The 243061-nt window shown below is 35.2% G+C and overlaps 5 protein-coding genes, 1 long non-coding RNA gene, 1 other non-coding gene and 2 pseudogenes across 16 annotated transcripts; 4 read left to right on the top strand and 5 right to left on the bottom strand.

Moving 5' to 3' along the window:
- The first annotated feature begins 13882 nt into the window (after positions 1 to 13882).
- On the top strand, positions 13883 to 19363 carry LOC147410160 (uncharacterized). Of its 3 annotated transcripts, XR_015175654.1 has the most exons (4): positions 13886 to 15272; positions 15767 to 15831; positions 16374 to 19129; positions 19237 to 19363. It is a non-coding gene; the product is annotated as an uncharacterized LOC147410160 (long non-coding RNA). The 3 variants fall into 3 exon arrangements; XR_015175653.1 differs by having other exon boundaries at positions 13883 to 15272; positions 15767 to 19147; XR_015175652.1 differs by having other exon boundaries at positions 13887 to 15272; positions 15767 to 19129.
- A 14929-nt stretch (positions 19364 to 34292) lies between these two features.
- LOC147410159 (putative disease resistance protein RGA4) lies at positions 34293 to 60301 on the bottom strand. The gene is made up of 4 exons (XM_086432401.1): positions 59310 to 60301; positions 36224 to 39377; positions 35376 to 35435; positions 34293 to 34932 (listed from the first exon to the last, which is right to left on the bottom strand). Exons 2-3 carry the CDS (start codon positions 39349 to 39351, stop codon positions 35420 to 35422), a joined length of 3144 nt encoding a protein of 1047 aa, XP_086288527.1. The 5' UTR covers positions 39352 to 39377; positions 59310 to 60301; the 3' UTR covers positions 34293 to 34932; positions 35376 to 35419.
- A 1749-nt stretch (positions 60302 to 62050) lies between these two features.
- On the bottom strand, positions 62051 to 62270 carry LOC147410158 (small nucleolar RNA U3). The gene has a single exon (XR_015175697.1). It is a non-coding gene; the product is annotated as a small nucleolar RNA U3 (small nucleolar RNA).
- Positions 62176 to 84060, top strand: LOC147410157 (putative calcium-transporting ATPase 11, plasma membrane-type; annotated as a pseudogene). Its single transcript, XR_015175471.1, has 6 exons — positions 62176 to 62230; positions 62410 to 62460; positions 79177 to 81089; positions 81181 to 81336; positions 82780 to 82951; positions 83566 to 84060. The product of XR_015175471.1 is annotated as a putative calcium-transporting ATPase 11, plasma membrane-type (transcript).
- Positions 84061 to 112714: 28654 nt separating this feature from the next.
- Positions 112715 to 120182, bottom strand: LOC147410156 (cold-responsive protein kinase 1-like). 5 transcript variants are annotated; one of them, XM_086432396.1, is made up of 10 exons: positions 119763 to 120182; positions 119403 to 119646; positions 116284 to 116351; positions 115133 to 115205; positions 114614 to 114793; positions 114310 to 114485; positions 113876 to 113994; positions 113579 to 113713; positions 113307 to 113457; positions 112715 to 113201 (listed from the first exon to the last, which is right to left on the bottom strand). In XM_086432396.1, the coding sequence occupies exons 6-10, from the start codon at positions 114418 to 114420 to the stop codon at positions 113007 to 113009; spliced, it is 711 nt and encodes a 236-aa protein (XP_086288522.1). In that variant the 5' UTR covers positions 114421 to 114485; positions 114614 to 114793; positions 115133 to 115205; positions 116284 to 116351; positions 119403 to 119646; positions 119763 to 120182; the 3' UTR covers positions 112715 to 113006. The 5 variants fall into 5 exon arrangements, with proteins under 5 accessions (XP_086288522.1, XP_086288524.1, XP_086288525.1 ...); XM_086432398.1 differs by having other exon boundaries at positions 114614 to 114788; XM_086432399.1 differs by lacking the exon at positions 116284 to 116351 and having other exon boundaries at positions 112715 to 112975; positions 113137 to 113201.
- A 1690-nt stretch (positions 120183 to 121872) lies between these two features.
- LOC147410155 (putative disease resistance protein At1g50180) lies at positions 121873 to 125215 on the top strand (annotated as a pseudogene).
- Positions 125216 to 128847: 3632 nt separating this feature from the next.
- Positions 128848 to 136917, bottom strand: LOC147410154 (putative disease resistance protein RGA4). The gene is made up of 4 exons (XM_086432400.1): positions 136049 to 136917; positions 130465 to 133623; positions 130024 to 130079; positions 128848 to 129198 (listed from the first exon to the last, which is right to left on the bottom strand). The coding sequence occupies exons 2-3, from the start codon at positions 133599 to 133601 to the stop codon at positions 130046 to 130048; spliced, it is 3171 nt and encodes a 1056-aa protein (XP_086288526.1). The 5' UTR covers positions 133602 to 133623; positions 136049 to 136917; the 3' UTR covers positions 128848 to 129198; positions 130024 to 130045.
- Positions 136918 to 155390: 18473 nt separating this feature from the next.
- LOC147410153 (putative disease resistance protein RGA4) lies at positions 155391 to 207192 on the bottom strand. Of its 3 annotated transcripts, none has more exons than XM_086432393.1 (5): positions 206288 to 207192; positions 175541 to 175628; positions 156650 to 159811; positions 156232 to 156289; positions 155391 to 155795 (listed from the first exon to the last, which is right to left on the bottom strand). In XM_086432393.1, the coding sequence occupies exons 3-5, from the start codon at positions 159787 to 159789 to the stop codon at positions 155784 to 155786; spliced, it is 3210 nt and encodes a 1069-aa protein (XP_086288519.1). In that variant the 5' UTR covers positions 159790 to 159811; positions 175541 to 175628; positions 206288 to 207192; the 3' UTR covers positions 155391 to 155783. The 3 variants fall into 3 exon arrangements, with proteins under 3 accessions (XP_086288519.1, XP_086288520.1, XP_086288518.1); XM_086432394.1 differs by having other exon boundaries at positions 175541 to 175622; XM_086432392.1 differs by lacking the exon at positions 175541 to 175628 and having other exon boundaries at positions 206288 to 207189.
- A 15207-nt stretch (positions 207193 to 222399) lies between these two features.
- LOC147410152 (uncharacterized) lies at positions 222400 to 225354 on the top strand. Its single transcript, XM_086432066.1, has 2 exons — positions 222400 to 223510; positions 223868 to 225354. Exons 1-2 carry the CDS (start codon positions 222400 to 222402, stop codon positions 223900 to 223902), a joined length of 1146 nt encoding a protein of 381 aa, XP_086288192.1. The 3' UTR covers positions 223903 to 225354.
- Positions 225355 to 243061: the final 17707 nt, after the last annotated feature.

Genomic DNA, 243061 nt, shown 5'->3' with positions numbered 1-243061 from the left:
AGGACCATTTGGTGGAGACATTTCTTTTCTTTGATCTTCTTTTTTATCACTAACTCATTAGAGTTAGAGTCTCTACCTTTCGTTGGAGACTCTTGCTTCTTGTTAGGATCATGAACATTATTATTCACGAATTTTTTAGAACGAAGTATATGAATTGTCTGGATAGAGTCATTAGATAGACCTGGTTGAGTTACAATTTTGAATTGCCCCTTCAGAGCATTTTGAACTTCTCTTCGTGGGTTTGGGATTGTTTGACTGGGGAATTATCCCTTATTCTTCTTCCCAACAAAAAGAGCTAACTGACTTAACTGAACCTCAAGTTTGGAAATTGCTTGCGTATTTACTTGATTGATTTGAGATTGAGTTTAGTTGTTTTGTCGTTGCTATTATATGATTTGTTGTTGTTACTTTAACAGTTCAATCATTATTATTTCTAATGATGAGTTTGTTTGTATAACGGAAGAAGAATAATTAGCCATAGGGTCGACTATGATCGTCCTTTGATCTGAATTCTAGGTTGATGAAGAGTATGGTTGATGTGAAACCAACATTAGGTTTATAGCAGGATGAGACAACCTATTATAGTTTTTCTAGAAACCTAGAGTACCACCCTATTGGATATGTTCATTTTGACGGCAAAAGAAATTTGGGTAGAACCTATTGTCAGGGTGGTATTGAAAGAATTTGGAGTGAGTTTCCTATATAAGTTATATAACCTAATAATATTGGCTTGCTCAACCTTTACCATCGGTAGACTCAGATAGTTCTCGATGGGATGATCGAAACTTTTGTATAGGAGATATACAGATTGTGTCTCAGTTATGACACACCTTACTAGGGTAGCCTCTTTGTGGTTTGTTTTGATGGTGGATGCGTCAAATTTCTTGTTTAAGTTTTGCACACAACTAATTAAGCTTGTCATGACGTTCTTGAGATCAGGATCAGTCTTGATCTCATACATGCCTGGTTTCTTGGACCCTATGTCCTCTCTATTAAACTCTCTTAAGTTGGTGTTCTAGTTTTGACCACTTTCAACCAATTCTACAAGGACCTCATATGCCTGATTAGGAGTCTGAGTCATGAATTTACCATTGTGTATGGATTCTAACAGGATATGTTGGGCTGATAGTAGACCTCGATAGAAGAAATTAACCAAGGAGCTTTGTCAATCCTGTGATGAGGACATTTTACAAGTAGGTCATTAAATTGGTCCTAGGTTTAGGATTATTCTTCATCGGATCGTCTTCGAAAGTTCTTGATGGCATTATTAAATTACTCGATATTTGCCATTAGAAAGAATTTGATCATGAACTTCTTTGATAACTCATCTCATGTGGTGATAGAGTAAGCGACCAAAAAGTTTAACCATGCTATTACATGATCCTCTAGGGAGAAAGAAAATAACTTCAACTTGACACTCTCCTCATTCAAGTTGCTAATTCGAAAGGTTTGACATAAAGTTAGCAATTTATTTAGATGGTTGTAGGGTTGTTCACTTTCAAACTCATGAAATTGAGGGAGCATATTGATTGTAATTACCCTAATTTCAAATTGTGTCATGGGCAAAGCAATGTAGAAGGTGGAGTGGCTGTGATTGGGGAAAATAACTCATTGAGAATTCTTTGATCCTCTACTGCAGGTATAAGTGGGATAGGATGTTGATCCTTCATGCATTAGATCTTGGGTGTAATAAGTTGTGATGCCAGTAACAGTTCTCTAAAATTATTGGTATATAAAAAAAATAATAACAGAGATAAGAAGAGATTTGTCCCCCTACACATTGATTCCTTCTCCTACAGCAGAACTTGCAACGCTGACACCATTATAATTCAATCAATTACTTGTGTATATGAAAAAAAAATGAAATAGTTTAGCAACATCATTTTTATTCTTTTTTAAAACAATAACTGTTATTAAAATCATGTTTGTTGATGAAATAATCATCATCATTTATTTTTAGAGATTGGCTACTTATTGATTAAAACTTCAAGGTTGCACCCCAGTTAAAAAATATCCATTTTTCATTTTTTAATTTCTCTTTTAATTATATTAGTTGTACATCATGGAAGGAGTATTAATGTTAATCATATTAGTTGCACATCATGGAAGGAGTATTATTATTATTTTTTGAATAATGTTAAAGGCATCTCACATATTAATAAGTGCAACTTACACCATAGTCAAATTGTTTTGTCTTATATGAGTTAAAACTTTGGTGAGGATGATCTCTATGGTGTGGATGTTTTGTTCTCTTCTTTATCTAATCTAAAAAAAAAAAAAGAAAAAAGAAAAAAGAAAAAAAAGAAATCAGTTTAATTTGGAACTTCTAACCCCATCAAAACATGTTCAACAATCGTAAATTGTTTATTTGTTTTATAAATAAAATTTGATGGGGTTAGAAGTTTCGGAATGGCTGATTTTTGGAGAGGATGATCCTCATTGAAAATCAGTTCACTCAAAAACTTTAACCCGTATAAGAAAAAAAAAAAGTTGGCTATGGTGGGAGTGCGCTTAGTGATAATTAGGGGTGCCTTTAACATTGCTCTTAACATTTTTCTTCAACTTCCTTCCTCATTTTCTCGCATGATCTTAGTGGTAAGCATGTAATTTTCTCACTTGTAGTAGTGCTTGTTCAATAGGGCTTTTGGCTTATTGCCACAAGTTGGAGTCCATATATAGTACTGCCACTATTGCATTAGTTTGTACATTCGGAGAATTGGGTCTGTTAGAGAAGTTGATTTTATTATTATGAAATGAGATTTCAGAGAAAAAAAAAAAAAAAGGGTGGGGAGGGATCTTTTTAGAGGTCAATGTGAAAAACTAGATTTATTGACTTGGAAAAAGCTTATAATATGATTCCTAGAGAGTTAATTTAATAGGCATTAAGAAACAACTAAGTCCCACGCAAGTATTTTGAAATTATTAAGGACATTTATGCTCGCAATCTGCTAATGTAACTAGTGAGAATAGTAAGTGGAGTGACAAAGGAGCTTTCAAATACAATTGTTTGACGAGTCATCAATCTTAAATATGTGTCATTTTTTTATATTTTATTTTATATATATTATGGATGGATTAGCTACTTATATTTGATGAGAGGTCCTTAATATATGTTATTTTAGATGATATAGGGTTGGTTGATAACGGAAACTTACTGCTTCAAAGGGATATTTTAGAAACTAAGGTTTTAGGATAAAGAGGAACCCATATAGAATATATGTAATGCAACTTTAGTATGGGCATTCATTTTATGGGCAAATAATTGGAAGATATCTCTCTTATTATTTCTATTCTGTCATGTGTAAAGATGGAGAGATTGGTGAGGATGACTCATAGAATTAGTGTTAGGTGAATAAAGTGGAAGACCACTTTTGGAGTATTACATAGCTAACATGTACTAATTAAGCTGAATGTATAAAATTTACGAGAAGACAATAAGATCAGTTTGTTGAATGTTGGGTAGCAGGGGCAGAGCTAGGATTTTGCCCACGTGGAAGAAACTAAGAGTGGAAAAGTTTTTGCGGGGGCAACTAAGAGTGAATTTTTTTGTGTGGGGTCAATAGCAGTGGATTTTTTTATTTGTCCCAATACATCATAAATCCTTAAATTTTGAAAATTCTGTGGGGGGCAAAAACCCCCACTGCAATCGAGAGATGCTGATGTTGAGTTGGATGAGTGGAAGACTTAGAAAGAAAAACTTAGAAACGAGTACAATCAAGTAGAGGTGCAATTGGTTCGGGTATGAGCAAAATCAGAACCGAACCAACCAAGGTTGGTTCTATTATATTGGAACAAGAACCGAGTCGAATTGGTCTAGAACTGAACCAACTCAAACCGACCTTAATTCAGTTTGATTCGATTCGGTTCGGTTCCATGGGTTGCCAAAAAAATTCATCAATTAATTAAGAAAAAAAGTAAGTTTTCTTAATGCATTTTAAAATGAATTTTTGAATACAAACATTCAAAATTTGAATTGAATTGGGTAGGCCATCCGACAGGCATGTGGCATACTTATATTTTTTTCAATTTTTACAACCTCTCTAAGGTGTATTTATTTTTTTCTTTGCAAATTTAGCCTTCTAATTATAAAAATATGGAACCAAAATATATCCTAATCAACCTTAATATTAGATATCCACTATACATTAATATGGTTAGTTCAACTACCAATATTGGATTTGCCTTGAACCACCAAATTGACGAGTCCAACACATTTAATAATCTTAGGGCCACCAACAGATTTGGCTTGAACCATCACATTGATCATCAGGAGCTTGACACATACATTAAGCTTATGACTAAAAGTAATGGAGAGAGAGAAAGAGACATAAAGAGAGAGACAGCCGTATCTCAGTTTTGCAAAAGACGAGAGAGAGAAAGAGAAAGAGAGAGAGAGAGAGGGATGACCTCCCAGTCGTCGGAGTTGAGAGGCAGCCCACAATTGCATGCCTGCACTTTAGCCTTGCAAGTTGCAAGAGATGAGAGAGAGAAAGAGGGGGAAGGGATGACCGCCAGCCATCAGAGTTGAGCCCGCAGCTACAAGAAACGAGAGAGAGAGAGAGAGAGAGTAGATGAGGGAAAGAATGAAAGAAAGTAAGGGTCTGTTTTTTACAGAAGTCAGCTCCAGCTCCAGAAGCTAACTTCTGGAAGAAGCAGAAGCCTAGAGCCTGAAAAGCTATATTCAACAGAAGCCTGTTCATTACAGAAGCATATAAATTAGAAATTGATGTTCGTTTGACAATTTTTTATTGTTAGATTCTGGTAAAATGACCAGAATACCCTTAATATTGATAATGCATCTAAAATGCATAAAAAATTACTAATATATATATATGGGAAATGTTCAACACCCTAAGCTTTACCCTACACTTTAACAAACGTTTTTTGTCCTACATGGATTAGAAGTTTTGGAATGGGCTGATTTTTTGTGAGGATGATCTCTATGATTAGAAGATCATCCTCACCAAAAATCAGCCCATTCCGAAATTTTTATCCCCATATTTACAAGTTGAAAAATTGTGGACCGTCCATTTTTTTGTAAATCATTTTTGATAGGGTTAGAAGTTTTGGAATGAGCTGATTTTTGGTGAGGATGATCTTCTCACCATAGAGATCATCCTCACCAAAAATCAGCCCATTCCAAAACTTCTAACCCATGTAGGACAAAACGCGTTTGTTAAAGTGTAGGGTAAAGCTTAGGGTGGCGAACGGGACCCTATATATATTATTTTTAATTTAAATAAATTTATAAATTTTATGAATTTTATAATTTTATCAAAATTTCGATAGCATCTCCTTTTAAAAATGGACATATGAAGATGACATTAACGCACTGATCATTATTATTGTCTCATCATCATCATTTGTATTATTTTATATAAAAGGTTATAGATGACTAATTTTCGAAAACAAATTCAAATTTTTTATAAAAAAAAATCTAGGATTTCATTTGGTGATTTTTCATTAATCACTGAAAACAAATTATACTAGTCCCTAAACAGATAATATATAGTCATCTATGGTAAATTTTAGTTATTTTCCTTTTATCTCAACTGTCATTTGATGAACAGTAAACCTTTTATGCTTGTCTTTGAATCCTTAGACTTAAAAAAAATAAGTCTAATTTTATTTTTTATCTTAGAACTTGAAATAACATGTTTTTAAGAAAAAATCAAGACTTTTTCGGATAAGATTAAAGACAAGGGTATTTCCATCATTTTACGTCAATATTTAATGGAAGACCAAAGAAAGATTATGTCATCAGTTTGAACTTTAAATTTCAAAACACACAGGATTATCTATAATGATAACTTTTATTGGCACCCCAACTTTTACTTACTACACCCCATCTAAATTTTATAGTTGATGGTGGCAATGTGAAAATGTTAATTCCTATTTTAAATGCATTATGTTAATTTTTTTGTTGGGAAGTGGTGATAAATAATTTGAAGTAATTGGATTGTAATAAGTAAAAGTTGGGGTGCCAATAGAATTTCTCCATAACTAACAAAAAAAAAAATCAGATTGCTTGGGGTGAAGTCGTAATTAATGGTGTGGTAATAACACATCCCTTTATTTATTCTCATATTTTTGTCACCCTCTCTCTTTCCATTATATGTGGCGGACCCATCTAGCACAATTCTTTTTTTATTTTATTTAAAGAAGGATACAAATCATTTGGTGGAATATTATTTAAAGAAGAAGGGCATTTGAGTCATTTTAAGTAAATGATACAAATCATTTGGTGAATATTATTTAAAGAAGAAGGGCATTTAAGTCATTTTAAGTAAAACCGTTTTCGATTTTTGCTTCGCGCAAAAACTCATTCGCGGAGCACCTCAAAGGTGACTTCAATTTCGGGCTTCAATCTGAAGCCCCATCAGCTCCAGAAGCCCAAACGAACATAATCCAACGGGCTTTTTAGGCTTAAAAGCAATAAAATCTTAAAAAGTCCAGCTCCGAAGCCCAAACGAACAGGGCCTAAGAGTCTAAGAGACATCTTACATACTCCTTAGGATTTTAAAAATAATATAATATTTTATTTTAAAGTAACATTGGTTCGGTTCGGTTATTTACAAAGTTTGAACCGAATCAAATCCATCGGTTCTTCATTTTTTAAATCCGAAACCGAACTGTTACTCAGTCTAAATCGAACAGTTACTCAGTCTAAATCGAACCAAACCAACCCAAAATTCACGGTTTGGTTCGGTTCTCAATTTGAATCGAACTAAGTTGCACCCTTACAATCAAGGAGTTTTAGTAGTAGAGCATCAATATGTGACAAAATCAGGGGTGGATATATAGTGGGCACAATGGGGGTACTTGCTCCCATAAGAATTTTCAAATTCTTTAACGATTTATGAGTTATTATGATAGATATCAACGACAAAAAAAAAAAAAAAAAAAAAAAACTGCCGTTGTAGACACCCCAATTTGCACGAATCCGATGGGAAAATCCAAATTTCCTCGAATTAGTTCTGAGTTAGATTTAAGCTTCTCAACGGGCCTGCATTGCCACTTTGCATCATTATTCATGCATACATGCATACATACATCATCTCATATTATTTTTGCATACCTATACCTTGTCCCTAATCCAAGCCAATTTTACTCATTTCCATGATCCGATCCAAAATCAAGTTCATTCTAAGCCCAAACCCAAGTCCATATCCTAAACTCAAAATCAAGTCCATTCTAAGCCCAACACCAAGCCTATTCTCCCATACCCCTTCAAAAGATGACACATGTTGATATCTCATAAGCCCTTAATACCCAATGCATTATCAAATTGAAGAGTTAACTCCCCCTTGTGAAAATTCAAGAATGCCTTCTCAAAAAGTTGGTCAAACCAAAAAGATACTTTGATCTTTGGTAATAATCCATAAAGTTGAGAGAACTTCCAATCATACCCTCAAAAGGTGGGAATCTTCAAGTACATACATGGAGCTCTCTCATTAATTCATTTCAAAAATATACTTCCACCCTTAATTTATGAGTTATTTACAAATGAACCAAGGTCTATTTTTCACCTACCACTTCACCTTTACACATGTCATTCTCCTACTCACCCTCCCAAAAAGTAATTTGTTCTCCTATTGGTCAATTTCAAAAATATACTTTCACCCTTGCTTTATAAGTTATTTACAAATAAACCAAGGTCTACGTTTCACTTACCACTCCACTTTTACACATGTCACTCCCCTATTCACCCTCTCAAAAGTACATTTTATTCTCTCACCTCTATTTACCAAAAAATCAAAGATGAAAGAATGCTTTTAGGATTTCTTCACAAATGCCATCTTTACCCTCATACAAATGAAAAATCCAAAAATAAATAACCTAAACTTCAAGTCCATTCTCTTCATTTTTAGGGTTAGACTACTTTATCCCCAAAAGTTATTCAAAAACTCTATAAATACCCTCATTTTCTATGAACAATTCATGCTCTCAAGTCCTCATCTCTCAACCTAAAACTCTACCAAAATCCATACTCATTTTCTCATCTTCTAATTTTAACTCACTTAACCCTCAACCATCTCACTTAACTCTCAAGTTCAAGACCACCAAGGGACAAGGTGGGGTTAAGATGTAGTTTATTTATTTTAAAGTTTGCATCTTCTTCTTCTAACCCTCTCATTTTTTTTATTTTTAGAAATCCCTAAAATGTAATGCACACCATCTCCCATCCCCGGTAGATTGGACTAAGGTTCGATTGAAAGGATGGGGGTTGAAGCCCTCTTAATTTCATGCATCATATTGTACACAATGTACACACTCAACTATGCATAACAATGATGAAGAAATGTGTCGCCCTCTTGATGGGGTGAAACACTAAGTTTTTAGTCATGCATACATGCATCAAGGTTGTGGCCTCAAGGGAACTCCATCATGGAGTCTCTTTAAAAGCTCAAATCTACATTCATATTCATAAATTTAATGTGACTATGTGGGTCATTTTTTCCCATAAAATGCTCTCAACGTTACTTTGAAATCAAAACCCTTTGTTAAGGGGACATTTTACTCCAATGTACACACCACTCTTATCATGCATTCTCATGCATTTTAGTATTTACTTTCTTAAGTTTTATACAAGATAAAATAGCCAAGTAAGGTAATCACCTTTGGTGGAGAGGATGGGGTGCCTAACACCTTCCCCATCCTCTAACCGGGATTCGGGTGCCCATTCACACCCACTTTCAAAAAAGAATGGTGACGACTCCAAACAAAATAACATTGAGGTTTATGGTGAACATTTCATGTCTACAGCCGCTATTTGTCCCCTAAAAAATTTCCCCTTCTTAGTTGCCTCACAATTTTTTTCCACACCTAGTTGCTTGCCCCCACCTGGGCAAAATCCTAGCTTCCCCTTTGGACAAAATAACTGAAAACTGATTGAGATGGTTCATATATTTATAATGAATTGAAGACTACATAAGATATTGATGAAAAGAGCAATTAGTGCAAGATGGGAAACGCTGTGTATTGATATGGTAAGAAAAATATCTATATGCACATGCCTTAACATGAGATAGTTCTAGATTGGCTAGAATGATGAAATATAGGATATGTTTTGCCAACTCAACTGTTGGTGATGTATTTGTTGAGATGATTGAATTCATATTATTTTTATTGTCCATAATATGGAGAGATTAACAGTAAAGTTTGGTGGCTAAACTGGATACGTGCCTCCAAAAGGCTACACGGATAGCTGATCACACAAAATGAAATTTTTTAACAAGGAAATAGTAAGAATAATATGTTTTTGTTCGGTAGACAAAAACTAATATTTTCCAAGAGTGGTTGTTGAAAGGATGGATGTTTGGAAAGATTGGTAAGGAAAACATTGGGAATGTCTAAATCCTTAAATTTAGGCCTAGCTCCAATAAAATAATTGATTGAGATTACATGGGCAATGTCAATCAACAATAACACTGGTAAAGATGAATTTGTTGTATAGTTAAAGATTCTAAGTAGGAGATTGACAAGGACATACATTGACATAGTAAGAAGATGGTTATTTGAAGACTATGTGGTTGGACCATCCAACATGTGTACGTGTGTAGCAAGCGATTAATATTACAAAATAAAATAAATTACAATGATTTTAAGGGCATACCCCCTACTTGTAACCCATTTGATCTCCGACAAATTCCTACCTTACTAGCTTAGGGCATACCCCCTACTTGTAGGCAACAACCTGCAAATAAGTCTAAAGAAACCCCACACAACACAACATGCAAAAGCCACTCATGGAAGGCAACATGAGTCAGCCAATGTCCAAAATAATGCAATTTTATTAAGTGGGCCAAAGTAGGTTCTTGGTGGGCCACGGGCTCAGGGGCTTCATGTTAGGCTTGGAAACTTAAAACTATCCGCTGACGCCTCGAATCTAGTTTCTGTTGGTGTTAGTGCTGGGAAAATCAAAGTGACAGATGACGACTCCATTCGGTTGAAACTTGCATGTGCTAGGGGGTGTTTTCATTGCAAACGATTAAGGACGCACAAGTTCATGGGCTTGAAGGTTTGCAAAAAACAAGCTTTTAAAAAGTCCCGCGCCCAAGTTATAGACGCTTTTGGACCAACTATTTCCTCTGGGATTTAGGAGAGATTTCAATGATTGGAAAATCCAAAACCTTGCTGATCTAATGACCAATCTTGACGGAGCTTACTAGGACGTCATAGAAGAAAGATATGATGGACTGGACTTGTAACAAAAGAGCAAGCTTCACTGTTAATTCTTTTGCCCAGGTACTCACGTAGTTCAATAACTTTCCTAACCAATTCCTCGCAACTACTATTTGGGGTTCGAAAACTCCCTCTACGATTCGTTTTTTCATTTGACTTGCTACTTTGAATAAACTTCCTATGTTTGATCTTCTTATCTTTCGAGGTTTTGTGACGCCAAATTATTGTGCTCTTTGTCTAGTCAATGGTGAGTCCGTTGATCATATTTTATTACACTATGAGTTGTCCTTCGCTTAATGGAGGCACTTCTTTGGCCTATGTGGGATTTCTTGGGTTCTTCAAATACTAATCTCCTCTTTCAGAGTTGAGATTTGTCCTGTTTCTTGAGGAGATTGAATATTTTGTGGAGGTTTCTTCCTTTTGCCATTTGTTGGGGAATATGGTTGGAAAGGAATGGGAGAATTTTTAGAGGGATGATCTTAGATTTCCATGAGATCACCCTAAACATTTTGGGGTTTTATTTTTTGGTGTAAGTTATACCCTGATTTTAAGGGTGCCTTCCATGAAGAATTTGTCTTCCGGTGGGAAACTTTAGTAGATCAATAAGGGCTTTTTGGGTTGGTCACCTCGACCGCCTTGTAAGTCTCTTTTGTATTTTGTTCCTTCATTAATCAATTTACCCTTACAAAAAATGGCTCCTATGTTTGCAACACACGTTGGCTTGGCTAAATGCTTGTAATGTGCTAGGATGAAAGGATAGGCTTAGCAATTGGCTTCACTCAACAGCTTCCCTTCAAAAATATGTTAAGTCTTTTTCTCATGTCCAGAAGGAAACATCAACATTTGAGCCTAATCATACTAGGTTTTATGGAGGTCAAAGCCAGAGCAAAAATCCAATAATTTAAATATAAAAGGCATATGTACAAGGACACATGACTTACTATTATATATTAGACATGGTGCCGGGATACTCTCCCCACTTATGTTGTAGATCTCCTTTTTGAATTCTTGCTTTGATACGTGGGTCTTTTATGTGACTGGTGGTCCCAACTTGCTTGGCCTCTTCTCCTTGACATTGCTCATTTGACACCATGGAAATGATTCCATGGTTGAAGGTGAACAAGAAAAAAAAAAACAAATAAAAGTTCTTTGAATCCATGTTTCTTGATTCATGATCGAATGATGCACAAGAAAAAAATCCCAAATAGAGAGAGGAAAGAAAGAAAAATTACCTCTAAAGACCTAGAACCAAATTCCTTCTCTTTTTTCTTCTTCGTAATCTCTTTATTTTACTCATCATTGCCCTCATAAAATGACTCTTTAAGCAGGTGAATGGGTCTGCTTTAAATCCCTTTATAAAGTAAAATGTATTTGCGTTTGATGTCCACTAAGGGTATGTTTGGATTGAGAGAAGTGGAGAGAAGAGAACTCAATTTCTCTCCACCATGTTTGGATAGACAGGAGAGAACTTGGGACAACATTGAAAATTTAAAATATCTTAAAAGGGATCTAGGGGCAGAGTTGGAATTATAAAATATTTTAGAAATCATTTCTCTCCTCTTCTCTCGACTTTTGGAGAGAAAGAAAACTCACCTTTTTATTTTTTATTTTCTCCACTTCTCTCCAATTTTTTTCTCTTCTCTCCCCACTTAACTATCCAAACAAGAGAAATGGAGAGGAACTCGTTTATTTTCTCTTCTCTTCTCTCTATTTCTCTCAATCCAAATACAATGTAAAATAATGGAGTTTATTGGATGTTAGCATTCCCATATATACATGATTTTAAAACTCGGTTTCACGTCTCGTCTTGTTCATGTCAGATACCGAGTCATCTCGGACGAGTTTTCCATTACATTTGAGATGTCTTGTTCAAGCATTTGAAAAATGAATGTGGGTTTTAAATCTCGTACGAAAAATTGACTTGTTCATCCATCTCGTCTGTGCTTGATACCAAGACGACTCAGGCGATATGTCTCAGTCTCGGATGAGTTTTGAAACCATGCAAATATATACTCCATGTTCCTACTCCCTAGTTGTACTCCTATTTGTGGGGCTATGGGTGGATGGTTTAGATTCTTTAGTTATTAGTTATATATTTTCTGAATTGGTGACATTTTGTAATGCAATCATTGTCTTCTATTGTTTCAAGTGGATGGATGACTTGCATGGTATTAATTAGTTACATTTTCTCCGTAATTTGTAATTTTTATTTTATAATATTATTTTTCTTTGCTGCGCTGTGTAAGCTGGGAACCAAGAACTTTGATCTTGAACCCTAGTTTTCCAAAGTACCATGTTTTCGTTTTTTTCTTCTATTTAAATTAAGCATGGCATCATGATTCTATTAGTTTCCCTAACTGTGCTTCCTTTCCTTTCTTTTCCTTGAGTATTTGTTCTCATAGTCTAATTTACTGAATAAAAAATATTTTGGAACATTCTAATCAGTTAAGATCTTGGCCAAATCAACACAGTTACGATGGACGGTTGGCTCAAACTTTGAAATCTAGATGCACATTTTCACTTGAGTCCTATATTTCGAATTTATTTATTTTTTGGGGCCAAAACCCATATTAAACATAATTGATCTCCTAGGATAGAGCCATCTAACCTTTAAATTTCTTTTTCATGTAACCGATGATGCGATAGTTAAGAGTAATTTTGAATTACTCAAAACATAATTATGTTATCAAAACATAATTATATTAGTTATGCATCGTATGCGCACACGCGCACTAAGGGTTTTCAACGGTTTGGCCCCAAACATAATGGATTGCAGTCCCATGGTGTCTTGGGTCCCCATATGTGTGCGAGGACCAGTTTCTTTCTCACTCACATTCAAGCAAGTAAGAGAGTGAAAATATTTATAAGTTGAGTACGAGTCTTGTATTTACTCAACGTGGGACTAAATGTTAAGAAAGTTATCTCTACAACTCTCAAGAAAAAGAAAATTAAATAATCTTTGATTTTTTAATGATTACAAAAAAAAAAAAATGTTTTCTTTGCAAAGATTTCACCAAAAATGAAAAAATCCTATACCAAGTACACTTACGATAAAAGAAGGTCTTGAATTTAAATCTTGCCCCAACAAAATCCAATAAATAATATTAACTATGAATCCTACAACAAAGTTCATAAACTCAAGACCTTATGGTTGAACCTGAAAACTTAACTGGCGAGGAACGATTCTACATGAAAAAGATGACCCAGAAAAGGTCCAACTATGTATTAGTCGGTAGAAGAGTGGTCTTTGGTGGTGTTATTCTTAACATGCATCTACTTTGGAAGAAACATGAAACTGTTAAGGCCATTTGCAAGCCTTGTAAAGCCGGTCAGGTACACAATCACGTGAAGGAGATCGCTAGATTGAGTATTGGGACCCCAATTCAAATAATCGGAGATGACACCCTAATCTTCTACCAAGGAAAGGATAATGTTCAGCCAAAGTTGTATCACCTATTCATACATTGTCCAAGAAAAGTTTTCGTCTTCTTGTTGCTTTATTTTATTTTTATTTTTTTGTTTTTTTCGCAAAATTTCCCGCTTCCAACTTATAAATGTTTTTTCTGATTCTTGAGATTTGTTTTAGTCCATTTGATAGTGAGAGCCCATCTTTTTTTTGAAGGAAAGACACAAAATAAATAAAAAAAACAAAAAAAAAACGGAGAAAAACCACTGAATTAGATAGACTAAAAGTGGCTTATACTACATGAAATTTCATTTCCATGTGACACCATGCATGTGCTCACTAACTCATTCTTTCTCAAAGTTTCATCTCACCTTCGAAATGGCTAAACAAATCCTATTTTCGTGGACTGGAACTTTCGCCTAACACTTTTTTAGCCTAGTGCAAGATCCTTCTGGTTCATAGCTTTTAAAGAACGCCCAACCAAACAATACGTCATAATAGAGAAATTGCAATCCTGATTTTTTTGCGTTTAAAACGACTGCTATAAGCAGTCGTTTTTAACCGACAGATTTCATCAGTAACCCCAATAAAAATGACCCAATTTTTAACTGGGTTTTAAGGTCAATTTTAACTACAAATCGGGACTGACCTTTGATGATGTCGCTTGGGTCAGCTGTTTTTCTTCCCCACACCCACGATTTACCTTCTCTATAGCGTTTTACGTTATTTTACCTTCTCTCTCGCTCTCATGTCTCTCGCATCAACTCTCTGTCTCACACACACACTCTCTCTCTCAAATGCAATTATATCTCTTCTTTTGCATTGATCAAATCAATCTTGCTTTGCTTCTGCTGAAATCTCTCAATCGAATTAATGTTTTGGATCTGATGTACGATTGCTTAGAAAAAAACAAATTCCTATTTTTTATTTTTGAAAGTTTCTTTGATAGAAATTCTTCTTTCAGAACCATTCATTTTTGTTTTATAGCAACATATAAAATACTTTAATGAGTTTTTCACTTTTTTTTTTTTTTTTTTTGAATTATTTGGTTACTATTCTGGAAAGGGTTCCTGTTGTAGATAATTATTCGGAGACTAAAATTTTGCTAAAAATGAGGTTTTCCTGATATGGGAAATTTTGAGAATTTATTTAGTTGGGCCACCCTTAATGATTTTTTGTTCTGATCTACTAATCAGAGCAAGTTACAGCTCCCCGTTGATAGGTTTGAGAAAAATTTATGGGATGGATGGAGGGATGGCAATGTTACCATTTGGTGGAATTACCATTTTATCAAATCAAGTAATAAGGAAAGTTTTGGGGCTTTTGAAACGCTCAAGGAGATGAATTTGGCCCTATTGTAAATTACTCTTAATGAAGAAGAATCTCTACTTGCGTCTATTTCTTTTGGTTTGCTAGATTGTGTATAGTGTGGAATTTATTTCATTGAACACCAGTGATTCAGAGTTAATGATGAGGAAATCTTCCAATGGAAGGGAAACAAAGATAGTGGTGGAGATGGTGATGGATTCAGAGATTAATAGGAGAGTTTTGATGATGCAAAAGAAGTATATAAGTTATGAGACACTGAAGAAAGATGTGGTTCCTTGTTCTAATCCTGGTGCAAGGAACATCAAGTCTTAAGTACAAAATCCCTTTGGTGAAGGATATATAAATGAAAAAGGTGAGATCCTCATTACTTGTAATGTGATGTCTTAAGTTATTTTAATATATACAATTGAATTTGCCTATTTAACTTCGTTTTTGTGGCTTGTATTTGTAAGTCTGCATCATTTTTCTCATAAAATGGTTGAGTATTTCGAAGAAATCACTAGATCAGCCATAAATGTTATTAATCGTAACAAAGTCTAGATTGGGTAATTATTTGGTGGGTTCAACTTTGTTAGTTCCAACAAATTTCTGAAAGTTTCATTGAGAATTTGGAGAGTATAAAAATGATTTATGTAGTTTATGATCTCGTCAATATCAAGGATGGCATTTTTTGTCAATATGGTGGCTCTGCTTCCTTTGAATATTTTTAGGCTTAGTTTCCTGATATCACTTCTTACTTTGGTGACTAATTCCATAAGCTTACAGCTCACCTTATGATGACCCTGACCTTCGTCCCGAAGAAAAGAAGCTTATTTCTAGTAAATCTGATTGGGTGTTGTTGCTTAGGTATTGAGAGATTGATTGTTGCGGAGTTCAAGCCCAACATGACCTGGCTAAGCATCTCTTCCTTTGTAAGCTTCTCTTAATTCTTTATTACTTGGGCTTATTTAGTGCAGCATTGCTTTTGTAGGGTCCAGAAAAAAAATGAAGCAGAGTTCTTTCACGCATGGCACTAGATTCCCAAATCTGCAATAATTTTAGTAGTTTATATACTAATGCAGGGTAGTTGTAGGAAATATCCACCTTTAGTAGCAAAACATAGGTGTATGACTTAGTTGTTGGAAGTGTGATAACAAAAATAGATATGTGGGAAGAGGATACAAATAACGTCTCAGTTGTTCTTGGAGGTCTAGAATCTCATTAATCCTTAGGCATTCTGAACATGAAACCACACCCTCTGAGCAAAGAAAACTTAGCAAATCAAAGAAGAAAACTTATGTCTTGATCAAGTTGGTGGCCCCATTGAGTGGTGAATCCCACCTCCTTCATGTTAGTAGCTTGTACAATTATGTTGTTGGTAGCTTGCCTTTGGGGTTTAAAAATGTTGTAGCACCCATGGTGCCTAATAATGTAAATAACCTTACTTTTATGCCATCTCTTTTTGAATGTATAGGGTCATAGCAGCCATAGTGTAGCTGCAATTGTTTCTATCAGTTTATTCTGATTGGTTGTTGTTGCCAAGCATCTCTTCCTTTGTAAGCTTCTTGCTTACGCTTGCAATACATTTTTCTATGTGTAGTTTTACATTAATAAACGCATTCTTTTACCATTATTTCTTTATGATTGAGCAAACCATAGACATTGGAACACAAAAAAGGACTCTTGTACTCTTTAGCAAAGATTACACCTAAATAAAAAATCCATAAATGCCCACATTTGAAGGCATTGCAGCCCATGTACTCTCTCAAGTGATGGAGTTTGGAAGGATATCGTCGGTAGGAAGCTCAAGGATTGCTCCTGCATGCTCTTTAGTGGGTGTCACAACTGCAACATCAAGCATTAACATGTGATGGTCATGACAAGTTATTAGAAAGCTACTTGTAATCATTGAAGATAAATATAGTCAAGCCATAGAACTAGGAACAGAGCAAATAACAGTTCAAATAAAACAGTAGGTGGACCAAAGGATCAAATCCATAGATATGACAAAAAATCTCTACTTGTCCTCTTATAGACTCATATAAAGGCAGAGTTAAACAAAGCCTACTACCTAAGACATCCTTAGTGTTGGTAGTGAATTTAAAATCCACATACTCGACCTTAGTTCTACTTATTCTAAAGCCGTTGGACTCTAACAAGTGATTATGATTTTCTCCTTTTGTAAATGGGATTCATCTATCTTGTACGTTTTGGCCACACAAAATTTTCATCCTTTGTCCAAGATACCCAATGAAGTGTAAAAAACTGGCTTGCCTTTTACCAATTATTATAGCCTACAAAACACCTTTTAGTTCCTACTACTCTCTTAAGAAATTTGGGATTGGCAAGCTCTTGCACTTGAAATGTTGCATGAAATGGTTGTTATCTCTGATCACCCTACTATATTTTACCATTTTAGATTTAATTTTTAATTGACTTAAATATACAACTCAAACATTGCTTAATGAGCAAATGGGTGGGCCTCTCGTTTTTAATTCCTGCCTTGTTACACTTTTTATGTGTTGGTAATGTTTCTTATTTCTCAAAATTTCCCCTTTTCTCATTAAAATAATAAAAATAAAAGAGAACTTAGTTTAGATCATTATTTCTTTAGATTATATTTATCTTTTTCCATTGGTGTATGTGCTGACATGGTTAAATTGCAGGATCACCCTACATATTTTTCCTTTATTGTATATTTGGCAATAGATTTCAGTCTTCATCATCATCAGATCTTCTTCTTTTAAATATATAAGAGCTTGATGCATGATATATCATATAAGCGTTATGCCTACTTGCTATTGGCTAAGCGGGTTAAATACATATGGAAGAACTCTGTCTGGAGGGAATTTATTAAAGACTGGGAATCAACAAGTTAAAGATAGACTTAAAATGAATAAAAAGTTACCTTTTAGGCCAACTTAATCAAATTGATGTCCATGTCGATTGTAGTTTGATCTTATGTGGCTAGGGGCGGCATGTCTTATATCCATAATGAACAAAATGTCGTAATGCACCGGGACCTAAAACCAAGGTGAGTTCAATTGGTAAATGTTGTGAACTTTCTTTTCGGAATCTAGTTTAGTGGGTTATAATTTACTTATAAAGGAAAATGATCTCTCTTCCACGGAGGTTGTTGAGTGGATCACTGATGATTAACTTTTGTGACGGCTTATATCCCTTTATAAACAGTTATGTCTTGATTTTCGATGTGTAATGGATTATAATGTTCTTTGTAATTGTGTAAGTTTATATCCTCTCAATATAGCTTAAATAAAATTTACTTCAGAAGTCCATAAATCTCAAAGCTTCCCATAATATTAAAGTCAATCACTACCCAACTTAAAGTTTTACGTAACATAAAAATCCCATAAAAATTAGGCAATCAAAAATGCAGATTTACTTTGAAAAGTAAAAATAAAATAAAAAATACACCCATCCTTATAAAGAGACAGATAAAAACACATAATCTTTGGCCGTTAACAAAGTTCACCTGAAGGAAGACATCATGCCCTGTCCCTCCATACTTCAATGCATCATCCACCTTCCTACTACTTGGAGATTGAGAGAAAATAACCCTAAGCCAGCGAAAGAAAGTCTTCTCTCCATTCCTTTCCCATTTATTCATCAAAATAACAATAGAAACACAAACCTCATGACTACACTTATTAGTAATCATAATCTAAAAAGCAGAATAACAATTAGCAAGCTTAGTTCATGAGACTAATACTATTCAAAAGCTAATACAATCCTTAATGTTAAGAGATTCTTACTCAATTTTTTTTTTGAGATTGATAGCTAAAATTGACTTGCAAAGCTAATCATTTGATGCCTGAGCATTTGAAAAGATTTATATGTTTTCTTTAAGCTTTACTATGCTGGCCACTCTGCATATTGTTGATGGATGTGGAATTTTTTTTAGGTATCTTTTCAAAATTGTAACTACGATATTTTTTTTCTTCTATAGACATTTATCATCTTGGGATCTCCATACGTGCGGTAAAGACATTTGTGTCAATATACACTTATCGAAATTTTGGATCATAGAACACTTATTCTTCTTCTAGTTCTTCCTCTACTTTTATCGCAGTTTTCGTTAAATTTAGTAGAAAAAATTACCTATTACAATAAAAGGGGTTATTAACATTGTTCTATGATAAATTCGTATGTGCTACTTTGGATTGGTGGCCTTCCGACAAATGCAACTATAATCACTGCCCATGGGAAAAGGTTGGCATTTTCAACTTGGTTTGTATTTTGTTTAATTATATCTATATATGTGCATGTTTGTAATTGTATCATAAATTCTATATTAAGTGATTTTGTGATCTTTGCAGGATTTAAATAACAAAATTGTTCAAAATGCTATCAAAGGCAATTTCATCAACGCTAAGCAAGTTGAGTTGGTTTAATTAATGTATTTATTGTAAGGAGATGGAACAATTATCGATCAACTTTCTTTCATTTCGACTTTTATTTTGTTAAATTATTGTGTGATATCAACTTTACAGATTGTTTAATGATTTAGGAGCGATTATCTTCTAGCTTAGGGGCCATTTGTTAAACTGAACAAATAAGTGCTGAAAGACTATAATTGTTGAAACTTTATAGCGTTAAATTTAAGTGCTGAGAATATTGTCTGTTTACCTATTTGGATTGTGCTGAATTGATTCAAATTAAGCATTGTAATCACATAATATTGTTTGTTAGTTATTGCTGAAAGCTGATAAAATAATTATATTACTCTTTTTAATCACAATATATTCTATTTGACAGTTTTAACTACTAATTCACATCACACATAATAAAAAGAGCATAAATGTAAAAGATAATATGTTTTGATATTTTAAATTACGTACACAATTCATTATACCCAAATTTTAAATTACAAGATAATAATTTTCTCATCCAAATTTAAATTTGTTCATACAACACGCATGATCTTTTCTTTCTTAGTAACAATTGGAACATCCCATCATCTTATTTCAAAGGTGAAAGAACTTAATTTTTTATGGAAATGAAGGATGGGTAATTATAAAAGCACCCCATGAATTAATAAGGGCAACCCAAACCATAGACATTCTTTTTTGTCTTATATGGGTTAAATTTTTGGAATGATCCAATTTTTGGTGAGGATGGTCTATATGGTCTGGAGATCATCCTCACAAAAAATCAGCTCATTCCAAAACTTCTAACCACATCAAAAATGATTTCCAAAAAAAGGACGATTTAGGAATCTTGAACTTGTTTTGATGGGGTTAGAAGTTTCAGGATGAGCTGATTTTTGGTGAGGATGATCTCCTCATTGTAGAGATTATCCTCAACAAAAATCAACTCATTCTAAAACTTTTAACCCATATAAGACAAAACAATTCGATTGTGGTGTGGGTTGCCTTATTAATTTGTGGGGTGTTTATATAATTATCCATGGGACATAAGAGGTGATATCCTTTTAAGTATAAGGGCATACTTGTCCATGCCGAAAAATACCGGTGTTTATTGCTTCAACGAAAAAATTAAGTGTTCCAACTTCACTTAATATTTTTCACTTATTTTTCAGTCATAGATGCTAAAAATATGGAGTAAAAACAAACATGCTGACTTGACAAAAGTGCTGAATTGTTTTTTTTTAGCATTAAATGCTGAAAATAAGCGCAAACAAACAACTCCTTTCAAAAAATAAATTAAGGGTTTGTTGGTTTTAACGTTTTATTAGGTATTTGAGGTGTGGGTAAAGAAGAGGGGATTCTTTATCGTCGCCTTATTTGGTGGTTCTCTCACTAGTTTGATGGGGGTATTAATATTTTTTTTTTCCAATTTTTTGTCCTTTTTTGTTTATAGATGCTAAATAATCTGATTTGTGTCAGAAAACTCTCTGAAACTCCTTACAAGAAGAATGCAAATTGGGCCAAATGGTATATATTTTGGGCTGACGATCATGCAATGGCACAAAATCATGCAGATAATAATTCTTTTTCGGCCATCATTGAATGGGTAATTTTTGTTATTTGGCTGTTCAATTACCATTTCAATTGGTACAAGTAAGAAAATTAAGATGGCATTTGCTATTGTATCCGTATGATTTCTAATTTATTTTATGATGGAAAAAGGCTTTTACAAAAGGCATTAAAAAAAAGAAATTCTCTAGAGCGACAACTATGGCCATCGGAGTATCCAGATTTATTATAGTGAATGGTGCTCAAAGTCAATGCAATTGTGAATTGATTTGATTTTTTTTTTTTTTTTTTTTTGAGAAGAGTTGCTAGTTCAGTTAATATCTAGTTGCTTTAGTTTCTAGTTGCCATTCATTTTGTTACTTTAGACAGAACTTCCATAAAAATGTAATATTTTTCAACCATAGGCTAGTACTACACACATATGTGCAGCCTCAATTTGCAGTCGATACCTATTAAAAATATATTTTTTTATTATAAAAAAAGAAAAAAATGATTGCCATTGACTGTCGTATATGGTGTGTAGTCATAAATAAACGGCCGTCAAAGACGGTTGTTTTTTTCCGATTGTTTTGGTCTATCGCAATTTTAAAATGATTGCTCTTGCGACGGTAAAAGCAGTCTTTTTTTTTTTTTCAACAACGACTATCTTGGGCCGTTGTTTTTTGTGTTACTTAATATTACATTTGTGTTGTATGGCTGTGCTCCACTTTGAGGGGATTCCTTTGAAGGAATTAAAAACAACAAATTACAGTGGAGTCGCTAAGTTGTAGGTATGTGATGATTCAAGACTTTTCGGGTTTTGGTCTCATCTACTTGGATTTTGGAGTCATCGCCATTCAAAAAGTTTGGGTGTGAATAAACACCACTAAAATAATTTTTGAAATACCTTTTTTTAAGTTTGTAGTAACTCACTTTCAATGGTAAGGGTAAAGGTCTACCTAGGGAGGTAGGTAAAGAGGTTCGATTGAGGGACAAGGAAGGTATTAGGCACCTTATCCCTCCCATCCATTCATGGTTACCAAAATGACCATAAAATGAAGTTTTAAAACTTTTTTTTTTATTGTTTGAAGATAGAGGGTCTTATCAAAGTTAAGAGGAAAAAAAATGCTATAGTCTAATTTTTGTAAATTGGACTCAAAAAAAAAAAATGATGAGCAAGCTCCTATTAGAAGTAGATCTTTGTTGGATTTTTTGTAAGTTTGAGACTTTGATAAAAATCCATTTGGATTTCATCATTTGAAATTCTAAAGCTTCAAATCTAGCTTATGTACTCCCTTGAGAGCTTTTCTCTATTGGTTTGACCCATAAGCAATGTTCATGATTGGAACAAGACCATAAAGGGGACAAGTCCTTATGCATGAGATGTTATCCACTTGGGGATAATTTTTTTATTAGTTTTAGATAGAGTTATATGTATGTTCATGGAGTCTACACTTTAATTCAATAGCCATTTTGGATGTGAGTGTATGCATGAGAGTGTATGCATATATGATGGATTTATCAAGAGAAGATTACCTGCAAGGAGAGTTTACTCTTTAGCTCTATTGCCATCGAGAAAATAAGAAAGCAAAGATAATTTAGGTATTTAAATTACAAGGAATGTAAAGACATTTATACTTGGAAATTAAATTGCATGAAAGTAAAAAAAATGTAAGAACATCTAATCGTATAAAATATAAATGCTCTCAATGAGCTTATTTAAGACTCATATGTGGAGATTACCTCAAAGAGGAATTACTTTCTACCTCTAAGTTTTGAGACTAGGAATTTAGATCTGCATTAGTAAATTAGAATGCTTGTAAGTAAAGAAAGTTGCTTAAAAATAAATTGGGGGGGGGGGGGGGGGGGGGTTTGAAAGTAGGGAAGATGAGAAAGGGAATATTTCTTGGTCCCTCTTTGGTTTTCTTCTTAGGTTTTTGCTTCAAAGGGAATTGAAATAGGGGGGGGGGGGGGGGGGGGGTCTTATTTATTGGATTTTGAAAAATCCTTGAGGATAGTTTGGTCCTAAATCCTAGAGTTCCCAATATTCACAATAAAACCACACATGATGACCTCAAATACCTCTCGTCAAAGATTATTTGATGTCTTTAACGCTCCTATGAGTCATAGTAATCATGATGAACAAATGATAGTATTGTAAAAGACAAAAAGTTCTAGAGAATTCTTGAGTAAGGGTCAAAAGATTCTTAAGACCTTGACTTTGAATCAACTTAGAGTGAATTAGGATAAGTGGAAAGTAAATAGGTGATAGGTTTTTGGATAATGTGGTCACTTAGTTTGCATGAGTCTCTAATAAATTGAGGATAGATGGGTCATTGAGCACAAATTTTATAGAATTATTTAAGTTGGGTAAGATGGTTATAGGCCCTAGAATTGGGTCATTTGCTAGTGAAGATTTCGTGCACACATGAGCAGGCTAACTGCCCAACTTACTTGGGTTTTTGCAAGGAATGGCCAGAACAAATTTACCTTGGATGTTCTTGAAGAAGGACCAATGTAAATTGAACATGTGCATTACTTAAAAAAAGGTTATAACACAAATAACTTGGTCATTTGATGACAAACGGTCAGGCAAGGCTATGCTTGGTCGTATGTCCCAAATGGCTAGGCAAAAACCTATTTTTTGATCATTGATTGTTGGTTCTGATTGGCTTATGTGAGTCCCACTTGACTGACTAAAATTATCTTGAATTCGTTCTCACCATTGGATTCGAATGAGTTCTTGGGCTTATTCAATCAAATTGGTGTCTACAAATACAAAAAACTAATTTTTGAAAATATGTACAAAAAAGTCTCTTCTAAAAACACATGGACTTCAGAATACTAATCATTTTGTTAAATATTAGTCTAACAAGGATTTTTGAAGCAAAAATACCGTAATTACCCTTTCAACCATTTTTGAGGTTTAAAGAAATGTGTTTATTTGAGAATATTTGAGGTACTCTTGTGTTTTAAAATTAATGACGTACCCCTTGACTATGGTCATCTCTTATAGATCAATGAAAAAAAAATCCTTGTTTTCTGTACACTCTTTTAACTCTCATAGATGATGATCAAGTTGATTAGGTCTATGTGTTTTAGATTCACTAAAATATACAAATAATTTTAAATTATTAAAACATAATTTTAAAACCCGACTTGAATTTTCATCGAATTGATTCAACTCAAAAATTAGCAAGTCTGCTCAAATGAGTCAAATAAAATTATATTGAATTTATGAATAATTTTTAATAGATAATTTTTTTTTTTTTTTACTTTTCATTGAACTATTATTAACCAAAAAAATTGATCAAGTTTTTAATTTGATTGAGTGTATTTTTAGATCAAGCCACTTTGTAAAGTTGTTATAAGGGTATTTTAGATAGAGTCGTGTTGGGGTGACACAACATTTACTAAGATTCTCACAATTCTGACATGGACATGCATACATAACCGTAGATGATTTTTACTCCTATCGCGAGGAAAAACAGCTATGGTTATGTGCACATCCCACATCGGACGTGAGATTCGCAATAAATACTTTGTGTCATTTCTGCATTTTCCTTTCAGATATTTTTTCTTAAAAAGGCCTTTAAAAAATCCTTAATTGATTAATATTTTGTTAAGTGGGATTTAAAAGGGGACTATGTGGTATGTATTCTCAATAAAGAGTCCTTCACAGGCATTGTCCCTATTTTTATTTTGATGAAATTTTCACGAATCTATCTGAATTAAATTTTCACGAGATAGAATTAAATTTTCACGAATCTATCTGAATTAATTGAATTAAAGCTCCACCAAATAATTACAAAATACAGATGTTGTTTGCCTATGGGATTTATATAGATATCAACTAGCATGATCCACTCATACCCGATCTTTGGTCGCTTTCCATGGAACTGAAAGAAAAATTAACTTAAGAATGACTTCTTTTCCCAAGTCATGATGCATAATTTATGCTAGTCTAATTAGAATTTAAAATCATCAAATTTTGAGATCAAATTTTTGAAAATCTCAAAACCCAAATTGGTCAAACCTTCATGACTACAAGTATTCGAAACACCCACAAAGGTAATCTCATTAGGCGTCAATCCTTGCTTCATCATCTCCTCAAATATCTCGATAGCTTCGGTGCTTTTGCTGTGGATGGCAAACCCCACAAGCATCTAATTATACGTCCAAACTACCACATTTTGAATACATAATAATGAAAGCTGGTCTGATCCGACAAAACGATTGAGATTAATTTTATACTTATCCACTTAGGAATGAACCCATCTTCCAAGCTCCAATGCTCCTAACCGAGAACAAATAGATAGAACACACACAATTGTAACTTCATTACATCTCATATTCTCTCTCTGTACCATCCTAAAATACTTCAAGGCCTTACTCATCTCCCCATTTCGAATGAACCCATGGATCATTGCTGTCCAACAAACCGTATCCTTGGCTTGGACATAATCGAAAATCGCACAAGCCTCTTCGATCAAACCATGATTGAAGTAACATGAGATCATAACCGTTGAAGCGGCAAGATCTCTGTCAGGCATTTCATCGAATATTAACATCATCGAATTCCCTGCATTTACCAAATAATTCAATCAATTTAATCCTAATGGATCTGTTTGAACCGAGCCAGATTTTCAAAATCTGACCGTGAAGTTCTTTAAAGCTAATTGGGATCCACAAGCTTTAAGAACCGATGCAATCATGTAAGATTGACTCATTGACCATTAGGGCGTGGCGTAAGCCCGAATACTGTCTAGGTAAGAATCAGAGGAAATATGGCCTAAAATGAGAGCTTTGTAGACATAGAGACTTTTGAGTTTTCGATTTGTTCAAAAATTTTGGAAGCATAATCCATGGAGTTGCAATTCAAGTAGAGACGAAGGAGCTCAACGAAAAGAAAAGGGTCTTGTTCATGGCCGTTTTTTTAAGATTATTTTAGTATTTAATTGGGGGATTTTATTGATGTTTTTTGCATCTCTGCAATAAAAAGATGATCTGATTTCGAATTTGAATTTGAATTTGAATTTGGTGGGAAATTGATCTCTGTAACGGCTTGTGAAAGATCACTGGGTCTTTATGATAAATAACCCAAACCTCATACGAAGTTAACAAAATGCAGGCATATTTAATAACCGATTTTCATGTGTGGCTTGGGATCTAGTCGGGACAAAATATATCTCTAAATCATAAAAATAATGCATCATAAATCTTGTGTTTGTGTCTGTTGGTGGGTAGGTGGAGAGTACGTCCCATAATTTAGGGTCAAATTGATACGAGAGCTACTAACAACAAATATATATTTTCTCTGATCCACAACTTTGACAATCAAACATGGAATCCATTAATAATTAAGCAAGAAGTATCCCAATTAACATTAACCAGATCATTTGTGAGGACCTACTTCTAGTACAAACAGCCATGATGTTGACCTCCCTAGGTTTTGGCCGTTGGATGATCTCTTAATTGTATCCCAAGGATACAATTGCCTTGCAATGGCTTGGATCCTAGGGAATCTTAAACTCTGGATAAAGAGTTAAGAACTCATTTATCCCACCTACTTTGTGTAGGACACTTGTGGCCTAATTTTAAAGATCTAGTGACATTATTCTCACACAATCACAAATCCCTAACCCTAAATTTAAAAAGCCATATGATAGAATCAGAGATTCACTCCAAGGGGAATCATTCCTCCAAATAAACAAACTTTTTTTTCTTCTCACATCCATACATTCTTTATTTAAAAAGCAAGTAAACCATTAAAACTACACAACTCTTCGACAAGGAGTTTAAATAGAAACATAATAATAGGGAATCCTATCTAAATAGAAAATAAAATAATTTTTTAACATTTTCCTAGGTACAATCAAATACCATTATTCATAATTTTCTTTGCATTCTTAGAATTAATTATACATCTCCAAGAGATACAAGCTTCGATGAGATACTCTAAATTATTGTGTTAGGCAGCTACTGAAAGATAATTTATGGAAATTGTCAGTTTCTTGGAAGGAAAGAAAGAATCATTGAATATTGAAATGTAGAAGACCCTACTTATGCATATGCATGAGATCCTAAGACACACACACTCATAGCCCAAAACAAGTGAAACCTCACTTCGGATTAACCTCTCACTGTGTGAATCTTTTCACCATAACCATTTGCATCTCAAATAATTCTTATGCCACAACCTAGATTTGGATTTCCCAATGAAGAGCCATTAAAATTAACCTAACAAATCATTCTAGGCAACTGAACATCTTGAGAATCAACAGTTTCTTGAAGATTAAGAGTGGTAGGATATTCACTCTTACTTCTTTAAGAGTTATTTTACGTGTTTCTACATTCCCACTAATCTCATCATTTTTCAAGAATCTAGTAATTCCGATTTTAATTATTCTCGTACTGTGGTTAGGGCAATAAAATTTGTATATTTTAGACTTTTCTAGATAATGAATGAAATATTTAAAAATGATTTTAGGATCTAATTTCCTTTCTTGTAGACTGTAAATCCTTACTTCCGTTAGGTAGTCCTAAATATGTAAGTGTCTTAAATTAAGTTTTCTATTTAGTCCATAATTCAAAAAACGTTTTTGGAACTGCCTTACAGGAACCCTGTTTAAGATATACGTTGTGGTCTTTAATACTTTTCCCCACAAAAATTCTAGAACTTTTGAGTGACTCAATATACTCTTAAAATATTCATAAGTGTACGATTACGCCTTTCAACTATATCATTCTACTAAGGTGTCCTGGGCATTGTATATTATGCATACATACCTAATTTTTCTAAGAGTTTAGCAAAAAGGCTAAGATTCAAATCTGATTCGTTAAATTTACCATAATATTCACCTCTTCTATCTGACCTAATTATTTTAACCTTCATATCTAATTGTTTTCCTACCTCAGTTATAAATATCTAAATGATATCTATAGAATGAAAATTTTCATGAATTAAATAGATATAATCAAACCTAAAAAGGTCATCTATAAAGGTGATAAAATATTTTTCTCTACTTAAACATGTAGTGAGAAAGGGTCTACAAATGTTTGTGTGTATAATCTCAAGAAGTTCTTTACTTCATGTGGCTCATTTCTTAGTATGTTTGATTTGTTTTCCTTTAATGCAATCCACGCATGCTAAGAAATCTGTGAAGTTCAAATTATCCAAAACTTTGTCCTTTACTAATTTTTATAACCTAACTCTGGAGATGTGCCCTAGACGTTTATCCACAAGATAGATGAATTTTTATTTATCCAGCCATGTTTTAAACCATTATTCAAATTCAAGGAAACTAAAAATTAGGCATAATCAAAATTTAAATTAATTTTTTATAAATTATCAATCAAAATCCCAGATCCTATTAAAATTGAATGTAAATATAATTTTAACTGTCCACATTCAAAAGAAATTAAATAACTTAAACTATCTAATTTAGATAACAAAATCAAATTCCTAAATTCGATAAAAAAATACTTTTCAAATCCATCTGATGACCAGTCTACAATACCAAGCGATAGGTTTATACAACTAACACTTGTGCTCCGAGACAGGTTTCCATGAAAATAGACTTTTCACTTTGCATTGACTTCTTACTTGAAAGGAATCCTTACATTGAATTTATAATATCAGTTGTGACTTCAGAATCAATGCATCAGGTATTAGAAGATATTTCAACCAAGTTTGATCCATAACATCCAAAAGAAAGAACATACCTTTCTTTTAGAATCAATTTTTGCGTTTTACATAATCTTTTTTTCTGTGTCCAGTTTTACCACAAAAATAATAGTTGACACCATTGTTATTCTTCCCTTCAGCTTGATTTGCATTCCCATGCACTTTTCCCTTTTTTGACGACTTCTTATTTCATTTCTTTGACTTTTCTCTTTTCTTTCTTACTCCCTGAGTTATCACGAAAGCAGATTGTTTCCTTTCATGTCTCAATCTCGTCCCTTCTTGAATGCATATATTAGTTAGTTTATTCATGTTCCACTTATCTTTCTTAGTGTTGTAGTGGATGTTAAAGGGCTCAAACTGAATTGGGAAAGAATTAAGGATTCTTATTCCTAATGTTCTAAGTTTTGCAATCTTGTATGTCACATTGAGGATATGATCTTGAATTCCTCGCACCCCCATCGTATTTCATATTTGTCCACTTAGCCATCAAAGTGCCCACAAGTGATTTAACAATAGACTTGAATTTTTCTTTTATATTTTTCAAATACTCCTGTGTACCATCAGTTGAAGGTAGGGATGTTTTGATGTTGTTAGTGATCGTCATCATAAACATCAAACTAAGCTTATTCAATTTTTCTCAAGTGAGAAGTAAATTTTTTTGCTTTACTATTCTCTATAAGGTCCGTAGGTTTTGTAGAAATGAGTGCTAGGTCAAGATCCTAAATACCTAGAGTGAATTGGATGTGTTCATATCATTTCAAAAAATTTGATTTGGTAAGGATTGTGACGGTAGATGTATGAGAGTGCAATGAACTGAGAACTAAGATAGAATAAAGACATTGCTCTGATAAATACCTTGAGTTTTATTTGATAATGATGAACTCATTAATATCACTTAAATTTATCTTTTGAGTAAAATTAGGTATATTTATTATTCACTCATTTTAAGGTAATAACTAATTTAGTTACCCTATAACACTAACATAATTTATATAATTTATTCAATCAGTTTTGTTACCTTTGGGTATTCAATCCTAGTTCTGTTAAATTTATGTAAATTATATAACCTTATGCAGATTTCAATTAGTTAAATGAAATTCTCTTTTGGGCTAATCCCATTTATCTAATTGAGTATGCAATTACAAATACTATTATTTTATAATGTCTCTCCGATGACTAAAATTTAATGCAATTTATATATTCCATAAATTTTACTAATTTAGACCCTTTGGTGACTACAAAATTAATAGAATTTATCCATACTCAAATTGTCCAATAATATTTACTGGACCTTTATATTATACTAAAAATTTACAATAACAATAATATTGCCCACAAAGAAAAAACATGAATATTTCTTAATGACAATTGAAGTTATATACTTACAATCAATTGTTCATGATCAACATAATCATAATATGTTATCTAGGAGGTATGATTTCAAAACATAATCGAAATTCACAATTATTAAACTAAGAAATCAAAATCTTGTGTTAATATGGAAAAATTCACAACGAAAAAAAACAAAAACAAAATCTATATTCAAGATCAAGATTTTAAATCTGAATTGTATGTTCAAGTTAAAAAATCGAACTATACATATTCTTGATCAAAACTGAAAATCTAAACTATATGTTCATGACCAAAAATCGAAAATATGAACTACATATCAAGATTAAAATAAAAAATCTGAACTATATGTTACGCTCAAAATAGAAAATTTTGAACTATATATTCAAGATCAAAAATCGAAAATCTGAACTATATATTCAGGATCAAAACCTAAAGTTTGAACTATGTATCATGGTCAAAAAGACGAAAAATCTTAACTATGTATCATGATCAAAAATCGAAAATAAGATTGAAAACCGAAAAATCTGAATTACATATCATGATCAAACTGAAAATCTAAACTATATGTCAAGATCAAAATTGAAAATTTTGAACTATTGTTCAATATTGAAAACCAAAAATCTAAACTATTGTTCAAGATTGAAAATCAAAAATTTGAATTATATATTAAAGATTGAAAACTGAAAATCTGAACTATTCTTCAAGATTGAAAACCGAAAAATCTAAACTATTGTTTAAGATTAAAAATTGAAATTTTGAATTATATATTCAATTCAATCAAAATAGAAAAATAGAAAAATAAAAAAAAGAATTTAAATTTTGACAACTATCATGCATGAATAGTCTTTAATCTAAGATATAGAGATTTGAGAAACCTATGGTGCTAATACTACATGTTAGAATTTTAAGCATACAAAATCTTTAACATAACCATTAATCTATAATTCCCAAAAGGATCTAGAATCATGCATATATCTCAAGAATCTATTCATATTGTTAAGAATCAAAGTTCGGGTACTTACCTTGTGTCATAACCAAAATCGTTGATCCAAGATTTGTTGGAGGTGTGCCTTTCGCAATCCACGTATTTGACGAACAAAGTGCGCAAATCCCAAATCATAAATCCTTTTGATTCTAGACTCACTTTCTCTCTCATTTCTAATTGGATCGGCTATCTAGGGATTGATGGAGATCACTATATTTAGAACGCTATCAATGTTTGTGCGTCTCTCACATCATTCTATTATGGGATGCCGATCCTCTTTTATAGATGGAGATAGAGGGCTTAAAATTTTTCTCTTAATAAGATTCCTATCCATCAAGATTTCCTACTAAATTTAAAATAGTAGTTACTAATTCCAATGATATTGGGAATCCCTTCAATATTGACATCTTTAATTATAGAATCCTTGTGCAAGCAAACGACTAAAATAGTGACGATATTGGGTTCTAATAAGTCACTCTTACCATCTCAGCTAATAACCCCTTGTGGGTAATAAACTTAATTTTAAGGACATTGGAAAAGAGGATCCACATCTCTTTACCGATTTATATTTAACAAATAAATGCTGCGATTGATATTTCATCAATCAAGAAAATTGCACATAAAGATGCTTATCTGTGAATTAAAACATAAAAAAATTAGAAAACTATATACTAATGCCTTTTATTGACATGACTTCTTAGAGGGTTCGAACCTCCATACATCTTGTCTCTTTGAGGGACCAATGCCTCCTAAAGTACTTCTCCCAAATATTTACTACTTTCACTTCTTTAAACCTAAATCCCTAAATCTTTATCTATAGCTTACTTCCTGCAGATAAGATTATAAGGTAAATCGAACACATTTTAAATCATATCTTTAAGAATCCTTATCAAATACAACTTTATCCTATTAAATAGGATATTACTTGCTAAATCTAATAACTACTATACACAAGCCTTGTGAAAAATCTTCGTTCCAAACTCGGATATAATTGTAATCCAGGTAAAGGAGCGATTAATGATAGTAGGATTCAAAATGAGAGTCTTTAAATGGACTACATTTTTTAGGCCCAGACCTCAAATAGGGATATGAATCAGTGCATGCCATGCCAACCTTGTCTTAGACAGAGCCCTTCGGAGTTGATTTTAACTTTTGCGGATGATTTATATTTTAACATTTTAAACTTTCGCAATTGTTTAGTTTAATGCCGAATCAATACTAACCATAGCTATAAACGCATAAACAGTGATGAATATCATATTAGAGTGGAGAAACAAGAGCAACGACCATAACTGATTATCTCTATAGGTTGAATTATAAAACTACCCCCCCCCCCCCCCCCCCCAAACAAAAAAAAAAAAAAAATGCTTGAAAGCATTGGTTATATCCAAAATAGTAATGATAATGACATGGTTGAAATATCGTATCGATTGCATGTTTTGATTTATGCAAAAAGCGATACGGTATCGACTGATAAATTCAACGTAAATCAATACAAGTTCAATACATTCTTGAAACATTCAATGTTTTAGGGTCAAAGTTTTATATCAATCTTGGCCGATACTGATACATATCGACTGATACATTATTTTAAACCATGATAATGATGACAGTGATAATAATCATGATGATAAAAAATAAAAATAAAAACAAATACAAGGAAAAAAAAAAGAAGAAAGTAGACAATTACCAATTAATAATTAAAAACACAAGATTTCTAGTCATGCAAATGAACCATTGAAGTCATTCTAAACTAAAACTATAAATTACACCACATGGACTCCCTCACCTCAAAGTTGAGGTCGCAATCAGTTAATCAACTGAGCAACTAACCTATAATAATTCTATGATGTCGTTAGTTTTGGGACACATTGAACGTATTAGTCAATAGAGACCTATTAGATTAGGTTTCTTTATTTTGCTTAGAATTTATATTTGTTTAGGATTGTGTTACAACAAGAAGTATATTTGTTTTAGAATTATTTATTTCTTATTTAATTAGGATGTTGCTTTCTTAGTCAACTAGGAGCCTAGCTCATCTAAGGATTCTTTACCTATAATAATTTTGTAATGCCATTAGTTTTGGGACAAATTGAACGTGTTAGTCAATAGAGTCGTATAAGGTTTCTTTATTTTGCTTAGAACTTGTATTTGTTTAGGATTGTGTTATAGCAATAAGTATATTTGTTTTAGAATTCCTTATTTCTTATTTAACTAGGATGTTGCTTTTTTAGTTAACTAGGAGTCTAGCCTATCTAAGAAGTCTTATTTTTATTAGGAATCTAGTTGCTAATATTATAAAAACAGAATGTGTGAGTCATTATCGGCGGAATTTTATATAGCAATAAAGTTTTGATTTTTCTTAGTTGGAGGTTAAGACCTTTGGTATACTGCTTGGGTGTGATTCACAAACGTGGATCCTCTTTCTTCTTCTCTCTATACTCTTTCACCTTTTGTCTATATGTTCTTATGAGTTAATATTAAGTGCAGATTTTTGGCCTGCATCATTCTGGATCATTCCCATTATTGGATTATTCCATGCTCCCTTGATCGGTTACAGTTGCTTTGGTAACATCAATTTTACAAAGTTGTTCCATGTAAACTGGTCACCCTTTCATAAACAACCAGAAAGTGATCAATAAATCAAATACATAATCTAAACCTTCTCCCTCCTCCTTTATCCGGGCTTGGGACCGGCAATGTAAAACATTAAGTTTTACATTGGCGGAGTTAAAAAGGTTTTTACCTAACAAGGAAATAACAGTTGCTAATTAAAACTAAAGAAAAAATATAACCCAATTACCGTAGGAAGATTAAAAAATTTATGTCATGGGCAAGTATAAGTTTGAATAAACAAATATATAGAAAAACACCCGTTCGGGCATTTCAACTGGGCTTTGACTAAAGGGGGTTGTCCAGTTCTGATCCTTATTGTACTCGTCTCGGCCCCCATACATCCATAAATAGGTGGGTCCTGTTGTGCTTTAAGAGAGCAATTTTCAGGGTCCAAGCACTGTCACTTTTGTAACTTGTGCCTTAGTTTGAAGAAATCAAAGAAAATTTCCAAGTTTGATTATTACCTTTTCCACTTCCAGATTTTATATGAGCTAAATAAGTTTCTTCCCTTCTATTTATTTAATTTATTGTTTTTAGATACACTATATATTTCCTAAGCAAGCAAGGTGTATATTATTAACAACCAAAAAATGGGCAAACCCAATCATCACTCTCAAGTTTGGGAGCCCAATCAGGTCTCCCTTATAATTTTTTAATTTTAAATTTAGAAATTCAGTAGCCATCCATTTTCAATACTTGGTGGTGAAACTTAGTTTTAATTTATGCGTGTAGATATTGATTTATAGTTTTGTGACTTAGATTTTAAGTGATGGTATTTTTTTTTTTTGGTAGTGGACATAGAACTTATTTTGTCCACTTAAGATTAGAATTTTACTGAACGAGTTACACAGGTCATGAGGTCACGTTAGTTATTTAATAAAAGTGTCACGTTTGGGTTTAAGTTTTTTTGACACGATTATTACCATTACCTCAACACAACACGAACAAGACACAACCCAACCCATTGCCACCCCTACTTGTATATGCTAGGAATGTGCGATATCTTGGGTCAACCCAAGATATTGCACATTGTAAACCCATTGACCTAGAAAATAATTTACTAGATTGAATCACAAGATATGTGTATCAAACAAAGACACTGGTACTACCCATAACTTTGAATTGCTAAATTTATATGAGTAACACAACATAATCATGAAAGAAACTCAAAACATTCAACAAATGTAATTTATGTTTTGGTAAAATTCACCATGCAAACTTAACAAATCATAACCTAAAACAAGCACCATTCATCTTGCATACTAAAGAAATTATAAACTAAAGCAAGCAGAACCATTAGTAGAAATGTTCTTATATTTAATCCTATTGCTTGGCCTTTATAAATACAAAAAAGTCCAAAACTAGCGAGAGAATGCAAACAGTGTTCATATTTGATGATTTGAAATCAGAAGCTTGACATGTTTGTATTTCTTGAAGGGCCTCTTTAGATGATAACCTGTAGAATTCAAAGGTATTCAATTAGTAAATCAGTGTGGTAAAACCTAATGATCTTAGTCCAATCAAAATAGAACTAGTATTTTTTAAATAATTGTTAATTTTTATGAACCGTTTCAAAATTTCAAAATTTTTTTTTTTCCAAATAAAATTTTGGGAAAGCAAACATAATTTCCTTAATGAAAAGATCCTTTAAGAATCAAACCTCAATAATGCATACTTTGATGTTTTATATTTATGAAAATAAGAGTAGACAACTTAGGAGAAAAAAGAGTTGCTAACATCAACGCACTGCAAAAGAACCTGTTTCATCATCATAAAATTTTCAAATTTTCTTCTCCTTAATTAAAAGATCCTTTCAAGTATTAAACCTCTGTAATGCGTATTTAATGCTACATATATATATGAAAACAATTATAAAATAATTTAGGTAGAGCAGGGTACCTATTCAGAACCACTTGCATCATCTTCACTTGAAGAGGAATCAATCAAATATCATCTATCCTGAAAAAAAAAAAAACACAGTATTTTAAATATTAAAAAAAATTATAATAATAAGAGTTGCTACTAGTATCAACATAGCTCACCAATTAAACTTATATAAAATTTGGCAAATTTACCAAAACATACACCACATTTCGACTATTTACCAAAACGTAAACTGTAGCAATTAATTCCGAAAACGATAATTTTACCATTTTTGGAATTAATATTTTTTACCAAAACGGTAAAAACAGTCAAATGTAATTTTTTTTTTTCCAAAAATACCCTTTTTTATTTTTTGACTAAAATTATGAAAAAATCCTCTCCTCTTTCATATTTCTATTTAGTATTGGGAAGATTAAAAAGAAAAGAAAGATTTAGTTGGATTTTAATTTATTTCTAAGGTTAAAATGGTAAATACATATGTAAAACAAAAAAGGGTATTTTCGGTAAAAAAAAATTACATTTGACTGTTTTTACCGTTTTGGTAAAAAATATTAATTCCAAAAACGGTAAAATTACCGTTTTTGGAATTAATTGCTACAATTTACCGTTTCGGTAATTAATTTTGAAAAATGTACCGTTTTGGTAAATTATTCTAAATTTTTTACTTGGGAAAAATAAAAAGAAAGAATCTTACACTTGCCCAAAACCTGTTTCTAAAACTTGAATTAGTAAAAAAGAAGGCTCACAGTTGGCTTTGATCTGTGTTTCAAAAATCGGATTGGACTGATGGGTTGTTTTGATCTTGTAATCATTGGATATCTTACTAAAAAGACAAGAGAATGCACTAGAGAAATTGAAGATACCTGCGTATGGAAATGTGTGATATCTTGGGCCAATCTTCGCCACCCCCTTCTTTGCACCGTTGGGATAACAATGAGCATTCGTGGATGTAGAGAAGTTGAAGTGTGAGGGGCAGTCCCTCCTCTGGCAAGGTTGCGAGTGCTTCACAATCTACGATTGTTAAGTATTTAAGGGATATGAGGTTTTTCAATCCATCTGGTAAAACCTCAAGCAGGGGACAATGAAATATATGTAAACTTTCCAGAGAGTGGAGGTGTTTGCAGCTGTCTTCTTCATCATCATCATCATCATCTTTTTGTACCAATGATTCCAACTCTTCACAATCTGAAATATCAAGCTTTTTGAGTGCTTTTAGGTATTTGAAAATCCCACTGGGTATTGCCTTGAGATTTTCAATGCCACCAATATACAAAGAGGAGACAGAGGTGAAGTAAGAAACAGAGTTTAATATCCTCCCATTGCATTTGGACAAATTTAACTCATGAAGCGATGTTAAAAACATTGGAAGACCAATGAAACTCTTGCAATTAGCAATATCAAGTTTACGGAGGCAAGGGAAATCACCTTCTTTTTCAGTGCCACCATTCCATTCCACTAAATTTGGGATCGATTCAATTGTAAGCTTTTCCAATGATGGAAAAGCAGGCTTAATGTCATCAGCACAAAATAAACATGTCACTTTAGGCATATTCCATAGTTCAAGTCTCTTGAGGGAAGGTAGCTGCCAGAGAGGAGGGAGGGTTTCACATGAATCACAATCCGATAACTGAACATCCTCCAGTTTGGAGAATGAAGGATTTCCTATCCAGCTCGAAAATCTTTCACCAACGTAGCCCCGGATGTTTAGCTCTATGAGATTGGCAGGGTGAGGTTGGAGCCTTTCAAGTATTTCCTCTGCAGCACTTGCATCGCCATCATCATCATTACCATACTTCCATGACAAATCCAGCTTCTCAATGAATTCTTTATCCTTCAACACATCCTCTTCTGGATTGACTGCATTTTGGAGTTGTGAAATACGTAACCCACCTCTAAGGTTAATCAATCCCATCAGTTGTCCTATATCACGTCCAGGCTCTTTACCTACAATAAAATCTGGTAGTGTCCTAAGACATCTTAATCTCCCAATTCCCTTCGGCATTACTGACAAACTACCTGGTAAAAAAAGATGTCGTAGCTTAATCAGATTTTGTGTGTCCTTGGGTAATTTAACCAAGCTCCAACAGTCACGAAGATCTAATGTCTGCAAATTATAAAGGCCAGGCAATATGAAATTTTCAATATTGCTGATACTTGCTCCAGAGAGAGCAAGGTATCGCAACAGTTTCAAATTGCCAATTGAATCAGGCAACTCTTTGATTTCAAATCCAACATGCAAATCCAACACATGGAGGAATTTTAATCGTTGGAACAGATTAATGGAGAAGGGGATGGCTTCAATTCCAATTCCAATTCCCAGTAGAGTATGTAACCCTTTGCATTGGCGAACCTTCATAAAAATTTCTGGATCAATTTTTTTATGAGGGATTGATGACAAATATCGAATCTTTTCAGAAAAATCAGATAATCTGTCACCGTCCATTCTAAAACATTCATCTTTTGAGACTGATTGTGCTAGATCATGAATCATGTCATGCATTTTATATACCAATTCGCCAAATCGTTTTTTTTCGCACTGAAAGAATGACCTCCATAACAATTCATCAAAGTATCTACAACCCACATCTTCTATGTCCCTCCGCCCAACGAAAGTGATAAAACCTTCCGCCATCCACAATTTGACTAATTTCTGCTTGTCAAATTCATGATCCTTGGGAAATATGCTACAGTAAAGGAAGCATTGCTTTAGATGTGAGGGCAAATGATGATAGCTCAATCTTAGAGGAGCTAAGATAGGATCTTTTCCTTCATATGATGTTTCCCATATATCATTATCCAATATTTCTTTCCATTCTTTTTTTTCTCTTGTACCCTCTAAGAGACCTCCAAGAGTCTTTGCGGCTAAAGGTAAACCCTTGCACTTTTCTGCAATTTTCTTGCCAATTACCATCAGATCTTGATCCTCATCCCAACCCCCATTTGGAAATGCATATTTTCTTAGCAATAACCAACATTCGTCATTTGATAAAATTCCCAATCGATAATGGTCAATGATGCCCATGTCCTTTGAAACGTTTTCACTTCGAGTGGTAAGAATAATTTTACTCCCATTTGCTCCACATCTCAGGGGAATTATTAGGTTTTTCCATTGATCGGGATATTTGTCGTTCCAAACATCATCTAATACAAGTAGAAATTTCTTCTCACTTACTATTTTCTTGATTTCTACAGCTAATGAGTTAAATGCCACAAAATTACATGATTCCCCTGAAGTGCTCTCTATAATTGCTTTTGAAACCCTTTCCAAATCAAAATCTTCAGATACACAAACCCATCCTTTTACTTTGAAATGTTCCTTAACCCTCTCGTCATTGTAAACAAGCTGTGCAAGGGTTGTCTTTCCAACTCCACCCATACCGACAATGGAAATAACAGAAAGGTCCTTTTCCTTTGCAACAGAACAATCCGATAACAACAGATTTATCAACTTCTCTTTGTCAGAGTCTCTACCGACAACATCTGATTCATGTATTAAGCAGTTAGTATCCCGTCCATCCCTGATTTGACGTTGATTGGATTCTCCATCTGTTTCGTGAAGATTAAGATGTTTTCGTTCCTCTGCAATTCCTTCTAATCTCCTTAATAGCTCATCTATCTTATCTGCCATCTCATGTCGATATAAAACTGGATTTGATGTGAAGCAAGAACAGCACATTCTGTGTAAAGCTTTAAACCTTCTCAGCCAGTCATTCACCTCTTCGGGTCGTAAAGCTTCGGTTGCAAACTCATCCAACACGTCTTCGGCATCGTAAGCAGCATCTTTAAGCCTTCTCAGCCAGTTACTCACCTCATTCGAGTGGAATTGCTTTTTCTCGGCATCTTGGAGCACAGATTTAAGTGTCGACAACACATTGGACAACTTTGTCAACTCTTTTTCAACATTCCACAACGATTGAAACTCCTGTCCGATTAAAGAAGCTAACTTTTCCAAGACTGGCTTAAGAAAAACAGATATAAGTGATTCTGCCATTCTTAAGGAAGCTGATCTATCAATCCCTGAAACAGAAAGTAAATTGGAAGTGATGAAATTAGTACAAAAAGTGAAGAAAAAGCTCTTGCTTTTGTTAAAGGGCTTAGAGTCAAAAGTTGCAATTGAGTTACCGCATAGAAGAAGAGAAAAAGGAAATTAATTCTGAATGTTCACACACGCTTAAAAGTTTAAAGAAAGATCACATGCGTGCTAGTCTTGTTTGTTTTTTTTTTTTTTTTTTTTTTTTACGATATTTAATATTCTAAATTATTTACTTGAAAAAATAGAGAGCTGCTATTGGCAACCCAACTTTTACTTATTACACCCTCTTAAATTATTTCTCCCACCCCAAGTAAAGATTAAAACAGTCATTAAACATTACAAAGGTTTGACTCAGAATTATAATCTCAACGTTATAACACTTGTTCAAAAAATTTTACTAGTTGTTTACAATTATGATTAGTCTCATATAAAAATAATACAAGATAGCCTCTGTTGACCACCCAACTTTTACTTATTTTCATGCATTCACTTCTTTTATTTATTTTTACATGAGGTGTAATAGGTAAAAGTTGCAGTACAGATAGCAGCTCTAAAAAATATTAGAATCCATTTTTAAATACTTAAACATTTAATGCATTTTAAAATGAGTCTTATATGTCAACTCCAAAGTCATCAATACATTTGATTCAACTCGAATTTTCATGTGAAAAAAGGGTGTGAAGTGGTAAAGCCAAGATTTCCGCTCGGGGCGGGCGGGGGGGGGGGGACCATGGTTAATGTGTAACGTCAAAGAGCTTGAATATCACACATTTTGGAGAGAAAATTCAAATTTTTTTGTTAGACGTCGAAGAAAAAGGTCATTTAGGTCATTTCTCATTAACTTATGAGAGAAGACCCAAGTCCAATGATGCTACACCATCAATTTAAAAACTTATGGTACTTCAAATATCCTGCCAAAATTGCTATATGCCCCCTCGACCTCGGTCTTCTCCAACAAACAAATGCAAAATAACATCATTACCCACCCTTGTCTTCAACTTGAAACCCTATGAATTCTCTTCTTAAAATTAGTTATCTTCAAGGCTTCAACCTCTTAGATATTTTTTTACCCTAAAGTTTAATTACTTAAACCTTTAAACTAGATAGACATTTTGAACTAGAAGATGATGTGATATTTGATAAAAAATTATAAAGTATTACACAATAAACACAGTTCAAAATCTTGTTTCGAATCGATGTTTCATTTTTTTCAATTGTCAAAACGACATCGAAACATACACGAAACATTTGAGAAATTTTTTGAAACTTTCGAAACATTAGATATTAATATTTAAGTAAGTTTTTCAAACGAGACCATTGTCAAGGGGCATGTCATTAATCTAAAAACACGGGGGTGTCTCAAATATTTACAAAAAAAAATGGTATTTGCATCCTATATGACCTGTTCTTCAATAAAAGACCAGGGCCAAATGCATACATAGGTAGAAAAAAAAAATTATTTTTTCAAAAGAAGGAAGAAAAAAGAAGCAAAAAGGAAGGAAGAACTCACCAAACTCTTTGAAGAAATTGCCTAAATCATCTAGACTTGTAAGAATCACCATAATTTTTTTTTTTTTTTTTTTTACTTCTAGATTTATAGCAAAAATACTAAAATTTGCTCTTTGTCGTCTAGATTTAGTTCAAGATCACAAAAATATTTTAGTATTTCGTTATCCCCCTTGTTTTGTCCCAAAAAATTGAAATGTTTCGAACAAAACATTTCTAAACGAAACGATATTTTGAACAATGCAATGAATTAAAGCAATGCTCAAAAGGATGGATTTAAGATGAAATTAAATATATTTAAATTAAATTTTGTTGAAGTTGGTTGAATTCCTAAATGAATAATTAACCATGATTTTGACATCTAAATATGTGTCCTACTAACTAGATAAACTCTTATATTCTTTTAATTACGGTTGAGAGTGCTAAACATAGTTTTTAGTATTTTATCTTAACTCAATGAGTTGATTTAGTATTTTAGTATCTAACAGGACTAATTGTTTAAATTTGAATTCGGATTCATTCATTACTTCCAGGAGGTGGATTCGATGCGGAGACGATGGCCAAGGCTTTATTTGATCATCCAAGTCAGATCCCCAACAAGAAGCAGTAGTTCTTCTTTTCTTTTCCTTTATTTTTCAAATTATCTCTTAATAGGACTTTTATTGTGGACCACTTTTTTTCTAATTTTATCTTAAAAGACTTAGAGTGTAATAATTTTAGGGGAGGACGATAATGGAACGTAATTGTCTTGGTCCCTCGGGCTTGTACACCAAGATTAGTGTCGGTGGCTCGAGTTGACTCAATTAATTCATCCCCCATCTAGAATGAGAGGTAAGACTCGTACCCCCACAAAATTATTATCAATGGGTTTCTATACTGAATTTGATTGAATTAATTGCACACCTTGAAATGGAGTCTTAATGATCAAGAAAAGCTAAAGACCCCCATTTGCTTAAAGAATAGTCCTAAAGAAAAAGGCAAAAAGATCAAAGAACGCTCTAGAATTGATGCTGGTGGAATTTGTGGAGGATATTTCTCGCTAGGTACCAAGGGGCGACACGTGGCTTTTAGGGATTTGAGTTCAGGACAGAGATACATTGTGGCTCGATCATGAACCAACTCTGAATTCGGGTCTTGATTGGAAAAAATCAAAGATTAGATCAGAAGGGGTTAATATTCTGATTAGGGAAAGTCACAAAAAAAAAAAGAGAAATGTATGGGAATCGAATATTTACTAGATACATTCCAAGTCATCAAGGAAGATCTACCTTTTAAATCGGATAAAGGTCGAATCAGTAATAGGATCTAAAGGGGTCATAAGATTTCATCTTCATAAATACATGGATAGAGGTACTAAAATGTATGAGTTCTCCCCCTCTTTTAAATTTTACACTATTTTTTTGTACTAAACTTTTGACTTGGGCGTCAGAGTAGTGTTGTTGCAGGCACACTTAGGGATACGAAGAGAGAAAATCGTGAGGTATCATCATAGATCTTAAGGTAGTACAAGTTTTTGAATCTACAATTTGGCGCCGTCCGTAGGAAATGAACATGAACCACGAAAAACCACTTAGTACGATTGAAATTTCAATCATGAGTTAGAGAGTATCCTAAATATCGGCCTTCATTGATTTAAGTTCTAAGTTAGGGTTTTTATGGGATTGGGTATTTTTATTTATTTATTTAAGTTCATCAAGGGATAAACGATTAATGGACGATCAGATTTTTTATCGTTAGAGGAAGATCGTCTTCAAAAAAAGGATTAATGGTATTTTTCATTGATATACTTCTGTTACTGTACAACTAATATATAAAGAAGAATTTTCCTACAATTAAGTCAATCACCCATAATCAGTCTCATTTATAGCTATACAATCACACCCAATCATTCCTAATTAAGCATGATCTCACAACTAATCTCAATTAGCCTTAGAAAGGAAAGAATCACAAATGATTCTATACTACTGATCTCCTAAAATCTCAACACTCCCCCTCAAGTTTGTGCATAGATATCACACATGCCCAACTTGCCTAAAAATTTTTGAGAATACTCGATAGGAGACTGCTTTGGTGAAGATGTCAACCAACTGATCTTCTGATTTTATCTTAGGCAACTCCACAATCTTTTCATCTAACTTCTCCTTGATGAAAAATCTGTCCACCTCGACATGCTTTGTACGATCATGTTGTACTGGATTATGAGCAATGTCACATGTTGCTTTATTGTCACAAAACAATCGGATTTGTTGCCTAGATAGGTGACCCAAATCCTGTAAGAGGAATCTTAGCCATAATGCCTCATAAAGTCCTAATGCCATACTTCTAAATTCAACTTCTGCACTTGACGAGTAACAACATTCTATTTCTTACTTCTCCATGTCACAAGATTACCACCTAGAAAGGTAAAGTAACCAAAGGTAGATCGTCTATCATCCACGGCACCGGCCCAATCAGCATCAGTATATACTTCTATACTCCGGTGATCAGCATTTTTTGTGAACAAAATTCCCTTTCCAGGGGCACTCTTCAGATACCTCAGAATGCGCATGATTGCATTCATATGTTGTTCTCCAAGATTATGCATATATTGACTCACCACACTTAATGCATAAGCAAGATTTGGCCTTGTATGAGCTAAGTACATCAATCTCCCTACAAGTCTCTAGTATCTTCCTTTATCAACAGGTATTTGATTGGGTTCAACATATAATTTCAAACTTTCTTCTATTGGTGTATCCACAGGTTGACATCCTGACATTCCAGTCTCCTGTAAAAGATCCAAGGCATACTTTCTTTGAGATAGAAAAATTCATGTACTTGATCGAGAAACTTCAATCCCAATAAAGAATTTTAAAGGACCCAGATCTTTCATTTCGACTTCTATAGACAAATAATTTTGTAGAACCTTTCTTTCTTCAGGATCATTTCCTGTAACCACTATGTCGTCCACATATACAATGAGTGTTGTAATCTTATCATGTTGTTTCTTCAGGAACAAAGTGTGATCTGAATTGCTTTGATGATAACCAAAATTTCTCATTGACTTTGTGAATCTTCCAAACCATGCTCTTGGGGATTGCTTCAACTCGTATAATGATTTCTTCAATCTACACACCTTTTGACTCTATTTTTCTGATGCCATGCATCCTGGTGGAAGATCCATGTATACTTCTTCAAACAACTCGCCATGTAGAAAGGCAATCTTCACATCGAACGGTTGTAACGGCCAATCCAGGTTTGCAGCTAAAGATAGTAATACTCGAACTGTGTTGATTTTAGCCATAGGTGAAAATGTTTCTGTGTAGTCGATCCCATATGTTTGAGTGTACCCTTTTGCTACCAGTTTTGCTTTAAAGCGTTCAATACTCCCATCTGCCTTGTACTTCATAGTATAAATCCAACGACACCCGACTGACTTCTTTCCTGGTGGACATTCCACGAGTTCCCACGTCTCATTCTTCAGTAATGATTTCATCTCCTCATTCATGGCTGCTTTCCACCTTGGATCAGCTAAGGCTTCCTGCACACTGTTAGGAATAGCTACAGTAGATAATTGATTTATAAATGACTTATTTGATTCCGATAGACGATGATTAGACACATAGTTACTCATGGGATATCTGGCTTTACTAGACAATTCAGGTTCATATGTGGGTTTAGGAATACCTCTAGTGAGACGATGTGGTAACTGTTTTCTGGATGATTCAGACTCTAAATTAAGAACATCCTTAGCAAACAACGATTGGTTTGGTATATCAGTGCAGGCGTCCTCGGACCCAAATTGTTCATATGGTGGTGGAGATTGAGTTATATTTTCTCTTTCTTCTTCTGTCATTTCTTCAGCTTTAGGGTGCTCATTACTACTTGGTTCCAGAGTTATATCACCCGATTCCAATTCACCCACTTCCTGATTCACTGGTTCAGATTTTTCGGATTCACTTTCCTCAGAGATGTGATAATCATAATCAAGAGTTTGAATTTTCTGATGGTACTCCCCTTGATGTTCAGACTCAGAGGAAAAATACATCGTGTCTTCATAAAACACCACATCCATTGTAATAATCATTCATCGAGTTGGAGGATGATAACATCGATATCCTTTTTGATTTAAGGCATATCCAACAAACACACATCGCAATGCACGGGGCATTAACTTGTTGCGCTGGTGCTTATGGAGGTGTACAAATGCCACACAACCAAAAACATGAGGAGGCAGATTTGGGACGGTTGGAGCGACTATAACGTCAATTAGGGTTTGGAGAGGTGTCCGGAAGTCAATTGAGCTGGAAGGTACCCAATTGATTAAGAATGCGGCAGAGGTAAGTGCTTCTCCCCAATAAGATATCGGCATATGTGCTGCTATCAAGGAAGCTCGGACAATCTCCAACAAGTGTCGATTTTTTCGTTCAGCTACTCCATTCCTGCTGGGGTGTGTTGGAACAAGTAGTCTAATGAATGGTTTCATGTGCTTCTAGATACTGCTGAAGATCAGAACTATGATATTCTCCACCATTGTCGTTGCGAAGGACTTGAACCTTTGCGTTGTACTGAGGTCCAATCATTTTATGAAAATTTTTAAATAACAAGTTCACTTCACCTTTGGACTTCATCAGGCATAACCAGGTCATTCTGGTACAATCATCAATAAAAGTAACAAACCAACGTGATCCACCCAAAGTGGGGACTTTAGATGGACCCCAAACATCAGAGTGTATAACCATAAAAGGAAGTGGACTTTTATTCAAAATTAACGGAAACGAAGCACGATGGCTTTTTGCTAGTTCACAAACATCATGTTGGAAACTAGACACATCACACTTAGCAAATAAACTAGGAAACAATTTTTTCAAATAACTAAATGAAGCATGGCCTAGGCGTCGATGCCACAACCAAATTTCAGATTTCGTCTTCTCTTCCTCAGACCCATCTGCTATCAAAGCTTATCGCAATTTATTGGAATCCTTCGACTGCAAGTCTAAGTAATACAACTTTCCACGCTTAATACCACAACCAATCGTCTGTCTTGTTTGCATGTCCTTAAATACACAAAATTCAGGCCAAAAAATGACAATACAATATAAGGCTGCAGTGATTTGGAAAACTGACAAAAGATTGTAATATAAAGATGGATCAACTAAAACAGAGTCCAAATTCAAAGTATTAGTAAGGGTTAAGGATCCTTCCCCAATAACTGGGGTTGTATTACCATTAACTGTGGAAATAAGTTTTTGAGAGGAAGGTTTAAGGGGTGATACCTGTCTAGAATCAAAAGTCCTATGATCTGTAGCATCAGAATCAATTATCCATATACTATTAATAACAGGTGTAGAGATATTTAAAACCTTACCACCATTATCCGTAGTAGCTACCAATGCAGAGGCCTTCTCAACAACATTCTCCTCTGTTCTCATTTCAGCAACAGCTGCAGTGGAGGTCTTCTTGGAGTCCTTCTTCCGCTAATCACGATTATTATCCCACCAGTCTGGATATCCCACCAGTTTAAAACGACTCTTGACATGACCAGTTTTATTACAATGAATGCATATGAAGGTTGACTTATTAGCAATAAGGTTTATCTTAGGATGATTGGTCTTGGATTGGTCTTGCCAATTTTGGGTTGATCGCTGTTGAGCTACCATTGCGGAGGTATTAGGATTGTCAGATTCTCCTTTCAAAGTAGCATGACGTATTGCCTCTCGTCGAACTAACGCATAGCATTCTTCCAAATCAGGAATTGGATCTTTATGTAGAATCTCTCTTCGAACTTGTTCGAAATCACCATCCAGTCCAGCAAGAAAGATGTGCACTTGTAGTCGTTCAATGGATTTTTTGTATGCTGCAATGTCATCAGGGTCTTTCTTGACGACCTTATCTCGATGATCCAATTCGCGAAAAATCTCAGTCAATGCTCCATAGTATTCAGAGAGAGACTTCCCACTTTGTCTGGCAGTAAAGGCGTTTTGATTCAATGTAAATATTTGCAATTCATCACTTCCATCATAGAAAGCCTTTGATAACATACTCCAAATTTCTTGAGCGGTGGGTAAGCGTAAGTAATGCTTCATAATTTCTGGACTCATGGACATTAATAACCATCTCTTCACCTTTTGATTTTTCGCATACCATTTGTCATATCTATCGTCTGACTCTATCAGTGGCTTTGTCTTACCCCGGATGTAGGAAAGTTTTTCCCGTTTGGCAATATGCATCTCCATTAGTTATGACCAAACATCATAATTGGATTCGGTGAGGATGATTCTGTTAGTATAATATGAGTATGAAGAGAGTTGATAAATTGAACACAAAACAGAGGAACAAACTGAGTTATTTTATTCGTACTGAAACTAGCCTATATATATAGGCATACAAGCAACTGAAACATAACAAAGGACTTCCAACTATTGCATAAGAATAGGTCCACTAAAAACACATTCTTACTGACCTGTAACTACAACCAAAAGACCAGGAGAAAAAGAACAAACCCAATAAACTACTTCCTATAGACCAGGACAAAATATCAGACCCAACAACATTAAATTAAAAAACTACTATTATTGAAGACTTGGTCAAATGACCAACTACAGACTTCTTTTAACACCCTCCCTTAAACTGATATCTGCAGAATTCAGTTTAGGAATAAACTTCAACACCTTGTAACATTCACCCTTGAACAACATCCTTTAAAGAACATAGTCCAAGCATGCTTTGAAACTTCATGAAAACAGCGGGCTTGAGGGGCTTGGTCAAAATATCTGCAATCTGATCTTCACTTCTACAGAACACCAAATCAATAACTTCATCCTTACATAAATCACGCAAGAAATGATACCTCACATCAATATGTTTGCTTTTCCCATGTAGAACTGGATTTTTTGACAGCCTTATTGCAGAAATATTGTCACAGTAAATCAAAGTTGGACCTTGTTGCTGGTTGTATAATACCTCAAGTATCCTGTGTAACCAAATAGCTTGACATGAACTTGATGCTGTAGCAACAAACTCAGCTTCAGTTGTTGACAAAGTCACTATTTGTTGTTTCTTGGAAGACCATGTAATAGCTCCATCATTGAACATGAACACAGTCCCAGAAGTACTCTTTCTATCATCAAGATCTCCAGCATAATCACTATCTGAGAACCCAATCAAGCTTGAATTTTCACTACTTTTGTACAGAATTCCAAAATCTGCAGTACCTTTCAAGTAGCGAAAAATTCTCTTTGCAGCTAAGAGATGAGCTTCAGTAGAATTCTCCATGTATCTGCTGATTAAACTGACAGCATGCATGATATTTGGTCTTGTTGCTGTCAAATACATAAGACTCCGAACAATTTGCTTGTAAAGAGTAGCATCAACCCTTTTACCTGCTCCATTCTTTGTGAGTTTCAGACCATGTTCAGTTGGAGTTGAAACTGAGTTGCAATCTTTCATTTTAAACCTGTCTAGAATTTCTAGAGCATATTTCTTTTGAGAAATGAAGACACCAGCAGATGATTGCATTACCTCAATGCCAAGAAAATAGTGCATTAATCCAAATCTGTCATATCAAATTCTTTCATCATAAACTTCTTAAAAATCAGCAAGCATGGCTTTATCATTATTAGTCTAAATGAGATCATCAACATATAAGCACACAATTAAAATCTTCTTATTAGCACCATATTTAGTGTAAAGTGTGTGTCATATGGACATTTGATAAAACCTCCCTTAGTAAAATAAGCATCTATACGACTATACCAAGCTCTTAGTGTTTGTTTCAGTCCATATAATGCTTTCTTTAACCTGTATACCTGATTCTCATAGCCTTGCTTCACATATCTAGGGGGTTGGTCAACATAGACTTCTTCTTCCAACTCTCCATGCAAAAATGCCGACTTCACATCTAACTGATAAATAAACCATGAATTCTGGGCAGCCATGGATAACACCAAACAAATAGTGTCAAGCCTTGCAACTGGAGCAAACACCTCTTTGTAATCAACACCATGTTTTTGCCTGTACCCTTTTGCAACAAGTCGAGCTTTGTACTTGTCAACTTCCCCATCTTTTTTCAACTTTGTTTTATAAACCCATTTAACACCAATGGATTTATGTCCTTTTGGAAGATTGATTAGCTCCCAACTATTATTTTTCTCTATAGACCCAATCTCTTCATTCATGGCTTTTTGCCATTTTGAATCCTTGACAGCTTCTTGGAAGGTAATGGGATCACAATCTGATAACAAAGCATAATGGGCAATTGTATCATAATTATCAGATTGAACACCACTTACCTCATAATCTTCCATCCATGCTAGCCTCCTTCTGATTCATTGAGATCGAGAAGTTTCTTCTGCTGTTTGATTTTCATTGGAGTCTTGTGGTTGTTGTAGTTGCTGATCTAATTGCAGCGATGTAGTACTAGTCGACGGAGGTGGTTGCATCTGCATTTCTTCTTCCTTTCCATAAAAAGTCAGAGGTATTTGCTGCTGTCCTGGATTGTTTTCAGCCCAATTCCAAGTGTTTTCTTCATCAAAAACAACATCGGGACTGATGACGATCTTCTTTGTGGTAAGATTGAACAATTTGTAAACTTTGGTTTTTTCACTAATTCCAAGAAAGACACATGTTTCACCTTTGTCATCTAGCTTCTTCCTCTTTTCATCTGGAATGTGCGCATATGCAATGCACCCAAAAATCCTGAAGTGATCAACGGTTGGCTTTCGTCCACTCCAAGCTTCTTCCGGTGTCATGTTTTGAACAGCAAATGTAGGACTCTGATTTAAAACATGGACACTCCAATTCACTGCTTCTAGCCAAAATTTCTTCGGAACTCTCCCGGTTGCCAACATGCTTCTCACCATATTTAGAATTGTTCGGTTATTCCTCTCCGAGATTCCATTTTGCTGGCGTGTGTAGGCTGCTGTCAATTGTCTCCGAATACCATGCTCATCACAGAAAACATTAAACTCCTTTGAGCAAAATTCTCCATCACGATCTGTACGAAGAGTTTTAATTGTTTTGCCCATTTCATTTTCAACATGTGCCTTGAAGCTTTTAAATGCACTAAAAGCTTCTGATTTTTCTTGCAAGAAATAAACCCAAGTTTTTCGACTATAATCATCAATGAAGGTAATTAAGTATCTTTTACCTCCATTAGATGATGGGTTTATAGGTCCACAAATGTCAGAATGCACCAACTCTAAGACTTTCTTCGCTCTCCATGATTTTCTTTGTGGAAATTACTTCCGATGTTGTTTGCCGACAACACACTTTTCACATACTCTGTTGGGAGGAATAATTTGAGGAAGCCTAGTCACCATGTTCTTCTAAGAAAGAGTCTTCAACCCATTAAAATTCAAATGATCATAACGAAGATGCCAAAGTCATGTTGAATCATTTTCCTTGACCATTAAACAACTTTGAAGAGTCTCAACTTGCAGTGGAAACAATCTGTTTGCTGTCATCTTAGCATGAGCAATTAGACCCTTTTAGAATCATGGATTTCACAAGCACCATTCTTAATTGTGGCCTCGTATCCTTTTTCTTGCAGCTGTCCAAGGCTTAATAAATTACTTTTCAAATCAGGAATATAAAAAACATTTGACATAGTCTCAATGTTATTATCTCTAGTCCTGATTTGAATGTCATCCTTTCCCATAATAGTTACTTTAAAATTATCACCAAAGCTTACAATAGTACGAAATTCTTCATTTAAATGAGAAAAGAATGACTTACTACCACACATATGATTGCTGCAGCCTGTATCCAAATACCATATGTTTGGTCGAAACTTAATTTCATTTACATGGAACGCCATCAATAAAGTTTCTTATTCCTTCTCTGCAAAATTCGATCTCTCCCAACTTCCTTTGTCTTGGGGCAATCTGGTGTAACATTCAGATTGATAATGGCCAAGCTTGTGACACCTGAAACATTCTACCTTTGGTTGTTGATCACGTCCTCTCCCTTTGCCTCTAAAGTCAGAATCAGATTTTTGATATTGTTTGCCTCCATCTCTATTACCTCGGCCTCCTCTTCCTCTGCCTCTACCTCAACCTCGATTTGCTGATCTATTTGGCGTCGAAGCATTGTTGTTAGTTGAAGCCTTTAGAGCTTGTTCCTCATTATCTTGCTGAATAATTTTTTCCTCATGAACCAGCAATGATCCTTGCAATTCATCAATTGAAAGTGCATCAAGATCCTTCAATTCTTCAATAGTACAAACGACGTAATTAAATTTTGGAGTCATTGATCGAAAAATCTTTTCTACTAACATCTGTTATAGTGTCGCCGTGGATCCGCATCTTGTTGACGATTGCCATCGTCCGTGAAAAGTAATCCATAATTGGCTCTCCTGACTTCATCCGAAGTGTTTCAAATTCCGAAAGAAGAGCTTGAAGTTGCTACCTTTTTGACCTTGCTGATCCTTGATACTTCTTTTTCATAGAGTCCCAAATCTGCTTGGAGGTGTCTTTGCAAAGAATAGTCTCTAAGATTGAGCGATCAATTGCTTGAAAGAGATAATTTTTGGCCTTGAGATCCTTCAACTTCTGTCCATCAAGATTAGTTTTTTGTTAGTCTGATAGCATTGTGCCTGCTGCTGGTTCTGCCATTCCAACTTCAACGATCTGCCAATATTCCTTAGACTTAAAGAAATTCTCCATCAACATGCTCCAATGATCATAATGACCATCAAAGCGTGGAATTGTTGGTTGTACAAAATTTTCAGAGGCCATAATCACTGCTGCACCTAAAAAAATGGTAAGCTGCTGCTTCAAAATTGTCTCACAAAACCTCTCTTATCTCACTTTTGACAATGTCTCAATTTTATAGACTCTCCCTCACTCTTTTTGGCTCTCTTAGCTTCACTTTTTTTTTTTAAAATTGCTTCTAACTCACTGATCTTCTAACTTGGCTCTGATACCATTGTTAGTATAATATGAGTATGAAGAGAGTTGATAAATTGAACACAAAACAGAGGAACAAACTGAGTTATTTTATTCGTACTGAAACTAGCCTATATATATAGGCATACAAGTAGCTAAAACATAACAAAGGACTTCCAACTATTGCATAAGAATAGGTCCACTAAAAACACATTCTTACTGACCTGTAACTACAACCAAAAGACCAGGAGAAAAAGAACAAACCCAATAAACTACTTCCTATAGACCAGGACAAAATATCAGACCCAACAACATTAAATTAAAAAACTACTATTATTGAAGATTTGGTCAAATGACCAACTACAGACTTCTTTTAACAGATTCCTGCATTAAAAATACTTTCTAACTACACAATAACTAGAATTGATTTTGTTCCAGATGATTCCTGCATTTTCTTTTTTTTTTGGTAAGATGCAGTTAAATAGAGGAAACATTAGGCTTCGTACATCAATATAGTGACTTTAGAGCTCTATTCTACTATCCAGATTAAATATTTCCGCCATTATCTTTTTAAGGAATGAAGAGACTCTAGTGAGAAGAGGATAAGAGAAGATGTTTTGGTGTTATTAGCTGTTAAAAAAAAAGAGTTGAGGTTTAGTGGTGCTGGTTGTTGGCAGAAGAGGTTGAAGGAGGTTTGGTGGTGTTCAACGTTAAAAGAAAAAAAAAATGGTAGAGGATGAATGAACCAAGGGGGTCACGGTTGTTGGCTGTTATGAGGATGAGAAATCAAAAAATTTGATTTCTCAATCTATAGAACAAGGAGTTTCTTTGCACTCTTCGACGGTGGTGACAATGGCACAACGATGGCTATGGTGACTGCGGCAATACCACGACGGCTATGGTAGTGGTTTCGGCAGGTTCAGCAAAGACTTCGATGAGAACTCTGAATTTTTTTAATTTCTGGGTTTGCAATTTCTGCAAATTGATTTTTTCTTTTCTTTCTTCAATGGTTTGTTGAAGATTTCAGTGAAGAAGAACAGATCTCAACACTACCACCAATTCAGCGATGGCTTCAAACAGTAACAATGGTGGGATATCACGTGTTGACGTGCATAACTTATTTGACGAAATGCCTGTTAAACATCATGGGAGAATGAACACCTAACACTGAGGATTTCAACAGAGAAGAGCATTGGGAGAGGTTACAATGGATCTGAGTTAGAAGGCCCAAGCATGGTCAACCTGATCGTAAGATCAAAAAAAAAAAAAAAAAAAAAAAACTGACCAAGGCTCTGATACCATCTTCAAAGAAAGGATTAATAGTATTTTTCATTGATATTCTTTTGTTATTGTACAACCAATATATAAAGAAGAATTTTCTTACAATTAAGTCAATCACCCATAACCACTCTCATTTACAGTTATACAATCACACCCAATCATTTCTAATTAAGCATGATCTCACAGTTAATCTCAATTAGCCTCAGAAAGCAAAGAATCACAAATGATTCCATACTACTGATCTCCTAAAATCTCAACAGATCGGTCAATCGATTTCATGAGAGGAGGTTAATTGATACGGGGAAGATTTTGAAAAAGAGGTGGCGGTAGATCAACACGAGTAAAAAATAACAAGAGAGAGAGAGCCTTTTGTAATTTCAAGCTCTCTGCGCATCAATCACTTTATTCTTTGCTTCTCCCATTTTCTATTTTTGAATTAGAGCGTAAAAAACCCTAAGAAGTGTTTCGATCTGCAGATCCGTGTCTGAGTTTGCTCGCTCTGCGAAGGAGGTGCGGACGTGCATAAAGAGCGTCAACAGATTTGCTTTGGTCGCCTTCTCGCCCGATTCACCTTACCTTGCAGCAGGTACCATGGCTGGAGTAGCCGATATGTAGTTCAGTTCTTCAGCCAATCTCGAAATCTTCAAACTTGATTTCCAATCGAACGATCGAGAGCTCCCTGTTGCTGGTTCCTTAGGAGTGTTGAAGAATGCACAGCAGAAGAGAACGAAAATCTGAAATAGGGGCAGCAGCACCTAGAGGCCCTCACATATTTACAAAATTTTGAGAAAGAGGAAAGTAGAGAGGAAAGGTGCAAGGGGGCCATTAATGGTAGCTCCGGTTGCAGGGTATAGAAAAAGAGAGATCGATCTGCTTCGAGTTATTTGACTTCTCTACTGATGGCAGAGCTCGAGCTTCTTCTGAGTCTCTCATGGCGAAAAATCTGAGAAAGGCGAAGATCGATCGGTTCGAGTTTCAAAACTTACTTGTATGATCTCTTCTCTGTAATATTTCTTCTTCTTTTGATCTTCCCGATCTCCAAATCGAATCAGATTATAGGGTTTTGTGGAGTCAGATACGGAGATATGGAGTGAGGCTTCTCATCTCATCGAAGCTCTTGATCAAGGGGAGGATCTATTGTGGGGGTCCATTAGTGGGCCTATAATCGGAAGCCATTAACGTGTAGAGGATTAAGTGGATAAGGTCAACTGATTTAAGCTGACTTTACTATATCTAACAAACGACGGAATAACATATAAGAAAATCCCTCAATAATACCATGTAATAGAGCAGGAGTACCAGTAAAAGTGTAAAACATGGTGGTGGTATTTTAATAGCTAATGTGCAGCATCGGTGACGGGGTTCAAACTCCACAGTGCATACAATTGAGTTCGTGTGCAAGGTCAAGCAACCTAAAGTTGAGGATGGCTTGTCAACCATATTACCAGGTAAAATACGATACAATCAGATTTATGGATTAGTTCCCTACGGAGGTGTAGCACCCGAGTATTTTTACATTGTTAATTTATTTTTATTTTTTAAAATCAAATATTCATTAAAAAGTTGAGTTCGGGTGTTGGGTGTATACAATCATTTTGGTGCGTGGGGGTTGTACCATTTCAACTCTGTTCAATCAAATGAACCCAACACAAGTCGGTGAAATAAATAAGGGGATGGTTGTTCAGTCCAACCCTAACTCAACCGATCCAAGATCAGATCAACTAGCACTTGGGGTCTAGATCTGAGTCTGACTTAGTCGAGTCAAAATTATATTTTGGGACTCAATTAAGCTGAGGTATTCGATTGAATCACACACAAATTGAGAAATAGACAGAGTCAAGGGATTTGATCAAATAAGATAATAAAATTTTATTAATGATTCCTCTAAGTCAATAGATTCCGCCGAGTAAAGTATATCGGCTTATTAATTGCGAACTTGATTGAGTCAAGCAACTTTTGATTCAAGAAATTAAATTTATTAATTAAGAACTCATTAAGTCGAGGGACTCTACTGAGTCGAGCTATTCAATTTATAATTCAGAGATCCAATCGAGTCAAGGGACTTTGTTAACTCGATCAAATTACTTGATGAATAATTTGGAATTCAACCAAGTCATAGAACTCAATGGATTAAAATGGTAAATTTATAAGGGTTTAACCCAAGTCCAACTTGTTAAGTCATATGGTATAAGTAGGGGTTCAATTCGAGAGACTAATTTGTTAATGGGCAATTGACCCCGACTCAACGAGTCAAATGGATTTGACTTAGGAAATCGATTTATAAGTTGGGTTCGATCAAATTAAGTTATTTTAGGCAATGACACAGATCGACAGCACCAGACTGAGAATTAATTGTCTTATTGTTTTATGCAATTATTATTGTTTTATGTCCATGTTATTTTAAAGATGCAGGTTGCAAATGAACTTGACAACATCCAATTCATATGGGGAGTCTGGTTCACATCCTAAATCGATCGTGCGAGACCACTTGGTGCCACACTTGACTCATATGAGGAATCCGGTCCACATCCTAAGTTGATCGTGCAGGATCACTTAGCGTAAAGTTTGACCGTGTGGAGTTGGTTTAGCAAAAACCTTGACCCATCATAGGAGCCGAGCCCGACTGTGTGGGGTTGGTATAGTGAAAGTCTTGGCCCGTCATGAGGCCAAGCCCAACCATTTTCACTCTAGGATTTCGATCGATTATTCTATTATTTATCTAAGTCTTGAATCATTCTGGGATCTAAGTCCGATCTGGGATTTCGGTTGGTTTACCTATTATTTATCTAAGTCTTGGATTGTTCTAAGATCTAATCCCGATCTAAGATTTCGGTTAGTTCATCTATTATCTAAGTCTTGGCCCATCATAGGAGTCGAGCCCAACCGTGTGGAATTGGTACTTCTATTATTTATCTAAATCTTGGATCATTATGGGATTTAAACCAGATTTGGGATTTTAGTCGGTTCATCTATTATCTAAGCTTTGGCCCATCATGTGAGTCAAACCCGACCGTGTGGGGTTGGTACTTCTATTATTTATCTAAGTCTTGTATCATTTTGGGATTCAAGCCCGATCTAGGACTTTAGTCAGTTATTTTATTATTTATCAAATTCTTGAATCATTCTAGAATCCAAGCCCGATTTAGGAATTTAGTCGGTTTATTTGTTATTTATATATGCATTTGCCCGTTCTTGAAGCCAAACTCGACCGTGAGGGGTCGTCACACAATGAAAGTCTTGGCACCTAAAGGGAACCAAATCCAAACATTAGGGTGGGTTTAATTGAGTTTTGTTCCAAGACCAACCATAGGGGATTATATCTATTGGCTTAAGAGTTTTGACTCATTATGGCATCAAGCCAGATCTATAAAGAGGAAATGACAGGAAAAATGGGGGAAATAGACAATGTATTTATGAAATATACTTCGAGGCATGTAACAAAATCAACGTGTAGACACCCCAATTTGAACGGACCCCCACTCGAAAGGACCCAAAAACAACAATCTTTCAATAAAATTGGTCAACGGACCTCAAAAGTTCGAATCACTCAAATATGACATTTTGATCGAACCGAGGCCCTTGAAACCTCCTAGTAGTCTAGTGGGCCTACGAAAAAGAATTGGCACACCCCCCTAACTTACTATCATCACTTCCTACTAATCAACCATCACTTTCCCCTAATCTACCCTTATCATTACCTACAAACTCATTTCTACAATCTAAACATATACCCCTCCTCTCAAATCAAACATTCATTATCTCTCATCAATTAAATCTAAATCCCTAACCTCCACACATCTTGTCACATGTCACCATCTTCCTCACCCTTTCAATCACCCTCTTACACCCTCAATTCTCTTAAACCAAGCACCACTCAATCACAATCACCCTCTTAAACACCCATCATCTCACTTCACCAAATACTCCATCCAAATGGGTTGGGTAGGATCCAAACCATTTGGGTCAAAAATCACCCATTTACCTTCATTACACAACTACCCTCATCCTAACTCTAAATTTCGTACCTCCTACCTTCAAAACTCATGCCATTCTCTACTCTCCCAACATTTCACCCCATCTTACCCCTAAAAATAACTCCCAAACTCTATAAAACCCCCTCATTCTCAACTCTCACTACCTAATGAAAATTTGAGAAAATCCCCAAGTCTAATAAGAAAAATCACTCTCTCACTATCATACTCATCCATCTAATCTCAACTTTTAACTATCAATACTAAACTCTCAATTTTCTCTCAACTCTCAACTCTCTCAAGCAAGTCAAGGAAATTCAAAGGAGACTCATCTTTTGAAGAAAGTCAAAGAATATCAAGAAGAACAAGGTGGGTTTTGGACAAGGAAATCACCCCTTTCTCTCCCCTCCAACTTTCCCTCTTCTTCTTACACTCCCCTTCTCTACACTTTTGCACACACACCACAATGGATTGAACCATCGAGGGGCCCCTTTTTCAATAAGGGTGCCATTAATGGCTTGAACCAACATCAAAGTTCCTCAAACTTGAGGACACACATTGGATCTTTCCGATTTCTTTTTATTTTATTTTTATTTTTAAAAATAGACCGAATCTGAGGTTATCACCAACGGTGGATGGAGTAGGGTGCCTAACACCTTCCCTACTCTATAAAATGGACGCCCTTACCTTGAATAAAAAATTGGACCAAATGAGTCATATTCATACGAGAGTCACTAAAATGCCAAAAATAACATATTTTTCAAAAAATGCAATCTAGGTGACCATTCACACCATTTTCCAAAATAAATGGTGAAGACTCCAAAACCCCCTTCAAAGTGGTTGATATATTCAAATATGAATAAATCACGTGTCCACACAACGGTTTAAATGAATCGAGGTAATTATAATCGCCACACTTTTGAAGGTAAAACAAGCGAATGACACAGACATTTACTAAATAAATCTTAGACCTTGAAATGACAATTTATAAGCTGTATTACCGTGTGTCACATGGTACCATTCATTTATTTTTGGACGATTGGACTAAAAGTCCACACTCCCAAGAGGGGGTATAGTGGAGGATATTTCTCGCTAGGTTACAAGGGGCGACACGTGGCACCTAGGGATTCAAGTTCGAGACGAAGATACTAGCTTAAGCTCGAAGGCTCCGTCACAAACCAACCATGGGTTTGGGTGTTGATTGGAAAAAATCAGGGATTAGATTAGAAGGGGTTACAATTCTACTTAGTGAAAGTCCCTAAATATGAGGAATGTGTAGGAATTGAATATTTACTAGAAACATTCCAAATCATCAAGGAAGATCTACCTTTTAAATCGGATAAGGGTCAAATTGGTAATATGATTTAAAGGGATCTTAGGGTTTCATCTCTATAAATAGATGGATAGAGGTACTGAAACTCCCCCCCCCCCTCTCTTTGTCTTTAAATTTTACACTATTTATTATACTAAACTCTTGACTTGAGTGTTAGAGTGGTGTTGTTGCAGGCACACCAAGGGGTACGAGGAGAGAAGATCGTGAGGCATCATCACAGATCTCAAAGTAGTGCAAGTTTTTACATCTACAGAATCCATCATGAATTATAGAGTCTCAATGCTCAAGAAAAGCTAGTGGGATCCACCATGATTTATAATAATAAAGGTTCAACAAGTTGCACATCAATAATGGATGGTTGCACTCTAACATCATTTCCTTTATTCAAATCAATAGGAAAGAACCATGTTCTGTGTTTTCTTTTCTTCTATTTATAAATTACACTTTCATCCTTATAATTGAACATAATTCTATGTCAACCCCCTAATGTTTTTATAATTGCACTTACCTTCCCTATAGTAATCTAATAGGTTCTCTTACCCCCTTCTGTCTAGTTTCCATCACCAAAACAGTAAAAGTTGATTTGTGAAAGAGGAGGCAAGTGCAATTATCAAAATATTAGGGGTCAACATGAAATTATGCCAAACCACATGGGTCAAAGTGTAATTTACCCTTTATTTTAACAAAACCATGAAACAGGGTGCCGTTCCTCTCTTTAGAAAGGGGGAAAAAAAAAAAAGCCCAATGTACCAATTCATTGATAGGTATTGATCATAAATAAACAAACTTTCCATGTTACCATATATATATCGTTTTAAACTCATTATAGCAAATCCAAATATACAGAGACAAGGCTCTTAAGAAGAGTGATCCCAACTCAGAAGAAATGACATAATAAAAACAAAAATGACACAGCAAAAGCCATAACTTTCAAACAAGTGGAAGGCATGAATCATGTACCTTTCTATTGCAAAACTAATGGTCTATAGCAAGCTCTTCAGACTTGATGAATTCGAGAGAGAGAGAGAGAGTGTTGAGGAAATATTCAACTAAGTTCTGTGTTGCAGGAACCCTCCTTTTGCTGATTTTTTTCTCTTCTTCTTGTAGGTGGAATATGAGAAGGATGGAAGAGAGAATGAAACTGAGATTAAAAAGATAGAGATGGAAGTTTGGGACTATTGAGAGAAGTCTTGACGGTGAGATGGGCGATGGGTATAGGGGGAAGTGACATTGGAGTGATGACGAAGATGGAGATATTGGAGAGAAGAGGAACGAAGAGAGAGATCTGAGATTGGGACTGTGAAAGATGTATGGGAATGAGAGACTTTGGGAGACAAGTAAAGCAACCTTACACCAACCGACTAAGGAGAGAGAGAGAGAGAAGGTAGAGGGCTGTGCGTTGAAGAAGAGTGAGCAAGGGTTGGAGAGAAAAGAAAATCCTTTTTGTTTGTTTAACAATAGCAGCTGTAGGCGCTGAAGAAGAAGAAGAGAAATAAAAGAAAGAGAGCTGTACTGGCTGTGAAAAAGGCTTGCAACTATGGAACTGTGGAGGAGAGTGGGAAACTAAGAGAAGATAAGTGAATTTCATACTCACAGGATGGGTAGTGGAGTATGTCGAGGAAATCAATCAATGGTTCTTACACATGCCACGTGAGAGAGTTAATGGGAGACTTAAGCAGAGGTGAGTTAGGAAAGTCACGACTCAAATCAAAATGAATTTGGATTGTTAGAGGGCTTAGAGTCAAAAGAAAGTTGCAATTTTAAAATGGAGAGATGCGTGTCAGCAACCGCGTAGGAAAAAAAAAAAGTTCTTCATACGCTTTAAGGAGAGATTTTCGGAGTGATTGTTTGCCCACAGACCAACACCGTTTTGACATATGGTGCTCATGACATAAGCAATATTAAAAAAAATTATTTGTCAATTTTCTGATAACATCACCTGTATTAAAAATATGATCAAATACAGAAAGAAATTAATTTAAAAAATATATAAATAGTATTAGTCTGTGGGCAAACAAACACTCATATTTTAAGTCCCAATTCCTTGAATTTTGTCTATGTGTCGTGTATTGAGCTATAGGAGAGTTTCAATTCCCAACCCTGAATGCATAAGATCTGAACTCAACTAAAAAAATGAACACTCGAAGTTGGTGGGGATATATATATATATATGGGGACGGTTCGACGGACGTCTTAGAAACCGAATGAGAAACCCATGTTTCTCATCTGCTGAATTTATAGAAAACAACGACTGAGATTTCTTCTAACGTCAATTCCAATCCGTAAAAAAGAAACTCGTTCTTTTATATATTTATAGAAAACTCCTTCGTTTTTTGTTTTTTTTAAACAAAAAAATAACTCACAAAACATTGTCATGTCTCCTCTCTGGATCGACTGAAATCAGAGAGAATCTCTCTCTCTCTCGATCGCTCGCCCCTATTTTCTTCAATTTCCATTGAACCCATCAAAGCTTCGATTCTATTGAAACCCATCGCTCTCTCATTTTCGATTCCTATTTAGTAGATTTCATTAAAGATCCACCTCGTTTGAAGCTCGGATCTTCGAATTGCTTATGAGATCAGAAGACGAAACAGATATCGCAGTAGCAGAAGTTGTCGCCATGGAGACCATCAAAATTCCTGATTTCTTCATAGTTGAAGCCTCTCAAATTTAATATCAGAGTTCTATAAATAAAATCCTAAACAAAAATTTTTAAAATAAAAAATAAGAGAATTTTTTAAAATGAAACTTTTTTGGTGAGAAGTTGCGTGCCTTTAATGGTGTTTATACAGAGGGCCGGTTCAGTTGATAAGTTCGAATATTTACGTGGTAACTATTTCCTCGTCTACTAAATAGGAATTGAAGACGAGAGACCGAGAGAAAGGGATGGGTTTCAATAGAAATCGAAGAAAATGGGGGCGAGAGAGAGAGATTCTGTGATTTCAATCGACCCAAAGAGAAGAGACAGTCAATCCAAAGAGAAGAGTCTTTTTAGAGTTATTTGTTTGTTTAAAAAATAACAAAAAATGAGGGAGTTTTCTATAAATATATAAAAGAACGAGTTCCTTTTTTAAGGATTTGAATTGACATTAAAAAAAATCTCAGTCGTTGTTTTCTCTAAATCCAGCGGATGAGAAACATGGGTTTCTCATTCGATTTCTAAGACGTCCGTCGAACCATCCCCTATATATATAATCCAACCTAAATTATGGAGCCTCAAAAGTCAAGATTCTACTCAATAAAAAAGGAAGAACAAAAAAACACGGAACTGTCGCTGGTGGCTACTTCATACATATCTAAAACTAGGGGTGCAACTTAATTCGGTTCAAACCAAGAACCAAACCAAACCATGAAATTTAGATTGGTTTGATTCGGTTTAAATTGATATCGGTTCGGTTTCGGATTTAAAAAATAAAAAATCAATAAATTTGGTTTGGTTCTTGGTTCAAGTAATATAAAAAATCGAACCAAATCGAAAATCGAAATAATATTTATTTAAAATAAAATTTATACTTATATTTATATTTCATTTTTACAAAACCTCTCTCGTCTCTCTCTCTCGCCTGTCGCATCTCTCTCTCTCTTTTGTCTGTTGCCTCTCTCGTGTTTGCACCTGTTGCCATCGGCTACCAGCAGCTGCCACCGATGATCTCTCTCTCTCTCTCTTTCTCTCTCTCTCTCTCTCTGCGACTTGCTGCCATGGACTGCCACCGATGATCTCTTTCTCTCTCTCTCTCTGCAAGCTGAGAACGATCCTATAAAGACATGGTCCAAGATTTGAATCAGTGGACCATTTAGCCGTTAATCACTCTCTGATCACACGGTCATGGCTCATCCACCAGACTTAGATTCTTGTCTCTTTAGAACTCCAGGATACAGAGGTATGACCCTATAGAACAGATCCTGTTCAAGTAAGGTCTTTGAAGCCTAGAAGCTATCGAATGATTGTCTGAAGCAATGATATCTCCTCGGGATTTCCAACTTCAAAAGTCCAAATAATCCCAGAATGGATTCAGAAGAAATATGGGTTCTTCTTGTTTTCTCTAGTTCTTCTTTTAAGGACCCAAGAAATCTGTCTCTCTCTCTGCGGCTGTGACCTGTGGTTGCGGCTGTGAGTTACGATCAAACCCTAAATCTCTTGGCAGAAATGAGGGAATTCTTCGCAACCCATGGAACCGAACTGAACCAAACCGTAATAACGTAGGTTTGGGTTGGTTCGGTTCTAGAACAATTTGGTTCGGTTCTGATTCTCATATGCTGGAACCGATGTGGATTGGTTCGGTTCTAATTTTGCTCTAACCCGAACCAACCCGAACCAAGTTGCACCCCTATCTAAAACAATAGTGATAGCATACGTAGGCTATCAAACAGATTCAGGAATATTTTATTTTTTATTTGGTGTGTGATAATTAATATGATTATTGTGAAATTCAAATTCAGTTAAATACTTGACCCATTTATTTGACTAGATTTAATATTTTAAAATATTGAAAATCATTTTTAAATATTTATACATTTAATATATTAGTAAAGTGCATGTCTGATGCACATGATATAAGTTTATTTTGTATCAAATTAACATTCATTAATCTAGAAGAAAAAAAAATCTAACCTTTACAAATTATATATTTCATTTTTTAATACGTCATACTTGCAAGTGGGTTATTGGCTAGAACATGATTGGATTTAAAAGAATATCTCCATAAAAAATTACAAAGATTTTCCATTTAGCATCATAACTTGATTGTGCAAGTTCCAATATTTAGTAATCAGGCATTACTCTTCTCCTAGTGAACACACTTTTCTTTGATTCATAAGTTATTCATAAGACGACATTAATCAATTTATATGCTTACATTTACAAGCTCATGAAAAATGCCACTTCTAAAATAACTTGATTTGTTGAATAATGTATGTGTGTGTGTTTTTTTTAAAGACTTATGTACCAAAATAAAATCTAAAATTCACCCCACATGTGGCCTTCAATAGTTTAGTGTACTATTTACCATCTCTTAAACATTTTGCGCTTTTATTTAAGTAGGTGATCCTTGAGTAGGGGCTTGAGGAGGCAACAAGCATGTTGCACTGCTAGAAGATGGGTATCATCGGTAGTCTCAATAGCTTTTATGTCATTTTCCAAATTATCATTTCACTATGTCATGATCCCACAAACCCATTTAAAAATAAATATTTTTGTTAAGCTAGACAATCCAATTGAGAGATAATCATGACACCAAGGTGAATTAGAGGTTGAACCATGTTTTTCCCTTCATGGCCATCAAATGCAAAAAAGTATTCTAATGTCAAGTATTTAATGGATGTTCGAGCTGTAGATTATGATAAAATAAATAACAAAATAAAACATTGGTAAGTAGGGATCAGTCCATAGAGACAACGTTAATATGGTAATTTTTTTTTATTCAAATCCAATTTAAGTTTACGTAACCGATTAAAAATAGTTTTTCGAGAAAAGATTATCTAAAATAAAATACTAAAAGAAAATAGTTTTTAATACTATGAAGAAGTGTAGATCAGTCAAATCCACAATTACAAGTTCGATTAACAAGCTTACAGTCCTCTATTTATCTCAATCCACTAAACAAAGCTAATGTTTGTGGATCGAAATGTTTAGATGTGATATTAGAAAATAGATTCAAAAGTATGCGATTAATGTATTAAGTCAATATTATAAGAGAAATATTGAAGGTTCTTTGCAAAGTATAATTTATCTTGAACTTATCTAAGTATAAACCATCAGAACAGTTAGAACAATCAGCATTCCAACTACTAATATTTATTTAATAAATTTCACAATAAACAAGAAAGCATAACTATGAGAACAATAAAAAGAAATTAATAGAAACTTACTCTAGCTTCCTCGACCGATCTAATGGGGAGTTTTAGCTGATGGTAATCGCAAAAACAATAAATGAAATAAACATAAAAGAGAAAAAGAAATTGTGGACGAGAAAATATAATTATTCTTTATTGTTCTTGATTCTAAAACTCACAGAGTCTTATTACAATCTTCAAACTAAGAAAGACAAAATATATATATATATATATATATATATATATATATATATATATATATATATATATGAAAACCTAAAACTAAAAAAATAGAAGAAAGAAGTTGATCTCAAGGGAGATGAAATGAAATATTATACAGTCCAGATTAGGATTTTTAATGTTTTGAAAACTTTCCAAAATTACAATAACTCAAAAATCCTACTTCAATATGAATGGTATTCAATCACAAATATTATATGTTAATATCGAGGTTTGACTCCCTAACATTACCGTGGTGCCCTCGTTAACTAAGATGGGGAGATAAATTTTGGTCCTTGGTCTTATTTCAGATCTTGGATCATAGTGGTATCTTCGGATTTTTCTAATTCGTCTTGAAATTTTGTGAATTTTTTTCGTTACACGAAAATAACAATAATTAATTCTAAAATATATTATTTTATTAAAATCAATAATTCTTATGGACTAATAATGAATTATATCTAATTAAAGGGTTTAGTGTATAATTTACTATTAAAGTCTATGTAATTAGGATTCTATAAACTATTTTCTAGACCTTAATCATACCCCAAACCCAGATTTTACTAGTTTCGAGTAAAAGTAAAGTAAAAATTAAAGTACAGACCACTTTCGTAGGTTACATGATTGCATTTAGCAAATACCGCAAACCCTTAAATCCCTAGATTACCCCTAGTAGACAAGCTTAACTCATGAGGATTTGCAGTGAATATACCCACAAAAATTCTAATACTTTACAGAAATATCTAAATCAAACTCAATGGATGTAAGGCAAACATAACAACATTTTACAAATTAGTCACAAGTCCTTTACGTTTAAACAAAGTTTTAATTTTTATTCTTCACTTTGAAAATTTTCAAGAGTAATTTGAGTGCTCATGCAATTTTTCTGATTTTTCTTTTAAAAATAACATCTTCCAAAAATAAGATTTTATCTCCTAACTGCCAAGAATGTTTGGTTCTACCTCAGTTCTAAATCAAAATTAAGCATCCTGTCTAGGATTGTGAGAGGTGTGGATGTTCACTTTAATACCTCTAAGGGATTTTATTTGTGATATTCTAGCTTACTCACGTTTTTACCATTGACAACTTTCACCCTACTGAAATTATTTGATCTCATTGGACTCTTTTCATTTTGTACTTTTTTCAATTCTAGTTTTTTTTTCTTTGATTTGGTCTTCTTCACATTTTTTTACTTTTTATTTTCTCAACTTTTTCAGACTTCATTATTTTTCTGGTGTTCTTTTTCAAGATACCCAGTTTAATCATATGATTACTATCTAAGTCTTATTAATCTAGTTCTATTTTTGTTCTAACCAACTAATCAAAGGACAAGAAAGTCATAGTTCACTAAATTTTGTGTCCCCTAACATTCTAGATAGAGAAGAGTGTCAATTATTATTCTATAAAATCTTATTTTTCTGGTGACTCAATCAGAAGTGTCGTGAAATTTTCAAAGTAATCTTTTGATTTTTTTGATGAGGAATAATAAAAAGAACTTATGATAAAAAAATTAGGACACGAGCTTGAGATTTGAAGTTCATATGTAAAAAATACATACAAAGATTTTTGAAGAAAATATTTAAAAGTGTTATATATTTTTTTGATTTTGGATTTTTTTTAAACTTGACAATAAATTAATAATGCAATTATGAACTAACCTAATACCCCCCAAACCTAAATGAAATATTGTCCTTAATATACAAGTAGTACGGAAAGAGAAAAAAAATATTAGATCATACCTAAAATGAATTGTGCATTAATGTGCAACTTTTATTTACAACTAATTTGAGAAAAGTGAAAGTTCTAATAATGATAATTTCCGAAACAGTTTTGCATAAAAGAAATCCTACCTAAAAATTGAAAACAACATAACTAAGAAATTAAAAACATCTTAATCTAAGAAAAAAAGAAATTTGTATCTGAACTCCCGCGTGCGTGTGCTTGCACGTGCCTTATTCTCCTCAATATAGGTCAACATCAGTTTTTGTTGCTCAATCAACAATTGTTGACCAGTTTACAGTCCTAGTAGCGATGGTTGATTGGTTTAGTTGAAATTTGGCTTGAAGATGAAGAAAATGAGAAAGGGATTATGATTTGAGGGTTTTTAAGAGGAATTTTTTCAAGAAAATAAATTTTACAAGAAAATTTTAAATTGGAAAATAAATTTTCTAAGAAAATTATTAAAAATTTTCAACCCTTGTACCCCTTTTTGGTGAGTTCAAATTGGGAGAAAGAAGGAAGACTAAAGTCCTAAGTGGAAACCTAAAATTACAGGAAAAAAAATCCTAACTATTCAAAAACAAAGACACATGGGTTACCTCCCAAGAAGTGCTAAGTTTAATGCATTCAATTGGACCTATCAAAAGATTCGATTCATAAGTATTTTCCTAGCATCTAATTTGACGAACATGGAGATCGATTTCTTACCTCAAATGATAGACAAATAGATTTGGATCATTGTTAGGTCATGAAAATTATTTTTTTAAATGATCAACATCCCTCGTTTGTCTTTACTTCTTAGTATCATCACCTTTTCGAAATAATTTTTAATCATCGTATTCCCTAAGAGAATGAAAGTTATAAGATAAGCAAGGTCTTTACAATCTTGTGAAAGGATACGCTGGAAGGGGTACGAGGTTAAATCAGTAGTGGTCGGAATTGGTGTAACTAACAAATTAGAGTTGATCCTTGATTTTTCTTAGACAACATTCTCCTTTGATGGTGGATCAGTTTTCTTAGCCAAATTTGTACTATCAACTTCTTATTGGGAATTTGAAACACAACTTGACTCACAGGAATTATCTCATTTGAAAATTGATTATTTCTTTTTCTTCTAAGGGCACAGCGAGTTGACCTAGTTAGACTTCCATCATTGTTTCGGTTGGAGCTATAATCATATTGATTTGTGTTTGAACCTCAATTGAAAAGGGATTATCAATTATTGATAGATAATCATCAAAATCCTCAAAAGAGTGGAACTAGTCTCTAAGAAATTTTTTGAAAGAATGGTGGATTTTTTGAGATTAGCTAATCAATTTTTCTTAGATTAATTAAGGTTTGATCCATGTCCTGTTGTTGTTGGAGCTATTGTTGTTGGATGAACTGTAGCTGTTGAATGAATTGTTGTTGTTGATTTAGAAACTTAGTATCAAGGATTCTAATGACAGTTGGAAGAAAAGACAAATATGAGTGATTGGATGTTAACTCAAGCTCTACAGCTCTATAATCAAAGAATTATTGAGAATCATAGGATTACTAGGGAATTATGGTTGTATCCATCATTGAGGTGTCATACATATAGAAATCCTCATGATTACCAAAGTGACTACCCTGAGTGAACTCATTCTAACAATGTATGGTATATGAGGAAAACCAATTATCTACACGATATGGCTGGTTGAACAAACTAGGTGTTGACATCCAAGAAGAATTTTGGGAATTACGCATATTGGCCTACTTGTACGAAATATGGGCAGACTCGAACAATGCTCGAGAGAATGACCAAAATTATCACAAAAGACGCACGGGATCCATGATTCTCTCCTAAATTACATGATGATGTAAATCTACTTGAGGTTCTGTATCTACTTTTTATTTAACATACACTACATACTAGCATAGAAAGTAAAAAGGAATTCACACGTACTTTATGGGTTTTTATTAGACTAGATAGCTCCTAACTATTTTAAATGGATAACTTAAGCCTCCAATCGAGTTCTCCGAAATCGAAATCAGCCAATTTAATCCCCAAATGAGAATGGTGCACAATACTGAGTAAGGACACTCTTAAATCACCTCTTTATCTAGAATAGATGTAGTCTATCCCCCTAGTATAACAAGGTATAGCGGGGCCGGATCTCGCTTAGACACTGACCCTGATCAAGAAGTGCAATTGGTGCAACTCAGGCTAGTTTTGCCTATTGAGCTTGATGAGACCTATAATCGAGTCTAATTAGGTTTTAATTAAATTTGGCTTGTGTAAATTAATTTCCTTTTAAGACAAGAACTCGATGATGAAATCCGATTCTTATTTTGTTTGTATCAACCTCATAAAGGTACCCTTTTTACTATTGTGTAATTGGAAGTGTGCAGTTAACTTACTCAAATTCGATTCAGAAACCCACTTACAAGAATTGCGTGAGGGTTTGGAGTCTTACTTCCTATTCTAGATTGGTGATGATTGAGTTGAGTCAACTTAGGCCACTGACACCAATTTCGGTGTACGAACTCAAGGGGCTAAGACAATTACGTCCCACTATCATCCTCTCCTGATTCTATTATAGTCTGAGCCTTCTCGGATTATAAAAAAATCTTAAAGTTTCTATAAAAAAATCCTATTACAATTTTATACTAAATAGAAATTAAAAAAAAAGAAAGGCTTTGTTTCTTCGTTAAAGAATCAGATCTTAGTGGTGGAATAAAACTTTTCAACCATGTTACTCATTGTCGAATCCTTCGACTGAAAATAGAAGAAAAAACAAAGTTAGAATTCCAAAAAACTTATATGTTCATTGAGATCCAGAGGTCTGAAGAAAAAATTTGTTAAAATTTTAAGCACGAATCTTGAGGTTTGATCGCAATGCCTTAGTTAACTAAGGCACCGTGGTAAAATTCTAATGAAATTCGCTCAAATTTTAGGATTGTGTTCTTACTGACTTTAGAAATCCAGCGAATTATTTTTTGGATTTTTTTGAAATAAAAATTTTGATTGATAAAAATCGAATCGAATTTTCGGATAAAAGATATTGGATTACATCGTAGTCCCCGGTAACGACATCAATTTGTTCGAGCTGTAGATTATGATAAAATAAAGAATAAAATAAAACCTTGCAAGCAAGGATCGATGCACAGAAACAATGTTAATCCAGTAATTTTTTTCTTCAAATCCGATTCAAGTTTACATAATCGATTAAAGATAATATTTTAAGAAAAGATTATCTAAAACAAAATACTAAAAGAAAATATTTTAAAATACTATGAAGAAGTGTAGATCAATCAAATCCACCATTGCAAATTCTATTAACAATCTTATAATTTTCTATTTATCTCAATCCACTAAACAAGGCTAATGTTTGTGGATCAGAATATTTAGCGGTGATATTAGAAAAGAAATTCAAAAGTATGTGATTAATATATTAAGTCAATATTATAAGAGAAATATTGAAGGTTCTTTGCAAAGCATGATTTATCTTGAATTTATCGAAGTATAAACCATCAGAATAGTTAGAACAATCAACTGATAATATTTACTTAATAAATTTCACAATAAATAAAAAAACATAACTACAAGTATAGTAAAAAAAAATTAATAGAAACTTGCTCCGGCTTCCTCGACCAATCTGACGGGGAGTTTTAGCCGATGGTCACTGTAAGAACATTAAATAGAGAAAACATAAAAAAGAAAAAAAATTACAAATGAGAAAATGGAATTCTTTTATGTTGTTCTTGATTATGAAACCGACAGAGTCTCCTTACAATTTTCAAACTAAGAAAGACAGAAAAAATAGAAAAACCTAAAACTAAAATAATAGAAGAAGAGAAGTTGATCTCAAAGGAGATGAGATGAGATACCCTTTGACTCTGGTCTAGTATCTTATTTATAGAGACCAAATTAGGGTTTCTAGGAGAATTAGAGTTTCTAGGATTTTAGAAACTTTTCAAAATTACAACAACTCAAAAATTCTACTTCAATACGAATGGTATTTAATCGCAAATCTTCTATGTGAATCTCGAGGTTTGACTCCCCGATATTACTGTTGTGCCCTCGTTGACTAAGGCGGCGTGGTAAAATTTGGCTGAATAGGCTTGGATTTTGGTCTTTGGTTTTATTTCAGATCCTAGATCACGATTATATCTTCAGATTTTTTTAATTCGCTTTGAAACTTTGCGAATTTTTCATGTTACATGAAAATAACAGTAATTAATTTTAAAATACATTATTTTATTAAAATCAATAATTATTATGGACTAACAATGAACTATATCTAATAAGAGAGTTTAGTGTATAATTTACTGATAAAGTCTATGTAATTAGGGCTCTAGAAATCATTTTCTAGACCCTGATCAATGGATATGTTTCATATTAATTCTCATTTTTCATTGTATGGATACTATCCTATACAATGAAAAAGGGATATGATTGTTTCACCGAACTAATAAGTTCAGAAAAAAATCTCACTTGTATGTGCAATCAAGTTTAGAATAAGCATTATATGATGGAATATAAAACCATACATTTAAATTTATATTAAATACATTTCATGGAATGACTAGCATACCTTCTTACCAAGTCTGGTAAAGTTATTCCAAATAATTTGAGCCTCCATTGAATGTTGTGAAAAAAATATGGCTTGATTATTTTTATGAAGTTTTTTGCATGGACTGTGTGTTTCTAATCTAATAATAAGATTATGATTATACTTATGCTTTACAAATTTTGTTACTGTTTAGAATTTTCATGGGATTTGTATTTTAGAACTCACGTTTTATTTTTTTTTCTTTTTTTTCCCGCTTATTTTATGTTCCATCAAATTTAGAACAATAATAAATTTAAATTTCAACACAAAAAACACCAAAATTATCAAAAGTTGCATCAATTCAAGTTAAATCAACTCATCAAATCATCAAGTTTATATCCATATGAGCTTGGACCAAGTTAAGGGGACTGGGATTGGTACTATTTAAACAAGCTATTTACCTAAAGCTCTTCTACTCTATAATTGATCTTGGTGTTGACGATACAAGCCTCATGCTCATAGTAACGAAATATTATAGCAATGGAAAGTCAAAAAAGAAGCATCACTTTCTAGATCAAACTAATAACCATTAGAATTTTCAAAAACACACCTAGAACATCCAAACCCATAAATCGATTTTTTCAGTCACAGTGATAATTCAATGCACTTCCATATCACAGGAAAACATCTCATAAAAAAGGTCATTATTATAATTAGTTTACTTTGATCAAATGTAATTGTCATATGAAATCACAATCACAATAGGAAAAAATAATAATAACAAAGACAAAGCCACATTTCAAATAATTTAGAAAAACAATTTATAAGGTATGCAATTTATAATGTGTTAGGGATTTAGGAGTGTACATTTGACGCACAATGAAAATCTAACCTGCAATCGCATCACGTTTACCAGCTGTCAGAGATTGAAGATAGAACCAACCCGTCCATGTCAATGCCACTAAAGTAAAACAAAGTTTTCACACCTTAAACTCCAGGGTCCTCGATAGAAACTCAGATAATAGAACTTAGAGATAAGAGAGAGAGAGAGAGAGAGAGAGAGAGAGAGAGATGTTTTCTTCTCTTATATATCTATTGTATCATATACAAGCCCCTTTTATAGGAATACAAATTCTACAGATCATAATGGGTTGGCAAGAAACACAATGGGTTATAGTCCCATGGTGCATTGGGCCCCCATGTACGTGTGGGATCCACTCTATTTCTCACTTACACTTAAGCAAATTAATAGGAGAGTGGGAACATTTATAAGTTGAGCATAAGTCTTATATTTATTTGATGTGAGACTAAAAATTTATAGAGTAATCTCTACAACTCTCAAGAGAAGTAAATCAAAGAATTTGACTTTTCAACTATCACAAATAAGGAAAATGCATTTTTAACTAAGATTTCATAAAAAATGGAAATACCCTACACCTACCACACTCAAGAGAAAAAGAAGGTCTTGAATTCAAATCTTGTCCCCAACAAAACTCAATAAATAATAGTAACTATGAATCCTACAACAGAAAGTAAGAGCATGAGTTAGTGAAAAATCAATGGGAGAATTGTGGACTTAGGTCAAATGGGTTTGATTGTGACTTAGGGCTTAAGCATAGGCTTTGGTTTTGGTGGTTTAAGAACCACCTCAATTATTTCAATATGTTGGCCTATTTTGTCTTAGATGGGATTTATGCCACCAGTTCATCAAATCTTTGATCATTGAATTTTGGGCTCCATTGAGTAAATCACGTTCTTTTATTCAATTCGTTTCATTGTACCACAGTAAATAGTAATCAAAATGAATAGTAATAATGATGAAAGTGAAATAAACATATTCAAGTTTACTTCTTGATTTTGCCACATTTTCAGTTTTTGTTCCTCGAATCTCTTTGATCTTCAATTTATGATCTACAAAAGTACACCAAAAATTATAATTTCTAGTTAACATTTATTTATGCAATTTATACTTTTTAACTAAATGCAAGATTGCATGTATAAATACTAGCGTTATGGTAAAAAAATTTGTTAAGTATCGTAATAAATACATATAAAGTATGGATATTTAGACACTTGTCACCTAATAAGCCAACATCTCTCACTTGTCCATTGTGAGGCACGACTCTCTTCTCATCTCAAGTTATGAAAGTATTATCTTCATACAAGGGGAATAAGGTGTGCGACTAACGAGAGTTCATTTTTCGGAGAGAACATTACGCCAAATTTCTATCCAACTAAAAAAACATATCTCATCTCATGCAACTCACACAAGCCCTACGCCCAAACTTATTTGGCCACATTAGATTGAGCATTTTTCAATCCTTCATGAGCCTAAGCTCATAACACTACTCAACTATGTACACAATACACAAGCTTCTTTTCAAAAACAAAATAATTTATATATCTATACATATATTTGAAGAGTTAGATTTAAGAGACAAACTTTTAGACGAAGCATTTTGTCCTATATGGGCTAAAAGTCTCGGAATAACCTGATCTTTTTAGAGAATGATCTCTATGGTGTGGAAATTAGCCCATTCTAAAATTTATAACCCTAGTTTATAAGTTGAAGAATTGTGGATTGTCAATTTTTTATCATTAGTTTGTAACCACTTTTCATGATGTTAGAATTTTTGAAATGAGCGGAGTTCTTGTCAAGATAATCTACTCACAAAAAATCAGCCTATTCCAAAACTTCTTAGCTATATAAGACAAAACTTTGTCTAAAACGTTGTTTACAATTTTGTTTATCGAACGCTACCCAAATTTGAATATATGATAACATGGAAAAGCTTTTTAAAAATATATGTACAGGTACAAGCTCTAGTCATTGTGTTCAAATTATCATCACTTTCCTAATCATGTTCCATTAGACCTTATCAACCATGATCATAGGTGACACGCTAGAGTAATAAGTAGTGATCTCTGCTTCACAACATAGTCATTAGTCACCAAGGGCACAATGATTACCTACTTATTCAACGTATTGACATAGTAAGGAAATATGAAATCATATACTTACTCATGTAGGTAAAAACAGTTCGAAATAAATAATACATGCAGTATGGAATTTAGATGAGCCTAATTGTAAACGACTATCAAAATTGTTTGAACGAGTGTTTTAATATTTTGTAATGTTGAGATTATAATCTCAACCAAACCTTAACAATGTTTGAAAAGTGTTATGATCTTTTCTTGGCGTGTGATAAATAATAAAAGAAATTGAAGTGTAATAAGTAAAAGTTGGGGTGCCAATAACAGTTCTAACAAATATTATGCTAAGTGTCAAAGGGTGTACATTATAGATCATAATTGCAATTCTGTAGAAAATCCGATAATGTAAAAGGTGATACATTTTTGAAACATACCCCTAGAAAAGTTACCTTTATAAACAATTATTTTACATTCGATTTGAGATAGTAAATACATAAATAAATTTGATTCTTTTATGGGAAAATTACTTAATGGTCCCTGGCAGAAGGTTTTTTTTTATAATTAGTCCTTGACTTTTAAGGTTAGCTAAATAGTCCATTTAGTAAATCCTTTTTTTTTTAATCAGTTCTTGAACTCTATTTAGCAATCTAGACATTTCTCATGATTGAAATGTCGAAATTGCCCTAACCATTTCAACTCATCATTTTTGTTCAAAAAAATTGGATTTCTAGCATCCCCATCGAGTTTTGGAGACTTCATTCCGATGAAAAGGAATTGAGAAGGAAGAAGAAGTCATTTTCAAGGGGTTTGAAGATGTATGTAAAAAAAAAAATTAGGATTTTTCAATTATTTTGCTTCATTTTTTGATAAAAATCGATCAAGGATGGTTCTTTTGGTTTGAAATCATCTACACAAGTCGTTATGTCAAGGTTAAGTTGATATTTCCACGCATTTTGGTTGAAAAAACTCAAAAAACAAAAAAAACAAAAATTGAAAACAAGTGGGTTTTACAACGTTTAGGTCTATAATTTTTATTTTTGAGTTCAATATTTAAAAAAAAAATTGTCGAGCTCACCAATAATAATTGTAGACCTCACCAATTTTTTTTATTGTCGAGCTCATCAGTTTTAATTAATGTCGACGTCACCAATTTCATTTATTGTCAAGCTTGCCAAAAATTATTATCGAGCTCGACAATAATTGTTGTTGAGTTTGACAATTTTTAAGAAAATGCCAAACTCAATAATAAAAATATTGAACTAAAAAAAAAAAAAAAAAAAAAAAAAAAAAATTATTGAGCTCTAAGTTGTAAAACCCACCCTTTCATTTTTACAAGTTTTTACAACTAAAATACAAGGAAAGATCGACTTAAAACTTGACATAACGACTTCTGTAGATGATTTCAAACCAAAAAGAACCATCCTTGATCAATTTTCATCCAGAAGCAAAGCAAAGAATTGAAAAATCCTAGTTTTTTACATACTTTTTACATATATCTTGAAAATTGTTAAAAAAACCTTTGAAAATGGCTTCTTCTTTTGCAAATCCTTTTCATTGGAATAGAGTCTCCAAAACTCGATCGAAATGTTGGAAATCTAATTTTTTTAGATGAAAATGGTAAATTTGAATGGTCAGGAAAATTTTGACATTTCAATTGTGAGAAATGTCTAGAGTGAGATTCAGGGATTGACTAGAAAAGACAAATTTAATAAATGGATTATTTAGCTAATCCCTAAAAGTCAAGGATTAATTATAAAGAAAACCTTCCGCCGCCAAGGACTATTAAGTAATTTTTTCTTTTTTTTATTAATAAGATTTTATCTAATTGTTAAAATTGCTATTTAGGGTACTATGACTAATTTCCATTGATCAAGGAGTTGACCAATGAGCTATGAGAATCTTGAAAGTCCTAAGAAAATATTATAGATTATTTAGGTGATTAGTTTAAGGCGAGCATGGGAAACCTAGACAACTAGCTTCTTACATCTAAAATGGTCATGAATATGGATGAAGGTAGCGCTTCATTTTTATGATTATTTATATGAATCCAATAGATGGGTATTGAACTGCTATAATAGAAACTGCACATACATTATATGGATGATTGATTGTATGTATAGAGACAACTTGTATCGGAAAGATTGTCTCTGACTCTTTCATTGGCAAATATAGACAAATTAGTTATTAGGGTTGAGGGTCTTATTAGTCATTAAGTAGAAATTTACTAACTTTGATTGTACTTAAGTAGACATAAAACTATTTATGGGTGGGTATATATTGAACTAGTAGAGAACTGCTCGAGTGATTGTAAGATTTCAACAGGGGATCCATTCCCATTTTGATCTAAAGTTAATTTTCTTCATTCACTATTTTGATCTAAAGTTAACTCTGCGGGGTACGTACGATTGCTTATCATAAGGTTTAAAAAAATTGAAAAAAACTTGAGGGGACAGTTACTTTATAAAGGATTTAAACGAAAATTTGAGGTGCAATCACTTTATAAAGGATTTAAATAAAAAAAATTGAGGGTGGACAATTGTCCCCTCTCGCCCCCTCCTGGATCCACCCCTAATTCTTTAGTTGTAATAGAATTAACTTTATTTGTTGTTTTCTTCAGGAGGAACTAAGAGACACTATCCGATGTATTCGATGTACTCCGTGTTCTGGTAAGATCTCAATCTTTTTCTTCATTGCATATTTTGGTTCGAACTTCTGGTTGCTTACTGATTTTATCTGGAAAATTACTTAATACGCCCTAATAATATATGTTTTCTTTAATTTTCTTAAAAAATTAAAAAACTTTGTATGGAGTATTTTGGTATTTCAATTTTTTTTTTCCTAAGTTTAGAGGGCATTTAGTTGGAAAAACTTTTTTAACTGGATTATTAAGTTAACCCCAAAATATACGGGTCATCATGGTTTTAAAACTCAGTCGAACGTATGTCTCATGTCTTTTCGACATTGAGACAATGGTTTTTAACCATTTAAAACTCTGATGAAGGAGATGAAGGTTTTCACCCCATTTGGACCCAAACCCTTTGTTCTCTAGTTCACTTCATTGAGAAGAGGAGCAAAACCCGGTTTGTGGGTGAAAATGATAGGGTTTCGATCATGAAAACGTTAAAACTCGTTGGTCTCAATTATCTTGGACTAGACTTTCTATATCTCCTCCTAGACGTCTTGTTCGTCTCGTGAGATTCCACCAAGTAATCAAAGATCGCCTGTCCATCTCGTCCATGCCTGATACCAAATTAACTCGGGCGATACGACTCGGTCTCGGATGAGTTTTGAAACCATAGGGGAATTACCTTATGTTAAGGTTTCTTAAGTGTGTTCTCTTACTAAAAAAATGGAAGAATGGCTCTGATACCAAATGAAGCAATGGGAAATATAAAAAAAGAACACAAATAAAATTAAAGAATAAGGAGGATGAGAGAGAAAAACACTAGGTAGAGGGGTATATATAAACCCCAAACTCTCTCTATCAAGGAGTATTCTTATAAAATAAAAAAATAGCCAAAAGTTCGTTTGATTCTCTACAACCCATCCTTTTGTAGATACTCAACCAAGAAAAGTAAAATTACTAAACTACTCCTAATCACCCAACACACTACATGAAAATTAACAAATAAACTTTACAAAACAAGTCATGGCCACCACTTGCATTTCTTCGGCTCTAGTTGCTTTATTAAAACATCTTTATTCCTTCCCCCCCTCTCCTCCTCCCAAGATTCTTTAGGGGAGAGATTAACTTTTTGAGATTGACTCTCCTCTTTGAGTAGAGAGACAATTTTAGTGGGGGATTTCGTTGTTTCCTCTTTGGGAGGTTGATTCCCTTCTTTGAGCTTTTTTCTTACAAAGGTTTTTATAGTTTTTCACTTCTTTGTTACTTATAATTTCTTAGCTTATTCTTCTGCTCCCTTTTGTATATACACATAATCAGCTAATGATATTAAACTTGGATAAAATAATCTTTAATTGAAGAAGGCTACTTTCATTTAAATTTACATACACTCTTAGCACATTTGGAAGGAACATAGGTATTAAGTTTTTGTCAACATTTAAGATGCCTATTACACAATAACACAAGGTTTATTTCTCATCTCCTGTGAGATATTTACAGCTCTTACAACCTATGGAAAAATGTGATCAAATTGTATGTCAGTATAGTTTTTATAAAAAGAATAATATAGTAACGCTGCCAACCTTATTATTGTTATCTTTATCAAATAGAAGATCAGATCACGTACAATATGGTAGTGGTAGTATTGTTATCTTTGGATTACCTTATCGCCTGAATATGTTCAATAGCTCACACTTGTTGTACGAAAAGCAATCAAAATGAGTTTCTCAAAACAATACATCGATTATTTGTTTGATCAAGTGCATTATAAAATCACTTACCTGCAGGGTATATATGGATCTGTATGTGTTGTATGTAGGATTTTCTATGATTTCTAAAGCAACCATTACAAAATGGGACAGGTTTTATAGACTGCCAGGCCTCATGGCAAGCTATTAAATTTATCTAGGTCATCTACTAGATCTATATATATATATATATATTTAAAATATACTAATTCGTTAGCATTAGGAAACAAAAATGTAACAACATGCCCAAGAGATAATTTTAAGTGATCATTAGGGGTAATTTCAGTGTTCAAAACTGTGGAAATCAGATTTTTATTGAGATTTCTTGGATGAATATTACATGAGCCATGATAGGATATTTATAAGGATTACATCAACCAAGATAAGGAAACTAGCCTAACATAAATATTCTAATTTATTAGAACTTCCTAATGTAGAATATCCTAATTGATATTGCTACATAAATTATTCTCCAACACTACCTTCCTTTTGAGATGGGTACACTATCTTCTCTTTTGACATTGAAGATGCAACAAAATCATTGCTTGATACTAAAACAAAAATAGTGAATATGCTTCTTAACAGTAAATTCACTGCTTTGAAACTCTAAACCCTAAAAGTAGAAAAAATGTTGCTTGACACTGAAGAAGGCAACAAAAACTGATTAAGAAGTGATATTACTACTTTGAAACTTTAAACCCTAAAAGCAATGAAAACACTGTTTGATACTGAAGAAAGCAGCATATACAATGTCAATTTAGTGTCAAGAAGCGTATTCATTGCTTTGAAACCCTATACCTTGAAAGCAGTGAAAGCGTTGCTCGAGGTTACCTGGCAACAAAATCGCTGCTGGTTCACGGTCGATATAGTTCACTAGTGTAGAATTAGATATATTTTTTTAAAACAATTGATAAATAGCTTGCCTTTTTTCAAAAACAGACACCTTGCTTCACGTCGATCACTAAATGGGTAAAACAAGGTGAGAATATTAATTGATGTTCATCGTTACAAATAGCCCGAGTGTTTTCGCAATAGACATTGGAAATCTCAATTAATGTAAGAGAGACGGTCTTGTACGAGAAGGTTATCTATATATGGAGTATTTTTGTACTACTAAGTTACCCCCAAAAATTAGGGGGCATTACCTTATGTTAAGGTTTATTAAGTAATTTTCCCTATTTTGTTTTATTTTTTTATTATGTTCTCTTACAAAAAAAGGGTATCTCTTTTTACAGTTCTTCTTCCAAAGGCATACAAGGCCCCAGTGGAAGTTAGGCTAGCTGGTTTCTACATTGACCCAGACAAACTTGCAAAAATGGTTCGCGAGCATGATATAGAAGGCTTGCTTGCATGCTATAAACTTGAAGGAATTGCAAGAGTCCTCTCTGTCGTAATCGAAAGAGGTGTTAATACAAGTGCACAATCTTTGAGACAGAAGCACTTCGGTTCCAATGAGTTTATTGATAAAATCTCCAGCAGTTTCTGGGCATTTGTATGTGAGGCAGTGCATGACTCCACTCTAATCATTCTGATTATCTGTGCCATTGTTTCTATCGGTCTTGGGATTGCCTCAGAAGGATGGGCAATGGGTATGCATGATGGATTTGGTATCATACTCTTTATTTTCTTGGCAGTCTTCATTACCTCAATCATCGATTACAAACAATACTTGAAATTCAAGGATTTGGACAAAGAGAAGAACAAGATTTCTGTTCAGGTCCCAAGAGATGGATATAGACAGAAGGTTTCTATCAATGATTTGGTGGTTGGAGAATCTATTCACTGGAGACCAAGTCCCGGCTGATGGGTTATTGATAGATAGTCACAACTTGTTCATCGACGAATCAAGCTTGTCAGGTGAGTGGGATCCCATCGAAGTAGGCCAACGTGAACCTTTTCTTTTATCAGGGACAAAAGTGCAAGCTGGGTTTGATAGGATGTTGGTTGCATCAGTTGGAATGAAGACCAAATGGGGAGAGTTGATACCAATTGTAAGTGAGAGGGGAGAAGATGAGACACCAAAGCAGGTGAAGTTGAATGGTGTAGCCACCATTATTGCAAAGATTGGCTTAGCTTTTGCCATGCTGACATTTGTGGCTCTGTCGGCAAGGTTTCTAGTAGAAAAAGTACTTCATAACGAGTTCTTGAAATGGTCTTTGAGTGATGCATTGAAGCTCCTGAATAATTTTTCTATTGCAGTAACTATAATCGTTATTGCAGTTCCGGAAGGACTACCTTTGGGTGTAACGTTGTGCCTTGGCTATAAAATGAAAAAATTAATGAATGATCAGGCACTCGTTAGGCGTCTCTCTGCTTGTGAGGCCATGGGTTCTGCTTGTTGCATTTGCACAGATAAAACTGGGACATTGACAACCAACCATATGGTGGTTGACAAGATATGGATCTGCGAAGAAACTAAAAGTATTAATAGTGGGGATATTATGATGTCTACGTTGTCTGAGGTGGTATTGAGCATCCTATTGCAGTTTATCTTTCTAAATACTGGTTCTCTGGTGGTGAAAGGCAAGTCTGAAAAGAATACTATTTTGGGCACTCCCACAGAATTAGCAATATTGTAATTTGGCTTTCTTTTGGGGGGTGATTTTCACACCCAACGCGGGGCAGCTAAGTTATTGAAGGTTGGGCATTTTAATTCAGATAGGAAGAAGATGTCCATGCTTGTGGTTCTTCCGACTGGTGTGCATCGAGCGTTCTCCAGTGGTGCACCAGAAATTATTATACAGATGTGCAACAAGAAGATTGGTAGCACTGGATTACTCATGAATCTATCAGAAGAACAGGTGAAGAATGTGACAGATGTAATTAATGCCTTCGCCTGTGAAGCTCTGAGAGTTCTTTGTTTGGCTTTTATAAAATTAAGGATATGGATGATACTTCCTGTAGAGATAACATTCCCACATATGGTTACACACTAATAGCGGTTGTCGAGATCAAGAATCCAGTACGCCCTGGAGTCAAGGAAGTTGTTCAGACTTGTTTAGTCGCTGGGATTAATGTGAAAATGGTCACTGGGGACAATATTGCTAGAGAATGTGGCATATTGACAGATGATGGATTGGCCATAGAAGTCAAGGATTTTTGTAGTAAGAGTCCCCAGGAAAGGAATGAATTAATACCTAAAATTCAGGTACCCACTTCATTGCATTAGAGATAACTTCTAGCTTATGACTACACAATAGAAGAATTAGTTTTTTGATATGCTACGATCATATTCATAGGTCTTGGCTTGATCCGTGCCTTCGGACAAGGCGACCTTGGTAACCCAGTTGAGAGATTTTGGGGAAGTTGTTGCCGTGACTGGTGATGGGGCCAATGATGCTCAGGTTCTACGTAAGTCTGATATTGGACTAGCTATGGGTTTAACAGGAACACAGGTTTATTCTTGCATGGCTTCTTATTTCAAATATTTCTTGTTGTATTTTACATATTTGGGCCTCTTCCTTTTATCATCATGTATCATTTTGTTTCTCTACTATTAACTTCTATCATATGTATTTGATTTACGTCTTGAGATGTGATTGCTAATTGATTTTTGATGGCCTATTTTTTTTTATGGAATTACCATATGGAAATAGTACCTATTATAATCAACTTCCTCCACTTTTCTTGGAATTGCCCTTGAGTGATTTCCATACAGAACCCATCATAGTCTCTTCAACTTTGCTATATATTAATATGTAACAAAGACACAGACATATGTCCCGGTGCCTGACATCAATACTTGGTCAAACACACCGACTTCCACTTAGCCGATGCCCTGATATGACAATATAATCTAGGGCTTAACATTGAAAGAATGTTTGTCGATAATCTTATTCATTGAAATCCTATAAATTATAGTTAAGAGCAAATTATTTGAAGAAGGTGAGATTTGATTGACAAAGTGTATTGACATGTATCATTCCTCTCCACACTTCCTGATTCCTCTACAATTTCACCATTTCCTTCTTTTCAGTTACCATATAAATTCACTTACTGAATCCCATGAGATTTCAAACCCTTGAGTGGTTCCATCTCAAACTACGATGAGAATCACTTTGTTGGCAGCAATGGTCAAAGACTCGATGCAATGTGATTACCAATTATACTTTCTTAAGTAATGATTGGATATTTTGTTCTAAACTCTTACATTTCCATCTTTACTTCGAGTAGCAATATATCATGCTGCATGTCATTCCATGCATTATGCAACTTCCTCATGGCCACTTGTGCAATATCATGACCAATCCCAATGACTTTTTTTTCTTTTTTTTTTTATACTTATCAAAAAAAAAAAAAAAAAAGATTATAAAAATGCTATGATGATGTAAGCCCTTCTGTGCATTTTACAACTTCTCTGTGTTTCATTACTAAAGTCGCTCTCTTCAGAATCTGTCTCAGTCCAACTTATTCTAAAGCCCTTAGACTCCGAATCATCTTACATAATTCTAGTTTTACATTGAGTCCCTCTCTAGTCTTATCAATGCCTTGTCAATGTGAATAACATGCACCAAGGGTCCTGCTGTTGCATGAGTTGTTACTTCACGTATAGCTAGAGAAAACATATATTGAATCAATGCTGGTTCCTGAAGGAAATCGATTTTAACCGCAAGCTGTAAAGGAGATACTTTTTTGACTCATATATTGAAGCAATGTTACTTATAGCCAGAGAAAACATATATTGAATCCATGTTGATCCCTGATGGAGAGCAATTTTAATCCCAAGTTGGAAATGAGAAGTTTTTTTACCTTTATAGTGTTGTCACTACTCACTACATCTTTTCGTCTGATGCATTTCCATTATCTTAAGTTTTACATTTTGCTGATTCTATCTACAGGCTGCAAAAGAGAATGCAGATGTAATCATAATGGATGACAATTTTGCGACTGTTGTGAATGTGGCCAAATGGGGCCGTGCCGTTTATATAAACGTTCAAAAGTTTGTGCAGTTCCATCTGACAATTATTGTTGTTGCTCTTATGATCAATTTTGTTTCAGCATGCTTCTCAGGTGCGTTGACCATGAAGCAACCCTTTTTTTTATGATTATTTTTTGTGTTCTATCAAGACAGACCTGACGGGGAAGGACAATAACCTTCTTGACTTATGTGTATAGAAAATAGACAATCAACTAAATAGGGGAAATGAGATTACCAAGATAAATCAGGATATAATCAAATAAAGATGTCTATTAGGAAATCAATCAAACACATAGAAGAAAAACCACACAGCACCAACGATTTAAGTGGTAAACCATTCTAATGTGAGTGGAAAACCACTTGACAATTTCCAACATAATCCACTATTGCAAATAAATGGTACAATGTTTTTTTTTTCTTTCTCAAGCACTTGTCCAAAAGCTTGAAGTATTACATAGAACAAAAGAAATACAAGGGTCAACAATAAAAAAGATCTCACCACAAAGCACTTTCTATTCTTAATGGAGAAGATCCAATACACCACAAAGCACTCTCAGAAATCTTGCTCTTGAGCATCAATGAAAGTTTCCAAGAAAACCCTAACCCTTTCTTCTTTTTTATTAACTCTCCATGGAATACAACAAGACCTTGTTATTTTCTTTTTAGAGATTAGATAATCATTCTAATTTTGTCGTGTAATTTTCAGGATCTGCCCCTCTTACGATTGTTCATTGGCTGTGGGTCAACATAATTATGGACAGCCTGGGTGCATTGGCACTGGGTACCGAACCTCCAAATGATGAATTGATGAAAAGGTCTCCAGTTGGGAGGGGTGTGAATTTTATCACGAGAACCATGTGGAGGAATATCATAGGTCAGAGTATTTATCAATTGGCAATCCTTGGAGTTGTCGAATTCTATGGGAAACAGCTTTTGAAACTTAATGGTCCAGATGCTAGTTCTATACTCAGTACTTTCACGTTCAATACTTTTGTTTCTTGCCAGGTATGATTTTGGTTGGTCGTTTCTAAAAGTGTGAATCTTTCTCACACTGACTTAACACCTTATAACTCTGGTTAACTTTCCAACTTCTTTCTATTAGCATTGTTGACCTCAGATTTGAAGTTTATGTTGTCCTATCCCCCTCATTTTTCATTTTTGTTACAAAATGGCATCCAATTCATATTAGAGGGAGTCAATATTTATTATGAATTCTATATTTGTTTTTAATGGTTACTCAAGCTGGCAATTATGGTTACTCAACATCCTCATTGGATTTGTAAGCATGTTCGTAGCGGTTATCTTAAAGTGCATTCCTGTTGAATTGACCAAGCATGCAGTCACTGAGAAGCATCACGATAGTTATGAGGCACTCCCTTGTGGTCCAGAGCTAGCATGAAAGAAAAAAGTATGATACAAGCCATGACTCACATTATTGGCCATTCAATATTGAACACCACAACGGGTAATTCTTCTCCCTTTTTGAAAAAAAAAACTCTTAGTGTGTGTTTGGTAACACTTCTGAAGTTTGAATGGAAGTGGTCCACCTTTAAAATTCAGACTTTAGAAGCTTTATTTCCGTTTGTTTTGATTCAGATTTCAGACTCCAAAACCAAAATTCAGAAGTTTTGAACCAGTGATGGAGAGATGTTGGACAAAATTTCTGAAATCTGATATTTTTTTATTCTTAAAATACCCTCCTCAAAACCCTAATTTTTATCACTTATCCTTTCTTTATACGAACCTTAAAATCCTTATTTTTAACGTATCTACCTCTCCTTCATCTACAGTTGTATTGTCAAAGTCTCTCCCCTTTCTCTTGTTTCATGTTTGAAAATCCTATATTTTTATAGAACCCTAAAATTCTATATTTTTCAACTAAAAAATGAATGAATATTTATTTTTTGAGTATTATCCTGTTGGAATATAATTTCTCAAGTATGAGTTCAAATTGAAAACAATACTTTTGGGGTGTTTGATGTGTTAGAAATCGAAATTAAATGTGTGGATGGTTTCATTATGCATAACATGTTATGTTTTTCGGTTAACAATTTATTAGAATTATGAAAGGGTATTATTGTCAAAATGGTCATTATGTTTTAAAATTCTATTTGTAACCAAAAACTTTTAAAAATGATAAACAAACAACTTTTTTAGAATAAGATTTTAAATTTCAGATTCCAGATTTCAGAAATTAGAGTTCAGATTTCAGACTTCATAAGTGTTACCAAACATACCCTTACCATTCTTTTAATGCATTTTGGTTCTGTTGATATACATAGTTTACTTCATTTAAGTGGGTAAATTTTGACATTCTTCCAAGTTTTGGTGAATATTTGAGATACCCTCATGCATCCGTTGACCATGATCTTCTATGAGAGACAAACAAAAGATTAACAAAATACTTCCTCTTCAACCTCTTGCCAAAATCCCTTGAATTTTTTCCCTTAAAAATTCATCATCTTCACTTTCTTTTCTCTTTAAGGGAAAATATTTGATATATTTGGCAATTCTTATTTTTTCCCCCAAAATCCATCATCAACCTTCGATTTATTTGGAAAAATCATCTAGGATGAATTTTTTTATATTTTTTCTTCTCATTGATTTAGAAGACAAAATAGTACAGAAAATTGAGTAATTATCCAAATCATGTGGAGACCAACTGGCAATCTTGTCACGAAAATCCAAAATTGGTGAGGATGGATGGATTTTTGGCAAGAGGTTAAAGATGAGGGCATTTCAATAATTTCTTGTTACTCTCTGCTAGAAGATCACGGTCAAGGGAGCATGTCATTAGTTTGAAAACACAATGTTGTATCTCAAATATTCAACAAAACACGACGGGTTACGTCAAAATTGGCTAGAAACTACTCTCCAAAAAAAAAAAAAAAATTGGCTGGAAACTATATATTTTGAGTAGACCAAAATCTACAATTACACTCCCAGTGCTTTTAACCCTATTGTTTCTATAAAGTTTGGAAGTAATAGAATTTTGGAGATGAATGCTCCTGACCCAGAAATGAGCCGTCTAAGAATTTTGAATTTGGTTGGGGTGCACATAACACCATAACCGAACCTAAAGGTTTGGGTTATGGTAATTTTATGATTCTTATACCCATACCCTACCCAAACCTTATTCTATGGGTTCTTTTCAGGTTTGGGTACGAGTTCATAATAAGAATTGGAAGAAGAAATAGATGCATAGGAGGCCAATGCACTACCCATCCAATTGGTTGTTGACAAACCATTTACCCCAAAAGACTGACCTGATGGGGAAGGCACAACTATGAATATAGAGGGTCATGAAGAATTGGGGTACGACACGTGAGCATGTGACACCTGGAAGTGGAGGCAGAGGCGGATAACACAACACTCAACACTCCCCCTCACTCATAAGGGTGAAAAATTCCTTCGAGGAGACTCGAACCCGTAACCTATACGAACCTAGCACTCTAATAACATGTTGACAAACCACTTACTCCAAAAGACCTACCTGATGGAGAAGGTGCAATTGAATATAAGAGTATCACAAGTTGAATTGGGGCACGATACGTGAGCACGTGACACCCGGGAGCGGAGGCGGATAACACGACACTCAACATTGGCTTCCTTGAAAACATAGTGAATATCCCATTCAGCATCTCTTAAAAGATATTTACATTTTGTAATCAAGGTCTCCAAAACCTAAGGGATCCACCACCTTTTAAAGCCTTCATCACCAAGCTAGGATTGGATTCAGTCAATATGTTTTCCCCTTAGAGGAATTGAATTGGGATCATGGAACAATGCCCCAACATTCTATAGAATTGTTTGTGGCCCTTCCTAACTAGATGCTACAAGCTTTAAACAATCTCCCTTCATCTCCAATGACACAAGTTGCACTAGCTAGCCCTGGGTTTCCCATACTTGAATCGTTTATGTTCAGTTTAATCCAACCATGATAGGGTCTTTTCCACTTCACCTGAATAAATTTTAGATTTGATCTTCTAGGAAAAAATTGTAAGCTTTCCAGTTCGTGAATCATTCTTTCAATGAATTGTTGAATGCATCAGTTTCCATCCATTTTTTATTTTTATTTTTATTTTAGATGAAAATTTTAAATCCCATATAAGTTTTCATTTATCATGAGGATTATATGGCATTCGAATACAATTCCACACTGAAAAAGAGAAATTTTCCACATTGCTTTGTCTATTATGCCTCTTCACCAAATCTGTTATTTAAGGTGGGGAGATCCCAATCCCCGTCAATCCATACTTCCTGTAGCACAACCGACTCTTCAATATTAGGAATATCCAACAAAACTTCACCATAACAGCCTTATGAATATCAAGCCCTCTGTTTTTTACTTTTGGTTTAGTTACTTTGTCCCAACTCACTAGGTGCATTATTTTCTCCATTATTCCCCCAAAAGGAATTCTGAGAAGTGTCTTTTTATCAATCCCACTAAAATTTAAGTTCGACCCTCTCTGTCATTTTCTTGTTTCTTCTCTCCTTTTTCTCTTGTGGATTGATTTTTGTTCTCTAACAGGGTATTAGAGCATCTCTACTCTTAGATTAATCCATTCCTTATCCTCTTTCTATTTTTCTTCTTCTCTTTTTCATATGAGTTCTTCAAACCCTAAGGCCTTGGTACAAAACATGACGTAGGAGTTTTCGTTTGCAGTTTTTTTACACCTAGACGTGTATTTAGGATGTAGTTTTTGATTTGTTTATGGTTTGTTGATGATTGTGAAGCCCGTGTTGCAGTTTTGAAGCTCCAAAATTCAGCTTTTAGAATAAATCTGTGAATAGTATTCAATGAGCCGTGTTTGTGAATAGTGTGTGTGAAAAGTGGTGCATGAACAATGCTTGTGAACAATGTCGTGAATTGTATTTTTTGCAAAAAAAAAATTTAATTCCTAGTTGTGTTACAAGTGAAACCCTAGATGTGTATCTAGGGCCTTGTTGGTGAAAGCGCCCTCGATCCGCGGGGTGCACGGATCCGCTTTTGACTCTTGAGGTTTGGGAGTCGCCACCTAGTTATTGTGGTCTAGGAACCAAACTGACTCTAACATGGATAAAAAGAACTAATCTACCACAAAAAATCTGAATTCGGGGATCATGTTACGGGGTTGGAAGGTGTTAGGCACCAACCCCGCCCGGCCAAAGCCGGTCTCTACTAACTTCCCAAATATATCACATTGCTAAAAACCTAGATAAAAATAAAAAAATTACATACATTTCTGATAGCAAGGATTTTGTTCCCTCAGATATGACAAAAAGAGCTCCTTGTACTGTACTCCCTTGCTTCGTTCTGTCTCTGGATTTGACTTCGGATCTCCTAGATCAAGGTATCTCCTTGTTTTTGGATCTGAACTCTTCAAGTTTGTTGCGGATTTGGGGGTGTTTTTGGAGGGATTTTAGGTGTTTTCTAGACTAAAATTGAAGGAGGGATGTTAGGTAAGGAGTTGGGGCTCAAAAACTAGGGTTTATGGGGGGCTAGGGGAGCTTCTAGACCTACTTCTCTTAGGGTTTATGATTTGATACGAAAATAGGGTGTGAGCACCTCTATTTATAGAATTTTTTAAGGTTGATTTGGATAGAGTTAGTGTTTAATTAGAGATCTTTTAATTAGAGTTGTGTTTTAGTTAAAATTGTTTTAAGTAGAATTGTGTTTTAATTAGAATTGTTTTAGGTAGAATTGTTTTTAAGTTAGAACTCTATTAGATAGAGTTATTATTTAATTAGATCTCTATTATGACTTTTAGTCTTATTTGATTGACTTTTAATGTTTTGACTTTAGTCTTAATTGATCGACTTTCAATATCTTGACTTTAGTCTTGCTTAATTGACTTTAATTTTGACTTCAGTCTCACTTGATTGACTTTAATACCTTGACTTCAGTCTTGCTTGATTGACTTTAAATTTTTGGAGAACCCCCTTCCATTATTTCTTTAATTCTTAGGACCCCCAAATGGAGGGGTCCTTAAAGAAATATCCCACGAACCCTCAACAATTTTACCCGAAATCCGATTGATCGATTTTTTAGGTTCTAAATTTTAAATTAATTTCATCAATGTTTCACTTTAATTATTTAATATTTTATTTATTAATTTCAAATTTTTTAATTATGAAAATTGTGAAATTATCGTTTTGCCCCCGGAGAGGACTTTTCACGTTTCAAGTCGGTTTTTAATGTTCTAGGATATTTTTTAGAATCGGTTTTTCGTAAGGAATTCAATGAGAATGTTGGTTTGTGTCATTTATGAAAATTTTTATGTGAAATGATTGTGAACTTTATGAGGGGCATTTTCATAATTTTGTCAAATTCTGTTAAAATTGGTGAAATGATTTATTTAGTTCCGATTTGTTATTTTATGTGTTCGAGAGAGTTTTCCTAAGCGTAACGTAGGCTCTAGGGTTGTTTTGAGGTTATGGGTAATTTGGTAATTTTTTAGTGATTTTTATCGTGAAGTTTCTTTTTGGTCTGCAAGATGATGATTTCTATGTTTCTAGGGTCGTATTTTCCTAGCGTAGCGTGGTTTCTAAGGTTTTGTTAGTTCGAGATACCTCATCCGGATTTCTGAAACATATCTGGTAACAAAATAAAGCAATGGAATACACATCCATCATTGGGAATCATTGCAATCGGATTGACGAGTTGATTAATCAGGCGAGTGCAAAAATGGGGTGTCTACAGATGCCCCTCTTTGGCAGAGGGTTGAAGCAAACTAGATAGCAAATCTATTTTGGTAGATAGTGCGATATCTGAATGCCAAAGCTAGTGACAGTTCATTTTGCAGCCTGATTTAGCAATTCGTCGGGGTGTTCGGATCCTTGAGGGTAAAGCTCTCCCCGAATTAAAAGATTGTCAGGTCCTTGAGCGAGAGCTCTCACTGACAGTGTCAGATCCTTGAATTTTAGAGAATTCTCCCTGACTAAAAAGTGCAAGTGTGTGCACTGTGTGAAATTGAGTAAAATCTAAGTAAAACAAAACTCGAGAAAATTTGAATGATATTTGAGACAAATCTGAGCAAAAGTTGGGAGAAAGTTAAATGTCCTACTCTACCTACTCTAGGTGAAAGAGTAATAAATTTATATTTTTTTGAGAGTCTTATTCTACCTACTCAGAGTGAAAGAGTGATGCACTAAATTTTTTTTTGGGAAGTTCTACTCTACCTACCTGGAGTGAAAGAGTAATGAACTATTTTTATTTTTTATTTTATTTTTATTTTTTTGGAAGTTCTACTCTACCTACTCGGAGTGAAAGAGTAATGAACTAAGCTTTTTAGAAGTCCTACTCTACCTGCCCAGGGTGAAAGAGTAATGAACTAATTTTTTTTTGGAAAGTTCTACTCTACTCTACCTACTCGGAGTGAAAGAGTAATGAACTAAATTTTTTTTTGGAAGTTCTACTCTACCTACCCGGAGTGAAAGAGTAATGAACTAAGCTTTTTAGAAGTCCTACTCTACTTGCCCAGGGTGAAAGAGTAATGAACTAATTTTTTTGGGAAGTTCTACTCTACCTACTCGGAGTGAAAGAGTAATGAACTAATTTTTTAGGAGTCCTACTCTACCTGCCCAGGGTGAAAGAGTAATGAACTAAATTTTTTTTTTGGAAAGTTCTACTCTACCTACTCGGAGTGAAAGAGTAATGAACCAAGCTTTTTGAGAGTCCTACTCTACCTGCCCAGGGTGAAAGAGTAATGAACTAATTATTTTGGGAAGTTCTACTCTACCTACTCGGAGTGAAAGAGTAATGAACTAATTGTTTTGGGAATCCTACTCTACCTGTCCAGGGTGAAAGAGTAATGAATTAATTATTTTGGGAAGTTCTACTCTACCTACTCGGAGTGAAAGAGTAATGAACTAATTATTTTGGGAAGTTCTACTCTACCTACTCGGAGTGAAAGAGTAATGAACTAATTGTTTTGGGAATCCTACTCTACCTGCCCAGGGTGAAAGAGTAATGAATTAATTATTTTGGGAAGTTCTACTCTATCTACTCGGAGTAAAAGAGTAATGAACTAATTATTTTGGGAGTCCTACTCTACCTGCCCAGGGTGAAAGAGTAATGAACTAATTTTTTTTTTGAATGTTCTACTCTACCTACTCGGAGTGAAAGAGTAATGAACTAATTTTTTTTTGGAAGTTCTACTCTACCTACTCGAAGTGAAAGAGTAATGAACTAATTTTTCTGGGAAGTTCTACTCTACCTACTCAGAGTGAAAGAGTAATGAACTAATTTTTTTTCTTTTTTAGGAAGTTCTATTCTACCTGCCCAGGGTGCAAGAATAATGAACTAAGCTTTGAGGGAATAAACGGGGGATTAACCTCGCATTTGACTTTTTTTTTTTAATAAAAAGTTGGATTTTATGAAGGTATGGTAAATATTTTAACTCTCTTTGAATCTGAGGAGTTTTCAAAATTGCTATCAAGAGGGTAACCTTTAATGCAAAGTTAACCTTATCCTTTGGGGTTGAAATTGACCAGGCATCAGAACAAAAATGCCCCTAGTTTGACAAGGAACATTGCACTAGGGATAATTGAATATAATTTGAAAATAAATGCCCCTAGTGTAAGGGGGGAAACTGTACTCTTTAGAAAAAAGGAAGTGTCCTTGTTATGAAAGTTTGAAATCCTTGATTACCGTAAGCGCAATAAAGGTTTAACTTTTAATTTTGACTTTTTATATTGAAGATTTTGAGTCAGGCTCAAAGACATTGGAACAAAATATTTCTTTCTGAAATTCATCATAGAATTTGTTCTTTCTCCCCGTTGGTTCGCTTAGGGACATGAAACCCTTCAGATCAATCATAGACGAGATACTTGTATCCACTGAGTTTATATTTGGTTCAAACTGGGTATTGAAACTTGATCCTTCGGACTTCTGATATTTCGGCTCTGGCTACCTTTTCAGTTTCTCAACTCAACGGAGATTTTCTTTTATTTTTTGATAGCTCTAAGTTTTGCCTAGATTGCCTATCCAGGTTTTCAATCTAGCGAGCATGCTCTAGCTTTTGCCTAGATCGCCTTTTTAGGTTTTCGATCTAGCGAGTTTACAATTTTTTCTTTTTTCCTTGCTTTGATTGTTGCCAAGGTCATCCTTTCAAATCTTCAACCTTGCGAGCTTACCTTAATTTTTGCCTAAGCCGCCTTTTTTGGATTTTCAACTTAGCAGATTTTTTTCTTTTTCTTCCCTTCTGAACTTCTGGAGTTGCTGTCTGATCATGCTTTGCTATCTTCCTTGACTTCTCGCATGGTACTTAGGAGGACTTTCATGGGTAAGCTTAGGACTAGGTATAAAAAGAAAGGGATTTTGAGGCTCAAAAACCCAAATGCCCCTTGTGTGACATTTCCTTTTAAATTATTTTCTTTTTCCTTGAATTTTCTTCCCCACTTTGACAATTTTTTTCTTTTGAATTTTTTTTTTTTTAGATTTTTTCTTTGTCGGGGAATCTATTTTTATTTTTTTGATGTGGTCGGGCCTGAAGTAACTTCTCAGGTTGCCTACGTACCCCAGAATTTTGGGATCAGACCAAAACGTAGTTTGAATATTTTTCCCTCCCTTAGGTTAGGTGATCGGGCTAAGAAAGAAGAAGGCATAATTTTTTTCTTTTTGAAAAGGCTGCGAAAGGGTTGAGAAAGGATATATTGAACTGGGTAATAAGAGAATTGATTCGGCCAAAGATGGCCTCCTTAAATGTAATACCGTTTGATTTGGTCAAGGTTGGTTGATTCTGGTAATTCGATTCCATCATGATCTTGGAGTCTAACAGTTTTTCCAGATAATATTTCCTGGATGATTGAATCTCTCCAATTGAGTTCAAACTTTCTATGATCGAGAAGAATACTCAAAAAATTTTTTTGGGTAGTCTGATGCTTAGATCTTTGACTTATAAGTGATGAACTTTGACTTTCTTGTCAAACATGCAAGTGACTCCTCTCCATTGACAGACCCAATCTGTTTCTAACAATTAACTTCTATCAAGACCTTGAGATACAGGATTTTCCCTTTTAACCGGTAAGATTGCTTCCATATCATACTAGAGTGACTCTAGTAGAAAACTGTATTGAAGTGTAATATGTCCATAATGCGAATGGTAACTTTTCTGGCTAATCCCGGTGTGATATGTGATTGACACATTTTCACGATGATTGTCTTGAGATTTTTACTGGCTGCTTCAACTATTCCATCGATTTTAAAATTCCAGCACTGATACATTTTATAATCCCTCCTCTGACTATGTTAGTCAATTCTGGTTTGTATATGTGGTGTTCTCATAGGATGGGTATATATTTCATGTTGAACAACACTCCAAATTTAACTGACATATCCTCATAGGACCATGTAAACAAGTCTTTTGAATTTTCTGAATAAATTCATCATCTTTTTGTGATCCTCTCGGGATAAGTTAGTTCCAATATGAATTTCTTGGGAATTATTTTTGTTCCGAGGTCAATGACCTTTAGTTCCTCGAGCAAGACATTTATCTTCTCATTCAAGAGGGGGTTCCTTATTAGAGGAATTTCTCTTTGAAGCCAGTTATTAGTTAACTCGTTAATGCGCTCAAGGTATTCAAAAATTTTCTTTATTTAATTAAATTTAGATGGGGCAACTGACACCATTGCAGACTCGACGAACTAACTTGACTTAATAGGAAAGAATAGACTCAATCTAAGGAAGACATGACCTTGTTGGAAAAAAGGCCTCGAGTTAATACAAATGACTCATGAAAACTCAATACAAGTACCCACACGAGTTTGATTAGGACTGAGGACTGAGATATTGCTTACAACAGCTAGGATTGAAGCACTATGATCTTCAAAGAGCAACTGGACGATGTTGAGAAATTTTGAAGTCATTTCTGACTGTTGACTTGATATTGATGTTTATTTTAACTGACCGGATTTACAACCCTAGCTAGACGATGGACGATTGAGCTTAGATACAATGATAACCCTTAACCCTCTTCGAAGGTGAATTTAACCAATTTCAGTGTCACCCCCTTGATAACATTTTAAATGAACCCTGAGATTTTATTGAATATATCATTTGTAAATCATTTTTCCTTCATTCTCTTTTCTTCTAGAAAATATTTTTTTTTTGAAAAATCTTGTTCTTATGGAAAACACTTTTTCTGGAAAATATATATATATTTTTAAAGAACATTTCTTCTAAAAAATACTTTCCTTTTGTAAACCATTTATCTTCTTTAAAAATGGGTTGAAACCCGAATTTAGAAAAGAATTTGATTTCCATTTTGATCTAAATGGCCCGACCCATCTGTAGACACCCCATTTTTGCACTCGCCTGATTAATCAACTCGTCAATCCGATTGCAATGATTCCCAATGATGGATGTGTATTCCATTACTTTATTTTATTACCAGATGTGTTTCAGAAATCCGGATGAGGTATCTCGAACTGACAAAACCTTAGAAACCACGCTACGCTAGGAAAATACGACCCCAGAAACATGGAAATCATCATCTTGCAGATCAAAAAGAAACTTCACGATAAAAATCACTAAAAATTACCAAATTACCAAAATACCCCTAACCTCAAAACAACCCTAGGGCCTACGTTACGCTTAGGAAAACTCTCTCGAACACATAAAATAACAAATCGGAACCAAATAAATCATTTCACCAATTTTAACAGAATTTGACAAAATTACGAAAATGCCCCTCATAAAGTTTACAATCATTTCACACAAAAAAAACTTCATAAATGACACAAACTAATATTTCCATTGAATTCCTTACGAAAAATTGATTCTAAAACATCCTAGAACATTAAAAACCGACTTAAAACGTGAAAAGTCCTCTCCGGGGGCAAAACGGTAATTCCACAATTTTCATGATAAAAAATTTCGAAATTAATAAATAAAATATTAAATAATTAAATTTAAATATTAATGAAATTAATTTAAAATTTTGAACCTAAAAAATCGATTAATCGGAGGCAAAATTGTTGAGGGTTCGTGGGATATTTCTTTAAGGACCCCTCCATTTGGGGGTCCAAAGAATTAAAGAAATAATGGAGGGGGCTTTCTCCAAAAATTTAAAGTAAATCAAGCAAGACTGAAGTCAAGGTATTAAAGTCAATCAAGTGAGACTGAAGTCAAAATTAAAGTCAATTAAGCAAGACTAAAGTCAAGATATTGAAAGTCGATCAATTAAGACTAAAGTCAAAACATTAAAAGTCAATCAAATAAGACTAAAAGTCATAATAGAGATCTAATTAAATAATAACTCTATCTAATAGAGTTCTAACTTAAAAACAATTCTACCTAAAACAATTTGAATTAAAACACAATTCTACCTAAAACAATTCTAATTAAAAAAACAATTCTACCTAAAACAAGTCAAATTAAAACACAACTCTAATTAAAAGATCTCTAATTAAACACTAACTCTATCCAAATCAACCCCTAAAAACATCTATAAATAGAGGTGCTCACACCCTATCAAATCATAAACCCTAAGAGAAGTAGGTTTAGAAGCTCCCCTAGCCCCCTATAAACCCTAGTTTTGGAGCCCCAACTCCTTACCTAACATCCCTCCTTCAATTTTAGTCTAGAAAACACCTAAAATCCCTCCAAAAACACCCCCAAATCCACAACAAACTTCAAGAGTTCAGATCCAAAAATAAGGAGATACCTTGATGTAGGAGATCCAAAGTCAAATCCGGAGACAGAACGAAGCAAGGGAGTACAGTACAAGGAGCTCTTTTTGTCAGATCTGAGGGAACAAAATCCTTGATATCGGAAATGTATGTAATTTTTTTATTTTTATCTAGGTTTTTAGCAATGTGATATATTTGGAAAGTTAGTAGAGACCGGCTTTGGCCGGGCGGGGTTGGTGCCTAACACCTTCCAACCCCGTAACATGATCCCCGAATTCAGATTTTTTGTGGTAGATTAGTTCTTTTTATCCATGTTAGAGTCAGTTTGGTTCCTAGACCACAATAACTAGGTGGCGACTCCCAAACCTCAAGAGTCAAAAGCGGATCCGCGCACCCCACGGATCGAGGGCGCTTTCAGTGGCGACTCCGCTGGGGACTATTGAGGATCAAACTTGAAAAACCCCAAGTATGAGAGCATTGCCAAGATGACCTAGATTTTTTTTATTATTTAGTTGAATTTATTTTATTTATTTTTTCTGTTTATTTACTTTTTGTCTTGATTGTAAATGATTTTGGGTATTGCATTTTTTTTTTTCAATTAAGGATCACTTTTTGATGACCCCTAAATAATGAAAGATTCAAATTGACCTATGAAAATGATGGAATGATGAAGGTTGGACAGAAATATTAAAAGGTTTTTAGAGAATATTCTAGTGAGAATTAAGTCTGGGAGCCTCTTAATAAAACATAGATCTCGTCGAGTAGATTAATTTAGAATCTGAGTTCACTCAATTTCGTTATCGGAAGCCTTAGATATCATCGATGCAAGTTCAATCTGTAATTCTGGAATTATTTCTGAATGAAAGTTGGGACAGCAATGTTAAAATTTTTTTAGAGAATATTCTAGTGAGAATTAAGTCTAGGAGCCTTTTAATAAAACATAGATCTCGTCGAGTAGATTAATTTAGAATCTGAGTTCACTCAATTTCGTTATCGGAAGCCTTAGATATCATCGATGCAAGTTCAATCTGTAAATCTGGAATTATTTCGGAATGAAAGTTGGGACAGCAACGTTAAAACGTTTTTACAGAACATTCTGGTGAGAACTAAGTCTGGACACCTATTAATAAAATGTAGATCTCATCGAGTAGATTAATTTAGAACTCGAGTTCACTCGATTTCGTTATCGGGAGCCTTAGATATCATCGATACAAGTTCAGATTGTATTTTCCTAATTCATAGAAAATCTGAATTTATCTAATGTTGGCACAATTAATGTTCTTGAGAGTGAGCTCATCTCAACCATTGTCATTCTATCATCAATGTAATACCTATTGGAATCTCTATTTATTTTGAATCACCCAAAAGTGATCATTGATTGGACCTTAAAAATTATAAAAATTATGCCTATTGCAATATTTGTTTGATCATTATCATATGCCATATTTATTGATTAATTTACCATGATCTTGCTTGAAATACATGATTGATGTTGATCGTAATGTTAATGTGCTTATGTGATGGGAATAATGTGATCTTAATTGAATATTCATATGATTTGAATGATTTTGGTTTTGATTAAATGTATGATTGGTTTGATTGGATCCATGGGTCCATTTGTTTGAAAAAGGTCCCGGGCACACCCCACCCTGTTTTGCACACACCACATGCACGTTTACTGTTTTACTCACTTACACGTCCCATTTAGCCAACGTGGCACTAGTGCGTGGTCCGGTCTCTTCCGAGATGCGACGTCATTCATGAAACCCACAACTCCAGTCACGTACCTTAGGGTATATCAAACTGGGGGCACCAATACTATCTGATCAGGTGATTCTGAGAAGTATGTTGATGCACCCAGGCTGGAGCGACCTGAGCCTTTGACCTATTGTAAGCCACACAGTCACATGTCCCGATTGCCAACGTAGTACTAGTACGTGGTCGGTCCCCTCGTGGGATGCCAAACCATTTATGAAAGCTACAACTCTTGACTCGTACCCGTAGGTATAAAAGATAGTCTAAGTATATCAATTGCACTTCTTGGTCAAAACCGGTGCCTAAGCAAGATCTTGCCCCGCTATACCCTACTGTACGAGGGGGATAGACTACGTCTATTCTAGACGAGAGGTATTTAAGTGGGCCCTTGCTCAGCATTGTGCGCCACCTCTCAACTGGAGATCAAACTGGCTGTTTTTGGCTTCAGAGAAGTGAATTGAGGTTTTAGATTATCACCTATACGGTATATCAAACCAAGTCACCACGTATCGAAAGGTATATAGGTGTTCTTGGGCAAGGGTGGCCAGATAAAAATGCATTGCACGTAGTAAGCTTAGAGTCTAGAAACCTTCCCAGTAGGTCACGACTCAAACTTATCGTGGGTGTTCCCGGGTTGTTTATTGAATGAATGCATGTGATTGATGAATGTATGTGAGTGATGTGAATGATGAGATCAAGAATGTATGGTTGTCCTCAAGGATAAAAAATTTTCTTTTTGAAAATTAAAATGGGTGCACCGACCCAATAAAGAATCAATTTTTTGCAATAATTTATAATGACCCAATCCATCTCGATCCAATAATCATGATGGGTCGGGCCATTTAGATCAAAATGGAAATCAAATTCCTTTCTAAATTCGGGTTTCAACCCATTTTTAAAGAAAAGAAATGGTTTACAAAAGGAAAGTATTTTCTAGAAGAAATGTTCTCTAAAAAATATACATATATTTTCCAAAAAAAGTATTGTTTTCTAAGAAAAAGTATTTTCCAGAAAATGTTTTCCATAAGAACAAGATTTTCCAAGAGAAAATGCTTTCCAAATAACAAACTATTTTTCAGAGAAAAAATATTTTTCAGAAGAAAATGTTTTCCGAAAGAAAAGAAAATGAAGGAAAAATTATTTACAAAAGATCTATTTTTGCATGAAATTTTTTTGAAATATGTTCTTCACCAAAAATCTTTTTTTTTTTGCATGGATCTTGTAAAATTATCAAAATATGTTTTTCTAAAAAGAAAATGACTTGCAAAAAAATAATCAGATTTGTGAAAGTTTTATTCAATGAAAACATTATTTCCAATAATTTTCAAGAGTGCAATAAAATTATTTCCTTCTGAATAATCATTGAGCGGATGAATTGTTTAATGGATTGGTGCACAAAATTCAATAAAATCTCAGGGTTCATTTAAAATGTTATCAAGGGGGTGACACTGAAATTGGTTAAATTCACCTTCAAAGAGGTTTAAGGGTTATCATTGTACCTAAGCTCAATCGTCCACCGTCTAGCTAGGGTTACTAGTCCAGTCAGTTGGAACGAACGTCAACGCCAAATCAATCCTTTAGAATTTCTTAACATCGCCCAGTTATTCCCTGAAGATCATAGTACTTTAGTCTTGTCGGTTATAAGCAATGTCTCAGTCCTTAGTCCTAATCAAGCCCGTTGTGGGTAGTTGTATTGAGTTTTCATGAGTTATTTGAGTTAGCTCGAGTCCAATTTTTCAATGTCATATTTTCTTTAGATCGAGTCTACTCTTTTTCTGTCGAGTCGAGTTAGTTTGTCGAGTCATAGAGGTGTCTGTCGCCCCTTTTGAATTTGATTGGCTAAAGGAAATATTTGAATATCTCGAGCGCATTAACGAATTAACTACTAATCTGGCTTCAAGGATAGATTTCTTTCTTGAGCAAGAAGATAAGAGTCAGGCTCAACGTTTAATCAAGAAAACAAAGGTTATTGACCTCGGAACAGAAAATATTTCCTAAAGAGATTCAAATAGAAACCCTCCTATCCCTAAAGGAACACGAAGGGATAATGAATTTACTCAGAAATTTCAAAAGACTTGTTCGTGTGATCTGATGAGGATGTGTTAGGTGCAAGCTTGGGTGTTGTTCAACACGGAATAGATACTCGTCTATATCGATGGAATTAAAGAAGATGTTATAAAATGTATCAGCACTATCCTTACTACATCTTGAGTTTCAAAGCACATATTATCAGTCGATATGGGGGTACCTTTTGAACTGATCTCTGATAATGGTCGTGCTTCAAAGCATAAATCATTACTCTATGTTTAAAGTTGAAGATCCGGAAGCACAAATCATCCCCCTACCGTTCTCAGATCAATGGAACGGTTGAAACAGTTAGTAAGAGTGTCAAGACTATCATCAGGAAAATGTGTCAATCACATCGAGATTGGTCAGAAAAATTATCATTCACGCTATGGACATATCGAACTTCAATTCGATCCTCTACTGGAGCTACTCCCTACTCTTTAGTGTATGGCATGGAAGCAGTCTTGCCAGTTGAAATGAAAATTCCGTCTCTCAGGGTCTTGTTGGAAAATCATTTGTTAGAAACAGATTGGGTTCGTCAGTAGTATGAAGAATTAAACTTGATAGAAGAAAACGAGTTAAAGCCCTGTACCATGTGCAAACTTATCTAAGAAGAGTCACCCGTGCATTGGACAAAAAGGTCAAAGCTCATCATTTACAAGTCAAGGATTTAACTATCAGACTTCAAAGAAAATTGAACACTCCTCCTCGACTATAGGAGAAAGTCTGAATCCAATTGGAGAAATTCATTCGTTAAGAAAATATTATCAGGAAAGACTGTCAAACTTCAAGATCATGATGGAATTGAATTACCAGAACCAACCAACCTTGACTAAATCAAACGGTACTACATTTAAGGAGGCCATCTTTGGCCGAATCAACCTTCATATTACCCAGTTACCCAGTTCAATATATCCTTTCTCAACCCTTTTGTAGTATTTTCAAAAAAAAATTATGCCTTTTTCTTTCTCAGCCCGATCACCTAACTAGGGGAGGGAAGCTTCCAACTACGTTTTGGTCTGATCCCAAAATTCTGGGGTACGTAGGCAACCTGAGAAATTACTTCAGGTCCGACCACATCAAAATAAAAAAATGTATTTCCCACACAATATAAAAAAAAATCAAGAAAAAAATTCAAAAAAAAAGAAATATCATTCAAAGTGGGAAAGAAAATTTAAAGAAAAAGAAATAATTTAAAGGAAATGCCACACAAGGGGCATTTGGGTTTTTGAGCCTCAAAATCCCTTTCTTTTTATACCCAGTCCCAAGCCTACCTATAAACGTCCTCCTAAGTACCGTGCGAGAAGTCAAGGAAGATATCAAAGCATGATCAGACAGTAACTTCAGAAGTTCAGAGTAGAAGAAAAAGATAAAAAATGATAAAGCCTGCTAAGTTGAAAATCCAAAAAGGGCCACTTAGGCAAAAATTAAGGCAAGCTCGCAAGGTTGAAAATCTGAAAGGACAACTTTGACAACAATCAGAGCAAAAAAAAAATAAAAAAAAAGAGCTCGCTAGACCGAAAACCTGAAGAGGCGATCTAGGCAAAAGTTAGAGCAAGCTCGCTAGATTGAAAACCTGAAAAGGCGATCTAGGCAAAAATTAGAGCAATAAAGAAAAAAATAGAAGAAAATCCTAAGCTGAGAGCAGTCCAAGCTGAAACATCAGAAGTCCGAATAATCAAGTTCAATACTTAGCCTAAACCCGGCATAGACTCAGAAGCCACAAGTATTCTGTCTACGATCGATCTGAAAATGTTTACTTCCCTAAGTGAACCAATGGAGAGAAGGGTGAATTCTATGATGAAACTCGAAAGAAAATAATTTTGTACTCTTGAGCCTGACTCAAAACCTTCAATAAAATTAATCAAAATTAAAAAGTTGAGTCTTTATTGCGCTTGTGGTAATCAATTATTTCAAACCTTCATACAAGGGGCATTTTCTTTCTTTTTTTAATGTAACTTTTCCCCCTTATACTAGGGGCATTTTTTTATGATGTGATCAATTATTTTCAAGGCCATGGTCATTGTCAAACTAGAGGCATTTTGCTTTTGAGTAGTGTTAATCCTAAGAGATCCAAATTTAAGGTAACCCTCTTGATAACAGTTTTTCAAAAAACTCTTGAGGTTCGAAAGAAATAAAAATTCAGGTTTTAAAATTTTTTGATAAATCCTTGAGGTTCAAACAAAAGCATTTCGGATCTCACATAGGAGATATAACATTCTTTCAGTCTCCAGATTCTTTTCCAGATTCAATCATTCTTGGAATCAATCATTTCTCCTCCAGATTCATTATCTTCCAGATTTATTCGTTCTCCGGTTTGTTCTAATCAGTTTTCTCCAAATTCGTTCATTCTTTCCCAAAATTCATTCATCCCTCTACCAGTTTTGCTCAGTTTCCGCCAAGGGTTATCTTGGATTTTGCTCAGTTGCCGCCAAGGGTTAACTTGGATTTTGCTCAGTTTTCGCCAAGGGTTATCTTGGATTATGCTCAGTTACCGCCGAGGGTTTTCTCGGAACTATGCTCAGTTACCGCCGAGGGTTTTCTTGGAACTATGCTCAGATACCGCCGAGGGTTTTCTCGGAACTATGCTCAGTTACCGCCGAGGGTTTTCTCGAAACTATGCTCAGATGCCGCCGAGGGTTTTCTCGGAACTATGCTCAGTTACCGCCGAGGGTTTTCTCGGAACTATGCTCAGATGCCGCCAAGGGTTTTCTCGGAACTATGCTCAGATGCCGCCGAGGGTTTTCTCGGAACTATGCTCAGATACCGCCGAGGGTTTTCTCGGAACTATGCTTAGATGCCGCCGAGGGTTTTCTCGGAACTATGCTCAGTTACCGCCGAGGGTTTTCTCGGAACTATGCTCAGATACCGCCGAGGGTTTTCTCGGAACTATGCATAGATACCGCCGAGGGTTTTTTTGGAACTATGCTCAGTTACCGCTGAGGGTTTTCTCGGAACTATGCTCAGATGCCGCCGAGAGTTTTCTCGGAACTATGCTCAGTTACCGCCGAGGGTTTTCTCGAAACTATGCTCAGTTACCGCCGAGGGTTTTCTCGGAACTATGCTCAGATGCCGCCGAGAGTTTTCTCGGAACTATGCTCAGTTACCGCCAAGGGTTTTCTTGGAACTATGCTCAGATGCCGCCGAGGGTTTTCTCGAAATTTTGCTCAGTTTATGCTCATTTTATATTCAAATTATGCTCAGTTTATATTCAAATTATGCTCAGTTTATACTCAAATTATGCTTAGATTTTAAGCCACACACTTGCACAGTTGCTACATCAGTCAAGGAGAATTTTCTAAAATTCAAGGATCTGACACCGTCAGTGAGAGTTTGCGCTCAACGACCTGACATTTTTTTAGTTCGAGGAGAGTTTTATGCTCAATGATCGGAATACCCCGACGAATTGCTAAATCAGGCTGCAAAATGAAATGTCACTAGCTTTGGCATTCGGATATCGCACTATCTACCAAAATAGATTTGCTATCTAGTTTGCTTCAACCCTCTGCCAAAGAGGGGCATCTGTAGACACCTCATTTTTGTACTCGCCTGATTAATCAACTCGTCAATCCGATTGCAATGATTCCCAATGATGGATGTGTATTCCATTACTTTATTTTGTTGCCAGATGTGTTTCAGAAATCCGGATGAGGTATCTCGAACTGACAAAACCTTAGAAACCACGCTACGCTAGGAAAATACGACCCCAGAAACATAGAAATCATCATCTTGCAGATCAAAAAGAAACTTCACGATAAAAATCACTAAAAATTATCAAATTACCAAAATACCCCTAACCTCAAAACAACCCTAGGGCCTACGTTACGCTTAGGAAAACTCTCTCGAACACATAAAATAACAAATCGGAACCAAATAAATCATTTCACCAATTTTAACAGAATTTGACAAAATTACGAAAATGCCCCTCATAAAGTTTACAATCATTTCACACAAAAAAAACTTCATAAATGACACAAACTAATATTTCCATTGAATTCCTTACGAAAAATCGATTCTAAAACATCCTAGAACATTAAAAACCGACTTAAAACGTGAAAAGTCCTCTCCGGGGGCAAAACGGTAATTCCACAATTTTCATGATAAAAAATTTCGAAATTAATAAATAAAATATTAAATAATTAAATTTAAATATTAATGAAATTAATTTAAAATTTTGAACCTAAAAAATCGATTAATCGGACTCTCAGGCAAAATTGTTGAGGGTTCGTGGGATATTTCTTTAAGGACCCCTCCATTTGGGGGTCCAAAGAATTAAAGAAATAATGGAGGGGGCCTTCTCCAAAAATTTAAAGTAAATCAAGCAAGACTGAAGTCAAGGTATTAAAGTCAATCAAGTGAGACTGAAGTCAAAATTAAAGTCAATTAAGCAAGACTAAAGTCAAGATATTGAAAGTCGATCAATTAAGACTAAAGTCAAAACATTAAAAGTCAATCAAATAAGACTAAAAGTCATAATAGAGATCTAATTAAATAATAACTCTATCTAATAGAGTTCTAACTTAAAAACAATTCTACCTAAAACAATTTGAATTAAAACACAATTCTACCTAAAACAATTCTAATTAAAAAACAATTCTACCTAAAACAAGTCAAATTAAAACACAACTCTAATTAAAAGATCTCTAATTAAACACTAACTCTATCCAAATCAACCCCTAAAAACATCTATAAATAGAGGTGCTCACACCCTATCAAATCATAAACCCTAAGAGAAGTAGGTTTAGAAGCTCCCCTAGCCCCCTATAAACCCTAGTTTTGGAGCCTCAACTCCTTACCTAACATCCCTCCTTCAATTTTAGTCTAGAAAACACCTAAAATCCCTCAAAAAACACCCCCAAATCCACAACAAACTTCAAGAGTTCAGATCCAAAAATAAGGAGATACCTTATTGTAGGAGATCCGAAGTCAAATCCGGAGACAGAACGAAGCAAGGGAGTACAGTACAAGGAGCTCTTTTTGTCAGATCTGAGGGAACAAAATCCTTGCTATCGGAAAGGTATGTAATTTTTTTTATTTTTATATAGGTTTTTAGCAATGTGATATATTTGGGAAGTTAGTAGAGACCGACTTTGGCCGGGCGGGGTTGGTGCCTAACACCTTCCAACCCCGTAACATGATCCCCGAATTTAGATTTTTTGTGGTAGATTAGTTCTTTTTATCCATGTTAGAGTCAGTTTGGTTCCTAGACCACAATAACTAGGTGGCGACTCCCAAACCTCAAGAGTCAAAAGCGGATCCGCACACCCCGCCGATCGAGGGCGCTTTCACCATCATGATTATTGGATCGAGATGGACTGGGTCATTATAAATTATTACAAAAAATGGATTCTTTATTGGGTCGGTGCACCCATTTTAATTTTCAAAAAGAAAATTTTTTATCCTTGAGGACAACCATACATTCTTGATTTCATCACTCACATACATTCATCAATCACATGCATTCATTAAATAAACAACCCGGGAACACCCACGATAAGTTCGAGTCGTGACCTACTGGGAAGGTTTCTAGACTCTAAGCTTACTATGTGCAATGCATTTTTATCTGGCCACCCTTGCCCAAGCACACCTATATACCTTTCGATACGTGGTGACTTGGTTTGATATACCGTATAGGTGATAATCTAAAACCTCAATTCACTTCTCTGAAGCCAAAAACAGCCAGTTTGATCTCCAGTTGAGAGGTGGCGCACAATGCTGAGCAAGGGCTCACTTAAATACCTTTCGTCTAGAATAGACGTAGTCTATCCCCCTCGTACAGTAGGGTACAACGGGACAAGATCTTGCTTAGGCACCGGTTTTGACCAAGAAGTGCAATTGATATACTTAGACTATCTTTTATACCTACGGGTACGAGTCAAGAGTTGTAGCTTTCATAAATGGTTTGGCATCCCACGAGGGGACCGACCACGTACTAGTACTACGTTGGCAATCGGGACATGTGACTGTGTGGCTTACAATAGGTCAAAGGCTCAGGTCGCTCCAGCTTGGGTGCATCAACATACTTCTCAGAATCACCTGATCAGATGGTATTGATGCCCCCAGTTTGATATACCCTAAGGTACGTGACTGGAGTTGTCGGTTTCATGAATGACGTCGCATCTCCGAAGAGACCGGGCCACGCACTAGTGCCACGATGGCTAAATGGGACATGTAAGTGAGTAAAACAGTAAACGTGCATGTGGTGTGTGCAAAACAGGGTGGGGTGTGCCCGGGACCTTTTTCAAACAAATGGGCCCATGGATCCAATCAAACCAATCATACATTTAATCAAAACCAAAATCATTCAAATCATATGAATATTCAATTAAGATCACATTATTCCCATCACATAAGCACATTAACATTACGATCAACATCAATCATGTATTTCAAGCAAGATCATGGTAAATTAATCAATGAATATGGCATATGATAATGATCAAACAAACATTGCAATAAGCATAATTTTTATAATTTTTAAGGTCCAATCAATGATCACTTTTGGGTGATCCAAAATAAATCGAGATTCCAATAGGTGTTACATTGATGATAGAATGACAATGGTTGAGATGAGCTCACTCTCAAGAACATTAATTGTGCCAACATTAGATAAATTCAGATTTTCTGTGAATTAGGAAAATACAATCTGAACTTGTATCGATGATATCTAAGGCTCCCGATAACGAAATCAAGTGAACTCAAGTTCTAAATTAATCTACTCGATGAGATCTACATTTTAGTAATAGGTGTCCAGACTTAGTTCTCACCAGAATGTTCTGTAAAAACGTTTTAACGTTGCTGTCCCAACTTTCATTCAGAAATAATTTCAGATTTACAGATTGAACTTGCATCGATGATATCTAAGGCTTCCGATAACGAAATTGAGTGAAGTCAGATTCTAAATTAATCTACTCGACGAGATCTATGTTTTATTAAAAGGCTCCCAGACTTAATTCTCACTAGAATATTCTCTAAAAAAGTTTTAACATTGCTGTCCCAACTTTCATTCAGAAATAATTCCAGATTTACAGATTGAACTTGCATCGATGATATCTAAGGCTTCCGATAACGAAATTGAGTGAACTCAGATTCTAAATTAATCTACTCGACGAGATCTATGTTTTATTAATAGGCTCCCAGACTTAATTCTCACTAGAATATTCTCTAAAAACGTTTTAATATTTCTGTCCAACCTTCATCATTCCATCATTTTCATAGGTCAATTTGAATCTTTCATTATTTAGGGGTCATCAAAGAGTGATCCTTAATTGGAAAAAAAAAATGCAATACCCAAAATCATCTACAATCAAGACAAAAAATAAATAAACAGAAAAAATAAATAAAATAAATCCAACTAAATAATAAAAAAATCTAGGTCATCTTGGCAATGCTCCCATACTTGGGGTTTTTCAAGTTTGATCCTCAATAGTCCCCAGTGGAGTCGCCACTGAAAGCGCCCTCGATCCGCGGGGTGCACGGATCCGCTTTTGACTCTTGAGGTTTGGGAGTCGCCACCTAGTTATTGTGGTCTAGGAACCAAACTGACTCTAACATGGATAAAAAGAACTAATCTAGCACAAAAAATCTAAATTCGGGGATCATGTTACGGGGTTGGAAGGTGTTAGGCACCAACCCCGCCCGGCCAAAGCCGGTCTCTACTAACTTCCCAAATATATCACATTGCTAAAAACCTAGATAAAAATAAAAAAATTACATACCTTTCCGGTAGCAAGGATTTTGTTCCCTCAGATCTGACAAAAAGAGCTCCTTGTACTGTACTCCCTTGCTTCGTTCTGTCTCTGGATTTGACTTCGGATCTCCTAGATCAAGGTATCTCCTTGTTTTTGGATCTGAACTCTTCAAGTTTGTTGCGGATTTGGGGATGTTTTTGGAGGGATTTTAGGTGTTTTCTAGACTAAAATTGAATGAGGGATGTTAGGTAAGGAGTTGGGACTCAAAAACTAGGGTTTATTGGGGGCTAGGGGAGCTTCTAGACCTACTTCTCTTAGGGTTTATGATTTGATACGAAAATAGGGTGTGAGCACCTCTATTTATAGAATTTTTTTAAGGTTGATTTGGATAGAGTTAGTGTTTAATTAGAGATCTTTTAATTAGAGTTGTGTTTTAGTTAAAATTGTTTTAGGTAGAATTGTGTTTTAATTAGAATTGTTTTAGGTAGAATTGTTTTTAAGTTAGAACTCTATTAGATAGAGTTATTATTTAATTAGAATTCTATTATGACTTTTGGTCTTATTTGATTGACTTTTAATGTTTTGACTTTAGTCTTAATTGATTGACTTTTAATATTTTGACTTCAGTCTTGCTTAATTGACTTTAATTTTGACTTTAGTCTCACTTGATTGACTTTAATACTTTGACTACAGTCTTGCTTGATTGACTTTAAATTTTTGGAGAACCCCCTTCCATTATTTCTTTAATTCTTAGGACCCCCAAATGGAGGGGTCCTTAAAGAAATATCCCATGAACCCTCAACAATTTTACCCGAAAGTCCGATTGATCGATTTTTTAGGTTCAAAATTTTAAATTAATTTCATCAATGTTTCACTTTAATTATTTAATATTTTATTTATTAATTTCGAATTTTTTAATTATGAAAATTGTGAAATTACCGTTTTGCCCCCGGAGAGGACTTTTCACGTTTCAAGTCGGTTTTTAATGTTCTAGGATATTTTTTAGAATCGGTTTTTCGTAAGGAATTCAATGAGAATGTTGGTTTGTGTCATTTATGAAAATTTTTATGTGAAATGATTGTGAACTTTATGAGGGGCATTTTCGTAATTTTGTCAAATTTGTTAAAATTGGTGAAATGATTTATTTGGTTCCGATTTGTTATTTTATGTGTTCGAGAGAGTTTTCCTAAGCGTAACGTAGGCTCTAGGGTTGTTTTGAGGTTATGGGTAATTTGTAATTTTTTAGTGATTTTTATCGTGAAGTTTCTTTTTGGTCTGCAAGATGATGATTTCTATGTTTCTAGGGTCATATTTTCCTAGCGTAGCGTGGTTTCTAAGGTTTTGTTAGTTCGAGATACCTCATCCGGATTTCTGAAACATATCTGGTAACAAAATAAAGCAATGGAATACACATCCATCATTGGGAATCATTGCAATCGGATTGACGAGTTGATTAATCAGGCGAGTGCAAAAATGGGGTGTCTATAGTTGGTTGTTGTGATTTTTTTTTTGGGGGGGGGTGTTTTCGTGATCACTTTTGGGAGTGTTATATAGGTAGATTTTTTTGCGTTTGGTGGTGTTTAGGTCGTTTTTGTGTGGATTATTGGTTCTGGTTGTTCATGATTATTGGGTAGTTTTTCGACTAACCTTTTAGTACACATCGATGGCTGTTCCCAGAGATGCTCCGGTTCCCATGTTTAATAATTGGGGTGGCTGTAGTGGCACACATGGTGATTGTAGTGGTGGTGGTGGTGGTGGTGGGGTGGCTCTGGCTACGGTATTGATAGATCTAGTTGGAAGTACAACTATTGTGGAAAGACTGGGCATACAAATGATTATTGTTGGGATAAATGGGGACGTCTTGATTTATGCTCACCAAGCATCTGTTGATATGTCTTTAGCCTTTGTTACTCAGCCCTCTACTCCCAAGATTATGAGTCTCATGACAACATATTATTGTTCAGCTTAGTCTGATCACCCAAAAGTTGTTAGGTCTACCCTCTCCTTCATCTATTCCCACTGCAACAATGGCCAATACAGGTAAATTTACTTGTATAGCTGCTCAATCCCCTTCATCTTGGATTATTGATTCTGGAGGTAGTGCTCATATGTCTGGTATCTCCTAAATCTTTTTTAATTTTCACTTCTCTAAATCTCATATTATCTTAACTGATGGCTCTTCTTGTCCAGTGCTTGGAACTAGTGATCTTCATCCTACCAATTCTACGACTAACTTCTGACGTATTTATTCCTAAGTTTCCATTTAATCTTCTTTTTGTGAGTTAACCAACAAAATCACTGCACTGTCTTGTAATATTTTCTCATACCTCTTGTGTTTTTCAAGATTTCAGGACGAAAAAGGTGATTGATTCGGGGCATGAACATATTGGGCTGTATTTTCTAGACCATGATGAGCCAATTCTTGTTTTGAGTGCTACAGTCTCTCCTTTACAGTGACATTATCGCTTGGGTCACCCGTCATTGCAGAGGACCTAGTCCATTTGTTCCCATGTTAAAACTTATTTCAATTTAGGAATGTGAGGCATGTCAATTATGCAAGCATCACTGTAGTAGTTTCCCCTTAATTTAAAGAGTCGTCAGTTAAGTCCTTTTGATGTAGTTCATTCAAACATTTGGGGTCCTGTAAGGATAAATAATACATCTGATTTTTCTTATTTTGTCATTTTTGTGGATGATTATTCTTGAGTGATTTAGCTATTTTTAGTGAAGGATCGTTCTGAACTACCCAAAATCTTTTTAACATTTTATAATGAAATATTTGTTTAATTCGAACAACATGTTATAATTTTCTATTCGGACAATGCCCTTGAATATACCTAAAACTGTATGTCTGATTTGTGCAGAGACCATGGTATTCTCCATCAAACTACTTGTCCACACACTTCTGAACAGAATGGTATTGCCAAACGTAAGCTTCATCATCTTTTGGATATCACTCGTATTTTATTGTTTAACATGTACGTTCCCAAATCTTGTTGGGTAAATGTAGCTTACTACTTGTTACCTTATGAATCGGGTTCTTATACCTGTCTTGGGTAATCAAATTTCTTTTTCCTTGTTATATCCTAAAACCAAGCCATTCCTTATTGTTCCACGAGTCTTTGGGTGTGTTTCATTCATCCACATTTTTGGGATTGGTCTCGTTAAGTTATCTCCTCTTGTTGTTAAGTGTGTCTTCTTGGGTTACTATAAAACTCAGAAGGGCTATCGTTGTTATGATCATGTAGGATGTAAATATTATACTAGTGCTGATGTTATTTTTTGCGAGTCTACTCCCTTCTCTATTTCGGGTTGCCAATTAGATTATGATTTCATTTCTTCTCGTCTGGGAGAGCTAGTTTTGCATAAAGTTTCTCTTCCAGTGTCTTCTCTAAATTTGCAGGTTACCAGCTCTCTTGGCATTATCTAGTTGTATTATGTAGTCCAACTACAGCCACACCATCACCTTACTCTCCTGAGGACCCTCCTGCACCATCACCCGATTTTCTTGAGGACCTCTCGTTTCCTCCCATAACTCTCTCATCTTCTATAACACCTATTGCATTGCAGAAAGTATTCGTTCTTGCACTAAACATCCTATATCAAATTTTGTATCTTTCCATCGCCTTTCATCTATTTTTTGCTCATTTGTATTTTCATCGTCCACTGTTTCTGTCCCTAGTTATTATCACCTAGCTTTAACTTCTTCTGGATGGAAACTTGCTATGAATGACGAGATGCATGCATTTTATCATAATCAAACATGGGAACTTATTCCTCTTCCTTCTAGGAAAATCACTGTTGATTATTGTTGGGTGTACACGATGATGTATCAACCGGATGGATCTGCTGATCGACTTAAGGCTCGATTGGAGGTTAAAGGGTACACTCTGACTTATGGTGTGGATCATTGTGAGACTTTTTTCACCTGTTGCTCGACTCAATTCCGTTAGAATTGTTTTTTTTGTTGTAGTAAATTCTAACTGACCACTATTCTAACTAGATATAAAAAATGCATTTCTTCTGACGAATTATAGGAGAAAGTGTGTATGGATCAGCCCCCAGGTTATGCTGTTGAAGGGAAATAACATATGGTGTGTAGGTTGAAGAAAGTGTTGTATGAACTGAAATAGTCTCTGCGTGCCTGATTTGACAAATTTAGCTCCATGGTGCTTCGGTATGGGTTTCAGTGTTCTACTTCTGATCATTTTGTATTTGCCTATCATTCCACTTCAGGTATTGTTATTCTTACTGTCCATGTGGATGACATCATTGTCACTAGCAATGACTCTATGGGTATTGCTTAGTTGAAGGCTCATTTGGGTACTTAATTCCACACAAGGAATTAAGCTTTCTTTGTTACTTCCTTGAGATTGAGGTTACACATTCCACGGAAGGTCTCTCTATGCCAACTCAAGTACATGTTGGACTTATTATTTGAGACAAATACTCTAGGATCTCGTTCAGTTGATATTCTTACAGATCCTTTTATCAAGCTTGATGTTGAACAAGGGAAAATTTTTTGGGACACTAGGAGATACAGACAGTTGGTTGGCAAGCACATATACTTTACAGATATCATCCTGACATTACTTATGCTGTGGGAGTGGTCCGTCAGTTTATGCATGCCCCTCGACAATCTCATTGGAAAGCTGTCTGCCGTATTCTAAGCTAGTTGAAAGGTGCTTTTGGAAATGGTCTCTTGTACCATCCTTCCTCTTCCTTGACTATTTTTGGATACTCTAATGCTGATTGGATCAGGAGCCGTTCTGATCGTCGGTCTACCTTTGATTATTGCACATTTGTTGATGGAAATCTTGTTACTTGGTGTGGTAAGAAGCAAAACGTGGTGGCCCGCTCTAGTGTTGAAGCTGAGTATCATGGAATGGCCCACACTGCTTCTGAGATGTCATGGGTTCATTCTCTTCTTCACGACACAGGTGTTGATGTCCCATTACCTATGAAAATGTATTGTGATAACCAGGCGATCATCTTTATCGCTAGCAACACCCTGTATTTCATGAGAGCACAAAGCACATTGAAGTTGATTGTTACTTTGTGCGGGATTTACTTACGCGTAAACAGATTGTCACACCCCTATGTGAAGTCTAGTGATCAATTGACTGATTTTTTACTAAGCCTTTAACTCGTGTACTTTTTTCTTCTTTTTGTTCCAATCTAGGTATCTATGATATGTAATGCTCCAGCTTGGGGGGGGAGGGTTAAGAGTTTTTTTTATTAGGTAGGTGGGCCCACATATTTAATTAAGTTAAGTAGACCCCACATATTTTTATGATTAAATAGAGAAGATGAGGGGTTGAACCTATTCAAGTTCGACCCTCCCTCCTTGTTTCTTCTCTCCTTTTCGCTTGTGAATTGATTCTTGATCTTTAACAAATATCATGAAAATGCCATTTTCAATCACTATGTGAAAAAAACCCATATTTGACGGTCTTAGCCCGTCAAATTTTGAGAAATTTGACGGACCCTACTGTCAAATATGCTCGTCAAATATTCTCTTGTAGAATTTTTTTTTTGACGGCCCTAGACTATCAAATTGATTGGAGAATGGGCTTAAAAAAAAAAATCCATAGAATATGGCCGTCGAATATGGAGGTTTAACCAACAATAGGACAGTCCTCTAATTCACCAATCACAATAAATGAAATAATAATATAAAAAAATCAGAAAAATAACAAACAAAACAAAAATCATAAAACAAACTTCAAATTAAACTAAACAACTCAAAATTCATATTATATATTGAAATTTCATTACTAAACAAGCTCTAATTGAAGCAATTGGGCGGTTACAAATGAAATTACATCACATAATTGCTTAGAAATAAAATACAATTAGAAGCAAATGGTCGTGATGTTTTTGATCCCTTCTAGCTCTCTCCGCTCTATCGTGTCTTCTTATTTTCCTCAAGGTTCGGATTTCCCCTCCATTGCTACTGTTTTCTAAAAAATCCTAATAGCGCTCTCGTACCTACACGGAAAAGGTTTGGTACATCGAGATATCAACCCAAAGTAATAGAAAAACAAATTAACATAGCAACGATCTCCGACATTGGTGGCCGCATGTTTGGGTAAGCTTGGAAGCATAAGAATGTCACTTGAATTGCTTGTAAGACATCCTTTTCTACAAACCTGTCTTCATGTAGTTTTGGATCCACCAATTCAAGTACTCTAGATTTCTCGTAAAGCTTCCATGCCTATATACAAGAAGAGAAAATTGGCAAATTGAGATTGAAGTATAACGAAAGAAAAAGAACTAGAATTAAAGAACATAAGAACCCGAAAAAGCTTATAAGGCTTACATATTCGGGAAGATATTGCATTTCTGATGGTACAGAAAGATCTGTGTTTTTCCTACAACTAATGATCTCGAGCACTAGAACCCTGAAGCTGTAAATGTCAGCCTTCTCAGATAATTCTCTTCTAATGACGTATTTAGGGGCCGTATAACCTCTATAAGAGACACAAACAACACTCCATGATTAATCTTTTACAGTCTTTCATACAAGTGGATTACATAATTGTGTTTTATAATCTAATACTTATAATTTTGTATAATAAGCAAACAACTCACAAAGTTCCAGCAAATGTGGTGTTGAGATACGCTTTGTCTTCAAGGAAGAACCTAGTTAGCCCAAAATCCCCAATCTTCGATTGGAATTTTTCGTCAAGAAGGATGTTGCTTGCCTTGATATCTCTATGAACAATCCTGCAAAAAAAAAAAAAATGCAATTAAAACCGATGCACAGCTCCAAGTCCAACCCATCAATTGAACTACAAGATCTGAAATGAAAACCCCAACTAAGATTCAAACACATAAATGCAAGCAAAAACCATTCAAGAAAGACATAGTTTGTCCCCCAATGCTTACCTACTACCACTAACGATGAAATTCTTCCGTTTCTTTGAAAATGCAACAGTTCCAACGGCTCCCATATGACCAGTACCAACTCTAATACAGCACCTACTTTCATGTTCCCATAATCTCACCTGTAATCCATAGAAGATAATAAACATGAGAAATCAATTAAAAAAGGGAACAAGTTTCACCTATATGGTCACCACTCTAGAAAACACAAAAGCTGTTTGGAAGATAAACATAAGAATAAGAATAAGAATAAGAAAATATATCTTGATCATGTTTTCTCCAATCACAATTACCAACAGTAATCAACCGGTATAAGTGCTTTTTTTAGTTGTACCATGTGGCATATGTAATTGAAAACACTCAAAAAGCAATTGGAAATGATTAAATACACAAATCTATAAATGCCTTGCGAGAGCAGACGAAAGAGAGAGACTCACACTATTGTCCTTGCTTCCAGTTACAAGAAGTGTTCTTCCAGAACTTGAAATGCATGTGTCTAGGCATAGTACAATTTCAGTATGCCCAGCCAACACATAGGAACATGACATGAATGCAAGGTCATACACACGCACCTAGGAAATACTTAGGTCACGAATGCTCAAACACATCCATCCTGCACATAGAAGGATCAGACTAACAATTTCAGGGTCCATCAAAACGATCTCCAAGTTCAAAAATCCTACCTAGTATCATATTAATTTCAGCAGTACAAACATAGGAATGAATTTTACAGAACAATACCTTTTCCTCCTCACCCAAAAACTTTATATCCACAAAAAAGAAACTGCTGATCTGCAATGACACAGACCAACCCTTGATCTAACGGTAACAAAACAACAGCTGTAAAAGGCCCTTGTCGAGTCTTCATTATCTGAGGTGACAGTTGCATCTGATGATTGCTGCTCAAATAGGCAGACTGCACTGTTAACAAAACAAGTAAAATAAGTTCAATCGATATATTTATTTCTAGATGATCCATGGAATTATGGAATTATGTGGGCAGTAGGCAAGAGAGAAGCTCTCTCTATTGCTGATGTCATTCGCACCACATGTCAAATGTTTATTGGGCAGTGAGCCAACAAGTAAGAGGGCATCAAGGGCGTTACGGTCACTCAATTGGTTTGGTTAAAGGACATAGATATCCAAGGTGGACCCATCAAATGGTCGGTCACCTTTACCCTTGCATGTGCACTTGGATGGGTGCAGTCTGTAGTTGTACACCCAACACTAATCATTTGAAATTTGAAATTTAAGTATTACCTGAACGATGTCCTGGAATTTGTTTCGTATGTTGTAGAACTCATGCTTAATCATATTCAGAGCGCGAAGAGACCTAAGGGATTAAATTCCATCAAGTACGGTAAACTTTCTATAGAATTACACAGATGTAAATAAGAAGAGTTACAAAGGAAAGGAAAATCAAGTAAGATAAACTTTCAGTGCAGGAAAGTAGAGGCGACAATTCCTTTTCTTGTTTGTCTCTAAGTAAATCTGCCTCCAACACACTTTTCCCAAAAGAAAATGCTGGTTGTTTCGGAGCAGGTAAAATCATAGCTTCATTATATAAATTCACAGATTTTTAATATAATTACTGACATAGTATGAAAGTTTTCCAAAAAAGATGGGATAACTCCAATGGTGATTAGAGCTTGCAAATATGCAGTGGCTTTGAGGAAGCAACAAAGCTTCAAGGACTCCAAACCTCATTAAGTTAATTTTATGTCAAGGATGTATGTAATACGTTTCTTATGTATATGTCTGACAGTGAGATTTTAGGAGTTTTACTCATTCAATAGTGGTTAGGAATTTCTTTTAGACAGAAGTGAAAGGTCCCACAGAGCAATTGTAATACATTAGTCTCGTGCATCATATCTTGACTGTAACATCAATACTCTATTGTAAATAATTATGTGAGTTGCTCACAAGAGAAAACCCACGAATTTGCTCCTCAATTTCAAGAATTCTCTTACCTTATTTATTTATTTATATATATTATACAATTTCTTTTTCTCTGGTATCACACCAACACTATCCACTTGTCCAACTAATTTGGATATCTAACCATTCTAAATTCTAACAATAATGAGATGAATACCAATATGTTAGGTATTTAGTTGGAAAGAAATATGAGGGGTTTTCAGCAGAATTTTCTGATTTCAGTCGAGATCGAACTAAACATTGAATGTTTTAGATAGTCTAGGAATGTTTGGTTGAGACCATTTCAGTTTTTCTCTAGACTGAAACATTGCATCAAAATGAGATGTCAAGAAAAATCCTTTATTATTATCAAGACATATTTATGGGTTTGGAAGATTTTGTCTCTAGATGAGGATTTGTTTAGTTGGGCCTCTATATGAAATTTAGCTATTTCTAGAGAGCTTTGTTACTTGTTCCTTTGTTTGTGACCGTACCTCTGTTTAATCCTTTTGAGGTCTCCTCAACCTCCTACGTTCCTTTGTATACATAACAGAATTGATAACTGTCAAAAGAAAGCCCTTTTTATGAAGTTGTCTCTTTTATCAGTATCAACATCATGTATTTAACACAATAAATAGATGTTAGTATATTCTCAAGAGACTTATCAGATGAGCCCATCACTCCCAATTTCATATAGCAAGGATCAAACATATACATATAATTGATGTATCACTGCATCACATAAAAAATAAAAAGAATTTATTTTGCCAACAATCAAACACTAAACTCTTCATTTATATTTATTTTAAAAAGAAAAGCTCATAAAAAAAACAATGAGTGAAGGTGATGGCATAGGCCCCTCTTATTATACGGATCAATCATCAAGACATGTTTCAAAATCTACGGTTAAGGAAAGGTCTTGGTGCATACAAAATTCACCTAATTGTTGTGATAGGTGTCTCATATTCTGTAGGTTAATTAATGTGGGAACTATTCAGATTGTGTCTCTTAGTTTAGATGGTGTGGGGGTTTTAATTGGGAAAAGACTTGCACTTGTGTATTCGGTTGCGATTAAAGATCTCTATGGCTGTAATTTGCTTAAGAATATAGTGATTTGATCCAAATCATCTCCTCTGTGGAGTAAGCATGCTGCAGAGAGCCATTTAAATTTTGAGTCTTGTGTGTGGTCATTTTCTTTGTTGCATCATTTTTGTGTCACTTTAAACTTATACTAATAAGTTAGGATTGATTCATAAAGAAATACCCTAAGTTGCTTTCCAATAATTAAAAAAATCAAACCTGCAGCATAAGATGGAGATGACATATTGACATAGATGATATAAGGACAATGTCCTTCTTTTTGAAGAATTTTTTGTATATTATTGTAATTGATCATTTTAGGTTACAAGAACATGAAAATAAGGATTTTTTTTGGGTTTGGGAAATCTTATAAAGGTTCTAGCTGTCATCTAGGGTGAAATCCAGGATTGTACTTGAATTCTCATCTTATCTGCTAACATATGTAGGCACTCTCAAGTTATATAGTGTGCTCTTAATTTCATGGACTTTATGATTTGATTTTGGGTTATACTTCTTCCTTAATGTTTTTCTTCAAGAAGTTACAAATAAAAGTATTTACTTGACCAGCCCAGCTTGTACTCAAGATACGTTGAACTCAACACAATTAATGGGCAACCTAGACGGGTCAAATTTCCCAAGTTTTACCCGACATACATCATCACCTTGGGCACCTAAAAGATGAAGAATGGACGTGCTACGGCCTACGGAAAGCTATGTGAAATAATAAAAGAAGAAAAGGTCACCGACTGCTAATGAGAACCTAACAACTTTGAAGAATGTGGATTCTAGCTAAAACCACTGGTGTAGGTCTGATTGAGAAATGGTGGGGTGGGGGGCATGCCTTCTAAGTATGCATGAAGAAGTTGTATGTTTGTCTAAATCAACAAGAGATATATATGCCATTGTAGTGAGTTTTCCACTAGCTGTGTCGGAAGACAAGGTGCCTTGTAGGTCCATAGTGGTTTCTAATGCCTTCTTAATTTGTAAACAGTGATTCCTTGATATACAAATTATGTGACATAGTAAATGTATTGTCCAGGAAAATATGTACATTCTTACAATTGATGGTGGTCACAGACCTGTGTGAGGCATTATAGATCATCAAAAATATCTTAATGAAATATGACCATTACCCAATACGTACCCCTAGTTGACCCCAGACACCTATGTGAATCCCAAATCAAAGCGCACAGTCCCACAAAGTTATTAAAAATTATTCCACTAGAATATTGGAATTGTGACTAAAATAAATATTTTTTTTCATAGTGTACTACTCCCAGAAGAACACAAATTACTGTTCAAATTCAGCCCTATTGTAGCTGTCAAGTAGCTTAGTCCAAGACTGCAAAAAATACTTGTATGATCCATAAAAGGCAGAGACAAACATCCAACATTCAAAAACTTGCTTACAAAGAAAACCAATTCCATAGTCTTCTCATACCATTGAAACCATTTTTGTTTTTTTTTTTTTTTTTTGACAAAAGATGCTCTTTAATTGACATGATTAATTTTAGAAAAGAAAAAGATAACGTGTGAAAGAGAGAAAAAAAAACTTAAACCCAGGCATGAATCCCATAGGCATATGTATCCTCAACTTTTACACCCACTTGCAATATAGCTTTTTAATAGGCTTTTAAAAGTTAAAAAGACTTGGTTATCTTCCATTAGAACCAAGGAATTCCTGATTTCTTTCAAAAGCATAAACTATGAGGTTTGATTCAAAACAAAAGAAGTAGGGTGGGCCCACTGAAATTTGATGTCAAAGGCAATGGTGTTCTTGATGAAATTGATTAGAGTTCTGTTGTGGAGTGTTCATTTGCTAGTGTTTTTCTTCCAGACTTTCTCAGCCTTTAGTAGAAAATTGAGAAAAAAAAGTGTTGCTCTCTCGTTCTCTCTCTCTCTGCTTCTTTTTATTCAGTGTGAAAGCCATAGTTGGTATTGTTTGGTGTTGTTGTTCGAGCTCATTTTCTCAATCAACAATAACTCCAAAGAGAAGTAGACGATGTGTTCAAATTCAAGATCAGATGTGAGATATTATCAGAATGTTCAAGCAAGGATGAGATAATTTCACAAAAACAAGGAAATAGGTGTTGGAGGTGTCACAAGATCAAAAACCAAAAGAGCACAACCAATTTCGTAAAGCTAGGATCATTGAAACTCTTCATATTCTTCTAGATATTACTTAAATAGTATTGAGTGATTTTAGATTAGATAATTGTTGTTGCTGATTAGATTACTAATAAATACACTTATTCGTATAGATCTACTCCCATCTAAACAAAATATTAGAGAACTACTACTATCTAGTACTGATCTGGTTATAGAAACTCAATCACAAATTCACAATTCACAATTGTCCCTAAATTTCTAAAAAGGAGTATAAATTCAAAAACTGATCTACAGAATTATACTACCCCAATATTTTATAGATAGAAACAAAGATGATCTCAATTGATATGGTAACAGTTAACCCTAACGAGAAATTGAAATTGATGAACTACAAAATGAAATATAAAATTAGAATTAAAATTACCTCCGGAGACGAACAAAAGCTGAGATTTGTGAAAATGAACGCCACAAACAGGTCCATCATGCTCATCAAATCTATCAATAAGAGTGCCCATCCTATAATCCTATAACTGGATCACACCATTGTGAAGACTCGCAAGGATCCATGGCCTCTTACGATGGAAACTCAAACCATTCACCCGATTACTCTTTGTTTCGAATTTCGTCAGCATCTTTCGAATCAAATCTCAAACTCTAATTACTAAAAACTGCATCAATCACAAATCAATTTCATCAAAACTTTACAAAATCGAAGATACCTCAAATACATCTCTGTGATCTCTCCACAGATGAACAGAATTGGACTTATCAATCAAAAACATACCTCTTGATGACTTATCAATCAAAAACGAGGATCAGATCTAAATCGAGATCGATCGATCAAATAAAGTGGGAGATGAGATCTATCGAGGGAGGTAGATCGAGAGAGAGAGAGCGAGACAGACAGAGACATCGAGGGATCGATCGAGAAAGAAACTGTGAGAGATGGAGAGGTCGATCGAGAGAGACAGTGAGACAGAGAGAGAGAGAGAGAGATTTATAGAAAAAGAGATGTCGTTCAAGAGAGAGATCGAGGGAGAGGCAATGAGAAAGATACAGTGAGAGAGTGATCGTGGGAGAGACTGCGAGCGAGCGAGCCTATGAGAGAGAGAGAAACGTGGTCGAAAGGCCGTGGTATTTCAAGTTATAAAATTCGTCGGGCCAGGCCCAACAAATATTTTGTTCAAATTTTGGGTTTTTCACGTAGTGAATTGCTCAACCTTTGTAAAATGAGCTTGTTAATATTGTCTTGTGTGTGTTTAAACTGCTAAATATTTAAATTTACTATGTCATGGTTTTAAATTGATTTTTCTGTCTATTTGTGATTGTAGATTTACTGAATGATAATCACTAGATATGAGATTCGTTTGTTATTTGTGTTTCATATTCTAGAACAACTTCAGTGATTTCAATCTATTTTGTTATTTATTATTTGTGGAATCTTAGTAATTTGGCTCCATGTGGTCTGATCTACAACAATTTGTGGGGGTGCCAGACAACACTTTCAGCTTGTTTCTACAATGTTGAGATAGATGTTTAGCCTGACAAGCACATTGAGTGTAAGGTCAACTGTTCGAAAGCCCATGAAGCTATGAATTTCTTGGGGCCACCCTCCAGGATCATGTTGACCCTTGACTCAACTTGTTGCATGTAGGTTTTTTTGAGGGCGTGGTGCGTGTGATCGTGAGAGTAGGCCCATCAGAAGGGTGGGGACACCCACAATATCAAAACAGAAAAAAAAACAGAGATAGATGTTTAGCCCTGCCATCTTTATTTGGATTGCAGAAATTTAAGCGTATTCCTAAGAATGCCTGGTCATGCTATATTATGAGAGAATTTATTTTCACACCAACTTTTGCTAACGCCACCCCAATTAATGTGTAAATCACCAAAGAATTAGCACACATTTGGGGTGGCAGCTCTCTATATTATTCATGTTCTTTTATTAGATGATTTTTCTCCCCTGGTTCATGGTGGTCCACAAGGATTGTTTTCTTCATAAGTCAATACCCACTTTATGGACAGCTATTGCTATGGATTTTGGGGGTGCAAAATGAAACTCTCTAGATCAATTCGCTTCCAAAACGAGAATACTTCACATACGAGTAGATGCAAATCTTTTCCATGCCACATGGTCGATTCAGCACCAAGAACACTGCTTGCTTTTATTGTTTGCTGAAGACGGGTGTGGATTTCATATTTCAAAGACAGGAGTTGTCAACATAAAGTCATGAGATTTTTCAAAATACAATAGAATCTTAGGATTGTCAAGACTGAAGAAGAATTATTTGATGTTGAAGGAGATGGATTTGGGGAAGAAACCATTGAAAAATGTTGAAGAAGATGATTTTGTGGAAGAAACCCAGGGTTCTTCATTGAAGATAATGGATTTGAGGGTTGTTTCTCGAAAGATGACATAGGTTTTATATTTGAAATCAGATCAGATGTTGGGTTGGAATTAATTCATAACCCATCCTAATTTTTTTGTATTTATATATTTCAATTCGAATTTGATCCAGACCTCCAAATCCACGATCCAAATCCTTTTTTATTTTTATTTTTATAATGAATAATGAATAATGATGAATGTGATATGTGGCTGATGTGGCAAGGGCACAGAACTGCACATCTTTTTCCCGTTTATCCAGATGAAAATGATCTATGATTCTGTGCCTTTGCCACGTCAGTCGTGTACCAAGAACTCGTGCATTCATCACGACTCAGTTTTTAGTGGATTGGATCGAATATCATATAAAATTTGATTCATTGTCCGGAAGTGACTTATGGGGCTCAGGGGCTGGGTATTTCAATGGCAATATTGTTATTATGGCAAATTGAATACCCTTTCTGTCTCTATGTATTACTAACGTGAGTAGGTGACACTTGAGAATAATTCATTAGTTGTTTCTTTGATTGGCAAGAAAGGCGTTGGGTTTTGTGTAAAAAATTGTGAGGAGACTTGCAGCAAGTCTTTCTTCTTCATAATGACCTCAAAACTTCGAAGATCACCCAACAGTTTGCTTCCATTTTTTTCCACCTATAAATTAAATTCTAACAAAGGGACACAATTTTTATTATTTTTCCATGTTAGAGGTATTGGTGTGATAAACATCACATACACAGATCTTCCAAAGACAAAAAGATTATGTAGTTCATTGAATTCTGAGAGAGGGAGATCAGAGGAGAGAAGAAAGAAATGGCTAACGTCATCGTCAGTTAATTGGTGGACAACCTGACTCTTCTTCTCAAACAAGAAGCAGATTTGTTTCTTGGAGTGAAGGATGAGGTGAGTTCTCTTTGTGATGAGCTGAAGCTGATGAATTCCATTCTCATAAGTTTTGAAGGAAGACATGATGAACAAGACTTAACAATGAATAAGCTGGTGAATCAACTCAGAGACATAGCTCATGATACTGAGGATGTTATAGATACCTATGTGGCCAATATTGCTCAACAACGAGGAGAAAATTGTGTCGGGAACTTCAAGCATGTAATTGTTGAATGGAGGACTCGATATGATGTAGGCGAAAAGATCAAGAGCATAACAAAAAGAATCGAGAAGATTCACATAGACAAGGTAAAATTCGACATTCAAATTGGGCAATCTAGAGAATTGTCGAGGAAAGACTTTTCATGGGGACGACCGAGACTTCCCATCGCCGAGGAAGGTGAAGTGGTGGGGTTGGATCATGAGACGAAGACAACAATAATTCAACTGACAAATGAAGACCCTGATCTCCATGTCGTTTCCATTGTAGGTATGGGAGGATTGGGTAAGACTACTCTGGCTCGAAAATTTTACAATGATTCAATTGTTCGAAATCATTTCAATTTCCGTGCATGGGTTATAATGAAGTAAGAGAATTGTTGTTGTCTATCATAAAGCTGTTTATGGTAATCACGGACAGTATAAAAAAGATGGTCAACAACGATTTAAGAACACTTTGCAAGTACTCAAGGAGTACAAAATATCTAGTTGTCTTGGATGATGTTTGGGAAACCAAATGCCAGAATGAGTTGAATGAGATCTTTGTAACTTACATGGTAGTAGGATAATTCTTACCACCCGCAACAAGGACGTGGCTTTATTGTATGCCAATCCAAATGGCACTACCAACTATCTACGTTTCCTTAGAGAAGCAGAGAGTTGGGAGCTCTTATCCAAGAAGGTATTCCAAGGGGGAAGTTGTCCTCCTGAGTTGGAGGATATCGGAAGGAAAATTGCAGAAAAATGCAGAGGGCTACCACTTGCAATCGTTGTATTATTAGTGGGTGTTCTAGTATGGAGAGAGAGGAGGGATCATTGGTGGCCGAAAATACTCTCTAAAATAAGTTCAATTCTTACCGAAGACACAGACACAAAAGATTTCAGGGACATACTAGCATTAAGTTACAATGATCTACCTCATCACTTTGAGATTGTGTTTCCTTTATTTTGGTGTATTTCTAGAAGACTTTGAAATCTGTGTGAGGCAATTGATTCAATTGTGGATCATAGAGGGATTTGTGAAACAAAAACAAGAAGAATCAATGGAGGTTACCACCGAAGAATACTCGGAGGAGCTTATTTATAGGAATTTGATCCAAGCAGCACAATTGAGGTTTGATGGGAGTGTCAAAGTGTGTTGCATCCACGATCTTTTAAGAGACCGTTGCATTTCAGAGGCGAAAAAAAAAAATTCTTGGTGTTCATGGGAATGAAAATCCTTCATCCTCATCTAACCCACACCATCTTGCTATCCATGGTAACACTATTAAGTACCATCTCTTCGAATCCTTCCGCTTCAAATGTTCACTCTCTCCTATGCTTGGGTCTCCCAAATGGAAATATGCTTTCTTCAAAGCATTGGAAATTGTTTTATAAAGGCTTCACATTGCTTAGGGTGATGGATTTGTGGGGTGTAGTTGTTGATAGCATTTCCCAGTGAGATAAGAAATCTAATTCTTCTGAGGTACTTGAGGTTCAGAAGCCATACCGCTCGAAGTCTTCCATCGTCTATATTTAACCTTTGGAACATATAAACCTTTGAACTCAAAGCTCCATTGATTACCCATCCACAAATAATAATTTGGAAGATGAAGCAACTGCGGCATCTTTATTTCCATGGGCAGGCTGTTCTGCCTAGTCCTCAAAGTCATGATGATTCTTTAAGTAACATCCAAACACTGTCAAGTATTAGCCCTGATAATTGTACAAAACAGATTTTGTCGAAACTTCCAAATCTTGTTAAACCAGGAATACATGGGGATTTAAAGGCGTTTATGGAAAATCAGACATTTGATGGTATTTCTGGTTTGGATAAATTTCAAACAATTAAGTTGGAATGAGACTGAGGGAGCCAACGCTTGAGTTCTCTCGACTAGGTTGAATTCCCAGCAAATATCACCAAGTTAACTTTATCAGAGACCGAACTATTGAAAGACCCGATGCAAAAGCTGGGGATGCTGACCAAGTTTCAAGTCCTCAAATTAACCATGACACCTATGTGGAGGATGTGTTACATTGCCCCAGTGATGGTTTTCCTCAACTCAAAGTCTTGAAGATCATAAATTTGGGTATTAAAGAGTGGACCATCGTTATAGGATCAATGGAGAATCTTCAAATTGTAGTTATCAGGAGATGTAGTAAATTAGATGGTCTACCTTTAGCTCTGCAAAACATGACTTCTTTATGGGAGTTGGAGTTGTGGTGGCTAAATGCTTCAGTGTCGAGCAACTCAAAGAAGGTTCAGAAACTTATTGGGAATGACCAATTCAAGCTCACAATCTATGATGTTGGAACTTCATAAGTGCTTCTTTTCTATTATCCAAGGATCTAACTACTTGGTAAGTAACCTTTTTTGCATCTTTAAATTAGATTTGATTAGATTCCTTCATAACTAGCAACAAAAGAATGCAAATTATATAATCAAAAGGTTAAAGTCTCAGAATGGATCAAGTAGAAGACTTTATATGGTTCCTTTTAGACTAGAAATGGAACTAGAGAATTAATTGGGCATGTAAGCATTAATCTACAATTAGTTATTATAGAAATCATATTTTAAGTTGTAGGATTCTTAGGGGTTTGGGACTGCCATTAGAAAATGGATTCCTGAGGAATGGGATTTTCAGATGTATGGATATATGTTTTCATGGAAAAATCTTTTTCTTTTTAACATCAAAAGTAGTTTTCCCCCTTTGGAGGCAAAATATTTTGTGATTTAATGATTTTCCCATATCTTGACATTATTATTTTTTATGACAGGGGTATCCGAACTTACGTTCGACTAGTGGGATCGAAAGAGCCAGAGGCAGAGGCTGGGCCAAGACATGTGAGTCCCATCCCCGGGGCATGTGCAACGTCAACACATCACACGCACCAAGTAAGTGAGGATGCACCCTCGTGGGTAGCCCCGAGGAATTATTGCTCATACTGGGTATCAAACTCACAACCTAAGGACTTTCACCGCTTATCGGTTCGAAATTGCCATTGAGCCGTTACATCTTGACATTATTCCTGGTCACAATTCCCCTATCCCTAAATCTAAAAGCCATCTCTTGTCAGCTCCTCGGAAGGAAGGAAAGAAAGAATAGCTTGAAGTTTTGAAATGTAGAAGACCCTAGTTATGCAGTTACATGAGTTAAAATACCATTTATAAGGCCTCAAGCCACATACACTCATGACCCGGCACAAGTGTTTAAACTGATTTTTGAGTTAAATGACCGACCATTCAAGAGAATTTTTTTGGGTCATGATGATGCAATCAATTTCTTCTAACATCTGCAAATATGTCAAAATTTCTAGGCAAACAGAGCTCCGACAAGATTTGCCACCTATTTTTTACTGCTTTTTCAAGCATATTTTCCAATGAGATATTCCAATCTCATGTACTCTTTAATTTTAAAATTACAAGATCCACAACCAAGATAATTTCACATCAGGATGCCAATTGGAGTTTACAATTCCTTCTGACCTCATCTTCCAGACAACAATTATGAGACTAGACATTGAAACATGTTTCCAATATCAAACAGAGTCAAAATTTGTAGGACCCCACCCTGATGATGGTCTATTCCAAAGAAATAGATAAATTGAATGTCGAAGATGTATTTTATCAGTGTAAACTCTATGAAAAAGCATCAAGATCGAAGAAGGGTAGAATAAGGAGGAGAAGATCTTGATCTCTTTTAGGCCGTATAATTGGGAGGAAGTCTTGATAGATGTCTAGAAAATGAGTTCCTCTTATGCCATGCCAACCGTGTGTTAGACATAGCACTTTGTAGTTGATTTTAGTTTTTTTGGATAATTTAGATTTTAAGATTTTAATCTTTCGCAATTGTTTTGTTTAATTTCATCAAGTCCATATTTTGAAATTTTTTGTTTTCATATGGATTTCAAATGAGGGACGTTTTGGGGCATTATTGTTTGATGATGCATATTTTGGGCTTTATTGAATCAGGGTACACTACAAGAAATAAGGGATCTAGCAACTGAAAAGTGGACATTTTGGCCATCGTCGTTCGTTCCTATAGATGTAGTCGCTGTTCATATCAGCAATGGCCATACCAATACTAACCATCGCTATAAACTTGTTTGCGAGAAAATATTTGGCGGCAGTGACAAATATCATATTAGAGATGGTAACCAAGAGCGACGGCCATATCCATTGATTTATGAATAACTGATACAGAATCGGCTGATACATTCAACTAAGCAATAGACCTTTCTTTAATAATTCTAGATCATTCCTATTTCTGGATTATTCCATGGTCCCTTGATCTGCACAAGTACAAGTACCTCCCAAAAATTCTGCCAAGATGTACAAAATACCTTTCCCCTGTAAACCATGTGCCTTCTGTCCACAATTGAAAGTGGACTTAAAGCACAATGGAAAGTGATACGACATTCAGAATTAATCCTTCTCCCTCCTCCTTTATGTGGGTTTTGGACTGGTAATGTAAAACATTAAGTTTTACATAATTGGCAGAGTTAAAAAGGTTTTTACCTTACAAAGAAATAACAGTCACTAATTAAAACTAAAGAAAAATACACTCTATGTACCGTACAAAGATTAAAAAAAGTTATGTCCTAAGAAAGTGTAAGTATAAACAAACAAGCATATAGAAAATTCTGATTCTCATTGTACTCGTCTAGGCCCCTATACATCCATAAATAGGTTAAGAGAGCAATTTTTGAGGCCTAAGTACTGCCACTTTTGTAACTCGTGCTTTAGTTTGAAGGAATCAAAGAAAATTTTCAAGTATGATACATTCAATGTTTCAGGGTCAAAGTTTCATATCAATCTTGGCCGATACTGATACATATCAACCGATACATTTTTTTAAACCATGATAATGATGACAGTGATAATAATCATGATGAAAACAAATGCAAAACATTAAGAGATCAATAAATCAAACACATAATCTAAACCTTCTCCCTCCTCCTTTATCCGGGCTTGGGATCGACAATGTAAAATATTAAGTTTTACCTTGGCAGAGTAAAAAAGTTTTTTATCTAACAAAGAAATAACAGTTGCTAATTAAAACTAAAGAAAAAATATAACCCAAGTACCGTACGAAGATTAAAAAAATTATATGTCATGGGCAAGTATAAGTTTAAACAAACAAATATATAGAAAAACACTGGTTCGGGCATTTCAACTGGGCTTTGACTAAAGGGGGTTGTCCGGTTCTGATCCTTAGTGTACTCGTCTCAGCCCCTATACATCCATAAATAGGGGGTTCCTGTCGTGCTTTAAGAGAGCAATTTTCAGGGTCCAAGTACTGTCACTTTTGTCACTTGTGCCTTAGTTTGAAGAAATCAAAGAAAATTTCCAAGTTTTATTATCACCTTTTCCACTTCCAGATTTTATATGAGCTAAGTAAGTTTCTTCCCTACTATTTATTTAATTTATTGTTGTTAGATGCATTATATATTTCCTAAGCAAGTAAGGTGTATATTATTAACAACAAAAAAATGGGCAAATCCAATAACATCACTCTCAAGTTTGGGAGCTCAATCAGGTCTCCCTTATAAATTTCTAATTTTAAATTTAGGAGTTCAGTAGCCATCTATTTTCAATACTTTTAATTGGTTATGACACATTTTTGGTGGTGAAACTTAGTTTTAATTTATGTTTATAGATATTGATTTATAGTTTTGTGAATTAATTTTTAAGTAATAGTATTTTATTTTTTGTAGTGGACATAGAACTTATTTTTTCCACTTAAAATTAGAATTTTACTGAGCGAGTTACATGGGTCATAAGGTCAAGTTACCTATTTAATAAAGGGTCCCTATCCGTGGCCAACAGTTTGGCAAACATTTTGGCAAACACTTTTTCAAAACATGGGTTAGAGGTCTTGGAATGGGCTGATTTTTGGTGAGGATGATCTCTACGGTGAGGAGATCATCCTCACCAAAAATCAGCTCATTCCAAAACTTCTAGTTTTACAAGTTGAAAAATCGTGAACCGTCCATTTTTTGTAAACCATTTTTGATGAGGTTAGAAGTTTTGGAATGGGCTGATTTTTGGTGATGATGATCTCCTCACCATAGAGATCATCCTCACCAAAAATCAGCCCATTCCAAGACCTCTAACCCATGTTTTGAAAAATGTGTTTGCCAAAATGTTTGCCAAACTGTTGGCCATTGATCGCTACCCTTTAATAAATGTGTCAAGTTCGGGTTTAAGTTTTTTTGACACGATTATTACCATTACCTCAACACAACATGAACAAGACACGACCCAACCCATTGCTACCCCTACTTGTATATGCTAGGAATGTGCGATATCTTAGGAATATTGCACATAGTAAACCCCTAGACCTAGAAAATAATTTACTAGATTGAATCACAAGAAATGTGTATCAACAAAGACAGTGGTACTACCCATAACTTTGAATTGCTAAATTTATATGAATAACAAAACATAATCTTGAAAGAAACTCAAAAATTCAACAAATGTAATTCATGTTTTGGTAAAATTCACCATGCAAACTTAACAAATCATAAACTAAAACAAGCACTACTCATCATGCATACTAAAGAAATTATAAACTAAAACAAGCAGTACTAGTAGTAGAAATGTTTTTAAATTTAATCCTACTGCTTGGTCTTTATAAATCCAAAAAAGTCAAAAACTAGCGAGAGAACGTTAACAGTTTTCATATTTGATGATTTGAAATCAGGAGCTCCACATGTTCGTATTTCTTGAAGGGCTTCTGTAGATGATAACCTGTAGAATTCATCAAAGGTATTCAATTAGTAAAAACATAATAATTGAAAATCACATGACCTACTTATGAATGATCTAGCACATTTGAGTGGGTCAGATTGACTTGAAGGATCGAGCTACCTAACCTGGTCATTTATCTATTCAGGTTAAGAATCTTGGGTTGCTGGATTGGGTCAGGTCAAATTTGCCTATTAGATATTAAATGGGTCTAGTTGGGATTATGAGATTTCGACCTGACCCGACCCAACCCAACTGGGTAAATTAATGGTGGGTCAGGTCAAGTAAGATTTGGGTTGTGGATTGAGTTGGGTTCGGGTTGTGGGTGGCAGATCGAGTCAGGTTCAAATCATGGGTTGGGAGAGGCAAGTAGGTTAGAGTTGCTACGTAAGTTAATTAGTGTTTTAAGAAGTGGATTAAATCAATGTGGTTCAACCTAATGATCTTAGTCCAATCAAAATAGAACTAGTATTTTTTAAATAATTGTTGATTTTTATAAAGCGTTTTAATTTTTTTTTTTTTTTTCCAAATAAAATTTTAGGAAAGCAAACATAATTTCCTTAATGAAAAGATCCTTTTTAAGAATCAAACCTCAATAATGCATAGTTTGATGTTTTATATTTATGAAAATAAGAGTAGACAACTTAGGAGAAAAAAGAGTTGCTAACATCAACACACTGCAAAAGAACCTGTTTCATCATCATAAAATTTTCAAATTCTCTTCTCCTTAATTAAAAGATCCTTTCAAGTATTAAACCTCAGTAATGCGTATTTGATGTTACATATTTATGAAAACAATAATAAAATAATTTAGGTAGAGCAGGGTACCTATTCAGAACCACTTCCATCATCACCACTTGGGGAATTGATGATTATCAATTATCCTGAAAAAGAAAATTATTAGCTTCAATTGTAGCTAATGAAATATGAATATATATATATATGCAGAAGTTTAATGACATGAAAAATTGATAATAAGAGTTGCTACTAGTATCAACACAGCACACCAATTAAACCTATGTAAATTTTTTACTTCCTAACTTGGGAAAAATAAAAAGAAAGAATCTTACACTTTGCCCAAAACCTGTTTCTAAAACTTGAATTAGTAAAAAAGAAGGCTCACAGTTGGTTTTGATCTGTATTTCAAAAATGGGACTGGACCAATGGGTTGTTTTGATCTTGTAATCATTGGATATCTTATTAAAAAGACAAGAGTATGCACTAGTAAATATATATATAAAATAAAAATCGATAGGTAAAGAAAGATACCTGCGTGTGGGAATGTGTGATATCTTGGGCCAATCTTCGCCACACCCTTCTTTGCACCGTTGGGTTAACAATGAACATCCCTTGATGCAGAGAAATTGAAGAGTGAGGGGCAGTCCCTCCTCTGGCAAGGTTGCGAGCGCTCTACAGTATTCGATTGTTAAGTGTTTAAGGGATATGAGGTTTTTCAATCCATCTGGTAAAACCTCAAGCAGGGGACAATGATTTATGCATAAACTTTCCAGAGAGTGGAGGTGTTTGCAGCTGTCTTCTTCATCATCATCATCTTTTTGTACCAATGATTTCAACTGTCTACAAGCTAAAATATCAAGCTTTTTGAGTGCTTTTAGGTACTTGAAAAACCCCCTGGGTATTGCCTTCAGATTTTCAATACAATAAATTTCCAAGGAGGAGAGAGAGGTGAAGTAAGAAACAGAGCTTAATATCCTCCCATTGCATCTGGACAAATTTAACTCATGAAGTGATGTTAAAAACCTTGGAAGACCAATCAAACTCTTGCAATTATCAATACGAAGTTTACGGAGGCAAGGGAAATCACCTTCTTTTTCAGTGCCACCATTCCATTCCACTAAATTTCGGCAGAAAATAATTTCAAGCTCTTCCAATGATGGAAAAGCAGGCTTAATGCCATCAGCACAAAATAAACGTGTCACTTTAGCCATGTTCAGTAGTCCAAGTCTCTTGAGGGAAGGTAGCTGCCAGAGAGGAGGGAGGGTTCCACATGAATCACAACCCTGTAAGTGAACATCCACCAGTTTGGAGAATGAAGGATTCCCTATCCAGCTCGAAAATCTTTTACCAACGTAGCACCGGATGTTTAGCACTCTGAGATTGGCAGGGTGAGGTTGGAGCCTTTCAAGTATTTCCTCTGCAGCACTTGCATCGCCATCATCATTATTACCATAGTTCCATGACAAATACAGCTTCTCAATGAATTCTTTATCCTTCAACACATCCTCTTCTGAATTGACTGCATTTTGGAGATGTGAAATACTCAACCCACCTCTAAGGTTAATCAATCCTATCAGCTGTCCTATATCACGTCCAGGCTCTTTACCAACAATAAAATTTGGCAGTGTCCTTAGACATCTTAATCTCCCAATTCCCTTCTGCATTACTGACAAGTTAAAAGGTAGAAAAAGATATCGTAGCTTAATCAGATTTTGTGTGTCCTTGGGTAATCCAACCAATCTCCAACAGTCATGAAGATCTAATGTCTGCAAATTATAAAGGCTGCTCATTGATTCAGGCAATATGAAATCTTTAATAATTCCGATACGCCTTGATGAAGCAATTGCAAGGTATCGCAACAGTTTAAAATTGCCAATTGAATCAGGCAACTCTTTGATTTCAGATCCAACATGCAAATCCAACACACGGAGGAATTTTAATCGTTGGAACAGATTATTGGAGGAGGGGATGCCTTCAATTCTAATTCTAACTCCCAGTAGAGTATGTAACCTTTTGCATTGGAGAACCTTCATAAAAATTTCTGGATCAATTTGTTTATCAGTAGAGTATGACAAATATCGAATCTTTTCAGAAAAATCAGATAATCTGTCACCATCCATTCTAAAACATTCATCTTTTGAGACTGATTGTGCTAGATCATGAATCATGTCATGCATCTTATATTTCAATCTGCCAAATTTATCTTTTTTGCACTGAAAGAATGACCTCCATAACAATTCATCAAAGTATCTATAACCCACATCTTCTATTTCCCTCCGCCCCACGAAAGTGATAAAACCTTCTGCCATCCACAATTTGACTAATTTCTCCTTGTCAAATTCATGATCCTTGGGAAATATGCTACAGTAAAGGAAGCATTGCTTTAGATGTGAGGGCAAATGATGATAGCTCAATCTTAGAGGAGCTAAGATAGGATCTTTTCCTTCATATGATGTTTCCCATATCTCATTATCCAATATTTCTTTCCATTCTTTTTTTTCTCTTTTATCCTCTAAGAGGCCTCCAAGAGTCGTCGCGGCTAAAGGTAAACCCTTGCACTTTTCTGCAATTTTCTTGCCAATTACCACCAGATCTTGATACTCATCCCAACCCCCGTTTGGAAATGCATATTTTCTTAGCAATAACCAACATTCCTCATTCGATAAAATTCGCAATGGATAATGGTCAATGGTGCCCATGTTCTTTGAAACGTTTTCAATTCGAGTGGTAAGAATAATTTTACTCCCATTTGCTCCATATCTCAGGGGAATTATTAGGTTTTTCCACTGATCAGGATATTTGTCGTTCCAAACATCATCTAATACAAGTAGAAATTTCTTTTCACTTACTATTTTCTTGATTTCTACAGCTAATGAGTTAAATGCCACAGAATTATATGATTCCCCTGAAATACTCTCTATAATTCCTTTTGACACCCTTTCCAAATCAAAATCTTCAGATACACAAACCCATCCTGTCACTTTGAAATGTTCCTTAACCCTCTCGTCATTGTAAATAAGCTGTGCAAGGGTTGTCTTTCCAACTCCACCCATACCGACAATGGAAATAACAGAGAGGTCCTTTTCCTTTGCAACAGAACAATCCGATAACAACAGATTAATCAACTTCTCTTTGTCAAAGTCTCTACCGACAACATCTGATTCATGTATTAAGCAGTCAGTATCCCGTCCATCCCTGATTTGACGTTGATTGGATTCTCCATCTGTTTCATGAAGATTAAGATGTTTTCGTTCCTCTGCAATTCCTTCTAATCTCCTTAATAGCTCATCTATCTTATCTGCCATCTCATGTCGATATAAAACTGGATTTGATGTGAAGCAAGAACAGCACATTCTGTGTAAAGCTTTAAGCCTTGTCAGCCAGTCACTCACCTCTTCAGGTCGTAAAGCTTCGGTTGCAAACTCATCCAACACGTCTTCGGCATCGTAAGCAGCATCTTTAAGCCTTCTCAGCCAGTTACTCACCTCATTCGAGTGGAATTGCTTTTTCTCGGCATCTTGGAGCACGGATTTAAGTATCGACAACACATCGGACAACTTTTTCAACTCTTTTTCAACATTCCACAACGATTGAAACTCTTGTCCGATTAAAGAGGCTAACTTTTCCAAGACTGGCTTAAGAAAAACAGATATAAGTGATTCTGCCATTCTTAAAGAAGCTGATCGATCCCTGAAACAGGAAGTAAATTGCAAGTGATGAAATTAGTACAAAAAGTAAGATGAAATTAAACATATTTAAATTAAATTCAATCGAGTTGAATTTGGTTGAGTTCCTAAATGAATAATTAACCATGATTTTGCCATCTAAATATGTGTCCTACTCACTAGATAAACTCTTATATTCTTTTAATTACGGTTGAGTGCTAAAAATAGTTTTTAGTATTTAAAACCATAATACTTTTCCTAATAAGTCGAATGATTAATCCCCTAAAATCCAAAGGAGAACAAATATTTTTCCAAGAAATAATGTGAATAAACCGCTCAAGAGAAGGGCCTTTCCAAAAGAAATTATTCAGAATTGATTCAATTTTCTTTAGCACTGTAGTAGGAATGGGAGCACTTGATTGCTCAAGATTTGCTAAAGAAAATTACTTTATAGACCCTTTTCTTAATTGCTTATTCCTCAAGAAAATCCCACCATTTTCCCACTTCTCCCATGCATTCAGCATCCTCTAATTTTGCCACCTTGACTTTCTAGTACTTCTTTTACTCTTCCAATCTTGACCCATAGTCTCATTTGGTCCCCATAAAGAGCCAATTACCCTTCTCCAATTTGTTGAGACTCAAGTAAGGAGATTGACACCTAAACTCATTCTTCAAATCTTTAATTCAAGACCTTGTCTACACAATTCGTTGTGGATTAAGCAAGATTAAGAGGCCTTGACTCTTTTATCCAACCATAAGTGTAGACACCCAATTTGAACGGGCCTTCACTCGAAAGGGTCCAAAAATAACAGTTTTTCAATAAACTTGGCCAACGGGCCTCAAAAGCCTGAATCATTGAAATGGGGCACTTTTGTCAAAATCAAGGCCCCTAAGACCCCTTAAGGGTCTAATGGACCCACATGAAAAAGTCGGGCATGCTCCCATCTACCCCGCTCCATTCAAAACATCGACTTTTGTCAAAATTGGCCAATGGGCCTCAAGGGCCCAAATAACTGAAAAATGGCATTTCGAGTAGGTCTCCTCGAATTATTCAAAATCCTTCGCTCGTCCGGATCCGTGGTCCCACTTGAACTTGTTACACTGTAACACTACATCAGATGGGGAGGAAGTTCAAGACAAATTTGGAGGGAACAACAGCTGCGAGGGTGAAGGAGTGAGAGAGATCAAGGCAATTTTTCCAACTCTTCCTCAACATCTCACAACGATCTAAACTATTATTTACTTAGAGAGACTAACTTTCCCAAAGCTGAAGACCCCACTTGCTCAAAGATTGATGCTAATAGTCGTAAAGAAAAAGGCAAAAAGATGAAAAGAACACTCTAGAATTGATGCTGGTGGGATCCACCGTGAATTATTATAATAAAGGTCCGACTAGTTGCACATCAATAATGGATGGTTGCACTCCAACATCATTTCCTTTATTCAAACCAACAGGAAAGGGCAATGTTCTGTGTTTTCTATTCTTCTATTTATTTATTTATTTATTTTAGGGTAAATTACACTTTCATCCTTATAATTGGAAATAATTCTATGTCGACCCCCTAACATTTCAACAATTGCACTTACCTCCCCTATAGTTATCTAATAGGTTCACTTACCCCTTTCTATCTAGTTTCCATCACCCAAACAGTTAAAAGTTGATTTTTTTTTCTTTTTATATTGTTTTACCCTTTTTAAAAGTGTTATTTATTTTTATTTTTTTAGACTAATGATAATTTGACTCAAAATTTTCATTTGATTTGTATTCGGTTGACTTGGCAAGTGCACAGAACCGTAGTTCTTTTTCATTGTGTATCTCGAAAAAAAAATATCTATGAGTCTGTGCACTTGCCATGTTGACCGAGTGAAAATTTTTCAGTCAAAGTATCACGACTCTCTTTTTTATTTTTATTTTTGACAAGTAACTATCTTTTTTATTAACAAAAACATATCCCTGTGAAAATTGGGTTTACTTGTAAATGCTTAAATAGGGGTATTTTTATAATTTTAAAATTAAAAATAATAATAAATAAATTAAGAGTGGTAAAATAGTAAAATAGCATTTGAATTTTAACATCATGTGTGAAAGAGGAGGCAAGTGCAATTATCAAAATATTAGGGGGTCAACATGGAATTATGCCAAACCACATGGGTCAAAGTGTAATTTACCCTTTAATTTAACAAAACCATGAAACAGGGTGCCGTTCCACCCTTTAGAAAAAAAAAAAGGCCCAATGTACCAATTCATTGATAGGTATTGATCATAAATAAACTAACTTTTCATGTTACCATATAATATCGTTTTAAACTCATTATAGCAAAATCCAAATATACAGAGACTAGGCTCTTAAGAAGAGTGACCCCAACTCAAAAGAAATGACATAATCAAAACAAAAATGACACAGCAAAACCCATAACTTTCGAACAAGAAGAAGGAATGAATTATGTACCTTTCTATTGCAAAACCAATGGCCTATAGCAAGCTCTTCAGACTTGATGAATTCGAGAGAGAGAGAGAGAGTGTTGAGGAAATATTCAACTAAGCTCTGTGTTGCACGACCCCTTCTTTTGCTGATTTTTTTCTCTTCTTCTTGTAGGTTGAATATGAGAAGGATGGAAGAGAGAATGAAACTGAGATTAAAAAGATAGAGATGGAAGTTTGGGACTATTGAGAGAAGTCTTGAGGGTGAGATAGGCGATGGGTATAGGGGGAAATGACGTTGGAGTGATGAAGAAGATGGAGATATTGGAGAGAAGAGGAACGAAGAGAGAGATCTGAGAGCGGGACTGTGAAAGATGTATGGGAATGAGAGACTTTGGGAGACAAGTAAAGCAACCTTATGTCAACCAACCGAATAAGGAGAGAGAGAGAGAGAGAGAGAGAGAGGCTTCGGGTGGGGCTGTGCGTTGAAGATTAGTGGAGCAAGGGTTGAGAGAAAAGAAAATCTTGTTTTGTTTGTTTGTTTGTATAACAGTAGGAGCTGTAGGCGATGAAGAAGAAGAGAAATAAAGTTAAGAGAGGCGTGGCTGTGAAAAAGGCCTGCAACTATGGGACTATGTGGAGAGGGAACGACAGCTGCGAGGGTGAAGAAGAGAGACTCAGAGAGATCGAAATCAGGCGTGAAACCAAGAGAAGATGAGAGAAGTGAGAAGACGATATGGGTTGAGAAAATGCGTTGGAGAGCTGCTATGGAGTTTGAGAGAAATTTTTGGGAAGAAATTGGATGCCTCTAAGTAAAGTTGGACAATCAAAATGAAATGAGTCCAGAAGGTGGGGAGTGTTGGAGTCGTTAAGGGAAAGCTGGGAGAGAGAGAGAGAGAGAGAGAGACAATCAAAATGAAGCCCGGTTGGGTTGATAGAGGTCTTAGAGTTAAAATAAAGTTGCAATTATTCGCTATCCGCTAGAAAGAAAAAAGGGAAAATTACTTAAAGGACCCTCACGGGTATTTTTCTAAATAATCTATAAGTATTGTGTGATAGCTTGATAGGACATTTAGTATTTTTTTTTCTTTCTTAATGATCCTTGGTACTGTCGAGTTCATAATTTTTACTATCGAACTCGACGTTTTTTTATTCTGTGCCAAGTTGATAATTTCTACTATCGAGCTCACCGTTATTTATTGTCAATCAAGTTCACAACTTTTTATTTATTGTTGAGTTTAATTTTTTTTTAAAAGTGGTGAACTCAGCATTGGTAAAACCCATTCATTTTCAATTTTCAAATTTTTCCGACTAAAATACATGAAAAGATTGACTAAAAACTTAAGATAATGATTTGTTTAAATGATTTCAACTCAAAAGAACAATTCTTGATCGATTTTCACTCAAAAATTAAGAAAAATAAGTGAAAAATCCTAGATTTTTATATACAACTTCTAAATATTTGAAAAAATACTTGAAAATGACTTCTTCTTTTTTAAATCCTTTCCGACGGAATGGAGTCTCCAAAACTCGATTGAGATGTCAAAAATTCAATTTTTTTATGAAAACAATGAGTTCGAACAGTTAGAGCATTCAATCATGAGAAATGTGGAAGATGAGGTTTAGCGATCATTTTAAACAAAAAACTTACCAAATGTCATGCCAAACTATTGCTGAAAACTTAGGAACTATTTAGAAAGAAAAAAAAAACCTTCCGCGAGGGTCCTTTACGTAATTTTTCCAAGAAAAAAAATGTGGGCATCTTCACATCAACAATATGTGAAACGATGTAAATTTCAAGACTCAATGATAATATGACTTGTCGGGTGGCATAATCAATCGACTCTTTGACGTGACAAGTTCGAGAGCCATATATCTTTATGCCCTGGGATACATGACTGCCCTTCCCCAAAAAAAGTGTATCCTGACAAAACTATGTATCCCAAGGCGTAATTATCTACGATTCCCCAACTTATCACGTCAAAGAGTCGATTGAGTATGCCATCTAGCGAGTCACATTATCACGACCCAAATTTCAATGTTACTCCAGCAAGACTCTATTTAAAAATGCGCTTTTAGTAAATAAGTTAGTTTTTTTAAGGATTAAAAGACTATTAGTCAATATCATAATTGTCCTTGATAACCTTGGCGAAAAATGATATATATATATATTTTTTTTTGATAAATAGTATTGTATTAATAAAACAAAGCCAAGTCGGTCGAGTTGATCAACTTGGAGAGACCTTACAAAAGAGAGCTACACACGCATAGAGCAACAATCCCATCCCATCTGTACAAAAAGTCCTCAAAGTACAGTCCCCTAAACCCCTTATGAACTTTGGACCAACAGTAAATGAGACCCAAGATAGACATAATCGTATCCGAAATAATGATATTTTCCCCCTGTATCTTAGACTTTAAAAAAATAAATAAATAATTACTCCAACAGTAAAACATGTGATTTTGTAAAAAATATTGGAATGTGTATTGTCACCATAATTTCGTTGAGCAAAAAATGAAGGTGAAGTGTATTGGAATCGTTGAAGGAAAAATGGGAGAGAGAAATCAAAATGAAGCCTGGTTGGTTGTTACTTGTTAGAGGGCTTAGAGTCAAAAGCTGCAATTATTGAGTAACCGTGTAGAAAGAAATAAAAAAGCAATAGTAAGGAAAGCTCCACAATGCATGGTAGTAAAGTACCGAAGCTAGTAGGATCCACGACAAATTCTTGAGCCTCAGTAGTCAAAGATTCGACTCAATCGAAATGAAAGCTGCTATTGGCACCTGAACTTTTACTTATTACATCTCATTAAAAATGAAGAAAAAAGTGAATTGTTGAAAATAAGCAAAAGTTGGGTGCCAATAAAAGCTCGCTTAATTTTTTTATTTTTCATTTGTTGCTGTTGTTAGATTTTTATTTTTTGGGTTTAGGATTTTATACAAGCCTAATCATAATGGTAAACAACTATTGAAATTATTTGTAGAGTGTTATAATGTTTTGTAATGTTAAGATTATAATTTGAATCAAATCTTGTAATTTTGAAGAGTGTGTTTTAATCTTTAATTGGACTGTGATACTTAATTTAAGAAATTGGAGTGTAATAAGTAAAAGTGGTGGTGTCAATAGTAATTCTCATCAAAAAAGAAAAAAATGTATTTTAGTAAAATAGGCGAAATTATGATTATTCCTGCGAAATGCAAGATGTGGTCTACCCTCTAGACTTTCGTTGACTTAGTCAAATCGTTATTAATATTTGTTTTGTTGACAATTTATGGTTTAAATACTCAAACTACCCTTGTGGCATTTAAATTATCAAAATGTCATTATTTTAGTTAAAAAATAAAAAATCAGATCAAATCTCAATCGTTGAATTGAAATATTTCACACTATTGGATTATAAAAAAAATCCAACTTCATCTTCTTGAATAAGGTGAAGTTAGGGTATGTTTTATAATATCTTACTAGTTAGGATTTGTGTTAGTTGTTGTTTGAATGTTCTCAAGAGTATTAAGATTCTATTCTTTAAACTCATTACTTTGAAATCCTACCATTAATATCTTTGAATGCGATTTTGATTTTTGGATAGATTTTGATTAAACAAGTTAAAGATCTTATGTTTCATGGAATTGGTGGAGGTTCAATTCTCATGTGAGCTCTTTTAACCATTTTGTCCTCAAGACAAAAGTTTCTGTGAAAAAAAAATCCTATTTGTGTTCTTAATTGTATTCATATTTGTTCTCAATTTATTTATTTATTTTTTTCTAGTATTTTTCATGTGAAGATTCTTAGCATTGGGTCAAAGAATGCCTTTGAGATGAGATGAAAGCGATGAGATTGGATGAACACATTGATATTAGATTGAAAAATGTGAAATTTAGTTTAAAATAATGAGAAATGGTTTGGAAGGTTATTGTCTTTAGAACGAATAGATCGAACACATTTCAATTGCTTTAATCGAAAGACATTTTCATAATTTCAACACATAAGGGGATTTTTGACCCAGGTCAACGAAAGGTAGGTATACCATATCTTGCATTTCGCAACGAAGAACATTAATATCACCCATTTGTAAGGGGGTTTTACTAAATTGCCCAAAAAAAATTAGTGGTGCTATTGACGTTCCTTCTTACATTCCTCCAAATAATAGTGATAGCATACATAGAGTATCATACAGATTCTGATGTATTTTTATAATTGGTGTGTGATAATTAATATCATTAATGTGTTATACTGCTATTTGGGTAGGAGAAGAGCCTTGCAAGAGGGGCCATGGTATATTGCTGGTAGGCTGATGGTGCTCAAGGAATGGAGAGCCAAGATTGAATTAGAAAAACTCGAATCAGCTGCCATTCCAGTTTGGATAAAGTTACATGATCTCCCTAACCAGTTCTGGAATCCAGACGCGTTAGGCTACATTACCAGCTCTACTAGGAAACCACTCTTCATGGACAGCGCCACCGAGGGTCTCCTTCGTATGTCTTATGCGAAAGTCTGTGTTGAGATAGAAGCCTCCAGAGATCTCCCTGATAGGATCTTTGTTGAGGTTGAGGATGAAGCTTTGGCAGAAGTGTCTTTAGAGTATGATTGGATGCCTCCTAAATGCTCCAAATGCGGCACATTCGGTCACCCAGAGGGCAATTGCCTACCAGCAAGCAATAAGACAGCAACAAAGGACAGTAACCCCGTTCACAGTAAGGACAATAACAGAGGAGGGGAAGGAAATCAGAGCAAAGAAGTAGAATGGGCTATAGTTACCCACAAAAATGATAGTAGAAGTACTCAGCAAGAGAAGACCCACATAAGAAACTATCAACAAGGGAAAAATGTCAATGAGAAAATGAAGCAGCACCGAGAGAAGCACAAGACAGCTACAAATGAAAAGAGTTATAACCAAAAAGGCATGGAATGGGAAAATCCAAATAATGAAGGAAGAGCTGACTATGAGAGAGGTGAAACCAGCACTAGGCAAACTAAGCATAAAGAGAACGAAAATAACAACCAAGCGGAGAAGATAAACACAGAAGATAGAGGCCATAATCCCCCTAAGCACATGTCCCCAGCAAGGAACCACACCCCACCTAACAACAGATTCCAAATCTTACAAGAGGAGGAAGACAATAGAAGTGTGGAGATTCAGAAATGGGGGAACAAAGACTTCAACAATCTAAGGATTGATGAGTTAGCAATGAAGCCCAGAAATAGGCTTCCCACTCTCTAGAATATCAAAGAAGTTATGAGACTTATGCAAGAACAGAATAGAGAAGAGAATGAACATGAGGGCGAGAAAGAAGAGGGGGAAAGGGACCCAACAGTTGATCAATGAACTATGCAGCCTGGAACATCAGACGGTTGAATGACCCCCTCAAGCAACAGGAGATTAGAAGATTCATTAAGAAGAATAACATAAACATTATGGGGATTATGGAAACTAGAGTAAGAGAAATCAACAAGAGCTGCATTGCTAAAGCAGTCTGGCCTGATTGGAAGATGGAGGAGAATTATAGTTGTGCCCTTAAGGGCAGAATTTGGGTAGGGTGGGACAGCAACAAAGTAAACCTTAACTTGGTCTTCAAGTCAGATCAGATGATTTCCTTTCAAGGGAAAGTGGAAAAAGAAGCCCTTTTTATGTTGAGTGTTATCTATGGCTCAAATGACAGGCAAGAAAGGAAGAGGTTATGGAAAGAGATGGAATGTATGGCTACCTACATTGACATCCCATGGCTGGTGATGGGGGATTTCAACACCATAACATCCGCTGGGGAGAAAATCGGAGGCAAAAGAGTTTCAAATGCTGATGTTAAGGAGTTTGTGGAATGCCTCCAAAACACTAGCTTAATGGACCTAAAAGCCAAAGGTTGCCGCTTAACCTGGTGTAACAAACAGGATGATAGAAGAATCCTATCGAAACTTGACAGGGTATTAACTAACACAAACTGGATCGAATGCTTCAACAACTCGAAAGCTGAATTTCACCATTTAGGAATATCTGACCACAGCCCAATGTCTGTTAAACTGAGCAATGACAACAACAATAAACTAAAGCCGTTCAAATTCTTTAACTTTTGGACTGAAGATGAGAAGTTCCAAGATGTTGTCAAGGCCAGTTGGGAAGAGCCCGTGAGAGGCAACCCGATGTATAAAGTTGTGCTGAAACTCAAGAGGTTGAAAGTAGTCCTCAAAGCCTGGAGCTCCCAACACTTTAACGAGGATAAAAAGATCTTAGAGAACACCTATAAGCAACTAGAAATAATCCAGCAAGCCATCCAAGACCAGCCCCTAAACAAAGAGCTTGCAGATGAGGAGAGGAACATTGCCATTCGATATCAAGAGGTGGCTAAGAGAGAGGAAGCATGCATCCGACAGAAATCTAGGATTAATTGGCTTAAACTTGGAGATTCAAACACCCTCTTTTTCCACAAATCCCTGTTAGCTAGAAGAGCTCGAAATAAGATATCCTCAATACAGGATAGCAATGGTGCTTGGCTTGACAAGGAAGAAGAGCTGGAACAAGAATTTCTCAGTTACTATAACAAACTCTTTGGAACCTACAGGCCCACCAAGATTCAAGACCAAGATATCCAACTCAAGGAGTTAAATGCCTCATCAGCTAACAGACTTACACACCCGGTTGAGGAGAATGAAATTAAAGAAGCCATTTTCTCTATGGATGGAGATAAGGCCCCTGGCCCGAATGGGTTTACAACACACTTCTACCAAAAGGCTTGGAGCATAATCAACAAAGATATAATCAATGCCATTCAATTCTACTTCCAAAGGGGGAAGTTGGTCAAAGAAGTTAATGCCACAACCATTACCCTTGTGCCCAAAACAGACAGGCCTACATCTGTTGATGAGTTCAGACCTATAGCTTGCTGCAATGTTCTCTATAAATGCATATCCAAGATTCTTGCAAATAGACTCAAAGACACCCTCGACGTCCTGATCAGCCCCTACCAATCAGCATTCATCAAAGGGAGATCGATTAGAGATAATATCATGCTCTCCCACGAGCTTGTCAGGAACTTCCATAGAGACAGAGGACCCCCCAAGTGTGTTGCTAAAATTGATCTGAGGAAAGCCTATGACTCAGTATCTTGGGAGGTAATCATTTATTGCTTGGAGAAAATGAAATTTCCTGAGAACTTCATTGCGTGGATTTGGGGCTGCCTGTCCTCACCCATGTACTCTATCTCGATCAATGGCAGCCTCAAAGGTTACTTCCCTGGAAGAAGAGGGATTCGCCAAGGAGACCCTCTATCCCCTTACCTATTTGTTATTGTGATGGAACTCCTCTCCATTAGATTGATGGACCTCACCAACAAGGGAAAGCTCGAGTTAATGGCAAGGTGCGAGGAACCCAAGATCAATCACCTTATTTTTGCAGACGACCTAATGATTTTCTTCAAAGGCAACCTTTCCTCGGCTGAAGCGGTGAATGAGGCTTTGACTTGGTTCAGCAGAATCTCCGGGCTCAAGATGAATGTGAACAAAAGCAATGTGTACTACTCAGGTATCAAGAACAGAGAAAAAAGGAAGATAACCATGGAACTCCAGATAACTAAAGGGCACCTACCTGTAAGATACCTTGGAATTCCTCTTACTTCAACAAGGTTAAAGATATCTGACTGCCAACCTCTAATTACCAAACTCTCCAATAAAATCAATACTTGGAAGGCAAGATTCCTGTCGATGGCTGGCCGAATTGAACTAATTAAGTCTGTCCTTAGCAACATGCAAGTATTCTGGACTAGTGTGCTCATGTTGCCGAAGAAAGTCTTAAAAGAGCTAGAAAGACTTTGTTCCAGATTCCTATGGGCAGGGCCTGACATGGGAAACAAAATGCATTGTATCAGCTGGAAAAGGGTAGTAAGGGATAAAAGGGAAGGAGGTCTAAGCATCCATGACCTAACTCTTCAAAACAAAGCTGCCATAGCTAGGCAGATCTGAGACATTGCATCAAACAAGGAAAGCCTATGGGTTAGCTGGATCCAAAGAAACTTGATCAAAGGAAGGCATTTCTGGACCATCCCCCTTCCCTCTGAAGCTTCGTGGATGTGGAGGAAAGTGCTTCAAAGTAGGGAAGCTGTTCAAAAGTTGATCTGGCATAGAATAGGGGATGGCAACAAAACCTACATATGGCATGATCCTTGGAGCACTGTAGGGATCCTAATGCACAATAGGCAACAAGAGACCAGCATAGAGTTAAGACTCCATGGGGAAGCAAAAGTGAGTTCTTTGATTCGTCAAGACTCATGGATTCTCCCTATGCATATGATTGCCACCTTGGGGCCCATATGAGACAATATTAGAACCTTGGAGCTGGATGGCACTGAAGAAGACAAAGTGATATGGAAACCGAACTCGAAAGGTATATTCACGTTGAAATCTGCTTACAAAGCCTTACAACAACCCAACCCACTAGTCAACTGGCACAAGTTAGTTTGGTTCCCTAACAACATCAAGAGACATAGTGCTACCTCATGGCTCGGATTGAACAAGGGTCTTAAAACTCAAGACAAACTAATGGCCATGGGAATTACCCAACACTCGAAATGTTGCTTCTACAGGAATGCCCCTGAAAATGAAAGCCACCTATTTCTTGGGTGTGACTATGCCTTCGGGTTGTGGCAGAGATTGTTAAAGAAAAGCAACATCAACCATTTAAACAGAGACTGGGATTCCGAGGTGGAATGGCTGAGTAACCACATCAATGGGAACTCCACATGCTTGCTCGTTAAAAAGCTTGCTTTTAATGCATTTATACACCACATATGGCTAGAACGATGCAGAAGAATCTTCAAAAATAGCTTCCTTCCTTCAAATATGTTGAAAAATTTTATCGTTAGAGATGTCATCCTTAGAATTAGAAGCATGGATACAACCACTGAAGACAACGCTGCAAATAAAGAGTTTATGAACTCATGGAACATCAACTCCAATTTCGAGGTAAAGAACACTGCGAGATGCAAATGGATCAAGCCTACTCAGGGTGAATGTGTGCTCAACACTGATGGCTCCCTCAGAGGCAATGTGGGGGGAGAAGGAGCTATAATCAGAGATGACCAAGGAAGAACAATAGGAGCTTTGGCGGAAACCACCCATGGGGAATCAGTTTTGTACCATGAGCTTCAAGCGATTCTTAAAGGTTTGGACATGGCACATTCCTTTCACATTAGGGCCCTGAATGTTAGAGCGGACTCAAAAATAGCTATCGACTATATAAATGAACTAAACAAGACCCCTTGGAAAGAAGAGAAGCTGGTCAAAGCCATCAAAGCTAAAGTTTTATTGTTCCACAAGATTGACTTCTCCTTCTGCTTTAGAGAGACAAATCAAGCTGCGGACTTCTTAGCAAGTTACCTTACTACCCCTGGTAGCATTAGGTTGGACCCTCTAAGCCTCCCTACTAATCTTAAGACCATCATATGTAAGGATGCCTGTGGGTACGTATATGAAAGAATGTAAGGTCCTTCTTTTTTCTGGTTGGGGGTCTGCCTAACCCCCCCTTAATTTTCAAAAAAAAAAAAATATATATATATATATAATATATATATATATATATATATATATATATATATATATATATATATATATATATATATATATATATATATTATATATATATGGGTCCCGTTCAGCAACAAACATTTTGACAAACATTTTGGCAAAACATTTTTCAAAACATGGGTTAGAGGTTTTGGAATGGGCTGATTTTTGGTGAGTAGGATCTCTACGGTGAGGAGATCATCCTCACCAAAAATCAGCCCATTCCAAAACTTCTAGCCCCAGTTTACAAGTTGAAAAATCGTGGACCGTCCATTTTTTGTAAACCATTTTTGATGGGGTTAAAAGTTTTGGAATGGGCTGATTTTTGGTGATGATGATCTCCTCACCATAGAGATCATCCTCACCAAAAATCAGCCCATTCCAAAACCTCTAACCCATGTTTTGAAAAATGTTTTGCCAAAATTTTGTCAAAATGTTTGTTGCTGAACATTTCCCTATATATATATATATATATATATATATATATAGGGTCCCGTTCGGCACCCTAAGTTTTACCACACACTTTAACAAACGCGTTTTGTCTTACATGGGTTAGAAGTTTCGGAATGAGCTGATTTTTGGTGAGGATGATCTCTATGGTGAGGAGATCATCCTCACCAAAAATCAGCTCATTCCAAAACTTCTAACCCCATCAAAATTGATTTACAAAAAATTGACGGTCCACGATTTTTCAACGTGTAAACATGGGGCTAAACATTTCGGAATGGGCTGATTTTTGGGGAGGATGATCTTCTAATCATAGAGATCATCCTCACCAAAAATCAGCTCATTCCAAAACTTCTAACCCATGTAGGACAAAAAACGTTTGTTAAAGTGTGTGGTAAAACTTAGGGTGCTGAACATTTCCCATATATATATATATATATATATTATATATATATATATACAAGTCCAATTAAATGCTTGACCTAGATTTTTTACTATATTTATTATTTTAAAATATTGTTTTTAATAACATAAAAAAAACAATTTAAAATATTTATACATTTAATATATTTTTATTTGGCACGTATATATCAACTCACAAGTCCTCGATTTGACCATACAAGAATTATTGTGTAAAAAAAAACCATCTTATTTAATAATATTTATGAGGATGGTACAATTATTTAAAAATTTGCTTTTGGTGAATCATTAAAAGACTATTAATAAATATCTTGAAGGTCTCAAAATATTAATTTGGTGAATAATGATTTTGACCCTATTATCTTAGACTTAAATAGTAATAATAATAATAATTCCTACATCAATATAGAAAAATAAAATAAAAAATGAAATGTGTATTGTCATGGTAATTTTTAGATCTCACATCCAGGAGTTAGTAAATTACTCAAAAAAGAACGAGAAAAAAAAGAAAATGATTTGAAGCTTCCACATGCATGAATGATAATCATTATCATAAAGAGAAGAAAAAAAATATTAAGAATAAACTCAATAATTGATATTTTCTAATAAAATTAGCGACGGGAGTTTATTCCATCTTGTTGTGTTTGAAACTAGATAAGCTCCCGTAGGGCTAGTCCCATCTCAAAAGGTGCATTATAAAATAATAATAATAATAATAATGTTTTGGAAAAATGAAGCCAAACTTATAATCTGGCTCGATGAATTTCCAATTGACTTGGTAAATTGGTTCCAAGATGCTTAATAATTGAGTCAATTTAAAATTCCAGCAAGATGAATCACCCTACTTTCCAGTAGATCACTCAATAAGCTAAAGTGTTGTAAGTGCAGAAAATATATTTCATACTTTATAAATATAACTAAAATTTATATCATTTTTCTAAACGTAATAAATATAATTACTAACTCGGTCCAGTTTCTATCTGACTTGGTAGATTCTTTAAGTGCGTTGGGCAGTCAAATCCAGTGAGTTTCAGGACCAAGTCACCTCAAAATTAAATTCCATTGAGTTGAGTTTGGCCAAGTTCCCAATTGAATAATTAATTATAATTTTGCCATCTAAATCTAGTCACTACTCTCTAGATAAGCTCTTATATTAGTGTTTAAAAATATTTTTTTTATATTTTGTCTCAACTCAATGAGTTGATTCAGATAATTGTATGTTTGAGTCACAAACGACAAATTTCCAACTCTTCTTCAATATCCCACAAAGATCTAAATTCTTGTCTAATTGAAGAGGCCAACTTTCCCAAAGTTGGTTCAAGAAAAGCTTAGGGCCCCCACACGCTTACATGATGATTCTCATGGTCTTAAAGAAAAAGGCAAAAAGATAAAAGGACTGTCATGTGACCTGGTATTTTCAGAATCCACTGACCTTATCGACTTGTGGTCGATCCCTTTAGTGACCTTACCGCGTCAAAGGAGGAAAAATATTTATATATTTTGTGACGATAACTTAACGCACGTCCTTCACCCATCTATGGTGGATCCAGATCTGTGCATTATATTTAACAAGGAAAATGTTAGAATGACACAAACGGATATACAAAAGTGATAAAAATGATGTGATTGGGTCAATCAAGAGCTTATTAGCCGGTTTCAATGATGTTAGTTTCTTGCATATTTTTAGAGAAGCCAACAAGGTGGCTGATTACCTTACTTTTTCTTTTTTCTTTGGGTTGTTCGGAGATTGTTTGTGAATCTTCGCCTTCCCTCGTTTCTCTTCTTTCCCAGGATAAAAGGGGTTGTCCTTTCCTGAGGTTGTAGCTGGTCTGGCTCTGCCTAACCTATTGACCTTTCAAAAAAAAAAAAAATTGATGTGATGGCATGCACATAACCGTAACTGATTTTTACCAGTATCTCACGAAAGAGCATTTACGGTAATGTGCACAACACCACACATTTTTGTCACCCTTGTGTCGCCCTTTATGTCACCCCAGCACGACTCATTTAACAAATGTCAGGTGACAACTCATTTCATGTGACGTGGTATCGACATGTGGTCCATCCCTTAATAAACTTACCCACAAAATATTAATTTGGTTGGTGATGTGCATCCATTGATTATACATTGTTTTAAGAATGATTTCGAATCGTTGAATTCAAACTCTTTTTCAAGAGTTTAGATCTAGTGGATACAAGTTATTAAGCATTATGTTTTTTGGTACGTAAGTTCACCAAGGGATATCCATTCGGTCAGTGGGTTCTAAAAATACCACTTGGCATACAATGGGGTGCCACCTAATCTTTCTTAGGTACGGCACATTGTTTTGGATCCCTACCCTTTCTATCCATTTTAAAGGACCTAAAGCACGTTAATTTATTACGACTGTCACTTTGGAAATGCCTTTGAAAAAATTCTTTAATTTACCAAATTACCCTTATATTCCAATTTCCAAAGTGTATCTATTCCACTTTGAGAAGACCCCGCCCTGCCCTCAAAAAAAAAAAAAAAAAAAACCATGCTAAGGAAGGAGTTCGACTTTGAAGTAGGTAGCCCGCTTCAAATTTTGAAGGAATTGTAGACACCCCAATTTGAACGGGCCCTCACTCGAAAGGGCCTAAAAATAATAATTTTCCAATAAACTGGGCCAACGGACCTCAAAGGCCCGAATCATTAAAATATGACATTTTTATCAAAGTTGAGGCCCCTAAGACCCTCACTTTTATCAAAGTTGAGGCCCCTAAGACCCCCTAAGGGTCTAATGGGCCCACACCAAAAGGACTTGGCATGCTCCCATCTACCCCACTCCATTCAAAATACCGATTTTCCAACAAGATAGGCCAATGGGCCTCAAAGGCCCAAAACACTGAAAATGGCAATTTGATTGAATCGAGGCCCCTAAGTCCTCCCAATGGACTAAGGGACCCACCAAAGGGGTTTGAGCTATCCTATACTTGTCCAACCTTCACCGTTCTGCCCGTGCATACCAAATTTTTGATAAAATTCTCCCACGGGCTTAAAAAGCCCGATTTGTCAACACGTGGTATTTTTGATCGAACCAACGATTGCAAAAATCTCAAAAAATTGATAAATTAAAAATGTGAGACTTGGAATGCCTGCTCCTCCTCTACTTCCACCGCTCCACCTCCGAATCCGCAAACACCCTAAGCCCATTCAAAGCCCATGAACCCTCAAATCTACAAAAACCAATTTCCCACCTTACCCCTAACCTAAAATCGATCTCATATCACATAAGCCTTAAAGTGAACCCACCCTCAAAAATCCAACCTAAAAACAAACCCTATCAAAGTCAAAATAACCTACAACCCTCTTAAAATCCAAGCCCAATACACTAAAAGCCCACAAACCACTATCCATACCCAATTTATTATCCAACCCACAACTCTAACCCATCAATCACTACCCACATCAACCAATCATCTTTTTAACATCAAAAGTTGACACATGTCATCATCCCCTTTCACCTCCCTCATCTAATCACCTACCCCCATCATCATTCTCTAAACAATCCATCTAACCCACATCACTTCCCTCCACCAAAAGGACTCAGCATACTTTCATCTACCCCGTTCCATTCAAAATATCGATTTTCCAATAAGATAGGCCAACGGGCCTCTAAGGTTCAAAACATTAAAAAATGGCAGTTTTGATTGAATCAAAGCCCCCTAAGACCACCCAATGGTCTAAGGGACCCACCAAAGGGATTGGACCCATCCTACGCTTTTCCAACCTTCACCGTTCCATGCTTGCATTCAAAAAATATCAAATTCTCGATAAAATTCTCCCACAGGCCTAAAAAGCTAGATTTGCCAACACGTGGCATTTTTTATCAAACCAATGATTACAAAAAACTCAAAAAAATTAATAAATTAAAAAATGTGAGACTTGGGATACCTACCCCTCATCCACCTTCCACCGTTCCACCTCTAAATCCACAAATACCTTAAGCCCATTCAAAGCCCTCAACTTGCTCCTAAATCAATTTCTCACCCTACCCCTAACCTAAAATTGATCCCATATCACCTAAACCCTAAAACCTACCCACCTTCAAAAGTCCAATCCAAAACAAACCTCATCCAAGCCAAAATAACCCACAACCCTAAAATCCAAGCCCAATACATTCAAAGGCCACAAGACATTACCCATACCCAATTCATTATCTAACCCACAACCCTAACCCATTAACTACTACCCACATCAACCAATAACCCTCTCAACATCAAAAGATGACACATGTCATCATCCCCTTCCAACTCCCTCATCTAATCACCTACCCCAATCATCATTCTCTAAACAATTTATCTAACCCACATCACTTCCCTCCAAAATCACCTCAACCCATACCCTACCCTAACCTAAGATATCCTCATTCTCTAACATCATCAACCACGCACATCACAACCCATACCCTACACACCCTAACCTATCATCATTATCTAATACCATCAACCACCAACATCACAACCCATATCTCTATCTATCACTTTCCTTAAAATACTCCAACAAAATCATTTCAACCCATACCCCCCTCATTATCAAATAACTAACCCATACCCTTCTCTCTAATCAAACAACCACTATCAACCAATCAACCAATCTTATCACATCACTCTCTCATCATGTTTGCCACATGTCTTCACCCCCTTAATCCTCTCAAAAATCAATCTACCAACCTCTTACATAACTCATTCTTCTAAATCTACACACCTCACCTCTTCAACCAACCTAACACTCATTCTCCAAACAACTCCCTTACATCCCCACTCCTTCCACAACCATCACTCATCTCACCCCACCAAACACTCCACTCAAATGGATTTGGGTAAGATCCAAACAATTTGGATCTAAACATCACCCATTTCCACCCATTACACAATTACCCTCACTTTCATTGTAAATTTCACACCCTTCACCTTTAAAACCAATACCATTATCCACTCTCCTAACCTTTCACCCTATTATACCCCTAAACATCCTCCAAGCATTTACAAATACCCCTCTCCTCCTTTCAAAAATGGTTATCAAGTTTCACTAAGAAAAAAAAAATCTATTTTCTCTACTTATCTCCACTACTCTCTCATATTCTCTTTTAAAAGAAAAAAAAGGAATTTCACTCACAAATCTACTAAGGACTTTAGAAGAGATTGAAGAAGAAGAAGAAGAAGAAAAGCAAAGGAAAAGAAGATTGAAGCATCAAGGTGGGTTCAAAGCACACCCCCATCTCTCTAACCTTCTCTTCCTCCCTCTTCTATCATCTCCTCTTCTCTTCATTTTATTTTAGATGGACTTAGGATAAATGGTCATCAAGGCTCATGTTTATTAGGATCATCTCCTTCAATGAGATGATCGTATGATCGAACCAAAAGTAAATCCCTATTTAGGGTATAAATACACGGCACGTGGCACTTTTATTTTCATTTTTTAGAAATTAAAATGATCGAGTTCTTTGAGGTTACCGCCACTTGGCGGGGAGAAAATGGTGCCTAACACGTTCCCTCTTCTCCAATCGAGCTGCTTACCCTGATCCCTATGTTTGATTAGTTCCTATCCATCGTGAGTTACTAAAATGCCAAAATGTCATTTTTTCGAAAAATATACATCGGGTGACCATTCACACCCACTTACAACATGAATGGTGGCGACTCCAATTCTTAGTAGATGTGACTGTCATAATGACGAAATCTACGTATCAACACTCATAAAATGTAAATTGTAAATTGTGTCTCAAATACAACATGAGGTGCCCTGTTATAGACAAATTAGATCAAGATTGGGTCTAAGTAGTCCTTAGGAAATAAAAAATCAAAATTAAGGACAATTAGAATATAAAATTCCCAATTAACCTTCGCATCCCACTTTATCTTCCAAATCGATCCCTTGCATAAAAAGATAGTTGACCATCCTTGGGGAAGCTTTTGATATCTCCAATTTAAGTCTTAGAATCTTCTAGAACGGCCTCCTTATATTGTACTTCCACAATCAAGCCTTGTAATGCTTGTAAAGCCTCTTCCAACCTCTTTGTCCTTGACCTAGCTAATTCCTTGCAATGATTTTTGAGAAGACTTGGGAACATCAACTCGATCTCCATTAATCCCTCACCTCAAAGTTGAGGTCGCAAAGAAACTGACCTATAATAATTATGTGATGTCGTTAATTTTGGGATACATTGAACGTATTAGTCAATAGAGTCCTATTAGGTTAGGTTTCTTTATTTTGCTTAGAATTTATATTTGTTTAGGATTCTGTTACAGCAAGAAGTATATTTATTTAAGAATTATTTATTTCTTATTTAATTAGGATGTTGCTTTCTCAGTCAACTAGGAGTCTAGCCCATCTAAGAATTCTTAACCTATAATAATTTTGTGATGCCATTAGTTTTGGGACAAATTGAATGTGTTAGTCAATAGAGTCCTATAAGGTTTCTTTATTTTCCTTAGAACTTGTATTTGTTTAGGATTGTTTTATAGCAAGAAGTATATTTGTTTTAGTATTCTTTATTTCTTATTTAATTAGGATGTTGCTTTCTTAGTTAACTAGGAGTCTAGCCTATCTAAGAAGTCTTATTTTTATTAGGAGTCTAGTTGCTAATATTATAAAAATAGAACGTACGAGTCATTATCAGCCGAATTTTATATAGCAATAAAGTTTTGATTTTTCTTAATTGGAGGTTAAGACCTTTGGTATACAGATTGGGTGTGATTCACAAACGTGGATCCTCTTTCTTCTTCTCTCTATACTCTTTCACCTTTTGTCTATATGTTCTTATGAGTTAATATTAAGTGCAGATTTTTGGACTGCATCATTCTAGATCATTCCCATTTTTGGATTATTCCATGCTCCCTTGATCAGTTATAGTGGCTTTGGTAACATCAATTTTACAAAGTTGTTCCATGTAAACTGGTCACCCTTTCATAAACAACCAGAAAGTGATCAATAAATCAAACACATAATCTAAACCTTCTCCCTCCTCTTTTATCTGGGCTTGGGACCGGCAATGTAAAACATTAAGTTTTACATTGGTGGAGTTAAAAAGGTTTTTACCTAACAAAGAAATAACAGTTACTATGTAAAACTAAAGAAAAAATATAACTCAAGTACCGTACGAAGATTAAAAAAATTGTATGTCATGGGCAAGTATAAGTTTAAATAAACAAATATATAGAAAAACACCGGTTCAGGGATTTCAACTGGGCTTTGACTAAAGGGGGTTGTCTGGTTCTGATCCTTACTGTACTCGTCTCGGCCCCTATACATCCATAAATAGGTGGGTCCTGTTATGCTTTAAGAGAGCAATTTTCAGGGTCCAAGTACCGTCACTTTTGTAACTTGTGCCTTAGTTTGTAGAAATCAAAGAAAATTTCCAAGTTTGATTATTACCTTTTCCACTTCCAGATTTTATATGAGCTAAATAAGTTTCTTCCCTTCTATTTATTTAATTTGTTGTTATTAGATACACTATATATTTCCTAAGCAAGCAAGGTGTATATTATTAACAACCAAAAAATTGGCAAACCCAATCATCACTCTCAAGTTTGGGAGCCCAATCAGGTCTGCCTTATAAATTTTTAATTTTAAGTTTAGGAGTTCAGTAACCATCCATTTTCAATACTTGGTGGTGAAACTTAGTTTTAATTTAGACAAATTTACCAAAACATGCATCACATTTCGACTATTTACCAAAATGGTAAACTGTAACAATTAATTTCAAAAATGGTAATTTTACTGTTTTCAGAATTAATATTTTTTTTACCAAAATGGTAAAAACAGTAAAATGTAATTTTTTTTTATCAAAAATACCCTTTTTTATTTTTTGACTAAAATTATGAAAAAATCCTCTCCTCTTTCATATTTCTATTTAGTGTTTGGAAGATTAAAAAGAAGAGAAAGATTTGGTTGGATTTTAATTTATTTCTAAGCTTAAAATGGTAAATACATATGTAAAACAAAAAAGGGTATTTTCGGTAAAAAAAATTTACATTTTACTGTTTTTACCGTTTTGGTAAAAAATATTAATTCCAAAAATGGTAAAATTACCGGTTTCGAAATTAATTGCTACAGTTTACTGTTTTGGTAATTAATTATGAAAACTATACCGTTTTGATAAATTTCTCTTTAATTTATGTGTGTAGATATTGATTTATAGTTTTGTGACTTAGTTTTTAGAGAAATTTACCAAAACGGTACAGTTTTCATAATTAATTATCAAAACGGTAAACTATAGCAATTAATTCTGAAAATGGTAATTTTACCGTTTTCGGAATTAATATTTTTTACCAAAACAGTAAAAATAGTAAAACGTATTTTTTTAATACCGAAAATACCCTTTTTTGTTTTACATATGTATTTACCATTTTAACCTTAGAAATAAATTAAAATCCAACTAAATCTTTCTCTTCTTTTTAATCTTCCCAACACTAAATAGAAATATGAAAGAGGAGAGGATTTTTTTTGTCATTTAGTCAAAAAATAAAAAAGGGTTTTTTCGGTAAAAAAAATTACATTTTACTGTTTTTACCATTTTGGTAAAAAATATTAATTCCGAAAATGGTAAAATTACCGTTTTCAAAATTAATTACTACAGTTTACCGTTTTGATAAATAATCGAAATGTGGTGCATATTTTGATAAATTTGCCTAGTTTTTAAGTGATGGTATATATATATATTTTTTTTTGGTAGTGGACATAGAACTTATTTTTTCCACTTAAGATTAGAATTTTACTGAACGGGTTACACAGGTCATGAGGTCAAGTTAGTTATTTAATAAAAGTGTCACGTTTGGGTTTAAGTTTTTTTGACACAATTATTACCATTACCTCAACACAACACGAACAAGACACAACCCAACCCATTGCCACCCTTACTTGTATATGCTAGGAATGTGTGATGTCTTGGATCAACCCAAGATATTACACATTGTAAACCCATTGACCTAGAAAATAATTTACTAGATTGAATCACAAGATATGTGTATCAAACAAAGACAGTGGCACTATCCATAACTTTGAATTGCTGAATTTATATGAGTAACAAAACATAATCATGAAAGAAACTCAAAACATTCAACAAATGTAATTTATGTTTTGGTAAAATTCACCATGCAAACTTAACAAATCATAACCTAAAACAAGCACTATTCATCTTGCATACTAAAGAAATTATAAACTAAAGCAAGCAGTACTAGTAGTAGAAATGTTCTTAAATTTAATCCTACTGCTTGGTCTTTATAAATGCAAAAAAGTCCAAAACAAGCGAGAGAATGCTAACAATTTTCATATTTGATGATTTGAAATCAGAAGCTTGACATGTTCATATTTCTTGAAGGGCCTCTTTAGGTGATAACCTGTAGAATTCAAAGGTATTCAATTAGTAAATCAGTGTGGTAAAACCTAATGATCTTTGTCCAATCAAAATAGAACTAGTATTTTTTAAATAATTGTTGATTTTTATGAACCGTTTTAAAATTTCAATTTTTTTTTCCAAATAAAATTTTGGGAAAGCAAACATAATTTACTTAATGAAAAGATCCTTTAAGAATCAAACCTCAATAATGCATACTTGATGTTTTATATTTATGAAAATAAGAGTAGACAACTTAGGAGAAAAAAGAGTTGCTAACATCAACACACTGCAAAAGAACCTGTTTCATCATCATAAAATTTTCAAATTCTCTTCTCCTTAATTAAAAGATCCTTTCAAGTATTAAACCTCTGTAATGCGTATTTGATGTTACTTATTTATGAAAACAATAATAAAATAATTTAGGTAGAGCAGTGTACCAATTCAGAACCACTTGGATAATCCAGGTTGAAGAGGTATCTACCACCTTCAAATATCCTGAAAAAGAAAATTATTAAATGACATGAATATATATATATATATATATGAAAAAGTTTAATGACATGGAAAATTGATGAAAAACACAGTATTTTAAATATTGAAAATAAAAAAAATTATAATAATAAGAGTTGCTACACCAATTAAACCTATATAAATTTTTTACTTCCTAACTTGGGAAAAATAAAAAGAAAGAATCTTACACTTTGCCCAAAACCTGTTTCTAAAACTAGAATTAGTAAAAAAGAAGGCTCACAGTTGGTTTTGATCTGTATATCATTGGATATCTTATTAAAAAGACAAGAGTATGCACTAGTAAATATATATATAAAATAAAATTCGATAGGTAAAGAAAGATACCTGCGTGTGGGAATGTGTGATATCTTGGGCCAATCTTCGCCACACCCTTCTTTGCACCGTTGGGTTAACAATGAACATCCCTCGATGGAGAGGAATTGAAGAGTGAGGGGCAGTCCCACCTCTGGCAAGGTTGCGAGCGCTCTACAATATTCGATTGTTAAGTGTTTAAGGGATACGAGGTTTTTCAATCCATCTGGTAAAACCTCAAGCAGGGGACAACCAACTATGCGTAAAGTTTCCAGAGAGTGGAGGTGTTTGCTGCTGTCTTCTTCATCATCATCATCTTTTTGTACCAATGATTTCAACTCTCTACAATTATAAATATCAAGCTTTTTGAGTGCTTTTAGGTACTTAAAAAACCCACTGGGTATTGCCTTGAGATTTTCAATACGATCAATATTCAAGGAGGAGAGAGAGGTGAAGTAAGAAACAGAGCTTAATATCCTCCCATTGCATCCGTCCAACCCTAACTCATGAAGTGATGGTAAAAACCTTGGAAGGCCAATCAAATTCTTGCAATTTATAATATCAAGTTCACGGAGGCAAGGGAAATCACCTTCTTTTTCAGTGCCAACATTCCATTCCACTAAATTTGGGATGAAATTAATTGAAAGTTCTTCCAATGATGGAAAAGCAGGCTTAATGCCATCAGCACAAAATAAACGTGTCACTTTAGCCATGTTCTGTAGTACAAGTCTCTTGAGGGAAGGTAGCTGCCAGAGAGGAGGGACAGTTTCACATGAATCACAACACTGTAAGCGAACATCCACCAGTTTGGAGAATGAAGGATTCCCCATCCAGCTCGAAAATCTTTCACCAACATAGCCCCTGATGATTAGCTCTCTGAGATTGGCAGGGTGAGGTTGGAGCCTTTCAAGTATTTCCTCTGCAGCACTTGCATCACCATCATCATCATTACCATAGTTCCATGACAAATCTAGGTTCTCAATGAATTCTTTATCCTTCAACACATCCTCTTCTGGATTGACTGCATTTTGGAGTTGTGAAATTCTCAACCCACCTCTAAGGTAAATCAATCCTATCAGCTGTCCTATATCACGTCCAGGCTCTTTACCAACAATAAAATCTGACAGTGTCCTTAGACATTTTAATCTCCCAATTCCCTTCGGCATTACTGACAAGTTAAAAGGTAGAAAAAGATGTCGAAGCTTAATCAGATTTTGTGTGTTCTTGGGTAATTCAAGCAATCTCCAACAGTCATGAAGGTCTAATGTCTGCAAATTATAAAGGCTGCTCATTGATTCAGGCAATATGAAATCTTTAATAATGCTGGTACCACTTGATGCAAAGAGAGCAAGGTATCGCAACTGTTTCAAATTGGCAATTGAATCAGGCAATTCTTTGATTCTTTCTCCAACATGCAAATCCAACACACGGAGGAATTTTAATCTTTGGCTCAGATTATTGGATGAGGGGATGCCTTCAATTCCAATTCTAATTCCCTGTAGAGTATGTAACCCTTTGCATCGGAGAACCTTCTTAAAAATTTCTGGATCAATTTGTTTATGAGAGATGGATGACAAATATCGAATCTTTTCAGAAAAATCAGATAATCTGTCACCATCCATTCTAAAACATTCATCTTTTGAGACTGATTGTGCTAGATCATGAATCATGTCATGCATCTTATATACCAATCTGCCAAATTGATCTTTTTCACACTGAAAGAATGACCTCCATAACAATTCATCAAAGTATCTACAACCCACATCTTCTATTTCCCTCCGCCCCACGAAAGTGATAAATCCTTCTGCCATCCACAATTTGACTAATTTCTCCTTGTTAAATTCATGATCCTTGGGAAATATACTACAGTAAAGGAAGCATTGCTTTAGATGTGAGGGCAAATGATGATAGCTCAATCTTAGAGGAGCTAAGATGGTATCTTTTCCTTCATGTGATATTTCCCATATTTCATTATCCAATATTTCTTTCCATTCTTTTTTTTCTCTTGTACCCTCTAAGAGGCCTCCAAGAGTCTTCGCGGCTAAAGGTAAACCCTTGCACTTTTCTGCAATTTTCTTGCCTATTACCACCAGATCTTGATCCTCATCCCAACCCCCATTTGGAAATGCATATTTTCTTAGCAATAACCAACATTCGTCATTCGACAAAATTCCCAATCGATAATGGTCAATGGTGCCCATGTCCTTTGAAACATTTTCACTTCGAGTGGTAAGAATAATTTTACTCCCATTTGCTCCACATCTCAGGGGAATTATTAGGTTTTTCCATTGATCGGGATATTTGTCATTCCAAACATCATCTAATACAAGTAGAAATTTCTTCTCACTTACTATTTTCTTGATTTCTACATCAAATGAGTTTAATTCCACATAATTACACGGTTTCCCTGAAGTACTCTCTATAATTGCTTTTGACACTCTTTCCGAATCAAAATCTTCAGATACACAAACCCATCCTTTCACGTCAAAATGTTTCTCAACCCTCTTGTCATTGTAAACAAGCTGTGCAAGGGTTGTCTTTCCAACTCCACCCATACCGACAATAGAAATAACAGAGAGGTCCTTTTCCTTTGCAACAGAACAATCTGATGACAACAGATTTATCAACCTCTCTTTTTCAAATTCTCTACCGACAACATCTGATTCATGTATGAAGGAAACAGTATTCCGTCCTTCCCTGATTTGATGTTGACTGAATTCTCCATCTGTTTCACGAAGATCGAGATGTTTTCGTTCCTCTGCAATTCCTTGTAATCTCCTTAATAGCTCATCTATCTTATGTGCCATCTCATGTCGAAATAAAACTGGATTTGATGTGAAGCAAGAAAAGCACATTCTGTGTACTTTATTCCTCTTGCTAGTTTGAATTTCCCTTTCCACTTCGGGCCGTGAAGCTACGGTTGCAAACTCATCCAACAAGTCTTCGGCATCGTAAGCAGCATCTTTAAGCCTTCTCAGCCAGTAACTCACCTCATTCGAGTGTAATTGCTTTTTCTCGGCATCATGGAGCACGGATTTAAGTGTCGACAACACATTGGACAACTTTTCCAACTCTTTTTCAACATTCCACAACGATCGAAACTCTTGTCCGATTGAAGAGGCTAACTTTGTCAAGACTGGCTGAAGAAAAACAGATATAAGTGATTCTGCCATTCTTAAAGAAGCTGATCGATCCCTGAATCAGAAAGTAAATTGGAAGTGATGAAATTAGTACAAAATGTGAAGAAAAAGCTCTTGGTTTTGTTAAAGGGCTTAGAGTCAAAAGTTGCAATTGAGCTACCGCATAGAAGAAGAGAAAAAGGAAATTAATTCTGAATGTCCACACACACGTAAGAAAGATGCACATGCATGCTAGTCTCGTATAAATGAAAAGAAACAATAAGTAACATTGTATGCAGAATCTCATACAAATTCTTATGTATTTTTATTTTTTCTTTTTATTTGGTGCACGATTCATGTGCCAAATACCTCTTTGGGATGTAAGTCCTTTTATTTTATTTATTTTATTATATTTAATATTCTAAATTATTTACTTGAAAAAATAGAGAGCTGCTATTGGCAACCCAAATTTTACTTATTACACCATCTTAAATTATTTCTCCCACCCCAAGTAAAGATTAAAACAGTCATTAAACTTTACAAAGGTTTGGCTCAGAATTATAATCTCAACGTTATAACATTCGTTCAAAAAAAGTCTACTAGTTGTTTACAATTATGATTAGTCTCATATAAAAATAATACGAGAGAGCCTCTATTGACACCCCAACTTTTACTTATTTTCAACCATTCACTTCTTTTCTTTATTTTTTTACATTAGGTGTAATAAGTAAAAAATTGGGGTGTAGATAGTAGCTCTAAAAAATATTAAAATCCATTTTTAAATACTTAAATATTTAATGCATTTTAACATGACTCTTATATGTCAACTCCAAAGTCATCAATAGATTTGATTCAACTCGAATTTTCGTGTGAAAAAAAGGCATTTAAGTCATTTCTCATTCGCTTATGAGAGAGGACCCAAGTCCAATGATGCAACAACATCAATTTAAAATCTTAGGGTACTTCAAATATCCGCCAATATTGCTATATGCCCCCTCGACCTAGGTCTTCTCTAACAAACAAATGCAAAATGACACCATTACGCACCCTTGTCTTCAACTTGAAACCCTTTGAATTATCTTCTTAAAATTGGTCATCTTCAAGGCTTCACAACCTCTTAGATATTTTTTTTACCCTAAAGTTTAATTACTTAAACATTTAAACTATATAGAAGATGATGTGATATTTGATAGAATATTATAAAGAATGATGATGAGTGTCTCGAAACATTGAATTATACAGACGTTTCCCGGATATTTATCTTAATTTTTGTCCCTATTTCTCCGTATTAATGTAATAATCATTATAAGCCTCGAAATATCATATTGCATGTAATTAGATGATAATTAGGCTTAATTATACATAAATAATTTCATAAATCTGATTACGTGTGTTTTTTGTATAGAAAATCAGTATTTTGGAGTCTAAATCTCAAGGTAAAAGCATTTGAGCCCACTTTGGAATGCCCTAATCATTAACTCATGTTATCATATTTTGTCCTCTTGTGCAAAGAAAAGTGAAGGCTACTTTTGGACTCTTCTACACACATTTTTCTCCATAAATAGAGCTTCAATCTCTAGAGAAATGGTACCTCTTACCCCTTGTCTTTTTGCTAATTTTCTGTAATTTTCTAGATTTTCTTTGAGAGAAAAAGTTCTTGTAGAAGTGAAATCTCAAGAGTATTTTTCTTTTATCTTTTTTCTTTAATTTCTTTTTGTAACTCTATTGAAAGATTATCAAGTTGAAAATCAAATTGCAACATAGACTTACCTCATCATTTTCTCTACCATGTTCTATTTCTTTTACTATTATTGTAATTTATTTCTCACAATGATCGGGTAGACTCTCCATAGAGAGGTCGATGATGCCAGAATGAGTCTATCTTGTTCTTATTTAAACAATTCTTTCATAATTGCTTTAATTATGCTTGTGAGAAGTTTATTAAGATCGCATTATCCAATTTTTGTTGATTGTTTTCATTTCGATGATCCGTACTTAAATAAGATCAAGTTTACTCATGCTTAATGACAAGTTGAGATATAGATCTAATAATACCATTTTGATTCACTAATCACCTATACTATTAGATTCATCTACAAGAGTGTTAATCGAATTATTTTTCAATCCACGAACAATGGTTTGTTGCGTGAATTGAGATCAAATTAGGATTATTTAGACTATCAAGATAGCTTGCAAAAGTTGAATTGATTTCTCTAGTTTTTACCTTGTTTCAATATCTATTTTTGCTTCAATTTCATTTACTACTTAGCTGCAATGTTCTAATTTGTTTTAAAAATTTATTTTCAAAATTCTATTTTGATTTCAATTCGAAGGAAAAGTTAAATCACCTTTGTCCCTGTAGAACGAATCTTACTTATCAAAGTTTATTTTAATATTTGCTCAATCCTACATTTCTACAATCTACATAGTAACGATCAAATTGGCATCGCTGCCAGAGATAGCGGTTCAATTCATTTTCAATTCAAAAAAATCCTAGAGGAATTCGAAACAGAATCAACTTCTTTGCCTAAAAGACAACAAAACTTAAACTGACTGTAATTTTCTACTCCGATCTCCGATTAACCATTATAGTATATCGATTTGGGGTAGAACGCAATTTTCTTTCAAATATGATAAAATCAATAAGATTTTGATAAGTCATAATCAATTTTTAAGTCCGTTTACTATCATTTCTACTAACATTTTTATTCTGCTCTTTGTAGGGATATATATATATATATATATATCTTTCAATTTCCTTTAATCTTTAGCTAGGTTTATTTTTCTATTTTAGAAACTCTTGTATATGGTTCCTTGTAATTTTTTTTATTATTCAAGAAGGCTTGGATTGTAATAGTTCTAGGGAAAGACGACAGTAGGCCGAAACTGTCTCGGTCCCTTGGCTTCATACACTGAAACTGGTGTTAGTGGCCCGAGTCGACTCAGATTGATCATCCCCCGTCTAGAACAAGAGGTAATTTTCTCACTACTCACGCACTTCTTGTTAATGAGTTTCTGTGCTGACTTTAAATGATTAATCTGGACACCTCTATTTGCACAAAGTAATAAGGGCACCCTTACGAGGATGGCACCATAAGATAAGAATCAGATTTCATCATCGATATATTTCCCTTTTAGAAAATCGAATTTACAACCACATAATTAATTAAAATTGGTTAGACTTGACTTTATGTCCCATCGAGCTCATTAAGTAAAGATAATCCAAGTTGTACCAATTATACTTCTTGATCGAAGACAATGCCTATTCGGGGGATAGACAACGTCTATTCTATACTAGAGGTGATTTAAGAGTGCATTTGCTCAGCATCATGCACCACATTTCAATTGGGGATTAAACTAGCCATTTTCAATTTCAGAGATCTGAGTTAGAAGGCTTAGATTATTCATTTAAATCAGTTAGGAGCTGTCTAGTCGTACGAACCCAGTGATCACGTGTGAATTGCTCCCTCTCTTGTGTGCAATTCTATAGTGTATGTTAGGTAAGAGATCTCAGAAAAATCCGATTGAATCATTTGATCCATAAATCACGAGATCTCATCTACTATCTAGGATTAAAAAAGAAATCAACATCGTACCCACTCCGCCAGTTTTAGAAATGGATTCACATCCAATTCCACTTCATCATCTTTATGAGGATCAATGGACTCTTAATAAGTTGTTTGCCCCTATTACAGCCAATCCGCCTTCTTGTATAGCTTTACCTGTCATAAATGTGACACAGTTCGAAATAAAGGCAACTGCCATTAACGTGTTCCCAAATTTCATAATTTCGAGAGCGAACAATCATACAATCATCTCAATAAATTCTTAATCCTGTGTCAGACATTCAAAAATGTCACCTCGACTAACAGAATGTCAAGCTTAGGTTGTTCCCCCTCTCTCTCGAAGATCATGCTGCGATATGGTTAAATTTCTTGGCCTCTAACTTTATCATCACATGAGATGAGTTATCGAGAAAATTTATAGCCAAATAATTTTCGATGGCAAAAACGGAACAATTCAAAAATGCCATTAGGAACTTCAAGGGAAGACCTGATGAAGAGTTCTCCCAAACGTGGGAAAGGTTTAATGACCTTCTTGTCAAATGTCCGCATCATGGGATAAATAATGTGGCGCTCCGCCAAATACTAACACAAAGCCCTATGTTAAAAACTCGAGGTATTAGGTGGCACCTCAAAATTTCGACATAGTCTCCTTTGTTTATGTTAGCATTCCAAGGCGTTTAACTTACACCTAATAAACGACTTACAATCCTGCATATATATATAGCGGAAGCCTACATACATCTAATAACGAACGATAAATCCGAGTACGGAAGGATAACAAAACACAGAATTATATAAAAATCCTCACTCTAACAAAAGTCCTAACACTCAAGACAAAATTCATAATAGTGTAGACACCCCATTTTTGCATCCGCCTGATTAATCAAGTCGTCAACCCGATCGCAAAGGTTCCCAATGATGGATGTCTATTCCAATGCTTTATTTTGTTACCAGATATGTTTCAGAAATCCGGATGAGGTATCTCGAATTGACAAAACTTAGAAACCACGCTACCTAGGAAAATACGACCCCAGAAACATAGAAATCATCATCTTGCAAACCAAAAAGAAGCTTCACGATAAAAATCACTAAAAATGATTAAATTATCAAAATACCAACCCCTAACCTCAAAACAACCCTAGAGCCTACGTTACGCTTAGGAAAACTCTCTCGAACACATAAAATAATAAATCGAAACAAATAAATCATTTCATCACCAATTTTAACAGAATTTGACAAAATTACGAAAATGCCCCTCATAAAGTTCACAATAATTTCACATAAAAATTTTCATAAATGACACAAACCAACCATTCTCATTGAATTCCTTACGAAAAACTGATTCTAAAACATCCTAGAACATTAAAAACCGACTTGAAACTTGAAAAGTCCTCTCCGGGGGGGGCAAAACGGTAATTTCATAATTTTCATAATTAAAAAATTCGAAATTAATAAATAAAACATTAAATAATTAAAGTGAAACATTAATGAAATTAATTTAAAAAGTTGAACCTAAAAAATCGATTAATTGGACTCTTAGGCAAAATTGTTGAGGGTTCGTGGGATATTTCTTTAAGGACCCCTCCATTTGGGGGTCCAAAGAATTAAAGATATAATAGAAAGGGGTTCTCCAAAAATTTAAAATCAATCAAGCAAGACTAAAGTCAAGATATTAAGTCAATCAAATAAGACCAAAGTCAAAATTAAAGTCATTAAGCAAGACGAAAGTCAAGTATTAAAGTCAATCTCATAAGACTAAAGTCAAAAACCTAAATCAAAACCCTAATCTAAACTAATCGAGTCAATCTCATAAGACTAAGGTCAAAAACCCCAAATCAAAACCCTAATCTAATCAAGTCAATCTCATAAGACCAAGGTCAAAACCCTAAATCAAAACCCTAATCAAGTCAATCTCATAAGACTAAAGTCAAAACCCTAAAACCCTAAAGACTAAGTCAAAACCCTAATTGAAACCCTAAAAGAAACCCTAATCAACAAACCCTAATGCTTCTAAAAACTTTATAAATAGGAGCCTCCACACCCTATTTTCGGATCAAAGAAAAAACCCTAGAAAAAGTAGGTGAAGAAGCCTCCACAACCCCTCCAAAACCCTAATTTTGGAGCCCCAACTCCTTCCCAAACACCCCAACTCCGATTTTATTAGCCTAAAAAACACCCAAAAACCTTCCAAAAACATCCCAAAAATCCACCACCAAAATTCAAAGCATCCAGATCCAAGAAGGAGACACCTTGCCTCGGAGATCAGAAATCAGATCCGGAGACAAAACGAAGCAAGGAGTACGGTACAAGGAACTGTTTTTCAGATCTGAGGGAATAGTATTTTTGCAGATCGAAGGTAAGGTTTTTTTTATCATTTTTTTAATCTAGGTTTTATCATTAGCGATGTAGTTATATTTGGGATAAGTAGAGACCGGCATTGGCCGGGCGGGGTTGGTGCCTAACACCTTCCAACCCCGTAACATGATCCCCGGATTCAGATTTCTATAGTAGATTAGTTCTTTTTATCCATTGTAGTGTCAAATTGGTTCCTAGACCGTAATAACTAGGTGGCGACTCCCAAACTCAAGGGTTAAAGCGGATCCGCGCACCCCGCAGATCGAGGGCGCTTTCAGTGGCGACTCCGCTGGGGACTATTGAGGATCAAACTTGAAAAACCCCAAGTATGGGAGCATTGCCAAGATGACCTAGTTTTTTTTTATTATTTAGTTGGATTTATTTTATTTATTTTTTTTATTTATTTATTTTTTATCTTGATTGTAGATGATTTTGGGTATTGCATTTTTTTTTCTCCAATTAAGGATCACTTTTTGATGACCCCTAAATAATGAAATATTCAAATTGACCTATGAAAATGATGGAATGATGAAGGTTGGACAGAAATAGTAAAACACTTTTAAAGAGTATTCTAGTGAGAATTAAGTCTGGGAGCCTCTTAATAAAACATAGATCTCGTCGAGTAGATTAATTTAGAATCTGAGTTCACTCAATTTCGTTATCGGAAGCCTTAGATATCATCGATGCAAGTTCAATCTGTAAATCTGGAATTATTTCTGAATGAAAGTTGGGACAGCAACGTTAAAACTTTTTTACAGAACATTTTACTGAGAATTAAGTCTGGAAACCTCTTAATAAAACATAGATCTCGTCGAGTAGATTAATTTAGAATTTTATTTCACTAAATTTCGTTATCGGAAGCCTTAGATATCATCGATGCAAGTTCAATCTGTAAATCGGGAATTATTTCTGAATGAAAGTTGGGACAGCAACGTTAAAACTTTTTTACAGAACATTTTAGTGAGAATTAAGTCTGAGAACCTCTTAATAAAACATAGATCTCGTCGAGTAGATTAATTTAGAATTTGAGGTTCACTCAATTTCGTTATCGGAAGCCTTTAGATATCATCGATGCAAGTTCAATCTGTAAATCTGGAATTTTTCTGAATGAAAGTTGGGACACAAACGTTAAAACTTTTTTATAGAACATTCTAGTGAGAATTAAGTCTGGGAACCTCTTAATAAAACGTAGATCTCATCGAGTAGATTAATTTAGAACTTGAGTTCACTCAATTTCGTTATCAGAAGCCTTAGATATCATCGATGCAAGTTCAATCTGTAAATCTGGAATTATTTCTGAATGAAAGTTGGGACAGCAACGTTAAAACGTTTTTACAGAACATTCTGGTGAGAACTACGTCTGGACACCTATTAATAAAATGTAGATCTCATCGAGTAGATTAATTTAGAACTTGAGTTCACTCAATTTCGTTATCGGGAGCCTTAGATATCATCGATGCAAGTTCAGATTGTATTTTCCTAATTCACAGAAAATCTGAATTTATCTAATGTTGGCACAATTAATGTTCTTGAGAGTGAGCTCATCTCAACCATTGTCATTCTATCATCAATGTAACACCTATTGGAATCTCGATTTATTTTGGATCACCCAAAAGTGATCATTGATTGGACCTTAAAAATTATAAAAATTATGCTTATTGCAATGTTTGTTTGATCATTATCATATGCCATATTTATTGATTAATTTACCATGATCTTGTGAAATACATGATTGATGTTGATCGTAATGTTAATGTGCTTATGTGCTGGGAATAATGTGATCTTAATTGAATATTCATATGATTTGAATGATTTTGGTTTTGATTTAATATATGATTGGTTTGATTGGATCCATGGGCTCATTTGTTTGAAAAAGGTCCCGGGCACACCCCACCCTGTTTTGCGCACACCACATGCACGTTTACTGTTTTACTCACTTACACGTCCCATTTAGCCAACGTGGCACTAGTGCGTGGCCCGGTCTCTTCGGAGATGCGACGTCATTCATGAAACCCACAACTCCAGTCACGTACCTTAAGGTATATCAAACTGGGGGCATCAATACCATCTGATCAGGTGATTCTGAGAAGTATGTTGATGCACCCAGGCTGGAGCGACCTGAGCCTTTGACCTATTGTAAGCCACACAGTCACATGTCCCGATTGCCAACGTAGTACTAGTACGTGGTCGGTCCCCTCGTGGGATGCCAAACCATTTATGAAAGCTACAACTCTTGACTCGTACCCGTAGGTATAAAAGATAGTCTAAGTATATCAATTGCACTTCTTGGTCAAAACCGGTGCCTAAGCAAGATCTTGCCCCGCTGTACCCTACTTACGAGGGGGATAGACTACGTCTATTCTAGACGAGAGGTATTTAAGTGGGGCCTTGCTCAGCATTGTGCGCCACCTCTCAACTGGAGATCAAACTGGCTGTTTTTGACTTCAGAGAAGTGAATTGAGGTTTTAGATTATCACCTACACGGTATATCAAACCAAGTCACCACGTATCGAAAGGTATATAGGTGTGCTTGGGCAAGGGTGGCTAGATAAAATGCATTGCACGTAGTAAGCTTAGAGTCTAGAAACCTTCCCAGTAGGTCACGACTCGAACTTATCTTGGATGTTCCCGGGTTGTTCATTGAATGGAATTTATGAGACTTTGTGATTGATATGAATGTATGTGAATGATGAGATCAGAATGCATGTGAATGATGAAATGGATGTATGTGAATGATGAGATCAGAGTGTATGATTGTCCTCAAGGATAAAAAATGTTATTTTTGAAAATCAAAATGGGTGCACCGACCCAATAAAAAATCCATCTCTTGCAAATGACCTAGCCCAACTCGATCCAACAATCCTGATGGACCGGGCCATCTAAATCGAAATAGAAATCAAATTTTCAAAGAAGAAAAATAGTTTACAAAGGGAAAGTATTTTCCAGAAAAAATATTTTCAAAAAGAAGTGTTTCCAAAAAAAGTATTATTCTCTAAAAAAAAATGTTTTCTAAGAAAAAACGTTTTCCAAAAAATATTTTCCAAGAGAAGATACTTTCCAAATTAAAAATTATTTTCCAGAGAAAAAATATTTTTCAGAAGAAAATGTTTTCCAAAAGAAAAGAAAAAGAAGGAAAAATAATTTGCAAAAGATCTATTTTTGCATGAAAAGTTTTTATGGACCTTGGAAACTACCAAAAAATGTTGCAAAAAAATAATCAGATTTGTGAAATAAAAAACATTATTTTCCAATATTTTTCAAGACTGCAACATAATTATTTTTCTTCTGAATAATCATTGAATGGATGAATTTTTTAATGGATTGGTGCACAAAATTCAATAAAATCTCAGGGTTCATTTAAAATGTTATCAAGGGGGTGACACTGAAATTGGTTAAATTCACCTTCAAAGAGGTTTAAGGGTTATCATTGTATATAAGCTCAATCGTCTATCGTCTAGCTAGGGCTGTAAATCCGGTCAGTTAGAGTAAACGTCAATATCAAGTCAAACAGTCAGAAATGACCTCAAAATTTCTCAACATCGTCTAGTTGTTCTTTAAAGATCATAGTACTTCAATCCTACCGGTTATAAGCAATATCTCAGTCCTCAGTCCTCAGTCCTAATCAAACTCGTATGAGTACTTATCTTGAGTTTTCAAGAGTCATTTAGGTTAGCTCGAGTCCCTTTTTCCGGCAAGGTCATGTCTTCCTTAGATTGAGTCTACTCTTTCCTATTGAGTCAAGTTAGTTCATTGAGTCTATAGAGGTGTCTGTTGTCTCATCTGAAATTGATCGGATAAAGGAAATTTTTGAATACCTCGAGCGCATTAACGAATTAACTAATAATTTGATAGATTTCGTTTCTGAACAAGAAGATAAGAGTCGGGCTTAACCTTTAATCGAGAAAGGAAAGGTCTTTGACCTCGAAACAAAAAATAATTCCTAAGAGATTCAAATAGAAACCATCTTATCCCTAAAAGAACACGAGGGGATAATGAATTTACTCAGAAATTTCAAAAGACTACTTGTCGTGTGATCATATGAGGGTATGCTAAGTACAAGCTTGGGTGTTGTTCAACACGAAATAGATACTCGTCTATATCGATGGAATTAAAGAAGATGTTATAAAATGTATCAGCACTATCCTTACTACATCTTGAGTTTCAAATCACATATTATCAGTCGATATGGGGGTACCTTTTGAACTGATCTCTGATAATGGGTCGTACTTCAAAGCATAAATCATTACTCTATGTTTAAAGTTGAAGATCCGGAAGCACAAATCATCCCCCTACCGTCCTCAGATCAATGGAACGATTGAAGCAGTTAGTAAGAGTCTCAAGACTATCATCAGGAAAATTGTGTCAATCACATCGAGATTGGTCAGAAAAATTATCATTCACGCTATGGACATATCGAGCTTCAATTCGATCCTCTACTGGAGCTACTCCCTACTCTTTAGTGTATGGCATGGAAGCAATCTTGCCAGTTGAAATGGAAATTTCGTCTCTCAGGGTCTTGTTGGAAACATTTGTTAGAAACAGATTGGGTTCGTCAACAGCATGAAGATTAAACTTGATCGAAGAAAACGAGTTAAAGCCCTGTACCATGTGCAAGCTTATCTAAGAAGAGTCACCGTGCATTTGACAAAAAGGTCAAAGCTCATCATTTACAAGTCAAGGATTTAACTATCAAACTTCAAAGAAAATTGAACACTCCTCCTCGACTATAAGAGAAAGTCTGAACCCAATTGGAGAAATTCATTCATTAAGGAAATACTGTCTGGAAAAGTCGTCAGACTTCAAGATCATGATGGAAGTGAACTACCAGAACCAAGCAACCTTGACCAGATCAAGCGGTACTACATTTAAGGAGGCCATCTTTGGCCGAATCAATTCTCCTATTACCACCCAGTTCAATATATCCTTTCTCAACCCTTTTGCATTTTTCAAAAAAAAAAATTATGCCTTTTTTTTCTTCTCAGCCCGTTCACCTAACCTAGGGGAGGGAAAATCTGAACTACGTTTTGGTCTGATCCCAAAAATTTGGGGTACGTAGGCAACCTGAGAAGTTACTTCAGGCCCGACCACACCAAAATAAAAAAATAGATTCCCCGATGAAGAAAATCTAAAAAGAAAAAATTCAAAAGAATGGGGAAGAAAATTCAAGAAAAATTTTAAATGAAATGCCACACAAGGGGCATTTGGGTTTTTGAGCCTCAAAATCCCTTTCATTTTATGCCTAGTCCCAAGCCTACCTATAAAAGTCCTCCTATGTACCGTACGAGAAGTCAAGGAAGATAGCAAAGCATGATCAGACAGCAACTCCCGAAGTTCAGAGGAGAAGAAAAAGATAAAAAATGATGAAGCCTGCTAAGTTGAAAATCCGAAAAGGGCGACTTAGGCAAAAATTAAGGCAAGCTCGCAAGGTTGAAAATCTGAAAGGACAACTTTGACAACAATCAGAGCAAAGAAAAAAAAAAGAGCTCGCTAGATCGAAAACCTGAAAAGGCGATCTAGGCAAAAGCTAGAGCAAGCTCGCTAGATTGAAAACCTGAAAAGGCGATCTAGGCAAAAGTTAAAGCAACAAAGAAAAATAAAAGAAAATCTCCGTTGAGTTGAGAAGCTGAAAAGACAGTCCGAGCCAAAACATCAGAAGTTCGAATGATCAAGTTTCAATACCCAGTTTGAACCAAATATAGACTCAGTGGATACAAGTATCTCGTTTATGATTGATTTGAAGAGTTTCATATCCCTAAGTGAACCGACGGGGAGAAAGAATAAATTCTATGATGAATTTCAGAAAGAAATATTTTGTTCCAATTTTTTTTGAGCCTGACTCAAAATCTTCAATATAAAAAGTCAAAATTAAAAGTTAAACCTTTATTGCGTTTGCGGTAATCAAGGATTTCAAATTTTCATAACAAGGGCACTTCTTTTTTCTAAAGAGTACAGTTTCCCCCTTACACTAGGGGCATTTATTTTCAAATATATTCAATTATCCCCAGTGCAATGTTCATTGTCAAACTAGGGGCATTTTTGTTCTGATGCCTGGTCAATTTCAACCCCAAATGATAAGGTTAACTTTGAATTAAAGGTTACCCTCTTGATAGCAATTTTGAAAACTCCTTAGATTCAAAGAGAGTTAAAATGTTTACCGGACCTTCATAAAATTCAACTTTTTATTTAAAAAAAAAAAAAATTCAAATGCGAGGTTAATCCTTGTTTGTTTCCTCAAAAATTAGTTCATTACTCTTTCACTACGAGTAGGTAGAGTAGAACTTCCCAAAAAAAATTAGTTCATTACTCTTTCACCCTGGGCAGGTAGAGTAGGACTTCTAAAAAGCTTAGTTCATTACTCTTTCACTCCGAGTAGGTAGAGTAGAACTTCCAAAAAAAAAAATAGTTCATTACTCTTTCACTCCGGGTAGGTAGAGTAGAACTTCCCAAAAAAAAAAAAAAAAAAAATTTTTTACTCTTTCACTCCGAGTAGGTAGAGTAGAACTTTCCAAAAAAAAAAATAGTTCATTACTCTTTCACCCTGGGCAGGTAGAGTAGGACTCCTAAAAATTTAGTTCATTACTCTTTCACTCCGAGTAGGTAGAGTAGAACTTTCCAAAAAAAAAAATATTTCATTACTCTTTCACCCTGGGCAGGTAGAGTAGGACTCCTAAAAAATTAGTTCATTATTCTTTCACTCCGAGTAGGTAGAGTAGAACTTCCCAAAAAAATTAGTTTATTACTCTTTCACCCTGGCAGGTAGAGTAGGACTTCTAAAAATTTTAGTTCATTATTCTTTCACTCCGAGTAGGTAGAGTAGAACTTCCAAAAAAAAAAAAAAAAAAATTGTTCATTACTCTTTCACTCCGGGTAGGTAGAGTAGAACTTCCCAAAAAAAAATATTTAGTTCATTACTCTTTCACTCCGAGTAGGTAGAGTAGAACTTTCCAAAAAAAAATAGTTCATTACTCTTTCACCCTGGGCAGGTAGAGTAGGACTCCTAAAAATTTTAGTTCATTACTCTTTCACTCCGAGTAGGTAGAGTAGAACTTTCCAAAAAAAAAAATAGTTCATTACTCTTTCACCATGGGCAGGTAGAGTAGGACTCCTAAAAAATTAGTTCATTACTCTTTCACTCCGAGTAGGTAGAGTAGAACTTCCCAAAAAAATTAGTTTATTACTCTTTCACCCTGGGCAGGTAGAGTAGGACTTCTAAAAATTTTAGTTCATTATTCTTTCACTCCGAGTAGGTAGAGTAGAACTTCCAAAAAAAAAAAAAAAAAAATTGTTCATTACTCTTTCACTCCGGGTAGGTAGAGTAGAACTTCCCAAAAAAAAATATTTAGTTCATTACTCTTTCACTCCGAGTAGGTAGAGTAGAACTTTCCAAAAAAAAATAGTTCATTACTCTTTCACCCTGGGCAGGTAGAGTAGGACTCCTAAAAAATTAGTTCATTACTCTTTCACTCCGAGTAGGTAGAGTAGAACTTCCCAAAAAAATTAGTTCATTACTCTTTCACCCTGGGCAGGTAGAGTAGGACTTCTAAAAAGCTTAGTTCATTACTCTTTCACTCCGAGTAGGTAGAGTAGAACTTCCCAAAAAAATTAGTTCATTACTCTTTCACCCTGGGCAGGTAGAGTAGGACTCTAAAAAAAAAATATATAAATTCATTACTCTTTCACCTAGAGAAGGTAGAGTAGGACATTTAACTTTCTCCCAACTTTTGCTCAGATTTGTCTCAAATATCATTCAAATTTTCTCGAGTTTTGTTCAGATTTTACTCAATTTCACATAGTGCACACACTTGCACATTTGTTATATCAGTCAAGGAGAATTTTTTTTTTAAATTCAAGGATCTGACACTGCCAGTGAGAGCTCGCGCTCAAGGACCTGACATTTTTCTAGTTCGGGGAGAGTTTTACACTCAATGATCCGAATACCCCGACGAATTGTTAAATCAGGCTGCAAAATGAACTGTCACTAGCTTTGGCATTCGGATATCGCACTATCTACCAAGATAGATTTGCTATCTAGTTTGCTTCAACCCTCTGCCAAAGAGGGGCATCTGTAGACACCCCATTTTTGCATCCGCCTGATTAATCAAGTCGTCAACCCGATCGCAAAGGTTCCCAATGATGGATGTCTATTCCAATGCTTTATTTTGTTACCAGATATGTTTCAGAAATCCGGATGAGGTATCTCGAATTGACAAAACTTAGAAACCACGCTACGCTAGGAAAATACGACCCCAGAAACATAGAAATCATCATCTTGCAAACCAAAAAGAAGCTTCACGATAAAAATCACTAAAAATGATTAAATTACCAAAATACCCCTAACCTCAAAACAACCCTAGAGCCTACGTTACGCTTAGGAAAACTCTCTCGAACACATAAAATAATAAATCGAAACCAAATAAATCATTTCACCAATTTTAACAGAATTTGACAAAATTACGAAAATGCCCCTCATAAAGTTCACAATAATTTCACATAAAAATTTTCATAAATGACACAAACCAACATTCTCATTGAATTCCTTACGAAAAACTGATTCTAAAACATCCTAGAACATTAAAAACCGACTTGAAACTTGAAAAGTCCTCTCCGGGGGCAAAACGGTAATTTCACAATTTTCATAATTAAAAAATTCGAAATTAATAAATAAAACATTAAATAATTAAAGTGAAACATTAATGAAATTAATTTAAAAAGTTGAACCTAAAAAATCGATTAATTGGACTCTTAGGCAAAATTGTTGAGGGTTCGTGGGATATTTCTTTAAGGACCCCTCCATTTGGGGGTCCAAAGAATTAAAGATATAATAGAAAGGGGTTCTCCAAAAATTTAAAATCAATCAAGCAAGACTAAAGTCAAGATATTAAAGTCAATCAAATAAGACCAAAGTCAAAATTAAAGTCAATTAAGCAAGACTAGAGTCAAGTATTAAAGTCAATCTCATAAGACTAAAGTCAAAACCCTAAATCAAAACCCTAATCTAAACTAATCGAGTCAATCTCATAAGACTAAGGTCAAAACCCCAAATCAAAACCCTAATCTAATCAAGTCAATCTCATAAGACCAAGGTCAAAACCCTAAATCAAAACCCTAATCAAGTCAATCTCATAAGACTAAAGTCAAAACCCTAAAACCCTAAAGACTAAGTCAAAACCCTAATTGAAACCCTAAAAGAAACCCTAATCAAACCCTAATGCTTCTAAAAACTTTATAAATAGGAGCCTCCACACCCTATTTTCGGATCAAAGAAAAAACCCTAGAAAAAGTAGGTGAAGAAGCCTCCACAACCCCTCCAAAACCCTAATTTTGGAGCCCCAACTCCTTCCCAAACACCCCAACTCCGATTTTAGCCTAAAAAACACCCAAAAACCTTCCAAAAACATCCCAAAAATCCACCACAAATTCAAAGCATCCAGATCCAAGAAGGAGACACCTTGCCTCGGAGATCAGAAATCAGATCCGGAGACAAAACGAAGCAAGGAGTACGGTACAAGGAACTGTTTTTCAGATCTGAGGGAATAGTATTTTTGCAGATCGAAGGTAAGGTTTTTTTTATCATTTTTTTAATCTAGGTTTTATCATTAGCGATGTAGTTATATTTGGGATAAGTAGAGACCGGCATTGGCCGGGCGGGGTTGGTGCCTAACACCTTCCAACCCCGTAACATGATCCCCGGATTCAGATTTCTATAGTAGATTAGTTCTTTTTATCCATTGTAGTGTCAAATTGGTTCCTAGACCGTAATAACTAGGTGGCGACTCCCAAACCTCAAGGGTTAAAAGCGGATCCGCGCACCCCGCAGATCGAGGGCGCTTTCAAATAGTCCTGGACAAATTGACACCATTAGGGGCTATAATCCCAATACTCACCAAGTAATGAACTCTGACAGTCTATCTGACCCACCAGATGATTCTCACTCGTGTTCTATACCTGCCTCGTCAAGCTTCAGATCTGAAACTAAAAAAAATAGAAAAAGAAAAGGTGAGTAACAATGGTTACCCAGTACGGAAGCAAGCAATTTTTATCAATAACCTCTCCTAACATGAACAAATAAACATATTGAATTATTTTAAAATGTACAAAATTTTACAGAAGAAATTACTATGAACTGGTACATATAGTCAAAGATGAGTAACTAAACATTTTAAAACTGATATTACATCAACCAACAGTACTCAGTATAACATTTTCTTTTTATAAAAATCTAATTAATCAAATGAGAATATTAAACTTTCATTTCATTTTATATATTAAAATAAGGCAACATATACATAATACACATTATAAAGTAGTGGAATTAGAGAGTTGGGATTCACGACTGGATTGCTCCCAATCGGGACATGATGTTACAATTATTTACTGACTTTTAGTTCCTGATTTTGTGGTCGGTCGCTGCATTTACCACGTTTGGTTGACCATTTATCCGACTTAGGCTGACTGTTTGACGTGACCATAAGCAATGGGTCTCTTTTCGATGTAGCAGAACGTTCGACTACTATAGATTATCAATGATCACAGACTAATCATCTTCGTTTATTCCTATCAAGCGTGCATGTGATTCTTAAATATACAAACTATTCATATATGACCACCTTTACATTACAAGTTCACTGGTAAAGATAGAGAAGAATATCCCGGATTCCAGTTATGACTCCACTCTCATACGTGTCACATACCACATATGAGCTTGGTGGTTCCTACTGTACATCCCAGGATAGTACACCACTCCGGATGATATGACGCACTATCCCTTCAAGCATTCACAGACTCTTTAACAGCTCACAAAATAGCTACATATATATTATTTCATTTGAAAACAAAAAAGAAATTAACAATACAAGGTTGAGAATGGATATCCAGTTTTCTACTATGCAACTGTGGCTAAACGGCAAAAAATAAATAACAGAACGAAAAAGTAAATAGTGCCTTGCGCTTACAGAAAGTAAATAAACATGCAACCAGTAATATTATCCCTGGATATACGTTCACCAACCTATACACAACACAACAATATAAAATGCAGACATCACCCCTCAGGTGTGATTCTGACATTTTACCGTTTTCATACCATTTTTCTGAATTTTACAGTTTTCAATCTCTTAAATCAAATATCCACTTTCTGATATTCATCAACTCAATATGAATTCATTGAATATTAAATCATTTTTTTAATTCTGAAATTCATTTTTATCAATATCATTGAAAAAGTACACAACTTATATCAAAACGGGATCTAAGCGGTGTACAAGACCCAATTGACGGAAATAACCCAATGAGATATCCTACCCATATATATTTTGTTATAAAATACAGTTAAACATATCAAACGTGCAAGTTCTTGCGTGAATTTGAAATAATCGATTGAATTCGATATTTTTGGAAACTCACGACAAATTTTTAATAAAATCCTACATGCAATTTTCACAATCTATGATTACTAATAGAAATTAAGAGTTCCTTACAATCTCTATGAGAAGGAATTGAAACACGTACACGGAAATCGAGATAACTCGTACTTCGAAATGACTGATTTTTGAAATTGACCCGGTGGTTTCAAAGATCTCGATGTCGTCATCCTTTCTCCCTTCTGCGGCGGAGGACGGTTTGACCCCGAAACGGATGAAATCCGAGGTCGAAGTTTTAAAATCCCCGCATATACGTACGGCTGATTTTTAATGATACGGGGTGAAAAATATGAGAAAACGGAAAGAATTTAGGTGGGTTTTATATATGTCGAGACTGCGGACGTTTCTCCCTTCTGTGTCGGTCGTCGACGGCGAGCCATTTACAAGGAATCTTAGGTGGAAAATCGAAGAAAAAAATAAATTTTTTTAAAAATGGGTTGCTGTTGGATGGGTTGGAGAAGACGAAGTGAAAAGAAAAAAAAATTAAAATTTTATTTATATAAAATTTGGGACGAAATCGGTATTTTTCCTATTGTTTTGATCGACGATAATTTGACCATCCGGACTCCAAAACTAATAAATGAATACTCTATTTCAACTAATTTTTCGTTCCGGATCTAATGATATAGTCAATTTCTACAAATTCTATCTCTAAAAAAAATTTATATTTTTTGCCTCCTAAACTTGATGTCGTTTTCATTTTTGACGATAATTCGACTTTCTGATCTCTAAAAATGACAAATAAATAGTCCATGTTCAATAATTTTTCGTTACAAATCCAATGGTGTAATTAAATCTTAATAATTCTTACTCTAACAAAAAATTACTATTTTAGCCTAGTCCGACTCGGTAATTGAGGATTTTGTAACTTTTATATTTAAACTCGCATTTAAGCGTGCTTACAGGCTAAAGTATGTTTTTCGATAATTTTAAATCCAATGGTGAAATCAGATTCCATTAAAAATGATCAGAAACATCCTAAAATTTTACCCCTAAGTCCTACTTTCAAGATTTTCTTAAAATTCTACTATTTATTTTTCCTCGAGATACGAATTGAAAATTTGGGATTTTACAAATAAATTCCAATTAGCCAACTTCTTTTATTGTTGTCTCCCAACAACCTAACGTATCCTTCTAAAGTCTATGCATCAAGGGAAGTTCATGAATCAGATTCCTAATCAGGCATACGAGTTCTTAGTCGAACTGGTTGAAAATGCTCGAAATTGGAACACAAACCTAAGAGATTTCAATAGAGGAGACTTAAGAACCAAGAAACTAGGCATGTATGAGATCAAATCTGATCCCGATCTCAAGAATGTCATGACTAGCCTTATTAGTAACCTACAAAGTCTCAATAAAAAGTTTGACGCTTTCAATTTCAAAACCAATCTTCAAGAATCAACTCCAATTTTGCAAGTCACTACAGAAACATCTTCATCATGTCTGCTCTGTGAGAGCTCCACTCATTCCATCGAAGATTGTCCCACATTGTCAGTAGTAAAGGTCGAGCAAGCCAATGCTATCAGAACTTACAACACGTATAGGAAACCCACTCCTAACTCTTACAGTCAAACATACCATCCCGACAATAGGTTTCATCCCAATTTTTCATATCGACAGAATGAACCTATTCAACCAGGAGATCCGTCGGGTTTTCAAAAAAATTACAACTACCAAGCTCATTCCAATGCTAACCTATCTTTGTTTCCACAACCATCCTACTTTTCACCTTAAAATTTTGATCAATGGGCAATCGTTGTTGACCCCATGACCAACTACTCTCCTTATGTTGCTCAAATAAACTCATCATTAGAATCAATGATGGCTAAGTTGTTAAAGCAACAACAACAAATCATGCAATAACAAATCCAGACCAACCAGAACCAGTCTCAGATCAACCAAGTTAATACGCAAGCAATTAACAAACTAGATGTTCAGTTAGGTCAATCAACTTCATCTCTAGAGGAGAGAAACAAATGACAATTTCCCAGTCAAACAGTGCCCAATCTAGGATGAACTGTTCCTAGGAGGTAGTATGAAATAACCAGTCAGGCAGGTCCTTCTAATAATTTTGTCCAAGCCATCCACACCTTACGATCTAGTAAGTTAGTGGATAATAAAGTAGAGATGCTTACGGAAGTCCTACCACAAGGAACAACCTCCAGTGCACCTTTCATAGACAAAGAAGACCAGTCTAACGAAACACTTCCACCACTTGAAAACCAAATAAGCATTCCCAAAGCCCCATTTTTGCATAGGCTCATAGACAACAAAAAAGGGAAATAACTAAAAGGAATCTTAGAAGTTTTTAAAAACGTTCAAATCAATATTCCCTTTCTTGACGCAATCTGTCAGATTCCCTCTTACGCCAAATTTCTCAAAGATCTTACTACTGTGAAACACAAAACTCATGTGCCAAGAGAAGCTGTGATGACAGTCCAGTCTTCCTGTCTGATTCAATAGACAATCATTCTTAAATTCAAGGACCCTAATTGTCTTAAAATTTCTGTGCACATCGGAGACACAATGATTAAGAAATATCAATTAGATCTCAGGGCTAGTGTGAATCTTCTATGTACCAGTAATTAGGTTTGGGGGATCTTAAACCTACTAATATCACTCTGAGTCTAGCAGACAGATCAATGAAGATTCCTAAGGGAATAATAGAGGATGTAATCATCAAAGTTAAAGATTTCTACTTTCCTGTCGACTTCGTGATTCTTGATACTGAACCTATCATTAACTCAAATACTCATGTTCCAGTCATCCTAGGAAAACCATTTTTAGCCACCTCTGATGCGGTCATTAAGTGTCGCAATGAGACCATGACCTTAGTATTTCGGGACATAAAGGTCAAAATAAATGTCTTCCACAATAAATTTCAATCCACTGACATGGATGATTTGGAAGAAGTCAACATGATCGACACGTTGGTTAGTAATACATTTGAGGAAGCGAAAAACAAATATCCACTAGAAGAGTATTTGGGCCAATTTGCAAGAGGTAGTTAGAGGAAATGTCCTCAATACTGAAAAATTCATTTGGGAGGTGAACTCCCTTTTTGAATCTATCCTTGTAATGGATTAGCAACCAAAAATCAAGAGCCTCTTTACTCTCTCGTCATCTCCATCAATTGAAGAAACTTCCAAACTTGAGTTAAAACAATTACCTACTACGTTGAAATACGTATTTCTGGGAGAGATTAAGACCTTCCTCATCATCATTTCCCTTAATCTAGAAAAATCACAAGAAAATCAGTTACTTGACGTTCTACGCGAATTTTGAGAAGTTAGTGGTAGAACCATAGCTGATATAAAAGGTATTAGTCCTTCTGTGGTTATGCATCAGATCCATCTTGAGAAAAATTCCAAACCCTAGAGAAAATCACAGAGGAGACTAAATCCAGTGTTGCAAGAGGTAGTTAGAGGAAATGTCCTCAAATTATTGGATGCGAGTATTATATACCCCATATTTGAGAGCAAATGGATCAGTCCAGTTCAAGTTGTCCCCAAAAAATCGGGTGTCACAATTGTGATAAATCAGGACAATGAATTTATACCTACTCGTGTCCAAATTGGATGGAGAGTTTGTATAGACTACCGAAAATTGAATGCGATGACACGTAAAGATCACTTCCCTCTTCCATTCATCAACCAAATGCTAGAACGTCTAGTCGGTCATGCCTATTACTGTTTTCTTTATGGATATTCAAGATATAACCAAATCCCAATTGCCTTGAAGACCAAGAAAAGACAACGTTACTTGTCCATTTGGGACCTTTGCCTATCGACACATGCCCTTTGAGCTATGTAATGTTCCTACCACCTTTCAAAGGTGCATGTTCAGCATTTTTTCTGATATAGTCGAGGACTTTCTTAAAGTCTTCATTGATGATTTTTCTGTGTTTGGGTCCAACTTTGACGACTGCTTGAACTACTTGAAATTAGTCTTAGCTAAATGTCAAAAGAATTACCTCGTACTAAATTGGGAGAAATATTACTTCATGGTCACATCTGGGATAGTTCTAGGACACATTATTTTCCAGAAAGGAATTGAGATAGATAAAGCAAAAGTTGGCCTCATTGCTAATCTACCTCCTCCTAGAACTATGAAGGAAGTTCACTTATTCCTACGACATGCAGGATTTTATAGAAGATCATCAAGAACTTTGGAAATTTTTCAAAACCCCTGTGTGATCTACTAGCCAAATATCAAAATTTCGAGTTCTCCACTGCTTACTTATCAGCCTTTGAAAAGTTAAAAATTGAGTTGACCTCAACACCTATTATTCAACCACCCAATTGGGACCTTCCATTTGAGGTGATGTCTATGCATCGGATTATGCAATAGGTGCGATTTTGGGGCAGCAAGTTAAAAAACTCCCACATGTCATTTAGTATGCCAGCAAGACATTGAATGATGCCTAGTTCAATTACTCCACCACTAAGAAGGAACTACTAGCAGTAGTTTTTGCCTTATACAAATTTCACTCCTACCTTATCGGATCTAAAGTAATAATCTTCACCGACCATGCAGCGCTGAAATACCTTCTTGCCAAAAAGGATACAAAGCAAGGTTGATACGATGGATCCTTCTCCTTCAAGAATTTGATCTTGAAATTCGAGACAAAAAATGATGTGAAAATGTGGTTGTAGACCACTTATCCAGGCTCGTGATTGAAAATATTTCTGATTCTTTCCCAATTTCTGAAAATTTTCCTGACGAGCAAATCATGGCGAATGCTACTCTTGACATACCGTGGTATGCTGACATTGTCTACTACCTGGTTACAAGTCTAACCCCTACTTCTTGGAATAGACAAAATCACCTGCCCTTCCTCGCCCAATCTAAATGGTTATTCTGAGATGATCCAAATTTACTAAAATAATGTCCAGACCAGATAATTCGTCGGTGTGTTTCTGAGAGATATCAAAATAGTATTATTGAGTTCTGCCATAATCACGCTTGTGGTGGGCATTTTGAAGAAAAGAAAACAGTAGCTAAAATCTTATAATGTGATTTTTATTGGCCCACAATCTTTCATGACGCCCATCTTTTTGCTAATCTTGTGATAGATGTCAATGTCTAGGAAAAATTAACCGAAGAAATGAAATGTCCCGACAATCAATTCTGATCCCTTCCCCATTTCACATGGATTCCAATACATCCTACTCGCAGTCAATTATGTGTTAAAATGGGTTGAAGTCACAGCTTGTCGAACTAATGATCATAAGGTTGTCGTTCAATTTCTCAAAAATACCGTGTTTGCTAGATTCGAAACTCCTCGTGCCATCATCAGTGATGGAGGAAAATATTTCTGTAACCGAGTTTTTGAAAGCCTTCTGCATAAGTATTCTATCATTCATAAGGTAGCCACTTCGTATCACCCACAAGTCGAAATTTCGAATTGTGAAATAAAAATCATTTTTGAAAAAATTGTTAATCCTACTCAAAAAAATTTGTTTTTACGATTATCTGACTCTTTGTGGGCTAATAAAATAACTTTCAAAATTCCTATTGGAATGTCTCCTTATCGGTTAATTTTTGATAAAGTCAATCATCTTCCAGTCGAACTTGAGCATAAAGCTTATTAGGCAGTCAAGCATTTAAATTTTGATCTTGCCAAAACAAGGGAGCTTAGAAAGCTTCAACTCACTGAGTTGGAAGAATTACGACAGTGCTAAAATGTACAAAGATCACACAATAATTTGGCACGATAAGCACATCTAGAGGAAGTCATTCCATGTAGGACAAAAAATTTTACTTTATAACTCTCGCCTTCATCTCTTCCCAGGAAAATTGAAGTCTCGTTGGACAGAACCCTTTGTGATCGACAACATCCGCCCTCATGGAAACATCAAGGTTCTCTATGCAGCAAATGGAAATATTTTCCAAGTAAATGGCCAACGACTCAAATCATTCCATCATCTCCCAACTTCTTAAAAGAAAGATTCTTTTTTAAGCAATCCTGTGTATCAGGATAAAATCCAAATTCCATGTTTGGTTGAAAACATTAAACTTAACGCTACTTCGGAAGGCAACCCTTGATTCTTGTAAATATTTTTTTATTTTCATATTTTTAAAAAACTTAGCCTTGTGTTTTTATGAGTAGTATAATTAGGAAACAAATGTTTTCTTTCAAAAGAAAAAACTATTTCGAAAATTATAATTGTTATAACTTTCAATCAGTTGTAACAAGATTTTGCACATTAATGCACAATCCGATATCTAACCCTTCTCTTTCCTACTTTTTTTCTTTATTGAGGACAATGTTTTATTTAGGTTTGGGGGTATAGGTTAGCTCATTTAATTTTTGTTATCTGTACATTTTTAGAATATCTTTGTCAAATCTTTATACGTACTCTCATCTTACGAATTTTTAAAACCAGGCTCATATCCAATTTATTTTACAAGTTCTTATTCTTCAACAAAATAGGATATTTTGAAAATAAAATTCACATTATTTCTAATTGTAGTGAAAAAGTCATTTTGAAATAAGAGTTGTCTTCTTCGCTGTCTAGAATGATAGGGAAAGCTTAAAACTCCTGAACTTTGACCTCCTTGTCTTTTGGTTGGTTGGTTAGAAGAAAAATAAAACTGTGGATAATATGACTCGGACAACAACCATAGAATTAGATTGGGTACCTTGAAAAGGGTTACCTGTTTTTTGAAAAAAGAACATCAAAAAATGGTGAAGTATAAAAAAGTTGAAAAAGAAGCGGAAAAATGTGAGAAAGATGTCAAAGTGGCTAAAACTGCAAAAATACAAAAAGTCCAATGAGACCAAATAGTGCAGTAAGGTGAAATTCGTCAATGATAAAAAATGTGAGTATACTAGAATATCACATATAAAACCCCTTAGAGGTATTAAAGTGAACATCTACACTTCTCACAATCCCAAACAAAAAGATTAATTACGAGTTAGAATTTTGGTAGACCCAACTATCTTAAAAGTTAAGAAGGAAATCCTTGTTTAAATTTTTTTTTTACAATCAGAAAAATTTGTGCACACACTCAAAATATTTCTGAAGGTGAAGAATAAAAAGAACTTTGCTCAAATGGACCTTTAACTGAATTTTAAAAATTGATGTGATAGCATTATATACAATGATTTTGAAGTTGATATCTTAAAAATATTTTGAATTTTGTAGGTATATTCTCTATAAATCCTCACGAGTCAAACTCGTCTAACCTAACGGTTCAAGAGCTTGCTGCATTTGCTAAATGTAGTCAAGGTACCTACGAAAGTATTAGTTGTAAGTTTGGGGTGTGATAAGTGTATCAAAACACTGAATTATACGGATATTTTCAAGACATTTATCTTAATTTTTGTCCATATTTCTCCGTATTAAGGTAATAATCATGATAAGCCTCGAAACATCATGTCGCATGTTATTAGATGATAATTATGCTTAATTATACATAAATAATTTCATAAATCTAATTACGTGTATTTCTTATGCAAAAAAATCAGCATTTTGGAGTTCAAATCTCAAGACAAAAGCATTTGGACCCACTTTGGAATGTCCTAATCCTTAACTCATGTTCTCCTCTTTTGTCCTCTTGTGCAAAGAAAATTGGAGGCTACTTTTGAATTCTTCTATACACATTTTTCTCTATCAATAGAGCCCCAATCTTTAGAAAAAAGGTGTCTTTTGTCCCTCTTCTTCTTGCTAATTTTTTGTAATTTTATAATTTTTCTTTTAGAGAAAAAGTTCTTGAAGAAGTGAGATCTCAAGAGTGTTTTTTTTTCATCTTTATTCTTTAATTTCTCTTTGTAACTCTATTGAAAGATCATCAAGTTGAGAATCAAATTGCAAAATAGACTTACCTCATCCTCTTTTCTATTATGTTCTCTTTCTTTTACTATTGTTGTAATTTGTTCTTCACAATGATTGACTAGACTCTTTATAGAGAGGTCGATGATGCCGGAGTGAGTCTATCTTGTTCTTGTTTAAATAATTCTTTCATAATTGCTTTAATTGTACTTGTGAAAAGTTTATCAAGATCTAATTATACGATTTATATTGATTGTCTTCATTTTGATGATCCATGTTTAGATAAGATCAAGCTTGATCATGCTTAATGATAACTTGATATATAGATCTAATAATACCATTTTCACCTATACTATTGGATTCATCTAGAAGAGTATTAATTAAATTATCTTCCAATCCACGAACAATGGTTTGTTACGTGGATTGAGATCAAATTAGGATTGTTTAGACTACCAAGATGGCTTGCGAAAGTTGAATTGATTTATCTAGTTTTTACCTTATTTCAATCTCTATTTTTGTTTCAATTTCATTTACTGTTTAGCTGTAATTTTTTAATTTGTTTTAAAAATCTATTTTCAAAATTTTGTTTTGGTTTCAATTCAAAGGAAAAGTTGAATCACCTTTATCCCTGTGGAACGAATCTTACTTACCAAAGTTTATTTTAATATTTGCTCAATCCTACATTTCTGCAATCTACATAGCATCGATCATATTACACAATGAACATGGTTCAAAATCTCGTTTTGAATCTATGTTTCATTTTTTTCAAAAGTCAAAACGACACTGAAACATACACGACATTTGCAAAATTTTCCAAAACTTTCGAAATATTATATACTAATATTTAAGTAAGTCTTTCACACGAGACCATTGTCAGGGGGCATGTCATTAATCTAAAATCACAACGGTGTCTCAAATATTTAAAAAAAACATGGTAGTTTCATCCAATATAACCTAGTCTTTCATAAATGACCAGGGCCAAGTGCATACATAGGTAGAAAAAAAATTGTTTTGTTTTTTCAGAAGAACAAGGAAGAATAAGGAAGCATAAAGGAAAGAAGAACTCACCGAAGTCTTTGATGAAATTGCCTTAATCATCTAGATCTTTAAGAATCACTAAAATCTTTTCTTTTATCTTCTGTATCTATAGCGAAAATACTGAAATTTGCTAGTTGTCTTCTAGATTTAGTTCAAAATCACTGAAATATTTTAATATTTTGTTTTCCCCCCTTGTTTCGTCTCGAAAAATCAAAAAATTGAAATGTTTAGAACAAAACATTCTGAAACGAAATGATATTTTGAACCATGCAATGAGTTAAGGCAATACTCAAAAGGATGGATTAAAGATGAAATTAAATATATTTAAATTAAATTCAATCGAGTTGAATTTGGTTGAGTTCCTAAATGAATCATTAACCATGATTTCGCCATCTAAATATGTGTCCTACTCACTAGGTAAACTCTTATATTCTTTTAATTACTGTTGAGAGTGCTAAAAATAATTTTTAGTATTTAAAACCATATTACTTCTCCTAATAAGTCAAATGATTAATCCCCTAGAATCCAAAGGAGAACAAATATTTTCCCAAGAAATAATGTGAATGGACCACTCAAGAGAAGGGCCTTACCAAAAGAAATTATTCAAAATTGATTCAATTTTCTTTAGCACTCTAATAGGAATGGGAGCACTTGATTGCTCAAGATTTTCTTAAGAAAATAACTTTATAAACCCCTCTCTTACTTGCTTATTCCTCAAGAAAATCCCACCATTTTCCCACTTCTCCCATGCATTCAGCATCCTCTAATTTTGCCACCTTGACTTTCTAGTACTTCTTTTACTCTTTCAATCTTCACCCATAGTCTCATTTAGTCCCCACAAAGAGCCAATTGCCCTTCCCTAATTTGTTGAGACTCAAGTACGGAGATTGACACCTAAACCCATCCTTCAAATCTTTAATTCAAGGCCTTGTCTACACAATTTGTTGTGGATTAAGCAAGATCAAGAGGCTTTGACTCTTTTATCCAACTATAAAAATTCTTTAGAAATTATGTGCAATGACCCTTCTATCCTTAAGTTCTTTGGAGACTCTTTCAAAGCAAGTGACTAAAAAGTCTAAAATCTCAATCCAAAATTATATGCCATTGCAACTAGTTTATCTAGAGATTGATCAAATTCAAAAGATTTAGACACTTTTATCCCTCAATTAGAATTATCTAGAACTTTGAGGGTTTTGACACTTCTACCCTTCATGATCGTGATTGGTAAGCCTTAAAGAGGTGCAAAGTCAATCAGTAAGGACAAGTTGATGGAGAGTATTTAAAGTCATTCATTGAGGTATTCTTAGGAATATTGGAAAATTAATGAAATTGGACAATTATAACCCTAAGGGTCTACCTAGAACATATAAATAGAGTAATCATTCGAGACAAATAAAGGAAACAAGTCTAAGATCCAAATTTCTGTCATTTTTTCTTCTTGAAGCCTTCTAGTACCCCAAAACTCTGTCAAAGTATTGTTTCACACATACTAGAGGCCCAAACCAAGTAGAAGAAGAAGAAAGAGAAAAGACCGAAGTAGGGTGTAGATTTTAGTTTATGTTTTTATGTAATAATACCCTCTAATTCCCCTTCCTAACTCCTCCTATTTTTTAATTTCAAGTACTTTTTAAATTCTTATAATGTAATAGTTTGTTTTCTTACTTCAAATGACATAAGGATGAAGAGAGTAAACCCTCATTTAGGTGAGGTAATTTCCCCTTTGTAAGTTCATAATAAGCTCTTAGAGAGCATGTAGTTTCTAATAGCAAGTTTAATTCCTTTAAATTCCAAGCACCTTTAAATTCTTAGTTTAGCCCTTTTTAGTTTCTTAAAAATGGCTTAAGGAGGAGATAGCAAGTCTTCACTATGTGTAGCAATATCCCTTTTATAAGTCTACTTAATAAGTTGCCTTGGGAACATTACATGCATACACGATTGTAGACACCCCATTTTTGCATCCGCCTGATTAATCAACTCGTCAACCCGATTGCAATGATTCCCAATGATGGATGTGTATTCCAATGCTTTATTTTGTTACCAGATATGTTTCAGAAATCCGGATGAGGTATCTCGAACTGACAAAACCTTAGAAATTACGCTACGCTAGGAAAATACGACCCCAGAAACATAGAAATCATCATTTTGCAGACCAGAAAGAAATTTCACGATAAAAATCACTAAAAATTACCAAATTACCAAAATATCCCTAACCTCAAAACAACCCTAGAGCCTACGTTACGCTTAGGAAAACTCTCTCGAACACATAAAATAACAAATCGGAACCAAATAAATCATTTCACCAATTTTAACAGAATTTGACAAAATTACAAAAATGCCCCTCGTAAAGTTCACAACCATTTCACACAAAGAAACTTCATAAATAACAAAAACTAATATTTCCATTGAATTCCTTACGAAAAATCGATTCTAAAACATCCTGGAACATTAAAAACCGACTTGAAACGTGAAAAGTCCTCTCCGGGGGCAAAACGGTAATTTCACAATTTTTATAATTAAAAATTCGAAATTAATAAATAAATATTAAATAATTAAAGTGAAACATTAATGAAATTAATTTAAAATTTTGAACCTAAAAAATCGATCAATCGGGTTCTCAGGCAAAATTGTTGAGGGTTCGTGAGATATTTCTTTAAGAACCCCTCAATTTGGGGGTCCAAAGAATTAAAGAAATAATGAAAGGGGCCTTCTCCAAAAATTAAAAGTAAATCAAGCAAGACTAAAGTCAAGGTATTAAAGTCAATCAAGTGAGACTGAAGTCAAAATTAAAGTCAATTAAGCAAGACTGAAGTCAAGTCAATCAATTAAGACTAAAGTCAAAACATTAAAAGTCAATCAAATAAGACCAAAAGTCATAATAGAATTCTAATTAAATAATAACTCTATCTAATAGAGTTCTAACTTAAAAATAATTCTACCTAAAACAATTTGAATTAAAACACAATTCTACCTAAAACAATTCTAATTAAAATACAATTCTACCTAAAACAAGTCAAATTAAAACACAACTCTAATTAAAAGATCTCTAATTAAACACTAACTCTATCCAAATCACCCCTAAAAACATCTATAAATAGAGGTGCTCACACCCTATTTTCGTATCAAATTATAAACCCTAAGAGAAGTAGGTCTAGAAGCTCCCCTAGCCCCCCATAAACCCTAGTTTTGGAGCCCCAACTCCTTAGCTAACATCCCTCCTTCAATTTTAGTCTAGAAAACACCCAAAAGCCTTCTAAAAACATCCCCAAATCCGCAACGAACTTGAAGAGTTCAGATTCAAAAAACAAGGAGATACCTTGCCTCGGAGATCCGAAGTCAAATCCGAAAGCAGAACGAAGCAAGGGAGCACGGTACAAGGAGTTCTTTTTGTCAGATCTGAGGGAACCAAGTCCTTGCCATCGGAAAGGTAAACCTTTTATTTTTATTTATTTTCTTATCTAGGTTTTAGCAATGTAATTTACTTGGGAATTTAGTAGAGACCGGCTTTGGCCGGGCGGGGTTGGTGCCTAACACCTTCCAATCCCGTAACTTGATCCCCGAATTCAGTTTTTTTGGTTTTAGATTAGTTTTTATCCGTTTAGAGTCATTGATCGGTTCCTAGACCGTAATAACTAGGTGGCGACTCCCAAACCTCAAGGGTCAAAAGCGGATCCGCGCACCCCGCGGATCGAGGGCGCTTTCAGTGGCGACTCCACTGGGGACTATTGAGGATCAAACTTGAAAAACCCCAAGTATGGGAGCATTGCCAAGATGACCTAGTTTTTTTTTTTATTTAGTTGGATTTATTTTATTTATTTTTTCTCTTTATTTATTTATTTTTTATCTTGATTGTAGATGATTTTGGGTATTGCATTTTTTTTCCAATTAAGAATCACTTTTTGATGACTCCTAAATAATGAAAGATTCAAATGAACCTATGAAAATGATGGAATGATGGAGGTTGGACAGAAACATTAAAACGTTTTTAGAGAATATTCTAGCGAGAATTAAGTCTGGGAACCTCTTAATAAAATATAGATCTCGTCGAGTAGATTAATTTAGAATCTGAGTTTACTCAATTTCGTTATCGGAAGCCTTAGATATCATCGATGCAAGTTCAATCTGTAAATCTGGAATTATTTCTGAATGAAAGTTGGGACAGAAACTTTAAAACTTTTTTACAGAATATTCTAGTGAGAATTAAGTCTGGGAACCTATTAATAAAACGTAGATCTCGTCGAGTAGATTAATTTAGAATTTGAGTTCACTCAATTTCATTATCAGAAGCCTTAGATATCATCGATGCAAGCTCAATCTGTAAATCTGAAATTATTTCTGAATGAAAGTTGGGACAACAACGTTAAAACTTTCTTACAGAATATTCTAGTGAGAATTAAGTCTGGGAACCTCTTAATAAAACGTAGATCTCGTCGAGTAGATTAATTTAGAATCTAAGTTCACTCAGTTTCATTATCGGAAACCTTAGATATCATCGATGCAAGTTCAATCTGTAAATCTGGAATTATTTCTGAATGAAAGTTGGGACAGCAACGTTAAAACTTTTTTACAGAACATTCTGGTGAGAATTAAGTCTAGGCACCTATTAATAAAATGTAGATCTCATCGAGTAGATTAATTTAGAACTTGATTTCACTCGATTTCGTTATCGGGAGCCTTAGATATCATCGATGCAAGTTCAGATTGTATTTTCCTAATTCACAGAAAATCTGAATTTATCTAATGTTGGCACAATTAATGTTCTTGAGAGTGAGCTCATCTCAACCATTGTCATTCTATCATCAATTGGAATCTCGATTTATTTTGGATCACCCAAAAGTGATCATTGATCGGACCTTAAAAATTATAAAAATTATGCCTATTGCAATGTTTGTTTGATCATTATCATATGCTATATTTATTGATTAATTTACCATGATCTTGCTTGAAATACATGATTGATGTTGATCGTAATGTTAATGTGCTTATGTGATGGGAATAATGTGATCTTAATTGAATATTCATATGATTTGAATGATTTTGGTTTTGATTAAGTATGATTGGTTTGATTGGATCCATGGGCCCATTTGTTTGAAAAAGGTCCCGGGCACACCCCACCCTGTTTTGCACACACCACATGCACGTTTACTGTTTTGAGCACTTACACGTCCCATTTAGCCAACGTGGCACTAGTGCGTGGCCCGGTCTCTTCGGAGATGCGACGTCATTCATGAAACCCACAACTCCAGTCACGTACCTTAGGGTATATCAAACTGGGGGCATTAATACCGTCTGATCAGGTGATTCTGAGAGATATATTGATGCACCCAGGCTGGGGCAACCTGAGCCTTTGTCCTATTGTAAGCCACACAGTCACATGTCCCGATGCCAACGTAGTACTATACGTGGTCGGTCCCCTCGTGGGATGCCAAACCATTTATGAAAGCTACAACTCTTGTCTCGTACCCGTAGGTATAAAAAGATAATCTCAGTATATCAATTGCACTTCTTGGTCAAAACCGGTTCCTAAGCAAGATCTTGCCCCGCTGTAACCCTACTGTACGAGGGGGATAGACTACGTCTATTCTAGAGAGAGGTATTTAAGTGGGCCCTTGCTCAGCATTGTGCGCCACCTCTCAACTGGAGATCAAACTGGCTGTTTTTGGCTTCAGAGAAGTGAGTTGAGGTTTTAGATTATCACCTATACGGTATATCAAACCAAGTCACCACGTATCGAGAGGTATATATAGGTGTTTTGGGTAAGGGTGGCCAGATAAAATGCATTGCACGTAGTAAGCTTAGAGTCTAGAAACCTTCCTTGTAGGTCACGACCCGAACTGACTATGGGTGTTCCCGGGTTGCTTTATTCAATCCAACCAACAGGTAGGTGGGCAGACCGATCCAGAATAATCAACAAAACCGCAAATCGGTCCGACCCAATCGGTGAAATGTACCGATTAATTTGAACCACTTAAACCAGTTGACCCAATGGACAAATGGATCAAACTGATCGATACCAAATCAGTTGGACTAATTGGTTTCACTTTTAAAGATCCAGACCACTTTATCTAGAAAGATTCGATCTTAAGATCAAATTAATTTATCTGATCAAAGGTTCAATCCCAATCAGGGGTAGACCCGCATCTAACCTTTCTCACTTTCTTCTTGGTCACTATAGACTTATGGTGCATTTGGATTCGATTTTCCGCCAGAGGGCTAATTTATATCAAAATTTTAATCATGTGGTTAAGAGTGAAAACATTCAGAAGTCAATGATTAATCTTAGGTGCCCCTAAATGTTCTAAATCCTCATCTGTGTTATTTTGGATCCGTCAAAAGAGTTATCTAGTCAAAGTATCAGTGTTAAGTCCAAGTAGTCCATCCACCCAGAAGGACCTTCTCTCTTTGTAGATAATTGTCCCTGATTTTCTTTGAGATTCAATCCAGTTTTTGTCAGTCTTTAAATCCAGTAGTCGAGTTTGTCAATCAATGTTTTTCAATTCCAATAAAATATAGAAGCTTCTGATTATCATACGTGTAATAATGATTTGAGCATAATATCTAACATGAGAAATGACTTAAAGTTCACTAACCAAATTTGATAAATATTAGAATTAAAGAGTACACTCAAGAAGTGCAAATTGGTGATATACATTATCCTCAAGAGAACATGAGAGAATAGTAAACTTACTTGAGAAATTCAACAATATTTCTTGCATGATCTCATAAGGATATATGGATGATATTACACAAAAACATAGATCAAGTCAAGAGTGATTTCAAAGTCAAAGATTATCGGTCAAAGATGATATAGCTGAAAGCATCAACAAAGATGCTAAGACTTACAAGTGGATCTACCATGTTTCTCACTCAAAAGGAAGAAGAGTTCTCATTCGCAAAAGAATATAAGATTTTTTTGAAGTTTGGAAAATGTTGAACAAGTCAACGTCAAATACAAAGAAGTCAATCACACTCAACTTTGTAAAAGAAGACTAAAGATTTCTCTTTATCAGAAAAAGACTGAAGATTATTCATTCTCAGAAGAGGATTGAAGACTCATTTTCAAAAGAAGACCTTACTCGATAGAGCAATCAAGACATTGAGTTTCTAAAACCTTGACTAAATCGATTAGTATTTCACAAAATGAGGCCTTCATTGGTCGAACCATTTTCCTGTCTTACCAAGAAAAAGATAATCTTCTTTAGCCCCTTGCAGCCTCTAAAAAAATCAAATAGCCTGTTTCTTTCTAAATCACACCAACCAACCTTGGGAGGGAATCTTAGTATGAACTACGTTTTGACCTGATCCCAAAAGGAAAAAAAGAAATATTTGGGGTACGTAGGCAACCTGAGAAGTTACTTCAGGCCCGGTCATTAAAAGAAAAATGTATTCTCTTAAGGAAAGTGTCATCCAAAAGAAAAATCTACTATTGAAATGTTCAAAAGAAAAGAATGCCAAACTAAGGGCATTAGAAAAAAGAATCAAAGAATTGACAAAAAGAAAAGAATGCCAAACTAGGGGCATTTAGAAAAAAATCAAAATAATTGATAGAAAAGAGAGAATATCAAACTAGGGGCATTTTGGAAAGTTGAGCCTTATATCTTTTCTTTCTAAACCATATCCTAAGCCCACCTATTAAGTCCTCCTGAAGGCTAATTGACTCGGTTAAGGTGCAGGAAACTGAGAAATTGTCGATTTGGTTACACAAGATCATCAAGAAAAAAAGAGAAGCCCGCTAAGTCGAAAACCTGAAATGGCGGCTTAGGCAAAATTTAGGGCATAACCATAAAAAAGAAAGCCTGCTAGGTTGAAAACCTGAAAATGCGACCTAGGCAAAAATCAAGGTATCATCAGAAAAAGAAAGAGCAAAGCCCGCTAGATTGAAAACCTGAAGAGGCGATCTAGGCAAAAATTAGGGCATCATCAAATGGGAGGAAATGTCCCGTCAAGAAGAAAAATTCAGAAGGAAGCTTGTACAGAAACTACAGAACCATTCAAGCCACGGTATTTGTCTTTTAGCCAAGAGCTCACATCCGACAAAGACAATATTGAAGTCGAAAAAATCAGAAGTCATCTTGAACATTGTAGGATCTTCAAAAGTATGTTTACTTGTTCAAGTGTTCGCTAATGGAAGATGTAGAATCATCAACCACTTTGAAGAGGAAGATCTTTTATTTTAATATTTATCAAGATTTTTTAAGTCCAGCTCAAGCATTTTTAAAAAGAAATTCGAAAGAAAATGATCAATTCTTTATTGCACATATGATAATCTTAAGAGTCTTAAATTTAAGAGAATGTCAGTTCTTCTATCTATCTATCATACATCAGAGTCCATATTTTTCAAGCGTAATCCATTCCATCAGTCTCGTAGTCAAGTCCCAATTAAAGCCAACCTTGAAACTAGGGGCATTTTTTAGGTCATTTAATTCCAAAGTTTTTGTTCTTAATCACATGATAAAAAGAAAATCATACAAAAGCTTAAAAGTCCGGTGAAAACCAATGATAATTACGAATCCAGATGCATGATAAGCCAATAAAGGCCTGATCTTTCAAACTTTGAGCTCGATTTTGAATCATATAATCAATTAATAGGATTGTTTAAGTTCTATAAATCTGGCTTAGTAAGTTCGAGTCCGAGAAACGAGACTCCAACTTTTTGAATCATAGAATGAATGGGCTTGTTGAAGTGCCTATAAACCTAAGTTCGAGTCCGAGAAACGAGACTCCAACTTTTGAATCATAGAATGAATAGGCTTTTTGAAGTGCCTACAAACCTAAGTTCGAGTCCGAGAAACGAGACTCCAACTTGTTGAATCATAGAATGAATAGGCTTTTTGAAGTGCCTACAAACCTAAGTTCGAGTCCGAGAAACGAGACTCCAACTTGTTGAATCATAGAATGAATAGGCTTTTTGAAGTGCCTACGAACCTAAGTTCGAGTCCGAGAAACGAGACTCCAACGTTTTGAATCATAGAATGAATAGGCTTTTTGAAGTGCCTACAAACCTAAGTTCGAGTCCGAGAAACGAGACTCCAACTTTTTGAATCATAGAATGAATGGGCTTGTTGAAGTGCCTACAAACCTAAGTTCGAGTCCGAGAAACGAGACTCCAACTTGTTGAATCATAGAATGAATAGGCTTTTTGAAGTGCCTACAAACCTAAGTTCGAGTCCGAGAAACGAGACTCCAACTTTTGAATCATAGAATGAATAGGCTTTTTGAAGTGCCTACAAACCTAAGTTCGAGTCCAGAGAAACGAGACTCCAACTTTTTGAATCATAGAATGAATAGGCTTTTTGAAGTGCCTACAAACCTAAGTTCGAGTCCGAGAAACGAGACTCCAATTTTTGAATCATAGAATGAATAGGCTTTTTGAAGTGCCTACAAACCTAAGTTCAAGTCCGAGAAACGAGACTCCAACTTTTTGAATAATATATAGGCTTTTTGAAGTGCCTATAAACCTAAGTTCGAGTCCGAGAAATGAGACTCCAACGTTTTGAATCATAGGCTTTTTGAAGTGCCTATTAACCTTAGTTCGAGTCCGAGAAACGAGACTTCAATTTTAATAGGATTGTTTAAGTTCCTGCAAACCTTAGCCAGAGTCCGAGAAACGAGACTCCAGCTTTGTTTGAAATCATATTGAATTAATAGGATTATTTAAGTTCCTTAGCCTGAGAAGCTTGGCTACAATAGGCTCCAGTCCGATAAATGAGACTCAAACTTTTTCGAACTCTAAAAAGAATTTCAAATAGGATTTAACGAAGTTCCTACAATGTTATAACTCCAATTACCTTTGTTAAACCTTGCTATGATTGTTTTCGTTGCATAAGTGCATCTCAATTTTGAATCATTATTGTCAGTGAGAGAAGATCTCTAGGACCTGGCACATTTTTACTTAGTTTCACATAGCATCACACCATTGCACACACGTGCACTTTTGCATCAGTCAGGGAGAATCTTCTAAAATTCGAGGATCTGACATCGTCAGTGAGAGTTCAAGCTCGAGGACCTGACAACCTTTTAGTTCGGGAAGAGTTTTACGCTCAAGGATCCGAACACCCTGACGAATTGCTAAATCAGGCTGCAAAATGAACTGTCACTAGCTTTGGCATTCAGATATCGCACTATCTACCAAAATAGATTTGCTATCTAGTTTGCTTCAACCCTCTGCCAAAGAGGGGCATCTGTAGACACCCCATTTTTGCATCCGCCTGATTAATCAACTCGTCAACCCGATTGCAATGATTCCCAATGATGGATGTGTATTCCAATGCTTTATTTTGTTACCAGATATGTTTCAGAAATCCGGATGAGGTATCTCGAACTGACAAAACCTTAGAAATTACGCTACGCTAGGAAAATACGACCCCAGAAACATAGAAATCATCATCTTGCAGACCAGAAAGAAATTTCACGATAAAAATCACTAAAAATTACCAAATTACCAAAATATCCCTAACCTCAAAACAACCCTAGAGCCTACGTTACGCTTAGGAAAACTCTCTCGAACACATAAAATAACAAATCGGAACCAAATAAATCATTTCACCAATTTTAACAGAATTTGACAAAATTACAAAAATGCCCCTCGTAAAGTTCACAACCATTTCACACAAAGAAACTTCATAAATAACAAAAACTAATATTTCCATTGAATTCCTTACGAAAAATCGATTCTAAAACATCCTGGAACATTAAAAACCGACTTGAAACGTGAAAAGTCCTCTCCGGGGGCAAAACGGTAATTTCACAATTTTTAATAATTAAAAATTCGAAATTAATAAATAAATTTAAAAATATTAAAGTGAAACATTAATGAAATTAATTTAAAATTTTGAACCTAAAAAATCGATCAATCGGGTTCTCAGGCAAAATTGTTGAGGGTTCGTGAGATATTTCTTTAAGAACCCCTCATTTGGGGGTCCAAAGAATTAAAGAAATAATGAAAGGGGCCTTCTCCAAAAATTAAAAGTAAATCAAGCAAGACTAAAGTCAAGGTATTAAAGTCAATCAAGTGAGACTGAAGTCAAAATTAAAGTCAATTAAGCAAGACTGAAGTCAAGTCAATCAATTAAGACTAAAGTCAAAACATTAAAAGTCAATCAAATAAGACCAAAAGTCATAATAGAATTCTAATTAAATAATAACTCTATCTAATAGAGTTCTAACTTAAAAATAATTCTACCTAAAACAATTTGAATTAAAACACAATTCTACCTAAAACAATTCTAATTAAAATACAATTCTACCTAAAATCAATTCTACCTAAAACAAGTCAAAAACACAACTCTAATTAAAAGATCTCTAATTAAACACTAACTCTATCCAAATCAACCCCTAAAACATCTATAAATAGAGGTGCTCACACCCTATTTTCGTATCAAATTATAAACCCTAAGAGAAGTAGGTCTAGAAGCTCCCCTAGCCCCCCATAAACCCTAGTTTTGGAGCCCCAACTCCTTAGCTAACATCCCTCCTTCAATTTTAGTCTAGAAAACACCCAAAAGCCTTCTAAAAACATCCCCAAATCCGCAACGAACTTGAAGAGTTCAGATTCAAAAAACAAGGAGATACCTTGCCTCGGAGATCCGAAGTCAAATCCGAAAGCAGAACGAAGCAAGGGAGCACGGTACAAGGAGTTCTTTTTGTCAGATCTGAGGGAACCAAGTCCTTGCCATCGGAAAGGTAAACCTTTTATTTTTATTTATTTTCTTATCTAGGTTTTAGCAATGTAATTTACTTGGGAATTTAGTAGAGACCGCCGGCTTTGGCCGGGCGGGGTTGGTGCCTAACACCTTCCAATCCCGTAACTTGATCCCCGAATTCAGTTTTTTGTTTTTAGTTTAGATTAGTTTTTATCCGTTTAGAGTCATTGATCGGTTCCTAGACCGTAATAACTAGGTGGCGACTCCCAAACCTCAAGGGTCAAAAGCGGATCCGCGCACCCCGCGGATCGAGGGCGCTTTCAACGATACACACACCACTTCTTTTATTTTTCAAAATAGTTGTGAGTCAAAAGTATAAATCTACCGAGATTTATCTTTAAACTCTAAACCAACAAAAATAGTTCATAAAGGACACATTTCCATGCATAAGATATAAACTCGCATAAGGATTTGTCCAACTCATGGACATATATGTAGCGTTCAACCAACAAAAATATACTCCAAAGGGAGTACATATTCATATGGATCATGCTTGAGGTTCAAAGAAGTGAAATCTACTTAGATTTTCACCAAAACCTCAAGCTCACATAAATTTTCATCAAGCACAACTTCTGCTCTTTAGTTTGTTTATTGGCTCATTTTTAAGTATCTGTTGGCCGAACTAGTCCACGTGATTCTTAACTTCTTCCATCTCCTCTAATTTAAAAATAAATCTAAAAAGATCTTTCACACTTCACTTTTGATCATCTTTTAGTAACCACCAATTTTGTGGGTGAGACAAGGTGCCTAACACCCTCATTGTCTTTCAATCGAACCTCCTTGCCCTTTACCTCTAGGTAAAGATCAGATTTGAGTCACTATGTACTTGAAAAATGAATTTCAAAACATTTGTTTATGACGTCCATTCACATCTTAACTCTATGAAATGTGACGACTCCTAAACCCACACAGATGAGGTCAAAATCTATTGAACCTTACATATGTACATGTATCACCCATAAAATCATGGTCAAACAAAAATTGTGAAATAGACTTTGGAGAATTTAATGAGTTTTTTAGCGAGGAAAAAGCCAAAGTAGTGGGATGTAACTTTGCCTCAAATAGAGTTCACATATAACTCTTTGGTTAATCGCTCTACAAGAAGAAGTCCTTTTGAAAACATCTAGGTATACCCCAACCCATTATTTGGATTTTATTCTTCTACCAGATAACTTCAAAGTAAAAAAAAAAAAAAAAAAAATGAAGCAACGAACCTGGCATAATCAACCCTCAAAACTCTTCAAGACTTCATAAAGAAGTTAGAACCCAACATGCTAAGTACAAGGAAAATGCTGACAAACATCAAAAAATTGTTCTCTTCAATGTCAGAAACCTTGTATGGGTATATCTACGAAAAAAAAGATTTCTAGTTGGAGCATATGACAAGTTAAAGAGTAAGAAAATCGGGCCATGCAAGATCCAACAAAAGATCAATGATTACTTCTTTGTGGTTGATCTCCCTCCTGATATTTGCACACATCCTACTTTCGACATTTGCGATTTGTCCAAGTACTATAACGACCTTAGTCCAAATTCGAGGGCAAGTTTTTTTTTAGGCGAGGATGATGTAGTGCGAATGGGATCAAGGTCATGCTACCCTAATTGTGCCTCAAGTGGTGGCCTTCAAAGCTAGAAGGAAAAGTCAAATTTGTTGGTTGGGGACTAAATCATAATTACATGGGAATGATAAGTGTGAGTTGGTTGCATGAAAAATGAGCATCTCTATTGGGACAATACTTATATTTATCACAAGTTGTTGGGGGAGATGGGTTTGAGAGCCTATAACAGGGGTATAGGAGGGTAGCATAAAGCAGACTTATTAGATTTCAGAATTATGTTTTTGTTGAGTCTAGGGACTCCAAAGTTTGTAACCCTTCTTTGGGATTTAGGGTGTGTTTGATTAAAGAGAAAATATTTACTTGGCAAATCATTTGCCCAGCAAATTATGCACAGGTAAATCCTTTTTCACTGTTTGAGTACATCTTGGAAAATCATGCGAAAAATCCTATCATACTATTACATTTAAATTGGGTGTATAAGTTTTTCTCCCTTGGTTTCTTTTTCTTTTTTTAGTAAGTCTAACCTTACTAACGTAGCAAGAATTCAAATCAAACTTAGGGTCATTGAGCACAACTTGTAGCGTCCAAAAACAAAATCCGATGCCACCGGGATGAAGATGACAAAATTATTTGAACTTTAAGAAAAATAAAAACATCAAAAATGCAATTTTTCATTGTTAAATTATAATTGTAAATTTAGGAGTTCAATAGCCATTTATTTTCAAAACCTTGGATCAAGTCCAAATTATTATTATTTTTTCCTTTAGGATCTTAGATTTTCCATCAAATCTAGAGGATTGTGGTGTTGAATTGCCAATTTGGTAATCCAACTGAGCTCAACGACCTTATTAAGATTGAAAGCTTACTCAGTTAGTAAATAAAAAAAAGAAAAAAAAAATTAAAAGAGTAGGTGGAATGAGTCATACATGTATGAAACTATTAAAGGGGTTTATTTATAATTTAAAATAATGATTAAAGGAATTGCTTTTAAGATTATAATATAAAAGAAGGGAGACATTTAATTGAAATCATCGAACCCGGTTCCGGATCCCTTTTTATAGGAACCGATTAGAGCTTGGTCAAAAATGGAACCGAACCAATATGAACCGCTAGGTTCTATCCAATGGGTACCCACAGGTACCACCGATTTATTTTGTCATTTCTTTCCATAATATAGATGATTTAAGGTATTTTTTATTTCAAAATAAATGCATGTTATATAAAATTCTTCAATTTTTCATCTAAATTAACGATTGGAACTAAAAATGAGTTACTTTTCTAAAAATTTATAACTTTTAACAAATATAAATTTTTATCTTTGAAAAAATTCATTAATTTGTATCATTAGTATAACAAATTATAACTAAGTCAATAATTTTGTTGATAATATATTAATTTTTTGAAAGGAATTTTCTTTTATAATGATTTGAAATACTTCTTTTCTCATCGATTCTTGAGAATCGGAACCTATGGGTGCTCGTGATTTTTGGCGGTTCCAGTTCTAAAATATTTGGAACCAAACCTAGAACTGATAATAACCGAAACCAAACTAAATATAATGGTTATGGTTCTAAGTTCTTAGGAATCGAACTAGAACTGACCCATTGACACTTAATTGTGTTTTAACCAAAATGACCTTGATTATGTTAACTGATTTAAACGCTTAAAATGAGGACATACCTGAGATCTAAATTCTAATGTCATGGCAAATCATTTTCTGATTAGGGGGGGTTGAGAAAATATTGGTGGCAACTCTTGTGTGTGGGCAAATCGATTCCCCCGTTTTTTCAAATTTTTAGCACTCAAATATCGACAAATTATAATTATCCACGACAAACTATTTTTCTTAAGAGTTTGTTGTGCAATCAAACATTTCCTTAGTGATTTTCTATGAAACTTGTTTCTTTGTCTTAATTTCTTCCGATTCTTTGTAGTCTACATGACGTGGCGTAAGGAACAATCTTCTAATTGGTTCGTTGATTCTCAACAGGATACCGAACAATTGAGCATCAAAAATTTGTTGTTTCACACAAAATACCAAGCAATGGAAAATAAAGAGAAAACTCTCTAAAAATCATAAATTTTATTAATCAAAGATATTCCCCCATATTGGAGTAATATATATATGGGTCGGGTTCCGTAGACACATAAAGCTACTCATAAAGCTACAACATTTTTGTCTTATATGGTTAAAAAGGTTTGAAATGGGCTGATTTTTTGTAAGGATGATATCTATGGTGAGGGGATCATCCTTGCAAAAAACCATCTCATTCCAAAACTTCTAACCCCATCAAAAATGGTTTACAAAAATTGGATGGTCTAAAATTTTTCAACTTGTAGACATGGGGTTAGAAGTTTCATAATAGGCTGATTTTTGGCGATGATGATCTCTAAACATTTTTGCCCATATAAGACAAAACACGTTGTAGCTTTATGTGTATACGGATCCTAATCCTATATATATATAGGGTCCCGTTCCCCACCCTAAGCTTTACCCTACACTTTAACAAACGTGTTTTGTCCTACATGGGTTAGAAGTTTTGGAATGAGCTGATTTTTTATGAGGATGATCTCTATGGTGAGGAGATCATCCTCACCAAAAATCAGCCCATTTCAAAACTTCTAACCCCATAAAAAATGGTTTACAAAAAATGGATAGTCCTCAATTTTTCAACTTTTAAACATGGGGCTAAAAATTTTGGAATGGGCTAATTTTTGGTGAAGATGATCTTCCAATCATAGAGATCATCCTCACCAAAATCAGCCCATTCCAAAACTTCTAACCCATGTAGGACAAAACATGTTTGTTAAAGTGTAGGGTAAAGCTTAGGGTGTTGAACATTTCCCATATATATATATAAAGTCTTATTTCTATAAGAATATGAAAATAGCTAAAATAGAAAAATTACTAAAAATACTAAAAATGACTTAGGAATGGAAATAAATACTACTTGACCTTAGAAATAAGAGATAATCGACGGTGCGTGATTTTGACTTCTATAACTAAAGTTATTAACAAAACGAAACTTTCCTAAAATAACAAAAACATAGGGTAAACGAAGTAATCAACCCTAAAAATGGAAAGTCCATAGCTTGCTATGGATCTTCAAGACTTCGACGTTTCTATTCAAGAGTAGGTCTCCTCGAATTATTCAGAATCTATCGCTCGTCCGGATCCATGGTCCCACTTGGACTTATTGCGATGTAACACTACATCAGATGGGGAGGAAGTTCAAAACAAATTTGGAGGGAACAACAGTTGTGAGGGTGAAGGAGAGAGAAAGAGATCAAAACACTTTGTCCAACTCTTCCTCAACATCCCACAGCGATCTAAACTATTATTTACTCGGAGAGGCTAACTTTTCCAAAGCTGGTTCAAGAAAAGCTGAAAACCCCACTTGCTGAAAGATTGATGCCCATGGTCGTAAAGAAAAAGGCAAAAAGATCAAAAGAACACTCTAGAATTGATGCTGGTGGGATCTACCATGAATTATGCAGTCTCAATAATCAAGAAAAACTAAAGACCTCACTTCTTTAAAGCTGTTGGGATCCACCATGAATTATTATTATAAAGGCCCGACTAGTTGCATATTAATAATGGATGGTTGCACTCCAACATCATTTCCTTTATTCAAACCAACAGGAAAGGACCATGTTCTGTGTTTTCTATTCTTCTATTTATTTATTTAGTTTAGGGTAAATTACACTTTCATCCTTATGATTGGAAATAATTCTATGTCGACACCCTAACATTTCAATAATTGCACTTAACTCACCTATAGTTATCTAATAGGTTCACTTACCCCCTTCTATCTAGTTTCCATCACCCAAACAGTTAAAAGTTGATTTTTTTTTTCTTTTTATAAAGATCGTTTTACCCTTTTTAAAAGTGCTTTTTTTAATAGACTAATGATAATCTGACTCAAAATTTTCATTTGGTTTGTATTTGGTCAACTTGGCAAGTGCACAGAATCGTAGTTCTTTTTCATTGTGTATCTTGAAAAAAAAAAAGATCTATGATTCTGTGCACTTGCCACGTCGACCAAGTGAAATTTTCCATTTAAAGTATCACAGACTCTCTTTTTTATTAACAAAAAATATCCCTATGAAAAATGGGTTTACTTGTGAATGCTTATCAGATCAAAACTATATCAGACCAAAACCAGATTTATTACAGTTTGATAGAGTCACTGAGTTGCAACGTGATTGGTTGGAAAGACCGATTGAAGAAGAGGAGATTTGGGGGGTCATCTCAAGCATGAAGAGCGATAAAGTACCCGGGCCGGACGGATTTCCTGTAGAATTCTACAAAACATGTTGGGAGACCATCAATAGAGACTTCATTGCGGTCATAGAAGAGTTTTGCAGAGACGGAGTGATTGACCCCGGTTCAAACTGTACTTTCATCGCTTTAATCCCTAAAGTGGTAGGGACAGAAGATATCAAGGATCTGAGGCCCATTAGTTTGGTAAACACTAGTTACAAAATCATCACGAGTCTCCTTGCAAAAAGATTGAAAGGCGTCATTCAAGGATTGATAAGTCATAATCAGAGTGCATTCATTAAGGGGAGACAGATTCTGGATGGGGTCTTAATAGCAAACGAATGTGTTGATTCTAGATTGAAGTCTGGTAAAGCGGGGGTGGTTTGTAAAGTAGATCTTGAGAAAGCTTATGACCACGTCAACTGGCAATTTTTGGAATACATGTTGGGAAAAATGGGTTTTGGTAGAAGATGAATTTCTTGGATTATGATGTGTGTGTCTTCTCCATCCTTCTCGATTTTGGTGAATGGGACGCCCCGTGGTTTCTTAAGAGCATTAGAGGTCTCAGGCAAGGGGATCCTCTATCCCCCTTTTTGTTTATCATTGTGACAGAAGCTCTCGGGAAGATGATGGAGAGAGGGGTGGCGAATGGCCTTTTTACGGGATTTTCAGTAGGAGCAGGCAATGTTACTGTTTCTCATCTTCAATTTGCAGATGATACACTAGTCTTCTTAGAGGATTCCATGGAGCAAACAAGAAGATTAGGTGGACTATTATGTTGCTTTGAAGCAGTGTCAGGCATCCCAGTTAATATGAGAAAAAGCAAGGTACTTCCGGTCGGCTTGGTCAGGTGTGTTTCCTTACTTGCGGCCTCGTTGGGATGGCAAGTGGGTAGCCTGCCCTCCTCTTATTTGGGGATTCTGTTCGGGACCCCATATAGGATGGTGTCGATTTGGGAGCCGATAGTAGAGAGAATCCAAAGAAAACTTGCGATTTGCCAAGCAAATTACCTTTCCAAGGGAGGCAAATTGACTTTGATTAAAAGCGTCCTATCTAGTATTCCAGTTTATTTCTATCTGTATTATCTTTGCCCCGCAGTGTAGAGCTAAGGTTAGATAAGTTGTTTCGTAACTTTTTATGGCATGACAGGGACGGGGACAGGAAGCATCATTTAGTTAATTGGAAACAGGTTTGCTCGAACAAGAAAAAAGGTGGTCTTGGGATTAGAAGACTCGGGATAATGAATTTGGCTTTGAAAGGGAAGTGGTTATGGAAGTTTGGGTCTGATAGCAACAGTTTGTGGAGACAAGTCATTGAAGGAAAATACGGTGCTAGGCGAACGGGCTGGGAGAGTGGTCCAACTAGACACCCTCACGGCTGTGGGATGTGGAAAGGCATCATGAAGACCATTTCTCTGTTCAAGTCCAGACTTAAATTTATAGTGGGTCAAGGGAACAAAGTAAGATTTTGGGAGGATATTTGGTGCAGTAATCAGCCCCTTATGGAGGTGTTTCCTTCTTTGTATTCTATTTCTGAAAAAAAAAGGCTTCCCTATCACATCTTTCCGAAGATTAGTAGACAGCGAGTGGGCTTGGGACTTTGGTTTTAGAATGGGTCTCGATGGTTTGGATTTGGTTGAAGTTGGAAGAGTAATCGATGTAGCTTCGTGCATTGAGCTCCGTAGGGGAAGGGAGGATGAGAGAGTGTGGATGGCAAGTAAGGATGGTAGGTTCTCGGTACAGTCTTTTTACCATTCCTTGTATTATGATGGTGATAATTCCTTCCTTTACGCATCAATTTGGGGCACAAACGTGCCAAGTAAGGTCGTGTTTTTCACATGGACAGCTTCATTAGGAAGGATCCAAACGACGGATTTTTTGATGCGGCGTGGGTGGTATGGGACAAGCTGTTGTGTCCTATGTATGAACAATGGAGAATCTTCGGATCACCTTCTCCTTCATTGCAATTTCACATATGGAATTTGGGTACATTTCTTTAAGTTGTTTGGATTGTTAACTTGCTTGCCCAAAACAATAAAGGACATCTTCACATGTTGGTTGTCAAGTGGTTCTTCGTTTGGTGGCGTGAAGAGGTTGCTATGGAGTATTACACCATTCGCAATATGTTGGGGGGTGTGGCGGGAGAGAAATGACCGTATTTTTAAGGGAAAGCAAAATGATGGCACAGAAACGATTATTTCCATCTTGGGTCTTTTGTTTTATTGGTCCAAAGTTTTCAAAGAATTTAGGGGGATCTTCTTCGAGGATTTTATCTATAATTGGGATGGGATATTGTGTATTTCTAGTGGATAGCATCTGATGTAAGGTCCTGCTAGGTTAGTCATCTCGACTAGCCTAGTTCTGTTTTTTTCATGAGTATAATGCTATTTATCAAAAAAAAAAATGCTTAAATAGGGGTATTTTTATAGTTTTAAAATTAAAAATAATAATAAATAAATTAAGAGTGGTAAAATAGTAAAATAACAGTTGAATTTTAACATCATGTGTGAAAGAGGAGGCAAGTGCAATTATCAAAATATTAGGGGGTCAACATAGAATTATGCCATACCACATGGGTCAAAGTGTAATTTACCCTTTATTTTAACAAAACCATGAAACAGGGTGCCGTTCCACCCTTCAGGAAAAAAAAAAAAAGCCCAATGTACGAATTCATTGATAGGTATTGATCATAAATAAACTAATTTTTAATGTTACCATGTATATCGTTTTAAATTCATTATAGCAAATCCAAATATACAGAGACAAGGCTCTTAAGAAGAGTGACCCCAACTCAAAAGAAATGACATTATAAAAACAAAAATGACACAGCAAAACCCATAACTTTCAAACAAGAGGAAGGCATGAATCATGTACCTTTCTATTGCAAAACCAATGGCCTATAGCAAGCTCTTCAGACTTGATGAATTCGAGAGAGAGAGAGAGAGTGTGTGTGTTGAGGAAATATTCAACTAAGCTCTTTGTTGCAGGAACCCTCCTTTTGCTGATTTTTTTCTCTTCTTCTTGTAGGTTGAATATGAGAAGGATGGAAGAGAGAATGAAATTGAGATTAAAAAGATAGAGATGGAAGTTTGGGACTATTGAGAGAAGTCTTGACGGTGAGATGGGCGATGGGTATAGGGGGAAATGACGTTGGAGTGATGAAGAAGATGGAGATATTGGAGAGAAGAGGAACGAAGAGAGAGATCTGAGAGTGGGACTGAAAGATGTATGGGAATGAGAGACTTTGGGAGACAAGTAAAGCAACCTTATACCAACCGAATAAGGAGAGAGAGAGAGAGAGAGAGAGAGGGGCTTTGGGTGGGGCTGTGCGTTGAAGATTAGTGGAGCAAGGGTTGAGAGAAAAGAAAATCTTTTTTTGTTTGTTTTTTTTGTATAACAGTAGGAGCTGTAGGCGATGAAGAAGAAGAGAAATAAAGTTAAGAGAGGCGTGGCTGTGAAAAAGGCCTGCAACTATGGGACTATGTGGAGAGGGAAGGACACCTGCGAGGGTGAAGAACAGAGACTCAAGAGAGATTGAAATCGGGTGTGAAACCAAGAGAAGATGAGAGAAGTGAGACGACGATATGGGTTTAGAAAATGCGTTGGAGAGCTGCTTTGGCGTTTGAGAAATTTCTGGGAAGAAAGTGGATGCCTCTAAGTAAAGTAGTTGAACAATCAAAATATTGGAGTCGTTGAGGGAAAGCTGGGAGATAGAGAGAGAAATCCAATCAAAATGAAGCCCGGTTGGGTTAGAAGTCTTAGAGTTAAATTAAAGTTGCAATTATTCTCAAACTGCTAGAAAGAAAAAAGGGAAAATTACGTAAAAGGACTCTCGCACAAGGGGTTTTTTAAATAATCCCTAAGTTTTGTGTGATAACTTGAAAGGACATTTAGTAATCTTTTTCTTTCTTAATGATCCATGGTACTATCAAGTTCACAATTTTTATTATCGAACTTGACGTTTTTTTATTCAGTACCGAGTTGATAATTTCTACTATCGAGCTCACCATTATTTATTATCGATCAAATTCACAACTTTTTATTTATTGTTGAGTTCAATTTTTAAAAAATAGTGGTGAACTCGGCACTGGTAAAACCCACCCATTTTCAATTTTCGAATTTTTCCGACTAAAATACATGAAAAGATTGACTAAAAATTTGAGATAATGACTTGTTTAAATGATTTCAACTCAAAAGAACAATTCTTGATCGATTTTCACCCAAAAATTAAGAAATATAAGTGAAAAATCCTAGATTTTTATATACAACTTCAAAATATTTGAAAAAATACTTGAAAATGACTTATTCTTCTTTCTTAAATCCTTTCCGATGGAATGGAGTCTCCAAAACTCGATTGAGATGTCAAAAATTCAATTTTTGGATGAAAACGATGAGTTCAAACGGTTAGAACATTCAATCATGAGAAATGTGGAAGATGAGGTCTAGGGACTATTTAAAACAAAAGGCTTACTAAATGTCATGCCAAGCTACTGCTGAAAACTTAGGGACTATTTAAAAAGAAAAAAAAGAAACCCTCTACGAAGGTCCTTTAAGTAATTTTCCCCAAAAAAAATGTGGGCACCTCCGCATCATAAATGTGTGAAACGATGTAAATTTCAAGAGTCAATGATGATATGACTCGTTGGGTGGCATAATCAATTGACTCTCTGACATGACAAGTTCGAGATATATGACTGTCCTTCCCCATAAAATGTGTATCGTGACAGAACTGTGTATCCCGAGGCGTAAAGATCTACGGTTCTCAAACTTATTATTAGAGAGTTGATTGAGTATGCCACCTAGCGAGTCACATTATCATGACCCAAATTTCAATGTTACCCCAACAAGACTCTATTTAAAAATGCGATTTTAGTAAATAAGTTGTTTTTTTTAAGGATTAAACGACTATTAGTAAATATCATAATTGTCCTTGATATTAACTTGGTGAAATAATGATATTTTCCCCTGTATCTTAGACTTTAAAAAAAAAAAATTACTCCAACACTAAAACATGTGATTTTGTAAAAAAAATTGGAATGTGTATTGTCACCGTAATTTGGTTGAGAAAAAAAGAAGGTGAAATGTATTGGAATCGTTGAAAGAAAAATGGGAGAGAGAGAAATCAAAATGAAGCCTGTTTGGTTATTCCTTGTTAAAGGGCCTAGAGTCAAAAGCTGCAATTATTGAGTAACCGCGTAGAAAGAAATTAAAAAAAAAAAAGCAATGGTAAGGAAAGCTCCACATGCATGTTAATTAGTCTAGTACCATGCAATTATTGAGTAACCGCGTAGAGAGAAATAAAAAAAGCAATACCGTGCAATTATTGAATAACTGTGTAAAAAGAAATAAAAAAAGCAACGGTAAGGAAAGCTCCACATGCATGTTAGTCTAGTACCGTGCGAAGCTGGTGGGATCCACGGCAAATTCTTGAGCCTCATTAGTCAAAGATTTGACCCAATCAAAATGAGAGCTGCCATTGTATCACGACCCTATTCTTTCGAAGCGAGGTCGTGCGGTGCAAGGGGGTCAAATCCACTTGCAAGCCTGTAAAATGATCGTACACCACATACACGTAACTAGCAAATAAGTAAACAAGGCAACACGAGGCAAATCCCAGAGGCAACTTTGTTGATATAATATTGAATTACACGGTGCAACGCGTTACAAAAGCAATAGATGCGTTATAAGCAATAGATGATCCTATGACACGCGGGACTTCCACGGAGCTGGGCTTCAAGACTTCAACAACGTGGGTGTAGGCCGGTGATTGGGATAGGACTGACATCCTTCCTACAAGGTATATACTTTTCCTTTCCTAGGTTTCCAGAAGGAAACATCAAAAATGGAGGCCGGTCATACTCCCTTATTACGAAAATGCCACTAAGCTAACAAATGTGCCCTGACACGGGACTGACACGTACCCTAAGCTAACAGATATGCCCTGGTACGGGGGCTGACATGGTTTCATAACGAGCCTTACATAGTATTACATGGGTGCTCCCGGGTGACTCCGGGGCGAGCTACACCTACATTCTAGGTGTCAGAGTACATGGCCGTTATAGTCTCCCCCACTTATTCTGCAGACGTCCTCGTCGCATTGTCCCTGACAAACTCTTCAATCTTCTGCTTGAATGGTTGTAGGTTCTCTGTTCTTTCCCAGGTGGCTTCACATTCTGGCAAGTTTTCCATGTGACGAAGTACTCCATGTGCTGCCGCTGACTTGATACTCGACGAGAACTTTGTCGACAACACGTTCCAACTGGATTGTTGAACGAGAAGGTGAACATGTTGGAATGCTGCGTGTTGGATCTGCTGGATCTGCATGGAATGGCTTGAGGCAGCGGGCATGGAAGACAGGGTGGATGTTGCGTAACCAGTGCGGTAACTTCAGCTTGTAGGAGACCTTGCCGACTCGAGAGAGAATGAGCATTGGACCTTCATAACGCTGTAGTAGTCCCCTGTGTGCTCGTTGTACTCGGTTGAACCTTCTCAACTGATCTGTCTTGAGTAGAACTAAGTCACCAACTTTGAAACAATCTGGTCGACGATGTCCATCAGCCCATTTCTTCATCCGCTGTGACGTTTTTTCAAGATAAGATCTGACAATTTCATTATTGTCCTGTCAAAACTTAGCAAACTTGTACACCCTTGGACACTATCCCTGATATCCTGAAATAATAGTATGAGGAGTTAAAGGTTGTTGGCTAGTAATAAGTTCAAAAGGACTCTTGTTGGATGAAGAGCTCTTCTCAAGGTTGAAACAGAACTGTGCAACATCAAGTAGATTCGTCCAATCCTTTTGGTTGGCAGTGACAAATTGCCTGAGATACTCCTCCAACATGGCATTAAATCTTTCAGTCTGCCCATCTATTTGAGGATGTCCGCTGGTCGAAAAGTCAAGCTGAGACCCAAGTAATCTGAACAATTTGGTCCAGAACTTCCCTGTAAATCTTGAATCTCTGTCGTTGACAATGTTCTTGAGCACACCCCAATACTTGATGACATGCTTGAGGAACAAGTGCGTTGTTTCTTCTGCTGATCAATTTGTCGAGGTTGGTATAAATGTAGCATATTTGGAGAAACGGTCCACAACCACAAGGATGGACCCATACTCTGCAACTTTCGGCAAGCTTGAGACAAAGTCCATAGAAACACTTTCCCAAGGCCTTTGGGGGACTGGAAGTGGTTCTAGCAGCCCGATTGGTTTGTCGCACTCGATCTTGTCTTGCTGGCAAATGAGACAGGTCCTCACATTATCTAATACATCATCACGGATGTTCGGCCAGTAGTATCCTCGCACCAAAAGAGAGTTAATGTGCAACACCAGCCCGGATGGCCAGCCAATGGAGTGTCGTGACACTCCCTCATCAATTCTCGTCTTAGCCCGTCCGCACGTGGAACAAACATGCGGCTCTTGGTGGTATATAACAACAAATCACAAATCCAGAAACGACGTGCTTTCCCCTTCTGCACCATATCCAATATGGTCTTAGCTTGGGGATCACTGTTCAAACCATCATGAATTCTCTACTGTAAAGTGCTGGTGACTTGAGAAACTTGTCGCTGAAGTGTTGCTAGCTCCGCTTTGCGACTCAAGGCATCGGCCACGCTATTGTTCTTTCTTGGCTTGTAATTCAAAGCCAAGTCAAACTCTGCGAGGAATTCTTGCCAATGAGCCTGTTTTGGTGTCAACTTCTTCTGAGTCAAGAAATGGCTCACGGCTACATTATCAGTCTTCACATAAACTTGTGACCCCAATAAATAATGTCTCCAAACTCTCAAACAGTGGATGACGACTAACAACTCTTTTTCCTGTGCGATATAACGTCTCTCGGCATCATTAAGCTTCCGACTTTCATAAACAAGTGGATGCCCATCTGTAATAACACTCCTCCAATAACAAAGTCAGATGCATCTGTCTGAACTTCAAACGGCTTGGTGATGTCGGGTAGAGCTAAGACTGGGTCTTGCATAACAGCAAGCTTGAGGTCTTCAAACGCCTCATGACACTTGTCCGACTAGGACCAAGTGTGATCTTTCTTCAACAGGTCTGTGAGAGGTGCGGCCCGTTTGGAATAACCTTAGACGAAACGTCAATTATAGTTCACAAGACCGAGGAATGACCTGAGTTCTGTGACAGTGAAGGGGTTTTCCATTCATCAATAGCTTACACTTTCTCCATGTCCATCCGAATCTGTCCATTACCCACAACGTGGCCAAGAAACATAATCTGCTCTTGAGCGAATAAACACTTCTCTAACTTGACATACAACTGATTGTCGCGAAGCACTTGGAATACCTTGCGTAAATGTTGAACGTGCTCTTCTAAGGTAGAACTGTATACTACGATATCATCAAGATATACCACAACAAACTTGTCGAGGTACGATCTGAAAAGGTCGTTCATCAAGGTGTAGAATGTCGCAGGTGCGTTCGTAAGACCGAATGGCATGACTAAGAATTCATAAGCACCATACCTGGTAGAACAAGTAATTTTCGGCTCATCTCCATCTGCAACCCGTATTTGATAGTACCCTAATCTCAAGTCCAACTTGGAAAAATACTTGGCTGCCCCAAGTTGATCGAACAAATCGACAATCAGTGGAATCAGATACTTATTCTTGACGGTAACCTTGTTCAGCGCTCGGTAGTCTACACAAAGTCGCAATGACCCATCATGCTTCTTCTGGAATAAAACAGGCGCCCCATAAGGTGCCTTCGAAGGTCTGATAAATCCAGACTCTAGAAATCCATCAAGTTGCTTGCGTAGCTCAGCTAGTTCCAGAGGACTCATCCCGTATGGCCCCTTTGCAGGAGGTTTGGCACCAGGTACTAGTTCTATTTGATGATCAATCGGCCTACGTGGCGGTAGGGTCTTCGGAAGCTCTTCTGGCATAACATCATCAAATTCAGTAAAAACTTGTTTTATCAATGGAGGAATTGAACTATGGTCCTGATCATCAGGTTCAACTCGTAAGGTAGCAAGAAACGTTTGCTCACCTTTCTTCAACCCTTTTTTCAATTGAAGGACTGAGATCATCTTTCCCTCTTCTTTACCTATAGAAAGAGGAATGAAGCTTGGACTTTCACCTAGCAAGCCCAAAATGTTGACAAATGGCATCGGAACGGCCACGTTCTGTCGTAAAAAGTCCATCTCAATGATAACTCAGAACTCATCGAGTAGAACTGCGAGAAGATTTAGCTTACCCTTCCATGAACCTATCTTGACGACCACGGACTTGGCCGACCCTTGTATAGGAGTGGTATTAGAGTTAACAACTTTCATGCGGCTTGAATCCTTTTCAAGCCGGATATTGAGGCGCTTTGCCTCTGTAGGGGTAATGAAGCTATGTGTAGCTCCCGTATCAACCATTGTCTGAGTAGTCTTACCACCAATCTCCACTTCAATATACATAAGACCCTTACGCTAACGGATCTTCTGAGTCTCAGAGGTCTGTTTCATTGCATTCAACAGATGTATAGCTCCCATGTGAGAAGATTCATCCTCATTTTTCTCACTTTAACTCTAGTGACTAGGGTCACTCTTGGAAGCTAACAATGCGTTCAACTTACTTCTTTGCGGGCAATTGAATGTCTTATGAGGACCACCACAAATAACACTGAAACTTGCTGCGGTGATTGTTGGATTGGGTACTTGTGTTCTTCGAAGGGGAGGAATCCCGTTGGGATCTCCTGCTTGGACTGTGTTTAGATCCTCCATTTTTACCTTTGGAAGACCCATTGGTGCGTTCACTCTGCGAAGAGTACCCTTTTGACTGATTGGATACCTTCTTTCTATTCCAATCCACGGGAGAATAGTCCGTCAACCGCTCAACTGCGACAATTACAGTCGTGAGATCTTGCACATGTTGCCTCTGTAGTTCTGTCTAAACCCAAGGCTTAAGCCCTTCTGTAAATGAGAACAACTTGTCTTTCTCTGACATATCACGGATATCAAGCATCAGTGCGAAAAATTGCTTGACGTAGTCGTGCACGGTACCTATCTGTTGGAGTTGCCTCAACTTTCTGCGGGCAATGAACTCCACATTCTCGGGTAGGAACTGATTCTTCAGCTCCTTCTTGAGGTCTTCCCATGTATCGATGGAGCATTGGCCACTCTCCATCTCGGTGTACTTTGTTCGCCACCATAGCTTAGCGTCACCTGCAAGATACATAGAAGCAGTAGTTACTTTTACCTCTTCTGAATCCGGTCGAGCTGCACGGAAGTACTGTTCCATATCAAACAGGAAATTCTTGAGCTCTTTCGCATCGCAGGCACCACTGAAGGCGCATGGCTTGGGGACTCGCAAGAGCGAGGGAGAAGCATCACTACCGGTAGGCCGCTCGTTACCAACGGCTCTTACCAAGAGACCTACCTTAGTAGTGAGCTCCGTAATCTGTTCCTGTAACATGACTATGGATCCTCGGGTATCTTCCTCAAGGTTAGTCATTCTGACTCTGAATGTCTCGGTTCTTTCCTCCAGCGTGTTCTGGCGACCATCTAATTGTGCAATACCATCAACAATACCGGATAACATACCTATCTTTTCCTATAATATCTCAATGCGTTCCTTGTTTGTACGTGGTGCTAGTGTGTTTGGAACGGGTTAGTCCGTGGTACTAGCAGCTCCTCGTGCCATTGTTCGCATGAACTAATGGAATCTCGGGGGAAGAGCTAGAGGGAATACAACTATGCTCAAACAACTGTAGCTCTGATACCAACTGTCACGGCCCTATTCTTTCGAAGCGAGGTCGTGCGGCGCAAGGGAGTCAAATCCACTTGTAAGCCTGTAAAATGATCGTACACTACACACACGTAGCTAGCAAACAAGTAAACAAGGCAACACGAGGCAAAGCCCGGAGGCAACTTTATTGATATAATATTGAATTACACGGTGCAACGCGTTACAAAAATAATAGATGCGTTACAAGCAATAGATGATCCTATGACACGTGGGACTTCCACGGAACTGGGCTTCAAGGCTTCAACAACATGGGTGTAGGCCGGGAATTGTGATAGCACCGACACCCTTCCTACAAGGTAGATACTTTTCCTTTCCTAGGTTTATAAAAGGAAACATCAAAAGTGGAGGCCGGTCATACTCCCTTATTATGAAAATGCCACTAAGCTAACAAGTGTGTCCTGGCACGGGGCTGACACGTACCCTAAGCTAACAGATATACCCTGGTATGGGGGTTGACATGGCTTCATAACGAGCCTTACATAGTATTACATGGGTGCTCCCGGGTAACTCCGGGGCGAGCTACACCTAAACTCTAGGTGTCAGAGTACATGGCCGTTACACATTGGCACCCCAACTTTTACTTATTACATACCATTAACAATAAAGAAAAAAAGTAAATTATTGAAAATAAGTAAAAGTTGGGGTGCTAATAAAAGCTCGCTCAATTTTTAATTATTTTTTGTTGTTGTTGTTAGACTTCTATTTTTTGGGTTTAGGATTTTATACAAGCCTAATCATAATGATAAACAACTATTGAAATTGTTTGTAGAGTGTTATAATATTTTGTAATGTTGAGATTATAATCTGAATCAAATCTTGATAATTTTGAAGAGTGTGTTTTAATCTTTAATTGGGATGTGATACTTAATTTAAGAAATTGGAGTGTAATAAGTAAAAGTTGTGGTGTCAATAGCAATTCTCATTAAAAAGAGAAAAATGTATTTTATGAACATAAGTGAAATTAGGATTATCCCTGTGAAATGCAAGATGTGATCTACCCTCTAGATTTTTGTTGACTCGGTCAAATCATTATTAATGTTTGTTTTGTTGACGATTTATGGTTTAAATACTCAAACTACCCTTGTAGCATTTAAATTATCAAAATGTCATTGTTTTAGTTGAAAAAATAAAAAATCAAATCAAATCTCAATCGTTGGATTGAAATATTTCACACCATTGGATTATTAAAAAAAAATCCAACTTCATCTTCTTGAATAAGGTGAAGTTAGGGTACATTTTACAATATCTCAGTAGTTAAGATTTGTATTTGTTATTGTTTGAATGTTCTCAAGAGTATTAAGACTCTATTCTTTAAACTCATTACTTTGAAATCCTACCATTAATATCTTTGAATCCGATTTTGATTTTGGGATAGATTTTAATTAAACAAATTAAAGATCTCATAGTTCATGGAATTGGTGGAGGTTCAATTCTCATGTGAGCTCTTTTAATCATTTTGTCCTCAAGACATACGTTTCTGTGAAAAATAAAAAAATAAAGAAAATATCTTATTTGTGTTCTTAACTGTCTTCATATTTTCTCTCGATTTTTTTTCTCTAGTGTTTTTTTTTTTTTTTTCCAATGTTTTCCATGTGGAGATTCTTAGTATTGGGTCAAAGAATGCCTTTGAGAAGAGATGAAAGCAATGATATTGGATGAACACATTGATATTAGATTGAAATATGTGAAATTGAGTTTAAAATGATGAGAAATGGTTTGGAAGGTAATTATCTTTAGAACGAATAGATCGAAACACATTTCAACTGCTTTAATCGAAAGACATTTTCATAATTTCAACACATAAGGGCATTTTTGATATTTCACCATCTCTATTAACTGTTTATTGTTTTTGTTAATGGCTTGATCAAATCAACGAAAGTCAAGGTAGGTATACCACATCTTGCATTTTGCAACGAGGAACACTAATATCACCCATTTCACAAGGGGGTTTTACTAAATTGCCCAAAAAAAATTAGTGGTGCTGTTGACGTTCCTTCTTACATTCCTCCAAATAATAGTGATAGCATAAGTAGAGAATCATACAGATTCTGATGTATTTTTATATTTGGTGTGTGATAATTAATATCATTAATGTGTTATACTGCTATTTGGGTATACAAGTCCAATTAAATGCTTGACCTAGATTTTTTACTATATTTATTATTTTAAAATATTGTTTTTAATAACATAAAAAAAAACAATTTAAAATATTTATACATTTAATATATTTTTATTTGGCACGTATATATCAACTCACAAGTCCTCGATTTGACCATACAAGAATTATTGTGTAGAAAAAAACCATCTTATTTAATAATATTTATGAGGATGATACAATTATTAAAAATTTGCTTTTGGTGAATCATTAAAAGACTGTTAATAAATATCTTAAAGGTCTCAAATATTAATATTAATTTGGTGAAATAATGATTTTGTCCTATTATCTTAGACTTAAATAGTAATAATAATAATAATTCGTACATCAATATAAAATAAAAATAAAAATGGAATGTGTATGGTCATGGTAATTTTGAGATCCCGTGTCCATGAGTTAGTAAATTTCTCAAACATAAGGAAAATAAAAAAAAAAATGAATTGAAACTTCCACACGCATGAAGGATAATCATTATATTAAAGAGAAGAAGAAAAAAGATTAAGAACACACTCAATAATTGATATTTTCTAATAAAACTAGCAACGGGAGTTTGTTCCATCTTGTTGTGTTCGAAACAAGGTAAACTCCTCTTAATGCAACCGTAGGGCTAGTCCCATCTCAAAAGGTGCATTATAAAAATAAAAATAAAATAATGTTTTGAAAACAATGAAGCCAAGTTTATAAGCTGACTAGATGAATTTCCAATTGACTCGGTAAATTGATTTCAAGATGCTTAATAATTGAGTCAACTTAAATTCCAGCAAGATGAATCTCCCTACTTTCTAGTAGATCACTCAATAAGCTAAAAGTGTTTTAAGTGCAGAAAATAGATTTCATACTTTATAAATATAACTAAAATTTATATTAATTTTCTAAAAGTAATAAATATAATTACTAACTCTTTCCAATTTCTACCTGACTTGGTAGATTCTTTAAGTGAGTTGGGCAGTCAAATCCAGTGAGTTTCAGGACCAAGTCACCTCAAAATTAAATTCCACTGAGTTGAGTTTGGCCGAGTTCCCAATTGAATAATTAATTATAATTTTGCCATCTAAATCTAGTCACTACTCTCTAGATAAGCTCTTATATTAGTGTTTTAAAATATTTTTTTTATATTTTGTTCAACTCAATGAGTTAATTCAGAATGATGCCGATGGGATCTAACATGAATTATAGTCTAATTAATAATAATAACTAGGATTGCAACTTGGATCGATCTAAGGTCAAATTGGAACTGAACCAACATAGTTGAGTTCCACTAAATAAGAATCAGAACCGAATCAACTTTAATTGAAATCAAACCTACCCAAACCAAACTAACGTTAGTTTGGTTTGGTTCGATTCTACGGATTGCCAATATTCTATAAATTATAAATAATATTTTTTAATGAAAAAATAAATATATAATAAACATAAAATTTCATACAATAATCATTAATCTATACATAAAAATTCATTAGTTTATCCATAAAAAATCACTAATTTATTCCCTAACTCCTAAAATAAGTCATAATATATATATATATTGCATAGGATTTCGATTCTCGATTTGGTTTGGTTCTATACAAGCTTGATTCGAGACCGGACCAAATTGATTGATTCGAAACTATCGGTACCGAACCGCAACTTGTTCCACACAGAACCAAACCACCTTTATTTATATATATATATATATATATATAGATATATATATAAGGTCAGGTTCAAGGGCCATATGAGAAAACATATGTAAAAACTTTCGTTTTTAATAAAATTTTAAAATATGGGTTAGAAATTTTGGATTGAGCTGATTTTTTGTGAGGATGATCTCTATGATGGGAAGATCATCCAAAAAAAAAAAAAAAAATCAGCCCAATCTGAAACTTCTAACCCCATTAAAAGTGATTTAGAATGTGGACCGTCGATTTTTTACCAATTTTTATCACTAATTTGTAAATCACTTTTGATGGATTTAGAAGTTTCTGATTGAGCTGATTTTTTGTGAGGATAATCTTTTCATCATAGTGACCATCCTTGCAAAAAATCAGCTCAATCCAAAACCTCTAACTCTTATTTTGAAAAACGAAAGTTTTTTCATATGTTTTCTCATATGGCCCTTGAACCTCCCCCATATATATATATATATAGGGTCCCGTTCAGTAACAAACATTTTGGCAAAACATTTTTCAAAACATGGGTTAGAGGTTTTGGAATGGGCTGATTTTTGGTGAGGATGATCTCTACGGTGAGGAGATCATCCTCACCAAAAATCAGCCCATTCCAAAACTTCTAGCCCCAGTTTACAAGTTGAAAAATCGTGGACCGTCCATTTTTTGTAAACCATTTTTGATGGGGTTAGAAGTTTTGGAATGGGCTGATTTTTGGTGATGATAATCTCCTCACCGTAGAGATCATCCTCACCAAAAATCAGCCCATTCCAAAATCTCTAACCCATGTTTGAAAAATGTTTTGCCAAAATGTTTGTTGCTGAACATTTCCCATATATATATATATATATATATATATGAGGAAGAGTTCAAAAGCCCTAAAGCAAGCCAAACATTATGCTAAACATTTTTCAAAATAAGGGTTACAAGTTTCAAAATGAACTGATTTTTTGTGAGGATGATCTCTATGGGGAAGAGATCATCCTCACCAAAAATCAGCTCATTCCAAAATTTCTAACCCTAGTTTACAAATTAAAGAATTGTGGACTGTTTGTTTTTTGTAAAGCACTTTTGATGGGGTTAGAAGTTTCGGAACGGGCTAATTTTTGGTGAGGATGATCTCATACATTGATAAAAATATTTGGCACAATGTTTGGCTCTCTTTAAGGTCTCCGAATGCCACCCTATATATATATATATATATATATATATATATGGGTCAGGTTCAAAGGACAACCATTTCTACACACATATAGACAACGTGTTTGTCTTATATGGGCAAAAATGTTTGGAATGGACTGATTTTTTGTGAGGATGATCTCTGTGATGAGGAGATCATCCTTGCCAAAAATCAGCTCATTATGAAACTTCTAGACCGTCCAATTTTTGTTGAAAAATTATAGACCGTCCAATTTTTGTAAATCAATTTTGATGGGGTTAGAAGTTTTGGAATGGGATGATTTTTTGCCAAGATGATCCCCTCATCACAGAGATCATCCTCACAAAAAATCAGTCCATTCCAAACATTTTTGCCCATATAAGACAAAACACGTTGTCTATATGTGTGTAGAAATGGTTGTCCTTTGAACCTGACCCTATATATATATATATATATATATGGGTCGGGTTCCTGCGACACACATATAGACAACGTGTTTGTCTTATATGGGCAAAAATGTTTGGAATGAGCTGATTTTTTGTGAGGATGATCTTTGTGATGAGGGGATCATCCTGGAAAAAAATCATCCCATTCCAAAACTTGTAGCCCCATCAAAATTGATTTACAAAAATTGGACGGTCTATAATTTTTCAACAAAAATTGGACGGTCTAGAAGTTTCATAATGAGCTGATTTTTGGCAAGGATGATCTCCTCACCACAGAGATCATCCTCACAAAAAATCAGCCCATTCCAAACATTTTTTCCCATATAAGACCAAACACATTGTCTATATGTGTGTTGAAATGGTTGTCGTTTGAACCTGACCCTATATATATATATCTGGGAAATGCTCAAGACCAAACATTTTGGCAAAACATTTTTCAAAACATAGGTTATGAGTGTTGGAATGGGCTGATTTTTGGTGAGGATGATCTCTACGGTGAGGAGATCATCATCACCAAAAATCAGCTCATTCCAAAACTTCTAACCCCATCAAAAATGATTTACAAAAAATGGACGATCCACGATTTTTCAACTTGTAAACTGGGGCTAGAAGTTTTGGAATGGGCGGATTTTTGGTGAGGATGATCTCCTCATGTATATATAGGGTCCCGTTCGGCACAAACATTTTGGGCAACAGTTTAGCCAATCATTTTTGTCCTACATGGGTTAGAAGTGAGGAGATCATCCTTACCAAAAATCAACCCATTCCAAAACTTCTAGCCCCATGTTTATAAGTTGAAAAATCGTGGACCGCCCATTTTTTGTAAATCATTTTTGATGGGGTTAGAAGTTTTGGAATGGGCTGATTTTTGGTGATGATGATCTCTTCACCGTTGAGATCATCCTCACCAAAAATCAGCCCATTCCAAAACTTCTAACCCATGTTTTGAAAAATGTTTTGCCAAAAAGTTTGCCATTGAACACCCCCCATATATATATGGGCTGATTTTTGGTGAGGATGATCTCTACGGTGAGGAGATCATCATCACCAAAATCAGCCCATTCCAAAACTTCTAACCCCATCAAAAACAGTTTACAAAAAATGGACAGTCCACGATTTTTCAACTTGTAAACATGGGTTAGAAGTTTTGGAATGGGCCTGATTTTTGGTGAGGATGATCTCCTCACTGTAGAGATCATCCTCATCAAAAATCAACCCATTCCAAAACTTCTAACTCATGTTTTGAAAAATGTTTTGCTAAAAAGTTTGCCATTGAACGCTACCCTATATATATATATATAAAGGGTGATGTTCGGAGGCACTAAAGAGAGTCGAATATTATACCAAACATTTTTCAAAACATGGGTTAGAAGTTTCGGAATGGCCTGATTTTTTGTAAGGATGATCTCTATGATGACGAGATCATCTTCACCAAAACTCGGTTCTTTTCGAAACTTATAACCCTAATTTACAAGTTGAAGAACCGTGGACCATCCGATTTTTGTAAACCACTTTTGATGGGGTTAGAAGTTTTAGAATGGACTAATTTTTTCCATACACTGAAAAAATGTTTGGCACAATGTTTAGCTCTATTTAAGGCCTCCGAACGCTATATATATATATATATAGGGTCCCTTTCAGCAACAAACATTTTGGCAAAACATTTTGGCAAAACATTTTTCAAAACATGGGTTAGAGGTTTTGGAATGGGCTGATTTTTGGTGAGGATGATCTCTACGGTGAGGAGATCATCCTCACCAAAAATCAGCTCATTCCAAAACTTCTAACCCATGTTTACAAGTTGAAAAATCGTGAACCGTCCATTTTTTGTAAACCATTTTTGATGGGGTTAGAAGTTTTGGAATGGGCTGATTTTTGGTGATGATGATCTCCTCACCGTAGAGATCATCCTCAACAAAAATCAGCCCATTCCAAAACCTCTAACTCATATTTTGAAAAATGTTTTGCCAAAATGTTTATCAAAATGTTTGTTGCTGAACATTTCCCATATATATATATATATATATATATATATATATTGTGGTGATAAATTAACATGCTTTTGACATGACCTTCACCCACTATGGTGTGGATACAAAGGGTAGGATCCGGATCTGTGTATTATATTTAACAAGGAAAATGCTGGAATGACACAAAAGTGACAAAAATGATGTGGTGGGACGCACATAACCATAGATGCTTTTTACTTGTATCTCGCAGAAGAGCATCTACGGTAATGTACACAACATCACGCGTAATTGTCACCTTTGTGTCTCCCTTTGTATCACCCCAGCACGACTTATTTAACAAAGGTCAGGTGGCAACTCATTTCATGTGACGTGGTATCGACATGTGATCCATCCCTTATTAAACTTACTCACAAAATATTAGTTTTATTGGTGATGTGCATCCAGCAACTCATTTCATGTGACGTGGTATCGACATGTGGTCCATCCCTTAATAAACTTACTCACAAAATATTAGTTTTATTGGTGATGTGCATCCAGTGATTATACATTGTCTTTCTTAGATAGAGTTGGTTAAGTTAGTTTGATCAGTTTTGATTAGTTGTCAAAGTGGTTAGAAAGTTAGTTTTAACTGATTCAGTTTATACAGTTGGTTAAGTTGGTTTGATTAGTTGTCACAGTTGTAAGAAAGTTAGTTTTAACTAATTCAGTTTATACAGCTGGTTAGATATTTATATATAGATCAATGTAAACCTTTTGTAACACACACACAATTTTCATAATACAATTTTTAATTCATCTTCTTCCTTTTACTTCTGTTATGGTATCAGAGCACATTTTTTAAGCAAATTCTCAGTTTTCTTCAAGAATGGGTGAAATTCCTCATTCTTCCTTTCCGCATTCATTTTCTTCTGAAACTCCATATCTTAATGGAGATCAATCCAGTCCTTACTATCTTCATAATGGTGACAGTCCTGGTTCCATCCTTGTTTCTCAACTGCTGGATGGTGAAAATTACCACACATGGAGTAAATCTATGATGATGGCTCTGACTACGAAGAACAAACTTCATTTTGTTGATGGAACATTAAGCATGCCAGTCAATGATGTAGCATCAAAAATGGCGTGGAATCGATGCAACACAATGGTATCTTCTTGGATCCTCAACTCTGTTACAAAGGATATAGCAGCCAGCATTATTTGTATCACATCTGCAGCAGATGTTTGGATGGATCTCAAAGAACATTTCTCTCAGAGTAATGGCCCTAGGATTTTTCAAATCCAGAAGTCAATCTCTTCTCTTACTCAAGAGAACCTCTCTGTAAGTGTATATTACACTAAACTCAAAGCTCTTTGGGATGAGCTTCATACATACAAGCCTGTTCAATCTGTTCCTAGTTGTTCTTGTAATCTAACAAGGCAACAAGAATATGTCATGCAATTTTTGATGAGCTTGAATGATACTTTTTCACACATAAGAGGCCAGATATTATTGTATGATCCTATGCCTCCTATAAACAAAGTATTCTCCCTTGTTCTTCAAGAAGAACGTCAACGTGAAGTTTCTTCTTCAGTTGGATATTTCAATCACAATACCACTGCATTGCTGAACCAAGCATCTCCAGCATCTTCAGCACCTCAACGATTCAGCAAATCCTTTAACAAGAAGGAGAATCGTTCTCTTTGCAGTCACTGTGGCATTCTTGGCCATAATGTTGAAAAGTGCTATAAGCTTCATGGCTATCCACCAGGGTATAAATTTACCAAGAATAGGTCTGCTCCTCCAGTTGCAAATCACATTGAATCTGCAAATCAGACTTCCAATGTTCCTCAATTGTCTCTAACTCCTGAGCAGCTTCAACAAATCATGGCAATAATCCACCTTCAACCATCTGCAAATTCACATGCTCCTCATGCATCTGTGCATCAAGTAGGCAATTTACACACTCCTGAAGATCATCTTATTTCCAAGATGTCAGGTATATCTTCCTTGAATATTAAACATTCTGTTTTTTATTCTTCCAATTGCTTCAATGCTGCAATCTCACTCAATCATAATCTCTCATGGATTATTGATACCGGGGCTACTAGACCATATGGTTTGTTCTGTTTCTTTATTTACAACCATAACTGCTGCCATTTCTACTCATGTTAAACTTCCCAATGGTCAGCTTGCATTAGTCACACATATTGGTACTATTCGTATATCAGATTCTCTCATTCTCACTGATGTATTGTGTGTACCCTCTTTTTCATTCAACCTCATTTCTGCCAGCAAACTCATTAAGTCTCTTCATTGTTGTTTCATATTCCTTGATACTTTTTGTTTTTTGCAGACTCTAATTCCTTGGAGAACGATTGGAGTGGGTAAAGAAAGGAATGGGCTATACTATCTACTGCAACAACCATCTCAATTTTCTTCTTTATCTCTTCCTGTTTCTAGTCCTAAGATTTCTGTACATTCTGTTAAAAATGTTTTGGATGATCTATGGCATTATAGGTTAGGTCATATATCATCTTCCAGATTACACTTGTTGTCTTCTTTCATTCCTGAAATTTCTGTTAAACAAAATAATGTTTGTACAATATGCCCTCTTGCTAAACAACGTAGGCTTCCATATCCTGTTAGTGTTTCTAAATCAAATAAAATCTTTGATATGGTGCATTGTGATATTTGGGGACCATTTGCAGTTAAATCCCTTACTGGTTGTCAATATTTCTTAACAATTGTTGATGATTACTCAAGATTCACTTGGGTACATCTTATGCATACCAAAGCTCAAGCTCGACCACTTGTCCAATCTTTCTTTCAAATGGTTAAAACTCAATTTGATTCTAATATCAAAGTTTTTCGTACTGATAATGGTCTAGAGTTTTGTATGGATGATTTTTTTAGTTCCAAAGGCACCATCCATCAATTAAGTTGTGTTGAATGCCCTCAACAAAATGCTGTAGTTGAGAGGAAACATCAGCATTTATTGAATGTGTCTAGATCATTAAGATTCCAAGCTCATTTACCTTTACATTTTTGGGCTGATTGTCTCCTTACAGCAACTCATATCATCAACAGACTTCCCACACCTCTCTTATCTAACCAATCTCCTTTTCAGCTTCTATTTTCAAGAGTACCAAATTACTCTCATCTTAGAGTCTTTGGTAGTCTTTGCTATGCTTCTACTCTTGACAGGTCTAGAAGTAAATTTACTACTCGTGCAATTCCATGCATCTTCATTGGTTATCCTTCAGGAACCAAGGGTTATAAATTGTTTAATCTCTCAACTAAGTCAACCATCATTTCCAGAAATGTGGTTTTCTATGAGCACATTTTTCCTTATGCTTCTAATCTGTTAACATCTAATTCAGATGGTTGCTTTGTTTTTCCCACTGCTGTTCCTGATTTAGAAACAGAAAATTTTGAACATTATGCTATACCTCATTCATCAGTACCTCCTGCAGTTCCTATTTTATTACCTCCTGTTGTTTCATCACCATCTAATGTTCCCACTCGACAGTCTTCTAGAATTAGAAAAATTCCAGGTTACTTGCAGAACTTTCATCATAATGTATCTATTCCATCTACATCACTCTCATCTGTTCTTCAAGACAAATCAGATTCTACATCAGGTATTAAGTTTCCTCTTTCTCAAGTTCTTAATTACTCAAAACTTTCATCCAAACAACAATTTTTTAGCATGTCAATTTCTGCCAATGTTGAACCACAATCCTTTAAACAAGCTGTTCAGTATGCAGAATGGCGTGAGGCAATGAAAAATGAGATTGATGCACTTGAGAAAAATAAAACCTGGATTCTTATGGATCTTCCTCCTGGAAAAATTCCATTGGATGTAAATGGGTTTATAAGATTAAACATAATTCAGATGGTTCCATTGAAAGATATAAGGCTCGTTTAGTTGCTAAAGGTTACAATCAATGTGATGGAATTGACTACATTGAAACCTTTTCTCCTGTGGCTAAACTCACTACTGTGAGAACTATGTTGGCCCTAGTTGCTTCTAAGAAATGGCACATTCGACAGCTAGATGTGAATAATGCTTTCTTACATGGAGATTTACCTGAGGAAGTATACATGGAACTACCTCCAGGTTTTGATTCCAAAGATAAAGGTCGTGTATGCAAGCTCACAAAATCATTATATGGTTTAAAGCAGGCATCAAGGCAATGGTTTTCTAAATTTTCAAATGTCCTTTTAGAGCATGGATTTCAACAGTCCATGGCTGATTCCTCTCTGTTTACTCGATTACAAGGAGATTCTTATATTGCGCTTCTTGTGTATGTTGATGACATTCTGATAGCTGGTAATAGTTTAAATGCTATCAATGTTCTTACTACATTTCTAAATTCCAAATTCAAGCTTAAGGATTTAGGACATGTCAAATACTTCCTTGGTTTGGAAGTTGCTCGCAATTCACAGGGGATTTCTCTTTGTCAAAGAAAATATACTCTTGAAATTCTTCAAGACTGTGGTTTATTAGCAGCCAAGCCTGCCTCTTCTCCAATGGACTCCAATTTGAAACTCTCTCGTGAAGATGGTGATCTTATTTCTGATCCCACTGTATATCGAAGATTAATTGGCAGGTTGATTTACTTGACAATCACAAGGCCTGACATTTCATTTGTAGTCCAAATTTTAAGTCAATATATGGATAGTCCAAGACAACCACATCTTGATGCAGCTCACAGGGTCCTTCGATATCTAAAAACAGCTCCAGGACAAGGAATTTTTTTCCCTGCTACTTCTAGTTTTCAGCTGAAGGCCTTTTGTGACAGTGATTGGGCCGGCTGTATTGATTCTCGAAGATCAACTTCTGGTTTTTGCTTGTTTCTTGGAGATTCTTTAATTTCTTGGAAATCTAAAAAGCAAGCTACTGTCTCCAGGTCCTCTGCTGAGGCAGAATATCGCTCCATGGCATCAACAACATGTGAAATTACTTGGATTTTCTCCCTTCTTAAGGATTTTCGAATTCATCATCCTCAACCAGCCTTACTGTTTTGTGACAGCAAAGCAGCTCTTTCAATTGCTGCAAATCCAGTTTTTCACGAACGCACAAAACATATAGAAATAGATTGTCACATTGTTCGTGACAAGATACTGCAAGGTTCCATTCGCACAATGCATGTATCATCTAACAACCAACTGGCAGATTTGTTCACCAAAGCCCTTGGAGTTGCTCCATTTCTCTTCTTACTTTCCAAGATGAATGTCTTAAATGTTTTCTCTCGACCTTCATCTTGAGGGGGGCTCTTAGATAGAGTTGGTTAAGTTAGTTTGATCAGTTTTGATTAGTTGTCAAAGTGGTTAGAAAGTTAGTTTTAACTGATTCAGTTTATACAGTTGGTTAAGTTGGTTTGATTAGTTGTCACAGTTGTAAGAAAGTTAGTTTTAACTAATTCAGTTTATACAGCTGATTAGATGTTTATATATAGATCAATGTAAACCTTTTGTAACACACACACAATTTTCATAATACAATTTTTAATTCATCTTCTTCCTTTTACTTCTGTTAGTCTTAAGAATGATTTCGAATCCTTAGATTCAAACTCTTTTTCAAGAGTTTAGATCCAATGGATACAAGCTATCAAGCATTATGTTTTTTTGGTATGTAGGTTCACGAAGAGATATCCGTTCGGTCAGTGGGTTCTAAAAATACCACTTGGCATACAATTGGGTGCCACCTACCCTTTCTTGGGTACGGCACATTGTTTTGGATCCCTACCCTTTCTATCCACGCAAAAGGACCTAAAGCGTGTGAATTTATCACGATTCTGTCACTTTGAAAATACCTTTGAAAAACTTATTTTTTTACCAAAATACCCTTTTATTCCAATTTCCAAACTGTATCTATTGCAATAGACGAGGCCCAAAACAGAAAAAAAAAAATCCATGCTGAGGAATTCTACTTGTTAAAAACAGGCACGTGGCGTTTTAAATTTATTTCACACCTCCAAATTTTGGTCAAAATTTGAAATACCTCTTTGAAAATACCACGTGTAATTTAATGAAGAGGGTTCCTACAAAATTTTGAAGTGGTCTGTTAGCTTCTAAGTTTTTTTTCCATAAAGAAGGATCACATGCATGTAAGAGATTTCTAAGAAATTTTTTAATGTCTCCACATGTTTTGGGAAACTTATCAAGAAAAACAAAGAGAACACTCCAAGATGATGGGATCCACGGCTACTAATTGAGCGTCAGTCAAGATTCAACTCAATCAAAGAGAGAGCTAGTATTGGCACCCCAACTTTTACATATTACACCTAATTAAAAATAAATAAATAAAAGTGAATGGTTGAAAATAAATAAAATTTGGACTGCTAATAGAAGTTACTTTTTATTTTTTTGCTAGATTTGTATTTTTTAGATTTAGGATTTTATATGTGTCTAATCATAATGTAAACAACGACTAAGATTGTTTTTACGACTGTTATAATGTTTTATAATGTTGACATTATAATATGAACCAAATCTAGATAATTTTTTTGCTAGATTTCTATTTTTTGAGTTTAGGATTTTATATGAGCCTAATCATAACCTAGAGAACTATTGAAATTATTTGTACGAGTGTTATAATGTTTCATAATGTTGAGATTATAATATGAATCAAATCTTGGTAATTTTGAAGAGTGTGTTTAATTTAATCTTTAATTTGGATGAGACCTAATTAAGAGATTAGGGTGTAATAAGTAAAAAATTGGGGTGCCAATAGCAGCTCTCATCAAAAAGAAAAGAAAAGCACATTTGTGGTGCGGGTGGACTTCCTTCTTACGTTCTTGCAAATAATATGGTAGCATATGTAGGCTCTCATAAATATCATTAATGTGGTATACAGCTAGTGGGGTATAAAAGTCCGATTAGATACTTGTCTAGTTTCTTTTTACTATATTTAATATTTTAGAATTTTTTATTTATTTTAATAATATTAAAAAACATTTTTAAATATTTATACATTTAATATATTTTTATTTTACTCGTATATATCAACTCACAAATCATTGATTTAACTATACAAGAATTATTGTGTGAAAGAAGGCGTGAAAAAAATCATCTTATTTATGGGGATGCTGCACGTATTTCAAATTATTTAAAAGGAAAATGTTGAAATAGCATTGAAATTTACATAGTTTCACACATTGCTGATATGAATGTGGGTACTGAACCATACATGTTTTTCCTCGAGATAAGATTAAAAAGCATCAATGGTTCCATGGGCACGTCCACATCAGCAATGTGTGACACGATGCAAATATAATATTAGGCAGTTGTGGTGAAGAGGGCATGGAAGAATTTTCCACTTGGCATTTTTGAGTAGGGGTATTGCATATTCAATTACTCAAAGGTTGTTAGAATATGGATAATAGATCTCAAATTCACTTTTGAAAAGATAGTCACAATGTACCTGTTATGAGAAAGAATCTTGTTTCAGGTGACATTTTGCATAAAAGTGGCACCAAAATAATTTATGAATTTGAGAAGTTAGTATCGTTGGAAAAATGGGTTATTCTTATAATACAATTTTGGGTGGTGCTAGTATTTGAAAATCAAATAGAAGGTCGGAGGTGCAGACAAGTAACAACCACGTCAGGAACAACAACAAAAAATGTCTCATATGTGCACTTTTTTTTTATTTAATAAGAAAATACCCAAAAACTCTGTTTCGTATTCTCCTCCATTAACATATATGCTACTTAGTGAGAAAACTACTATGGGACTGTGTGGAGAGGGAATGCCAACTGCGAGGGTGAAGAAGAGAGACTCAGAGAGATTGAAATCGAGTGTGAAACCAAGAGAAGATGAGGGAAGTGAGAAGACGAGATAGGTTGAAAAAATGCGTTGGAGATCTGCCATGGAGTTTGAGAGAAATTTTTGGGAAGGAATTGGATGCCTCTTAAGTAAAGTTGGACAATCAAAATGAAGTGAGTACAGACGGTGGGGAGTGTTGGAGTCATTGAGGGAAAGTTGGGGGGGAGAGAGAAATCCAATGAAAATGAAGCCCAGTTGGGTTGTTAGAGGGCTTAAAGTCAAAATAAAGTTGTAATTATCGCGTAAAAAGAAAAAAAAAAAGGGAAAATTACTTAGGACCCTCGTGGAAGGGTTTCTTTCTGAATAGTCCCTAAGTTTTGCATGATAGTTTGATAGGACATTTAGTAATCTTTTTCTTTCTTAATGGTCCCTCATCTTGACGAGTTCACAGTTTTTACTGTCAAACTCAACGCTTTTTTATTTAGTTGAGTTGACAATTTCTACTATCTAGCTCACCATTATTTATTATCGATCAAATTCACAACTTTTTATTTTCTGTCGAGTTCAACACTTATAAAAAAAAAAGTGATGAACTCGGCATTGGTAAAACCCACCCATTTTCAATTTACGAGTTTTTCCAACTAAAATATATGGAAAGATCAACTAAAAACTTAAGATAATGACTTGTTTATATGATTTTTTTCAACTTAAAAGAACAATTTTTGATCGATTTTCATCCAAAAACTCAGAAAAATACATGAAAAATCCTAGATTTTTACATACAACTTTAAAATTTTTGAAAAAAACTCTTGAAAATGACTTCTTCTTTTTATCTTAAATCCTTTCCGACTGAATGGAATCTCCAAAACTCTTTTGACATGTCAAAAATCTAATTTTTAAGTGAAAATGATGAGTATGAATGGTTAGGGCATTCAATTATGAGAAATGTGGGAGATAAAGTCTAGGGACCATTAAAAAAAAAAGTTTACTAAATGTCCTGCCAAATAACAGTTGAAAACTTAGGGATTATTTAGAAAAAAGAAAAAACCCTTCTACGAGAGTCCTTTAAGTAATTTTCCGAAGAAAAAAAATGTGGGCTCCTCCACATCATCAATGTGTGAAACGATGTAAATTTCAAAAGTCAGTGATAATATGACTCATCAGGTGGCATACTCAATCGACTCTCTAACATGACAACTTTGGGAGCCTTAGATCTTTACACCTCAGGATACACGAATGCTCTTCCCCATAGAATGTGTATCCTGAGGCGTAAAGATCTACAGCTCCCAAACTTGTCATGTCAGAGAGTCGATTGAGTATGCCACCTAATGAGTCACATTATCACGACCCAAATTTCAATGTTACTCCAGCAAGACTTTATTTAAAAATGTGCTTTTAGTAAATAAGTTGTTTTTTTAAGGATTAAAAGACTATTAGTAAATATCATAATTGTCCTTCATATTAACTTGGTGAAATATTTTCCCCCATTATCTTAGACTTTAAATAGAAAAAAAAATACTCCAACAGTAAAACATGTGATTTGGTAAAAAAATTGGAATGTGTATTGTCGCCGTAATTTGGTTGAGATAAAAAAAAAAAAAGGAAGGTGGAGTGAATTGGAATTATTAAAGGAAAAATGGGAGAAAGAGGGAGAGAGATCAAAAGTTGGAGGGCTTAGAGCCAAAAAGTTGAAATTATTGAGGGTCTGTTCTTTACAGAAGCCAATTTCTGGAAGAAGCAGAAGCCTAGAGCCTGAAAAGTTATATTTAGCAGAAACTTGTTCGTTATAGAAGCATATAAGATAGAAATTGATGTTCGTTTGACAGTTTTTTATTACTGAATTCTGATAAAATGACCAAACTACCCTTAATGTTCATAATGTACTTAGAATGCACAAAAAATGACTAGAATATATATATATGGGTCCCATTCAGCAACAAACATTTTGGCAAAACATTTTTCAAAACATGGGTTAGAGATTTTGGAATGGGCTGATTTTTGGTGAGGATGATCTCTACGGTGAGGAGATCATCCTCACCAACGTAGAGATCATCCTCACCAAAAATCAGCCCATTCCAAAACTTCTAACCCCATGTTTACAAGTTGAAAAATCGTGGACCGTCCATTTTTGTAAATCATTTTTGATGGGGTTAGAAGTTTTGGAATGAGCTGATTTTTGGTGATGATGATCTCCTCATCGTAGAGATCATCCTCACCAAAAATCAAACCATTAAAACCTCTAACCCCATGTTTTGAAAAATGTTTTGCCAAAATGTTTGTTACTGAACATTTCCCTATATATATATATATTATATATATATATATATAAACTATAAAAATAATTACTTTTAATTTAAATAAATATATAAATTTTATAATTTTATCAAAACTTCGACAACATCTCTTCTTAAAAATGGACATAAGAAAAATGACATTAATATATTGCCATCATTATCATTGTCATCGTTATTATTGTCTCATCATCATCATCTGTATTATTTTATATAAAAGGTTGAAGATGACTAATTTTCGAAAGAAAATTCAAAATTTTTATTAAAAAAATCTAGGATTTTATTTGGTGATTTTTCATTAATCACTGAAAACAAATTATACTAGTCCCTAAATAGATAATATATAGTTATCTATGGTAAATTTTAGTTAGTTTTCTTTTATCTCAATTGTCATTTGATAAACAGTAAACCTCTTATGCTTGTCTTTGAATCCTTAGGCTAAAACCAATAAGCCTAATTTTATTTTATTTTATCTTAGAACTTGAGATAATATGTTTTTAAGAAAAAATCAAGACTTTTTTAGCTAAGATTAAAGACAAGGGTATTTTCATCATTTTATGTCAATATTCCATGGAAGACCAAAGAAAGATTATGTCATCAGTTTGAACTTTGAATTTCAAAACATACGGGACTATCTATAATGAGAACTTTTATTGGCACTCCAACATTTACTTACTGTACCCCATCTAAATTTTATAGTCGATGGTGGCAATGTGAAAATATTAATTCTTATTTTAAATGCCCTGTGCTAATTTTTTTTGTTGGGAAGTGGTGATAAATAATTTGAAGTACTTGGTTGTAATAAGTAAAAGTTGGGATACCAATAAAATTTCTCCATAACTTTAATATAAAAAAAATCAAATTGTTTGGGGTGAAGTCTGAAAGCGCACTCGATCCGCGGGGTGCGCGGATCCGCTTTTGACCCTTGAGGTTGGGGAGTCGCCACCTAGTTATTGTGGTCTAGGAACCAAACTGACTCTAAAATGGATAAAAACTACTCTACTACAGAAAATCTGAATCCGGGGATCATGTTACGGGGTTGGAAGGTGTTAGGCACCAACCCCGCCCGGCCATGGCCAGTCTCTACTTACCCAAATAAATCTACATCGCTAATGACAAACCTAGATTAAAAAATAATAAAAATAAAAAACTTACCTTCGATCTGCAAAAGTACTATTCCCTCAGATCTGGTGAAAATGGCTCCTTGTACCGTATTCCTTACTTAATTCTATCTCCGGATCTGATTTCTGATCTCTGAGGTAAGGTATCTCCTTCTTGGATCTAGGTGCTTCGAATTTTTATGTGGATTTTTGGGATGTTTTTGAGAGGTTTTTGGGTGTTTTTTAGGCTAAAATCAGAGCAAGGGTGTTAGATGAGGAGTTGGGACTCCAAAATTAGGGTTTTGGAGAGGTTGTGGAGGCTTCTTCACCTACTTTTCCTAGGATTTTTTCTTTGATACGAAAATAGGGTGTGGAGGCACTTATTTATAAAGTTTTTAGAAGCATTAGGGTTTGATTAGGGTTTCTTTTAGGGTTTCAATTAGGGTTTTGACTTAGTCTTTAGGGTTTTAATTTAGGGTTTTGACTTTAGTCTTATGAGATTGACTTGATTAGTTTAGATTAGGATTTTAATTTAGGGTTTTGAATTTAGTCTTATGAGATTGACTTGATTAGTTTAGATTAGGATTTTGATTTAGGGTTTTGACCTTAGTCTTATAAGATTGACTTGATTAGTTTAGATTAGGGTTTTGATTTAGGGTTTTGACTTTAGTCTTATGAGATTGACTTTAATACTTGACTTTAGTCTTACTTAATTGACTTTAATTTTGACTTTAGTTTTATTTGATTGACTTTAATATCTTGACTTTAGTCTTGCTTGATTGACTTTAAATTTTTGGAGAACCCCCCTCTATTATATCTTTGATTCTTTGGACCCCCAAATGAAGTGGTCATTAAAGAAATATCTTACGAACCATCAACAATTTTTCTTGAAAGCCTGATTGATCAATTTTTTTGTTTAAATTAATTTTCTTAATGTTTCACTTTACATTATTTAATGATTTATTTATTAATTTCGAAATTTTTAATTATTAAAATTGTGAAATTACCATTTTACCCTCGGAGAGGATTTTTTACGTTTTAAGTCGTTTTTCAATGTTCCAGGATGTTTTGGAATCATTTTTTCGTAAGGAATTCAATGGAAATGTTGGTTTTTGTCATTCATGAAGTTTTTTGTATGAAATGGTCGTGAACTTTATGAGGGGTATTTTCGTAATTTTGTCAAATTTTTTGAAAATTGGCGAAGTGGTTTACTTGGTTTCGATTTGTTGTTTATATGTGTTTGAATGGATTTTCCTAAGCGTAATGTAGGCTCTAAGGTTGTTTTGATGTTAGAGGTATTTTGGTAATTTGGTCATTTTTAGTGATTTTTATCGTGAAGCTTCTTTTTGGTTTGTAGGATGATGATTTCTATGTTTCTAGGGGAGTATTTTCCTAGCGTAGCATGGTTTCTAAGTTTTGTCAGTTCGAGATACCTCATCTGGATTTCTGAAATATATCTAGTAACAAAATAAAGCATTGGAATAGACATCCATCATTGGGAACCTTTGCAATCGGGTTGACGACTTGATTAATCAGGCGGATGCAAAAATGGGGTGTCTACAGATGCCCCTCTTTGGTAGAGGGTTGAAGCAAACTAGATAGCAAATCTATTTTGGTAGATAGTGCGATATCTGAATGCCAAAGCTAGTGACAGTTCATTTTGCAGCCTGATTTAACAAATTCGTCGGGGTATTCGGATCATTGAGCGTAAATATCTCCCCTGAACTAGAAAAATGTCAGGTCCTTGAGCGCGAGCTCTCACTAGCAGTGTCAGATCCTTGAATTTTAAAAAATTCTCCTTGATTGATATAACAACTGTGCAAGTGTGTGGGCTCAAAATCTAAGATAGATTTCAAAGAGTTTGAGTTGGAAATGAGTCAAATCTGAGCATGAAGGAAATACAAACTGAGCATAATTCCAAGAAAACCCTTGGCGGCATCTGAGCATAATTCCGAGAAAAACCTCGGCAGTAACTGAGCATAGTTCCGAGAAAACCCTCGGCAGCATCTAAGCATAGTTTCGAGGAAACCCTCGACGGAATCTGAGCATAATTCCAAGAACACCCTTGGTGGCATCTGAGCATAATTCCGAGAAAACCCTCGGCGGCATCTGAGTATAGTTCCGAGAAAATCCTCGGCGGCATCTGAGCATAATTCCAAGAAAACCCTCGGCGGCATCTGAGCATAGTTTCGAGAAAACCCTCGGCGGCATCTGAGCATAATTCCAAGAAAACCCTTGGCGGCATCTGAGCATAGTTCCGAGAAAACCCTCGGCGACATCTGAGCATAATTCCAAGAAAACCCTTGGCGGTATCTGAGCATAATTCCGAGAAAGCCCTCGGCGGCATCTGAGCATAATTCCAAGAAAACCCTTGGCGGCATCTGAGCATAGTTCCAAGAAAACCCTTGGCGGCATCTGAGCATAATTCTGAGAAAACCCTCGGCCACATCTGAGCATAATTCCAAGAAAACCCTTGGTGGTATCTGAGCATAATTCCGAAAAAGCCCTCGGCGGCATCTGAGCATAGTTCCAAGAAAACCCTTGGCGGCATCTGAGCATAATTCCAAGAAAACCCTTGGCGGCATCTGAGCATAGTTCCGAGAAAACCCTCGGCGGCATCTGAGCATAATTCTAAGAAAACCCTCGGCATTATCTGAGCATAATTCCGAGAAAGCCCTCGGCGGCATCTGAGCATAGTTCCAAGAAAACCCTTGGCGGCATCTGAGCATAATTCTGAGAAAATCCTCGGCGGCATCTGAGCATAATTCCAAGAAAACCCTTGGCGGTATCTGAGCATAATTCCGAGAAAGCCCTCGGCGGCATCTGAGCATAATTCCAAGAAAACCCTTGGCGGCATCTGAGCATAGTTCCGAGAAAACCCTCGGCGGCATCTGAGCATAATTCCAAGAAAACCCTCGGCGGTATCTGAGCATAATTCTGAGAAAGCCCTCGGCGGCATCTGAGCATAATTCCAAGAAAACCATCGGCGGCATCTGAGCATAGTTCCGAGAAAACCCTCGGCGGCATCTGAGCATAATTCCAAGAAAACCCTGGGCGGTATCTGAGCATAATTCCAAGAAAACCCTTGGCGGCATCTGAGCATAATTCCAAGAAAACCCTTGGCGACATCTGAGCATAATTCCAAGAAAACCCTTGGCGGCAACTGAGCAAAATCCAAGTTAACCCTTGGCGGCAACTGAGCAAAATTGACAAAGGAATGAAGGACTTTTGGGAAAGAAAGAATGAATTTGGAAAAAAATTATCAGAGTGAATTGAATAAATCTGGAAGATACTGAATCTGGAAGAGAAATGATCGAATCCAAGAATAATTGGATCTGGGAATACTATATTAGTTGATCTTTAGACGCAGTCAAATGTGAGATCCAAAGTGCTTTTGTTTGAACCTCAAGGATTTATCCAAAGTTTTATGAATTTAAAACCTGAGTTTTTATTTCTTTTGAACCTCAAGAGTTTTTTGAAGAACTGTTATCAAGAGGGTAACCTTAAGTTTGGAGTTCTCATTATTTTTTTAGGATTAACATTGCTCAGAAACAAAATGTCCCTAGTTTGACAATAAACATGGCATTGAAAATAATTGAACACATCATTAAAAAATGCCCCTGGTATAAGGAGGGAAAAGAAGAAAGAAAATGTCCCTTGTATGAAGGTTTGAAATAATTGATTACCACAAGCGCAATAAAGACTCAACTTTTAATTTTGATTAATTTTATTGAAGATTTTAAGTCAGGCTCAAGAGAACAAAATATTTCCTTTTGAGACTCATCCTAGAATTCACCCTTCTCTCCATTGGTTCACTTAGGGAAGTAAGAATTTTCAGATCGATCGTAGACAAGATACTTGTGGCTTCTGAGTCTATGCCTGGTTTAAGCTAAGTATTGAACTTGGTTATTCGGACTTCTGATGTTTCAGCTCGGATCGCTTTTAGCTTGGGATTTTCTTCTGTTTTTCTTTGTTGCTTTAACTTTTGCCTAGATCGCCTTTTCAGGTTTTCAATCTAGCGAGCTTGCTCTAGCTTTTATCTAGATCGCCTTTTCAGGTTTTCGATCTGGCGAGCTCTTCTCTTTTTTTTCTTTGCTCTGATTGTTGCCAAAGTTGTCCTTTCAGATTTTTCAACCTTGCGAGCTTGCCTTAATTTTTGCCTAAGTTGCCCTTTTTGGATTTTCAACTTAGCAGGCTTCATCATTTTTTATCTTTTTCTTCTCCTCTGAACTTCTGGAGTTGCTGTCTGATTATGCTTTGCTATCTTCCTTGACTTCTTGTACGGTACTTAGGAGGACTTTCATGGGTAAGCTTAGGACTGGGTATAAAAGAAAAGGATTTTAAGGTTCAAAAACCCAAATGGCCCTTGTGTGGCATTTCTTTTTTAAAAAATTTCTTGAATTTTCTTTCCCATTTTGGATGATATTTCTTTTTCTTTTGAATTTTTTTCTTCATTTTTTATTGTGTGGGAAATATATTTTTTTTATTTTGATGCGGTCGGGCCTGAAGTAACTTCTTAGGTTGCCTACGTACCCCAGAATTTTGGGATTAGACCAAAACGTAGTTCGAATTTTTCCCTCCCCTAGGTTAGGTGAACGGGCTGAGAAAGAAAAAGGCATAATTTTTTTTTTTGAAAATACTGCAAAAGGGTTGAGAAAGGATATATTGAACTGGGTAATAAGAGAATTGATTCGGCCAAAGATGACCTCCTTAAATGTATTACCGCTTGATCTGGTCAAGGTTGGTTGGTTCTGGTAGTTCACCTCCATCATGATCTTGAAGTCTGACGACTTTTCTAGACAGTATTTCCTTAATGAATGAATTTTTCCAATTTAGACTTTCTCCTATAATCGAGGAGGAGTGTTCAATTTTCTTTGAAGTCTGATAGTTAAATCTTTGACTTGTAAATGATGAGCTTTGACCTTCTTGTCAAATGCACGGGTGACTCTTCTTAGATAAGCTTGCACATGGTACAGGGCTTTAACTCGTTTTCTTCGATCAAGTTTAATTCTTCATACTGCTGACGAACCCAATCTGTTTCTAACAAATGATTTTCCAACAAGACCCTGAGAGACGAAATTTCCATTTCAACTGGCAAGACTGTTTCCATGCCATACACTAGAAAGTAGGGAATAGCTCCAATATAAGATAGCATTGAAGTAAGATGTGCCCCTAGTGTGAATGGTAACTTTTCTAACTAATCCTGATGTGATTGACACATTTCCCTGATGATTGTTTTGAGATTTTTTACTAGCTGCTTCAACCTTTTCATTAATCTGAGGACGGTAGAGAGATAATGTGTGATGCCGGATCTTGAACTTTAAATATAGAGTAACAACTTAAGCTTTAATGTACAACCCATTATCAAATATCAATTCAAAAGGTATCCCCATATCGATTGATAATATGTGATTTGCAACTTAAGATGTAGTGAGGATATCACTGATACATTTTATAACATCTTCTTTAATTTCATTGATATAGATGAGTATCTAGTCCATGTTGAACAACACTCAAGCTTGTACCTAACATACCCTCATATGATCACACGAACAAGTCTTTTGAAATTTCTGAGAAAATTCATTATCCCCTTGTGTTCCTCTAGAGATAAAATGGTTTCTATTTGAATCTCTTTAGGAATTTATTTCTGTTCCGAGGTCAATGACTTTTGCTTTCTTGAGCCCGACTCTTATCTTCTTGTCTTTGAAGCTAGATTATTAGTTAATTCGTTAATGCGCTCGAGATATTCAAAAATTTCTTTTGTACGATCAATTCAGAAGGGGCGACAGACACCTCTATAAACTCGACGAACTAACTTGACTCAATAAGAAAAAGTAGGCTCAATCTAAGGAAGACATGACCTTGCTAGAAAAAAGGACTCGAGCTAACCCAAATGACCCATGAAAACTCAGGACTACCCAAAACGGGCTTGATGAGAACTGAGACATGGCTTACAACCGGTAGGATTGAAGCACTATGATTTTCAAAGAACAACTGGATGATGTTGAGAAATTTTGAGGTCATTTCTGACTGTTGACTTGATATTGACGTTTACTCTAACTGATCGGATTTACAACCCTACCTAGATGATGGACGATTGAGTTTAGATACAATGATAACCCTTAAACCTCTTTGAGGGTGAATTTAACCAATTTCAGTGTCACCCCCTTGATAACATTTTAAATGAATCCTGAGATTTTATTGAATTTTGTGCATCAATCCATTAAAATGTTCATCCATTTAATGATTATTCAGAAGAAAAATAATTTTACTGCACTCTTGAAAAATATTGACAAATAATGTTTTCATTGAATAACAACTTCAAACATATTTCAATAATTTTTCATGCATATATATATCTTTTGTAAATCATTTTTCCTTCATTTTCTTTTCTTTTGAAAAATATTTTCTTCTGGAAAACATTTTTTTCTCTGAAAAATAGTTTTTATTTGGAAAACATTTTCTCTTGGAAAATCTTGTTCTTATGGAAAACATTTTCTAGAAAACATTTTTTCTAGAAAATAACATTTTTTCTGGAAAACACTTCTTTTGGGAAACATTTTTCTTAGAAAATACTTTATTTTTCTTCTTTGAAAATTCGATTTCCATTTTGATTTAACTGGCCCGGTCCATCATGATTGTTGGATCGGGATGGACTGGGTCATTATTGTAAAAGAATGGGTTCTTTATTGGGTTGGTGCACCCATTTTAATTTTCAGAAATAAATTTTTGATCCTTGAGGACAATCATACACCTTGATCTCATCATTCACATCACTCATATACATTCATCAATCACATTCATTCATTCAATAAACAACCCGGGAACACCCATGATAAGTTCGAGTCGTGACCTACTGGGAAGGTTTCTAGACTCTAAGCTTACTACGTGCAATGCATTTTTATCTGACCACCCTTGCCCAAGCACACCTATATACTTTTCGATACGTGGTGACTTGGTTTGATATACCGTATAGGTGATAATCTAAAACCTCAATTCACTTCTCTGAAGCCAAAAACAGTCAGTTCGATCTCCAATTGAGAGGTGGCGCACAATGCTGAGCAAGAGCCCACTTAAATACCTCTCGTCTAGAATAGACGTAGTCTATCCCCCTCGTACAGTAGGGTACAGCGGGGCAAGATCTTGCTTAGGCACCAGTTTTGACCAAGAAGTGCAATTGATATACTTAGATTACCTTTTATACCTACGGGTACGAGTCAAGAGTTGTATCTTTCATAAATGGTTTGGCATCCCACGAGGGGACCGACTACGTATTAGTACTACGTTGGCAATCGGGGCATGTGACTGTGTGGCTTACAATAGGTCAAAGGCTCAGGTCGCTCCAGCCTGGGTGCATCAACATACTTCTCAGAATCACATGATCAGACGGTATTAATGCCCCCAGTTCGATATACCCTAAGGTACGTGACTGGAGTTGTGGTTTTCATGAATGACGTCGCATCTCCGAAGAGACCGGGCCACGCACTAGTGCCACGTTGGCTATATGGGACGTGTAAGTGCTCAAAACAGTAAACGTGCATGTGGTGTGTGCAAAACAGGGTGGGGTGTGCCTGGGGCCTTTTTCAAACACATGGGCCCATGGGCCAGATTATGTCATCACATATGGATATCAAATGAATATTGATCAAGAAAATAATCCAAAACCATCACATCGAAATTAAGATGAAATCAAACACATCACAAATATATCTGTCAAGATCATGGCAAATCAATTAATGAGCATGGCATATAATAATTGATCAAACAAACATTGCAATAGGCATAATTTTTATAATTTTTAAGGTCCAATCAATGATCACTTTTGGGTGATCCAAAATAAATCGAGATTCCAATAGGTGTTACATTGATGATAGAATGACAATGGTTGAGATGAGCTCACTCTCAAGAACATTAATTGTGCCAACATTAGATAAATTCAGATTTTTTGTGAATTAGGAAAATACAATCTGAACTTGCATCGATGATATCTAAGGTTCCCGATAACGAAATCGAGTGAACTCAAGTTCTAAATTAATCTACTCGATGAGATCTACATTTTATTAATAGGTGTCCAGACTTAGTTCTCAACAGAATGTTCTGTAAAAACGTTTTAACGTTGCTGTCCCAACTTTCATTCAGAAATAATTCCAGATTTACAGATTGAACTTGCATCGATGATATCTAAGGCTTCCGATAACGAAATTGAGTGAACTCAAGTTCTAAATTAATCTATTCGATGAGATCTACATATTATTAAGAGATTTCCAGACTTAATTCTCACTAAAATGTTCTGTAAAAAAGTTTTAACATTGCTGTCCCAACTTTCATTCAGAAATAATTCCAGATTTACAGATTGAACTTGCATCAATGATATCTAAGGCTTCCGATAACGAAATTGAGTAAACTCAGATTCTAAATTAATCTACTCGACGAGATCTATGTTTTATTAAAAGGCTCCCAGACTTAATTCTCACTATAATATTCTCTAAAAAAGTTTTAACATTACTGTCCCAACTTTCATTCAGAAATAATTCCAGATTTACAGATTGAACTTGCATCGATGATATCTAAGGCTTCCGATAACGAAATTGAGTGAACTCAGATTCTAAATTAATCTACTCGATGAGATCTATGTTTTATTAAGACTCTTAGACTTAATTCTCACTAGAATATTCTCTAAAAACGTTTTAATATTTCTGTCCAACCTTCATCATTCCATCATTTTCATAGGTCAATTTGAATCTTTCATTATTTAGGGGTCATCAAAAAGTGATCTTTAATTGGAAAAAAAAACTGCAATACCCAAAATCATCTACAATAAAGATAAAAAAATAAATAAACAGAAAAAATAAATAAAATAAATCCAACTAAATAATAAAAAAAAACTAGGTCATCTTGGCAATACTCCCATACTTGGGGTTTTTCAAGTTTGATCCTCAATAGTCCCCAGTGGAGTCACCACTGAAAGCGCCCTCGATCCGCGGGGTGCGCGGATCCGCTTTTGACCCTTGAGGTTGGGGAGTCGCTACCTAGTTATTGTGGTCTAGGAACCAAACTGACTCTAAAATGGATAAAAACTACTCTACTACAGAAAATCTGAATCCGGGGATCATGTTACGGGGTTGGAAGGTGTTAAGCACCAACCCCGCCCGGCCATGGCCAGTCTCTACTTATCCCAAATAAATCTACATCGCTAATGACAAACCTAGATTAAAAAAATAATAAAATAAAAAAACTTACCTTCGATCTGCAAAAGTACTATTCCCTTAGATCTGGTGAAAATGGCTCCTTGTACCGTATTCCTTACTTAATTCTATCTCCGGATCTGATTTCTGATCTCCGAGGTAAGGTATCTCCTTCTTGGATCTGGGTGCTTCGAATTTGTTGTGGATTTTTAGGATGTTTTTGAGAGGTTTTTGGGTGTTTTTTAGGCTAAAATCATAGCAGGGATGTTAGATAAGGAGTTGGGGCTCCAAAATTAGGGTTTTGGAGAGGTTGTGGAGGCTTCTTCACTTACTTTTCCTAGGGTTTTTTCTTTGATACGAAAATAGGGTGTGGAGGCACTTATTTATAAAGTTTTTAGAAGCATTAGGGTTTGATTAGGGTTTCTTTTAGGGTTTCAATTAGGGTTTTGACTTAGTCTTTAGGGTTTTAATTTAGGGTTTTGACTTTAGTCTTATGAGATTGACTTGATTAGTTTAGATTAGGGTTTTGAATTTAGTCTTATGAGATTGACTTGATTAGTTTAGATTAGGGTTTTGATTTAGGGTTTTGACCTTAGTCTTATAAGATTGACTTGATTAGTTTAGATTAGGGTTTTGATTTAGGGTTTTGACTTTAGTCTTATGAGATTGACTTTAATACTTGACTTTAGTCTCACTTAATTGACTTTAATTTTGACTTTAGTTTTATTTGATTGACTTTAATATCTTGACTTTAGTCTTGCTTGATTGACTTTAAATTTTTGGAGAACCCCCCTCTATTATATCTTTGATTCTTTGGACCCCAAAATGGAGGGGTCCTTAAAGAAATATCTTACGAACCATCAACAATTTTTCTTGAAAGTCCGATTGATCAATTTTTTGGTTTAAATTAATTTTCTTAATGTTTCACTTTACATTATTTAATGATTTATTTATTAATTTCAAAATTTTTAATTATTAAAATTGTGAAATTACCATTTTGCCCTCGGAGAGGATTTTTTACGTTTTAAGTCGTTTTTCAATGTTCCAGGATGTTTTGGAATCAGTTTTTCGTAAGGAATTCAATGGGAATGTTGGTTTTTGTCATTCATAAAGTTTTTTGTATGAAATGGTCGTGAACTTTATGAGGGGTATTTTCGTAATTTTGTCAAATTTTGTGAAAATTGGCGAAGTGGTTTAC

This window comes from Akebia trifoliata, chromosome 2 (assembly GCF_017979445.1).
Source record: "Akebia trifoliata isolate Shusen 1 chromosome 2, ASM1797944v1, whole genome shotgun sequence".
Lineage (NCBI taxonomy): Eukaryota > Viridiplantae > Streptophyta > Magnoliopsida > Ranunculales > Lardizabalaceae > Akebia > Akebia trifoliata.
This window is presented reverse-complemented; position numbering and strand designations above follow the sequence as displayed.

What these genes read in the sequence shown, in the direction of transcription:
- LOC147410152 (XM_086432066.1), top strand. Translation starts at nt 222,400, where the DNA reads ATGGGTGAAATTCCTCATTCTTCCTTTCCGCATTCATTTTCTTCTGAA. An exon ending in TCTTATTTCCAAGATGTCAG is followed by an intron (nt 223,511 to 223,867) that starts GTATATCTTCCT and finishes TGTTTTTTGCAG; the next exon opens with ACTCTAATTCCTTGGAGAAC.
- LOC147410156 (XM_086432396.1), bottom strand. Translation starts at nt 114,420, where the DNA reads ATGTCATGTTCCTATGTGTTGGCTGGGCATACTGAAATTGTACTATGC. An exon ending in TTCATCGTTAGTGGTAGTAG is followed by an intron (nt 113,714 to 113,875) that starts GTAAGCATTGGG and finishes TTTTTTTTGCAG; the next exon opens with GATTGTTCATAGAGATATCA. An exon ending in ACCACATTTGCTGGAACTTT is followed by an intron (nt 113,458 to 113,578) that starts GTGAGTTGTTTG and finishes TGTCTCTTATAG; the next exon opens with AGGTTATACGGCCCCTAAAT.
- LOC147410153 (XM_086432393.1), bottom strand. Translation starts at nt 159,789, where the DNA reads ATGGCAGAATCACTTATATCTGTTTTTCTTCAGCCAGTCTTGACAAAG. An exon ending in TCACACATTCCCACACGCAG is followed by an intron (nt 156,290 to 156,649) that starts GTATCTTTCTTT and finishes TTTCTTTTTCAG; the next exon opens with GATATTTGAAGGTGGTAGAT.
- LOC147410159 (XM_086432401.1), bottom strand. Translation starts at nt 39,351, where the DNA reads ATGGCAGAATCACTTATATCTGTTTTTCTTAAGCCAGTCTTGGAAAAG.
- LOC147410154 (XM_086432400.1), bottom strand. Translation starts at nt 133,601, where the DNA reads ATGGCAGAATCACTTATATCTGTTTTTCTTAAGCCAGTCTTGGAAAAG. An exon ending in TCACACATTCCCACACGCAG is followed by an intron (nt 130,080 to 130,464) that starts GTATCTTTCTTT and finishes TTTCTTTTTCAG; the next exon opens with GATAATTGATAATCATCAAT.